At 38.3% G+C, this 287,686-nt stretch overlaps 2 protein-coding genes across 5 annotated transcripts; one reads left to right on the top strand and one right to left on the bottom strand.

Annotated features, from left to right (window-relative positions):
- The first annotated feature begins 13,494 nt into the window (after positions 1-13,494).
- kcnt1a (potassium sodium-activated channel subfamily T member 1a) lies at positions 13,495-239,204 on the top strand. 4 transcript variants are annotated; one of them, XM_051931758.1, is made up of 32 exons: positions 13,495-13,977; positions 60,534-60,584; positions 102,980-103,059; positions 110,704-110,803; positions 119,639-119,695; positions 121,860-121,908; positions 123,104-123,163; positions 124,959-125,033; positions 125,279-125,362; positions 126,415-126,509; positions 129,513-129,693; positions 135,960-136,124; positions 137,233-137,369; positions 142,194-142,257; positions 142,399-142,507; positions 143,294-143,402; positions 147,807-147,956; positions 149,467-149,705; positions 151,808-152,024; positions 167,686-167,791; positions 171,452-171,624; positions 185,049-185,120; positions 185,467-185,601; positions 191,534-191,645; positions 193,792-193,893; positions 194,399-194,482; positions 201,287-201,415; positions 203,810-203,830; positions 208,960-209,257; positions 218,866-218,928; positions 230,125-230,209; positions 232,520-239,204. In XM_051931758.1, exons 1-32 carry the CDS (start codon positions 13,856-13,858, stop codon positions 232,635-232,637), a joined length of 3,642 nt encoding a protein of 1,213 aa, XP_051787718.1. In that variant the 5' UTR covers positions 13,495-13,855; the 3' UTR covers positions 232,638-239,204. The 4 variants fall into 4 exon arrangements, with proteins under 4 accessions (XP_051787718.1, XP_051787720.1, XP_051787719.1 ...); XM_051931760.1 differs by lacking the exon at positions 218,866-218,928; XM_051931759.1 differs by lacking the exon at positions 203,810-203,830.
- A 44,203-nt stretch (positions 239,205-283,407) lies between these two features.
- Positions 283,408-284,849, bottom strand: exosc6 (exosome component 6). Its single transcript, XM_028809243.2, has one exon. The coding sequence runs from the start codon at positions 284,781-284,783 to the stop codon at positions 283,965-283,967; it is 819 nt and encodes a 272-aa protein (XP_028665076.2). The 5' UTR covers positions 284,784-284,849; the 3' UTR covers positions 283,408-283,964.
- Between the last annotated feature and the right edge of the window lie 2,837 nt (positions 284,850-287,686).

Here is a 287,686-nt window from a genome sequence, read left to right on the forward strand (position 1 = left end):
AATGCACATAAAAAATTGCTAAATTTATTGGGGGGGCTGGCTGAACAGCTATTGCTGCTGTATTAGGGTCTCTAGGGGTCAAGTCCCACACCCGTTGACCATCTGTGTGGAGTCTGCATGTTCTCTCTGGGTCATGTCGGCTTTTTCACCAGTTGCTCTGTCAATTGTTGGTCCACTGGCCACAGTTCAACATTTAATTAATAGACGGATATTGTTAGGTTCAATTTATGCTACTCAGTTTCAAACAACTTTGTTTTCCCATTTGTTAAAACAGATCTGTATCTTTATGTGCACTATTTATGTAATTAGTATTTTGTAAAGCTTGTAAATGTACAGTATATGCCTGGGAACGTGTTGCTGCACTCTGAGCCTGCACTGTACAAAAAATAAACTGAACTGAATTAAATGTGAATTTCCTCCCACATCCCAAAGACACCCATGTTAGGTTAATTAGCAGATTTATATTAATACTATGATGGGCGCAGTAAGCTTTAGGGGCAATGATTTGGATTAGGTGGGTTTGAGAATTTTCATTTAAATTTCCCTTTATTGATATGAAAGCATACATTACAAGCAAACTGTAAATTCAAAGACATATTAATAACTGACATTCAGCAATTTCTTTTGGTTGTGTTCCCTCAGCTATTAAGATGGTTGCTATAATTCCCATTTTATAGAAACCTGATGCTGATCCTAAATAGATTTGTTTATTTCAAAACAACTTCAAACCCGCCATTCCTCTCAAAAATATTGGAGTAAACAGTAGCTGCACAGGTACATGCATATCTTACTGAAAATGATCTATTTGAACAGTTTCAGTCCAGTTTCCGCCCTTTATATAGTACAGAGACCGCTTTGGCTAAAATCACTAATGATCTGCTGATGGCCGCTGACTCTGGGTTATTGGCCATTCTGGTATTGCTTGACCTGACTGTGGTATTTGATACAGTCTTCCATAGCATTATGTTAGAAAGATTAGCCTCTGATGGAATTACAGTAGTGGCATTTCTAGCACTTGGTTTACCTCATATCTCTCTGGTCGTGCGCAGTTTGTTCAGCTTGGGAATTTTAGATCACAGCCCAGTACCCCGGTCACCAGTGTCATTCCCTAGGGCTCTGATTTGCGCCCTCTTCTATTTATTATCTACCTTCTACAACTTGGCAATAATTTTAGGAGATTTGGTATTCTGTTTCTCTGCTACACTGATGACACTCAACTGTATTTGTCTACCAAGCCTAATTCTGCCCTTCCTCCATTTGTCCTCTCTGATTGTCTTGCTGAAATAAAAGACCGGTTCTCTCCTAAATTTCTAAATGTTAATCATGATAAAAAGGAGGTTCTCCTCATTGGTACTAAACCTACTCTCGCCAAACTTGACAGTTTTGACAATTGATGGTTCTGTAGTTTCTTCTTCTTCTCATATTAAGAGCTTTGTTATCCTTAAACTGTTAGCAATCCTTGACAGCACTTCATCTTTCAAAGCACACATTAACAATATTACTCAGTCTGCATATTTTCATCTTTGCAATATAAACCGTCTTCGTCCATTTCTTACACCTAATAGTACAGTACTGCCATCCATGTACATGCTTTGATAACATCTCATATTGATTACTGTAATTCTATGCTGGTTGGACTTCCTCACAAGCTTTTGCACAGACTTCAGCTGGTTCACAATTCTGCTGCTCATGTTATTACCAGAACCACCTCCATCGAACACACTACTCCAGTTCTACGAGAACTCCACTGGCTTCCTGTGAAACATCGTATTGCTATTAACATTCAAAGCTCTTCATAACCTGCCACCCTAATATCTCTCAGGTCTGTTGCACATTTATACGCCTGCTTGTACTCTTAGATCTTCTTCTTCAGATCTTCTTGTTATGCCTTCTGCTCATTTATTTACCATGGCGTCTAGATCTTTTAGCATTGTTGCTCCTCGTCTTTGGAACTCCTTTCCTCAAGATATCCACAGCATTGATTCACTTCCCAGTTTTCAAATCCAGACTTAAAACTTGTCTCTTTAGACTTGCCTACTTCCCTGATTTTGTTCCTTGACTGTATGGTGTTTGCACTTGTATTATTATATTTACATAATGTTATTTTATTTTATTGTTTTCTTTTACTTTTTTAAGGTGTCCTTGAGTGCCATGAAAATTACCTTTAATAAAATTAATAACAATAATAATAATTATTATTATTATTAAAGATTAATTATGCCTTCTGCTTGTTTATTTACCATGGCATCTTGAATCTTTAGCTTCATTGCTCCTCGTCTTTGGAACTCCTTCCCTCAAAATATCCATAGTTTTGATTCACTTCCCAACTTTTCAAACTTGCCTCTTCCTCTTAGTTTGTTTTTTGACTGTATGCTATTTTTGACAATTTATAATCAAATTTTCATAATGTTATTTTAATTGTTTTTATTATACTTTTTTCTTTTACTTATTGTAAGGTCTCTTTGAGTGCCAAGAAAGGCACATTTAAATAAAATGAATTATTATTATTGTTATTATAATAAATGATTTCTTTGGCTGGGTCAGTGCTCTGGAAATTACTTCCCCTTTCCTACTAGAAACTAAAACCTAAATATTTATTTATAATAAATTCCTGAAGTGCAGTTTTTTCTCTTTCTTTGTACAGGTGGCTCCTGCTCGTATATCGGGCATGAAGCCATTTCCGTAGTTGTTATTGTTTGCTGAGAGTCCGCTTCCCTGTGTGTTATATGCACAATTAAAACTGACTCAATAAAACTGTATAACATTTATTTATTTGGCTGACTGCTTTATCCAATGTGTTGTTGTTTTTCCACTTGGAGCACAGACAGGTGAAGTGACTTGCTCAGGGTCACACAATGTCAGTAGCAGGATTTAAGCCCTCAACCTCAGGGTTTGAAGTTCAATGGTTTAAACATTACACCACACTGCCTTTTAGAATGCAATGCCATGCAGGTGCCAGTAGCGGGATTTGGACCCGCAGCCTCAGGGTTTGAGGTCCAAAACCTTAGCCGCTATGCCACATTTGTTTAATATACTTATGATGGTCGTAAAATGTCAGCTTTTTGCCTGCCACTCTCATCATGTTATACTAGAGAGGAAATGCACTTCCATGGCTCAAAAATATTTAATCCTGTTTAGGGATTCTGCAATTGATGAGACAACACTGTTAATCACTGCACCACCATGCCACCTACAGCTGACATGTAGGGTATGGAAATGAGCTTATCTTCTTTGTTATGTTCACAATTAACATTGAGCTCATTTATTTCTTTATTTCAAAACTTGGCTGTTAATTTTACTTCACAGTCGTCTGACCAAGCAGCATACAGTAAAGCTGCCCACCAAAGAAGCACTTTGACCAGAGATGTTTGGCTGCAAAACGTGGAATCACAGGGAACTGCAGCAGTTAGAAATGGAAAGGCAAATTTGATGGGATGGGATGAGTGGAATCGATGATATAAATATGGATTTTCCTTTATCGCATCCAGTTCATTGTTGCCACTTGTTCTGCCCCTAAGCCCCTCTGCCATTAACCAAAGTTAGCCTCAGACATCATAATGGTGGAACTTGTGCTGCATTTCACGTGCTATCAGACTATTCGGAGGTTATGATGGCTCACTCAGTGATGTCATCTGAATTTCCATTTGGGCATTTTGAAGAAACGCGAGGCTGCTATTGATTTGTTACTTGATCAGAAAAAAATGTAAGCATTTTTTTGTGGAAATAAAGAGCAAATTAAATATATTAGATGTGTATCACTTTGTTCCAAACACAATACGACCATAAGATGGCTTTTTCTAACTGACAAGGTTATACTTTTTATTTTTTACAGTTGACTAAGGTGAAAGATCAGTATTACCCCACATCTTGGGCAATTCGGATAGCTTTGTTTTCTCCAGATTGTCTGATTTATAGCTATGGTAACAATAGAAATCAGAAACAACAGTATCATATTTACGAGCCTCTTGTTGCTACTCCTTTCATGACCTGTGAATTTAGAAAAAAAAATATTGTGCAGATTCCTAAAGGGCATCTGGCAAACTATATGTCCTTCGTAGGATTTTGAGACTCGAAGATTCTGAACCTGACTATACTGCTCAAAAAAATTAAAGGCACACTTTTTAATGAGAGTATAGCATCAAGTCAATGAAACTTGAGGGCTATTTATTATTATTATTTATTATTATTATTGATCTGGTCAGTTAAGTAGCAGAGGAGCTTGTTAATCAGTTTCAGCTGCTTTGCTGTTATTGAGATTAACAACAGGTGCACTAGAGGGGCAACAATGAGACGACCCCCAAAACAGGAATAGTTTAACAGTGGAGACCACTGACATTTTTCCCTCTTCATCTGTTTTGTCACTCATTTTGCATTTGGCTATGGTCAGTGTCACTACTGGTAGCATGAGGCAATACCTGGACCCTACACAGGTTGATGGCACAGGTAGTCCAACTTCTCCAGGATGGCACATCAATACATACCATTGCCAGAAGGTTTGCTGTGTCTCCCAGCACAGTCTCAAGGGCATGGAGGAGATTCCAGGAGACAGACAGTTACTCTAGGAGAGCTGGACAGGGCCGTAGAAGGTCTTTAACCCATCAGCAGGACTGACCGGTATCTGCTCCTTTGGGCAAGGAGGAACAGGATGAGCACTGCCAGAGCCTACAAAATAACCTCCAGCAGGCAGGCCACTGGTGTGAATGTCTCTGACCAAACAATCATGAACAGTCTTCATGAGGGTGGTCTGAGGGCCCGATGTCCTCTAGTGGGCCCTGTGCTCACTGCCTGCCCGGCACTGTGGAGCTCGATTGGCATTTGCCATAGAATACCAGAATTGGCAGGTCCATCACTGGTGCCCGGTGCTTTTCACAGTTGACAGCAGGTTCACCCTGAGCACATGTGATTGATGTGAAATGGTCTGAAGAAGCCATGGAGAATGTTATGCTGCCTGTAACATCGTTCAGCATGAGTGGTTTGGTGGTGGGTCAGTGATGGTCTGGGTGGGGAGACATATCCATGGTGGGTCGCACAGACCTCTACAAGATAGACAACGACACCTTGACTGTCATTAGGTATGAAACCCATGGACCCATTGTCAGACCCTGTGCTGGTGCAGTGGGTCCTGGGTTCCTTCTGGTGCACAACAATGCCGGCCTCATGTGGCAAGAGTATGCAGGCAGTTCATGCAAGGTGAAGGAATTGATACCATTGACTGGCCCCCACGCTCACCTGACCTCAACCCAATAGAACACCTCTGGGACATTATTTTTTGGTCCAATCCAACGCCGCCAGGTTGCACTTCAGACTGTCCAGGAGGAGATCCCCCAGGACACCATCCATCATCTCATTACGAGCATGCTCAGACATTGTCAGGTATGCATACAAGCACGTGGGGGCCATACAAACTATTGAGTACGATTTGGAGTTGCTGCACTGAAATTTTGTCACAATGGACAAGCCTGCCTGCCATATCATTTTTTCACTTTGATTTTCGGGGTGACTTTGAATTCAGCCCTCTGTTTTATTTCCATCGCACGATGGGGCATCTTTTCGTTCCTAACACATTACCCAGTCCATATCAGTAGAGATATCCAGCTGATATTTTCCCATTGAGATCTGATGTGTTTTCAAAGTGTTCCTTTAATTTGTTTGAGCAGTTATTTTATTTAATGCTCTTTGATGAAGTTTAAAGTTGACTTACAAGTCTTTTGTTTTCTGACTTCACAGGTTTTGATCTCCTGCTCTCATTTCTGACTTCTGACATTTGATTTAGTTTGTTTGAAAGATTGACTTTCAGTTGTGACATTGGCTTGCTTTTCTACTGCATTTCTCTCTTAGTCCTTTACACAGAAAAGTACTGTCTCCTTGCAGGGAAATGCAACTTCACAGAGATGCCATGTTGTCCGTACCGTAGACTACGCTGTCTCCCTGCAGTGAACCTATAGATGCGTGGCCCCAAGCGATTGACAAGTGCTTCACTCGTCTGGCTGCTACAGCACTGTTTTATATTTCATGTACTAGTGATGTTTGGTTCTAATGACTGACGAAAAACATGTTTGTTTATTTGAAGGTGTATTCAAAAGAAATAGTAGAAGTTTCTACTACTGAAATAAATGGGCGTGCACAGTTACATTTATTAATAAAATCAAAGGATACATTTTCACTTACGGGAATCGACTAATTTGGTAAAGCTAAAGCAATTGATGAGTAGAAATTACTCGTCCTTAATTTCAAAATAAAAATTTTGCAAATAGCAAGACAGTAATGACAGATTGGCTGAAATGATTTAAGTTTAACTGGACGGGTTATCACATACCTTGTTTGAGCCCGTGAGGAGGTCCTCCGACATGCATGCATGACAACTACTATTACTACTGCTGGCATGCTCAGTGTATCTACTATTTACCTGTTGGTAAGGGTAAGTTACACAAGTAAAGCTTTGTTAAGACCTTGTCACAGCAGTAGATAACTAATAAACACTCTCTATTCAGCCCCTATTCTAAATTGTGATCATTAATACATTCTAAGTCTCATAAGTACCAGATAAAGTGTTTGTTAAGGTCTTGTTACACAGCAGTAAGTGGCCAGCAGGTGCTCATCGGTAGCTTCTATTCTAAAGTGTGTGGCGAGCGGCTGGGGGCGGTACCCAGCCGGGACGCCCGGCAGGACTGAAGGAGGGATTACACCTCCTCTGGACCACGAGGGGGTGACCATCCTGGTGGTTATGGGGACCATGGGAAAGGAGCACGGAAGCTCAACCCTATAGGAGCCCGTGGTTACCGCCAGGGGGTGCCCAGATGCCAGGAGAGCCCTGATCCTCAGTACTTCTGCCACACCCGGAAATGCTGGGGGAACAAAGACCTGGGACACCTGGAGTGCTTCTGGGTGCACAGCCGGCACTTCCTCCACACCAGGGAGTGCCGGCAGAAGCTCATTGGGAGACACCTGGAGCACATCCGGGTGAGGATAAAAGGGGCCACCTCCCTCCATTCGATGGCTGGAGTCGGGTGGAAGTGGACATAGCTCAGAGGAGAGGAGTGGAGGCATTGAGAGAGGCCTGGACTTTAGGGTGATTGGTGCAGGGGCACGGGGTTGTGTGTGCACACTTTGTAAATAGAAATGTATAATAAACGTGTGTTGGTGCTTGAACCATTAGTGTCCGCCTGTCTGTGTCCGAGCCAGTCTCCACAAGTGTTACTAATATATCCATATAAACAATGGAGCTTTCCTTTCTACAACTCAAATTCACACTGAGGGGACCCTTTTATCCAACTATACAATCTCCAGCTATATGTCACCTACAGTACACAATGTGAGGCTCAAGCCAACCAGACAACACACACTCGGAAGCATAAACACACATCAGTGTTTCCGCGGGAAAAGCAGTGTTACTGGACTGCTGTGTGCCATGGTACACTGTAAAACTGAACTGGCAGCATGAACCAAAGTTAAAGTGCAGTTCAGGACAAGCCAACACAGAAACAGGTTTGACAGTAAGGTAGTGTAAGGAATGGCAGGCAGGGACAGGCATCCCTGCCGGATCAGACTCTCTTCCCATGGCTGGCCAAGTGGCACAGGAAGAAAACGGACCTGAAAAGAGGCAGGAGGTCCCTTGCCTACACAGAGATCAGAGCATAAGATGCCCTATAAGGAACGGGTACTCTGGCATCCCTGCAGGAATCAATGGAGGGATATTACCTGGCTGGGAGACCAGCTCAATGGAAGGACAGTTGGAGCAGAATTATTAGATACTCCCCTAAACAGCTAGAAGGCAGCATCCCTGGGGACAGGTACACCCACTGACAAGCATAGGGTATGCTGGGGGATGTAGTGCTGTAGAGCTTCCCTTTGGGCGTCTCTGGCTGCCACCAGGCAGTACTATCTTAGGTTATCCTCCATGGACTTTGGGACTTCCAACTGACCCAGAAGTGCTTCCAATGGGCTATGCACAGGCACCAAAAGATCTCCCGGGTCCAAGATAAAAGGAACCCCTTTGTCACATCCAGGCAAGTCAGAGTCGGGTGGAAGTTAACAAAGCTCACCAGGAAGAGTGGAAGAAAACACAAAGAGAGGTATTGTGCTTTATAAATTACTTATATGAGCCAAGGACGTGTGTATCTGTGGTGGTGTTGGAGGTTTGGGAAGCTCTAATGAACAATGATTAGTTGCTCTAATGAACAAGTCCCCAATCTGACAGAATGCTCAGAAATTAGGCAGGAAGTCATAGACAAGATGGCAGACAGTAACACGAACAAAACCCAAAAGGTGCAAAGATACAAACAATGCAAAAAGAGGTTGTAGTACATAAAATGTGTTTTTTATTATTATTACTTACCTGACACCTTTATCCAAGGTGACTTAAGAACATTTGAGATACAGCTAGTTACATTTCTTTTGTTTTTCCAAAGTGAGCACAGGCAGATGAAGTGACTGCTCATGGTCACTCACAACTTCAGGGTCTGATATGCAAAGTTTTATCGCCTTAACCACTGTGCCACACTGCCTCCTACATTGATTGGAATGAACATTAGAGCAAATTTGGAAATCCAAAAAGCCAAATAAAATTTAAAAATTAAAACACCTAAACTTGAAGTTGCTACAGATAATATGAAATGTAAATGGTGGCTGACACACAGGTAAATGAACTCAATGCTCAAGTGATGCCTCCATCAGAACTCCTAGTTTTTATTTCCGCTGTGTGATAAGTATTACATCGCCATAGACACACATGGGGGCTGCAAGAGGCAAATGGAATTAAAAGGAAGGGCTATATCCTTAGGGGTACACTCCTTTGCCATTGCTGGCAACAAAGGGCCTGTGACTATTCCCGCATCAACTTTTCCTCTGGGAGAAACTCCAGAGTCAGAGAAGAGTTCACCGTTTACCAAGAAGCCTGATTCTAGCAGCAATGCTGTGTGTAGAGTTGCCTTCTTTTAAGCTTTTGTTCCTTTCCAGCAAGATGAGATTTTTTCTATGTCCCAAGAGGCAGTTTCCATTGCCAAGGTCTGATATATCTGGATTTGTCCCACAAATGCATGTCCTCTGAATGACATTATAAACATCACCAGACTGAAAAACAAACATATGGCAACCAACAGATACCACCCCCAGGCCTAGCTTGCAGTATCCCTGCTTTATGTGAGGTTCAGCTATATATTTATTAATAACTGTCATGGGAGTGTTATTTCTCAGTTGCTTCCTTGTATTCTATCAGAATTACAGCAAGTAGTTGGCATAAGTCTGGTAGTAAGAGTTGTTATTTCTTAAGGACCTTCTTAAGGATTTCATGCGGGTAGCGGTTTTACTTTCTTCTCTTTTGTTTCAAACATCAGTTAGCCTAATAATATGTCCAACTTCAGCCAAACTACTGCACTAAGAAGTGCATTTCCTCAGTATTTAGTATCTCCCTTGAGGGAGAATCTCCTGCCAGCACAGCTCTTACCGACGGAATAGCAGAGGCAGCATGTAACATCCTCAGAGTGGCTTCCATTGGCAATATTCAGCCATGACAAGACACTTTGTGTCTGAATGGAGACGAAGGATGGCCTTATTCATTTAATAACAAGGAGTACATATAGATGTCTTGTAGTTTGGATTGACTCAGTCTAAATTTAACCATTATTCTAACCTTAAACTTGGAAAAACTAGGAAAGTACAAACCGTTGAATATGAACCCATTTTAAACAAGAAAAACAAAATCAGTATGGTGGCAACACACGCAAACTCATTCTACTTGCCAAAGGTAAAGCGGATTCTTTGCACTGTGAACGAAATTATTTTTTACCAGTAACGGTGCACTGCCTGATAACGTGCGGTGAATATACTCGACTTATAGTTTTCATCCTCTTTCTCTGTACGTTTACCATTCATTTGCATTGAGGTTGATGTGCTTGCTGCATCCTGAGCAGCTCTTCTTTTCTCCACCCTAGCGGTCCGCTTCTTCTCTTCTTCTGTCGGCATCTTTTCATGTTAAAATTGATTAAGTCAGTGTATGTGTTGCAATTACTTAGTACGTTTTCTTTAATTTTTCACTTAAGCTGGCACTTAAGTCTTCAACCTGCTTCAAGAATGATTTAAGATATGAAGAGGTAGGGGAAGTGACGGCAAAGGTGGTAGGAATGAGAATGGCGCCCGTACGCATGCGCCGCATGGCCGCCCTTCTGGTCGCTGCTGAGAGTTAATTCTACAATATAATAAAATAAAAATAAAAAGAGTAAAAACCTTGGAGGTCAATCATCACCCCAAAAGCAGATAGTAGACGTCACGTAGTATATGTGTACCAAATCTCAGGTCAATCGGTCAAACGGTTTGCGAGCTACAGGTGATTTAAAATCCTGTACAGCCACAGTAGCGTATTACAGTATATAAGAAGATGTCTTTTAATGTTCACAGCACCTTCAGAAAGCATTCAGACCCCTTCACTTTTCTCACATTTTATTATGTTGCTGCCGTGTGCTAAAATCATTTAAATTCATTTGTTTTTATCTTCAAGCAACACTCAGTACTCCAGAATGACACAGCAAAAACATTTTTGCTAATTTATTAAAAATAAAACACTGAAATAGCACTTTGGATCAAGTCTCCTGGCCCTTTTATTAGTTTAGATGAAGTGCCTTTGGCAGTGATTCCAGACTGAAGTGATCCTGAGTTTGGCATGATAAGCTTTCACACACCTGGATTAGGAGATTTTCAGCCATTCTTCTCTGCAGATCCTCTCAAGCTCTGTCAGGTTGGATGGAGACTGTTGGTGGGCAGCTATTTCCAGGTCCCACTTGAGATGTTTGCTGTGGCTCAAGTCCATGCTTGGGCTAGGACACTCAAGAACATTCCCAGTGTTGCCCCTAAGGCACTCCTGTGTTGTCTTTGCTTTTTGGTTAGGCTCCTTGTCCTGTTGGAAGATGAACCTTTAGTCCAATCTGAGGTCCACAGCGCTCTGCAGCAGGTTTTCATTATGGATACCTCTGTACTCTGCGGTGGGTTGGCACCCTGCCCAGGATTGGTTCCTGCCTTGTGCCCTGTGTTGGCTGGGAATGGCTCCAGCAGACCCCCGTGACCCTGTGTTTGGATTCAGCGGGTTGGAAAATGGATGGATGGATACCTCTGTACTTTGCTTGGTTCAGCTCCTTCTCAACCTTGACTAATCTCCAAGTCCCCAGCCTCACAGTTTGATGCTGCCACCACCATGCTTCACTATTGGAATGGTACTGCACAGTAAGTGGTGCCTGGTCTCCTCCAGATATGACACTAATCTTGGTTTCATCAGACCAGACAGGCTTCTCTCTCAAAGTCTGAGAGTCCTTTAGATGCCTTTTTGCAAACTCCAGGTGAGCTTCCATGTGTCTTTTACTGAGGAAGAGGCTTCTCTGGCCACTCTGTCATACAGCCCAATTTTTCCATTTAAGAATTATGAAGGCCACTGCGTCCTTGGGAACCTTCAATGCTGCAATAATTTTTTGCAGCCCATGTCTGTGCTCTGCAGGTAATTCCTTTGACCTCATGACTTAGTTTTTGCTCTGAGACACATGGTCAGCTCTGGGATCATCCATAGGCAATCATGTGCCTTTGCTAGATATATCTAATCAATTGAATTGACCACAAGTTGACTCGAAACACGGTCTAGAAACATGTCAATGATGATCATTGACGTGACTGATGTAAGCCACATCATAGCACAGTGGTTCTTAAACTGTGGGGTGGACCCCTCTAGGGGGGCGTGAAGATGTGAAAAAAAGAAAACATGAATCGAAAATATGAAAAATACATCTATTGAGACCAAAACAAATTAACTTAAACTACATTCTGATACTAGAAAAATAAATATATAGTTAGATAAATGTCGATAAAAGTTAAGGAGGTATAATAAAATATGCATCTATGACATATTAATTAAAAAAGAACAAATTGGTATTAGTGGGCTTCTTTCAAAAAAACATTAGGGGGCGCAATTAAAACTGTTATGAAAACTCGGGTCGCAAATACTTAAAGGTTGAGAAATGCTGCCATAGCAAAAGGTCTGAACACTGTGATATTTTAGTTTTTTTATTTATAATAAATTATAAAAATGTCTGAAATACTGTTTTTGCTTTGTCTTTGGGGTATTGAGTGTTGCTTGATGTGAATGTTAATGATTTTAGCATAAGACTGCAACATACTGTAGCAACATGAGAAAAAAGTGAAGGGGTCTGGGTACTTTCTTAACGTACTGTATTTTTATACATTTATATTTATAGATAGATAAGAAAAAGCATTACATGTTAGATCAGGTTCTCCTGAGACTCCCGATAATAGATAGATAGATAGATAGATAGATAGATAGATAGATAGATAGATAGATAGATAGATAGATAGATAGATAGTGAAAGACACTATATAATATATAGAATGATTGAGGCTATTACAAGTACAGAGGAACATGAATACAGCATAGAAGAGAGCCCACCACCAAGACCCCATTCAGTGTCTCCCAATAATAGATAGATAGATAGATAGATAGATAGATAGATAGATAGATAGATAGATAGATAGATAGATAGATAGATAGATAGATAGATAATCATTTCATACATATGTCATAGAACAAAGGATTTCTTTTTGGCTCATCTGAACATAGCATAGCTTGGAATGTGTGAGACTTTCTGTACTATTCTACTATTCAAATTGTATTATTTGTACAATTTGTGTAAGTTTTTTATCTTTACCAGTAAATTTCTACAGTTCTAAGTTGCTGTATTATTTGTTAGCTGTCTTTCTTATATGTGTGTATCTAAGTTCAAATAAATAAATAAACCCTTTGCAGAATGACTTCAACACAGTAATCCATAGCAGTTCTGAAGAGACATGCGTGACCACCACAGGTATCTTTAACTACAGCCACAGCTCAGAGGGTCTGATCCTGGGATGATGTCCCCAGTGGCAGACATGCTACTTTTGCATTTAATTTTTCTGCTTTTTTACACTTTTTTAAAAATGTGAAGTATGGTATATTTGTTCTCAAAAAAGACCAATATACAATTAACTGAATTGGACTGTGAACACCCTACCTTTGATTCCAAAATCTCAGAATGGGACTCTTCACCTAAAAAAGGTGTCTCCTATAGTTGTCTAATTGAAAAAGCAATCTTTGGTTTCAGTGACGATTTACTGCTGAAGGGGTCTAGGTGTCATTAATTAATAATCGCCAGATTATTATTATTAACGATTCCAGTCACTGACAGATTTTTCTTTGTGGGCATAGAAAAGTGATGATATTTTGTAGAATAGCTGCGGGGACACAACTGATCTTGCGTGAACTCTAGTGAATGAACTTTTCAACGTGGCAGCTGTTTTGCTAGTACTGTACTATGTATTGCTAAAATCTGAAACCCCTCAACTGCCCAAATTCATCCAAGACACCAATCCACGACAACACACACCTCACGCTCCAAATCCATACACCAACAACCACGCCTCCTTCCTGTTTTCTGACAATGCGGTTTGAGTTGCGATGCTCGGCGCGCTCACTACCTCTCTCCTCCACTTATCTCACTGCTTGCGTGCATCCTCAAATCCCAGCTTGAATCGGAGGAGCAAGTGCATCGCGTGGAAAAAAGAGGCACAGGCTCGCTACCAGGGCTGAAGTCCGAGATCTCCTGCCCACTGCCAGTCCCCCTTTCTGCCGTTTTAGAGTGAGGGCGAGTGAGGCTGGGCTTTTTTGAATGGAGCGCGCAAGAATATTCCGCTCGAGGCCGGGAGGACCCGCAAGGTGGTAGCCGCTGAATAGCAGCTAAGGGGGCCGTTGCGGTTCAAGACACTGTTAGGCGCGCCAGTCTTTGAGAGACACTTCACTGGCTGTCAAACTTAAAAGAAAGAGAGAGATATGGCCGGAGCCAAGCTGAAGCCTTCACCCGCGGAGATCAACCCCGACGTGAAGACGGTTTCGCAGAAATCCGTCGGTCCAAACTGGACAACCAGGACGGCATCCTTCGAATTTGAGCAAAGGTACCAAGGAGCCACGTTAGGGCGGGCGGTGTGGATGGGCGGGTAGCGAGGGCTTCTTGGCGTTTGCAGCCTTGTTCTGAGTCACACGTTCTGCGTTCAGGTATGTAGGAGGGGGTGTAAGCCACGATCTTCACAGTCCGTGGCTCAAACGGAGCGCACATTTTAATGAAATGGAGCTTTCTTATGTAACCGAGTAGATGGCACCCACAGAGACACGGCTCTCGATGACAGCTCCAGCAGCGAAACCACGAATAGAGGACTCGCAGGTGCCTCTCGCGAGCCTGTCCCAAATTGGGGGAGGGGGGTGGGCTTTTGGGGGTCATTATGTACTGACAGGTAGCAGAAGGAAGACTGTCAGAAGGGGCTGCAACACCAGATACCCGGAGGAGGAGAGTCGTAATTTAAATCCCCGAGTGCCAAGTGGCGGCGTGACAAGCTCGCTCACTGCGGCAGATTGCAGCCGCTTTCGGCGATGGTGCGCGCGCTTCTGCTCGGCCTCTGTGCGATGCAAACCAGAGAGAACTTTACATAAATCGTAACCGCGTGTGTTATTTTTTTTAATTCCAGTCACACTTTGCTAAATATGGATCACTGGAAGCAGCCAGTGTGTTAACGCCATTTCAGTGTTACCTGAGTACGGCGTTTCCCAAGTTATTTTAATCGCGGAAGACTTCTCAGCTTGGTAAAAAAAATGAACTCTGAAAGTTTTTATTGATTTTAGACAAAACAACAAATTGAAAACTCAAAATATTTTAAATAAAATAAAAAAATTTGAGGAAAATTAGTACAATTATTAATTAATGTGAAGTATCAAGCTCCCCTTTAGTATCCTTTAAAAATTTGGTTTAATCGTGGGTTGCTGAATTCTTATGTATATCTGGGGAAACATCTGATTTACTTCTGTATTATTTTTGTCTCTGTTTAGAGAAAATACGTGGTGTTTCATTGTAACAAACAACACATTTGAATAAAACTACTTTAAAGAAATTTCATCCAATTTTATTTTTATTTGGCTGTCTGATGTCAGGTCAATGAGATTTTCGAATTCTTAAGTAGATAGTTCCACCGTTTTTTCTTTAATATAGAAAGGTTTGAAAATCCAATAGTTACTGTCATCATTCAGAGAAGTTAAATGTTCATTTAATGCCGCAATTATTGTTTTTAGATGACAAATATTTTCCTTTTGGATTTCCGTGCCACTTTCATAGCTGATTCCTGAAGAAAGCCATTCAAAGTTGGAATAAGGATCCGTAGTTATTTTCAACAGCCAAGATCCAATATTGTAACTTTCATAATAATTATTGCAATTTACTTTAAAAGTTGAAAATGTTTACTTTTTCCCCATGAAGGCAGAGAGAGATGTCTCTTTTACTTTTGTAAATATATCTGGGAAATACCTGATTTGACTCAATCAATAAATATTTCTAAACATTCTGCTAATGGAAATTTATCATTGTGTAAGAGTATGGCAAACTCTTTTTGTAACCTTTTCCAAGCCAAATGAACCAACTTCACGCACAAAGAACCATCCTCAGAATTAAATGGTTCTTTGTCAAGATATGGTTCTACAAGGGACCACACAACCCAGTATACTGCCATGAAAGAACCAGTACTTTTAAAAGTGTGCTCTGCCTTCCATAAGTTTTCCTAACCACTTTGATGGACTCTCCAGTAACCCAACAAAAAAAGCCTTCCCTCAACTCCACACTTCCTTTGACTTTGACTGCATATCTAGTTTTCTGCTGGTTATAATCTACCTTTTTAATCCTCACACATGCTTTATTCTAGTGGCAAACCTGGATCTATAAAATCTCAGAGTTTCCCTGATTTGTGTTCAGTGGGGTAGGCACCCAGGGAAGCTTCTGGGCCTCACCGGATCCTTTGTAGACTTACCAGCTGCCATTTAGTATACTGGTGAAGTAATACAGGCTTCCACCGAGCATGGCCTTACTTCTACCTGTGATGCTCCTGGTCAATTCCCCTTCTCTCTGGATTTGCTGGGCTTATCTGTCTCTTGCAGAACACTCTTTAGCTATTCTGCCTGCCCAGAATTTTATTAACAAGCAGCAAAGCTTCTCCTGTTCCATATAACCTCTGCTGTTGTGCCATCAGCTTGTTTCTGCCTTTAGACAGCCCTCGCCTATATAAAGTCTTATCACTGAAAAAAGTGTAACCTCCATTCAACTTTAAATAATTAAGGTAATGATTCACACTTAATATTTTCAATCTGAACCAACATAATTCTTTTTATCTAATTGAACCCACAATTTTTAAGTTGAGGCAAATCATTTAGAGTGATTGGGTGTAATTCATGTGTTTTATATTGATGTTAATCTATTTTTTAAGTTGTTACAATTTAAAATGGTGTATTGGTCATAACCTGTTTTTATGCTATTAGAAATAATGACATAACACATTCCAATGCTGTACTTTTTACTTTTATTTAAAAATCTAGTGCAAATGCACACGCATTTTGCAGTGTAAATCTTAAATATCTATCCATCCATTATCCAACCCGCTATATCCTAACTACAGGGTCACGGGGGTCTGCTGGAGCCAATCCTAGCCAACACAGGGCGCAGGGCAGGAAACAAACCCCGGGCAGGGCACCAGCCCAGCGCAGGGCTCATACACACACACACACCAAGCACACACTAAGGACAATTTAAAATCACCAATCCACCTAACCTGCACGTCTTTGGACTGTGGGAGGAAACCCACGCAGACACGGGGAGAACATGCAAACTCCACGCAGGGAGGACCCAGGAAGCGAATCTGGGTCTCCTAACAGTGAGGCAGCAGCACTACCCACTGCACCACCGTGCCACCCACTGAAAAGATTCCCTCTATTTAATACACAATTACACAATGCCAAGATCTATATTAGGTTTTACTGTCACCGAATTTGATAACGGACTTGATCATCAATTTTGAATGAATTAGGTTTTAAACTTTTCGCCAGAAATTTACTTCCATTTGAACTTTTGTTTGAGCTTTAATCGTGTTGCATTTTTTATAGTGCCTTACCAACACTGTGTTTCTTATTCTAATTTAATACGTTGCATTTCTTATATTCATCTATCATTTGTTTTTCAATATTTGATATTAGTTTGTATCCAGTGTTATTAATTTGGACATTTTCTGTGCTATTACTACTTTTGTAATGCTTTCAGAAAGCACGAGTTAAGGTGCCATCTGAGAGGTTGGGCATCAAACTAAAAGAAGTGGGAGTTCAGGTTGTAGTGTGAAGATGGATGCTGAATTAATAAAACACAGGAAGCAAAGGGTGATGGCCTTATCAGAATTGAGTGAAGTGAAGAGTGGTGTCCCTCGGGGTCAGTGCTGCAGCCATTGCTGTTTCTAATATACATACATGATCTGGATAGGAATACAGTATAAATATCAAGCTGGTTAAGTTAACAGATGATACCAAGCTCAGTGAATTGGCAGAATAGCTAAAATCTGTTGAATCATTACACAGGGGCTTGGCCAGCATACAGGCTTGGACAGTTTTGAGGCAGATGAAATTTAATATAAGTAAATGTAAAGAACTACATGTAGGAAGTAAAAATGTTAGGTGTGAATGCACAATGTGAGGTCGGAAAACCGAAAGTACACCTTATGAGAAGGATTTAGGAGTCGTAGAAGACTTGTCACTATGAACTTCCAGGCAGTGTTCAGAAGTCATTAACAAAGCTAACAGAATGTCAGGTTATATAGCGCCCTGATGTGTGGAGTACAAGTCTAAGGAGGTTCTGCTCAAGCTTTATAACACACTGGTGAGGCCTCATCTGGAGTACTGGGTGCCGTTTTGGTCTCCAGGCTACAAAAAAAGATGTACCAGTGCTAGAAAAAGTCCAGAGAAGAGCAACTAGGCTGATTCAAGGACTTCAGGGGATGAATTATGAGGAAAGATTAAAAGAGCTCAGCCTTTTCAGTTTAAGTAAAAGAAGACTAAGAGGAGACATGATTGAAGTGTTTAAAATTATGAAGGGAATCAGTACAGTGGATCCAGACTGTTATTTTAAAATGAGTTCGTCAAGAACACGGGTGTACAGTTGGAAACTTGTTAATGGGGTCTGAGTTGTCTTGAAAGCTTGCATATTGTAATCTTTTTAGTTAGCCAATAAAAGGTGTAATTTTGCTTGATGTTTCACTACATCAATAATGGCTAACATGGTACAACACCCTAGTACTGCACACAAACATTAGGAAGTTTTTCTCCACAGAGAGAACCATAGACACATGGAATACATTACCAGGTAGCGTCACAGACAGTAGGACTTTAGAGACTTTCAAAACTAGACTGGATGTTATTTTGGAGGAACTAAGTGGATAGGACTGGCAAGCTTTCTTGGAATGAATGGTCTGTTCTCAACTAAGTTTCTAAGTTTCATTCAAACAAAAACTCCCAGCCCTAGAATTTATAGCTGACTGCTTTACCAACATGGGGTCACACTGCCTAAAGCCGATGTGACCATAAGTGACATATAATCATGGGTATGACAGGCGTGCCGATTGCAGGTGCTGATCTCTTCACCAGACCATGTCAATTTACATAGCTGAATGTCACTGGGCATGTCACATTTAGTAGCCCTTCAGCACAATACTGGTTCCTCCTTTTTGACAAAACCAATGCTGTTCTGCCTGATGGAGACAGTGCTGTACAGAAGGTTAACAGGTATGGCGAGATCAGCCACAATCTCAGGCACTTTTATTTCTTTTTCTATTCTGTCATGGGATGTAAAACACAACACATCAGACAGAAATTCTTCTGTTCTGTGTGTGAGGTCCAAACCCCTAGCATTCCTTTTTCTTTGTAGCTACATTATATGCATTGCAATTCCTGGTTAGCATTCATTGGTTATCAGCTGTCATGCATACAAAGCCCACCCCTGTTGCTAAGGATAAAATCAAAACTGTTTGATTTTGTAGGTGATGTGGTATAAACGATTTGTGGCTCAGAAAACGGTAGATGATTTTTAAATAAGTAATTAATTGGCCGGTTCGATCTCCTTGGGTGTGTGTGCTCATGCAGCTGCGGGAGGTTGATGAGGTAATTGGGGTGAGACGCACCTGCACGTAAGATAGCTTCATCAACTTCCTGCACTGCATGGCTGAGATGCTGCACCCATGGAGGCATAGAAGGATGAGCCGGCATGAGATAAAAGGGCGGGAAAAATTAAAGGAAAGGAGGTTAAAGTAAGGAGAGGGAAGGAGGCAGGAAAATGGGAGAGAGTGAGCAAGAGGGGAAGAAGGCAGCCGTGAGTAGAGCCCCAAGAGGAGAGCATGCGGCTGATGCTTGGGGCTGCTGATGTGGATCGCTCCAGCTGAGCGTCTTATGGAGCTGGAGTGATCAGAGGTTTGAGCGACTCTTCGCGGAAGTCCAGGAAGGTGGCAGGAGTCAGAGGTTCAGATTGTGAGCCTTACTGAGGTCCATGGACGATAAGGATCAGAGCCTGGGTCTTGATTGGGAGCCCTGTTGGGAGTCTTGGAAACAGCAGGGACCCGGATCAATAGTTAGAAGGAAGACTGTGTCTGTCAGAGGGGCATCTCCTCTGCTGCGAGGCTTCGAGAGAGGTGAGCAGAGGAGACAATGGTATTTAAAGGAGTGCCTCAGGGCTCACATTTTCATGGATGGCTTCCTGCACTATGTTTGTTTTTATCCTCAATTTCACTGGATTTATTTATTGAAACTTTTAACCTCCACCAGCACCTTTTATCTTATGGATTATTTCTTTATTATTGAACTCTTGCACTGCATTATTTTGAACACTTTGGTTTTGACTGTTTTTAATAAAAGCACTGAAACACTTACGCACCTATCCCTTGCTATATGTGTGCTGTATCCGCATCTGCTGGCTCACCCCTAGGGTACGTTATCGACGGTAGTGGGTTCAAAAGGCTCCCGGGATACAATTGGTAGTGTGGGGCTGACCCGCACTGTCACAGGAGGAAGTTGTGGACTAGCTGGAGTGAGTTGCTGGGCATGTCACATTACATGACTGGTTTCACAGCTGCACACCACCGACCGCCTCTGGCTCCCTAAGGTTATGTAAATGAAGACTATGACTAAAAGCGGCGGAAAAATAATGTGACATGGCCTTATCATAACATTGTCAAAGCCACTTAATCCATTTTAAAGTGGCCAGTCTTTTAAAGGGTCTCCTTATATATACAGGGCCACTCCAGGACAGCCAGTTAACCTAATCAGCATATCTTTGGGGGTATTGCAGGGAACCCCTTAGAGGCATGTGGAAGACAAGCTGACTCCACACATGCAATTACCAGGCGCAGGATTCAAGCATTGAATATTAGATCTGTGAGGAAGTACTCCTGCCTGCTGGACCACTGGACCACCCGACTTTTACAAATAGACTTCACTTATTTCTCTGTATCCATAAAGGGAGCGCTAGAAGATTAAAATGACTAGCTTAGGGTTAAGCAATGGGTCAGTGTTGAGAATTGAAACAGGGACCTCAGACAAGTATATAGCAGTAAAAATAAAATGTATTACAATTATTTGTTCAATTCAAGTGCTAACAAGTTAGGAGACAGTCTTCATATTTCATATTTATTTCAAGTCAAGTGTCAACCAAAGTGTGGCACAGTAAAATCAACTACAACAAACCAAACATTTAAACAAAGTAAAAGAGGGGAGTTAAAAAGATACATTTTAAAAGGAATAAAATGAACAGATTAAGAAAGCAGTAGAAGGACAGAACCACAATCAACTGGTAGCAATACAAAACACACCAAGACAGAACAGACAGCTGAATACATAGTCTTTACAATAACTCAAAAGCCTGAGAAAATAAGTAGGTTTTTAAATTTGATTTAAAAATATCTAATGTGGCGGATGACTTAAATAAAAGATGGAAGACTATTCCAGAGTCTTGGGGCAGCTACAGAGAAGGCCCAGTCACCTTTAAACCTCAGCCAAGAATGTGGATCAGTTAAAAACATCTGATCAGGGGACCATAGAGCTCAAGAAGTAGAATGGAGGCTGACAAGGTCAGAGATATAAGTTGGAGCTATGCCATGGAGAGCTTTAAAAACAATTAATAAAACCTTAAATTTGACTGCATTTAAGAGGTAGCCAATTCAGATAGATAGATAGATAGATAGATAGATAGATAGATAGATAGATAGATAGATAGATAGATAGATAGATAGATAGATAGATAGATAGATAGATAGATAGATAGATAGATAGATAGATAGATACTTTATTAATCCCAAGAGGAAATTCACATACTTCAGCAGCAGCATACTGATAAAGAACAATATTAAGTTAAAGAGTGATAACAATGCAGGTATAACAGACAGACAATAACTTTGTATAATGTTAACGTTTACCCCCCCCGAGTAGAATTGAAGAGTCGCATAGTGTGGGGGAGGAACGATCTCCTCAGTCTGTCAGTGGAGCAGGACAGTGACAGCAGTCTGTCGCCGAAGTTGTTCCTCTGTCTTGAGATGATCCTGTTTAGTGGATGCAGTGGATTCTCCATGATTGACAGGAGCCTGCTCAGCGCCCGTCGCTCTGCCACGGATGTCAAACTGTCCAGCTCTGTGCCTACAATAGAGCCTGCCTTCCTCACCAGTTTGTCCAGGCGTGAGGCGTCCTTCTTCTTTATGTTGCTTCCCCAGCACACAACTGCGTAGAAGAGGGCGCTCGTCACCACCGCCTGATAGAACATCTGCAGCATCGTATTGCAGATGTTGAAGAATGCCAGCCTTCTAAGGAAGCATAGTCGGCTCTGTCCTTTCTTACACAGAGCATCAGTATTGGCAGTCCAGTCCAATTTATCATCCAGCTGCACTCCCAGGTATTTATAGATCTGTACCCTCTGCACACAGTCACCTCTGATGATCACGGGGTCCATGAGGGGATTCAAGGATGCTAGCACAGGAGTGATGTCCTCTCTTTTCTTGGTACCAGTTAGAAGGCTTGCAGGTACATTCTGGACCAACTGCAAACTTGACTGACAGTTACCCACATAGAGTTACAATAGTCAAGACGCAAGGAAAGAAAACCATAAATGACTATTTCCATGTCCTTAACAGACAAGATAAGTTTGAGTTTTGATACATTCCTAAGTTGAAAGAAGCTACCATGAACAACAGAGTTGACTTGTCTGTTGGATTTATGAGCAGAGTTATTTTATACGGCTGCGTACATTAGGTGACAACAGGCCCAAGTTGTTTGCTACATCCTGATAGAGTCAGGATTCCCTAGTATGGTAAAATATGTTTTGTCTTGGTTTAGTTTAAGAAAATTCTGTGACATCCAACACTTAATGTCCCTTAGACAATTTGAAATGAGCTGCTGACCACTATTTTGATCCGGCTTAATTGGACGGTATACTGTAACTGTATGTCATCTGCATTAACAGTGATATAATATGTTGTATTTCTGAAAAATGGACCAAAGAGGCAGCATGTACAAGGACAACAGGATACGGCCTAAGTAGGAGCTTTGAGGCATTCCATATGCAATTGTTGCAGAGGAGGAGTGACAATTTCCCATCATAACTGAAAAAGTTCTTCAGATCACTTAGTGAGTCAATGCTGAAAACTGAGCCGGCACCTTGGCCAGAAGACACAGTGGCTGCTTCATAAGTAGAGTTAAGTTATTCCCATACCTTTATAATGTGTCCCAGCAATGAACTCGCACCCTGAGCAGGGCTGACATCTGCATTACACCCAGGGCTGCAAGCATAGACAATGACCATTTGCCATCCTGAATCAGAATTAGTGGGATTGAGAATGTTATGTAATTATAATATAAACACAAATTTAGTGACTAGTTTAGGATCACACAGAGCGTCAGAGTGGAGGCCTTTTAGTTTATTGTTATCTTACCCACTGGAGGGCAGTTTACCTTCCGTATTATATACATATAAAATTAATATTTTAATATTTTTACAATGTGAGCACTTCCTGGTTAGTTGATTTTTGTGGTAGGGTCTGATTCAGCTCCTTTGTGTTTTTTAACCTGTTTTAACCATTATGCCATGCTGCCTACTTTAAAGATGTCAAACAAAATGATACAAATGTTTATGTCTTTCTGAATTTGGGATGGTGTCAGTTTAAATGACTTGTTTAAGATCACATGGCGAGACAGTGTTGGGGACTGAACCAAAAGCTTCGTGCTTTGCAGTCCAACATCTCAGCCACTATGCCACCCTGGCTACAAAACTTAAAAAGCACTGCATGTACATTTAAAATATTTTATGATGCGTTGCAGCACTGTCACTTTGTAAAACCCCCAGGCACCCTACAGATACAGCGTTAAGTGTAAAGGGCTGCAATTAAACTCCAAGTGTGAAGAGGGCAGGAATGATTTGACACTCTTAGGGTACTGGGCGTAGTGACCCCGGCTGAATGATGGTCAACTCTCAGACTGATGGTTTATGTATGTTTATTACCGTTGCCATGACCTTGTTTCATAAACACACCGTAAAAGCTATAAAAGCAAAGTACAAAATAAAAAAGCATGTAAATAACTTAACATAAACATTCAGAACTTTTGTTTTACATATAAAACAGAGAAATTAATACCTTGTTCACTTTTCAGCGAGGTGCTTATTTGTTAACCCCATATGTCGCCGTCTTCCTTTCCTATTCCCGGCAAAAACTGCACAATAAATTATGTAAACCAAAGACACCCAATAACCTAGCAAAATAAAAGTCACTCAAACACTGTGATTGAATCCCTGCTGAAGCATCATGTGTCCTTTACACTCCCACCAAATCATTAGATTTAAATATAGTGATTTCAACACTGACAGACAATTGAGGACAGCATTTATAAACTAAACAACAAGCTCAATGAAACAGCAAACTAATTGAAGAATGAAGGTCAAGTTGTGGAAAGAGTTGGAGAGCAGATCTTAGCCAGATTCCAGCAAAAGGACCAGCTTCTGAATAGAGAGTTCAACTGCTGATGGTTTTCGCTGAGCCGTTCTCTTTTTTTTACCTAGCTTCCGGTCTCCAAGGTGGATTTTGACCCTCCTTACAAGTCCATCTTTGTCAGTTTTGGTCTCTACTATTCCACCTAAACGCCATTCAGTTCTAGGCAGATCATCTTCTTTCATTATCACTATGTCACCTATTTCTTCTTGGTATGTGCCAGTGCTGTCTGAGAGCAATGTTACAAATATATTCCTTCTGCCATCTGCTCCAAAATTGCTCTGCAAGATATTGAACATGTCGCCATCTTTTTCTTACATACATGTCTTCTTTAACAAACTTTCCTGGAGGAGGCAAGGCAGCAGTAGATTTTAGAGTCAGCAAGTGATTAGGGGTAAGTGGTTCAAGACTACTTGGGTCATTAAGGTTGTCAGTGGTAAGGGGACGGCTGTTTACAATTGCCATTGCGCTCATACTAGAATGTTCACAGAGAAGAGTTATCTAATCTTCCAGAAGAAAGTGAGAGAGTGACATTAAGCACATTTTTTACTGTCTTGATCTGACGTTCCCAAACGCCACCAACATGGCTTGAGTATGGCGCATTCATGTTAAAATCACACTGTCTCCCTGCAAGAAAGGCCAGTACTCATTCATTATCGACTTCTTTAAGTGTTTCCTTTAGCTTATTTATTGCTCCTAGAAAGTTGGTTCCTTGATGTGACTTTATTTGGCAAACTGCAACACGTATAGCGATAAAGCAGCGGAGCCCATAGATAAAAGCATCTGTTGACATGTCATCCAGCATTTCTATATGAATGGCCCGAGAACAAAAACAGGTAAACAGAACACCGTACCTTTTATTTACCTTTCTACCTTCTTTAGTAAGAAATGGGCCAAAACAGTCCATTCTACAATATGTGAATGGTGGTGAAGGATCCACTCGTTCTAGAGGCAAGTCGGCCATTCTTTGTTCTTCCATGGGTCTCCTGTGCCTCCTACAGGTGATGCACTGATGAATATGACATGTTACTACCCGACTAATGGAAGAAATCCAGAAACCATTTGATCTGATTTCATGAATTGTAAGACCTTTCCCTTGATGCGTGATCCTTTCATGACATATAACCAACTATCAAAGTTGTGATGTGATGATTCTTGGGCAGAATTGTGGGATGTTTCAGCGAATTAGGAAGAGAAGAGCTACTAAGTCTTCCTTCCACTTTGAGCACACCATGCTTATCTATAAGGCATCAAGAGAAAACAGATTGTTATGCGAAGGCAGTTGAACTCCTGTTTTAAGTATTTTTAGCTCATTTCCATAAACTTGTTTCTGCAGTGTTTCTATTATGAGACTCTTTGCATATTGCCTTTCTGTTACTGTGGAAATTCCATTTGATTTGTCCTTTTGAATTCTTCTAAGAATGCGTGCAACAGCTCGAACAACACGTGACCAGGATGAAAAACTGATCAGACGATCTATGAGGCTTTCTTGCTCTGTGGCTGTTGTGGTTAGGCTGATAATGATTATGAACAGAATGATTATATTCTGGTTTGTTAGCATTCTGTTAGAGTGTGACCACACATATTTAAAGCTATGGGTCCCTGATTGATTCACTGACTGACTGACAAGAAATTCTTAGCTTTCTGCAGAAAAAGCTGGTTCACATTTAACAGTCAGAAAGGACAGTTTTAGTGGTAGTCTGTGGCATTTGGTGAATACTACAGATACAAGCATGTCTAGCTGCAAGTCAGTGGTTTGAGTCTCACCTGTATCCTTTCTTTAATCATGATCTTATTTATGTTTTGTGTACTGAAATATAAAAGGTCGATACACAAACAAAGCATGACAATTTTTAGCTAGTAATAGATTTTTTTTTTTAATTACCATAGCTCAGATAAGGAAAGACTGCCCTTTTATATCTGTTGTGTCTCAGTACTCAGGCCACAACCTGAGGACATGCCCATACTAACCATCATGTGTCCTAACAACGGGTGCCCAACAGCATGGTGAAGTGCACAATTCAGAATAATTCCTATCAGTTGGCATACTTGGTTGGCACCCTGCACAGGATTGGTTCCCTGCCTTGTGCCCTGTGTTGGCTGGGATTGGCTCCAGCAGACCCCCGTGACCCTGTGTTCGGATTCAGCGGGTTGGAAAATGGATGGATGGAGTTGGCATACATTTCTTTGTTGTTGATGTTCTTGCATTCTGTAGTGTGAAGTATGTGTGGCATGCCAATAAGCCATAGTATTAGCCAGCTGGACATCCATCCATCCATTATCCAACCTGCTATATCCTAACTACAGGGTCACGGGGGTCTGCTGGAGCCAATCCCAGCCAACACAGGGCGCAAGGCAGGAAACAAATCCCGGGCAGGGCGCCAGCCCACTTCAGGGCACACACACCCACACACTAGGGACAATTTAGAATCGCCAATGCACCTAACCTGCATGTCTTTGGATTGTGGGAGGAAACCCACGCAGACACGGGGAGAACATGCAAACTCCACGCAGGGAGGACCCGGGAAGTGAACCCGGGTCTCCTAACTGCAAGGCAGCAGCCTACCACTACGCCACCGTGCCACACCCCCGGCTGGACAGTGGCTCTTTATTTATGTGTTTGGCTTGACACTCAGACGATGTTGCCGCTGGAGGTCTTTTTTGTGTCGTCACAATATGTAGCACTTTTTTTACGATCATAACAATCTCTGTGGTGTGGGGACAGGAGCCTAGGTCAGTTTGTCTAACAGTATCGTGCATGCATTCTGTTTTCCGCACTTGACGTTCAGTAGACAGTGCTGCTGTTCTTCTTTTTCCTATGGGCAGCATCAACAATGAGCTAGACTCTCAGCAAATGTCACCACTGTCTTTTTTATTTCTGCCAAGTCACCCTCTTGAGCAGTTTGAAAGACATGAACCCCAATAATTTTGCAGAGATTGATGCTACCTAAATTTTTTTATTATCAGAATATATAGCTTCACAAGCTTTCGATTAAAACCAAGTTAGTAAGTAATCACTTGGTACGAGTAATCATTTGACATATTTTTTATATATCTATATATAAATGCTATATATCTATTGTAAAAAGGCGCTATGTATGCGCCTGACCCGACACAAATTGGACACAGAGATACACTTATAAAATAAAAAGACTTTTTATTTTCTTTAGCCGTGGCCACTGGCCCTAAACACAGTCGCAAAATTTACCCAAAGTAAATCACACCCCAAATCACACTCTTCTCTTCCTCCACTCCTCCCAGGGCAGCTTCGTCCTCCTCCTTCTGACTCTGGTGCTGAGTGGTGGCTGCTGGCTTCTTTTATTGGGCACCTGGAGGTGCTCCAGGTGCTTGATTGCCGACATTCAGCTGCACTTCCAGGTGTGGCAAAACCAGTGCCCAGGAGGGTCCAGCAGCTCCTGTTGCAGCACCCCCTGGTGGCACCTGAGGAAACCAACAGGACTGCACAACACTCCAACCCATGAAGCCCTGGGGGAGTCTGAGGTACTGCTGCAACCCAGGAAGGCTGCCATCTAGTGTCCAGGGGGAGATATTGTGTTTTCCATGCTTGGTCCCCTGGAACATATGCTGCAAGGGTGTCCCGGCCAGGCATGGGCCCCAGCTATCCGTCATAGTGCCCTTCCCTCAGATGAGCCCCATAGGGCTCAGTGGCACATCCTGCAAGGGCCGGTCTTCTCCAGGTTGGGGAGTCGGCGTCTTCCAGTCTGTGGCTCTGCCCTGTGGAAACACAAACAACAGGTCTGGGGGTGTTGCGCTGACGTCCACACTCTTCGGACGTCCTCTATGGACAACACCACCAGCCATGACCACAGCGGCCGCAGTTATAACAATAACCTCTGCGGGATCAGAAGCAGGATGGAAAGTCCTGCTCCCTCGTCTGCTCCGCTGAGGGCACCTAACGTCTCCGCCCCTTCGCAGCGACGCCCTCCACTGCCTTCAAGCAGACGGGAGTCTCCCGTTTCTTCCTCCAGGTTCTCCTCTTGCTCTGGGGTGCACTGACGGTCTGGGTCCCCTTATGGGTAGAAGAAAGAACCCGTGCCATCTGCGCCCCTTTGGATGCCTGCGAGACTGATGCCGGCATGTGGTCTGAATCGGTCTGACAGCCGGCATCCACCAGCTGGCTGCCGGCACACTCCTCTGTCAGCCCCGCCCTAGCCGCACACTTAGTCATCACCGCAGCGTCCTATGTAGGAGGCGTGGCTATTTGGCTCACGGAACCAATCAATACCGCAGCTTCTTCGCTCAGCCCTCCCTTTTCCTGTACGGCACAGGCGTCACTCACCTGTACCGCCACATCGTTCAGGCTGGAGAAACCAGTCCTGCCCCTCTTCAGCCACTCGTGGATGACTCCTAACGGCGCGCCAAGCTTGCTCTCCAGCCCTTCCTTTGCCTTTTGCAGAGCCTGAAAGACCTGAAAGAGGGAGTGCAGGGGTAGGAGGACACCCTCCAACTCCTGTGCAGCCCAAAGCAGGTTAGATTCCCCGGTTCGTCGTCCCCGCCTCTGACCTTTTATCGGCGGGAAGCCGACACACATCCTCCACCCTATTACCTGCCAAGGGGAGGAACTCCTGCTCCTCCACCGGGAACACCGTGCCGGGAAGCTCGTCCAGGCTCTCGTCCTCCAACCGAAGTAGCAGGCCGAAGGAAAGACCCAGGCCAGCATCACTCTCCCCAGAGCTGTCTATGCCGTCACACTACGGACACACGTCGTCCAGCCACCAATGGGTATTCTGTCCAGAGAGGCTGCCATCAAGCGTCCAGGGGGAGATATTATGTTTCCCATGCTTGGTCCCCTGGAACATATGCTGCAAGGACGTCCTGGCCAGGCATGGGCCCCGGCCATCCGTCACACTATATATATAAAATTATATCTCTTATGAATTAAAAAAATATTGTTCTACATTTTTCTAAGAAAATTAAGATATTCACCTTGTTTCTTATGTGTTAAGATGTGTATTTATTTTATATTGTTTTATTGCCTGGAAGGATAATAACATCTTCTGATTTCCTTTGAATTGTCCATCACTGTCTTCTGTAATTTAAACTGATTCCGTTCTCTACGTCCCTTAAAAATTCAGAATTGCCGCCGGACCGGTCTATCTATCCTGCATTGTTTTTTATTAGTTCACATTTCTGACATGATCCTATGTAATTATTTGACTGTGAATTTAATGGTGTACGTCTAGTACATACAGTAAGTATGTCATCAGTATTTTATCTATCTATCATGAGAACTATCATGATAAATGTGTTATCCATTAATCACTACCAGGATTTGATAAGTCTACATATTGTAAAGTTCAGCTCTGGGTGAATTAGACTTCATTCTTTTGCTCTAAGTTGTTTTGTTAAGTTGAAAAACTGAGTCAGTTGGCACAGAAATTCAATTAATAAAATTAAACAGTAGTAGTGGGTGTACTAAGGACGAGCTGTTTGATCGTGAGTGTCAGAGAATGTGGGAAAGTGACAAGTACACACCTGGCACAGGGATTGGTTCCAGGATATTCTGGCGAACAGGTGACAGCATAAGGCCAGCAACTAGAGAAGCACGGGCCTGGTTGCAAATTCAACAACAGATAGTAAGACAGATCTTTATTTGTCCTTATGGGAAAATATAGCTTTTACAGAAGCTTAAGTTACATAGAAATAATTTGTATAATTTGTTGGCTAAACGTCCTCAATGCTGGTAAGTCAGAGAGAAGATAAGCAGCATTGTTCATAACAGACATCAGTTCTGACTCCGTTATCTTCTACACTACTACCTCCAATGGGTCAGGAATGTACCCCATAATTGAACCTGCCTTTTTAATCAGCTTGTTGATTCGTTCGGCCTCTCTTGAAGTGGCACTACATACAAGAAAATCACACTGGCCATCACATAGTTATAGAGCATGTAAAGGTGTAAAGACCCATAAACTAGGCCAGACCAGGCTTAAAAATATCCCTCACTTTAGGTAGCCTGACCCGAAACTCTACTGGGAGGCTTCAGCCAGTCCAGGCCCGAAAATGGAGAAAACCTCTAAGTTTCAAAAATACCTTAAATGTCTAAAATATATGAAAATGCCTCTTAAGGAAAATGAGAGTCATGAAAACCTTTAGTTTGAGAAACAAATCCTTAAATAATCTTTATGAAAAAAGGAATTGATTTGAAAATAATCAAAAAGAGCAAAAAATGCCAAAAAATAAGAAAAAGGCAAAAGGTTTGCTTAAAGAGGCAAAAAATAACAAACGATTTTTATTATTGTTATGTTCAAAATCCAATAATCAAAAACCCACAAAACATAAGCAAAAAATCCACAAATCAATGCTCACAAAAATTGCATTCACCAAACAACAATCAATAAGCCAGTAAATGAGCTGCTCCCTAGCCTGAAATATACAGACTGGGAGTGGTCTTTCAGCAGTGACCTCTTGGGGGGTTCCACCCACAAAGCACATAGAACACTGGAGGAAGAACATAGGGAACATAGAAAATAATTAATAAGTAAGCTGATGTCTGATGTCTTGTGTTTTACATACCAGAATTGAAAAGAGAAAAAAAGGGCTTAGAATCTGGCTGGACTCCCCGTAGGTGTTAAACCGTTTGTACAGCACCAGCTTCATCAAGTAGCATGTTATTGGCTGTCATAAAAAGGGGCGAGCATGACTGGAATGGAAGGTTGGTATGCAGTTCAGGCAAGACAAGTGACGTTATTGATACAACTATATGACGGCCAGTATGTGAAAAGCCTCAATCGTCTGAGATTTCAGATTTCGGTTCAGATAAACTTTTAGTGATTATTCTTATTAGTGTATTCTGGTTATGAATTATTCTTCCATTCTTTGTCTTTTTTTAATCTCTGAAACCCTGCATTGTGTCCCAAATTTTATCTTTAATTCATGTCTTGAGCTTTGTTTATTTATTTCACATATTCACAGTTTTGGCCTTTGGCTTCTTACTTTGACTTTACAACTCCCATTTCCCTTTTCATTTAAAAGCTCTACCACCCGGTGCAGTCAGTACAACAGAGACCCAAGTTTAATTCCCAGCACAGGTGCAAACTCCAATCTCTACATTCTCATCCTGTGCCCTGAACATGAGAATTTTAGGCTAATTGGTGACATTAAATTTGTCAAGTGAGAGTGGATGAGAGTGTTCATTGTGACAGATGGGAATTCCTTCCAGGGTTGGTTCTTGTCCAGTGCTGTCAGAACATACAGTAGCTCCTTGCAGCTTCTGGGATGGCTAAGTAGATTGAAGAAAACTGTTGGTCAGGTGGCAGGCCTATGAAGCACAAAGTGTCTGGTTCACTGATTCACTTTGATAAACTGAGCAAGTCACATAATCTGTTAAGGCTTAAGCATCTGGGAAGGATGTTCACTATAGAAAGGCACTAAATAACTTACCAGTTTGTTTGTTTGATCCCCAGCCATGTGTTCAAACCTGGCATTTAATGGCGTTTTGCAACCAAAACACAGGAATTTTTTTACTTTTCATGATTTTTACAGTACATCTCTCCATACTCAAACCTGCTTCATTCAGCTGAGGGTTGTTGATGTGGAAAAAGCCTAAACAAGCAGCATCTAATTCAAGGCAGAAACCGTTCCTGGACGGGGTTACAGCAAATAGTAAAAACAGTACAGGGCTTTAGAAGAGCACGATTGAGTCTGAAACATGTGAAATGCACAGATCCAACACCATAACCAATGTGGTTTATTCGAGGTGTGATTATTACTAGTTGAAAACTTTACCAAATACCCCACCTTGAAATGTAGTCAATTATAGCAATTTTCCTTATAAGTTTTTATGCCAATTTTTTTCTATCTATCTATCTATCTATCTATCTATCTATCTATCTATCTATCTATCTATCTATCTATCTATCTATCTATCTATCTATCTATCTATCTATCTATCTATCTATCTATCTATCTATCTATCTATCTGCCATGTCATTCATTGTGCCAAAGTTCAAAAAGCAACCGAGCTACAGGGAGTGAAGAACAGAAATAGTCTTTTACATACAAATTGTAAATTGCTCTTTTGTTGTAGGGCAGCATAATGTCCGACTAGCAATGCTGTCTCACGACTTCAGACTCATGGGTTCAAATCCCAGGCTGGTCACTGTCTTTGTGGGTGTTATGTTAGGGAACTGACAAAGGCAATTTGTAAGAAAACCAGGAGAGGCACGATCAGGCAGAAAAGGGACAAAGCTGAGAGAAGAAACACACAGCAACAAAACCAGTGCATGAGACGAAGTCAAGGTGAAAAAACAAAGCAAGAGGTTTGCATGAAAAAAGCAAAAAATGAGAAAGTAATTTAACAAATATTCGAAAGAGGTTTTGAATCTGCAGATCGGATGAAGAGGTGCACATGCAGCCAGCCTTTTAACTCATCATACTGATCTCCAACAGGTCATGACAGGTAAGGAAAATGGTGGTGATTAGTAAGGTTTCAAAATAAATGACCAAACATACCAAAAAATTGTACATCTAATATATTAGGGAGGATCAAAAAACAAATGCCAGAAGTTAATTCTCTGACACAGAACACTGCCGGAATTAGTCCAAGATGAAGCATAACCATGCGCAAAATGTTATAAAAATTATTACTGGAATAATAATTGTGTAATTTCAAATTCTCCCCATGTCTGGCTTTGTTTTCCCCCAAGTTTTCACAATTCCACCCACATCTCAATAGACTGCATGGTAGGGTGATTGGTGAATATTAGGTGGGCATGTAAGTGTGACTCATGATGAACTAGCATGCCATCTTTGTTGGTCCCTGACCTCGGCTTCAGCTCTGTCACCTGTCTAGGTTTTGTGTTTTCACTGTAAGCGGAAGTGTCTTATTATGGCAGGGACAGAGATCTCTGTCTTAATGTACACGCTGTGATTTTATGGCTTTGTCTTTAAATTTGATTTAAATCCCATTATTTGCATAGTCTGCCATGATCTGCCTGTTATATAATTAGCTCTTTTTAAGATGCCTGCTGGTCTGTTTTCATGATCTGCGAATAAAAATATATTCATATTTGCACATTGCAAATCTTCTGCTGGTTTGACTGATGCTTCTAAGGCACAGGAGATGAGAAAGCAGAACATTTTGCATATGGTGTGTTTTAGTACACCCAGCTAAACAAGCAGCTCAAGTGAAGGTATTGCTGATTCCTGACAAGATTTGTAATCTCTAAAATAACTCATTACAGATTATTTTATAATTTTGCTGCTGACCAGGTCAATCATTGGACAGGATTCCAGTGCATTATAGGGCACAGGGACACTTTACCATACTCATCCAGCTAAACCTGCACATCTTTGGCATGTGGAGGAAACCATCCAGACATGTGTGGAGAACACACAGCCTCCAAACGGACAGCATCAAGATCAGGAGTCATACCCATTTGGAATTTCTGTTCTACATGTTAACAGACAAAATTGGACAGGAGTCCCCGTGGACTATGATGTTTACTGATGACATTGTGATCTGTAGCGACAGTAGGGAGCAGGTTGATGAGACCCTGGAGAGGTGGAGATATGCTCTAGAGAGGAGAGGAATGAAGGTCAGTAGGAACAAGACAGAATACATGTGTGTGAATGACAGGGAGGTCAGTGGAATGGTGAGGATGCAGGGAGTAGAGTTGACGAAGGTGGATGAGTTTAAATACTTGGGATCAACACTACAGAGTAATGGGGATTGTGGAAGAGAGGTGAAGAAGAGAGTGCAGGCTGGGTGGAATGGGTGGAGAAGAGTGTCAGGAGTAATTTGTGACAGACGGATATCAGCAAGAGTGAAAGGGAAGGTCTACAGGACGGTAGTGAGACCAGTTATGTTATATGGGTTGGAGACGGTGGCACTGACCAGCAAGCATGAGACAGAGCTGGAGGTGGCAGAGTTAAAGATGCTAAGATTTGCATTGGGTGTGACGAGGATGAATAGGATTAGAAATGAGGACATTAGAGGGTCAGCTCAAGTTGAACTAGGTTGGGAGACAAAGACAGAGAGGCGAGACTGCGTTGGTTTGGACATGTGCAGAGGAGAGATGCTGAGTATATTGGGAGAAGGATGCTAAGGATAGAGCTGCCAGGGAAGAGAAAAAGAGGAAGGCCTAAGAGAAGGTTTATGGATGTGAGAGAGGACATGCAGGTGATGGGTGTAACAGAGCAAGATGCCGAGGACAGACAGATGTGGAAGAAGATGATCCGCTGTGGCGACCCCTAACGGGAGCAGTCGAAAGAAGAAAAAGATTTAGCTTTCAATAACCTGATTTAACTTCTCTGTAATTGCGGGTGTACAAGCTGCCAGCTGTTTACTGTTGTCATAGTTACAGTATTCAGCTGACTTTTCACAGTGTTACACTTTAAGTATTTAAAGAACAGAATAAAGCACATTTTAATGGGAACCGATGTGACATATATAAAAAGGAATTACACCCAGCAGAGCTTTGTGTTGCACTTTCATTTTATATGAAATGAGTTCTTTGAATATTTGTGTAATACAAGTACTGTATCCACACGCTACAAAATACCAATTTATTATTTTCACACATCATATGCCCTTGCATAAAATAGCATATGCAATGGCAACTTTCATATAACAATACTTAAAGTATTTTATTCTCCAATTCATAACTCAAAGTAAGCCTTTTGTGAGACAGACCTACAGTGGCTTCAGAAAGTATTCAGACCCCTTCTCTTTTATCATATTTGTTATGTTGCAGCCTTATACTAAAATCATTCGAATTCATGTTTTTTAACTAATCAGACAATACTCGATACTCCAGGAGGACAAAGAAAAAACAGGAGTTTAAAAATTTTTGCAAAAGTTAAAAAAAAAAACCCTGAAATATCACATTGATGCAAATATTTAGACCAGACAAGGGCTGCAGGTGTTTGTTCCAACCCAGTTTCTTAATGAGAACTCATTTATTGCTGATGAACCACTAACTGCACAAGTCACATTTTGATGATCCATTTTAGTGGTCTCACTTGTTAAGGTTCCCCAACCTTCATTGCTTATTCCAGTCTTAAACAGTTGCATTTACTTTTTTTAATGGCTCCTTATTAACAATAAGATGCAAATGACAAAGGAGCTTGCAGTTCTCCATGTAACTTGTTTCCATTTACACCTTTGTGAAATCATCCATCCATCCATCCATTTTCCAACCCGCTGAATCCGAACACAGGGTCACGGGGGTCTGCTGGAGCCAATCCCAGCCAACACAGGGCACAAGGCAGAAACAATCCTGGGCAGGGTGCCAACACACCACAGGACACACACCAAACACACCCACACACCAAGCACACACTAGGGCCAATTTAGAATCGCCAATCCACCTAACCTGCATGTCTTTGGACTGTGGGAGGAAACCGGAGCACCCGGAGGAAACCCACGCAGACAGGGGGAGAACATGCAAACTCCACGCAGGGAGGACCCGGGAATCGAACCCAGGTCCCCAGATCTCCCAACTGCGAGGCAGCAGCGCTACCCACAGCGCCACCGTGCCGCCCCTTTGTGAAATCATCACGCACTATTTGGTTTAATAAAATGTGAGAGACTGAAAACGATCCATTTTAGGCTTCAAATCATTTGACTGATATCCTTAACATTGCAGACTAACAAGCCATAAAATTAAACAAGGTCTGAAATTGTCAAGAATTGGTTTCTAATTAAGCAATTGAGTTGGAACGAAAACATGCAGCCACTGTGACCCTCCAGGACCGACAGTGCCTACCCCTGATTTAAACCCATTGTTATGACACTTGAAATTTGGCTCAGGTGCATCTTTTTCTGTTTGTCGTTGAGATGCTTCTATACCAATATTGTGCAAGTTCACACCTCACAAGAACTCGCTCAAAGTTCAGTTCATATTAAAATGAATAAATTCACGTTCATAGTTCACCATTTCAATTTTGAACTAGTTCATGTTCAGTTTATTTTGTATTTTTTAAGGAGTGAGAATAAATGACCCATGAGTTTACTTTTTTCAATTTTAGATGCCTTATATTAGGCTATTACATTGTTCTTGAATAAAATACAATAATTATGAAGACTTTTTTATTTAAATACGCTTTATTGAGTTATACCCAGCAACAAACATGTATAACCATATATGCCAAAAAAGAAATGAAATAGATGCAAGTATACAGTACATATAAATTAGCGCTCTATTTCCAACAGTTTGACACAAATGGTGACTGTGGAGCCAGCGTGTAGGTGAACTAATCTATTACACTGCCGGTCAAAATTGCGTCACATATTGCATGTCCAACGGGGAAAAATACATAGTGGCATTGTGAAGTACAACGTTTTCTGAAAAACGAAAGTGGATCTTCACCGCATGCTCATGTCAGTGGGGGTGCAGCTTAAGCACAAGCAGGCAGACACACACAGTGCCGATTTGATTTTATGTTATTTTTTCAACATACAAATAAATGGCAAAAAATTCTTACACAATAAATATTCATAAAAATGCACTATTTGTACTTATCCGAATACACATTCGGCTCCACTCCTAGATTACAGGGTAAAACAAAAAGATTAATCTGGACCTAAACCAGATCCAGAATGTCACATAAAACTAAACTAGCTCATGTTCAAGTTCTTCACTTGCAAATACTTTACATTAGGTTCACCGTTCTTAGAAAACTGAGTTTGTTCAATGAACACGCACTTTTGAACTAGTTCATGCACAACATTGCTGTATACGTTGTTTGGAGTCCTCCTGTTCAATTGACTGGACACGATTAGTAAAGACACACACCTGTCTCTATAAGGTTTGCAGCTGACAATGTGTATCAGAACAAAAATCAGGCCTTGGGTTCAAAGGTATCACCTGCAGAGCTTAGAGACAGGATTGGGTCAAGTCACAGATCTGGGGAAAGCAACAAAAAATTCCAGCAGTATTGAAGGTTCTAATGAGTACAGTGGCCTCCATAATTCTCTTTCTTAGAGTTGGCCACCTGCCCAAACTTTGCAATCATGGGAAAATAACCTTAGAAAGGGAGGTGACTAAAAACCTGATTGTCAATCTGGGCTTTATGACAGAGTGGCCAGATAGAAGCTTCTTCTTGTTAAAAGGCACATGGAAGTCCACTTTGACTTTTCAGAACTGTACGCAAACCGGAGTTTCTCAACCACTGGGTTGTCATCTGCTGCCAGTGCGTTGCAAGTTGCTATTGTTTACAATGGTAGTGGGTCATGGTAGATCTCGTAGTGGGTCACGGTGGTTCACAAGTGAGGTGCAGGGAGTTGTCACTGTGATGACTGCACTCGATCTTCATTCCACTTTAACAATCATGCTGGATTCGGTGGGCTTTGAAGACACTTATAGGGGAAAAAGTGGGTTTCGACACCAGCATGATTGAGAAACCCTGCCCTAAAAGAATGTGAGAAGCAGGTCTGGTCTGATGAAACCAAGACTAGTGTCATATCTGGAGAAACCCAGGCATCACTCACCACCTGCGCAATGCCATTCCAGCAGTGAAGCACGGTGGTGGCAGCGTCATGTTGTGGGGTTGTTTTACAGTGGCAGGGACTGGGAGACTTGGCAGTGTTGAATGAAAGCTGAACAGAGCAAAGTATAGAAATATCCTTAATTAAACCTGTCTCCAGAGTGAACTGGACCTCAGAGTGAGCTGAATGCTAAGTTTACAATAAGTCAAGAACCCTAATAAATAAACCAAAGATATCCTTAATGAAAACCAGCTCCAAAGTGCTCTGGTTCTCAGTCTGGGCCAAAGATTCCTCTTCCAACAGGACAATGACCCTAAGCAAAAAGCAAAGACAACACAAGAGTGCCTTAGGGACAACTCTGGGAATGCTCTTGAATTGCCAGTCTAGAGCCCAGACTTGTAATTAACCAACCACCATTGGAGAGGCTTGAAAATAACTGACCACTGATGGTCTCCATTCAACCTGACAGAGCTTAAGAGAATATGCAGAGAAGAATGGCAGAAAATCTCCAATTCCAAGTGTGAAGCTTGTCACATCAGGCTCAAGAAGACTTCTGGTTTTGAATCTCTGCTAAAGGGAGTTCAATTAAGTACTGAGTAAAGAGTTGGAATACTTGTCTAAATGGGATATTTCAGTTGTTTATTTTTAACAAATTTGCAAAAAATTCTAAAGTCCTGTTTTCACTTTGTCGTTCTATGATATTGAGTGTTGCTCGTTGAGTGGAAAATCTAAATTAGGTAGGTAGATAGATAGATAGATAGATAGATAGATAGATAGATAGATAGATAGATAGATAGATAGATAGATAGATAGATAGATACTTTATTAATCCCAAGGGGAAATTAAAAATGATTTTAGCACAAGGCAGCAATATAACAAAATGTGGAAAAAGTATAGCAGTGTGAATACTTTACTTAATCCACTGTAAGTAAAAAATACATAAATAACAAGTGGAATGGCCTCTAGATAAAGAGATAGAACTTTTCAAGTGTACTGTACCTGACTTTAGAAATAAGCACATTTTACTTTACATAGCCTGTGATGAATCAGCGTCCCATTCCCAGGCTGTTTCCTGCCTTGCCCCCAGTTTTGCTGGTATTGGCCATGGCACCCTTACTACCCCATATTGAATTGTTAAAGTGTGTTTGAAAATGATAGGACAAAATAGCAATTGAATTATGATAAATAATTGGTTTATTTTTGGAAAATTCTCCTTTCCAGTTAGTTAAACCAAATAAGTCTCTTAGATGAGCAGTGAAACATCTTTAAGAATGCACTGCAAGTCCAGTTGCTTTTGACTTACTACTAATAGATATACCATTATCTGAATGACTGAATTTTTTTCAAAGACCTCTTATCCATTTTGAACATGGTACTAAGGCTCTTTATTAAGTGCAGAGCTATAGCACAATCATTTACATATATGTTATACACTGGGAGGTTAAGTTAAAGAGGTACAGAATAAATTGGCAACCTTAGAACTTACAGTTAAATGCCTTAAGGCCTTATCACACTACACAATTTTTCCAGTGATTCTCAGTTGCAGACTTCATTTACGTTTCCTCAGTTACAAGAAGATTTTCTGATCTTTTGAGCTTTTTGGCCATCAGTATAATGCCATGTCATACTGTACCATATCAAAAACACCATCCCGTGAAGCATGTGAGGATGCTTGTCTACAATAGGCCCTGGAAGGCTTGTGAGGGAAAAAATAAATGGAGCAAAATATATGGAAATCCCGAAGGAAAACCTGATGTAGTCTGCAAGAAACCTGTACACTAAGAGAAGATTTGTTTTCCAGTAAGACAAAAATTCTCAAGCATAAAGCCAATTGTACACTGGACTGGCTTAAAAACAACAATGTGAATGTCCTTGAGTGGCCGAGACAGAGTCCAGATCTCAGTCCAGTGAAGATTGTGGCTGGACTTGAAAAAGGCTGTTTGCTTATGTTCAACATGACCCCTGACAGGGCTTGAGCAGTTTTGCAAAGAAGAATGGAGAAAAAGGCACAGTGTAATTGAGCAAAGTTGATAGAGACCTGTGCACACAGAAACTCAAGGCTGTCATGGCTGCCAGAGGTACATCTACTAAATACTGGCATGACACGGATGCAATTAATTATTTTGTGTGTCTGTTTTCAATTTGCCAATGACAAGTATTTTTCTGTTGATCAGCATTAGAAAAGAAAAATTAAATTCATTGTAATTCAGTGTTCTATAACAATAAAATGTGAAACCATCCAAGGGGGTGAATGCCTTTTATATGCTCTGTAGTACTAGAAACAGTTTGGCCCTACCCAGGGTGGCTTGGGGCCATGACACAGATAGCAACAGAAATGTTTGATTAAAGAAGAAATTAAATGTCCAACCCTCCCCAACCCTGAGTTGTCCCTACTGTTATCTATTCACGTATACATATGCAATTATTGCATTGCATTGCATTAAAAGTTGCATAGTTAGATCTGGACCACCCTATATTATGACCCTCAGAGGTTGCTGTAATGCCATCCCCAAACATGCTAACTGGATAATGTACTGTAAGAGAAAGATCTGGTTAGATGAAGACATGAAAATAATAGCTTCACGTTGTTGATCACTTCCCCACTTGTTGTGTGTTACTCATCATGCATATCAGCAGTAATGAAATATAAAACTTGCTACCTCCAGTTGCCTGTCAAAAACAAATGTGTGCCTAAAGAACAAGGACACAAACAATGAGACAGAGCCTTTTATAGATAAAGAGATTACAGTTCAGGGTTGTAGGGACCAGTGTTTAATAAAGCAGCACAGGACCCACACCAGAAGCAGAATTTCAGTCCTTCAATGTGCACGCTTACTAACCTCAGACCATTTCAGTCTCTGTTTAACCTAACATGCAAATCTTTGTGATGTGGGAAGAAATCTGGAGACAAATCAACATAGGCATAAAGGAAAACATGCCAACTCCACAAAGGGTTTTGTCCTGGAATAGGCAAGTATGGCAGATAGGATGGATCCATTTTCAGTTCTGCTTTTAGTTAAAATTTCCAGGTGACCAAGTGGGCTAATAAATAGCAAGAGATCTCATGAAAAAGCATAGCTCAGCTCCCTCAAGTCATACAGAAGCAAATGGATGAATGATTTAAGTTTAATATGTGTATCTGCAGGCAGTAAAAGGAAAACAGTCATTCATTCAAAAACCATACAACAATATTCTTTAGTAGGAGATGCCTTTGGCAGAAGATGCTTTATGTTCTATGAATAGCAGTTCAAATCGCAATGCTGTTTGATTTATCCATTCATATATTTTCTGATGCAGGAGGGACATTGAGCAATTAATGGAATGGGACACCAGATCAGATTTTCTTACCCACTAAATGCAGTTTAGTTGTGTAAGATTAACAAAACATGTTCACCTTCAGGATGGAGACCTTTCATGATCATAGTGACTAGACTGGGAGCTGAACAGCACTAATCACTGTGCCACCTGCTTTTAACTTCTCTGCACTCAAGTTCAAACTATAAGCTACATTACTCCTCTGAGAACAAAACATTAACCACTGTTCATTAATCACTGAAATGTGGTGTGCATTTTTACATAAGGAACTTAAAAATAAAATAGAATACACATTTTTACATTTTTGAATCTGAAGTTGAAAATCACACAATATGCAATGTATACAGTCGTGATAAATACTGCAGCTTCCCCTTCTTGCTATAATTAGGAGTCACAAACACAGCAAAAAGAGATTGATGCCTCCAAAATAAGCAGCAGAAGCAGGCCAGGACCTTCATTGGCCTGCCCAGAAGAGGCTCACCCCAAGTCAATCTGACCTCTCAACTCCACAGGCAGGCTTTGGGCTTGTTAAAGAAATTGAGAAAAGGCTCTAAAAGCTCAAAATGACTTGAATGCCCCAAAATACACAATATATCAAAAAATGTCCATCAAGTGAGAGCAACCATAAAAAAACAAGGACAAGGCCAAAGCAGAATCTTTAAAAATGAAGACATTTATTTGAAAATCACAAATAGGCAATCCAAAGCAAACAAGTTCAAATCTACAATCCAACAAATGAAAAAAGAACACAAGAAGAAACCATAACTAGATTCCTCAAATTTGGACATGTTTAGACCGATTTCCAAGTTTCCCTTCTTCAATAAGTTAATTAAAAAAGTAATATTCTTGCAAATAAATAATTTTCTCAATGAAAATAGCATTAACGAAAAGATTTAGTTAGGTTCCGGTATTAGTGAAAGTCATGAACAACCTTAGAATAAACAGAGATGCAAGTAATGTGTCTGTTCTGGTGCTGTTAGACTTAAGTGCCACATTTGATACCATTGATTCTGAAATACCCTTAATCGCCTATGACTTTGGGCTGGCATTGCAGGGTACTGTCTTGCACTGGTTTGAAACATTTTAACTGTAAGACAATCTGTGGTTAAATTAAGTGATCTCACTACCAAAGACATGATGCTTTATTTGGAGTTCTACAGGGCTGTATTTTAGGATGACTGGACATGCTGCCATTTGATCAAACTATTAGTCAGCCTGAAGCCAGCTTCCACAACTATGCAGGCAATGCCCAGCTCTACATATCTCTAGCGCCTTATGATATCAGTATACTAATTTTGCGTAATTGACTGTGTTTTGTCTGTTATCAGTGGGATGAAAATTAGCTATATCCTAACTACAGGGTCATGGGGGGTCTGCTGGAGCCAATCCCAGCCAACACATGGCGCAAGGCAGGAAACAAACCCCGGGCAGGGTGCCAGCCCACTGTAGGGTGCGTGCACACACACACACACCAAGCACACATTAGGGACAATTTAGAACTGTGGGAGGAAACTGGAGCACCCGGAGGAAACCCAAGCAGACACGGGGAGAACATGCAAACTCCACGCAGGGAGGACCCGGGAAGCGAACCAGAGTCTCCTAACTGCGAGGCAGCAGCACTACCCACTGTGCCACCATGCAGTGGGTAGCCCTGCATGATGGATGCATATGGTTTTTTTAAGTTAAATGAAGAGAAACTAGAAATGCTCATTATTGAACAAAATAGTGAGAAGGTAGTACAGACTAGGAAATCTGGAAAAACAATTTGAAGACAAAGTTTGAGTGATTCTACATGCTAAATTAACATTCAAACCTTATATTGACAATATAACGAAAATATCCATTTTTGTCTAAGGAATATTGCAAATTAGACCCAATCCTGCATTTATTTTTTTTTAGACAACTGTAATGCCTTGTTTATGGGAGTACCCAAATATCTAATAGAAGGCTACAGCTGGTCCAGAATGCTGCAGCAAGAGTATTGAAACGTAACAGAGAAAAGAAACATATTACACCCATTTTAGTATCTCTGAACTTATTGCCTGTTTCGTTTAGAGTTGATTTGAAAAATTTGTTGCTGATTTTTTTATGCACTTATGGTTTTGCACCGTAATGTAGCTCAGAATTCTTAACCGAATATGTCCCATAATGGAGATTTAACATTATCAAGTTCTGGTCTTCTGATTGTTCCCAAAGGTAAATGTGAGAAAAGTGGTGAAGCAGCCTTTAATATTTATGCTTTGAAGATCTCAAACACATCACTGCTCAACATATGGCAAGTATGTTCAGTTAAGAGAATTAAAACCAAATTTAAAACTTACAATTTTAACTTATCATTTTATTAACTTTACTTTTTTCTTTCTAACATAAATAATCACTATATTTATTCCTATTTTTGTTGATTTTCACTATTTGTATCTTTTTATTATTATTATTTTGTTTTTTTCTTGTATTTGTGAAGCACTTTGTCTTGCACTTTAAAAAAGCTGCAATATAAATACACATTACTATTATTATTATTATTCAGTTTTGAAAATGACAAACATTATGTAAACTATTGTAACATGCAATAAAATCTGATCATACAATAGCTTCAAGGAACTCGGTTTTGTACACAGTGTACTATTTTATATGTTAAACAAAATTCTCCTAACAAATGGTTACATTCTTCCTGTTCTTTGTATAGAAAAATAAAAAATGAAGTATGTGGATGTAACCACATTATTAATTAACCTGAATTGAAATCGTACTCTTCAAGAAAGTCAGGCTTGTATGTGGAAATATCAATCTATCAATCTACCTATCTTTTGGAAATATTAAGTAATGGAGCAGCATAAATATCTCGAGTCATTTTCATCTTGTTCACATTTCTGCGTAGGCATGGGTTAATTGGCTCTACTCACCCTAATTTTGTGAATTGGTAGTAATTTAGTTCAGGTCAACTAATTTTAATGTACTGTATAAAACATTTCCCATCAAAATGTTGAAAGTACAGTACAGCTTAAGATAGAAAATAGTATTGAATAAAAAACTAAAAGCATAATGCAGCTAAACACAAAACACCATATAATTGTACATTTATGTGAGTTGTACAGTTATTAGCTTTGCAGCCTCACACTTTTGGGATTTGCACACCAAACAGAAAAAATAAAAACTGACAAAACTAAGCCATGTACCTTCATTTGTGTATTACAAAGTAGAACAGAAATACCAAAAAGACAAAAAAGAGGCAAAAAGTACAGAAAGTGAATCTTAATCTAAAATCCAAAGAAGAAACCAGAAAATGCAAAACATACAGAATTACAATCTTTAGCAATCACAGTGAGCCACTAAAGGATCCACTCCCCAGCTTGAACTACATCATCCTGACATCAGGATGACTCCCTCTTTTGGGGGTTTCACCCAAACAACACAAGGAAAAGCAGAGAACATATCATACATAAACACATAAAACACATAAACACATAGCATTTTAGAGAAAGTAGTTTTTGTTCTCTGCTCAAGTGCTGATCTTTGTAAGCTGGAACATCAATGGTCTCAATCATGATCTAAAGAGAAAAAAGAGGATTCTCCTATCTTACAGGCCTAAAGCCCAATGTATTATTTTTACAGGAGACTCTCCTAACAAGTAATGGCTAGCTTTGACAGAAAAGAGACTGGATTGACCAAATCTTTAATTCCAGCTATAATAACAGAACCATGGATGTGGGAATTTTAATCTATAAAAGGGCAATATGTCATGGTGGTGAGGAGTTTATTCAACTCTAAAGTACTTAGCCTTGATCCACATGGCTTATTCTCACCTGGACAAAGCTGCCAGAACTGTGAGGATAATGTTTTTTGATTTTTCTAGTGCCTTCAATGCCATACAGCCATCCCTGTTAAGAGATAAGCTTAGAGATATGCTGGTGGATGAGCCTATGGTGTCCTGAATAATAGACTATGTGTTGGGCAGACTGCAGTTTGTGAGGCTCAAGTACTGTGTTTCTGATGCGGATGTGAGAAACACTAGAACACTAAAATGGACATTTTCTCTTTTCTTTGTATACCTCAGACTATAATTATAACACCAGGTCATGTCACAGAAATTCTCAGATGATTCTGCACTTATGGGGTGTATTAATAAAGGGGACGAAACAGAGTGTAGGAGTTAAGTGGAGAGTTTTGTGGTGCAAAATCAAAGAACTGGTTATTGACTTTCGCCTCACCAAGCAGCCTCTTTGTCCAGTCCCTATAACAGGAGTGAATGTATAGGAGGGGCACTCCTATAAGTTCTTAGGGGTCCATATTAATGATAGGTTGGACTGGTCTCATAACACAGAGGAACTATATAAGAAAGGGCAGATCAGGCACTTTATGATGGCCAGTGCAATTTTCTACACTGTGGTGTGCTGGGTGGGTAACATTACTTAAAGAGAGGCCCACCAAATCAACAAACCAATTAAAAAGGCAGGCTCAGTTATGGGATGCAGTCTGGACCCCTGGGAAGTAATAGTGATGGAGAGAATTAAAACAAAACTGAGTGACAATGCTGCTCATCCTCTGTTTGACTCAGTTAATACTCAGTACTTTCAGTCAACAAATTATTTAGCAGAAGTGTATCAAGAAACATAACACGGGCTCCTTTATACCAACAGCCAATATGTCTGCATAATACCTCACTTTTTAATTCTTTTCCTTTTTGTCATTCTGGTATGCATATAGACCAAAGCATGTGTGTACTTCAGTCTGGAAGGTCCAAGTCAGTCCTTTGCATATGTCAGCTGACAATTTACAATGAATGGGTGGCACAGTTGGTAGTTCCTCCACGAGAGACGTTGCCTCAGTTCACAACTAGCCTCTTCTGCGTGTTTTATTTATGTTAAAATTTACTAGGGACTTAAAATTTGAATCCTAGCTTCAAGGTAACGTAGTAGTACTCACTAATCATGGCACCACAGAGAGGCAATGTGGATTAACATAGGCAGGGAGAATTTTACTAAAACTACCTACATAGCAATCTATCTATCTATCTCTTATATAGTGCCTTTCATATCTATCTATCTATCTATCTATCTATCTATCTATCTATCTATCTATCTATCTATCTATCTATCTATCTATCATATAGTGCCTTTCATATCTATCTATCTATCTATCTATCTATCTATCTATCTATCTATCTATCTATCTATCTATCTATCTATCTATCTATCTATCTATCTAATGAGCTTCTGTAAAAAGTGAAATTTCTCCCTGTGGACAAATAACATTCTATCTTTAATATGAATATATATGCACAAATGTATTTATAATGGCTAGGGATTTTAATTGCATTTTAAATTCAGACTTGGATAGGTCCTTGACTACAGTAACTAAAACATTTAAAACTGCAAAGATAATTACATAATTCTTTGTGATTCACAATCTATCAGAATGATGGAGATTTTTAAATGCAAATTAAACAGAATGTTAGTTTTTCTCACCTGTACATCAAAGTTACTCAAGAATGGATTATTTCTTCATTGATAATAATTTCCTGCCCACTATCAAATCTTTTAAGTACAACGCTATTGTCTTCTCCACCCACGCCCGTCTTTTTTTTGAGGCTTACATCACTATGGCCTATATGCTCAAGTCATATGTCATCTTAACCCCCTGTTATTAGCAGACAAAAAATTTATAGAATTTATCTCCAATAAAATCATTTTGTTTGTTTTAGACCAATTTATCTTCAAAAGTTTCAGCAGGAAAAATAATACTTTAGGTTAAGCAAGTAAGACACATAAAGTAAAATAAACATAAGCTAGAGAATAAATCCTGGCTAAAATATAACACACGTGACCAGAAGTCTAGGCGTGAATCTCATCCCCGTCACTCCCTATGTGGAGCCTGCACAGCCTCCCAAAATCCATGTGGGTTTTTTTTTTGTTGTTGGGCACTATAGTTTTCTTCCTGCATGTCCTAAGAAAGATTTGTATGTTAAGGCTAATTGGTGAATCCATGTTGGCCCCCGGTTGGTGTGGGTTTGGGCGTGTTCAACATTGGGCAATTCACTGGAATGGCATAATGACCAGGGCTAGTTCCTGCCTTGGACCCAGTGCTGACAGTATATGCTGTATTGGATTTGGTGGGTCCAGGAATGTTACTTTCATCAGACTAGAGAGCTCAATGTAACCAAACAACAATATTTAACGTAACATGAGTTAGGTTAAGCACTGTAGTCTGATGATGATGGGCACAGTAATAAACGGCATAATGAAAACTGACAATGTTAAAGGGATCAGAGTAATTAAATTATTTTATAATGAACAGTGTTTGAAAATAAAATCTTAAGGAGAGCTAGTAGTAGTAGTAGTTGTAGTATTGTTATATGACCAAGTACAATGAAATTCTTGCTTGTATTCTAAAGGGAATGAAATGGAAGACATCCAGTGATCCTTTCATAAATATCTACAGTGGATGTTTTGATTAGTTGGAAACATTAACACATTGGTCCAGTGACAGTACTGGTATGCATATGTACTGCCATCCAGTCTAGGGTTGCTATTGATAGCTGGGACAGTGTCCACCTCCCTTCACAATGGTCTGGATTAAACGGGTAGAAAAGTGGATGATTCAATTAGATACAGCAGTGTCCTGATCTTAAGACAGACAGTATGTGGGTGGCAGGCCAAAAGAGCACTGACAACATGAAAACTTTAAACACAGTGGTTAAGTTGGTAACTAAATCAAAGTCCCTTGGCACCACCACTGTGCCAGAATCATCTGCGGTTATACTGTTCTAATACAAACCTCCAGTTATTCTATGCTTAACAGCAATAACTAATTTGTCACAATCATGTGAAAAGAGTAATGAAAATGTTAAATTTAAATATATTCATAACAAAATATAATAAAATTAATCTTCCTAAGCAGCTACAATGCAAAAAATACAATTGTAAGTTTTTTTTCTCCTGGCTTAATATTTATTGACAGCACCGAGCCACATAATGAGTGCTGGTCCAGTGTGTAGGAAGACAGCATTTATTCAATATCCATGAATTTGCACCACTGAAAGTGTCTTTTTGAAAATCAAATGAAAGTAGAAGTGAGCTATTGATTTGTAGCCTTTTGACTGTTACTGCATGTTCAAATTACAATCTATTTTGGCTTTGATTCAGGGGCTCTGGTCTTTGTGGTTTGTCTCATATCAGTAAGTTATCCATTCTTTTTCCTAAGACACTTGCTTGTATTAGATCAATGGTTTGCCAGGGAACAAAGTCTGACTTCACAGTTTTGAGTGCATGGCAGGAGTCCTCCCTTAATGGAGTGCCAATCCATCTCATGACAGACTGATACCGGGTTAATTTACAGACAACAAAAGAGCCACCATAGACACTAAAAAGTGTTAAAAAATTGAAAAGACAGTGAATCAAACTGATTTACTACAGCAGTATAGGAAAGCAATGGGAATATCTAGTAGCCGTGTTTTATCCTACACTAATGAGTCTTGAGCATTGATTTATATCAAGTAGCCAACGGTGCTTTGGTAAAAATTGATTGGTTGATTATTTATTAAGAGGCTTGATGCCCAATAGCTAAAGGCTGTGCCACCTACACTATTTTTGCTTATTCTCTGAATATTAAGGAGGACTACATCAGTGTGCACCCTGAGATGATGGCGCTAATAAGTTCTGACAGGTGGGGGCGGGAGGCTAAACCCTTTATAAGTTTACAAGTGAGAAGGAGAAATTTAAATTCAGATGGAAGGCTGTGACATAATTTAAAACCTGGAGCTATATGATCATTATTTTTAATTCTTGTTATGACACTTCTTGAATTAACTATAAAGGAGTGAATGAGTTGAACACTCAGAATTAGGCGCTGCAGTAGTCAATTCTGTTTGAGAGTAGTCAGCTATTTTTTAAGGTAATAATGTTGAATTTATAAAATGTATGTATGCACAAAAGGAGGCCTGACTTGTGTAAAAGTCAGAATTTATAAAAGAAAACTTGACTAGAGAACATGCGTATAATTGTAGCAATTCTGAGCCATTCGTTTGCCACATTTCAGAGAAATGATAAAGCAGCCAAAACAACTAAATGACAACTCATGCAAACAATAGTGTACCTCTGAGCTGTTATTATAATGTGCATTGATGTGAAAAACATACTAAAGTTCAAAAGTGAAGAATTTGATGTTGATTTCTGTAACCTTTTAAGAGGACCAATGCTGCGTATTTGCACTAAAGAACTTACTAGGTGTATCGTCAGTTGATATGCAAGAACTTGTTGGCATTACAATGACATTGAGGGAAAAATCAGATGTGATTAACTCTCTGTGTACAGAAAGCTCTAAATCTCATTCCCTACAGCCTATTCGTGGCCTAATGCTTTGACACAACGTGGCTGGTTTGGGCGCTTGAAGAGTATGCAAATGGTCATATACAAAGGGAAGAAGCTTTAAGGGACAACTAGGATTTTTTTGCCCATGATGATGACTCGCTTATGTGGAGTGCACCACAAGACTCCTCAAATGCAGGTGGCGGTGTCTGGATGCAACTGTTCTGTCATGATTGTTTGACGTTGATTAGCATAGTCCCTATATGTTTGTTTCAGGGTGCCGACCAGGTGGGTTCAAAGTGTGTTCACATACACACATTTACAAGATGATTGCCTTATATATAAACGTCTACACATGGAAGTGTGTGTGTCTGTCTGTCTGGCCCGAAAGTGTGAGGTGACCTGGAAGTGCGAGGCAACAGCTTGAAGCTCAAAGAAAGCAAATCTGTCGACAAAGTGAAACCACAGAGAAAAGAGAAGCTCGCTTAGCCGCTGATACATAAGCGAGGTGAACAGATCGGCAAAACAATCGTCAGAGGAGAGAGAAACTCACTTAGCCGCTGATAGACAACAGAAGCGAGCATGTCGGCAAAACGAAACCACTGAGGAAAGAGAACCTCGCTTAGCCACTAATGCACAACCAATGTGATTGACTGATTGAAGTGCCACAATCCATGGTTTCTAGGAGCCCGGGCTTTTCACAGCACAGGCTTACACAGCTAGTCATTTATAAAGGGTAAACTGTGTACAAATGTGTGTATACCAGGTTTAATAAGTCAGTGTTTTTTTTCTGTTTTTAGCGAGCGCATATTTTCATATTCAAATTCACATGAAGTTTTATGAATGAGATGCCTGGAGAGTAATAAACCACTTTAATTATGCAATATTTCTAAACTGGAAAAAGCAGGTTTTAGAAAGTATAGAAAATGTGATAAATGTACTTTAAATCGGCATCAAAGATGACACCTAAACATCTGATGGATTCAGTTAAAATAAAATTCACACCTTTCAAGTTAAGAGTATTCAGTGTTGTTTACTATTCACAGAGTAATCTCCCACTTAAAGAATAATTGTGTTCTTTACTGCATTAAAACATCTGAAATTAATTTTGGTGAATTATATCAATTTAAAATGAGCATGTCCACTTGGCCTTGAGTAAAGTGCCTACAGTGATAGTTCCTAAATTTTGGTAGTTGGAAGTTGCAACTGAAGCCATAAAGTTGAAATGTTTTTTTCTAGCATTAAACTGCTCTTTGCGTATTAGGCAGCTGAGGCTTTTCAGCACAATAGACACCAGTAGACAATGGCCGCGGTTAGCTAACAACTTTATATTTGAATTCTCTGTTTTAATTTCATCATTTCTATTTTTCATTTTTGATAGATAGATAGATAGATAGATAGATAGATAGATAGATAGATAGATAGATAGATAGATAGATAGATAGATAGATAGATAGATAGATAGATAGATAGATAGATAGATAGATAGATAGATAGATAGATACTTGTATTTCAAAGTAACAAAAATGGAAAACATGCAAAGATGTTTACATTTTTTGTCAGAGTAGTACGTAAAACAGCAGAAATATTGTTAGCTTGTGTCCCTGCCGTGGCAGTGCAAATGAAGGATGAGGCAGGAGCTCAGAGTCGGGTCAATCAGCTGTTAACCTCTGCAGAAGGGACTTTCACGTTTCAGAAGAACAAGGCACTTTAAAACTAAAATTCATGCAAGATGTTTGCATAAAATATCTTACAATAAATGACAGGGTGATTGGCTTAGTGGTAGGGTGACTTGTGGCATTTTTATAAATCTTAAGATACCAGGGAATGATCTTTTTTTAACACACAAAAACAATCTACCATCTAATAAAAGGACATCATTTTAAATGTCATATGTCAACATAAGCTAACACTAGAACACTATCTATTTCTTATTCCTGTAACAAGCCATGTGTTCCAACAATTTGTGTTCTTACTTTCTCTCCCCATTCTATAAATATACCTGCATTCAATTCTGAGATCCTATAAACATTTCTCATAACAATTTTGGGACCCCAACAATATGATAAAATACAACTTCAAGATAAAAGAATAAAGAATTTACAGTGCCTTTTTAAAATTTTGTTGTGTTTTAGCCTTGTGCTAAAATTGTTTAAATTCATTTTTTTCCTCCATCAAACAACACTTAATACCACAGAACAACAAAGCACAAACAGGATTTTAGGAATTTTTGAAAATTTACTAATAATAAAAACCTGAAATATCCCATTGACACAAGCAGTCAGACCTTTAGCTATGACACTTTAAATTTTTTCAGATGCATCCCATTCTATTGATCATCATTGAGATGTTTCTATACCTGGTTTGGAGTCCACCTGTGGTCAACTCAATTGATTGCACATACAGTAACTGTTATAGGCACACACTTGTCTATAGAGGGTCCCACAGGTGACAATGTGTATCAGAGTAAAGATCAGGCCCTGAGGTTCAAGGAATTACCTACAGAGCTTAGAGACAGGATTGTATCAAGGCATAGATTGGAAGAAGGCTACAAAAAATTCTGTAGCACTGAAGGTTCTGAAGAGCACAAAGACCTCCATAATTCTTAACTGGAAGGAGTTTTGAACAACCATGAATTTTCCTAGAGCTGGGGGTCCAGCCAAATTGAACAATTAGGGGAGAACGGCTTTGGTAAGAGACATGGCCAATGGGAGAAAGTTCCAGAAGGACAACCACCACTGCAACACTCCGCTAATCTAGGTGTTATGGCAGAGTGACCAGGCAACAAAAGAAAGCTCACTTGAAGTTTGCAAAAGGCACCTAAAGGGCTCTCAGACTGTGAAAAAACAAGATTCTGTAGCCTGATAAAACCAAGATTGAACTGTTTGGCCTCAATTTTAAGCATCACGTCTGGACGAAACTAGGTACTGCACAATACCATTCCAGTGGTGATGCATGGGGCTTGGAGCATCATGATGTGGGGTTGTTTTTGAGAAGCATAGACTGGAAGGCTAGTCAGGGTTGATGGAAAGCAGAAGGAAGCAAAGTACAGAGATATCCTTAATGAAAACCTTCTCTAGAACTCTCTGGACCTCAGACTGGGCCGAAGGTTCACTTTACAATTGGACAATGACGCTAAGAAGTAAAGCAAAGATATCCTTAATGAAAACCTGCTCCAAAGTGCTCTGGTTCTTAGTCTGGGCCAAAGATTCACCTTCCAACAGGAAAAATGATGGCGCAGTGGTAGCGCTGCTGCCTCACAGTTAGTAGACCCGGGTTCGCTTCCTGGATCCTCCCTGTGTGGAGTTTGTTCTCCCCGTGTCTGTGTGGGGTTCCTCCGGGTGCTCTGGTTTCCTCCCACAGTCCAAAGACATGCAGGTTAGGTGCATTGGCGATCCTAAATTGTCCCTAGTGTGTGCTTGGTGTGTGGGGGTGTGTGTGTGCCCTGCAGTGGGCTGGCACCCTTCCCATGATTTGTTCCTGCCTTGCGCCCTGTGTTGGCCGGGATTGGCTCCAGCTGACCCCCGTGACCCTGTAGTTAGGATATAGTGGGTTGGATAATGGATGGATGTGACTACCTAGGAGGTGTGGAAGGAGAGGAAAACTTGTTGTATTGTGCTGTCTTGAGATGAGCATTTGGAAGCCTGTTAAGGTATTGTTGTAAATGAAAACCTTATTGCACTTGAACCCGGGACTTTGTTTGTGTAGTTGTGTCTGTGGGTTTGGGGTGCTGCTATGCCCCCTGGTGGTCACAGAAGGAAATTAGCAAGCTAGATGCCTGCTGTTACTATACTTTAAAATAAGTTCTTCAGAAAAATACAGTGACATGGATAGAAATTTGTTAAGAGTAAATTTTGCACAAGTGTTAGAAAGTTTGTTTTTTTATTGCAGAAACACAGATACATGGGATATATTTCCAAGTAGTTAACTTTGGCGGGGTCTTCAAATCCCAGCTCAACAAACATTTGACTGCACAGTGTGTTCTCAACAAATCAGAAATGACAGGCTTGTGGAAGTACTAATTGAGATCCAGACTGCACGCTGTGCAACGTTAATCTCTGCTGCAGAAATGACCTCCTGGAAAACAAGCCTATGAGTGGCACTTTAGCAGTTCTGGATGGCTTCTTGGAAGCTTGAGGAATGATTAGCTCTTAGAAGTAATCACACTTGAATATTGACACTGAAAGGTGTTGGTTTCCAATGAATTCCTAATATGTTAGTTATAAGAACATTTTAGCAACCCAAATTAAAATCTGTTTTTGTCAGCTTTAATTTGGTCAAAATAAAAAGTTTGTGGTGGCCCCAATTTGCAAAGGAATGTCGAGTGCAAAAGCACCGTATGGTCACATTCAATAATACTGAGGACCACTGAGAGAGGGAGAGTGAAAACACTGACAGAGTACACTTCTGCGTTCCAGTTTTTACAGAATCAATGTTCAAGAAGCCAATTATTTGAGGAAAGAGTGAGGCCCTCATTGAAAAGTGGAGGAGCAGACAAACTCCTTTGGGTGTCATAACAGACCCTTTTGAGCAAAGCAGATAGAGCAGGCTGGAAGTTGGCTTTGAAATCTTGACTGTAAAAGGCTGCTCAAAATTAGGGTAAAAGGCCCATCAATGGCACTCTGATCTGGAAGTTGTATCATGGCTTGGCCTGGAACTAACATCCAAAAGAGGGGTTTAAAATGCTTCCCCATATCCAGAGGACAAGCTGGAAAAAGACTGACTTGTAGGAGAAGAGCAAAGCCAGGATCTAGAGAAGTACAGAGAGAGAGAGAAAAAGAGGTGGAGAAAGAGAGCGTGTGTCTTTTTACTTTGGGAGGTTGGACATTACCCACTGGGATATCAGGTTTTGTCTTCTCGTTCCCACTTTGTGCTCTTCTATAGTTGTTACTTTTTTATATTTACTAAATATAAAAGTTTTTGGTGTGATTGCCTTGTCTTTTTTCTGGACAGGATAGACATCTGGCAGAGAGTGTATAAAGTCAGGTTGCAGTTGTATTGTTTGGCCTCAGCTAAAAGTCTAAAAATATGATGGTGCAAGCAGGCCATTGCTGTGGCATGACATGGGATCTAGAAAATGAAAGCAGAAGGGAAAAGAAGGGAAGGGAGCTTCTGACTTTCAAGTACAGTAAGATGTGGCACTGAGCTGATTGAAGCTACCAGTCAACATTCACCTTAAATCTTCTTAAAAATGTATTGTAAAAGTATAGACAATTGATACGTATGACTTGGACCATAAAATCTTGCGTGTTTCTCCTTTTTAGTGGCAGTTACATTTTAGGATTTATTGGTTAATCATAACCTCAACTTATGTAAGAAGAGCAGTCTTCTTGTTGCCTTTGCATATGGCAACAAGGGTCTGTTCCTAGTCACCTTTCTGCACCAGCCAATCAAACTGAACATTCCCATAATGCAACACACCGGTACAACACCTCTGTTCTAAGAGACCATGGACTAACCCTATTCAGTCAGGCATGAGATGACAGGAGTCATGCCAGTGTCACTCATAATGAGCAGAAAGTGAGGGTGAAGTTGTGTCTGGGTTTTGGGGCTCTATTATATATATATGTGTGTGTGTGTGTGTGTGCGTGTGTATGTGTGTGTGCATGTGTGTGTGTGTTTGTATGTGCCTGTATATATACACTTCTGTACAGTGTATGTATGTGGGTTTGTATCATGGCATTTGTCATTGTTAAAATTATATAAAATCTCCACATAATGCTGTCAGTTGATTTTTAAATCACATTTTAAAATGGCTACCTCTGTTTTTACAAACAGCAATGAAATCATACTGCATCTTTTCAGATTTCATCTGCTGTTAATTTTTTTGGAGGCTAGCAAAAGAGTCAGATTAAATGAAAATTTAATGGGACTTTCCCGCAGGCTCAGTAGTTCCCATGTACTTAATAATAACTAATACAATCACAGTATCTGAGCTCACGTTCAAATTTAAATTCATTGTCATGTATACAAAGTACATTGAAATTCCTCCTTGCATGTCTGCCCAGTGTGTGCTTGAGTAGGGAATCCATTCCCGGACGGGTTTATCCATTCCCGGGAATTCAGGAATCCTGCATGTCAGGACACAGTGCATGGGCATCTCACATGTGAACGGTTTTAGAACGAGCAACACTTAATTTTAATAAAACTACTGCAATATGTTGACACCAATAAAAGACTAACCTTATCTACAAGCAGTTCATGCTGTCATATAAGGACATGTATCTAGCTAGTTGCGGTAATAAGAGTGTAGAAAGCACAACGTGTCGAGCGTGCGGTTGTCCAGGCGAGAGCGCACCTTCATGCAGACTAGTACTCCAGCCACTGGGAAAGCACGCTCTGCCTCCACTGAAGTAGACGGCACAGTCATCAGATACTGATACACTTGTTCTAAACAACGCCTGCGCTTGCCATTGCTCTGAAACACCACCATTTCAGCTTTTACTGATGCATTCAGTTTCTTGTCATCATTCTGTGTTGGCAAGTTTCTTAGCGCAGATAATGCAGATGCAACAGACTGACGGATTGCAATTTTAAGTTGCTGTTCAAAGCTGTCAACAGCACAGATGTCAATGAACTCTGCCCCATCCCGGCATTCGTGCGCTGCAAAGTGCACACTCCTTCCAGTCCACTGTTATCAGTCAGCCGGGAGACTGACTGCTGCTGGTCTGTTGCTGACTGAATTAATTGGCAACACACTACACCGTGGGCCAAAAAACCGTGCCACTTAATTATTTTCAACTATAACTCTGTTATTTCTTGATTGATTTTTACACTTTTACACACTATATATGCGAGCTTGGCCGTTCCCATTTTCCCAGGAATTACAGCAGTTTCATTCCCGGGAATGCGGGAATGAAAGGAATGGATTCCCTATGCTTGAGTGACTGTCACTGTATAAGGGGCCTACATACATGGATGGATGTAAGTGATTGTCAGGTTCACTGTCTCATTAAGTCATCCGCTTCACTGCCGTTTCTCTCTTGACTCCTGTACCTCTGCACGATGGGAGTCTGGTGGCTGATATTTTTGGATTGCTAGTCTGAGAAGTAGTCAACATCCGTAAATGACACTAAATTGTGTTGAAGTCTGCTGTTGCTTAAAGCTGTTCCCTTAGTTGACTTTAAATTCTCAGAATCTAAAAAGCAGGTCAGTGCACGGTATACATGGAATAAAATATTTAGATTATTTGCTTCAAACTGCACTTTTTCTGTGCACTAGAACGGTGAGTCACTGTTTGTTTTATTTAACAAGCTTATGGTTTTTATGATCTGCAAAGAAGTTTTTATTTCCCAAAAATAACAAATAACACAATGTTCAAATGAGATGCATACACTCAAGAAATAACCAAATCACAATTTTTCCAAAAATGTTAATTTATAAAAATCTGCATTCTAAAAAGATTAGCGTGTGATGGTATGAAATTAGACAGGGCAGCCTACTGTTCTATCAATGAATTAGTCTGCTTAACCGTTGTCTTTAGATGTTCATACTGTATGAGTTTTACTCGATGACTGATCTCTTCAATTTCATTTCTTTACATTTTAGTAGTTCTTTGTACCTCCGACTGCAGGAGCTATGCACAAACACAAAGGGCCAGTTGACAATCACCGGTTAGTCAAATGCACATATCTTTAAACTCCACAGGGACAATGACTGGGTGTGGAATTTGAGCACACTGGATCAATGAAGCAACCATACAACTCTAGGCTTCCATTTGACTTCTTTGTATATATCACAACCTCAACTTGACTGCCAGATAATAACTCAAAAGACATATTCTGAAAAATGTAACATATTGTGATAGGCAATGATGCTGTGTGTTTGCACATCCCAAACGTTTAGTTTTTGCTTTAATCAATGTCATAAAAAAATACAGTTTGTATTGTAACACAGTGAAAAGTGAGATGGGACTTTGAATATGTTTTAAAGTAACAGCATGTCTGTACATGGTGTGAAAGATGAGTAAGACTGCAGGGTCCCAAAAATAGTTGGGGTGCCAATTGGGGCACACCGTTTAATATTCTTTCAGGTGCAAAGGGGTATTATAACACAAAGTACTTGATTACTTTGTCTAACTGGGAGCTGTGTCCTGCTGTGAGTTTCTTGTCGAAGTGAGACACCTTTTGGGTGACCGGGCTTGAGGAAGCAATTGGGGTGGGGGGGGGGGGGGGGGGGGGGGGGGGGCGTGGGGGGGGTTACGTGGTCAGTTGGCTTTTCAGGTCCCCTTCTCTGTAATGCAGAGAGAAGAGACAAGACATCGTCAGTACCCCCTATTGCCCTGGGTTGGTTCTGCATATCTGATCAGAGCAGACAAAGTGATCCTCAGAGATGTATACATGACAATGGTTGTGCTGCTGCTTCCTCAACTTGTCGGAAAAGGTGTTACTCATTCTGGCCGAAGAGTTCAGATGCTGAAGTTCCCTTCTTGAAGTCATGTCTCCTCAGCCTCAACGGGCTACTGGCATACAGCTTTAGCTTGACAGAGTGGGTCTCAGCTTCTAATCCACAAAGATAAGAGTTTGTCAAATTTGGCTCTCCCAAGCAAGAGGCTCATATCATAGCTTTTCAGTTCAGAGATCAGGATTCAGATGTTTTCCTTCATTTTGGAGAGCTCCCCCTCTTGGGAGAATCCCTGAACTTCTCTCATCTTGCCATTCTCTTGTGTTTTCTTCAGCTCTCTTACTTTGAAAGATGCATGTGGTTTTAAAGGAAGGTCGAACCTTCTTCATCCTTTGAATTACAGGTCTTTGTCCTTGCTCAAGTCTATTTTGTACCTTCTGGCTCAAGAGGTCTACAGAGGGGCCTCTGGAGAGATGTCAGGTTACTTCTAATTTATACTTTTGTTATCAGTCCAGGCAGATCCTGGTACAAGCTGGACTTCAGTCACTTAGTTTGGAATGCAAGTGGGGGATTTGTGCAGCTAGGTGCCTACAACCCTGTTAAATCTGCTTTCTTAACAGGCCTGGTGGGCCACTACAGCCTAGCAGAATGGACAATGCCCACTTTATCCTACAAGGCACTGTATATCACTTCATAAGGACCCAGCAGCATGAAGCACATAGGGTCTCCACTACAGCCACCTAGTCATTAATAGCCCTGTGGCATTTTTAAATAGTTACAATAAGCAAATGTTTAGCAAAACAGTCTTAAGAATTTAGGTCTGTTTTAGCGTCTCCCTGAAATACGGGTGTTATCTATTTGAGGTTTGACTACAAGGCTGGATTGGATTGCTTGGCCCTGGGCATTGCTCATGAATTCTAGATATGGGCGCTTGGAAGTCTTCTTTAACATCAGCCAGACACAGACGATGCCCATATTATCCGTACACTCCATTTTTGGTAGCTTTTTGAAATCTGGTTTTATATTTATTGATATACTTATTACCATTTGTATGGTTCTCTCTGGTTTCATTGTCACACCCAAACTGAATTCTCATAAACGTTTTAACATGATACTGTTATCTGCTTTCCTTTTGTCTATAGCAAGGAGTAGGAAATCTGGAAACCTGGAGGGTAACAGTCGCTGCAGACTTTCATTGCAAGAAGCCTGTGAATGAAGAGCTAATTGATACTTTAAACTGAACATCTGGCCTACTGTAATTAGATGTCTTAATTTTGTGTCTTCCAATCTAAATGCAAGAGAAACGCTCTGTGTAAAATACTCAACAGACCCGATGTTGTGGCTTTCTGCACATGAGTCCACTTACTCTCTAACATGTATTTAGCTTTATGTTTTCAAAGAAACAACAGTTACTGTGAATCTTTAACTCACACTTTTATCACTTTGTGAAATCCAAAGCAGTCCACAAACCATAGGCTTGAGAGGTAGCGAGAGACTGACTGTAGCCCTCCCAATGAAGCTCTTTCTACACCTGAAGAGCATCTACCCAATGGAACATCTCTCTGTAGGTCAAAGGTGAGCAAAACAAGGGACAACCTATTTAGATGGGGCCTCACAACAAGCGCTGAATGTCCCTGTGGTGAGCCCACCCAAACAATGGACCACATTCTCCATGAATGTCCCAGAGGCCCTACATGTACCGATAAAGATCTTAAGGATGCTAATGACGCTGCACTTACCTGGATTAGGCAGTCACGTCATAAGATATGATTAATGATCACTTTGTGAAGTTACAGCAATAATGCAACTACACTGCACCACTCTAAGTTAGGTTAACTGAAATTGCAAATGTATACAGGACAACTACATATAGAAGACTGTCACATTGAGTCACCTGCTGTAGGTCAGTCACACTATTAATAAATGGCCTGGACTAAGCCAGTATTGCCTACGCTACTAAACATTATCAACATAATATGCAACTTAGTGTGGTGGCACAGTGGTTAGTTCTGCTGCCTCATGGATTCAACATCCTGGGCTCAAATTCTATTCCTGGGTGTTACAATAGTGTTGATAGAACTACCAAATGTCTTAGTCACTGGGCCACACTATTTAGTTTATCAAGTAAAGTTGTTGTTAATGTAGTGTCTTTAAATAGTGCATATCATCCCAAGGTGCTTTGCACCCACAACAGTTTTCATATTTCCACTTGTGAAAAATGACAGAGACCGCTAGGCCACATTACATTTTAATATTCCATTATCAAGGTAACCTATCTTTTATAATGCCTTTTTATATTGAATACAATCCCAGGGACCCTTAGAACACATTTTTTCATACTTATACAATGTGATCTCTGTCAGATTAAGTGACATGCTGTGTATCATCTAATAACAAGTGGCCATAACTATATACCCATATAAACTATAATAGCTATATTGCCACTCTAGTGTTTTACACATATAGTTCAGTTATTTTTTCAATTCTACAGTGCACACAGTAATTCGGTGGGGGGCGCTTACCTGGCAATACCTTAGCTACTAGTCCGCACTATGTAGTCATAACTGCTTTTTCTAATATTTCAGGTTAAAGTATAGCATCTCTGCATAGTTATCCCCATCTTTATTCTTTTCAAACTTGTCACCTTTTTCATATCTCATCAGTATGAATCGCTGTTAGATTAAATGACATGCTCAGAGTCACAGAAGATGCCAATGGTGGGCACTTCACTGGTAACCACATTTCCTGTCTCAGCTGCTTCTCACAATAACATGCTCTTAATCACATCCTTTTCTTGTCAGTTGGATCTTTAGACTTTCCATGCCTTTTAACCAGCAGATTGCAGTAATGCAGTTCATATCAGTGAGCACAATTTCAAAACACTGGATTTTATTGAAAGCCAAACATACAGCATTGTGCCCCCTTAGATTTGTACAAGTGCCAAAATACTTCATTAAGCAATGTAATTACCCAAAAAAAGCAGGAATTTGTCTTCTGATAGCAAATGTGCAGCCACTGTGACTCTCCAGAATCAAAGACCCCTACCTTTGGCTTATAGCTTGTATGTACAATTGAGTTTTTCGTGCAAACATTCAAAGCTGTCTTATTATGCTACTCCAGACATTAAGGACATTTTTGCATGTTTTCGACATTGCATGCCCTGAATTAACTCCTTTTCTCTTTGCAGCATTGCTTACTGTTCTTCTGTTTATGTATCTTATGTCCAGGCTCGCTAGGCTATATTCTGAAGAGTTCAGTGTGGATTCTACTAATGCGCAGTAAGTTAGAATGTGCATGCATGCAGACATTTTAAAAGATTGCATAATTCATATATATACACTAACATACATTAATACAGAAAGTCTGGGCAGTAGGAGAGTATAACCCCATTATTGCTGATTAATGTCCTTGGACTGTAGAGGCACAAAAGTGAGTGTCTGTCCCTGTTAAGTAAATAGGACAGCTGGCAGCTCTGTGAAAACTGGGGCCAGCAGGTGGCAGCAACACATTAAATAAATGGCTGCCCACTTTCACTTCTCATTAAGTTCAGAATAGATAAAACAGACCCCAACTCACAGCCACAGAGAATGTAAGATTAATGTATTGAAGTTAGAGGCAAAATAGAGACATCTGGAGTGTTGTGGGAGAGCAGCATGTGGTCAGCAACTACAATGCACAGAGGTGCTATTGGTTTGGTCCAGGACAGTTAAATGTTTGAATATTTAGTATTGTCGGTGTACTCTGTCCACTTCTGTCTAAGTGTGTGTGGCAAAAATAAAAAACCTGCTTATGCCTATAGTATTGTTGTGCATACTCTTTTGCCCTTTTAGGCTGTATAACAGGTACCCTGTGCCAATATGCAAGATGAAGAGCGGGATGAACATTTTTTTCATTTGCTTCACAGGGTTGACTTTATTTAAATTCTAGTGTCCACAATATATTCATAAAATCAGAATTAGATATCTAAAAACACATACCTTGTGCAAGTAGGTATAGTTTAGCCAGATACAGTGTCTCAGGGTAGCTAAAGAAACAAGATACCTGTTGTGGCATTCCATTGCCAAAGCTCTGCTCCTTCCATTAATCTAACATAGACTGATGTCTCTTGACATCTGATGCTCTAGAAACTGCCCATATGGGGCTTTATATTGGGCATTACTGATAAGCAAACCCCACTGACTTTGCTTTGCCGTTGCAAACCTTCATTCTTTTCTTTACTGTCTACAATGGCCCACAGAGCCAGGAAGAGATCAAGAGCTGTTACGCAGGAAAGTCGCCTCATAAGCTAAGTGGACAAATCTGCTGCTGGCTGATGGAGATTTTCTCTACCAATGCAATAAATCCAGGAGCTCTGATTCTAATTGTCTTGGGTTTAGGTTTCATCTCTGTCATCTGTTCTAGGATGAATAAAGAAATAGAGAGAGAAAGAGAGAGTGTCACACCGAATGATTCGTCACCAGTGACAAAATGTTTGTTCAGAGGGAATTTGTTCTAAAAATGTTGTGGTTCATTCAGATGCAATTTTGTAAACCTAAGATGTCCCACCATTTGCTTTTGTTGGAAAGAAGTAGCTCTTTCTTGTTTACCTCTCCATTAGAGGTATATTCATTGAGCATTTTTTGATGATGGAGTCACAAACCGTGTTGAAAGAAAAGCCTAAAAAACGTAGATGTAAACTTTGGGTTGTTTGTGATTTCTCAGTGCATCGCATTCTGATCTTTAGGGGGAATTTCTATGGATGTCCATTTCTGGTAAGACTAGCAACTGGCTTGAAACTATTCAAAGCTCTTTACATAGACAGTGTGGAGTCATTTACCACCAATATGTAACATCCATTTGGAAGATCCAATGGCAGTCATTTTTGTGCCAGTACATTAACCACACATTAGCTATTTGGCATGAAGGGTTGAGACAGCCTATCAGAGGCAGAGGATGCTTATGGTGCCAGAATGGTCAGGCATGGTGAACAATTTAGCTGGGACATCGGGAAACACCCATTTGTTTTTGAAAGATGCCCAGGATTCTCTTAGGACCACTTTAGTTTATGTCTCATTCGAAGGACTGCACCATTTTTACAGCACAGTGTTCCTATCAGTAGTGGTTTTGCACTAAGAAAATGTAGAAAAACGCCATTGCATCATGAACAATGATTCCAGGCATTTCTTGCAAACCCTCAGCCAGTATTACTTAATAGTCTAGTGAGAATACCTGAGGGAAGTTAACATATCTGCAGTCTTGGCTCACAGCTTAACACTTAACAAATACTATAATTAACTGTGTTAGCTCCAAGAAAAGGAGCAAATGAAACTAACAAAAGAAACTGAAAGGCTTTTAACAATCACAAAATAATTAACAGAAATTAACCAAAATTGGAACAGTTCAAAGGAAAAGGAAAAACACAACACTAAAACGCAACAAGAAGGTCGAGACCTATGACAAATCATTACACTGAGTGACCATAAGAAAGTCACTTCACCTGTCTGAGCTCCGACTGGGGAAAAAGAAATGTAGCCAGTTGTATCTCAAATGTTGTAAGTTGCCTTAGAAAAAAAGGTATTAGCTAAATCATAATATTGTACATCGTAATATCATGTATTTTCAGTTAGCAGATCAAATTACCTTTTTAACTATAATGCAAATGGTATGGGTATACTTTTTCACATGTAGCTGTGCCAGCATATTGGTTTGTTTGTAGAGCATAAAAATGGACAATTTAAATTCTGTGGTGTTTTGCCAAAGGTTAGGTTGCCCTAACATTATAACAAAGTGCTAGATGATTGGTTACCATTTCCTGGGATATTAGGGTATACTTACTTACTTTAGATCATGATTGTAAATTAATTTGTGCACTTTTAAATATCATAGACTAGGGGGGGCTTTGCTCGCCAACCCCCAGGCCTGCGCTATGCATATGGGAATGTGGATGTACAATTTAAACAGATTGTTATTTTTATGGGAATTGTTACATGTGCATAATAGAGCTAACTATTTTACATTATGGCGAGTAATTAACCATATTAAAAATTGTAAAACGTAATAATTTGAAAGTAAATTATGTCTCATGTTGCGTTAGAGGTATTCTTTGCATAATACGATTTTGTTCTGTTTGGCTTTGAAATTAACACACAAAAACTTTTTAAACTTACACTTTTACTGTAAATCTTCAGTAAAAACAATTTTTTGAATAAAATTTTTGTCAATATTGCATTGAATTTTGATTCTGTGTTTGGACTTTCATCATGACAATGCAACGTTTAACTGCCTGTGATTGAATTTCGTTTCTTTCTCTCTATTAAATAAAACGACTTTTTCAAATGTTTGGCTCTGAGATCTGTTAATTGTCTTGGCAAAAGCTATTCTAACGGGAAACTGTTAACGTTTTAATACGAATGGAATATCAAGATCTCCTTTGTTGTCTGTTATCCCCTGAAGATGTACTACTTTACCTTTATTGGATACATTCTTCTTTCTACAGTAATTAGTGCGGTGGAAGACTGGATGGTGTTAACAGTTGTAGATATTTTTCATGATATTGTAAGTTGATGTTTTCATCTTCCACATGGTCACCACCAACTGTTTCAGCTTAGTCTATTGATACGCATTTAACCAATTTGCTGTGCAACCGATCGACATTTTTAGCGTTAATTCATTTGTTATTTCCTGCCATATTCCAAAAATGTACACATTTTGTGTTTAGTCGCCTGAATTAGACAGAGTTCGGTGAATGAGTAGCTATGCCCTGCACTTGAATGGTTTCTTATCTTCTTATTCAGTTTTAATGTGTGACTTTTGTCAGGTGCTACTGAGATAGGCTCCACTTCCCTTAGATAGAGTATTGGACACACTGGGTTCTAAAGACTGATGAATGTATGTTGTATATTCATATGATTTGTTTATATTTACTCTGTCAACTTATTCCCTTGTTTATCTATGCTCTTTCTTCAATTCTTTATATTATCCTTCATGGTAGTTCATGTGTACTGTTCATTAGGTGCCAAAGAATTAAACTTGACTTGAGGTTAACAAAGCACGTCACATTCTTTATTACGCCAATGTGTCATTAGACTCTGATAGAGTGATGGGACGTGGGCGGCTGATGCCAGTCTTTCCTGTATGCTGTGTGGGTCCTGTATTGACAGGAAGGTTAGGATGACTAAATAGAATAATAGAGTGACTTCAAATGAAATAATCAGCAGTGCAAATTGAATGTTGTAGCTTGTGCCTCTGTATATGCTGGATCCTAATGCTAGAGGTATTCTATTCCATTTTGAATTAGTTTTTTCTAAGAACCCAACTTCTTTAAACTCAAATATCTCAGCTACACTTTTCTTCAATGTTGTCAGGTTGGCATATTTTCACACAAATTTAACAGTACAGAGAAAATTTCTATTGTTAGATAAAAGGCTTGTTCCCTTTTGCGATTACTCAGTGAAACATGACAACCACAAATTTAGCTTGGTAATGTTCATTTGTTCGTGTTATATTACTGTTAAATGATGATGTGAAAACTTAACAAGCAGTGACAACACATTAAAGCACAACTACAGGGCTGATCACTTTCCATCTGTTCTACTTGTTTTATAGTTACCTCTTGTCCCCTCAGCATGGGCAAAGTTTTCTTGCACTTAAAATAAACCTTTAGGATTGTTTTAAAATTATTATCTGGCCCTGATGGCTCAAAAATGGAATAAGTGAATGCAGAAAATAGGTGGATGGATAGATGGAAGCCCAATGAAAAGAAATACTAACAAGGAGCTGAATCAGAAGCAAAATGTCTACCATCAAGAGACTACTTCCGGAAATGCCAAAGTAATATCTTTAATTCTTTTAATAATTCTTTACATTTATGTAGCACTTTTCTCACTACTCAAAGCGCTCATCAATTGCAGGTTAAGGGCCTTGTTCAGTGGCCCAACAGAGCAGAGTCCCTATTGGCATTTACGGGATTCAAACCGGCAACCTTCCAATTGCCAGTGCAGATCCCTAACCTCAGAGCCGCCACTCCACCACTCTTTCAAACACACTGCCCTTTGGACACTGTTAGCTCATCTCTCTCATATTAATTATTAGTTGCTTCTGTTTTTCAGAATGCCTCTTAATTTTTGCTGTTGAATTCAGAATACCGATGCTGCTGTAAAGCAGTCATTTAATTTCATATATGACTGAATATGACTAATATTTCTGTCCTGGTGCCTCGTTTATAAAATTTTGTGTAGACCTGAACGTGAAAATATGTGCACACAATGTATCATTTATAAGTCACAATAACTTGTAAATATGCGTAAATGAATGTGATTTGAAAGCCACCCTGAAACATTCATATATGGAGAATGCTAATCAACCTTACATATCTTATACATATGCAGTCATGATGGTGCAGAACTTCATTGGCTAAAAGAGCAGCTCCCCATTCTTGACACACTGAGACACTGCCACCAGCATTCAATAGTATGTGACTGTGCTCCACAACAGAGAATGCAAGATCATGCACAACATCATAGCTCCTCTTTGTGCTCTGGGGATCCGGGAAATGTGTAAGGCTCCATCGTCTGAGTGAGTAGCCACTATCATCTCGTACATGTAATGATTTCTGTTACAATGAATTATTCAGGCCACAAGAAATACTGAGGGTTCAACTGGTTACCTTACCAACAAGCCAGCCATCATGTACAGCACTGTCACATCTTTCAAAGCTACTTTGCCTCAAAATAAATGAATCACAGGCTGATTCAGGCCACAGAAACACAAGGTTTTCCAGTCACATCTTGGATAACTTGTGCATTAATGGAATGTCACTGCTTACAGTTAACAAAAGCAGCTTCATTCTTTCTAGGTGTCCTTATTACAATATGAGTGCAGTATTTCTGAGATGTAATATGTTTGTCACATCAATGTCCATTATAATGACAGCAGTGAAATGAATTATTACACATGTGAGTCATCATTTATTTGCATTTCCCAGTTTATTCAAAATTTTGTGTATGGTTGGGTCAGAATGGCTGTAAATATACACAAGTTCCTCCATCAAGTTTTCATTTATCAATCCTGGTGTTTGTTTGGGAAGTTTTTGTGCATGCGCAAACTTTATAAATGATGCCCCAGGGCTAGATCTTATGTTACTTTGAATTTTGCCAAAATAGGGGTTGTCTCATTGTGAATGCTAATGAATAAAACAGACTTAAACAGAAAATAAATGACTGATCACATTGGCAGGTCAAGGTGATTATTGTCAAGAGTTATTGTTTACCAGATGGTGTCTGTCTGCATGATGTAAAATTAGCCGTGAGCGCATTCTAAATTATGCTGCTGTGCACTAGGAACACTTTTAGGCCTGTTTGATAAATCAGGAAGCAATTTCATCCATCAGTCAATATCCTGAAGAGTTATAGGGAGTGTCATAGAAGGTAGGTTTGGACTGGCATCCCATCTGAAAAGCGTTGAGTACCCTTACCTAGTCAGGGGGTCATTCTAATGGAAGGAGAGAGGAAGATTGCCTCCCGGGGCCATGTGTTCCCCCAATATGCTGAGTGGCAGCATCCCTTTTGTATGGTTCCCATTTAGAGATGCATTTCTGCTGGGCAGTCCTGTTGGGATGCTTAAGTGTCACTAGAAGGAGATGATGTGGGCAGACTTACCTGACTCAGAAGTGTTTCCTAGCTTGGCTGCTGATATGCTACAAGTACTCCCTAATCTGGGCTCAAATACAGCCTTTTGCCTTGCCTACACAATTAGGGATTAGGAGAGGAGAATGACTAATCTTGCCTGGTAGGGTTAGAGAACATAAAACAGAAGAAAAGAAAGAAAGAGGGGCAGAGAAGAGCCCTTTAATGTAAGGTGCAAAAGAAAATAAAACAATCCTTTGAACCTGGGACAGTTGTGAGTACAATTGTGTCTGAGGTGTGGGGGTCTGAATATATTCACTGGCAGTCACAGGAGTCAAAGTATCCCTAATGGACCCTGACTATCTTTTCAAGAGTGCTGGGTCACCTCCTAGTCATATTTCTAAATGAATACTGTATATCGTATGGGATTCCTCCACTTATGGTTTACCTCTGGTAATGTTTGTGGCAGCTTACTTAGTTGCATTAATGCAGCTTATAACAGTATTTGTTCCCATGGTTTTGCTCCTTAATGCTCCAACAGTTATTACAAAAACCTAAACTCATAATTTTTCATTGTTCTGAAGGAAAGAATTTTTCCTTTACTTTTGTGGTGCTATACCAAGTTTTTATTGAATATATGTATTCACGTGTAAACTGAACACTTCTTTTTGTGTTGTACTTAGCATCAACACAGCATGCAACTTTATCCAAATGTCTGAATATCATCTTTCACACATTTTAAAAGTCTGCTGTCTGGGTAATTAATGATACTTTGCCCGTTTAAATCTAATTTAACACCTTATGCTTTAGTGTGACATACAGATTATGCCTGGTCAGCCAAAAAATAAAAACTTGAATGTCATCACTTAACTAATGCTGTGCACCAGTTTTATATGCAATGTGAGATAATAAGTTGAGTTTTTACACATTCTTATAAAAAAATGTCAGTGTTACAGCTCTCAGCTTTATTGTTATATAAAGAATAAAAATCTCATTACTTTTTTTTTTTTGGTTGACCTGGTTGCCATCATAAGAACCTAAGGACAATTCTGACAAAACCAAGCCATTAAGCTTATAGCTTCTCAGTCCCTATTCATTCAAATTGCAGTACATATCTTATTTAATGAGAATAAGTCAAAAGGTAAAGGCAATTTCAAAATTACACGGTAACCACAATGGACAGAAGTTGATGCAATGCAACACATTCACAATGGCTTCTGGGTAGTTCGAACACGTACAGTGCAGCACTCACCCATAAGTCTAGGTGAAGCCAATGTCAAATGAACATGGATGCTCTGCTGCTGGACTGCACCATTGTTGAGCAACTAGTCATAGTGAGATTTCTTTGGGCAGTGGAAAGAAAACCTGCTGAAGTTCACAGAGCTATGTTGGCTCAGTGCAGAAGTGAAAACAGCATGACTCAATGAAAAAGTTTATCAATGGGTAGTGTGAGGGACAACACTTGAGGACTGCCGTCCCAGATGGAGTTGACTTGGGAACCTTACCTGGCATGGACACCAATAATATGGAAAGACTGGGAAGAGCAATATATCTAGGTTATTGTCTCTACCCATACACTAGGTGGCAGCATCGCTTGGTCTTGATAACCTATAAGACAACAGCAGGGAAAGCCAGGAATTGTAATCCGGTAGTGCAACCCTGCTGGAGTGTATGGGGGAGCAGCAGTGCAGAAAGAGAAAGAAGAAGAGACACTTGTTTAACTGTTCTGTAAAAATGTATTTGTGTAATAACCTTCCCCTTTATTTGAATCTGGGATTGTTTAGTACGTTTGGGGTTTTGGGCTCATTGGCACCCCCTAGCTTTCACAATAGAACGGTGTAAAGCAGGAAGAACAAGTGAAACTGAAAAGGTCTATCTGGTGAACCATCAATATCACGCATACAAGCCCACATCGACATGGTGAATGTTTTCATCAAAGAAGACCGACAGATCATGATGATGAAGAGGTAAAGAAGCAGTACAGACCTGGATTCGTGAGTATCCGAAAAGCTAGTTAGTGAAAAAACACAAAAAGCTGCAGGAGTACGATGTGGACACGTGATATCGCCATTATATTCATCTGCTCACAGTTACCAGTATTAAAGTGTAACTTGCCTTTACTTTTTGATTCTCACATGTATATGTGAATAAATACTTTTGTTTTGTTTTGTTTTTTAACCTTTTTTACACCCAGAGATTTGAGAAATAGCAGATCATACAGTATCTGAAATCAAATTTGAGTTGTGGAGTCTGGAATCTATACTGGCTCCATAGGGCACAGGAAGGAGTCAACACTGGACAGGTCACATTTCATTATTGGAGGAATCTGAAGCAGCTGAGAATAACTGCCTGTGGACACAGGGAGAACATGCAAACTTGACATACTGTAGATAGTGACTAGGCTTGGATTCAAACCCTGGGTCCTAGAATGTTAGTAAGATGTACTAACAACTGTTCCCCCCAATGTCATTTAATTGCAATTTAAAAAGGAAATAATGATTGATTGATATTAACATTAAAAAAGCATGTTGAAAAATAGAAAAGAACAGAGAATGAAGTGCAGTTTACATAACAGTATGACCCAGGTCTGCCTTTGGTAACATTCTTCTAGTGGAAAAGGTTTTGGGAATTTAAAAAATGTACACGGAATGTACAAGAACTGTTAAATCTACTAGATATTAGGATCATCAATAGGCTTGCACATTTTTGCTAATAATTGCGTGAGGTTTCATTTCGACTGAGTGATTCATTTTTGAGTTATCACATCTACAGACTCTCTTCCTGATCCACAGACAGAAAGACATCACTTCAGAAGTGGTCAGGTCCTATTCAGGGATTCCAAAAAATATGCAAAACCACTGTAAAAGAATAAACAGAGGATGGTTGGAGTCCCAAGTATACTGTAGACTGTTACCTGGTTTGTTGAATGGTATTTGCTGTAGGTCACTGGGATGTTAACTTTTGCAGTAGATTGTGGTAGCAAGGATTCATCTTTCTACTGGATATCATACAGTTGGTGGTTACTATAATGGTTCTTTTAAAAGGGTAATAAAGGTAGGAATGGTATCGACCAGACAGGTAAGCAGAACCAGTTGTGTGTCAGAGATCTTCTTTTAGGCTGGCAGTATCGGACATGACCTTGCTAGTTTTTCCCCATAGCCCTGTTCTTTTGGGTTTGTTCCAGCATGATTGAATGGATAATCATCACTTTAACTCTGTTGCAATTATGTCTCCCCATAGTAATTTCCCTATACATGTACAGTACTCATAAATACCTACAGTATGGTATGCAGTATGTAATAGTTTAAGAGTATCCTCTTATTCATCCTCTGGTACCTCAGAAAATGTTGTGCATCTTTTACAGTACCAGCATCTCTTCACAGCTCTGCTTTTAATAATGCATCTCTTTTGAGCTCTGATTTTACTAGACTATTGCAGGCATCCACTGACGTGTCTCCTGATCTTGTAAATCTTCCACTTTAGTCTACCTGCAACTTTGAAGTGATCAACCTAGTATAATCCACATAGATATTTAAAAATCCTTTAATAAAACGAATGAGCCTCAGACTAAGTCATCCAACAGCTTCAAAACTCTTATAATCTCTTTCTTCCCAGTTACCCCCTACATCTCCCAAATATCAATGTTGTAATTGTGCAATCACATCAAGAAAAACAAAGATTTATAGAAGACGAAAAATGCTGATTTTTGCCAACCTATGTTTGAAACTATTATGATTTCTTTGTGGTTTCTTTTATTCCACAACTGGCGGCTTGTGAAAGTAGCCACTTTGCTTTTTTACATTGTAGGTCAAAACCCTCATAAAATGTTAGAATGCAACTGGGAAAATGAGATATTAGAACATGGCATCTTTTGAGCTAATGGCTTCCTGCTTTGTCTCTGGCAGGCCATTGTTTCAATTAATGCCACAAAGGATGCAATTAGCGAGCATGTCAGACAGAGCCTTGCTCAGTCCAACTGATAATGCTGGCGACATATCACTTATCTTGAAGTTTGCCCATCAGGCTTCACTGTGTCTGAATGGTGGAAAGAGTAGTCAAGTGGGATTGTCCCGAAGCACAGAAGGCCACCTAGCTGATTGCCTAGGAATGGCCATGAGAGTACTTAAAGCTTAAAACTTAAAGCTTAAAACTTAAAGCTATCTCTCTTGCATTTAAATTGGCCTGCATTTCTTTTACTTTCATACCCATTCCTATGGTGCTCTTTATTGGCTCAGTTTGCCTACAAATATTTTTCTCCCTCTTTGTAAGGTTATTTTAGGCCTGTTTGATTATGTCCTTGTGATGTATTACCTATTTGTATTGTCTTAACATTTATCTTTATTATCTTACTGCATTGAAATCCATTCCTGCGGGCCTTAGAAATTGGTTTGTGGTGTTGCTTTCAGTTAAAGTGCTATAAACAATAAAGATTGCTTGATTGGATTGTAATAAACAGATATGGCCTAATAATTTTAATACTAGTTTCAAAACTTGGAAAGGAATGATGAATGTGCAAAAGGTGCTACATCCAGGTTAGTAACATGGGAAAGATACAGTAAGTGACTCTGGACTCTTGACAATCATACAGTACCTCGATCTTCTTTTGTACTCCTAGAGTTTGTGGGCTACTTCCGACTATCAAAAGTTGTGCATTGGTCAATTGTCTACTGTGAGTTCCTATAGTTAAAGATAATCAGCATCTTGCACTTAAAACATTGAGAGTATACCAAAGGAGGCATTAGAAACCAAAATGCATTTTTTAATCCTGTTTGTGTGTGTCATTCGTGTTGTATTTTTGTTCTGCATGATGTATATTATGTATTGCATTTTGTATATTATATGCTGTGTGTGTTTTTCATGTATCCAGCTATCCATCTGTTTTCAAAACTAATTCATTTCCTGTATAGGGATGCAGGAGTTCTACTCTGGCAACCTGTTCATTTCCAAGCACATTCATGCACATACCCACAATGCACTAATTTTAAGTCATCCATGAACCTAGGGCCAAACTAACCATATGGTCAACCAGAACTTAATATGCATTACCTGATTTAAGCTTCACAAGCATCTTGATGGCTGCAGCTGCTCATCTGTATTTGCCTGTTTAATCAAAATAAAACAAAAAGTTAATTTCTTAAAGGGCTGATATCTTATGCGCCTGCTTTCTGTGTATGCTGTAGTTGTGCCAATTGAGAAAATAAAATGGACAGGCATCAGCTTATTTCAGGGGTTCTCAGCCTGTGGTACACCACCTCCACCTCCCTTGAACATGTAGCCCACACAATCTCCTTGATTATGTTGATTTGCAATTGAAAAATCTTTTTTTTTTGGTAATTTATGTATAATGAATGAACTCCACTGAATTCGCTTCACCTGGAGTTTGTGGAAATCGCTGAAAGGTTTGTGAATTTTGCCTAACCTGCTAAAATACATTAAAGTTAATAGAGATGTAGCACAAAACTAAAGGCTGTTTATTTAGACCATTTTTCCAGTGATTTTCAGGCATAGCCTTCATTTACATAATCTTAGTCAGAGGCAGTTGGCACACTCTCATGAAGGCCAGTCACCTAGTGTCACATACCCAACAATTCATTCCAACTAGTCAATGACTCACTCTGAAAAAATCAAACAGATTTAATGAGATATAATGAATTTGCGAGGAATAAAGAAGGCAGGTTCAAAAACAGAAGAGAAGCTCATCTGTCTGATGTCTCGTGTTTTAAGTGATTGGGATTAATAAAGTATCTATCTATCTATCTATCTATCTAAATACCATGGCAGAACGGAAAAAAGAAAAAAAAAGGCAGAGATTGTGACTGAACCTGCTGTACCCGTTAACACTTCATACAGAACTGGCTCCGTCAGGCAGCTCACTATTTACTGGCTGTCAGATAAAGGGGCAAGCGCAACTGTGCAGGAAGGTTGGCATGTAGTTGCTAAATTTTACATACCCAGTGATTTTCAGTCGTGTAAATTAATATGGTCCAGTGACAGATCAGCAAAAACAGTCGGTAAGTTTGACATACCCAACAATTAGAAGTCTCGTAATGTGCCATCGACTTAAGCTATCCCAGTATTTTATCCAATTACCATTTAAAGCAGTCAAAGCTTCTACTCCATGACTCAGTAATTTCTTACAGAGTGAAGTTCTGCTGACTATTGTAAAGACATACTGTATGGATTTGGTCTTAACTACAGCAACAATTTATTTCTTGTATAGCCCAAAATCACACAAGGAATGCCTCAATGGGCTTTAACAGGTCCTGTTTTTTGAAAGCCCCCAGCCTCGACTCTCTAAGAAGGCAAGAAAAAAAACTCTGAAAAACTTGTAGGAAAAAAAATGGAAAAAATCCTGGGAAGGGCAATTCTGAGAGAGACCCCTTTCCAGGTAGGATGGGTGTGTAATGGGTGTCAGAAAATGGGGTAAATACAACACACAAAACAGAGTACAAATAATCCTCTTCACTGAGCTAGATGGCCAATCTGTCATTGACACTTCTGCTTAATTTACAGAGCTGTCCTTGAGAATGGAATTCAATATTTAACTGCAATTGTCTATATTTAACTATTTTAACTAATTTAACTACATTGTCTATATTGTATGTATTATGTATAAATATTGTATCCATATAGTACAATATCACAATCACTGTAAAACGATGTGCAATATTTTCTTTCATATTATATTTCACTCAGTGACTGGCTTACATTTATATATATCTTTTGTATTTATTGTTTGCACTGTGCTGTCTTATGCTGGCTTACCTACTTTCTGTGGAAGAAGTGAAATGTTTGTAATGTCTGTATGTTGTCTTGCGCGCACTTATCTTTTATGCACCTGTCTTTTATGTCTGCATATTGAGCCTGGAGAAATGCAATTTCGTTCAGTTATGCATCTGTTGTTGTACTGTTGTATGGTATGAATGACAATAAAGTTCACCTACTTACTTACTTACTTACTTACTTACTTACTTACTTACAATAATATTTTCGAGTTCACTCTAAAAATACATACATACCATCTCAAACCCTTAATCTAATTCAGGGTTAAATTAGATGTCCTGACATTGGGCTGTGAACAATTTGGTAGGCAAACCTGCATAGGAAGTCACTACAGGGCCCTTCCACACTCACCATTCCAATGTCTAATTTGGAATTGACAATTATTCTAATTTGCACAGTTTAAGGGTTTTGGAAGGAAAACCAAGGTAACCAGAAGAGAACCTGCACAGCAAACAGACTCCACATGGGCAACAATCAGGTATTAGATTTGAACCCAGACAGCCACTATCATTCCTCCATGCACTGAAGCCTCATTGGTGTCTTTGAGAATTTATTTATTTATTTACTTATTTATTTAGATCCCCACAACATCATTTTCTCTTTTATTTCTGTGAGCTTTAAACAACAGGACAGGACTTCAGTCCTGGGATCCTTTTGGTTCCTCTTTTCTGCACACCTTTTACTTACACACTATGTCTTTTTAATAGCATGGTGACCAGAATTGAAATCAGTACTCCATATATGGGCTCACTAGTACATTATACAATCTGAGCATAACACATTTAAATTTAAAGTCAACTTTTTCACAATATAACCCAACATTTCCTTTGCATTTATAATTTCTTCTAAAATTTTGTACACAAGTCCATGTTTGTACTACTGCCACAGTATGCTGCCCGACCTGACAGAGTGAGAGTACAATCTCAATAAAGAACATTGGTGAATTTATAACATATAGCAAATGAAACTTAAAGTGAAATGCAAGTACAAGCGCAGAACCAAAGACTGGGATATTTTACCCTGCAATGTTAATTGTCAAAATGTCACAGGGTTGAAAACTCACAATCAAAAATGTAAGTTTTATTTTTTTTAGATTCTAATGAAATGAAATTTGTTGAAATTTCCTGAATCAGTAAATATGTGTATTCGTTTTTTTGTTTTCTTTTTATAAATCACTTCCCAAAAGTCTGCTTCGTGAATAATGAAGAAAAAGTGCTTCTCTCCATTTAAATTTCTGAAATTGCTTTGGCCAAAAGCCACTACACTTATTAGCTAAATTGTATGCTTTTTAAATATTTTATTAGTTTGACACCCAATATGACAGTCCAGAAAGGTATGGCTTGAGCAAAATCTTGAAATCAAATTAGATTTCATTATATGAGAGTACATAAAAGATGAGGACTCATTAGAGGAGTCAGGCAGAATGACTAATTTATGTTATGATGTGCATTTTTTCAAATAGACGTTTAAAACTGTGTACTTTGCAATCAGATTGTTAATGTGTTTGTGTGAGCTTCACTCCATAAGTGCCTAAACCATCCATTGTGGTCACTCCACTCTGAGATCAGATGACTGCTATCAGTAATGAATATTTCAGATATACTGTAACAGCACAGTAAGTGTGCCAAGATTACAGGATTACAAAATCCTGTTTTACAAAATCCAGGTTTACAGCAGCAAGCATAAAAAGGCAAAAATATATACATAACATAAATTATCATAATTTTAAGTATGCTGACAAGCTAAAAACTACACATATAACAAAATGGTCTACAAGTAAATTAACAAAGGGTAGATATTTACTATGTATAAAGTGATTAGAATTGCACATACTTATCAGTTAATAATAATAATTCATTACATTTATATAGCACTTTTCTTAGTACTCAAAGCACTATCCACACAGGGAGGAACCGGGAAGCGAACCCACAACCTTCCACAGTCTCCTCACTGCAAAGCAGCAGCACTACCACCTGTGAGGACAGTTACAATTTCACAGTACAGGATATCAGTCATTGGCACAGTATAGTACATATAGTGACATTGTTTGTTAAGATGTCTGCTAGAACAGCTCAGTACCATTCAGCACACAGGGAGCAAGACCACCTCAGCTGGCAGAAATGACCCTACACAGCGCTCTTTTGAGCACAGCAGTTGTCTCAGTCTGTTACTGAACATGAAACTCTTAACCATTCTTGTATACAGCCTCTGTGTTGGTACTCCAGTCGGGCCTGTTGTTCAGGTGCACCCTGAAGTACTTATGTATCCTCACCACCTGCACATCTTTACAAACAATGAGAACCAGGGCCATTGTGGACTTGACCCTCCTGAAATTTGAGATTTTTAACTTTGTCTTACTGCTGTTGGTCTGCATGTGGTTCAGTCTGCACCATTTAACAAAGTCCTTTACTAGGGCCCTGCATTCATTCTCCTGCCCAGCACTGGTACACCCAGCTTTGGATGTGTCATCTAAATATGTCTGCAGATGGCATGATTCAATATTATATCTAAAGTCGGAAATGTACAGGGTAAACCCACTACAGTTCCCTGTGGAAGCCCTGTGCTATTCATGACCCTGTTTTTTATTGGCTAAGTAAAAAGATTACAATATGCAAGCTTTCGAGGAAACTCAGGCCCCTTCTTCAGGCAAGATATAAAAACACTGACAGTATAATACTGTATATTCACTTGCCCTCCAAATAGCATAGCTGATTGAAAATAACATTAGAACAAGGCAGCTTGTGCACATACAAGAAGTCTCACTTTACCTTGACTGTCTGTGTCTGTGCATGTTTGGTTAAAACGTGCTTGTTCTTCACTCAGTGAAGTGATAGTCAAGCTTCAGCAGGAGTTGGCTCTCATTTTTCATGTATTCTTTCTTTCCCTGTCCGCTGTCTGTGAGGAGTTTGTGCCACTATGCCGCCACAGTTTGTGTGTGGTCATGTGACTGCATGGCTATGTCTGATTTGTGAAACGGAGCCATGTGATTATTGTTGCTACGTCTGATTGGTGAAACAGTCATGCAGTAGATCCACTGGCGGTTTCTCTCAGGCAAAAATATAGCGTATATAATGGAAAAAAAGTAACGAGTGTTGCCCAATGTAGCAGAGTAAGAGTAGCGTTTCTTCATCACAAATGTACTCAAGTAAAAGTAAAAAGTATGGTGCAGTAAAACTACTCTTAGAAGTACATTTTTTTTTTTTAAAGTTACATAAGGAAATGTAACGGAGTAAATGTAACTCGTTAGTACCTACCTCTGTATTCAAGTAAGTAATTATTAGGCTGACATCTTTATCCAAGGCAACTTACAACATCTGAGATTCAGTTGGTTGCATTGGAGAACAGGCAGGAGAAGTGACTTGCTCTTTGTCACATAGTGCCAATAGCATGATTTGAACCCACAATCTCAAGATTTGAAGTCCAAAGCCATAACCACCACACTGTATTCCCTGCCCTGTTCATATATTCACACAGCATATTCATGTTGAACACAGCATATTCATGTTGCATCAGAAAGCTGCAAAGATAGGAGGCAATTGTAAAGTCATTATGATTCCATTAAATTCCAAAGCATTTCTATATTAAGATACAGTATATATGTTTTTAATTAACCTTTCTTTATTATTAAAAACAGATTTATTGTTATTTTGTATACAATATATATTAGGGATGAGTATGAATGATCAAGAAATGTGTACAATATTAAAATCAGTTCTGAGGCATGCATCACTATTTAGGAGGAATATTGCGCATATTTAGCCTCTTCACCTCGTCATCATGTCTCCGGAGTATCTTTTTTCCACTTAACTGATCCTGGTTTTATTTGTTTTTGGAATTTTTAGGTTTGTCTTTAACATCATTTTCTCCCCATCCAGACTTGGTTCTTGCCTTGTGCTGGATGTTGCTTGATTCGGCTCCAGATGCCTTGTGAACACTCTATTGGAATAAGCAAATGTAGAAAAGGAAATGTAGCATTTCTCATTGTTATATTCCATTATGTTACTTCTGAAATTTTTTGGGAATTAATTTTCATCAACAGAAATGCTATTTAAACTGTAATATTTCAGTAATGACAAAGTTTATTTTAAATGCAGAAATACACAGGAAGGTCTAAAAGGCAAGGAATTAAAATAAATTAAGAAATTAATTTTAAAAAAATGTGTTTTACCTTTGCTCATCCCTGCTAAATGAATCTCCAGGGAGCTTTATGTCAACTGTAAGTGATGCAGTCTTTTTTAACTTGAATGTACTGGCAGATGTGTAAAGCTCTGAAAGCTGGCGCATCCCATGTTTTTTTTTGGCCCTTTATCACAATGTATTTAGCACATGAGGTTTTTTATATGATTGGCTTTATAGATGTTGACCAATTCTGTATAGCCTATTGTGCCCAGTCTATCTGTTTGCACATCTTTCTTAGGAAGATAGTAATTAACACTGAATGAACATTGAAGGATTTTAAGGGTATAAGTAGCAGGTTGTGAACATAATCATAGCCCTGCATTCCAGCTATGTGGGCAGAAGTTGCTGTGGAGGTAAGAAGTGATCGGGAATGAGTGAATGGTCTTAGGGAATAATTAGTAACCTAAATTGCAATCCCAATCACTCTTACTGATTAACTCCAGTGTCAAAAATGTAACCATTTGACTCCAGATGTCATGTAGAGAAAAGTGGAATGTTTCTCCCCCAGAATCATAGCTATAAAATGCTTTCAGCCTCTTTATACTTTTTCCACCTTTGAATTTGAATTCATAAAACTAAACCACAATGTATTTAAAAGAGATTTTTTGTTAACATAAAATAATAGTTTTAAAGGAATACTGCTCCAAAAATGTAAATATTTTATTTGTGTTACCCTGTGTTGTTTGCAGTAATGGCCGAGAAAAATGTATATATGAGTGTATGTGTGACAGTAGCATAATGCCAATCAATACAACTATTAAGTTGTATGAAACTAATTTTACATATGACATCTTACATAATGAAGAAACATTACAAATGATCCTTGCATTTGAATTCTCATCTGTCCTTTTAAAATAAATTAATAAGAACAAGTGCATGTACATGACACATAATGAGAAACATGAGAAAATACTGTGTACTAAAATGGACAGATTGTAATATTTAACAAAGGACGAGGTATTCGACAGTGTCATCTGTTGATTATAAACACAAATGTAGCTCTCACCACACACAAGAAAGCATTACTGAAATTGTGGCTTTCTAATAGGTGGAATTTTACAAACTAAGTTATGAATTGTACAGAAATAAGATTGCCAACTGAAGTGTTTTTCTTATTGCTCTGTGATTTAAGTGGGTTTCTAAACAGAGCCTTTGGTGAAGTGTCTCTGCAGTATACAAACAGCAGTTTCTTTTTGGTTTATATACTATTCTCAGAACATCATGCTTTCCTGCTCCAAGTCTGTTTTAAAAGTAACAATACTGAATTTGGTTCATGAATGAAAAACCTTAGCCTGAAGCTGACAAATGAAAGAGAATAGAAACTTTTCTTATGAAGTCACAGACTGCCTTTAATACTGTTTGGCCACAATATGTTGTAACAACAACAGAGGTTCTTGATTGTAATAGTAGTAAACCATCCTGTGTCAACCCCTTTTGCTTTATAATATTAACACCTTTTGTGCTAAGTCCATTTTGATAATTGACAGGGTACAGACTGCATCAATATGGAAAGTTATAGGATTAAACCTTACCTTCCAGTGAGAAGGGTAAAGGCTGCCATACTATCATCAGATTTCAGCATTGGTAACATTATGCCATACTCCTCAAACTTTATTTATAGTAGACAGACATAATATATAACCAAAATATTAACAATTAGAGTGCTAAAGCCTTAAATGATGTTGACATAGAACAAGCTGCATCATCACTAAGATAATATTACTTTGCACTTCTAGAAGGCAGTGAGAGGTAATTCTTACTCTAACAGTAATGCCATTATATGAAGTTGACATGGAACAGGTTACAGCATAATTTGCATTACACTGCTGCTAAATAACTTTATAATATTAACTCTTAAATTAATAAATGTACTAAATGCTGCAATAACATTAACACTTTATTCTCCAGTCTGTAATATGTACAATAAGTACAGTTTGCTCACAAATCCTAAAGTCAAATTGGCTATTTGTTCATTACAAAGAGTGTTCTTTCTTTTCATCAATAATACACACAAGCACACCATTTACATGTTTATATGCTGCCTTAATGATTTGCTATTACTTACAGCAGCTCCTTTTAAGATGTTTTGTTTGTAGTGTAAATGTGATATGAATATTCATGAGATGTAGCTTGTTAATATAGATTTAACTTGCTAACTGCACTTATGAAAGTAGACAAGGTCTAATTTTTTATCTTCTTCATCTGCATATTTTTTATATTGCTTCAAAATCTGCAGATAATTCCTATAGTGACAAATTCTGCTAGTTAAAGAAAGAGCTTGATAAAAAAAATCTTGTGGTATACAGGTAGAAAGTCTTGACACAGAGCTATTGCAAATAGTTGTTGCATATACTGCCTTGAAGGTGGCCCTTTAGATATCTCCCTATATATAAAAATATGGTTTTGGACAGCAGGAACAGAGTGGATAGCCATAGAGAGCGAGAGACAGAGGAGAAGGGAAACTAATGTGTGTCAAAAAGGAAAGAATGACAACCCCTTCAGTAACCCAGTGGGTGCTACCAACTAATGCACATCCTAGCATGTCACACACACTCCAGCAGCGTGTCAAATTACAGTTGATTACACCTACTTTAACTGTTATATACTTTTGTGACATTTCCTTTTATCTTTCTCCTGATGCGAAATGTTCTATTTTTGCACATTCAATGCATGAAAAGAACTACAATCATTAGATTTATTCACTATTTGCACTAATTGGCAAAGACTTACACTATGTCCAAACTACTACATTTTCATTTACTACATATTCATTTTTAAACAAAATGATCTCTGTTCACATATTGTTTACAAAGGCATCTCCATCCACACTAAAACAGCCAAAAATTCATATGATGTAGTTTTATGCCATCACTATAGGCATGCATAGAGATCTTACCCAGTACTGGTGATCCTTGAATGGGTGGTAATGCTGCTGGTCACGGAATTTATCTTATTTAATTTATGTTGCTATCCATAAATTATTTGCCTTTTGTGCATGTATGCAACATTGAGTACAAAGCTCAATTTTGATTCATACAGGTAAGCAACACAACAAGCACCATGGAAAGCAACTCCTCCTTATTCACTATGTTGGAATATTTTTTTCTTATGTGAAGAGTGACCAATTAGTGGATAACATGTAGTAATGAGCAGGATACAATCTGGGAAGGACCACATAAATAAGCACAAATAAATCAGAGTGGAGTTAGAGCCTGCATGTTTGCCCATCCACATCACAATGCTGAGACTGCATTTTCAGCAGAATATGGCAATGTGAAGAGTAAAAACATTGTTGTAGTGTGCATGAAAGGTGAAAATAGAGAATAATATCTGCATTTTTAAAAGGAACTGTGGTAGTGTGGATGGAGTCTGAGTAAGAAATGGTATCCAAGATGTAATCATGAAACAGGCATGGATAAAAATCTATTAATCTTTATAACCATTTGGCTAAAACTAAAGTGTCTAAGACAAGGACACTCCTTCAGAATTATTCTCTAAAGACTTTGATTTAATTTTCCTACTAAATTCTTGTCATACCCGAAAGGGAAAGGCAAGAAAGGAAATGAGAGAAAAGGATCAGAAAATGGATAAAACAAGAATTGAAGTAAAAAAAACAATCTGAGGTCAGAATCAGAAGAGAAACTAAGAACTAGGAAATAAGAGCCCAACACTTAATTCAGATCCTAAGTCAAAAGAGGATCATAACTTCTTTTAAACTAGAAACCAAAGCCTGATATATTAACCAGAACTGTAGTAATAAAAATAAAAAATAAAGTCAAAAACCTTGGATGTTGAAGTGCATACAGTACCTAGTTTCAAAACTTCACATCCGTGAACCGAGTGTGATTTCTGAAGGACATACATAGTAGTATGGCAGTAGCCTTAGTCTGATTTAATAAACTAGCAGTAGAATCCTGAACTAACTGTAACTTGTTTTTAAATTTAGCTGACATACAAGCCAGTAGAGTATTACAATACCAGTCTTTGAGGTACCAAAGACATGAATTAGTGTATGAGCCGCAGAGTGAAATAATGAAGAATGAAGTTTAAAAATGTTATGTGATAAAAGTGTTTAAATAAACCTGGGATCGAAAAGACAAAGTATTAGCAGCTACTGTACTGTATGTGGCCTAGCAATGACATGATTTATGGTGAAACTAAAAAACAATCAGAATCAGAAAACTTTATTAATCCCGAAGGAAATTACTTATGTTACAACTTAACAACAGACAAGGGACATGTTACACTAAGAGCAAGTGTAAAGTAATCATGTAAATATAAATAGAGTATAATAAATGTAAGTATCAAACTAGAGTGCAGAGTGATCTACTAAATAAAAAGTAGGACAAAATGGTGCACAGATACCACTAGATCCTTAAAGCATTATTTTTAACCATGTGGAAATGCCAGTATCAACATGCAGAGTGTGCACGTGTGCAAATGGAAGTGACCTCTTAAGCTGTTTGGCTTATACATAGCCAAACCAAACAAGGTTCTCTGAAATGTAGCAGTAAATTCAAAGAAAGTAATAAAAAAGAAAGAAAGTAGTAGTAAATTCAAGAACATTCGCTACAGTTAGGATTGCTTTGACAACAAATTATAGAGAAATGATCTTGGGTATTTTCTAACCAAGTTGTGCACTTGAAGGTCACAGTAGGCTTATTCTGGAAGTTATAAGCCCAAGGTGGGAGCCAAGCCTGGATGGGATGTTAGTCCTTAACCTGCCCACTCACTTATACTGCCTCAGTTTAGAGTTCACAATGAACATTAGGTGCATTATGAGGGGATATACTGTAAGAAGAAAATGAAATACCTGGAGACACTTAAAGAAGAAGAACATGTAAGCTCTAAATACTGTAGGTAGTGATCACAGCTGGATTTCAGTGTGTCAATGGTTTTTGTGATAAAAAATCCACAGCCTTTATTTAACCTGTGGGGATATCATGCATGGAACCGTCGGTCTGAGGTGTTACAAGTGGTCTTTACAGATCAGCCAAAAACAGCCCATAAGAGATACTGCACATACAGTATACACTTCAGGCAAAATGACAATAAAAGATTTTTCAAATATTACAATTTTAATTACAAAATACTCCCTGCATTTGAAAAGGTAATTTAAACATTCCACAAACACATTTAGAAAGACTTACATGCAGATCAAAGTGGGAGATTACAGTATGTGAGCAATCTTGTTTAAACAAGTGAGCAAAGGCATAGGACACCATGCACAGATTCAAAGTTTGACACATATTATTTCATGCAAACTTAGGAAGTAGATAAAGTCTGTGTGGCGGTGCAGGTTGACTCCTTGTTCCCTCTTCCATAATGACAGCCTCTTGAACCCGACACCATCAGTACTGTAACCAAGATAAGCAGAGCAGATGAGGACAAACACTCGTGAAGCAAGGGGATGGTGAAAAGTGCATGTGCTTTTATTAAAAAAATTCACAAAACAAGTTCAATAAATAATCCATAAAAAGTGTTTGTGTGAGGTTAAAATGATCACATAAATAAATCCATTAAAACAAGGTTAAAATCAACTGGCAGGAAACTGTCTTTATTAAAAAGCCTGGTGCCTTCTTTCTCACTGGCAGCTCCCCTGGTTATCCCATATGAGACTTGCAGCGAGGAGTTGCCCTACTGACAAATATAGCTGAACTTCTGTAGGTCCAGGTCCCTGCTGTTCCATGACTATGGTAAGGCTCCCTCTCCAGACCTAGGCTTGAGACCCCAATGGCCATGGTGCTCACGTTAGAGCTCTCCTCCCATACCTTCTTGATTCCTGTTGCCTTCCTGGTCTTCTACAGCAATTCGCTCCTTTTAATGCACATCGCTCTGGCTCCCCAAGTTGCTCAGCCAGGGCTCCTTCATCACCGAAGCATCAGCCTCTCGCTCCGCTCAAGGGGCTGTCTTTCCCAGCTGCCTGCTTTCTCTCCCTCAAGCCTGCTCTCTCCTGCTCGTTCACAACGGCTCCTTCGACATCCTGCCTTCTCTGTTTCTTTCTCCCTTTAACCTTCATCTTTTATTTTTACTCAGTTCTATTTCTTTCCCCTTTTAAAATGGGGGTGTGGCATAGCTGTGGCATTCAGCAGCTCCTGGCATCAATTAGGGTTGTGGGTGCTCTTGCCATGCTACCATGCCTTCCCACACGAAGACTTGAATGCTGTGATTATTTTTTTAAACCACCAAACAGCTGTAGAACTCAATTTACCACAGTCTGCTCTTTTCTAATTTTCTATTTTATATGATGTAAACACTACTTGAAAACTAGGTTCTTCTATCTCAAGACTTCTTCTTCTTACAGCCGCTCCTGTTAGGGGTCGCCACAGTGGATCATCTTCTTCCATATCTTCCTGTCCCCTGCATCTTGCTGCATTACACCCAAAACCTGTATGTCTTCTCTCACCACATCCATAAACCTTCTCTGAGGTCGTCTTCTTTTCTTCCTGCCTGGCAGCTCCATCCCTAGCATCCTTCTTCCAGTATACCCAGGATATCTGCTTTGCATATTTCCAAACCAATGGAATCTTGCCTTTCTCACTTTACTCTGGACTGTTCATCCCAAGTATTTAAACTGATCCACCTTCGCCAACTCTATTCCCTGCATCCTCACCATTCATCTAGCTCCCCCTCATTCACACACATGTATTCTGTCTTGTTCCTACTGACTTGCTCCTTACTCAGTGTCATCCGCAAACATCATAGTCCACGGGGACTCCCGTCTAATCTCGTCGGTCAACTGTGTCCATCACCATTGCAAATAAGAAATATCCCTGATGTGATCCCTGATGTAATCCCACCTCTACTTTGAATGCATCCATCACTCCTACTGCATATCTCACCACTGTCTCACTTCCCTCATAACCTGTACCACTCTTACATACTTCTCTGCCACCCATGACTTCCTTATACAATACTACCACTCCTCTCTAGGTATCCTCTTATATGCTTTCTTTAAGTCCACAAAGACACAGTGGAACTCCTTCTGGTCTTCTCTATAATTCTGTAGTGCTCTTTCCTGGCATGAAGCCATCCTGCTGCTCACTAATCATCACCTCCCTTCTTAACCTCCTTAGTGATACATTTTTTCTTAAAAAAACATGTACAAAGTGTTGCATTTTTTGGCTTGAAAAATTACATTTTTATTAAATCTCATTTTTGTACTATAAAACTTCGAAAACACTAAAAGTACAAAGTCAAAAGTGTAGAAAGAATAATAATGATACTAATAGTAATAATGATGAATTATAATATGAACAGCACACTGCACATGTGCAAGTGATGCAAGTGTCACTTTTGGATTCCCAGAATCACTTTCAGTTTCACTACCTGAAACACACTACTGATGAGAGGCATTTTTTACATGATGCCATTATGAGGCGAGGAGAAGATGCGTTTGCACTGTTGCCCAAGTAATTCTCAGCCATGACACATATGCAAAACATGCCTATACTATTGCCTGATTGACACTCAGAGGTAATGCTGTTGGAACCTTTACACCTGAGTAATCTTCAGGTCTTAAGTGAGACATGTCTATACTGTTGCCCAAGTAACACTCGGGACTAATACTTTTATCACTGTTTTTAGAGCCCGAGTGATGCTCAGGTCTAAGGCTAAGGAGGTTAACCTAGATTCTACTACTCTTTTCCATAACTTCATGCTGTGGCTCATCAATTATACTGTATCTCTATGTAGTTACACAATTCTATACATCTCCCTTATTCTTAAAACTAGGAACACTTCTCCACTCCTCAGGCATCCTCTCACTTTCCTAGATTGCATTATCAATCTGGTTAAAAACTACCCTGCCATCTCTCTTAAACATCTTCATGCTTCCACGGGTATATAATGTTTACCAACAGCCTTTCTGTTCTTCATTCTCTTTATAGCTGTCCTCACCTCCTCTTTGCTAATCTGTTGCACTTTCTGATTCACATCCCATTATCCAGCCTTCTCTTTCTCTCTCTCTCATTCTCTTCATACATCGGCCTCTCAAAGTACTCTTTCCATCTGCCCAACACACTTTCTTCACTTGTGAGTACATTTCCATCTTTATCCTTTATCACCCTAACTTGCTGCACATCCTTCCCAGCTCAATCCCTCTGCTTAGCCAATCGGTACAGGTCCTTGTACCCCTGTCTACTTTTTGCATCTATCTGACTATCCCACTTCTTCGACAACCTCTTCCTCTGTATACTCTGCTGTACTTCCCCATTCCACCACCAGGTTTCCTTATCTTCCTTCCTTAGTCCAGATGTCACACCAAGCAATCTTCTAGCTGTCACCCTTACAACTTCTGCTGTAGTTGCCCATGGTAACTCTTCACTCCCACCAAGTGCCTGTTTTACATCCTGCCTGAACTCAAACTTATAGGCTTTCTTTTTCAAATTCACTATTTGATCCTTGGTTCTGTCCTGACTCTCCGCCTCTTTTTGATATCCAATGTCATTCTATAGACCACCATCTTATGCTGCCTATGAACGCTTTCCCCTTCCACCCCTTTGCAGTTTCCAGTCTCCTTCCTACTGACCCTCCCACAAAGGATATAATCTACCTGTGTGCATCTTCTTCCACTCTTGTATGTTACCCTGTGTTCCTCCCTCTTCTTAAAATATGTATTCACCACAGCCATGTCCATCCTTACCACAAAATTCCACTCTTCATTCCTCTCCTTGAATCCATACCTACCCTTTACCTCCTCATCCCCTCTGTTCCCTTCACCAACATGTCCATTGAAATCCACTCCAATCACCACTTTCTGTCCCTTGGGTACACTGTTCATCACTTCATCCAACTCACTCCAAAAATCTTCTTTCTCATCCATTGCACACCCAACTTTCTCTGGGATTAGGACCGTCATGAAGAAACACACTGGTTTGTGCATGCCCTGTGGCTGGGTTCTTTTATCTCAAATCTAATACTAGCCAACACCCACACATTCCTCAATACACGTGGCAGGTAATTTTGACTTACCCTGTTGAAACAAACAACTGTGAAGGCAACATATTAACATCATCAAACAAGTGTTTCTGCTACTGCAAGAACAAAAGAAAGTTTCTTGTTTGTCATTGAGTTTCCTTAGTCCTTCAGCTCTGCCAAAAGATGCAAGGGCTGGATGGTGTGAAGACTTCCAATGAGATATCACTCAGATGTTAACTTAACTCATGAAGACACAATAGATAGCTGGAGGGAATAGTACCATTCTCTTTTTATCTTCTTATTCAAGTATTACTTAAAACAACTTCCCAATAAAGTATACAGCTTCAATATATGCCCCACTTTCTGTCACTTTAATCAGAACATTTCCTTCTGTATATTTAAATTTCAAAAGGTGTCATAGCATCTTCTGGTCCAAGTTCATGCTAAAATACTCTTACATGTACAGTATATGGAAATGCATGCTAAATTAATATGAAAAGCATACCAAATAATGGTATCTGTATGTATATATAATTAATTAAAGTACAATTTATTGATTATTTTTGTAGTACCTACACCATGAACCTACCTCTTCAATGCCTCTTACCATCTTTACAGCCTTTACTTTGTTCTCCCTTAAATGTTTTCCTTCCATGTCAAATCTTTCTATATATAAAATCCAATGTCTGTCTGTATGTATGTCTGTCCGCATTTCACGAGAGAACTATTTAAAAGATTTATATTGTGTTTTTTTCTATAATTTGCTTGAACATTCTGATTGATTCTTCTCTCATCGCGCTGTGTATCATAGTTCGCTTGCGGTACAGATTTATTTGCGTGAATCCGAGAGATACGCAGCGGGCCTAGGGGAGTGCCCTCCTCACTCATGCTCCAGCCTCAGGGAGCACACCTTACCTCTGCTTAGCTAGTGAGCGAGAGAACTACTTCACGGATTTAGATTGGGTTTTTTTCTATAATTTGCTTGGACATTCCAGTTCATTTTGCGACTTCTCTCATCGTGCTAAGAATCATAGTTTGCTTGCAGGAGCGATATATTTGTGCTATTCCGGGATAAAGGCTGCAGGCTCGAAGCATGACGTCACTCATATGTGGGCGGCAGTTTAAAATAAAGCAAATTTTTCTTCAGTCACGGTTCTCTTTTCATCATCAGTGCAGGAATATCAGAATGCAAGAACTTGCATGAGTGGCTGTCTGCGGTAACTACCTCCATCATGAATAACTATGGATTGAATACTGCTCACTGTTAAAGCATCATATTCACCTCACAATCTTCACCATCAGCAGTTGCTGTCTCATCCACCTTTCCTCCTTCCTCATGCATTGATGTCTTAGCAGATACTATTCAGGTAATGCAGGTAACACATTCATCTAAGCCTCATTTTCTGACTTACACCCGCTGACAGCTTTGCTTACTCTATCTAAACTGATAAGAGTTTGTACTTCTAATACATTTTATAAAGTAGCCAAGCAGCAAACATGAGTATGCTGAATGAGGCAACATGTTAGATTTGTTTTTAGTACAGCTAAGCTATAATTTCTTCTTTTTATTTGAATAATTGCTCATGAATCAAATGTACCGTGTAATTAAAGTTCCTCTTCAGCTATTATATATGCATTAATTTCTATTTTGTGATAAAATGTAGCCTAGAAAAAATGCAGTACAGTATGTTAGTGTCTGTCAATAGTTGTAAATTTATGATTAACAGCTTCAAAATGGAAAAAATACAATGTTGCTAACCCCAAAGGTATTAATACAAGTTATCATTTGATCTTTGTATAAAGTGAGAGATAACAAGGCAGTGTAATGCACATCCTGCTTTAGAAAAAAAAAATCTCTGCGTAACAGTCATTGTTCAGGTTTATACTAAATATATTCAGAACATACAATTCTGCTTAAAAGCCAAGAGGCACAGACATACAGAGAGGAGATTTATGAAAAAACAGAAGAGCGTAAAATAAACACAAGGTCCACAAAAGAAGAAAGTACAAGCCAGAAACCCCATTTAATGTCCATATGTTAGTGGCTATAATAAAGAAAAGAAGAAGAGATATGATATCTTGAGGTTTTTGAGTTTAAGTGCTTTAAGAGACTGAATTTACTGTTAAAGGCTTGGTCCACAATGACTAGGACTTCCTGAGTCAAATGATTTAAGTAGAGGTGGAAGTGAAGAGGAAAGAGCATTATCGGTCCTCTGAATAGTTATCTTCCATTCTAAAGCAAATAGAAACTCGGTTACTGTCTGTGTTATATTAAAATCCTTCCCCAATAAATATCAGTCTACCCCTTGCCAGTGACATGCTCTAGGTTTATGTGCATGACAAGAGTATTACATTATTTGTCCAAAAACTAACAGCATGACATCTAGATGAAGCTATATTGTTGTTTTAGGACACATCATTTGAAGTAAGTCAGAAGAGAGGGTGTGTGTAACTCACTAGCTAGGAGCAAGGAACATTCTTTAGGCTACTTTATATTACTAGACAGCTTTTGACAAAATGTTAAATGTCAAAGAAACATTTTCTCTATAACAGAAGCAGCCTGGTACGATGTTTTTTTTTTTTTATTTATTAACTTTTCATAATTAAGTCTACCGTTTCAACTAAACCAGCTTTCTTAATAGATCCTTGTTGAACTGAGCATGTGCACTTTCAGGACAAGTATCACCCCAGCATTGTACAAATACAGTTTAAGGGCTTGACTTCATTTTTTATACCACATTTTCCTTTTAACTTGGGTAAGCCTTGTGTGTGTGTGTGTGTGTGTGTGTGTGTGTGTGTGTGTGTGTGTGTGTGTGTGTGTGTGCGTGTGTGTTATGCATATGTCTGTGTGTTGTGTGTTTATTTATGTTAATTTAAAATCTGTGAAATTAACTATTGTGAAACAGGATAAAAGCACATGATTTATTTTTAGTGTGTATTGACTACTTGATTTTATTTTTTACAGTTAGTACAATAATTACTGCATAAAACGAATAGAATAAATTGAATATGTAAGGATGACCTCACATCAGAAAATATCTAATTGCTGTCCAGTCAACATCTGATTTTAAAATATCTTTTCTAATGCAATGTTTTCTCTAATTGGCTCATTAGCATTATGAAATCATCCCATCAGCCAGCTGAAATGAGCTGCCAAGACATTCCAAGTAATCAAACTCTCCTTTTTTTAAAACATTTTGCTTACATCACTACTGATTGTAGGCAGTTAGGTTTCAATTTTACTGTAATTAGTTTAATTGTGAAAATCAAAAATAATTTGCATTTTGATTTGAAGACAAATCTTCTAGGTTGAATTGTGCCTCCTGTCTTCTAGAGTTTCATGCATATGTGTTTTGTGTTCAATTATAGTGTGGATATGTAAAAGCCAACATATTTTTTACAGTTAGAGAAGAAGCCTAATTTATGCATTGCTTTAGTAAAAAGATGATCACCTGTGATTAAATAAATAAATATTGTTATACATTATAATGAAGTATATTGAAATTCTCAAGCTGATCGATTATAGCCAAGTCAACAAATTCCACCACAGCTAGAGATTTATGCGTTTGTTTAATCCCTTTATTGTATGTTAAAAAGTACAATACAGAAATATGTTCTAAACAAGGCTTTTAAATAAATGTATTTTTTCCATTTTGAGAGAATATGCTTTGTTCTCACCACCACCACCCCCTAAATAAAGGAGTAACTCAGTTGAGAGAAAAATAAAAAAGTTTTAACATCCTCCATCATACTTGCAGATCAAATCATCCATTGTCACTTCCTGCTTTCATGTGTTGTCTCTCTTTGTTCAATTGAAACCTAAGTTCTTTGTGCTTTCCCTTGGTCTCTTTCCCTATGATCTCCTACTCTTTCCATATCTGGGGTCGTGTGGAGAGATGGATACACGCACCCCTATTTTTTAATACAATGCCCTTAACATTGGTGACTACCCAAGTGTTTATGTGTTTGGCAGACTGCAGGAATTAGTGAACTTTGTGACTTATTTATTGATGCTAGGTGTCTGCTATTCCAGCTTCTTCAGTTTTATTTTCCCCCCTCCTTCCTCATCTCTTTATTTTATTTTCAGATTTGTTCATTGTTAAGAACATGCAGAATCTCTGCTCCACCTGCTCATCCTCTTAACTTCTGTCTCGCTCTTTCTGACCCCCTAACCGTCCGGTTTCCGTTGCTGTACTACAGTATATTGTGTAACTCAGCTTATAAATCTCTTCTCTTAATTTCAGTTTGGCTCAGCAACATCCTTCTCCTTCTATTTCTTCTGTCTCAGTGATCATATTTCAAAATGCTGTTCCCAAAATCCTAATTATCAATAAACCCAATTAGAGTTTTGATCATAGACTTTACTACCCATAAGCGCTCTCTGATTGGTCTTTGTTACTTTTGCACATTAGGCATGCAAGGCACATTCCTCCACATTTTCTAATTCAGCCCTCTTGTTTTTTCCTTTTGGACCTTTGTATCTTGCTCCTTGTCCACTTTTACCTGAAACTCTAATACTTTTACTCCTGTCCTCCCTGCATCTCACCTCTAACCAGCTGAACCGTATGTGTTTAGACCGTCTTACTGTTAAAATTTCTCCTTGCCTTATAGTGGAAATCTCTTGAGACTGTCACTCGTGATAATTGGGTATCAAAATGCTACAATTTATTACGTATGGAGTCATCTGCATCTTGAATTAACAAAGTATCCATGAAAACTGTTCAGGGCTGGCCCACAAGTGTTTTGTCTTTAAATCCTGGATGTGTGCTGCTTATTAATGCTATTGCTAGTTCAGTGATTTTTGAGTCAGCATTGTATTTGGGTGTAGATTCTGTTATATATGTTCTGTACTATTCTGTCTTATTTACTATACAGTATTGAATATTGTAATGTTCCCATGCCCGGCTGGAACGCCCCTGCTGTATATGGTGCAGGGGAGCAGCCATGGGCTCCTCATTACCTCCCCTGGGACGCTTGGTGGCAGCCTTTCTGGCTGATGATGGTGCCTCAGTTTCCTGCAGGGTTTCATGGAAGATGGAATTCTCCACAACCCTGTGGGGATCTGGGATGGCCGCCAGGGAGTGCTGCATGGATCCCGGAGCTCTCCTGGACATCTCTACAGCCCCGCCTGGAAGTGCAATTAGCCACAGGTGATTAAGCACCTGGAGCACTTCCGGGTGGGCTATAAAAAGGGCCAGCATCCACCACTCAGGAGCCAGAATCGGGAGGAAGAGGATGAGGTTGCCTGGGAGGAGTGGTGGTGCCAGGGGAAGAAATGGTTTGTCTGTTTAAATGCTTTGGGACTGTGTTGGGCCTGCGGAACACAGGGAAGACATGCCCCACGGCTGAAGAGAAAATAAAAGCCTGTGTTATTTTACACGTGCCTCTGCATCAGTCTGTGCCAGGTCAGGCACTATATAGCGCCTTTATCACAATATATTCAATAGATAACTGATCATAAAAAAAGGTTTTAAAATGAATCTGGAATTTAAAAAAGAGGACGGTCTCTTAGATTGTGTAGAGTAGCTGAGCTGATGACCTTTAACTAGATGTTATCTTTTCTATTTTCAGGTAATTTTGAATATCTCTAGGACGTATGAAACACTGCAAACTGGGATAAATTACACAAGTGACTGTACTGTAGCAATATAACAAAGGTGACAATGGCAGGCTTATCATTGCATTTTGAATAACTCTTAAGTGGATGATGGATGTTTGGCATTAACATAAAAGGGGAAACCAGTAGACTTTAAGTGCATAATCAAAATGCATAGTCAAGGGAGACTGGGATCTTGTTGCATCTCTTAAAGTATGGGTTGAATTCCAAGTGGGTTTTAAATTGTTTGAACTTGAAGACATGTGTATAGAATATAATTTTAAATTATATTCATCACTGACTAACATACACATTAAGGAAGTGTGTATTCTTGCTAAGTGGCTTTCCACTCATTGTTTGTGATTGAAACTTAAGGTTTTTCTTGTGTTAGGCAGTCTAAGTGTGAGCTGTCATTTAATTGTTGACTTCTTGCCCAGCGGAAAATAGGGAGAGCACCTGTGGATTGGCAGCTCCCTTTTCAAAAAGGAGACGGGTAAAAACCTACACAGGCAGCAATCAAGCATGGGACTTAAAGTAGATCCATGAGGCAATACCACTGTATCACCTCCCACGTGAAAGAATATGAGCGTTTTTGAAAACAAATCCAGCATAACAATTAAGAGCAATCAAATTAAAAATCAGAACAAGTCACATGAACTTAGGAAAGAGGTTCATCATACTGAAATCAAAAGCAACCCTTCAGTGAAGGAAAGGTTAAAGATAGTTGTAGGAAACTCTGTCATCCTGCCCAAGAGCCGAGATAAGTAAAAGTACAGCAGGTTAAATTTAGCAGCAAGGCATCTGCTGACAAAGTATGTGCATTCATTTTGTTCAAAGATATGCTCATCTCAGCACTTTTTCAACTTCTAAGCAGCGCTGACAGCTTTCATTTATGGTTTCAAGTTTCTGTTCACAATGTGCAATATTTGTTCGAGAGGAAGTTGTGGGTAAAATGATTGACATCTATGGAAATATGAGGAACTGTTGTTCAAAACCAGGCAAATCCATTTTGACAAGAAATAGTCAAGGTCCTTGATCTTTGGTGATGTCTGTGATAAAACTACTGGTTTGTAATACTAAGAGACATGAATAAGACAAGCCCATATATTTTTATAATTCATATTTTTCTGAATATTGTGTGAAGTAAATTTTTAAAATGTGGGATTTCGCTAAAAAAGTGAATTTGGTTGAGCCAGACTTGACAGTAGGTCCCCCATGTTACTGTTTTTTTTAATGGTATAGGGGTTCAATTCAGTTTATCTTTGTATGGTGCTCTTCACTAATTGCAGGCTTAGAGTTCTGTAACAAGTTTGGAGGTAAGTACAAATACAAACTTTACAGAATTGCACAATTAGTAAAGGCACAGATTTGTTTAAACGGACAGGAAAACAAAATTAACAAAAGAAGACCAGCAATATCTGTCCATTAATTAATTGTTAAAGTAGTTCCAATAGATTCAACTGATTGATTATAAACTAAAATCATGATTAGTGTACTTTCTCTTACCTCCTGAATTTAATTCCTGGCTGCAGAGTTCAAGTTTAACGCTTAAGGCACAAAATGCTGCATGATGTCTCCCTACATCTATATCCATCTCCGTGCTCTTATATTGTAGCTCTGCAGTGGTACGGTGCTTGCAGGTGCCAAGTGCCCATGGTTTCTCGCTCTTTACATCATTGTTATAGACAGTTCACTGCACTAGTTGCTACACTAGTTGGGATTCATAAGCAACTTCATTTTGATAGGCTCCCCTGCAGTTTGCGCTGAAGCTGCCCATCTACATAGTGGAATGCCAGCTCATTCTGTTGGTACCTGATTCCCAAGCTGGTGCTACTTGCCAGCACCATTACATAAACCTCCCATCGAAGACACTGTCCCCTGCGACTACTTCCAACTTGTTGCAACAAAACACAAACTCATCAGTACTGTAACAGTGGTGCAGCTGGTGACCAAGACACATCAGCACGGGTTTTGAGTGCTTTGTTATCAGGTGGTACAGCAGGGATGTTGAGTGCTGCACTGCATGGTGTTAACGATGCATTTCTATGCAATGATCTGTCCATTATATGTGGATAGGAGAACATCATTGTGTGGAGTTGCAGATCTACAAGTTTCTTGACTCTATTCCTTCATTGAACTGACACTGCAAACAGGATTCCATGTCTAGATTTCTGCTTTGAGTCACTCCCTCAACAACTGTTCTGTAAGGCCCCTGCAGTCTGCCTTGCCTTTGCCTGCTGAAGTGGTAAATCTAGCTGCCACACTTTTCCCAGCTCATTGAACAAGAAGCTCTTCTGACAATTGTACACCCAGACCAATGGAGTTTAGCAGATGGAGAAGAAGTGATGGCTCAACAGAGTTGGTAGCCTCTCAACTGTTTTCCATCCTGTACTGATGCTGCAAATGTCAATCTAGATCGCAAATCTCAGCTCTGAGACTTTTCAGGAACAACTCAAGAACCGACAAAGTCAATTTCAAGTCTCTGCAACACTCAGTGCTTTGCTAAGTCAGACTTTAGGTCTTCTCTCTGGACTGCTCTTGACACCAGTGTAATACTGAATATAGGAAACATCCCTGAGCAGGGCCAATTAGAAGCTCTGCATGGGAACTTGCTTGAAATTCACCATAATGTTAAACTTTGCATGAAATACTTGCCAAAGTGTAGTCAATAGACCAAGAGGGGAAGAGATGGAAGGTCTCACCATTGGCCCTGACCATCCATAGGACTACAGGGTGCAAAGAACAAGAAGATACTCACCACTACACTAACAAAAACAAAAATGCAACTTCTTATGAAAAGCTTTTTTAGCATTTAATCGCCTGTTTTGATATCAAAACTTAAATCTCTGATATTTTGATATTGTGAAATTTAATAACAACAAGTTATGTGTTTATAAAGTAGATATCAAATTTCTTAATTTTGTTATCAGCATTTTAAAATTTGACATCAGCTTTTTCAAATTGGATATCAAGGTTTTGAATTTTAATATCAGCATTTTTAATATTGATATTGACATTTTGAAATTTTATATCATTCACAACCTCTACAGTTTATGTACAGTATTTACTATAAAAGGCACATGCTTTTATCAGTTGTGGAAGGATAATTTATATGATTCTTCTTTTAAATGCTGAGGACAATATACAGTGACTTTATGTGTTTAGTTTTATGTTAAACTTTTACAAATTGGTATCAGTTTTCAGAAAATTTATATCAAGTTCCTAAAATTTTATAATCACTTTTCAGAAACATCGATATCAAAGTTTTAAAATTTGAAATAATTTGTTTAACATTTGATAAGTACTTCTTAAGTTTGATATCAAGTATTTTGCCTAATGGCAAGTTTTAAAATCTGTTATCAGAATTGATAATTTTGATCTCATTGTCATCAATATCAAATTTTAAAACCTTGACAACAATGCTATGAATGTGGTATCAAAGTTTTGTAAACTTGATATCAAATTTCAGAATCACTATATTGAATTTAACAACATGGATAACAAGTTCCCAGAGAATCAGAATAACTACTGTATATTATCAGTGTCTGACATGGCATTAAGGTGCATTAAATTATGATATTTTCAGAGATTCTATAAGTCAAACAAATTTATTATTCTTTCCATGAAAGAGACTGGCACTACTTTTGATTACTAGTTGATATCAATTTTGTAAGTGATGATATTAAGTTGCTCAGTATTCATATGAATTTTTATAATGCCATTATCAATTTTCCAGAAGTTCATATCCAAGTTTATAAAGTTGACATCAAATTTTGAAAAGCTGATATCAAATATTAAAACATTGGTATCAGTTTTCAAAATCAGATATCAAATTTTAATCTCTTAATATAATTTGTTAACTATATGATATCAAATTTTGCAGGTACATTATCAAACATCTAAATGTTAATTGGTAAGTTTAAAACACTAATAACAAATTTCAAAAGAGTAGACATAAAAATTCAGTTTTTGATATCAATTTTCAAAATGTTAGTATCAAATTTTTAAATATTTTGATATTGTGCTCTGGGATTTCTGCCCCTGGTGCCGCTTGCTTCCTAATAAATTTCTAGACACATTAGCAACACAAATGCCTACATTTGCAACTTTAGCTCAGCCCAAAGAAATAAACATATCTGGTATATATGTTTATACCTAATGTAATTTAAAGAAATGGTAGTAAAGAATTACAGTTTTTTCCAATCAGATGCACACATTTTTCAGAATTCTAAGCTATTTCCCCAAAACTATATATACAACACCCAATATTAAACACTACTTCATCAAATCCAAAAACTTGCTTTGCTGAAAACATCTACATGCAGTCTTATAGACCAAATAACTCAGTTAAAATCACATACTCACACTGTAGTTCACATTGGGCATGAGTTAGTCATTGTGTTGCAAAAAGCTATTGCGTCAAAATATAATATTCTTTAGGAAATAAGGATACAGCTAGTGCCACAACAGAATAATTTCAATTTATTTAACAAAAACATGTATAATTCCATATATACAAATAAAGAGAGATGAAAAGTAAAATTGTTACAGTAGATACTATTTGCAGTACCATACATACATCAAGAACACAAAAACAACATCATGCTTATGGTATATGGTCTAGTATACCATAAAGTACAGAAAGCTCGGTCAAACGTAGGCAGACAGAGAGCTCAGGCCTAACCCTGCCTATCATGATACAAAGTCTGAATGATTCCATCTACAGTGTAACAGCTCAAATTGGGCTGGAACTGCTGCCCAGCTTCTTGCATGCCCATGCTATGGCTGATGACATACTATCAAGCACAGTTGCTGTTATCTCATTTGAAATGTTTCATTTTCTTTCTCGTCCTTTGTATCTTCCGGGTTATATGTGGTTTGGTACACTGGCAGGCTGAGTTTTGATTTGAGACTAAGGTGTATCAATAAATGAAAGTGGAGTGGTTACAAAGACGTGAGCTAATGGGCTGAGATTTGTGTGCAGACATTTTTAGATGGAGTGTACCAGATTTGAAAACTGTTCTGACACAAGAATAATGTATTTCTGATTGTGTGAAAACAGTGTATGATGACCCTTGGATGTTTGCATGAAACATTGATTAGTTAGTTGGTGTGTTCATTCAATCATAGTATGGAGAAAAACGAATGGTTAAATGGAGATGCACGTTTTGAACAGAGACAGCTTGTAGTGAAATGATCGATCGAATTGAGCGTTTTAGCATACAATTTTGACAGAAACTACAGAGCTAGGTTTAAGGTTATTTATTATAAGGAATATATATTGTATATTTTTACTCAAGTATTTACGTGTGTATGTAAAAATAAAACGTGCCGCTATATCATTTACAAATCCCCAGAATAAAACCACCGTTGTCTTCGTTATTTTGAAGATGTTGTAACAATACCTACAGGGAGACGCTTCAGACACATATAACTATTATGTTGTACTTTCAATGATAAATTTTACATAAGAAACAAATTGTAATAACTGTAACGAATACACATCTGCAGTACGTTCAGCTGTGCCTTTCAGAGCCATCCTGCAATCTTCGCATAATGTATTTGATATCAAATTTCTAAAATATTGATATCAAATATTGAAACCCTCAAAACAGTGATATCAGTTTTGAAATGTGCTTTTTGAACATTCATTTACTTTAAAAAGAGAAGAGTGATTACGGCTTTCTATAACTCCCGGTTTCCCCGAGCACTTAAGTGTAAGAGAAGTGGCGCAAACTGGTGACGTTACAGCTATCAACAGGTCCGAGCACAGTGAAACCAGTAGTAATGGGCGGTAAGGTCGGGTGGGAGACACGGCCGCATTTTCGAATTTTGACTTTACTGATCTTATTAAAAATATCTTAACTAGTATAATATCCAAGTGATCACTGCCATCAGCCATAAATTTAAAAAAATTTTAAAATATAGGTGAGCACTTGACATTGTACTTCAGAAATGGCTTTTGGACCGGGCAGTGTGTCGAAGAAACAAGTAGCCTGTGAAGAACACGCTGAACTTGGTGTGGATTTACCTTATACAGTTTATCAAGCACGAGGTGGACCGCATCGAATATCAAAGTTAACAAATTAACAACTCGTGGAAACCGAATATCCAAAGCTTTTGACATTAGCCACTGTACCCCACAATATCTAGAGGTACAATAAAATGCTGAGAATGTTACATTTATTTTAGTGGTGTCCAGACCTTCACGCTATACTGAATAAAAGGAAAAAGTAAACAACAAGATGTACTCATCAGAAGAAGTGAGTCATTTAAATTTTTTTGTTGCTTTGTTATAGGTGGTTTGCCAGTTTATTTAGCTCATGTTTTTATTCAAACCTAATGTGATTATTGTTTTGTTCATATTCTTAAACTGGAGTACTGAGGGATTAATTGAACTGCTTAGTGTCAATAACTAACAACAAAGTGGTGGAGAGTGAATTAACAAGTTTTGTGATTTGATTGTTTGTCCTTGCTTGCTATGGACATTACTGGTGAGTAGTGCCTGAGCACGCCTGAGTTGTGTTTTTCAGAGTCCTCCAACCTTTTGTGAGAAATATTGTCATCCTTCTATGTTGATACACTTCGCATCATTTACAGTGCCGTCATGTTTGTAGTTTAGTTAAAGGATGGGTTCTTGTTTTTTTCTCCCAAAAGGTTTTAACAGCAATACTGTGTGCACATTTTTATAGGAATAGGTTAATTAATCATCTGAAACTGTTCTTCAGTTGTTCATTTAGTTTTCACTTTTTTATTTTTGCATTTGATGGTGAGCAGAGTACGTAAAGATGCTAATGACATGGAATTAACCGATACTATGTGGGAGGCATCATTATTTTCACCTCTGTATGTTACTTTTCCATACTTGTACATTACATCTCCGACCATGACAAGATGGAGAATAAGAAACTAGAAAGTTTAGAAAATGATGTGAGTGGAGGCTATATGGTTTGAGAAAAATATTATAGATTTTAAATCAAACATGGCAATCAGTATTTCAGTGGGCTTAATAATTTCTGCAGTATATAGTGTAATGACAGTGAATCATAATTCACATTCATTTGTTTTCATTCAGGGTTAATATTTGTAAAGAATCTGTGCCACTGTTAGTCAAAATTCTTTATTCTGGAGAAGGTTGTAGAATATATATTTTTTTAATTAAGGCTCATAAGGCATACTTTTAAAAAGTGTTTAATTGTAAAATATTCTATAAATGTACAGTAAATGTTATAGTATACATATGATGGTAAATTTTATTTATTTATTTACATGTACCTAATGTGGGTTTTGGGGCGGTATCTTTTTTTTTTTTTTACTCATAACACAGCGTTTAGAAACATGTAGAAACTGCATATATTGATGCTTCTGTCAAATTTATGTTATCCATTGAATGGCATGCCACCTAAAGTGAAATTCTTTCCATAGTATATATGAATTATTTTGATTTAATAGTCAGCCATTAATAAACTTGCAAGTGTCAAGACTGATGGGGATGTAATTAATGGGAATAGAAAGTGGGGAAAAGGTTAAATAACTCTCATTTTATACATGGCCGGTTTATGTGTTGTTTTGAATTCTGTCTGAACATGGCTTTGCTCTTTCCATTTATTATTTAATATAGTATTTTCCAACTCACTTAATCCAGTTCAAGATTGCACAGGACCAAAGCCTGCCACAATTGTATTAGGTGTAATGCTGGAGTCAACATTAGATAAGGCACCATATCCATCACTAGGCTTAGTCACACACACACACCAACACATTTACATAAAACCATGACGGAATCACTAATTACATCTTTAGACACATAACTCCAGAAAACCCTTAAAAAATCCACGCCAGCTTCTGTTAAATATGCAGACTCTGCACAAACAATGACCATTCACATATTTGAAGCATTTAATCCTGGATCCATTAAGCAGCAGTGTTACCTTCCCTCCCTGCTGCAAATCCAGTGATTTAAAAAAACTCACAACACAAAAATGATTAGATAGACAAACAATACCATAACATAGCTAACTACTTCAGATAAAGCTAACAAATGAAAAATAAAACTGGTTCATTTCTTTTGGCTTGCTGTTTTGTATTTCTACCTTTAAAAAAACAAAATAGGCAGTCTGGTCAAACAGCTGCAGGAATTAGAGCTTAATTAATAAATTGCCTGAAAGAAAAGCAACAGGGTGCATCATTTTCTGGTAATAGAGTGGACAGATTGGTCCTGCAGCGTTCATTCCAGCCAATGTGATAATAAGAAGATAATTAACTCTGGTAATGAATTCCTTAGCTTAACTGGGCTCCTTATTTGGTATCTGTGTGTGTACCTTAAGGCATACAGTAGTCGTAAATTCACATTTTAAAAGGGAAGAAAATGTAACAGAATAAGAAATGTTCTCCTCTCATTCATATCAGCTATATAAGGCATGTAAACAGCTGTATAAAGCATGTAAACAGCTGTATAAGGTGCATCAATACTAGACTAATAGCTCCAAAGTGATTCATAGGACGAATGAGAGCATGAGGGAAACCATTAAGAATGATATTAGGGAAGCCATAACACAGTTACAAGAAGAATATAGCAGATAAGGGGAAAGATGGCCCAAAGAGCATCTTTCACTATTTTAATAGTAAAAGAATAGTCAAGGAGGTGAAGTGCATGAGGAATAGTAAAGTGTAATTACAAGTACAGTGAAATAGAAGATGCTGTAAGCTTGCATTTTACTGAGGTCTAAATATGTGAGAAAGTGGATGACCTCCCAGCAGTTAAAGAGACAACTAAGGAGTTCCTAATTATTTGGAAATTGTAGTGGGAGAAGTGCTGCTTAGATTAAATATGCTGAAATTAAACAAATCACCAGGACTGCATTATATTTATCCTTGAGGTCTTGATGGACCCTTGATGGATATTTTTAGGGAGTCATTTTGCACGAGGGAAATTGCTAAGGATTGGAAAATGGCAAATATTATCCCGTTATATAAAAAGGGTAATTGGGCAGATCCAAGCAACTATAGGTCACTAAGCTTAATGTAAATCACAGGTAAATCAATGGAAGGAATTATTAAGGAAAAGACTGAGCAGCACATGGCAAGAACAGGAGTTTTACTCAACAGACAGCATGGGTTCAAGTAGAGGAGGGTCATGTTTTACTAACATGCTGGAATTCTATGAGAAAACGTCAAAAGGATATGAAAAAGTTCGAGCATATGATATTATTTATATCAAGGTGGAACATATGATATTATTTATCTTGACTTTCCTGAATCATTTAATAAGGTGGCATATGAGAAGTTGGGCATAAAACTAAAAGAAACCAGAGTCAGAGTGTAGTGTGTAGATAGGTGCAAAACTGGCTCAGACACAGGAAGCAAAGGGTTATGGTGCGATTAAACCAGGATTGGTTGATGTTAAGAGTGGTTTCCCACAGGGGTCAGTACTGGAGCCACTGTTATTTTTAATATATATATATAAATGATTTGTATAGGAATATAAATAACAAGCCTGTTAATTCTGCAGATAATACCAATTTAGGTGGATTGGCAGGTAATCTAGAATCAGTTGAATCATTATAGGGGGACTTGGACAGCATACAGGTTTGTGCATGTTTGTGTCAGATGAAATTTAATGTAAGTAAATGTAAAGTATTGCATGTAGGAAATCAAAAATACGTTTGAATACACAATGGAAGGTGTGAAAAGCAAAAGTGCACCCTATGAAAAGGATTTAAGAGTTTCAGTGGACTCAGTACTATCAACTGCTAGACAGTGTTCAGAAGCCATTAAGAAGGCTAACAGAATGTTAGCCTTATATAGGATGATGTGTAGAGTACAAATCCAAGAAGGTTATGCTTAAGTTTTATAACGCACTGGTTTGCCCTCATCTGGAGTACTCCAGGCTACAAAAAGGACATAGCAGTAATAGAAAAAGTGCAGAGAAGTTCAAGATGATTCCAGGACTGCAGAAGATAAGTTATGAGGAAAGATTAATGGAGCTGAGCCTTTACAATTTAAGCAAAAGGAGATTAAGAGGAGGCTTGATTGAAGTATTTAAAATTATGAATGGAGTTACTCCAGTCCAGTCAAGACTGTTATTTTAAAATGAGATCATCAAGAACAATTGGTACACAGTTAGAAACTTGTTGAAAGTAAATTTTGTACAAACATTAGGAAGGTTTTCTTCACGCAAAGAACTATAAACATATGGAGTAAGTTACCAAGTAGTGTAGTGGACAGTAGGACTTTAAGGACTTTTAATACTAGATTTGATGTTATTTTGGAAGAATTAAGTGGCTAGGACTGACGATCTTTGTTGGACTGAATGGCCTGTTGTCATCTAGATTGTTCTAATATTCTAGATAATAATATTTACAATTTGGTTTGGTATTTATATCAAACATTGGGTTCTTATGTTGTTAACAGATGTATATAGTTTATAAGTCAGAATATTTTGCTTACTTGGAATGAATAAGGAATGCTTAAATAGTAAATATAGGCTTTCAAATGATAAGAGTTAAAAACTTATTTTTAGCAATTGTGCCATTGCTTGGTTTCTCCTTGATTAATAGGGAACTCATTTGTTCTGTTATCTTTTTTCCCATAGGGTACAAGTTGAATTTTATGTAAATGAAAATACATTCAAGGAGAGGCTGAAACTTTTCTTCATAAAAAACCAAAGATCAAGTAAGTAGAGAAATACCAGTTTTATTGCTGAGTGTGACTCGATGGGGCTTATTCTAAACATACTTCTCAAAAAAATTAAGGGAATACTTAAATTGCACATTGGATCATGCTTGCATGCATTCCCAACAATGTCTGGGCCTGGTCCTGCTGAAACAGCAGATGGTGTCATGGAGGATCTCCTCCCAGACCTGGATCAGGGCATCAGTGAGCTCCTGGATAGTCTATAGCACTACTTGATGGCATTGGATGCACCGATACATAATGTACCAAAGGTTCTCAGTTGGTTTCAGGTCTGGGGAACGCGTGGGCCAGTCAATGGCATCAATGCCTTCGTCATCCAGGAACTGCCTATACACTCTCCACATGAGGCCGGGTATTGTCCTTCACCAGGAGAAACCAGGGCCCACTGCACCAGTGTAAGGTTGGCTCTGAGGATTTCATCCCAGTCCCTAACAGCAGTCTGGGTACTGTTGCCTAGCACATGGAGGTCTGTACAGCCCTCTAAGGATATGCCTCCTCAAACCATCACTGACCCACCATCAAGCCAGTCATACTGGATGATGTTGAGGGCTGCATAACGTTCTCAACAGACTTTGATGATTAAGTCTTCCCTTACTTTTTTTGAGCAGTGTATGTCAAGGCCATGCCAATATATTATGCAGTAGTAAAAACAATGAGTATTATTGTATTCACTGCATGTGGATTCTTTGTGGATGACAAAATTGAGCCTCCTCATTAAAATTATGTATTTGAATGCATATTGACAGTATTTGTCACAAGAAAGAGCCAGCGTGTTGCATGTTGGTCGGAATGCAAGAATTTCACTGTACACTTGACATTACAACTACCTCTCATACTACTACCACTAAAAAGAATTCTCTTTATACACAGAAAATAAAAGCTCCAGTTAAAATTCACGAATTGGACAAAATTAAATGTTTCAGAATTAATAGTTGCAAAGGGATAAAAAGCATTTACAAACTTTGATCTGCAGAAAATACATGTGGTTTTTTAAAACCATCATTACCCTGCCAAAACCATGATATACAGCAGGTTTTAGGAGGAGACAGAGAAAGAACATGGCTGGGTGTTTTGGTTAATTGAGACTACTGAAGAAATAATTTAGGTATTTTAGAGGCAAATTGTGGCAGCATGGCATTCAGATTGGTGTATGCATGTAAAAACATAGTTAGATTTATGCTAATTCTGTGATGGTTGTGGTTGCTTTCTTTTTAGAAGCTGCATATCCTTGTACACATACCTGGTTATAAGTTAAACCTAGTAGACAAGCTAGCATTTCAAGTCTGCTATCATTGGTGTTCTCATTTAATCTCAAGTGCCGGCACAGTTAACATCCCTATTTTTTTCTCCTTTTATTTCTAACCATTTTTTTCTTTCCAGTAAGCTTATTTGGACATATTAGTTTGAAAGACCTAATTGGGCAGAACTCAAATTAACCATTTAATAACCTTTTTTTTCTTTCCCTTATGTTCTTATTCTTGCTATCTGTTAAAGCTGAGTCCTGTCTTTTTTCAATCTTATTAACTGAACATGGATAGTTAAAAATATCAAACAGCTATTAGACATGTGTATAGCTTTGCAGTGAAAATAGAATGTAAGTCTTTAATATGGATATGGGACATCATTTACCTCCGCAATCCCCTTGCTCTTGAAAGCTCATTTATTCTGCCAAGTAGTATTAACATTAACAATAGTATTAACATTTTTGCTACAATTTGTCCATAACAAAAAAAAAAAACACTTTTGGTATAAAAGTACTTTATATACATATATTTTCTGTATGAATTCTGTGGATAAAATAAGCAAGACTATTTTTTTCACAGAATAAATTACATACTCTGACACTTTCCATCCATTTCTTCTGCTAAGGGGTCACAGTGAATAGCCAAGCAGGTGAACCCAGATTTTCAGTTTACAGCAGGAAACTCTTACTCATTCAAGAACATTTTCATCTATGTCAAGACCTTCTTAAAAAAATATCTGACTAATGTGGCTAGGGTATCCTCCCAGGGGCCTATGCCCAGTATACCACCCCTGGGATTCATTAAATGCTTTAAATCCAACAGTGCAGTGATGAAGTAATATTCTGTTAAATGGTTGTACAGTACTTTGTTTATGTGGGTGGAAAGTAACAAAGTACAGTTATTTTTACATTTACAATTTTACATTTTTCACGTTTCTGTACTTTACTAATTTAGCTTTGGGTACGTTTGACTTTTACTCCACTACATTTTACAGCAAATACCCAGTTTTCTACTTCCATCTCATACTGCATGGCAATGTGTTACATTCTACAGTCACATGAACGGTTTGTTGTTTTTGAACAACTCTTTTCAGTGAATCATGGGAATCAATAAGCGAGTGTGAATGAGTTGATTCAGTAGAGCTCCACAAAAGTGCCAAAACACTGGTTGCTGGGATAGGCTCCGGCTGTCCCCTGACCCTGCTCCGAATAAACATATTTGGAATATGGATAAATGCAGCAGCGGTTCTCAAACTGTGGGGCATGCCGAAGTAACAAAAAAGGGGGCGCGAATGTTGCCATATGTGTGGCGTAATTTTGCGATTCGTAGGAAAATTTTAAACTTGTAGCGGTGTATCAGCAGCTACAAATATAGGAATAAATTTTATTAGGGTTTCAAAAAAACGTTAGGGGGGGCGCGATTAAAACTGTTATGAAAACTCGGGTCGCAAATACTTAAAAGTTGAGAAACACTGAAATACAGTATTGTTTTTTAAAAAACAGTTTTGTCTCCAACTTTTCTCTTTTACTAATACTCATATAAGAAAATATGCTTGAAAGGAAACAAAAACATCCATCCATCCATCCGTTATCCAACCCGCTCTACCCTAACTACAGGGTCACGGGGGGTCTGCTGGAGCCAATCCCAGCCAACACAGGGCGCAAGGCAGGGAACCAATCCCAGGCAGGGCGCCAACCCACTGCAGGACACCTGGTGGAAACCCACACAGACACAGGGAGAACATGCAAACGCCACGCTGGGAGGACCCGGGAAGCGAACCCGGGTCTCCTTACTGCGAGGCACCAGCGCTACCACTGCGCCACCCACAAAAACATTTACTTTTTTATTATATGGCAATTGTTATTTGTCTCTTTATAACTTGTCAATTGTCACTATGATAATAATCCTGTTTGTGTGTCATAGTACAGTACCGATTTTCTAATTTTGGTCCTCAGATTACAAAGTTCAAGAACCCCAGGGTTAGAGGCTTAAAGTGCATGATTGATAGTGTCACCCCCTTTGTTTAGATGTTTAAAGCACAAGTGAAAGCAGCGTCTGTCTGATTCATGATTTGTTCTTTTTAGAACTAAATCAGGATAATACAATGCAGTAACATATTATAAATTTATTAATTATTTTGTTCAATACATTATTGGAATTGTATTAAACAGAATATATAAATATTAAACTAGTACATTTATCTGCATAATCTCCAATATTCTTAATTAGAATGGCACAGCCTGTACTATTTTTGTATTTAATGCAGTATATATTGTGGACACTAGAGGGGACTGTTGTTCCTCAAACCCAACACGACAGACACCAGGCACAAGTTAAAAACACAAAAGAGCTTTTCAGTTTTAAGGAAACTCTTCCCAAAGCTTTTCCCACCATTAAGCACAAGTAAGCAATACAGAACATACAATTCTTCTTCTTTCTCTGTCTTTTCTCCTCCGCTCCTCCAACAAGCTTCATCTGTCTTCCACCTGACTCTGGCTCGTCCCTGTGAGGTCTCTGTGGTCCTTGTATATTCTCCAATCCAAAAGTACTTCTTTTCTTCCGCCAACGTGATCTGCCAGCACTTCCAGGTCAGGCGAAAACCTTATGTCCCATGGTTCTTCCACAGCACCCCCTGGCAGCACCCAACAGGGCTGAGATAGAGAACTCCAAGTCTCATGGTGCCCTGTAGGAATCTGGGACACTGTTGTAAACTAGGGGAGCTGCCATATAGTGTTTTGAGGGAGGCAGTGCCCTAAAGCAGCTGCCTTCCTTCTGTCTTTTGGGCTGCCGGCCATCCCTATTCATTAGACACACCTAATGCCATATTATGCTGTTGAATCAGGCAATTCATTCAACAAATACTTGTACTTTAATACTTTTAAGTATATTTTCAAGCAAGTACTTTCTTACTTTTACTGAAGTAGAAAGGTGAACGGGGTAGTTCAGCTTTTACTAGAGCATATTTTTGCTTATGTACTTGTACTTAAGTTAATTGTTTGAGTACTTCCTCCACCACTGTTAATGTGTGTTTTACTTAAGTTCTATAGTAACTGCACTGACAATGATACATTTGCTAATATTTAAAATACTAGCAAAATACCTGTGCTTCGCTCGGCGAAGTACTGCCTTAAAATTTTTATTCAGAAGAAAAGTAAACCTTTTCAAACTGAGGGTAAATATACAAATAATTATTTGTTAAGGATCTCTTTTTATACCATGTTGTCAGTTCAGCTCTCCGGTTGTAATATGACCAAGCTGTGTGCTGAGCTCACTCTTGAGCATGCAACGTACAGTTGGCCATGTGAAAAGCAATCTTGCCTCAAATCAATGCCAACCTTTTGTAGGGTCTGTCCCTGAGACTTATTAATTGTCATTGCGAAGCAGAGCCTTACTAGAAAATGGAGGCGTTTGAATTGAAATGGGTTTCATCGATAACTTCGCATCCAGCTTTTGAGAGTTTAATCATTCATAAACATCAAAGTGTCCACTACTCAAATCATCACCTGTGAATCTAAGATGTTTAAGAGGCATTGGCGGTTGTCCAAAGGTGCAAAATATTTGGCCATTTCGGTACACTTGAAAGTGACAACCGAACAATTCAGCAGCAGCCATCAACTCACATGCAGAACCATAGGTGAAGGGCTTAAGCATTTCACTCTTCTAGTGCTCCTGTGTAGTATAATTATCTCCTGTACCGTCATCAGTCCACACCTTGAACCTGTCCCAGTCATTCAATACATAAGACACAATGTTCCTCCGGATATCAAGAGTGAGCCTGATATGGCGATGCAATATGTAACACAGAGAATGGAAAAGGCAGGCGCCATCTCCGGGCATGGAAACCACTCAGTAAGTGGCAGTTGTTTGATCGATGGTGATCACCTCGATAGACATGTTAATGGGGGTACGGTTGGAACGATAAAGGAAATGCGTACCTGAACAATGTAAACTAAGTCTAAAATACCTACACAGTAACTATAATCGTAATAAACGAACAATAAAACAGTGGAGAAGCCGTGGATTAAATAAAAAGGCTGCAGTTATCAGCAGGGAGACGTGAATACCGTGGCGAAGCAAGGAAGGGAATGAAGAGACAGGAGCGACGGACGGCCTATTAGCGCACCGCATTTGTGCTTCCTTTTCATTGTCCTGGATGAAATAAAGTTGCAAAAATTTGTGTTCCTCAGTCGGCATAGGTAAAAGACTGCCAGTCAAGTGATACACTTGTCCCTGGACTTTAAATGAAGGCATAAAATTTCCCTCAACGATTTGGTTAACACCAAATGACGTCATTTAAAATGCGCTGTTGTACTTTCGACTGTTGTTCAAGAAATGCTCACTTTGAGGATGTTCGCCATTTAACAGGCCCTCAAGAAGGTTAGGAAGCTTATGTAAAGGAGTGAGAGAGACTTTACCACCGTTACAGCACAAACCAGGAGACTCGCATTTCCACCTATGAGCTTGACAATACTCACAGTCAACATCCATGGATCCAATGTGTACTGTTTTGTTGTTTTCGTATGAGCCGCTTTTCATTATTGGGATCGTACTTAGAAACAGAAGCTCTGTTAACTTTTGGATTTGACTGCGAGTATTTAGCGACAGCGTCTCTATGAACTTGTGGATTTGCCTGCGAGTATTTAGCGACAGCGTCTCTATGAACTTGTGGATTTGCCTGTGAGTTTTTAGCGACAGCGTGTCTATGAAATTGTGGATTTTTCTGGGAGTATTTGGCGGCAGCGTCACGAAGTTGTTTCCGTCTAGCTGCATCAGAAAATGTACGACGACGTCTAACACGCCTCCTTTTTACTGTTTTCTCACAGCTTCCGAGACATCGGTTTCGGTTAGCGCAGGGAAGCCGCCTACCAAATTTCGTGAAGATGGGACCATAAATACAAAAGTTTAACATGGTGGATGTTGTCGACCGTTATGACCGTTATGCGTAGAATTTCGAAATGAAACCTGCTTAACTTTTGTAAGTAAGCTGTAAGGAATGAGCCTGCCAGATTTCAGCCTTCTACCTACACGGGAAGTTGGAGAATTAGTGATGAGTGAGCCAGTGAGGGCTTTGCCTTTTATTAGTATAGATTCATTAGTTTCCTTTGCATTTATGTAACCGTGACAGGTTTTAATTTTAAGTGAAAAAATTACTCCCAAATGTTTTTGAAAGGTTTATGTTTATTTCCCACAATAAAAAAAAATGTTTGGCTTTCTTCATGCACAGTATTCGATCAAACTGTTTTTAGCTATAAGAGGCAGCAAATAAAGTGATATACAAACAATTTCCTCCAAAATATGACAAGCAATATTACAAGAAACTGCAGCATAGAGTAATTCTAATACATGCATGATAAATAACAGTTGTACAAAGCAGTCTGCACTTGTATGACAGCTAAATAAAGATCAGATAATAAAATAGACAGAGGCCATCTTCCCCTAAAGTTTAACAGAGAGAGACAGGCACTTTAAAATGATTTAAGTTATAACCCTGACAGTGACTCACAATTAAACCAAGAGAATTCCAAGGAATAGGAACCCCAGAGCTATATGAGGGTTTACTGACCATTTAGCTAAGATTCATTATTGAGCAGAGGACACAAGAAACAGAATTGCATATTGGTTAGTTCTGAATGTTCTAAATCATTCAGAATTCACTATTGATAGCTTTTCTTTGCTTTAAAATTTTTATGTGTTGTTCTAATTGTATCTATTCAAAATAGACTGTGATTCACATAAGAAATCCAAAGTTAATTCTAGCTTTATAAACCTGAAGAGGCTGGCTTTTTAAAAAGTGTATTGAATTAAATCAATTCACTGCAGATTTTTTCCTTCTCTTTATTCTCCCCCTATTTAGTTGTATACAAACATTTGTATTCAGTTGTAGCACAAATGGATTAAATGACTTGCTTAGGACCACACACTATGTTAGAGAGGGGAACTGACCTCCTGCAGTATAAAGTCCAGTGCTGTATCACTTCTCTACAATACCTGACAGGAGAATTTTGTTGTCTATACACTGCCTAGTCGCTGACATCTACTGGTACGTTACTGTAGATGTTAGGTAGTCTTTCATTTAGGGCCACTTTTAGCCCTGTCTATTGGATCTTGTACTCCATTTAATCTAACTCCATTCCTTTTTGAATGGTTTTAGCTGAAATAAGAAGATGTTACTAAGACATGTTGTACAATTAATATTAGCCTATCAGAAAAATGCTAACAGGAGCTCAGGTGATTTTCCTGCAAAAAGTAAGCCATTTTACTTTCACTCATTGACTTTCCTAGTTGATGGCTCCTGAATCATGGTTGATTATAACCTCCTTATAAGGATTCAAATCCAACCTAAGGATTTCCAGTCTACTAACTGCCGTTTCCATTTCAGGCTTACGAATCCGACTTTTCAACTTTTCCCTGAAGCTTCTTACATGTCTTTTGTACATTGTGCGCGTTTTGCTTGATGATCCAACAGAAGGAATTGGATGGTAAGTTGTTATTCATTTTTGCACTCATGAGCAAAATGTGTGCCAGCATTCCACACATGTCGAAATGTGTAATAAATGTCTGTTACTCTTGTAATGGAATAGAATGGGTAAAGTAGTGTTTTATGGTGATAAAACATTTAGTATAGCTAAGATTCAGTCTCATTTATCCAGTAGTTTTTCCAAGACATGTTAAAGTTTCAGTATAACCAATTGTTCTTTCCAGGACAATTTAGAATTCTTATATAAGCACTTCATCTCTAAACACTGAATACCAGTAAAATCACATTAATGAGATGCACTTCTATAGGCACCAATCAGTTCAAACAGGGGTAACGGTAGTGATAACTCCAAGCCAGAGGTGTCAAAGTTAGTTTTACTGAAAGGCAAACAATAACACTTTCTATACTCAAAGTGGGCCATTTCTTTATAATCCAGACATGCAGGCATATCTCTCTGTTCTTTATAATCACATATTCTGCCTTGCATCTTTCATACACTTGTCCTCCCTCTTTGTCAGCTTTTCTTTCTTGGATATTGCAGTGGGGTAAGAAACCTATCAGTGGTCATGTGACCATAATCAGCATTGAGTGAAAAATGTATGCATAAAGACAAATGAGTGTGGCAGTCCAAACACATGCAAAAATTTATAGCTAAAGCAATGTACATTCATTTACACTTGCATTAACATGTATCACGTGCAGCTGGCATTTGGTCACATTAAAGAACTCGGATTTAACACAGTAGTGATCAGTCACACAGACCAAATTCCAAATTGGTCAGAAACAGATTGCTATCACATTTAACATGAGTGGAAATACAAGTGCAGTGTCTGTCCTTATACAGCAATCACATCAGTGGAAAATGCAAAAGTATTGTGTGGGGCATCAGGTAAGATATGGAAGGGTGGCCGGCTCTAACACCTGTGCATGTTCTCAACTCCTTCTTGAGACCGTCACATATTTGGCATCATGTTAAAATGCTAAATTTCTTTATGGCAGTATTGAATGTCACCTTCCTTTCATTTTTTCTTTTTGGGTGATTATGAACAGCCAGTTCCCATTCTATCTACAGGCTAGTAGCTGAGATGCATTATAATGACGGGTGTAAATATAAATTATATACGGCTACAATGCATATATGAAACACACCTTAGTGGGCGTCTTTGAGAAAAGTAATGATTATTGTAGGCTGCATGTAACATGTTTTGAATGCTGATGAAGTAAGCCACTTTAAAAAATCCATGGACTGGAACCTGACGTTAAGTGTGACACTTTTATGCCCAAAGCCGTCCACAGTAATAAAAGTAGATTATAATTATTGCCAAAACAATTGACTTAAACATCTTTCATAACTGTTCAGATATACTTTATTTGCCTAGCATGTATTTATACAGTCACTACAGGTATCTGTTCTACGTAAATTTGGAATGTAAATTTGTGTTGTCGAAACTTTCTGTGTGGAATTGGCATTTTTACACTATTAGGCTTAAGTGTAACCAAGAAATGCAGATGAGCATGTCACATGAGGAGCTCCATATAATGTGAAGAGTAAAAAATACTTATGTGTGCCTAATCAGTGTGAGTGAGCATTCACAGATGTGCATAAATGATGTTCCTTAATTTTGCAGGTTGTGTCAAATTAGATGGCTATTGCCTCTTTTTCCAGTTACCATTTCCATAATTATTGTAGGAAATTGGTGTGCCAGACATTGTGTTGTAAAAGCATATCAGTGTCCAAATATGGTGAAGGGGGCAGTCTTAGAGATAGCAGCCCTTTCATTCTACAGTAGAATTAGAGATGCTGCAATTGGTCTCCTAATTATAAACACTGTGTTTTTCATTGTGCATTCATACTTTATCGCAGTCTGCGTTTATTTCATTTTATCAGAAAATTCCTTTGTTGAGGAAAGGGTTGAAATCAGCAAATGCACTTATTTGATGTACAGTGTATCCGGAAAGTATTCACAGCACATCACTTTTTCCACATTTTGTTATGTTACAGCCTTATTCCAAAATGGATTAAATTCATTTTTTTCCTCAGAATTCTACACACAACACCCCATAATGACAATGTGAAAAAAGTTTACTTGAGGTTTTTGCAAATTTATTAAAAATAAAAAAATTGAGAAAGCACATGTACATAAGTATTCACAACCTTTGCCGTGAAGCTGGAAATTGAGCTGAGGTGGATCCTGTTTCCCCTGATCATCCTTGAGATGTTTCTGCAGCTTAATTGGAGTCCACCTGTGGTAAATTCAGTTGACTGGACATGATTTGGAAAGGCACACACCTGTCTATATAAGGGTCCCACAGTTGACAGTTCAACTCTGCAGCAATCCACCAATCAGGCCTGTATGGTAGAGTGGCCAGACGGAAGCCACTCCTTAGTAAAAGGAACATGGCAGCCCGTCGGGAGTTTTGCCAAAAGGCACCTGAAGAACTCTCAGACCATGAGAAAGAAAATTCTCTGGTCTGATGAGAAAAAGATTGAACTCTGTGGTGTGAATGCCAGGCGTCATGTTTGGAGGAAACTTGGCACCATCCCTACAGTGAAGCATGGTGGTGGCAGCATCATGCTGTGGGGATGTTTTTCAGTGGCAAGAACTGGGAGACTAGTCAGGATAAAGGGAAAGATGACTGCAGCAATGTACAGAGACATCCTGTATGAAAACCTGCTCCAGAGCGCTCTTGACCTCAGACTGGGGCGACGGTTCATCTTTCAGCAGGACAACGACCCTAAGCACACCAGCCAAGATATCAAAGGAGTGGCTTCAGGACAACTCTGTGAATGTCCTTGAGTGGCCCAGCCAGAGCCCAGACTTGAATCGATTGAACATCTCTGGAGAGATCTTAAAATGGCTGTGCACCGACGCTTCCCATCCAACCTGATGGAGCTTGAGAGGTGCTGCAAAGAGGAATGGGCGAAACTGGCCAAGGATAGGTGTGCCAAGCTTGTGGCATCATATTCAATAAGACTTGAGGCTGTAATTGCTGCCAAAGGTGCAAAGGCTGTGAATACTTATGTACATGTGATTTCTCAGTTTTTTATTTTTAATAAATCTGCAAAAACCTCAAGTAAACTTTTTTCATGTTGTCATTATGGGGTGTTGTGTGCAGAATTCTGAGGGAAAAAATGAATTTAATCCATTTTGGAATAAGGCTGTAACATAACAAAATGTGGAAAAAGTGATGCGCTGTGAATACTTTCCGGATGCACTGTATGTGGCAACAGATATTGAAGTAACAGCTGTTTACAACAGTGGTGCACAGAAGAGCATCTCTGAACTGTGCATTGGACCATTGAAGCAGATGTGCTTTTGCAGAAGAAGACCACACCATGTTCCACTCCTGACAGCTAAGAACAGGAAGATGAAGTTACAATGGGAATGTGGTCCCCAAAATTGGATGACTGGAGGGAGACAAAGCTTAATTTCTGTTGCAAAATGCAGATGACAGAGTCAGCATTTAGCACAACAAGAATTAATACATCGAGTGCCTTGAGTCAACAGTACAAGATGGTGCTAGTTGTGTAATAGTGTGGGGAATGAAATCTTGGAGCACATTAGGTCTTTATTATCAAATGAGTGTCATTTGAATGCTACAGTGTTTCTTGGAATTGTTGCTAACAATGTGTATCATTTTATGTCCAACCCTTTTTCAAATGGATGCTTTCAGCAGGGTAATGCACCATGTCACAAAATGCTCATCAACTTAATTCCCAAGAACAGTTTCTTGCACTATCCCCAGATCTCAGTCCAATAGACCATAATTTGGATGAGGTTAAATAGGAGATTCATGGCATAAATGTGTAGCCAAAAACTATGTAGGAATAGCATGATGCTGTTTCGTCAGCTATTATTAAAATCTTGGAACTTTTTCAAGTCCTTGTTGAAGCCATGCCTTAAAAAAATGAAACCTGTTCTGGAAACAAAGGTAGGTTTTGTTTGATTATAGGAAAATGGACCTAATCAAGTGGCCGTTGAGTATAATTCAATGTGATTAAAAGGTTTGTCCTTCATAGGTCTAGTAGCATAAATGTACTGTACATTATATACAGCTGAAAGTGTTTACCATTGTTCTATTTTCTCATAATATTCTGCTCAAGTGCATTGTTATACACAAAACCCTTATATGACAGAACATCAGTTTTTTTATTTATTTTGACAAAGTTCATTGACAATTCCTCCAACTTACTGTACCTACTGTTAAAAAATAGCATTTCACTCCGATGAGGATTGTTTCAAGAAATAGTGAACACTGACTTAATGAGATTATTGAGATTTTCTTATAATGGATCGTCTATCCAAAAATTCTATTTAACTAATTCCTTGTATTTTTTAGAGTTAAAAACATGACTTTTGTCATGCTTTGTTGTTAATTGAAAAGGAGCAATATAACACACACATATAGCCCATAGCCCTCTGTTATTCACTGTTTCATCAAAATGATAAATGATAACACCATATTATCATTAAATATATGTAAAACAAGAATACTACAACATATTCTTTGTTTAATTCTATTTGTTATAATACACATGTTTGAACTACAGTATATTGTATTTACCCTTTACGGGTTTAAGTACACTACAGCTTGTAGTGTTTTTTTTCTGTTTTATTGAATTTATTAAAAGCAAGTAAAATTCAATACAAACAAGTCAAACTTGACAAACCTTGCATGCAATTCAACTCCCAACCGTGAGAAAGAGAGGAAAACCAACAGCCAGAGTAAAACTTTAAGAGTAGAAAAAAGGGGAGAGAATCCTTTTCCCTAATAGGCTATAAATGCTTATTCAGAAAGGTTATTAATTAGATCCTGCCAGGTTTTAAAAAGGTTTTGAACAGATCCTGTAAGTGAGAATTATATTTTTTTCCAGTTCCAAATAGTATGTAACATCAGTTACTCACTGACTTAAAAGAGGTGGGCTAGGATTCTTCCAGTCAAGCAAGGTAAGGCTATGTGCTAATAGTGAAGTAAAGGCCATTACAGTTTGTTTGTCCTTCTCCACTTTAAGCCCATCTGGGAAGTCCACCAAACACAGCTGCTAAATGAATTAGGAGAGATTGTGACACCAATGCTGTCTGAAAGGCATTTAAAGATTTTGGGCCAGAATGATGTTAATTTGTCGCACGCCCAAAACATATGGCCAAATGAGACTAGAGCTCGATTGTAAACGTTTGCAGGTTGGATTTTGCCCTGGAAACATTTTGGACAATTTTAAATGTAACAGATGTGCTCAATAAAAGATTTTAATTTGAATAATTGTATGTATGGAGCTAGAGTGAATTCTGTGCATGCCTGCCTTCCACTCCTTTTCTGAAGATCCTTTTCCCACTGTACTGGTATCTTTGAAAGGAAGGGACTTTAGAATGCTTTTATATATTATAGAAATGCTGTCTGAGTCCTCAAGACTGATTAGTATTTCTTCTGGAATAGCAGTAGGTGGGAGGTGAGGAAAATTGGGCAGATTTTGTTTAGCAAAGTTTCTAATTTGGAAATAGTGGAAAAATTGTGTAGATGAGAAGCTAAATTTGAAGTGTAATTGATCATATGCCACAAACACACTATCTATGTACAAATCTCTAAGTGATTTAATCTCATATGTTTTCCAAATATTAAAAACTACAGTATGTAAGTTTGAGAGGGTGGAAAAGGTGCCACAGATAAAAGCTTTTCTGTTTTGAAGTAATTCTTAATTGGTTCCATATTCTGAGTGAATGAAGCACAATTGAGTTATTAGTGTACTGACAATAACTTGTATTTACTGGGACACAAAGCAAGGAATATAAAAAGTGCTGCAGGATTTTATTTCTATTGCAGACCAAGCCTGTGTGTGTTCATCTATTTGTGTCAATGCCCAGGTTTTTATAGCTTGAATATTTGCTGCCCAGTAATAAAATTGAAAGTTAGTAGAGCCATGCTACCTTCTGCCTTGGGTCTTTGTAGGGTCATCCTTTGATTGCGTGCATGTTTTGAATTCCAAATAAATGAGGTTAGGATTGGATCTAATTTCTTAAAAAATAATTTGTGAATGTATATGGTGATGCTTTGAAACAGAAAAAGAAGCTTAGGAAGGATATTCATCTTGGCAGTGTTAATTTTCCCTGCTAAATTGAGATGGAAGGTAGACCATCTATGCAAGTCTTGCTTAAGTTTTTTTTTTTAATACAGACAGCAAAATAGGTATATAACTGATTTGCGATGATAAAAGGGAAGGTGTCCAATCTAATATTGTGTGCTAGAGAGTTCACTGGAAAGAGCACATTTTTATTCAAATTAATTTTGAGTCCAGATATCTTTTGAAATTCTGCTAGTGCTGTTAGGACTGCAGGCACAGTATTTGGTGGATTTAATATATATACCGTGTAGTACCATATCATCTGCATATACTGTAGTGATATTTTCTGTTCAGGTCCTTCTCTTATAATTCCCTTTATCTCAGAAGCATGTTGAAAGGGAACTGCCAATGGCGACTGTAAATAGCAGTGGTGACAAAGGGCATCCTTGTCTAGTGCCACGTTCTAGTTTGAAATAGTGTGAAACAAGGTTGTTAATACAAAATGAAGCTTCTAGACTGGTATATGGTAGTTTCATCCATGCACATATGTTATGGCCAAACCCAAATTTGTGCAGTGTAGTGAATAGGTAGTCCTATTCAACCATATGAAATGCATCCAATGATAATAAGATCTCTGGGGTGTTAGACTTTGTGGGTGAATATATTACATTGAAGATTGGAAGCTAAGTGTCTGCCTTTAATAAATCTGGTTTGGTCTTGTGATATTACCGAAGAAAGCACTTTCTCAATCTTTATAGCTACAGATTTGGAGAGTATCTTAACATCATTTTTCAGAAGCTTGTCTTGTATGATGCACATTGTAGTAAGGTCCTTATTTTCTTAGGAAAGGACTGTAATTAATGATTGGCAAAAAGTTTGAGGTAGAATTTTATTGTCTCTGGCTTCTGTAAAAGTTGCTAATAAAAGGGGGAACTGAACTTAATTGAAATTTTTTTATAAAATTCGGCAAGGTAGTCATCAGGGGGCCTGCTGTATTCCCACTCTGAAGTGAGTTATAGCATCTAGTAATTCTAAGAATGTCAGAGATTTATCCAAGTTCCTCTGCACTGAGAGTGTCCAGCTCTGGGTGTCTGTAATGCATTGAAAATGCATAGATTGTGTCCGTCTTCTTTAAACTGAGTAGAATATAAGGACTTATAGTAGTCTGTAAATTTGTGCATTATATTTTATGTTCAAGTGACTTTGTCTCCTTCTGTGTTGGTAATTACTGGTATTAGCATTGCGAACTTCCTGCTTGTGGATTTGTTGAGTTAAGATTCTTATTAGCCTTCTCTCCATGTTCATAGTAATGATGTCACAATTTAAAAATTAGTTGTTCCATTTCTTTTGTTTGTCAAGGAGGTTGAGTTCTGAATGCAGAAGCCTGTCTTTTCTTATAAAGTGCCTCCTTTTTGATCTATTCTGTTAATTTCACTGATTGACGTCTGGTGCTTTTATTGATTTCTGATTTATTTTTGTGGAGAGATATGAAATAATCTGTCTCTCTGGAAAAATGGCCTTCAGAGTTTTCTCAGAGTATTGCCTGTAGAGACCTCTGAGGGTACATTTGTCTCTTAAAAAAAGTCATTTTGCTGTGGATATAAACTCTTTCTCAGAAGTTAATAAAAGTGGGTTAAGACCTCAGCTGCAAGATGAGTATTTGGGGCATAATGATTTGAGCTCCATTACAAAGGGCGTGGTCATAGATAACAATTGCAATCATACTTGCAAGATTTGATTGTAGGGCAAAAAATTGTTATCTATAAAGAAATAATCAATTCTTGAGTAACAGTAATGTCAGGTGAGAAGAAAGAATATGCCTTGAGGTTTGCATTTAGAAATCTCCAAGTGTCTGATAAGTTGTGATAAATTGCAAACTGTGTAATTTGTTTTTGCAGTGTTTAGGTGTTTTCCACCCCTGTGGCAGGAGACTTATCTAGATCTGGATTTAAAATACAGTCTCCAGCCATTATAATTTTATGAGTGTTCACATAAGGAATGGATGCAAATTAAATCAGGTACTATCTTCTATGTGTAAGAATTCCCACACCTCAATTTTTTTTTTTTGTATAGCTGGAGTGGAATATTTGGCCAGTTCCAATCTCTTTACAACCAAAACTGATTTGTCTGTTAAAAAGGGCTTGCAGAAACCAGAAATGGTAAACATCATTTATTGCCATTATGCAGGGGAAGAGTAGAGGGAAAAAAAATGGTTAGTTTGGCTGAGCATCGTTGTCTATGTATTCTTCATTGAGTCCAATTTAGACTGACTTCATTTGAATGCAATACTGTTTATAAAGACTGGTAACCTACAGAGGCATTTTTATTGGTCATGATCTTTCCCCTGTGTTCACTTCATATCGGTCTTTGTAAGGGGGCTATACTCACAAAATTGACAGTATATTTTTTGCCTGTGATTAATGGAAATATACTATGCTTTTGGACTTGGCATTACTGTACAAACATCAGCAACTGTAGTATCTGTGATGTCTTACAGAGATGTCATTGTAATTAATATTAATAAATATTTACAGAGAGAGATTAAAAAACAATAAATTTATATGACACACTTCCTTTACTAAACCTAGAGGACTATGTACATTAAAGTTAACCTGTATGATAACTTGTAATAAATCACAAAAAATGGTGAATGCACATAAAAATATACATAAACATTTTAATAACTTCCTAAAGCAACTAAATATTTATGATATACATAAATGGCAAAGTATAAGCTAATATAACATGTGTGTTTGTCATTTTAATTTTGTTTTCTAGTTGGGGTTGCCCAAAGCAGAATTATACGCCTGACCCTAATTCCACAGAAATAAGCTGGTAAGAGATTTATCTGTATTTTGATGTAATGTATTGCATTTTTCGTTTCAACTGTTGGTGCATTACAACCATATCAACTGCTTTTATGAGTCCCATGCCAAATGGCATATAACAGTGACATAGCAGCCTGATAGATACACACACACACACACACATTTGTCCTTTTATCAAGGTGGATGTATATAGTGCTGCTGCTTCATAGCTCCATAGATCTGCTTTTCATTCCTGCCCTTGTCACCAGCTTCTTCACCAGCTTCTTCAAATGTTTACTTTTATTTCACATCAATACATTGAATTTCCTCCCACATTCCAAAGGTTAAGCTAATTTGGCAACTCTGTATTGGACCTGTATGCTTAAGTATGGCTGTGTAGATTAAGGGCCGGTTTATACTTCACCGCTCGCAACGCGTACACACACGGCACCATGGCTGACGTGTGCTCCCAATGTTCATTGTGACACGTCCTCTGAGCAACGTCCTCAGAAATTAACACGACGCATGCGCGAGTTGCTGCACCAGCAAAAAGTCAGGGGGCACAGTGTGATCATGTTAGAACGTGACGTCAAGAGTCTCTCTTTACTATTTACTATCTATATGTGACAGAAAGCTGCTTTTGCGGATCCTACAGGATCGATGTGCCTGCTTCGGTGTTTGATGAATGGTTCGATGTGGTGAAGTTTAAATGCTGACATACAAATGCATTTGTGGTGCTTTTATATTCAGGCCTCGCATATTACCCAATTTAATGACACAATACATTTTAAAAGTCTCACATATCATCTTCAGTGCCGTGTTTTTTTTTTTTATTTTTGCACCTTCACTAACAGCATCAGAACGTACAGCAGCGTACTTGAGCCACTGGAGAAAAAAATTAAGGACACAGTGAAAAGGTCTATTGTGTGATTAAAGTGGAAACTTTGGCTTTAAATCTAAAAATGTCCACTTTAACCTTGTAGTTATTTTATCATTAAAATTAGACCGGCGTAAACGTCATCTTAAAACCAACCCAGTTGTTAACTGCTACGTGCTTCTGGGGCTTCCTCCTGAACTGACAAGCAGCGGCAAGCAGCAATAGATCACCACACACGAGCACGCTAAATTTATTGTATTCCAGGTCTCTGCACATTTAGAATCCTTAGATTTATACTTGATATCACTTTCATGATGAAATGAATCGTTAAAAACACATTTAAATAATGAATACTGTTAATAATTAACATGTGTGGGGGGCGGCACAGTGCAGAGCGGAGTCACATCACTGGTGTTCTCTGCCCAGAGGTTGCATGTTCTCCTGGTGGGTTTCTACAATGTGCTCCGGTTTCCTTCCAAAGACATGAATATTTGGGGATTTGGTGACGCTAAAATGATGCTAGTGTACTGAATGTGTATGCTTGTGTTCAGCTTTGCAATGAGCGGATGCCCCATTCAGGAATTTTGTTTCTGTCTCGTGCCCAATGCTTGTTGGAATGGGCACATCCCTGGATTGATGGATGTAATCATTAAACATACTTTTCAGAGATATTGTGGCAAGGTGTTCTCGGAATTTAATGGATGTTTTAGGCAAATCACAACACAGCAAAGCTGAATGTTTTCTCACCGTGATGATATCTTGCACTGCCACCTGTTGGAATCTTCTAGATTTACGTAAAGTATGGCGCACAAGTATAAACAGTACAAAGTTTTGCATAGCAGTAGTGTCCGCTGGAGCACGGTGTTGCGTCATGTGAAGATAAACCTGGCCTAAGTGTCTCCAGTGATGGACTGCATCCTTGCCTGGTGTTACCCCAACATATATGTCTTTTTTAAGATATTATAATGTGTTTGTACTGTGTAATGAGTGTTCAAATGATGCTGGATTTACAGAGTACATCTACTATATCAATCAATCATGTTCTACTATTCAAACCTTCAGTTGCAGCTCAAACTCTGTAAGCATATGAAATCTAGCTGCACATTAAAGAGTCAAAACTAAGTGGCTGATCCTCAAACAGTGCTGCAAATAGTCACACAAATATGCCATTTTTTGATGTTTTGGGATTTTTATTTTGTCATTCAGTATAGTCCAAATAGAGCTGTACTTCTAAAGATGTTTATTAACAGTCAATAATCTTTTAGCACTGTCCTTATATAACATATGATTTTATCACTTTTATTTTTGAAACTAGGTCACCCATCCTGTGGGTGAACAGAAGATTTCCAGTTTGGGCAATTCAGGTGTGTATGCACAATTTTTCATATTTTAAATGTTCCTTAATATGCACTGAAAAATATTTATAAAACTAAAGATTATTCCTCATTGTTATATAAAGCAATTCCATCTGATTTTACTGTAATCAGTTTTTCTCAGTAAGGTGCACACATACAGGGCTAGTGCCAGATGTACATCTTTACAATGAGATGCAAAGTCTAATTTTAACAATTGCTTTTGCCTTCCTGTTTAATGTAAATAATGAAGGATAATCTCTGTTACCACAAGTGGTTGTTTGGTGTTTACTGTTGTAAAGAGACAAAAAGGCACAAGATAAAGGGTCTGGGGCACCCGAAGACCAACCCTGTATATTAAGGTACACAAAAGGCATAAAAAGAAAACATGTGTTACTACACAAATCACAAGTTATAAATTCCCAAAACATTCTGCTTCTAAGATGGCATTGGTCCCCTTTATGAGGAATTCTGACAGGAAGAGGAGGGCCCAGGTGGTTTGACTCCGGAAGTGATGTCAGAGTGGGAGAGGTGTCAATCTACCTTTCTCCAGAGGGAGAGGGAGAAGGAGAAGAGAGAGTGTTATTAGACAGTGTCCCCTCGTGTCTTAGTGGTAAATCACACTTAACTAATCCCTTACGTTGCTCCCCAAGCACACGTGTGTGGCACAGTGCATAACACAACCATGTAGACTATGCTTCTGCACTCCACTTTCATGACTTCAAGGAAAAGAGTATTTCTTGAATTCCTGCTATACTACAATGATAAAATACAAATCGTACACAATATATGTATATTCCAGTATAGATTATTCTTTTTGATTTTACTAATAAATCTAGGATGAGCCGACAGTAGAAAGCGTAGCAAGTGGGAACATGGATTAAAATACCACCTAGTCACTGGCTACTGTTTGCATTCAAAGCCAATCATACTCTTTATACCTCATCCCATTAGGGTAAAGGCTCATTGACCCAACAAATTAACGATCTTCTGTTATAGCGAGTCTAAAAGTTCAGGTGGACTCCACCGTTTCAAATAAGACTGACGAATGAATTAAAATTCTTTCTTAACGTTTCTAATGTAAACTATCTTTTATTCATATGTGTTTTATTAATATATATATATATATATATATATAATATAAATATATATAATATAAAATATAATTACAAAATGCCTCTAAGAATCAGTTCTCTCTTTCTTTCAGGTTATTGTGGCCTTAATAAGCTTCATGGAAGCCATGCTGCTGACATATCTGAGCTATAAGGTAAGCCAAAAATCACACCAACATAGTTGTGGTGTGATAGTAGGTGGGACAGTTGTTGCCCAGCATTTTGTGGTTCAGAAGGTTGGGAAATGGCTATTCTGATTTTTGATGGTCAAAAATCAATATTTTCAAAATATTTTTAGTTAAACCAATTTGCCATTTATAACATTATTGTAATTTTTTATTTTGCACACTTTTTCTTTATTCTTATTATTCTTACTTCTTCCATTATCTCAAAGACATACTCTGTTGGACATGTAAGTATGGTTGTGTAAGCAAATATGCCAAAGAAGTATCACTTCACCCACAATTGATTCCTGCCTTGCACATGATGCAGCAAGAGTAGACTCAGAATTCTGTGACACGACTAATATAAGGTATGATTGTGTTAATTGGGCCAATAATTCAATAAATAAATACTACTGAACAGTAAACAAGCAAACAAGAAGCAGGAGTATGAAAAAAACACATTTACATGAACAAAGAAGGCTGGTAAACAAAATCATACAACAAAGAATGAAGAAATAAGGGAAACTAGGAAACTAAAGAAAAACTTAAAATTAATCAAGGTCAGAAACATAAATCAAAAGCCTTTCTTAAAGACAGAGATATGGGACCATACCCATAAGACAAGCCAAAGTTGAAAAGCAGAAAATTAAAAAGAAACTATTCAAAATGTAAATACAGTGTATAAATCTAGCAAAGAGGAGCCAAAGGCAGTTGTACAAAAAAGAGCTCTGACAAAGGACAATTCTTAATTCTCTCTCCACCACACTTGAACTAAATAGAGGCACCCTGCCTTTTAGCAGTTAAATTAAAAAATAAATTGGAATAAGAGAAAACAATAACAAAACTGAAAAAAGCAAGGTTGTTAAAAAAATATAACATTATAATATATGGGAAGACCTAATTCAAACCTTCAAAGTTCATTTTTATGTTGCTTACCTATTCTAATTCATGATTACCCGTTTAAGCACCTCTTACAACTTCTTTTTTTATTGGTCAATATGAAAATAATTAAGGCAGTAATCTTGTGAGAAATATATACTGTACATTCATTTTACTTTTTTCATTACAATAATAATAATTCATTACATTTATATAGCGCTTTTCTCAGTACTCAAAGCGCTATCCACACAGGGAGGAACCGTTAGTTTGTTGCTGCAGTCAAATGTATCCTGCTACTTTTCATTATGAATAATGCAATCTGTATCTGTTACATTTTGTAGCAAAATGGAGCTGCCTGATGTTTTGTATAGAATTATGAAGGTTGGCAGATGATTAAGGAATGGCTTCAGGAGTAAAGACCAGAATGTGTAGATTGTGCCTGAGCAATGGAGGTTCTCTTCTAGTAAACATACAAGTGGCAGAAAAAGTGAATGGATTGTTCAAAGAATGGGTTGTCTTTTGCCCTGTCACACTTAGTCATCATCCCCTAAACGAGCAGAACTAAATTAGCAACTTTTACTTAGAGGGTTTTTCAATAGCTACAAGCTACATGTAATTTACAGAACTCAGTTGTGATCCAATAAGATTCATGGTTCTAATCAATGAGTTTCTGTCATCACATATATGTCCTCAAATAAAGTTTAGGAAATTATTGTACTATTATTATACTAATGCAATTTGCTCTAAGTTAATAAAGAGGCTTGTTTCCACATTGGTATAATTTTTAAGCAAATCACCCTGTTCGTTGATTAATTAGTAGCATCATACAGTACATACATCTACAGATGAGTGATAATTCATCGAGAACTAGTTCTAAATTGTTTATTTATTTATTTTTTTGTCTTAGGGAAATATCTGGGAGCAGATCTTTCGAATATCATTTATTCTAGAGATGATTAACACAGTCCCCTTCATTATTACAGTATGTACTTTTTTCTGACTTGCAATACTTTTAATGAAGGTCAAAATGTCATATGCTAAAGTCCTGTGCTGCTTTTTTATGATTAAAATTAAAGAAAAAGTCTGTACTATGAACAAAGCTATTTACTGTATATGTTGCCATATATTTTTGCATTCTGTTTTAAAGCAATTGTGCTCAACCTATGTAAGCTTATTGTTTACTCAATGAGATATAAAATGCAATACATATTTTTATTTTACTTTTAGATTTTCTGGCCTCCATTAAGGAACATCTTCATTCCAGTGTTTTTGAATTGTTGGCTGGCAAAGTGCGCTCTTGAGAATATGATAGTAAGTGCTTTATTAGTCTTGATCATGATATAGTCTTAGTAACCAGAAATGTTAAGTGTTACTGTATATATAATTTTAAAGGAAATCGATGGAAACTTTATGTCAGCTTTATGGAGTTTTTTTTCCCTCTATTCCTTTCTTAAAATTCTGAAATCACCCATTTCAACCTGAGGTGCTAATATAATTTATGAGGCTTGGAGGCATTCACCCATTTTATGAAATACTGCTTTTTGATCTGGTGATCAATTAAGAAAGGAGTGAGTTAAAGGTAGCAAAAGAAAAAGTGAAGAAAAATTTGTTTCTATAATTAAGGTCACAATCAGCAAGTTTGGTTATAAATCCAATTCCCCAATTAACAGTCAAAACTCAGTTATTACATTTTCTAAAAAGCTGTTCTGCATCATGTTTCAGTTTGACTTGGTCAAAATAAGGGATTTTTCCAAATTGCACCAGCTGTCAACTTTTCTGAGTCACATATATTCTTATTACTGTTTAGATCCTTTATAACAAGACACATGTAAAAAGTTGTATTATTTTGTTTTTTTATCTGTGTTAGTCATTTCAACAAATAAACATTAGCAGTAATAGTTACAAAAAATATCTACTAGAAGAAAAAGAAAATGCCTATGAAAATAAATTAGTCTTTTAACCCACATTTTGTATGACAGGTTCATGAGAAATTAATGTTTCCCAAGACAGCATAACAGTCTGTCACAATACACATTCTCATATACAAGCACTTGTATCAATTCACACTTGGCCAGTTTAAAAGCAAGTGCCTGACACTGAGCAGATGTACTTTTTGGAGAAACAAAGTTCTGCAGACCAGACATAATATTACTCATAATTCTTAGCCATTGCTTTCATTTTCATTTACTCAGTAAAACAGTAATACATGGCGAAGCACCAAATCACAAGCTGTGCTCTTTTGTGTGATGGTGTAGTATTAGTATTAGTAATGTCATGTTTATACACTTTATGAAAATAATCACAAGTGTCATGTTGCAGATCATCTTGAATTCTCTTGAGACTTTGTTGTCTTGTCTTTGCAGAATGACTTGCACCGAGCCATCCAGAGAACTCAGTCAGCGATGTTCAACCAGGTGTTGATATTAATCTGCACTCTTCTGTGCCTTGTGTTTACTGGGTAGGGTTAAAATTCAATTTATTTTTATAAGTCATGTAAATGAATTTCAAATGTTAGAAAGTGCATCATAATACAGTACACTTTGGACACATGGAGAAATTTGCCTTGTAATATGGCTTGAAAAATACTACCCATATGAAACTTGATATCCCAGATTGACATTATTTGGTACACATTAGATGAATGACAGTGGACAAACTATATTCACCTATTCTCAAAACTTTTTCTTATGTTATTCTTACATAGTACTTACTTATCAAAGGTCAGATTTCCTAAATCAATGACACTGAAAGGTTATCGTGCATGGGCTATTTATTTCTCAAATATATGCAGAATAACTCCAGTGCAATGGAATGGGAACAAAGTCCATTAGAAACTGGTGAACAAAGCAGAATGACATTGTAAAAATGGTAGTGTTGGTGGCCTGTCTAGCATCCACACCACCTGGTATTAACCATCTTCACAGAGATTTTGACATTTCCAACCCCCATACTCCTTTATAAACATGTAGCTGAAAAAATTTGAAATAAATAAGCAAACTGTTTACAATTACAATTGATTTTGGGGAAGTTCCTAACTAAAACAAAACAAAATTACAAATGATAGATTACAGTTTGCTACAATACCACCCAGTAGTCATCCACCAATAAACTTGTCCTGTCGTGTTCTCTGACACAATATTGAATTTACAAGCTGATGAAGATATCATGGGTTGACTTAGACAACTTTGCCATATATGTTCAATTTAGAGAACCTTTATGGTAGGTGCAGACAGGCTCCTATGAGAGGTTCAGGAAAAAGCAGACATAAGGCACAAGTTCAAGCACAACACACTTTATTTTCAGTGGGAGCGCTTCCCAAACTTTTCCCACAAGTAGCACAGTACAATATGTATAGCACATACCACTTTATTTTCTTCTTTCTTCCTCTTTCTGCCACAACCCCTCCTTTGGCAAGCTTTGTCTTCTTCCTCCCAACTCTGGCTCCCAGAATAGTGGCAGCTGGCTCCTTTTATAGGACACCCGGAAGTGCTCCAGGTGTCTGGTGATCTTCTTCCGGCAGCACTTCCGGTCTGGTCCCCCTTTGAGGGGCTGCCATCTAGCATTCTAGGGGGTGCCCTAAAGAAGCTGCCTTCCCCAATCCTTCCATTCCTTGGGAATCCCAGCCAGGTTGGGCTGCTGGCCATTCCTTACACTGGATATCTGCTACAATCAAAGGATTTTGATTTAACTTGTATGAGTGTTGGGTTCATGAGGTGGTGATCATAGACACAGGCATATAATTCAAAAGATATTTTCGGTAGGTTTTCTTTATTGCAGCTGTAATACCCTGAGCATGGGAAAGGTGCTATATAAATAAAATGTATTATTATTATTATTATTATTACTATTAATATTATTAATACCTTTCCAGAAACCATTACGTTCTTCCCTTTTTTTGTTATTTACCACATCTCTCGATAACCAGTTACAGGACAGAAAAATTCTCATTCAGCTAATGCTATCAGCAATCTTGGAACTTACATTAAAAATTATTAACAGTAGGAATAATTTAAACATAACCATACATCACATTTCATTATGAAAATTGTATCATCTCAAGTATACATTTTAGTAAAGATTTAATGTGCTACTTTTGGTTTAGTGAGTTTCAGGAAGCCTTTGTAAATTAACAATTGATCTTAAGATTGTGTTTGCTAAGATCTTAGTGCTGCAATGCTTTTTGGGAAACCCACCCTGTTTAGTTTAATATGTCCTCTTACAAAATGACCATTGGGTTGAGCTTATCACTTTACTTCTCTGACTGAGTGCTAAGTAATTTGATTGGTTTAAAAGCAAGAATATTATCTTCCAGCCTAATGATGTGATCCTTTTTAGTACACATAATAAGGCTGTTACTTAATATCTGAATTTTGAATATATTTTAACTTTTTTTAAGACTGAATATTCAGATAACAGAATGTTTAAAGGCTTACCATTATCTTTGTCACCTTATACCTACTCGAGCATCATTACCTGGTACAGTAATTTATTACTTTAATTATTAATTTATATATTTTTTAATATTAATAGCTTCTCTTTTCTTTAGTTACTCTGGCTATTTTTAACTTTCCTTCTCTAATGTCACCAAAAATCTGTGCCACTGGATTATTGAATTCATTCTGCCTGGTTTTCTCTGGAGAGCTCCAGGCAGTCACAGCAGCTACAAGAAGAAGTGGCAGTCTGTAATGTTGTTGACATCTCTTTGTTGTCCATTTACCCAGTCATATTTTCAAAAATAATATTGTGTAGTCATCTTGTGTAAGTGTTTCATTTTCAGTTACAAATGATGTATAAAATATAATTTTGTGTGTAGTGCACAGTGAGCAGAAGGAAAGTTATGAGTAAAATATAAATTAAAACTATTCTGAGAGTTTGCAGAACAACAGAAGGGTGTATTTTTCTTCAGATAATTAACATTCAATCTATTTTTCCAGTATTAACAATAGTTCTACAACCTGAAGAATACACAAATGCTAAAAGACTACTTTATTACTCAAACAGCAAATTAAGAGTTACATTTTAGTGAAATTTATTCCACATGGAAATGTGCATGTACTTAACCCACATGTTTAATCTACATTTCAATATATATTTCTACTCTGAAAATTCAAATTTCAGCATACTGGCTGAAATCTTGAGCTATGCACACAAGATCATTGTGGCATTCAACAGTGCTAATTAATTCCATAAATAAAGAATTCTTAGTGTGCTGAAACTGTTCTCTGAGTGTTTAACTAAACAAATACATGAAGAATACATCCCTTCCCTAGAAGCTCAAACACTGCTTTAAAGCCCCTTGTGTCTCACTGATCTGTTTATGTGTTAGTAAGACAATTAAGCAAGATGTAGTTACCTGTCAATCTTTGCTGCCAGAAATTTTTTTGAGTCAAGGCATTGTAACTTATTACTCTGTTTGTCATGGGTAATTATTCATGGAATTTGATCTGTTTTTTCTGTGTAGGACCTGTGGAATCCAACATCTAGAACGAGCAGGCAACAACCTATCACTCTTCAATTCTCTTTATTTTTGTATTGTTACTTTTTCTACTGTGGGATATGGTGACGTCACACCAAAGATCTGGCCTTCACAACTTCTTGTGGTTATCATGATCTGTGTTGCTTTAGTGGTTTTACCACTTCAGGTAATAAATGCATTTTCCTGCAGTACTATTATGTAGTAATTGTTTTTTCTGCTTTTCTAATGATGCTATTAAAATGTAAAGCAGAATTACTGTTGCATTTGTTTTCACCAGTATTCCTGTTGAAAGGTTTTTTTGGTAGGTAAAAGCTGCAGAGGCATCTAATGGAGTGAATTGTAAATTGTAATGGAGTGAATTTTAATTGTAGCAGTTATTAAAAATTATTAATTTAGATCTCAGATTATTAAACAGAAGAACCCCTAAAGGCATATAAAATCAATTAACTAATGGGCAAAATTAAAACAGCAGAAATATAAATGAATTATATTGGGAATTATGAGTCTCCTAACATTCAAAAAACACAAATACTGCCATTTCCTAGCTGAGCACAGTATTGCACAGCACTCAGGTAAGAATATCAACTCTAGGACAGCAGTACAGTGTTGTATTTGGTAGCAATACAAAGTTAAAGTAACCAAACCCTGATTCACTTAATTTCTTAGCATGGATACATTTTGTATGCATTTTAGATGTTATTTTTATCCATCCATCCATCCATCCTTTTCCGCTTATCCGAGGTCGGGTCGCGGGGGCAGCAGCTTCAGCAGAGATGCCCAGACTTCCCTCTCCCCCGGCCACTTCTACTAGCTCTTCCGGGGGAATCCCAAGGCGTTCCCAGGCCAGCCGGGAGACATAGTCCCTCCAGCGTGTCCTGGGTCTTCCCCAGGGCCTCCTCCCGGTTGGACGTGCCCAGAACACCTCACCAGGGAGGCATCCAGGAGGCATCCTAATCAGATGCCTGAGCCACCTCATCTGACTCCTCTCGATGCGGAGGAGCAGCGGCTCTACTCTGAGCCCCTCCCGGATGACTGAGCTTCTCACCCTATCTTTAAGGGAGAGCCCAGACACCCTGCGGAGAAAACTCATTTCAGCCGCTTGTATTCGCGATCTCGTTCTTTCGGTCACTACCCATAGCTCATGACCATAGGTGAGGGTAGGAACATAGATCAGCTGGTAAATTGAGAGCTATGCCTGTCGATCTCACGCTCCATTCTTCCGTCACTCGTGAACAAGACCCCGAGATACTTGAACTCCTCCACTTGGGGCAGGATCTCGCTCCCAACCCTGGAGGGCACTCCACCCTTTTCCGGCTGAGGACAATGGTCTCGGATTTGGAGGTGCTGATTCCCATCCCAGCCGCTTCATACTCAGCTGCGAACCGATCCAGAGAGAGCTGAAGATCACGGCCTGATGAAGCAAACAGGACAACATCATCTGCAAAAAGCAGTGACCCAATCCTGAGTCCACCAAGCCGGACCCCCTCAACACCCTGGCTGCCCCTAGAAAGTTATGAACAGAATCGGTGACAAAGGGCAGCCCTGGCGGAGTACAACTCTCACTGGAAACGGGTTCGACTTACTGCCGGCAATGCGGGACCAAGCTCTGACACCGATCGTACAGGGACCGAACAGCTCTTATCAGGGGGTCCGGTACCCCATACTCTCGGAGCACCCCCCACAGGATTCCCCGAGGGACACGGTCGAACGCCTTTTCCAAGTCCACAAAACACATGTAGACTGGTTGGGGCGAACTCCCATGCACCCTTCAGGAAACTGCTAAGGGTGTAGAGCTGGTCCACTGTTCCACGACCAGGACGAAAACCACACTGTTCCTTCTGAATCCGAGGTTCAACTATGCGACGGACCCTCCTCTCCAGAACCCCCAAATAGACTTTTCCAGGGAGGCTGAGGAGTGTGATCCCTCTGTAGTTGGAACACACCCTCCGGTCCCCCTTCTTAAAGAGGGGGACCACCACCCCAGTCTGTCAATCCAGAGGCACTGTCCCTGATGTCCATGCGATGTTGCAGAGACGTGTCAACCAAGATAGCCCTACAACATCCAGAGCCTTGAGGAACTCCGGGCGTATCTCATCCACCCCCGGGGCCCTGCCACCAAGGAGTTTTTTGACCACCTCGGTGACCTCAGTCCCAGAGATGGGGGAGCCCACCTCCGAGTCCCCAGGCTCTGCTTCCTCATTGGAAGGCATGTTAGTGGGATTGAGGAGGTCTTCGAAGTACTCCCCCCACCGACCCACAACGTCCCAAGTCGAGGTCAGCAGCGCACCATCCCCACCATACACAGTGTTGACACTGCACTGCTTCCCCCTCCTGAGACGCCAGACTGTGGACCAGAATCTCCTCGAAACCGTCCGAAAGTTGTTCTCCATGGCCTCCCCAAAACTCCTCCCATGCCCGAGTTTTTGCCTCAGCAACCACCGAAGCCGCATTCCGCTTGGCCTGCCGGTACCAATCAGCCGCCTCCAGAGTCCCACAGGACAAAAGGGACTGGTAGGACTCCTTCTTCAGCTTGACGGCATCCTTCACCGCTGGTGTCCACCAATGGGTTCGGGGATTGCCGCCACGACAGGCACCGACTACCTTACAGCCACAGCTCCAGTCAGCCGCCTCAACAATAGAGGCACGGAACATGGCCCATTCGGACTCAATGTCCCCCACCTCCCTCGGGGCATGGTCGAAGTTCTGCCGGAGGTGGGAGTTGAAGCTACTTCTGACAGGGGGCTCTGCCAGATGTTCTCAGCAGACCCTCACAACACGTTTGGGCCTACCAGGCCTGACCGGCATCCTCCCCCACCATCGGAGCCAACTCACCACCAGGTGGTGATCAGTTGACAGCTCCGCCCCTCTCTTCACCCGAGTGTCCAAGACATGTGGCCGCAAGTCCGACGACACGACGACAAAGTCGATCATTGAACTGAGGCCTAGGGTGTCCTGGTGCCAAGTGCACATATGAACACCCCTATGCTTGAACATGGTGTTCGTTATGGACAATCCGTGACGAGCACAGAAGTCCAATAACAAAACACCACTCGGGTTCAGATCGGGGGGGCCATTCCTCCCAATCACGCCCTTCCAGGTCTCACTGTCATTGCCCACGTGAGCACTGAAGTCTCCCAGCAGTACGAGGGAGTCCCCAGGAGGTGTGCCCTCCAGCACTCCCTCCAGGGACTCCAAAAAGTGTGGGTACTCCGAACTGCTGTTCGGTGCATATGCACAAACAACAGTTAGGACCCGTCCCCCCACCCGAAGGCGGAGGGAGGCTACCCTCTCGTTCACCGGGGTAAACCCCAATGTACAGGCTCCAAGTCGGGGAGCAATAAGTATACCCACACCTGCTCGGCGCCTCTCACCGGGGGCAACTCCAGAGTGGTAGAGAGTCCAGCCCCTCTCAAGGAGATTGGTTCCAGAGTCCAAGCTGTGCGTCGAGGTGAGCCCGTATAAAAAAAATGTTATTTTTACTTTCATATAAACACTGTATTAATAATAGCTACTTTTTCAAATCGAACTCTATAAAGAAATATCACAGGAATTTAGAAAAACTAATTTAGACACATCTCTAAGGACAATTTGTTAATCTTCTAGGATGACAGCATTCATGGGCGCCAGTTCCAGATTTGAGCAGTCAAGGGCAAAAGGCACTGAAATCTGCATTAGTCTGATTAAATCTGCTATTCCAGAGACTTCTATTTCCTTATAAGATGTTTTCACAAGAACATTGTCATTCTGATCTTTTATTATTTCCTGCATACTAATGCATGTTTTAGTGTTCTGGAAAGTTACACAACTTTTGATCTTGGTCCAGAGGAAACAAGGCTACCTTTTCAGTTTCTAGACCATACGTTTCAAATAGCAAACCTTGCAAAGTAAAACCAAATTTAAGTTTCATACTTGTTTGACAGCTAGCTTAAATTGTTCTTAGATCGATAGATCAGTCTGTCAGTGGAGCAGGACAGTGACAGCAATCTGTCGCTGAAGCTGCTCCTCTGTCTGGAGATGATACTGTTCAGTGGATGCAGTGGATTCTTCATGATTGACAGGAGCCTGCTCAGCGCCCGTCGGTCTGCCTGTCCTGCTCCGTGCCTACAATAGAGTCAGCCTTCCTCACCATTTTGTCCAGGCGTGAGGCGTCCCTCTTCTTTATGCTGCCTCCCCAGCACACCACCATGTAAAAGAGGGCGCTTGCCACAACCGTCTGATAGAACATCTGCAGCATCTTATTGCAGATGTTGAAGGACGTCAGCCTTCTAAGGAAGTATAGCCGGCTCTATCCTCTCTTGCACAGAGCATCAGTATTGGCAGTCCAGTCCAGTTTATCATCCAGCTGCACTTTAAACTATACGTTCTGTTTTTTAAGTTTGATTGACCCACTCACATAAACATAAGTGCTTGTCTTGGTCATTTTTTTGCCTTGTTCACACATAAGCAGAAATAACAGATTCCCAGAAACGAAACTAGCTTTTTCTGAAACATTGCTGGCTGACACTGGAGTGTCAAACTGATTTTTGTTTTAAATAGTATTTCAGCTTGGTAATTTGGCAGTAAATTCCTTGTATGGAGTGCATGTGCAGGAGGCTTCAATGTTATATAACAGTGCATAACTGTGCACATATAAAGTGGATGTTTCCTGTAGCTGTTCACTCTGAGCTACCTCCTGTTGAGTGATAAGTAGAGAACAACAATAGACTGAATTATATGGGCCATTAATGAAAACAATAATATTAATTTAAATGTAGATTCAGTTTACAGAAAACAGGAGCTGAAGGCACAGAGGCAAGCTCAGTGAGCCAGTGAAGCAAAAAAAAAAAAGTACAGAAAGGACTAGGTCATGACAGTTGCTTAGTTCATTCAGTCCAAAGGAAACTAACTGATTGCCAGACCACCATGCTCTTTACTCAAACCACCAACCACAATAATCTTCTAGGATACACACTGACACTTTACTCACTGGTGTCTGTGATACTCATCTAGGTTTCTGATATATCACAATAAACTCCCATACAGCCATTTTGCTGTTCAAATAAGTTGTAGCTCAGCAAATAAAAATGCACTGATAAAATGATTTAACAATGCACCTTGTGGAGGTAAAGCATAGTTATTATCTTTATTGAAATTATAAAAAGATATTAATTGTATGATTTATACTTGTTCACCTGTTTATTTTCACTTTACATTAAAAATGCTTGAAACCACTGAAAATGATTCAAGGAATAGCATGCGCTTTTGAAATATATTCTGTTTATATGCAGTAGTGTTAAATGTTATTACAAACAGTATTGCTGTCAGTCAGATAGTTTTTTCAGTTTTCTAGTTTTAACTGTAGTTTAACAACTTATTTACAATTAATTTTTTGTATTATCATTGATTTGGGTGCTACTGTATTGTTCAAATCATCTAGTTCCACAACTAATGTTGCTGCAGTGTGTCCTATTAAAAGAATGTTCTTCCTTGCCCACTCCAGTCTTTGTTTTTATAACTGTCTTTAGGCACTTGAAAAGTTCATGTCAGTCTGAGTAAAAGTAAAGACTAATTAGGTAAATATAAAGGTAACATGTCTCAAGGCTATTTCACATAGACCTCTTGTTTATTTTCATTACAATCAACCTTTTCTCTAAAATGACAGTTTTTAGCTGTTTTAATATTCCATTCACTCATTAATTTTTTTTTCTTGTATGGAATCAAGTAAGTAGTCACACCAAATTCTCAGTTTTATTAAAGGATGCATGTAAATTGGCACAATGGAGTTATTTGCATCTTTTAAAGCTATTTTGCAAAAGAAACAATCAATCCAGATTTTAACAAGATAATTAAGTAAGTGATGCAGAAACAACACAGTGAACGGAAGAAATGTGCTCTAGCTTTGTAAAACCTGACAAAACCAAGTGGTGCACCTCTTTGTCTTCTCCTATGAAAACCTAAACCCACAATATTGAGTATTGTTACCTCCGTGTATTCAACAGAAAAATACAGGATCTCAATAAAACAAGGGCTCAGTTAAAACATGAAAAAAATTAATACTAAAATCTGCTACCACAACAGAGTGTAGCACCCAGAATGAAAACATTGGCACTTCCATGTCTAGATTAATTTCATGTGGGAAGTATTGTGTCCTCTCACAGCCTAAATACATGCAGCCAGTTTCAGATGATGACTATAAATAACTCACTCTGCTTTACAATGCAATGGCACCTTATGCAGGGTGAGTTCCAACGTTTACTGTTGTTACTACAACATATTTAGGCATATTTCAGTCCTGAATGTTAGAAATCAGTTTAGAAAATAGATAAAAGTATAAAATAAAATTTCTTTACCTGTGTATATTGCACTTCATTTTTGGAGCAGCCTATTGTTTTTAGGATCATCTGCTTAGTTACAGCCAAGTACAATGCTTTATCATATACACCTTTTTTTCAGTTTGAGGAGCTAGTGTACCTGTGGATGGAAAGACAAAAGTCTGGTGGCAATTATAGTCGTCACAGAGCTCAGACAGAGAAGCATGTGGTGCTGTGTGTCAGCTCTTTGAAAATTGATTTACTAATGGACTTTCTGAATGAGTTTTATGCTCATCCACGACTTCAGGTAAGTGAACATTTAAATGAGAATGTATGCTTCAGTCACTCCTAACTTTAGTATTACTGAAATCAAGTCTGGTCATACATTACACACAAACTACACGTGTTAGTCGTTTTCTTTGTCTCTTTACAGTTGTTGAATATGTTCTTCTGCAGCTGGCCCATCCTTGAAAACACCAATTTTTTGAAAAGATTCAGTACATTTTCAAACTGTAGATGTTATGTTGAATTTATAGCTTACTGTGTGCAAATGAACTTCTTCTGTTAAAAAATAACAAGATGTCCTAAAAATACTAACTACATTTACAAGATGAGTTCTAATTTTAAATCGATGTCAATTTAATACAGGCTTCCAATCTTCCAATAAATTTTGGCATCTAAGAATGCAACAATGATTAATGATTCCACCGTGGTCTTTGTGGTAGCAGGTGGACATTTTAATCTTTTTTTTTTTTTAGAATCTGTATTCACAAGCAGTACCTAAGCAGAAGAAACATAAGATTTCTTTAACCTAAATCAGGACTGGAGTAGAGGCATCTTTTGTGTGCATTTATTATGGCTTCTTAATGGGCACTTGGACCTCCTCCCATAGTCCCAGGACCTGCTGTGAGGTTGATTGGCACCTCTAAACTGGTCTGGGCTGAAGGAGTATGTAAGGTTGTGTTTGTGTATGCCCTTTGAAGTAGGAATGTTTTTCCACTTTGTTTTTTGTGATACTAGGTTACATAAATGAGCGTGAGAGCCGATGGGTACGTGGGTAAAAACGTTTATCAATTTTCGTTCTACTTCTGTTCTGTTGCTTTCATTTTAAACATTAGTCACTTTTTTGATCTAATATGCAGAAAAGGTTTTTACTCCTTAAAAAAACAAAGAATTGTGAAATTTGATGAAGAATACATGTGGTGACCCACCAAAGCACACTTGTACATATCATTCTTTCTATATCCAAAACCTTTTATTTTAAAGTTGAAAGTATGTCAACTTTTTCTGATGGACATAGTAGGCAGAACTATATGTTGCAATTTTACTGAATCTTTCATTTTATTCTTCAAATATGGAGAAATCATTGTGGCTCCTTAATTCTAATAAAAATTAATGCATTGGCTCTGTTGCAGGATTATTATGTAGTGATCTTGTGCCCGACAGAAATGGATATTCAAGTTCGTAGGGTGCTACAGATTCCCCTATGGTCACAACGAGTGATATACCTTCAGGGATCAGCACTTAAAGACCAAGACCTCATGAGAGCAAAGTAAGCACATCTCATGAAACAGAAACAATAGTTAAGATTAAAAACATTAGTATACTGTAAGTTTAATGTATTAGAGTGCAAAGTTCTGTCTTACTTTCTCTTACTGATTTTGTTTTGCCTTTATAATATTGCAGTATTTTAGATTTAGTAGGCAGAAGTCAGTCATTTGGGTGCAATGTGCTGTACATGTTACCCAACTTTGTCCATGCCAATACAAATTCGATTCTTTTATGTTTCTTAATTTTCAACTCTTAAAGACAGTTTTCTTTTTTGTACTTTCAGCATATGTTTTACTTTACATAGCATTTCCAGAATGGCCATTAGAAGAGAAAAGAGAATGTTGCACAAAGCATTCTTTTAATAACCACTTCATGATAATAATTGTTGAAATGTGGAAAATGTTTGTTAATGTGTTTTTAACAAGTTAAATATAAGTCTGTCTGTTGTTAAAATCTTGCTGATTTCTACATTGATCTTTGATTTCTATTTGTATACCATCTCGTGGTTGTGATAAAGCTTGTTGACATTTGACTGGCCAGTTATACTAAAACACTACAGACATACCTCAAATGTAGCAGCAATCCTTGACAGTAGTTTAAGTTCCATTAATTAGTTCTGTGTCATATTCTGAACAGTACAATGAAATGCTTAGTTGCACTTGCACTCAAAAAGATAAGTAGTCAAAAACAAATTAAATAGTAATGAAAAATAAAAAGTGTAACAATATTCAACATCAGATTTAAAATTCTGAATTTGCATAAAACTACAAGGCAACAGTGATTACATCAGCTGTAAGAGTATTATGAAGTACTAGCCAACCCGCGGCGTAGCATATGCCGCATAATTATGTATTAATGGGTGAACACTTCCTGAAAGACACAGTTGTCCAAATGGGGTTGGTTTTGAGGATACAACTGTAGGTGAATGAAAAGATGGAACTCTGGAGAGGGCAACATACAATACAGCGTTTTACACGCTGCATACAGCAATTGACATCAAAGCATAGACACTGCTAAGACCATGGGATACCCTTCGCAAACTGTTTTACACGCTGCATACAGCGATTCACATCCGCGACAAACAAATTGTTTTACACGCTGCATATAGCGATTCACATCTGCAACAAATATGATTCTTCTTAGATGGTCCTGTCACGTCCACCCTCGTTCTTGAAGCATACACACTGCCTGGTCATGTGCCCGCTCGGAAGAGCAACTAACAGAGACCCGCCCACCAACTGTAAGACCATGGGATACCCCTCGCAAACTGTTTTACACACTGCATACAGCAATTCACATCCGCGACAAACATGCCGGCTGCCCGGCGGGTCATGGGAATAACGCTGCTGGATTGCCAGTCGACATCGTTTATGGTCGGAATTACGATGGTATGTGCTCATCTTCGAACCTCCAACTTTCGTTCTTGATTAATGAAAACATTCTTGGCAAATGCTTTTGTCCTCGCGCGAATTGTTGGTGGATGGGGCTCTGTCGTGCGTGTGCCATGGAGATGAAAGCGACTTTCGTGGTGTTTGTTGCCTGGAGAGCGAGGGTGGACGTGGGCCGGGGAATAAGGAATATTGTGTAGACAAACGTTTTCTGTGTTCCTGCAGGACCATCTAAGAAGAAGCATGTTTGTCGCGGATGCGAATCGCTGTATGTAGCGTGTAAAACAGTTTGCGATGGTGGATGCGGTTGTGCGTCGTAACCGAAAAGTCAACGTGGCTCAGAGGTGCATGTGGACTATAGCAGAGACGAACGCAAATGACGCCGTGTTTTGTGAGTTGCTGCGTCCGAGTTGATGGGCGTGGCTCTACGAGTTGTCGTCATATTCAATGGTCTTAGAATTGGTGGGCGTGGCTCCGTCCTGCGTGCTCCATAGGTGTCTTGCTCGCTGGCGGCTTAGTGAATTATATATATAGATATTTCAAATGTCTGATGACATGGTAAAAGCAGTTTTTAATTCTGAAGATGGAAATTTTAGTTTTGCACCACTTTCTAGTGGTTAGCGGAGAAAAAAAAAGTGATCTTGATAATATTATAGTTTTTGATTATATTGCCTGCTACAGTGTCAGTGTTCATTGATGGTGAAGGTTTCTACCAATGGTTTTCTCTGTCGTCTTCATCCTTAGTAACACTTTCAGTGCAGAATTTAAAGAATTCCAAATCAGTCGGCAAATAAGAAATGGTTATATTGAATATTTTCTGAAAATCGCAAGGAATTGTGAAGACTTGCCAAATTTCTTTAAAGGAATAAAGAAGCACTCATGTGACTTTGATTATTTCAATTACATTGTTTTGTTGTTGTTACTGATAAAGGTGCCCAAAGATTTGAAATTGCAGACTATTTCCAAAATACCTTAATGAGGTAAAAATGGTTTTGGCCCTCTCTCTCTTTTTTCGATGGTTCAGTTCTAAAATTTCACCGATTTCAAAACTAAGGTTACTTCCTTAACACCAAAATACCTGGTCCTTGATCTTTTCGTTATCGATAACACTTCATTGTTAATGATTAGGCTCACAATGGTATTGTCAGTAATTTCAAGCTGTGCCTGTCTGTATTTGAACATGGAGTAAAGCTGGAGCACTAGAATGTCTCACAGTTATATGCACTGCTGATAATCAACAGAGAAAACATGTTGTTGTCAGCTTTTAGACTGGTGTCTTCTGGTCAGAAAATTGAAAATCCAAATACAGAGATTGTCTCCAAGTCCCTGTACAATAAACTTGGAGCTCAGTTTAAAGGCAATTATTGTGTTAACTCATATGCTCTTTACTCGATAAAATGTAACCTGGTAGTTGCTTTTAATGTAAAACAAGACAAATGGCATGCTTTGTGGACCAGTTATTGTCATAGGTAAATCATAGTGTAACTTACCATTAGTTATACAGTTAAAAGTGGAGTTCCTCAAGGTTAGTTGTGTGTACTTATGCAAATAAGATATTCAGCATTTGAGACATACAATAGATCAAGGGAGAGATGGAGGAAGTAGTTATGTGTGAGAACCACCTTCAGATGTTTGGGTTATCTTCCCTCTCCTTTAATTTGCCACCTCTTGTACATTCCATCAGTGATGCAGTCTGCCTCAAAATGCAGTGCCATCAGATGAATCATGAGTGCCAGAGGGTGTATTCTCTTGCAAGTCTTTTCTTGCTAGTTATATACAGTAGATTTGACTATTTGTAAGTTAAGCCTTGTTGGGATTTCAGTGCCATTACTGGCACTGACATGGCTGGCTATGAGGATTGGGTTGGTGGTCCCCATGGGTCTGGCAGCTGTGGTGAAAGTGGCTCCATGTTCCTTGACCTTGCAAAAGGTCTTAGGCTGCGGATTGCTGGATCCTAGTTCTAGCACCCTGAGTTGCATTATTTGACTTGGTACTCCAATACTGGTGGTGTGGTGAAGGAGATTGATCACATCCTCGTTGGCAGACGTTGGAGGCTCTTACAAAACTGCAGGGTCCACAGAAGCACCAAGTTTGTGAATTTTGACCACAGACTTGTTGTTGCTACTCTGAAGATCCAGCTTAGGTCCAGTAGGCTACCACCTACTAGGAAAATGAGGCTGGACCTGGCCAGACTCCAAGATCAGGATGTTTCTAATGAGTTTGCATGCAGTTTGTGTGAGGAACTTACAGACCTGGATCTGACTGCTGTTCCTATTGTGATGTGGGAAACCCTCCGTGACAAGACCCTAAAGGTTACTGAGGGTTGTTTTGGTGTTACCAGTGTACCCAGAAGGATATGTTTCATCCCCCTGGATACCATTGAGAGGAGTCGCAGCGTAAAGCTTGATGCCAACTCCGGTCTGTACCAGGAACTGAGAAGGGTGGCTGCAAGGGCTCTGAGGGGTTTGTTAGAGAAATCTGTAAACAGGTGACACACCATCTGTGGTCTAGCGACCCACGCCCTGCTTACAGTGGAACTAATGCATTATGCACATCTGAATGTGATCTTTGGAGAGTCGCAGTCAAGGCGGGTGATGGAATGGTCCTTATGGATGACACTGCAGTTGTGACCCGCTGGGCTGGCTACTTTGATCAGCTCTTTAAAGCTGATCCTCCAGTTAGGACGTAGGACATCTCTCTAATTCTTTCAATTAGTTGTGAACCACCCAGGCTCATTGAGATTGCACAGCTGTTGAACCATCTGAAAGTAAGGAACGCTGTAGGGATCTGTGGTGTCCGGGGTGAATTTCTCCACGCTGATGGTAAGGCTGTCCTCCTGGTATTATAAGCAATCTTTGCTTCCAATTGAGAGACGGGCATCATCCCAACTGACTGGAAAATGGGACGTGTCGTCCCTATCTGGAAAGAGAAGGCTAATCACCTGGATTGCGGCAACTACAGGAGGATAATACTGCTGTTGATGCTGGTTAAGGTCCTTTCTAGGGTCATCCTCAGTAGCATCCATGATCGCTTGCTCACCTACCAATGACGGGAGCAGTCTGGTTTTATGCCGTGATCTTCCCATAGTCAATGGAGCTCTGATTGGGGCTCTCAAGAGACTGAGCAAGGAGTATGAGTGTCTGGGCTTGCGAGTGTCCTGGATAAAAACCAAGATCCAGGCCTTTAATGACCTCTTGGGCACAGCCATCAGCAGTGTGTCTGTCTGCGGAGAGAGTGATGACCTTGTCAAAAGGTTTACTTACCTTGGCAGCGACATTCATGCCTCTGGTTTGGACCTATTTACCTTAACCTGTCTTTTACCTTAACCTTGTCCACACCTGTTCATTCTGTTATGTAATTTGCTGTAACATGTTAAAATGATTAGCAACAGCCCATCTGAAGATTTTCCTGATCTTTTAATTTAATGTTTCCCATAGGATGGATGATGCCGAAGCTTGTTTTATTCTCAGCAGTCGAAATGAGGTGGATCGAACAGCAGCGGTAAGATGACTTATCTTTTATGTTTACTTCACATCCAAGGCTTAAGCAAGAAGTATGGTATATTATTATAATCATATATATTATCCAGTAGCTATGGTAACATGGCGTTTTATGTAAACATATATACCTTTTTATTTTCAGGACCACCAGACCATCTTAAGAGCATGGGCTGTGAAGGACTTTGCTCCCAACTGCCCACTTTATGTACAGATCTTAAAACCAGAGAACAAATTCCATGTAAAATTTGCAGGTATGCCCTGGGACTGCTGTTGAAATGAGATAATAATAAAAACTGTATATATTCTTCTTTGTAATGTTTCACTATTATTAGTGAGGCTATAGCAAGCTTAGGGTTCAATTTGACCTCTGACAACTCATCATAATAGACTGTTCACCTGCCATATTGAACATATTTTAGTTACAGTCATGGTACAGAGAAAGTGGAATTACGTACATGGCACATTATATTTGGTCCAATTTTATTATCAAGGAGGTTGACCAGGGAACAGTTCATAGAAAGACTGTTTTCATCTATGTCACCAATATAATCTGTTTAGTGGAAAACATTTGAGAATTAGGGAAAATGGAAGAGAAAGCACAGGGGAGAAATAAAGGAGGGCTACGTTATTGTGCTTTTCCTGAAAGAAAACATAGTTTAGAGAGTCAACATGTATCTTCTGTTGTTATCTCGTTTATGGAACACAGAATAGTACTTTTCTTTTCTAATCCATCATAACTGGCACACAGTAGCAAAGACATACTAACATATGTGAGGTCAGATTAAAGTAGAGAAATTGCAATATTTAGGATGAATTTAAATTCATTTAACATGTTCATTTAAGTAATTTGGAAACTAAGAAAAAAGTAAATGGATTTTGATACCCTGAAACTGCAATAGCACTGTCACCCCATGACAATATTCAGTTAATCAGAATGTGCCAAAAATAAAAAGGAATTGAACCAGTCCTAAAAATACCTTAAAGAAAGCAGGAATTTGCCAAATTAGAGAGTGTAACTTACAGAATTTGTCTTGCAGATCATGTTGTTTGTGAAGAAGAGTTTAAGTATGCAATGCTGGCTCTAAACTGTATCTGCCCTGCCACCTCCACTTTGATCACCTTGTTAGTTCACACATCAAGAGGACAGTGAGTATTGTGGGTCTCTCCTTGGCTATGCATTACTGGCTTACTTTTGTATGCTTTTTTTATGCTAAAATTGTATTCAAAAGTATAACATATGTAAAACTAACCTATATATATATTTTTTCTTTTTTGCAATCACACATTTACAGGCCAGCCTCTGCAGACATACTGTATGACATAACAGGCATTATTATTCTTTTTTACTTTCTATATCTCTTTTGGTATTTTGAAATTCCGTTTGGGCATTGATTTTTTTTTTTTGCTTGGACTATGTGTTGCAAACAACTTTGACTCATATTTTATTGATTTACTTAAGGGAATAGTTTTGAAGTTCAGTCCTCGGGGCTCCTGTGGCTGCAGGTTTTTGTTCAAATCAGTTTTGCAATCAGTGAAACACTTTACCGCTAATAACCGTAAATGACTGCATCCTAACGATTGTAAGGTAGGGATAGCTGCCCTGCTAAACTGACATGTTTTTCTCTGATATTTGTTTGAAAAAAAGAAAATATGAAAGTATTACCTTAATTGAACATATTTGTGATTTAATGTGTTTACAAAAAATTAGATGCCTTTGACCAACTCTGAATATATACTTTGTTTGCAATGGTAAAGCACATGATGTGAATGTCAGGTGAGGTACGTTTATTTTTATAAAACACAAGAAATATGGGGAGGACACCAATATGGCTCTTGAGTAGATCTTAAATAGTGCTGGAGGCTGATTAGCAAATACATGTAAGAATTCTACTTTATTCTGTACATGTGACTATAATGACACTATAACCTTATAAGAAAGAAACCACTAAACATATTAAAAAGCTAAAGACTGCTTTAAATGAGGTAAAACGGGCAAAAACACTACTAAAGTTCCACTGCCACTGGTAGATGATTACAAATTCAGCCAAGCTAGAAAATGTACGCATTGCATAATATTCAAGTGCATTGAGCATTTCACATTTTTTACTTATGTCATCCAAGAGTCAGTTATCACATTATGTTTATTTAATATTTTTGTAACAGTGAGTCATATTCAATAATGAAAGAGATAATAGAAAGCAATTACAGTACATTTGTTAGTGGACTGCATTAAATATGTGCTTTTTAGCAGTTCATTTCAATGTCACGTAATTTAAAATGTAGCCAAAATAAATTTGTGGAGAACATCATTCATACAACACAGATTCCAATTCAAGTGACATAAAAATTTCATTAAATGATGTGTGTTAGTGGTGGAGGGTCTGTGATTTAAACACATTTTTGAAAGTGTACCAAATAGAGTGATACCCAATAATAATCTGGCATAAAATCACTATCAGTAGTACCCTATGAAAGGATCAGAGTTTCTGGTGGACAGGTAAAAGAAGAAAATGTACAAAATATAAAACCTGGAGTAAGCCCTCTAAAGGTAAAATTGAAACCATACACTAATTTGTACTTGAAGCAAAATGGAAGGTTTCTCTGTTTTAACATATACGAGTTTGCTGATTCAACAATACTTTTCAGTGGGAGATTTTGAAATTTCAAAACTTACATCATCATCTGTTTGAGATATGTCAATAAAAATTGAACCATCTTGTCAATTTTCTTTGAAGAATAAGTGTACCAAATTTCAATAAAATCAGTCCACAGGGGTCGCGTTGTTTCATGCAGACAGACAGTCATGGCTATCACAGTTGGTGCTTCTCGCATTATATATGAGCACACCCTCTAACACAGTCACGTGCTTAACAGTTTAAAACTAGGTAACTAATTCTGCCATTGTGTAGGTGTCCTGTTTCAAAAATTATGGTTAGATTTTGGCGCAAAAAGAAAAATATGTCTGAGATACACTAGAATCCATTATAATTTGACATTGCATTAGCATTAAAGGTCATAACTAACAAATATTCCCAGCCATTCTGAGAGTTCTTTTGTGTCATTCAGGCAGCAGAATTTTTGTCATTTCAGTTTTTATAGCAGGATTGGTTCACAAATACAGCTTGGACAGTTCACAAGACAGCTGGAATTTCTTTCATTGTCACAAATGCTTGCTGTATCACAAAGAGGTAAGAGTGCATTATTAGTGATATGTTGTAACAATCAACTATCACCAAGTTGACCTACTAAAACACCAAGGGTGAATTCTAAAATGTTAAAGGAAAAAAAATAGCTATATCCCCTTCAATTTATAATGTAACGAAGCCAACTTTATTTAGAATTTAAATTTAAATCATTAAACAAATATTACTCAGCAGCGAATACACGCAGCTGAAATGAGTTTCCTCCACAGGGTGTCTGGGCTTTCCCTTAAAGATAGGGTGAGAAGCTCAGTCCTCTGGGAGGGGCTCAGAGTAGAGCCGCTGCTCCTCCGCATCGAGAGGAGTCAGATGAGGTGGCTAGGGCATCTGTTCAGGATGCCTCCTGGACGCCTCCCTGATGAGGTGTTCTGGACACGTCTAACCGGGAGGAGGCCCCAGGGAAGACCCAGGACACGCTGGAGGGACTATGTCTCTCGGCTGGCCTGGGAACGCCTTGGGATTCCCCCGGAAGAGCTAGAAGAAGTGGCCGGGGAGAGGGAAGCCTGGGCATCTCTGCTCAAGCTGCTGCCCCTGCGACCTGACCTCGGATAAGCGGAAGAGGATGGATGGATGGATGGATGGATGGATGGATGGATGGATGGATGGATGGATGGATGGATGGATGGATGGATCATTAAACAAATACAGGTGCAGGAATATATATATATAAACAAAAGAAAAAAGGTTACAATAAACTAAAGAGTATGAGTCTGTTAATTTTAACACTTCTAACAAATAAGGTAATTCTCTGTTTTCTTTATGAAATTTGATTGATCTTGCCCACCCCATGAAACTTTTTTGCTTCATGCAATGCTGGTTGTTTTTTTGTTTTTGTGTTTTTTTTTGGTAAAGTCTGAGAACATTCGGTGGGCCTAGTCCAATAAACAAATTATCTGGAAGGTTCCCCATTCCATTTAGAATTCCACAACCACTTTGCAATCCTTAATACCAGTCCCAGCAGTTTACTTTACAGGGCTTGTTTTCCAAAATGGAAGATCTCCTTCTCCCCAGTGTCTTCAGTTCTTGTCCAGTTCTTTTTGTTTTTTTTTTTTTTTTTGCTTCTACCTTCCACAAGATGATGAACTTACTGTCACACTTTGCTTCACTATAAAAATCCAATCAGCATTCCATCCATCGATCCATTCATTTTCCAACCCGCTATATCCTAACACAGGGTCATGGGGGTGTTCTGGAGCCAATCCCAGCCAGCACAGGGTGCAAGGCAGGAACAAATCCCGGGCAGGGTCCAGCCCACTGCAGGGCACACAGACACCCACACATCAAGCACACACTAGGGATCTCAAAGATGATCAGTAGGGTTGAGGTCATGGTTCAGTGCTGTATCAACTCAAGTTCTACATCGAGCTCATCAAACCATTTCTTTACGGGCCTGACATTGTGCAGAGGAACACAGTCATGCTGGACCAGAAAAAGGCCTTCCAAAAATTGTTGCCACTAAGCTGTCAAAAATGTCTTTATATGCTGTAGCATTAGTAGTAATCTGCATAGAAAGTAGCCCCATACCATTTTTCTCCTCTGCCAAACTTTACAGTAGGCACCATACAGTCCAGAAGATGTAATCTGTTATGTTATATCAAAAAGATCTCACAAAAAGAAAGAAAACACTTTAAAGTAAAAAAAGAAAAAGAACATTGATGAATGAAAACTTGTGGCTCATTGGTACATATTGGACTATTATTGTAAAAAGGACTCGTTTAATTTTTGGAAGACACATTTATCTCCACCATCTTTGACATGTACAGTGCTGAGTGTCCTAATACTTGTTCCTAGCACATGTTACATATACAGCACTACCTCACACGTATTGTACTGTCTAAAGCATCAAGTCAAATAATCCAATGTTTAATCTAACTTTAAGGTCAAATGATACAGTAGGGGTTTGCCAAACACCTTCAATGTTCACCAAAAGAACGCTTCATTTTCATGAAATGAAAAGCTACTGGAAATGTAAAAGAAAGCCATGCAATGTTTGGAATAGATGATTCATTCATATCGGCTAATAAATGAATGAAGCTGCAGCCCAAACTGAGAACCAGAGTGCTGCCTACATTTCAAAAGACTAAACAATATTTGGAAATTTTTATAAGGGATAAAACAGAATGGCATGGTTGCATTCTTCATGGAGAAAATCCATATTGAGTGAATGGGAAATTTATTTCCTTTATATATTTTCTATTATTTACTGGGAAATAAAGAACATGTTTATTCTTTGTTTCAAATTTCTTAGAATAGGAAAACCAATCCACTCTTTTCAATACAAATTGTGGAACCTGCAAATTTTGGCCTTTATTTTTTACTCCTTTTTCAATTTCCTCTATTAATATTGCAGGGAAGGCCAACAGTCTCCAGAGCAGTGGCAGAAGATGTATGGTCGATGTTCTGGGAATGAAGTTTATCATATTCGACTTGGGGACAGCAAGTTCTTCGGAGAGTATGAAGGGAAGAGCTTCACCTATGCCTCCTTCCATGCTCATAAAAAGTAAGTTGTTTACTGTCAATAATATGGCTATCCAAGTCAAGGGCATACTAATAAGTCAGTCCCTGCTCTGTGAAGGTTCATCATAATCAAGCAAAGGAGAATATGAAAAACAGAAGATAACTAGGCAGCTACAATATAATTAAAGTAATTTGTGGCAAAATATATTTTATGATATGTAAACATTCCCAATACTCTGTGTAGGGATATCTTTAGTGCTGTGGTGCAGCAGTGATAGCCGCCGTGCCATCATCTATGAAAAGATGTTTCTTAATTTACTGTATATACTTCAGTTTGTATAATATGTAACCATCGATATTTATTAAACATGTAACTGCTGCTCTCCATTGCCTACCAAATACGTCCACTATATCCCATAAACTCAAATCCCTTTCAAATTGTATTTCTTATTGCTCCAGCCCATTTTTTAATTTTTCATGTGTGTCAACAAAAAGCAAACTTCAAGAACTCTTAAGTAGTTGAGTATTGATTATCCAAATAGCAGTTACGAAGCATGCTAGAATTTTAGGAGAACATTTATGTGTGTATCTTTTAAAATACAATATTAGAACTTCTTTTTCACTATTTAATAACTTTTATCAAACAGAAGAATTTAATTTTAAATTAAATCTGCCTTTTGTATATTCATCCAATAAATAAAGAATAATTGTAATCTATCTTTCTGTGGTGGGCTGGCGCCCTGCCCGGGGTTTGTTTCCTGCAGACCCCCATGACCCTGCAGTGAGGATATAGTGGGTTAGATAATGGATGGATGGATGGATGTAATCTATCTTTATGTTTGGGCCATCATGCTACCTGAACATTAATTCCCTAGTATCCATCCATTTGGATTTTCTGTGTCTAAAATCATTTCTCTAGCTTTAACTTAGGTCAAACAATATATCTTTTATTTCCTGCTTGGTAACTACTGGCAGAATAGAGCTGACAATGTCAATGCTGCTGGAAGTACTGGCACCTCATAAATGTTTGAGTGGCCTGCAATTTATAGCAGAGAGCAAGTAGAGGTCAAGTGAGTTAAAATATATTGATTCTTGCAGGTAAATAAGATTGCTAGAATCTACCACCCAGTTAATTGGCTTTCTGAAGCAGTTATGGCATTGGGCTTATGCTGCAGAAAGGGGGCAGTGTATAGTATCTCGAGAGTAAAAATACATACAAGTCTACCTGATCTAACAAAATATCCTGTACTGTTTTGTCATTCATAATCAACTGTATAATATGAAACATAAAGGAAAGAAATTAATCTTTGTTTCCTTTCATTTGCCTAAGAAATATTATAAATGATTCATTTCAGATACACCTTAAATGCAAGTGCTTCAGTACATGTCATGTTTTACTCACCAAGTTGTTTAAGCATTAGTAATTTGACCATTTTTCCCTTTGATGTATTAAAAAGTGTGTGGAATTAAAGTTATAGTGAGTTCTTTATTATGATTGAATATCAATTTGTATGCAGAGCTGATTATTCTGAGAACTTCAATTCACATTTTAGGTATGGTGTTTGCTTGATTGGTGTCAAACGGGAAGACAATAAAAGCATTCTATTAAACCCTGGGCCCCGGCACATCATGGCTGCCTCAGACACATGCTACTATATCAATATTACCAAAGAGGAGAATTCTGCATTTATCTTCAAACAGGAAGAGAAGCATAATCGCAAAGGCATATCTTCAGGGGGCTTTTACACTGGTCCTTCTAGACTGCCTGTCCACAGCATCATCGCTAGTATGGGTAAGCTGTAAAGGTGGAACAACTGCCTATAATTTAAACAGTATATCTGCAGTCTTTACTGTTTGTTCAGTATGGTAGAAAAATGTCCTAGTGTAGCACTATATGTACAGGTTACTACTTTTTCTAGAAATTCAAGGTTTTGAACTATAGAGCAAATGGATGCAGGTTATGACAATTAATTGCTTTTGACAAAGGAGGAATACCACAGATGTATCCATTTTCTGAACCTACTTTTTTCATTATAGGTTTGCAGCATTGAAGCAACCCTGAAACTGATGTGTCACCATCTCATGGCACACTTAAACATCATAGTGCAGAGGGCACACACAGCCAAAAAATAAGTTGTTTTGTCTTGACCCAATACTAGCTCAAAAACACCCCCCACACCTTAAAACAGGAGACACAACATGTAGCTTAAGAAAAAGAACTTGGCTTAACTTCAGACAAACAGTTTTGAAAACACCACATCAATATTATAAAACATGAGTCTGTGATATAACAAAAAGTCGGACAAGTTTATTGTTTGTGGCTCAGGTTTTGTCTTCATGATTTGGCTCAGAAAAAGGTGCACAACACTAAGATGTTAAACCATGTACATACAGTAGATAATGATAACAGCATGTAATACCTTCACTCTTTTATTAGCTAGTGTTCAGTAAGCAATAAAACTCACTCTTTCACATCGTTACCAGAAATTTTGGTGGATTCTAAGATAGCAGCTGTGATTTTATAATTTCTGTCTCTGGATGCCTTATTCTGCAGTCCATATAGCATATCATATTCTCAGTACAAGCTAAAATGCTGATTATTTGTGCATATACAGTATGAAAGCAAAGTCTGGCTGTATAATGTGAAAATATAGTAAATGCATATATATTTGAATAACCAATTCTAATATAAATCACTGTTACAAAATAATTATTGAACATATCTATTGTATACACAGTAGAGAGAGTGAAGAGCACCAAGTTCCTAGAAGATCATATCACAGAGGACCTGTCCTGGACCAAAAACACCAACTATCTTACAAAAAGAGCCCAGCAGCGTCTTTACTTCCTGCGACGACTGAAGAAGGTGCACCCATACTTACCACCTTCTACAGAGGCACCATAGAGAGCGTCCTGACCAGCTGTATTACAGTCTGGTATGGAAACTGCCATGCCTCCGACCGCAAAGCCCTTCAGAGGATTGTGCGGACTGCTGAGTGCATCATTGGCAGCTCTCTCCCCAGTCTGCAGGAGATCTACACCTCACGCTGCCTTCATAAAGCCACTAGCATCATGGCTGACCCCCACCACCCCTCCCACCAACTGTTTACTCCTCTTCCATCTGGAAGACGACTCTGCAGCATCAGGAGCAGGTCTGCGAGATTGTGCAATAGTTTCTTTCCCCAAGCAGTCCGGCTCCTGAACACCATGCTGCCCTCCTCCACACTGGACTCTTTACTCCACACACTATCTGGATTACAAAATACTACTTAATACTGTATATGTTTTTTAGTTTTATATATATATATACTGTATATATATATATATATATATATATATCTTGTGTACTGCACCTTTTGACTCTGGAGGACGATATTTCGTCCCACTGTGTACTGTAAGTATATTGTTAGGATGACAATAAAGCACTACTACTACTACTACTACTACTACTACTACTACTACTACTACTACTACACACATTCATTATCTGGGACACCAGTCTAATGTGACAGAAATAGATACATCTTTTCACTGTGTGAGAAGGGGAAGGGGAAGTCCTGCTCAACTCAAAACCAACAGTATTGTTATGTGTTTATTAATCGTAGGTGGCTGGGTATTAAGAAATTAACTATACATTTGTTAAAGTTGTGGCAATACTTGTATATGTGTGCAACATCTGATTATTAAATAGCTAAGTAAGAAAGGCCTACTGAGTGCTTCAGTTATTTTTTATTTTTTACATAGTATCCATCCATTTTTTTCAACACACTTATCCAGTTCAGCGTTGTTCATATGTTTTCCTTTATTTTCATTTCTTAGCAGAATGGGCCTGCTTGCCTTCCTTAGAACTTTCTTAATACTTGGGAACTGTATTAATTGTCTTCTTGTTTCTAGGAACAGTTGCCATGGATCTGCAGAACACAGAGTGTCAGCCAAATAATTGCACCAAGTTGGCATTGCCAACAGAAAATGGAGCAGAGAGTCGGAGACCAAGTATTGCACCTGTGCTGGAGATTGCAGACTCTGCCTCCATTCTGCCATGTGACCTCCTCAGCGATCAATCAGAAGATGAAATGACTCAGTCTGATGATGAGGGCATTCCAGCTCCCGAGTAAGAATCTTTAAATTTATATTTGTTCTGCTGCTCAGGGCAGAAATCGGATTTATCTTCTACATTGGACATTCAAAATTTCTCCAAATACATTTGCAGCAGAGTAGTTAAGGCTAGACTAGTTTGGGTTATTTCACGCTAGTAATCTTGCTATTGTGTTATATTGTTGAGCACTGCAAGTATGTTTACACAATGTACTTGCAGTGCTCAACAATATAACACAGTTTTATATTTTATTTTATTTTACAAGTTTTTATTGCCACATTTTTCCTCCCCTCTCAATGTTTGACTTTGTTATACCATGTTAAATTTGTAGCCCTGTTTCATATGGAATTTAAAATGGACTTTTTTTTTTTTTTTTTTTTTTTTTTTGGCGATTTAAAGTTTTTTTTCCTATTGTTCCACTGTACTTTCATCATCAACTGGTAGATGTCCAACACAAACAAGAACAGTAAGGGGAGATTTGATTGCATGGACATGAAAGATGATGGCAGATATGAACAAAATGGGAACCTTCCCTGCAATGTGTGTACTTTCTGAGATTCAGTTCCACTTTGCCAGTTTTTTGCCACTTTGCTTTGAGGAAGCTGTGCTTCAACACACAATTTTCTCTGAAACTCAAAAAGAAAGCAGCAATTGCATACATTTATTTTCCACATTCTTGAAAAGAAACTGAAAGTGAAAATAAATGCCCCAAAGGAAATTCCAGAAGAATATACAAAAAAATAATAACCCAAAACTGAAAATCAGAATACGTACAAGATGCAGTATGCCAAAATATCACAAAGAAAGTTTCCATTAAACAAAAGACTTGTTCAAAACAAGCACGGTGAGAAAAGACTCCCCAAATGACAACATCTCTGCAAAGAACTGAGGCAAATACTGTGCTTTAAATAAAGGCACCTCAGGTCAGTGGCGACGATAATTAGCAGTTCACCTTTGTAATTGGTCTGGCTATCAAAAGCTTTAAAAACAGTTAAAGGAAAATTAGGCACAAAAAGCAACAGAACATATCCTTTGATTGAACTTTTTTCTTTATTTGAACAGAAACCCACTTTTTTCATTGACATTAAATTGACTTATCTTGCATCCTTCTTGGGATTATTAACAACAGATAGATATTTAGGTTCTGTAATCAAATGTGAATTCAACCATACTTAATAAAAAAAAAAATCACCACTTTCCATTATTTACCTGCATCAATGCCTCCCCTCACAATCAAGGGAAGTGTTTCCTTATTCAATGCATACTCTTGTGATGGGATGAAATATTCTACTGCTATTTGTTAGCATGCTGAGTTGTTTGAATGAAATGATATTTAGTTCAGCAGTGTGCTATTGTAATTGATTATTTTGTCACAAATAATATGTTAGGCTTCCACATGCTGTTTATCGTGACGTCTATACTGTGCACCATTTATTAATGGTCTCGGTGCTCATTAATTCAGTGATTTTATTACAGGCTTCCTGGTTTAAAGCCTGTATTTCATGTCCATTAGTACCATACTGCTTTCAGCAATCTGACTCCTACTATAGTGTAATTTTTTTCAGGATGTCTGCCTTTGCAGCTATTTCATCAAAGAGGTATTTGAAAATATTAAGTTTTTTTTTAATCCACATCTCTACATAATTTTTGCAACAGTGTTTCATTTTTTAAATGATTATTTTTTTGCACTGCTTCCATCTTTTCTCCCACTATGTTAAAGTTTTATCGCTTCACAAAAAAAAAAAAACTTCAGAGTATTTCTGTACATTACTTTATGCACTTACATATAATGTATGGTACTTCTTGTAATTATTATATTTTTAGATCTACATAGTCCAGGTCGGGTTCAGGATGAGCAAAAGCCTATGTTAAGCGGTGATAACGACCCAGGGTCTAACGTGACTAATTTAGAATTGCCATTTACCCTAACACGCACATATCTGGCATGTGTGACAAAAACTGGAGTACCCAGAAATACCTAAGTACCACAGGAAGGCACTTAAAGAACATCCAGTGACCAAGAGTTTGATTCAAACCCAGTATACTTGAACCTTGGGGAAAAAGCACTAATTACTGTGAACACTTAATTTCAATGGTGTTAGAAAAATAATCTTTTATTCAGTTTTATTCATGAAGTGACAGACATGCAAAAAGTGTTACGGTATTTCATTATTTTTTTAGTAAAACAGTTTCTTTTAACGAACTCAGGGATCCCTGTTTTTTATTGTGCAGAGGATGCCAGATGGAGATGTTTGAAAAAGTGTCCCTTGAATGATTCAGTGGATGCAAATATAGTAGGGGTTGGCCGAGAGGGACCTCAGAAGTAGTCCAGAGAACCGATATAAAAGAAGCCAGTAGTCATTGATTCAGTGAACTAGCATCTGATTGAATGTGGATGTGAATTCACTTGGCAAGTGGAAGGAGAGAGGTGCAAGAAGGGAGAAAGGTAGAAGGTGTAGACAGAGGGAGGTGTGAAAGGTCTTTTTATATTGATTTATTGTGTTTTTGCTTCCAAAGTCTTGCAACCTTCATTATTGCCTTTATTTTTATTAAAACCTTACTTTTCCTTCCATTTTTAGTTTCCTTGGCATTGTTAGATTTGGGACACACCCATATACAGTATAAGGGAATGTGTCTGCCACCATCAGTGTCTAGACCTGAACACTGTTTAAACATGAGATTGAAGCCAATAGCCAGACATTTTAGTGCCTTCTGTGCTTTGTGCTTGTTTCTTTGACAATGATTTTAACTCAGTCACTAAATATGAAGTTAGCACTTATTAACGCCCTATCACACAACACAATTGTTCAGACAATTTTCATTTGCAGTTTTCAGTTACTTAATCTTTGAAGCCCACATTATGATGTATCGTTTGACATCCACAGAATGTCAGTCGGACTGGTCTGTGACATACCCCAACTAAATCATATGGGTTTGACTTTCTTTTAAGTCATAGTGATGGGCTTGAGTGTGTGCAAGAGTTAATAACCAATATGTGCTCACCTGGAAGTACAATGTATAAAATGCAACCTCTGAGGGTTAAGGAAGGTGGGTGCTCCAGCGGACCCCCGTGACCCTGTGTTAGTCATGGAAAATGACTGACTGACTGACTGACAACAGAATGGAAAAAATGAAAAAAGAGCAGGAACTGGAAGTGAACTTGCTATACCTGCAAAGCATTCATACAGATATTGGCACCATCAGGCAGCCCGTTAATCTGGCATCCAGCAAGCCTGTTATATTTTAAAAATTTGAAACTGGGATGGAAAGTCATCTCAGAATCTTCTAATTTGCTATCTCATGCGATTCCTAGTTGTGTGGAATCTGACATCCTCAACACAGCAAGATTCAGCAAATGCAGTCACTGGCTTTGATACCCAGCCTATAAATAATATATTGTGCCACTGGCTTTAGTCCACCAACCTTACCTTTTCAATAACAGTTTTGGCTCAAAATTACTTTCATAGTAATTGCATTTGTTTCTAAAAGTAGCCTTTCTTCATGTTTCTGCTTAACGCTTAAGCAGACATGGTGATTGTAACACTGATAGTAGCTCACATCTTATCATCATCATCACCAGTTTAATGGCCATTTTCCAGGTTTATGCAAGTTGGCATATCAACACTCAGCATGTCACATAAGTATTATAACTTGTCTGCTTTCTCCAAAACTACATTGCCTATATGTAAATTTACACTTACTAAATCCTACACCCTATCTTGTACACTAAGTTAACAAAGCTCACATATCTTTCGGAAATGGATAAATCAGCTCTCAAAGTATGATACCAACAACACTGTGCTGTCCTTTTTTAATATATTCAAGTCATTTAAATATTTTATATTATTTTTATTGTTTTATTTGTGGCATTTATTATTTTTTATCCATTCTTATTTTTTGTTTGCAAAGAAAGGATAATACATAAGATATAAACTATAACAGGAAATATTTTTTATTCTTTTAAGATTGTAATTTATTGATAATAATGTTTATCAGTAATAGAAAGATTCACCTGACAGGTTTGCTAAAAGCAAAATGCAAGATCGGTCAGTATAGGAGATAAAGCCAAAATTGATTTTCTGTTATCTCTAATCTAACTACACTGGCAAGTTATTTTTCTTTTCAGATTAGTACATAAATAAGTATCATGGAGAAAAATAAAGTAGGAATTAATTTCAATATAAAAAAATGATTGAAAAGCATTATTTTATACACCACAGTTTTCTTCCATGCTGAAGGAGGCTGCCTCCAACCCAATAACACACCAGCAAACATACATAATTATTTTCAAGAAAATGATATACCTTCAGAAATTATTAAAATGAGACTTTAATTTTAAAGTGTGCTGTATCCTTTTTAGATGGATTCAGTCCTTGGTTTTTTTTTGTTTCTTTCAAAAGCATCTTGGCCACACTACTGAGCTTTTGCCAAGTGGCAGTTTAACACCCACCTGCAAGTGAATCATTCCAAGCACCAGCCACCCCAAGTAATATGCCTTTGTACTGAAGCCACAATGCACATTTACATTCTGCCTTTTCATTTATGGTAATAGATTACATTTTTTTCCTCCCCCTACACAAATAACTACCACTTAGCTAATATGTGGAAATGTTAAAGGGAACAAAGGACCCGTCACTGCTTCTGCGCCTATTTGCAGAGAGTACAACCTCAGTTTAGTACCTGTATTATAAACCTGTTATAGAACATATTGTTTGGACACAGTAAGGACCATCGTTTATTCTGAACAACATACAATAAAGACATTAAAGTATACCAAGATTTAGATTGTGGTTTAATACTTATGATTATATATTGCTGACTGCTAGAATTTCAGACCTCTCTAGCAGAATACAAGATAGAACGTCATTGAGACTGTTTGTGTATCTTAATTTTGGAATATCTTGTGTGATATTGTTTAATTTTGAGCAGCATATGTTTTAAATGAGCATGATATAGCAATGAAAAATAATAATAAACATTTACAATGTACTCCTCGGGCGGCACGGTGGCGCAGTGGGTAGCGCTGCTGCTTCGCAGTTGGGAGATCTGGGGACCTGGGTTCGATTCCCGGGTCCTCCCTGCGTGGAGTTTGCATGTTCTCTCCGTGTCTGCGTGGGTTTCCTCCGGGGGCTCCGGTTTCCTCCCACTGTCCAAAGACATGCAGGTTAGGTGGATTGGCGATTCTAAATTGGCCCTAGTGTGTGCTTGTGTGTGTGTGGGTGTGTTTGTGTGTGTCCTGCGGTGGGTTGGCACCCTGCCCGGGATTGGTTCCTGCCTTGTGCCCTGTGTTGGCTGGGATTGGCTCCAGCAGACCCCCGTGACCCTGTGTTCGGATTCAGCGGGTTGGAATATGGATGGATGGATGGATGTACTCCTCTGAATCACACCTCCTGACAATATAATACTGTCCCAGATGTCCTTAAAGTAATCAATGTTTGTGACTTCCAAAGTGGATTAAACAATTTATCTGATAAAAAGATGGATAGCCTCCCTTTTTTAACTGCTTCCTGGAAAAAAAGGATTAAGCCATATAGTCTACCCCCAGTATCCAGAATATGTATTCAGTACAGTTTTCTGAGGTACACCTCTTGCATGAATAACATCAAAGACAGGAATTTGAATAAAGCCCACCACTGTCCCTATACTGTACCTGATGGCAGTGTAAATTATTCTTGGCTGTGCTATGCAGTTTCAAAAAAGATTTTCATGCTGCTGTAGATAATTGCGTGAATAGAACAGTTAAATATTAAAATTCCCGCTGTATCTTCTATCTTGGTTTTTAGATTTACAGTGCCTTTGAAACACAATTTTCATAAGCCCCTCCGCATCCATGCAAACCTTATTTAAAGTCACAGACAACCCAGGGCATTGTGACATCAGTATTGTTAATATCCATCCATCCATCCATTGTCTCCCGCTTATCCGAGGTCGGGTCGCGGGGGCAGCAGCTTGAGCAGAGATGCCCAGACTTCCCTCTCCCCGGCCACTTCTTCTAGCTCTTCCGGGAGAATCCCAAGGCGTTCCCAGGCCAGTCGAGAGACATAGTCCCTCCAGCGTGTCCTGGGTCTTCCCCGGGGCCTCCTCCCGGTTGGACGTGCCCGGAACACCTCACCAGGGAGGCGTCCAGGAGGCATCCTGATCAGATGCCCGAGCCACCTCATCTGACTCCTCTCGATGCGGAGGAGCAGCGGCTCTACTCTGAGCCCCTCCCGGATGACTGAGCTTCTCACCCTATCTTTAAGGGAAAGCCCAGACACCCTGCGGAGGAAACTCATTTCAGCCGCTTGTATTCGCGATCTCGTTCTTTCGGTCACTACCCATAGCTCATGACCATAGGTGAGGGTAGGAACATAGATCGACTGGTAAATTGAGAGCTTCGCCTTGCGGCTCAGCTCCTTTTTCACCACGACAGACCGATGCAATGCCCGCATTACTGCGGATGCCGCACCGATCCGCCTGTCGATCTCACGCTCCATTCTTCCCTCTCTCGTGAACAAGACCCCGAGATACTTGAACTCCTCCACTTGGGGCAGGATCTCGCTACCAACCCTGAGAGGGCACTCCACCCTTTTCCGGCTGAGGACCATGGTCTCGGATTTGGAGGTGCTGATTCTCATCCCAGCCGCTTCACACTCGGCTGCGAACCGATCCAGAGAGAGCTGAAGATCACGGCCTGATGAAGCAAACAGGACAACATCATCTGCAAAAAGCAGTGACCCAATCCTGAGCCCACCAAACCAGACCCCCTCAACACCCTGGCTGCGCCTAGAAATTCTGTCCATAAAAGTTATGAACAGAATCGGTGACAAAGGGCAGCCCTGGCGGAGTCCAACTCTCACTGGAAACGGGTTCGACTTACTGCCGGCAATGCGGACCAAGCTCTGGCACCGATCGTACAGGGACTGAACAGCCCTTATCAGGGGGGCCGGTACCCCATACTCTCGGAGTACCCCCCACAGGATTCCCCGAGGGACACGGTCGAATGCCTTTTCTAAGTCCACAAAACACATGTAGACTGGTTGGGCAAACTCCCATGCACCCTCCAGGACCCTGCTAAGGGTATAGAGCTGGTTCACTGTTCCGCGACCAGGACGAAAACCACACTGTTCCTCCTGAATCCGAGGCTCGACTATCCGACGGACCCTCCTCTCCAGGACCCCTGAATAGACTTTTCCAGGGAGGCTGAGGAGTGTGATCCCTCTGTAGTTGGAACACACCCTCCGATCCCCCTTCTTAAAGAGGGGGACCACCACCCCGGTCTGCCAATCCAGAGGCACTGTCCCTGATGTCCATGCGATGTTGCAGAGGCGTGTCAACCAAGACAGTCCTACAACATCCAGAGCCTTGAGGAACTCCGGGCGTATCTCATCCACTCCCGGGGCCCTGCCACCAAGGAGTTTTTTGACCACCTCGGTGACCTCAGTCCCAGAGATGGGGGAGCCCACCTCTGAGTCCCCAGGCTCTGCTTCCTCATTGGAAGGCATGTTAATGGGATTGAGGAGGTCTTCGAAGTATTCCCCCCACCGACCCACAATGTCCCGAGTCGAGGTCAGCAGCGCACCATCCCCACCATATACAGTGTTGACACTGCACTGCTTCCCCTTCCTGAGACGCCGGATGGTGGACCAGAATCTCCTCGAAGCCGTCCGAAAGTCATTCTCCATGGCCTCCCCAAACTCCTCCCACGCCCGAGTTTTTGCCTCAGCAACCATCAAAGCCGCATTCCGCTTGGCCTGCCGGTACCTATCAGCTGCCTCCGGGGTCCCACAGGACAAAAGGGTCCTGTAGGACTCCTTCTTCAGCTTGACGGCATCCTTCACCGCCGGTGTCCACCAGCGGGTTCGGGGGATTGCCGCCACGACAGGCACCGACCACCTTACGGCCACAGCTCCGGTCAGCTGCCTCAACAATAGAGGCACGGAACATGGCCCATTCGGACTCAATGTCCCCCACCTCCCTCGGGATGTGGTCGAAGTTCTGCCGGAGGTGGGAGTTGAAGCTACTTCTGACAGGGGGCTCTGCCAGACGTTCCCAGCAGACCCTCACAACACGTTTGGGCCTACCACGCCTGACCGGCATCCTCCCCCACCATCGAAGCCAACTCACCACCAGGTGGTGATCAGTTGACAGCTCCGCCCCTCTCTTCACCCGAGTGTCCAAGACATGTGGCCGCAAGTCCGACGACACGACCACAAAGTCGATCATCGAACTGAGGCCTAGGGTGTCCTGGTGCCAAGTGCACATATGAACACCCCTATGCTTGAACATGGTGTTCGTTATGGACAATCCGTGACGAGCACAGAAGTCCAATAACAATATTGTTAATAACATATGCTTAACATTAAACAGGGCATACTAGGCAAAAACAAGACCCCATATATGGCAGTTCTACAAAGTGTCAAAGTGCTTACTGCTGCTGGGATGTGGTTCAGTGTACCAATAAGCATACCTTCTGACAGTAGACATTTAACATTACAGAACATTATCAGAAGTCTAGCAAGCTAGTGTCTAGTTTTATAAGTGGAACTGAAGATCCAATTAAGAGCAGTTTGGTTTTTGTTAAATGACTTTCTATTTAATATTTGTGAGTGAAGGTAATCACTAAAAAAACACAGCTGTGTCATGAGCTAGCAAATACTGCATTAGGGTTTTTGGCTGTGGATAGCCCTTTTCACAATTGTACCAGAAACTTTAAAGTCCTTCGGTTCTGTAGTTCTTCTGTCATGTTTATTCAGAATAGTATGTAGTATTTAGATAGATAGATAGATAGATAGATAGATAGATAGATAGATAGATAGATAGATAGATAGATAGATAGATAGATAGATACATACATACATACATACATACATACATACATACATACATACATACTTTATTAATCCCAAAGGGGAAATTCACATACTCCAGTAGCAGCATACTGATAAAAACAATATTAAATTTAAGAGTGATAACAATGCAGGTATAGCAGACAGTAACTTTGTAAAATGTTAACGTTTACCCCCCCGGGTGGAATTGAAGAGTCACATAATGTAGGGAAGGAACGATCTCCTCAGTCTGTCAGTGGAGCAGGACAGTGACAGCAGTCTCTCGCTGAAGCTGCTCCTCTGTCTGGAGATGATACTGTTCAGTTGGTTCTCCGTGATTGACAGGAGCCTGCTGAGCGCCCGTCGCTCTGCCACGGATGTCAAACTGTCCAGCTCCATGCCTACAATAGAGCCTGCCTTCCTCACCAGTGTGTCCAGGCATGAGACGTCCTTATAAAACTAGACTCTATCTTGCTAGATTTCTGATAATGTTTTGTAATGTTAACATATATAAAAGTTATTAAATAAACATTAAAATTGTAAAGAAGTTTGAAGCCCCAATTATGGAAGATACAGAAGAGTATAGAAGGTTGAAGAAGGCGTTTCTATCCAGTCAGAGAAAAGGCTTCCTTATGGCAAGTGATTTTTGTTACTACTGTTCTTCTAGGTTGAATAATTCTCAGCTGTGGAGGGAGCAGACAATTTGTCACTACTAGTGATAGTAACAACCTGCTGCCTGTGTCTCAATTAATTTAGATCCTGCAGGTTCAGTCACATTCTCTACAAAGTATTCATGCAACTGCATTTTTAAATATTAAAAGCAATTTGTTGTGGGATGGCTGACATAAGGGTGTATATAAAGGGCATTTTAGAGTTCAAAAAATTAAAAATGACCTGAGTGATGAGTCTTCTACTTACTCATTATAGTTCATCCTGAAAGTGTTGCTCATGGAAGGCACTAATGATAACAGTTAGAGACTTATTAGACTGCATGTGTTCTGTGTGTGCTCTGGCTGCATGCAGAAGAAGTCATAGTGAAGGACTTGTGCGTGTATACCAGCAGTATCACTGGTTTCTGTTTAGTCCTTGAGTTGCCACACCTAATAATTTAACTACTGTTTTGCCATGGTGGGTGTTTTTTTTTCTCCATCTTCAACGAGTAAGAGAAAGTGAGTTAGGCAAGACTATTCAGGTGAAAGAAATATTTTAGAGCAGAGTAAGAAAAAGGTCTAATGAAGAGGTAAAAAGGCCACTACTGCACCCTTAATGGCAATGTCAAAAACTTGGCTTCTGCACATCTGTGAGAGATTTTTCGAGCATTACAGGAACTCTATAGAGTGTGAAGACAGGGAATTTGAAAATATATAGATTCATTATACCAAGAAATTTTCTGTTTCAAAATCTGAAAAACGTATGTTATGGTATGTACTAGAATACTGGAACAAACATGAAATGTCATGATTTAATATGCTTTTTAAAAATTTCCTAATTATTGCACTGTAGTTTTTCATGTATAAAAACTAAACTTGGCGTAAAGCCACGCACATTTTAACCCACAGTATCTGAGTGTGAAATCACAGCTATACAGCAACTGATTGGAAAGCTCTACAGCAGATTGTGTCAAGAGCGGGGAGAATTATCGGGATACAGCTTCTAGCACACGCTGCCTCAGCCATGGGCACAGTCTATTTGAACTTTTCCCATTTGGCAAACTCTACAGAGCCTTTCCTGTATGGACCTCGCGGTACAGAAACAGTTTCATCCCAAGAGCTATAAATGCACTCAATCAGTCCATCAAGTGCTCTTGGTAGAACTGTTTGTACTTATTACTACAATTACCTCACTGTAAACTTGCATTACAATTGTAATATTGTACAACCTGATCCAGCTGATCGATCAAAGAGGAGGTAAAAATAAAAACAATTTATTTCCCATTGTATTACCATTTAAGAGTGGTTTCGGAGGAGCGACCATGTCTCCTTGGGGTGCATTTAGCCCCTGGTTTCACAATTGTGCATAGCGCTGGTTTGGGGAAGGGGTTGGCAAGCGAAGCAAGCAGGGGGAAAAGCCTCCTAGTAATTTTATAAATAATCTTTTTATCTAGTTTTAAAATTAATCTTCACAATGGACCTGTATCAAAGAAATTTTAAAAGACCAAGTAAATTCTGTTGTATGTTTTGATTTTGTCTACTTTACCAGTTGTCTGTTCAAAAATATCAAATAGCCTGGGTTTTCAGGAACTTCTCAGGAATCCTTGCTGGCTATCACGTAGCATATTCCATGCAAGTGTTCTTCTATTTTATCATTATAATTTAATCTTAAACTCTGGAAAAGTATGTATGTACTTCATTCACTATTTGCTACTTGTTCTCACTGATTTCTCCTTAAATATCTCTGAGGCTTCGTAAATTCTTTTACAGTTGTTTTTTTAGCTGTAGTTTACTGTAAAATTGACTTTTTTATCCCTTGCTGTAGTTTCTAGTATTCATACAGGTCTAATTCTTTTCTATTTTACTTTTAGAGTGAATTTTTTAGTCTTAAGTTTTTAATCTTTATTCACCCTTTCAGGCTTATTTCTTTTTAATTTTAAGAACTGCACAGTCCTCTAGTAGCTGACAACTCACATAATCACTTTTGTTTGTCAATTTAAAAATATGGACCACATAAGGGCTGCTGCCTGTTTCTCCCAAGTTTCCTGATCCCTTTCATTCTTGTACTTGTTAGAGGAACACCCTGTATTTTAGCATGCTGATAGTACTCTCATCTGCAGCAAAAAACATTGTCAATCCCTGGAAAGAGTTAAGTTCCATTTTGCAGGACTGTCATAAGATTGCTGGTCTTCATTGGAGAAAGAAGTTTAGAATGATTTTTTTTCAGTATATATATATTTTATTTATTTTTATTTATTATGTATATATATTTTTATTATAAATTGTTTTCAGTAGTGTGCTAATCCGTCTTGTGCCAGCACCACACTGCCATCTAGTGGCAATTTCATTTTGTTAAGTATCACACTGCTGTAATTAGATAGATAGATAGATAGATAGATAGATAGATAGATAGATAGATAGATAGATAGATAGATAGATAGATAGATAGATAGATAGATACACTTCACAATCTTTTGATAGGGGGCTTGCTTGTTTGTCAGATATATACAGTGAATTCTGAACTGGGTCACTCAGACCAAAGTGGTTTTATGAAGTCCTATCTTGATACAGACATGGTACATTATTTGTTGCAAATCTTTCACATTCTAGTGCGTTTTAGCTACCCAAGTTTTGTTTTCCCTAAACACATAGAAGGTACTTGACAGGATGAATTGGTTCAATTACTGAAAGTTAATGCCTTATATGGACTTTGGTTCTGTCTTTTTTAACACATTTAAGACTCTATATTTCTAACTAATGCTAAAATCTCCCTCATGTTATATGTATTTTAAAGAGCTAGATAGTGTGGTCATTTATCTTCACTTCTCTTGATTCTCTTGTTACAAAAATCTTGTGGTTGTGCTGTGCAGCTCAGACCATATAACTCCCAATATAGGTTACAGATATTTTTCAGAAAGTCTCCTTATATGATGATGATATTCTTTATTTTCTTGGTAATGATAATTGTACTTTTTTTGGGTAATGCCGTGTTGATTTTTCCCTATATCCTCAACTTGTTTAACCCCTATAAAAGTCTTTCCTAGCTAACTGACCCAAATCCAATCTTTCCCCATTGATTCCTTCTTGTTATCTTTCTTTATTTCCTTCTAACATTCCTTAGATAAGTCTTTCCAGATACCTAAGATACTTTCATTCTATAATCACACCATTTACGATCAATGTATAATCAGAACCATTTATTGTTGCTTTTTACCTGATGTATTTCTGTTTTTTATGTTGTGAATAGGTTTATCTCAAGAACAACAGTTAAAATTTGTTTGTATATGTTGGCCCACTTAAACTATTAACATTACTGCCATTGTTCAGGCTGTGTTGGTTTCCCTGTTTGTTGATGTTATGGTTTTTGAAACATATTCCAGGGAAGAAGATAGTGTTTGGACTAAAATATTCATCCTCACCATTTCTAAAGTACTTTCTTGACAACTTGGCTATTTGTACTTTACACAAAATGAGTTACCTGGATGGTGGTGTAGCTTTTTAGGGGAAGCAAAATTCATTCTGTGGCACCTACCTAACACATAATAATATAGATTTCAGAATGGAAAGGACAACACCAAGGCTTGGAGCAAAGTTTCATATTAAACTCGTTTCTAATTTGCAATTCTTAGCACAGAGGTTAAACTTACAGTAAGTAGAGGTGAAGAACACACACTATGAGAGGTATTTTCTGCAAAAATTAAAATTATAAAATGAAAATGAAATCTCTGTTTTGCAATTTAATTTTCAAAGTCTACCTGTAAGAATGCTGCAAAAATGTAAACGGAAATTCAATACCCCCATTTGCAATTTCATTTTCGGCCTGAACCACAATGAAGCTGCAAAAATGAGAAGTAAAACACATTTCCACTTTGCATTTTCATTTTCAAGTTCTCAACATGCAAATAGCACAGGTCAATGAGCGAAGCTTTGTACCTCGATTTCCCACAATTCTTTCAGTCTTTCATAACTGTAGAGCCACTTTGATCAATAGAATATTTCTCACTTTGACTGTGTTTTAATTCATGTGATTTTGATCATTTCACCCCCATACTACAAGCTTCACAGCAAAACCGTCTCACAAAATCCGAAGACCATGCATAATTGTAGTTCTGAAGTAATTAATGTGCAATTTAATTACAATATTTAACATGACAGAAATTAGCCTTTATTATGTCATAATTTATATTTATTATATTTTTGTAGTATTTTAGTGTAGCATCAGCACTGAATAATGCAATGGCTGGATTCCCTTCTCTTTACATGGCTCTTTTTGGAGGCTTGCTATCATTAAAGGGACGGCTTGCCTTTTGCTGCACTATGTTGAAAAGCCCGTGTGACTGTGCAGAGTTTAGAGGAGCTGTTGCTATTGATGATACAATGCCAGCTCAATCTTTGAGTGACTCATCCCATTTTGATGTAACTTGTCCTGCGCCGTTGCATAGCCCTCCCTTCAAAGTCACTGTCCCCAATGAGCACTTCCAGCTCCTTGCAACAGTGCACAAACTCGTTGAAACAGCTGAGGGGTCTTCTCTCCAGCTTCGGTCATTCAGCCGGTGTTGAGGGCTCATCAGCAGGGTTTGGGAGTGCTGTATTGTCGGATGGTGCAGCAGGGATGTTGCATGCTGCACTGGCAGGTGGCACAACTGGGATATTCAATGCTGTGCTGTTGTTCGGTGCAGATGATGTGTTCAACTCTGGTCAGCTGTAGGCAAGTAGGCGGACCTCCTAGAGTGGAGATGCAGATGTAACAGTTTCTTCTTTCTCGTTTACTAAACTGCCGCTGCAGACTGTGTTCCAGGTCTAGAGCTCAGCTTTGAGGCTCTCCCTTCACCGCCGCTTCACAATGCCTCTACAATCTGCCTTGTCCTTTGCATGTGCATTTTTACCATTGGCCCTGTTTATCACAGCTAACTTGGGTCAGTGGCAACTCGATCTGCCACATTTTTCCCCATTTCCATTACCCCGAAGTTCCACTGGTGTCCGTGCACCCAGAAAAATGGACCTTAGCAGATGGAGAAGCGGTGGTGGAGCTGCCCAGGTGCCAGTCTCAGCTGTCACCATCCCTATATTGCTGCTGCAAACGGCACTCCGGGTTACTCCAGTACCTTGGCCAAAGAGCCATCACAGTGCTCGGTGCCAACAGTACAATATAATACTACAAAAATGCAAAGCGTCCTGTTTCCACTTCAGTGTAAATAAATGTAAATTAGGATGTAATAAAGGCTAATTTCTGTCATGTTAAATATTGTAATTAAATAGCACATCAGTTTCTTCGGAACTATGATTATACGTGGTCTTTGCATTTTGCGAGATAGTTTTGCTGTGAAGTTCACAGTGCAAGGGTGAAAAGAGCAAAATCACATGAATTAAACACAGTTGAAGTGAAAAGTATTCTATCGATATCGATCGGTGTGGCTCTTTAGCTACGAAGGACAAAAAAAAAAAAATGTTGAAAACTGGCATACCCAGCCAATTGAACCTTGTCATTTGCATATTGAGAACTTGAAAATGCAAAGTGTAAAATGAAATTTCAATGATCAGCAGATGGCGCCAGTGCTTATTTGCATTTTACTTTTCATTTTTGCAGCTTCATTGCAGTTCAGGCTGAAAATGAAAGTGCAAATTGGGATTATTTCATTTTCATTTTTGCAGCTTTCTTGCGCACATACTTTGAAAATGAAATTGCAAAAGAGATTTTCATCTTTGCAGAAAATACCTCCCATACACACACACCTTGTTTGATCATGTTTTGGTTTTTGAGGAAGATAGTACTTTCTTGTGGCTGGACCACTGATAGAATAACTCTTTTTAGGTAATAGATGCTCTGAATGTGCCTATCAGAGCTGTTGAACAACACAAACTGCAGAGTAAGTACAACTATATACTTCCTCTGGGCAGTACCTGGGTAGGTTTCATTTTATGTACTTTATCTCTATACAGTTAAGTCTTGGGTACTGTGTTGTCATGGGGTGTTACTACAAGCTCTGCATTAGTCTCTAATTTAATTTACTGTATTTAGGCTGAGAATAACTACCTTGTGTTATGTTTCTCCGTAAACAGTGACATATTTGGAAGTAGGCCCAATTGGGGTGCTGTAATATTTAAGTGGCCCAGTTGTTGAATGTTCTTAATATTAATAGTACCAGGCCATAAAGAGCAGAGAAAAAAGAAAACAGATTTAGTTGAGAAAGTTGTTCACTTATTCTTTTACTTTTTCAGGTATGTTAAAGGATACCCTCCTAACTCTCCTTACATTGGTAGCTCACCCACCTTGTGCCACCTTCTTCCACAGAAAGCACCCTTCTGCTGTCTCAGGCTAGACAAGGTAAGTCCAATTATACTTGAGCATCCGCAGTTTGTCTGATGTGTGTATTTCATGGCAGGTAAATGACTAAGTCATTAAGAGCCACATTAGACAGATGACTAAAGCAAAGTAGTAAGTAATATAGAGAAAGGATGAAGGTAGAAAAAAACACAAAGCCCTAAATATCAGCTGGTTAGCCAAAGAAAATACAGTACCTAAGAACATAAGAGAGCCTGCTCTTTCACTATTTACATTCAGCTGTGTGACTGTACTAACTGCTCAGTTTGGCAACCACCAATTGCTTTTCAGTATATTTATCCTCAACTAAAGGATATTTCTAACAGATTCAACAGTGCATTGCTGCCCTTCACTGTGTCTGTGCAAGAATCTGTTGTGTATAATATTTCTTGTCCATGATTGCAATTATGGTAACATGAACAATTTGAAACATTTTTATAATACTCAAACATGGCCACTTCCCAAAAATGTAATAAACAGCCAGGAGTCATTTCATGTATATGATGATGCTGACCACACTTGAGGGCCACTCAAGTAGATCCACTTGCCTTTCACATGCAACTGACTGGTGAGGCAATCACAGTGTCACGTGCAGACAGCAGTGTCTAAACCAGGTAGACAGGTAACAACTGACTGCTGTACAGGTATATGTACAGACTAAAACTTTACATGGCTTTGAATATGGCATGGTAATGGGCATAATTCTAGTGTTAGTTTTAAGAACAGTAAAGCTACCGTGACTTTGATGTCACTGTCATGTGTAAGTGAAGAACATGCTACTACTAAAATCATATTCTGCCAACTGTGGCCCTGAGATTAAAAACAGAGACTGTTGACAAAAGGGCTAAATATAGCTGACATAGCTTGTGTAAAGTAATTTATGACCTAAAGTAGTCAAATAACTGGTACACTGAAAAATGGTAAGGAACAACTCATTGTATTTTGTCACGGATGTAGTGTAAAAGCCAATGACCCAGCTGAGTTGCACTCATACCTGTTAAAACATGATTGTGCAGTTGCAGTGGACTAAGCTCTTTCATGAATTGAAAAAACATTTTATATATTATGTATATATTGTAGTCACCAGGGCGCTCCAGCTTCACAAACACCCAGCACAGCACAGATTCGGATACAAGTGCATTAAAAGAGATTTTATTTGATGTGAAATGCTTCCTAGTAAACGTTTCCCACTCTTCAGCCACAAGTACAAGTAAATAGCAAGCTACACAGCAATGCTCTGTAATTGTCTTCTCTCTTTTTCTCTATCACTGCCTCCTTCACTCCTCCCAGCAAGCTTTGTACCAACTCTGGCTTCCTGAGATGAGGCAGGCAGCTTCTTTTATAGAAAATCTGGGAGTATTTCTGATGTCCCATAATCATGGCCAGAGAGCATTTCTGGGTTAGGCCCATGGAGCCCAATAGGGCTGAGTTAAAAAAAACTCCAGTTCCCATGATGCCCTCTGGGAATCCATGGAACTGCCGCAACCAGTCGGGGGCTGCCATCTAGCGTCCTGGGGGAGACAAAGCTCTGTGCAAACTGTCTTCCCCTGTCCTTTTACGCTATAGACGTCCTGGCAGGGTAAAGTTCCTGGGCGGCATCCTTCACCCTTCATATATATATATTATAATAAAAAAATCTTGGGTCGAGACGTGATTTTCTCAGAGACACTTTTAACGTCCCGCGAGACAAGAAAGTGAAACAAAAGGACAGCTGCTGTACAGAATTTTAAACGATTGAAGCATAGCTCAACATGCAGATCACACAGCACGGCACAAACAGCAGCAAGCCAGCTCAAGATCAAGCATAGAGGAGGTAAAAAAAATGTATTTGTTTCCCATTGTATCACCGTTTAAGAGGGGGTTTTGGAGGGGCAATCGCCCTCCTTAGCGTGCATTCAGCCCCCCTCTTCACAACACGAGAGGCAGAGATGCAAAGTGGCTGGCGCGTAGCGCGCCCCGGGGGTTAGGGGTTGGGGGGTTATAATTTATTCACTACAGCTTTATTACTGGCAAATATCAAGAAATAAAAAAAATGAATGCAAATGAATGAAATGAAAATAACTATCTTTAAATTGTATATCCGCTTAACCAAACCCGGGGATGGGAGAGCAAAGCGAGCAGGGGACGTCTGTGCGAATGGCGAATGTCTGCGCGTGGAAGTGTGTGTATCTGCCTGTCCAGCCTGGAAGTGCAAGGCTATAGCATGAAGCTCAAAGAAAGTGACTCTGTGGCCAAAGTGAAACCTCCGAGAAAAGAGAGAAACTCACTTAACCGCTAATACACAAGCGACACGTGCACATTGGCAAAACGAAACCTCTGAGGACAGAGAAACTCGCTTAGCCACTGATAGACAACGGAGGCGAGTACATCAGCAAAACAAAACCAAGCAGCAGTCCTACTGCTTGTGTTTTATTTTCGGCCCCGGGCGTGGTTAAATCTTTTGGCACAAAGTCGTAAGACGTGAGTTCTTGATATTTTTTAGTTTATAATTTAAAAACGGAATAAGAATCTGAAAATCTAATAACATCACATTAAAGTTCGATAAATTCTGAAAAGAATGATATCAAATATATATATGTAGGTTTTAAAATAAGCCGATTTAAAGCGTGACAAAAAAGTGCTTAAAGAAATATTTTTCTACATAAATAAATTTCCTTTGCTAATAAAATTGAAATCTGCTTTGCAGAATATTAAATTAGACAGGAATGGTACTCTGTATCCTCCAGAATACTGCCCTGTTCTGGACTTCATGTTCAATAAGGCAAACCACTACCCCTCATGTCCTTAAATGGTGTCTCTTCAGTTCAGTTTGTTTCTGCAAAGGTCAATCATTTCATATATTCAAAATAGATCTTTAAGAATCAATTGAAATAAATAATGAATTCTGAAATAATATTTTTGTTGGAAGTCCAGTGGCTTTAAACTGGGAAAGATGAAAAAGTTGCTACTATAAAATATAAAATACCACTTTCCTTATTTAGGATTCTCTTGTTACCTAAATGATCTGTTTATTTATTCTCATTGTGATAGACATTCCTTGACTGATCTCCATTAAATTACATGATGAGCACACAGTGGCAGAAAAAGTGGCACTTTTTTGTTCAGCTCTCTTCTGCGTTACCTGTTTCTTGATTAATTTCTTGCAAGGGCCCTGATTTCTGCCCAAGGTCAGGCTGCTAGTTTGTGTGGAGTCAATAAATTTCCTTGGTGATTTTGTGCGTTGTTACTGACTTACATCTTATCTCAGATTGCCTTTCATATTATGCTGCTAGCATGGTCTTCCAGTCCCTTTCCAAACATGTATTAGAATAGACAGGTTTGGAAAATCAAAGAATGAAAGAATTTGTTACTTTTTTAACAATAATAAAGATAATTTTTGGGCTTCAGTCAAATCTGTTTAGTAGTTTCTACTTTTTGTTGATTTCTCTGGTTTCTCAGGACTTGTTTCTTTGTTCTTAATGTCAAGCTTAGTCCAAGCACCTCATGGCCTATTTTATTACTGCTTTCATCCTTCTGCTTATACTAGATCTAATTTTTAACCTTATATTAGTTCATTGTGCTTTAAAATATTGTGTTTTAATGTTGTTCATGCTTTTAATTGTGTTCTTTCTGAAAATTGAATCACATTTTTTATTTTCATTGTTTTGTCTATTTTTTATTCAGGGTTGCAAGCATAACAGTTTTGAAGATGCCAAGGCTTATGGTTTTAAGAATAAACTCATAATTGTTTCAGCAGAGACTGCTGGAAATGGTCTGTACAACTTCATTGTGCCCCTGAGGGCCTACTACAGACCCAGAAAGGAGCTCAACCCCATTGTGCTTCTTCTGGATAACCCGTAAGTGGACTATTGTCTTTATTTCTGTGAAAATATCCTTTTGTCCATTGCTTATTATATTTAAAACGTTATGTTTATAGGAGACGTGTCTAGCACATCAAACAAAAAATCACATTCATGGCCTACGTTTTTAAATATTGCAATATTTTTAAAAGATTGACATAATTTGTTCACCAAACAAATATTATGAAAGAAAAATGTATGACATTTATTATAATGCATATGCAACATGCACTTTAAATTTGAATGTTGAAGTTATTCCAAAAGCAGCAGAAAATGGTTCTATATAGGATTTAATGCATAAGGTTTCAGCTGAATTTGTCATTAAACTGCTGTCATTTTGAACTTTTGAAAGGAGCTATTCACTGCCAGAGATCCCAAAGATTCATCAGATATTCCAATGAGAATATCTTTTATATCTTGATATATAAACTTGAGCGTACAGCTATTTTTTCAGTTTACATTTACAAGAAAACAATTACCATTTTTAAAAATGTATAAAAATATTTGATATATAAATGATACTGTATATATGTTTATATTTATATATTATATATTATGGAATATGACCCGGACACAGACAGGCAGACACGTTTAAATCACCCCACACACGTTTATTTTGGGTCTCCATTATACAATCCCATCAGTACTCACAAGCCCCAATACCCCACAGTCCAGGCCTTATCACAATGCCTTCTTTCTCTCTGTTTCTTCAGACCGCCTCCTTCCCTCCTTCAGCAACCTTGTCCTCTCTTCCACCCGACTCAAATCCATCTCTGAAGGGAGGCGGCCCCTTTAAATAAGCACCCGGATGTGCTCCAGGTGTGTTCCCGGCAATCTCCCACCGACACGTCCCAGTGTGGTGGAAGTGCCAGCTGTCTCCCCGGAAGCACTCCGGGTGTCCCTGTTCCTCTTCCCCCCAGCACTTCTTGGTGTGGTGGAAATGCTGCGGTCCAGGGTCCTCCAGGTATTGGGGTGCCTCTGGCGGTGACCACGGGCCCCTACAGGGTTGAGCTTCCCAGCTCTGTACCCGTGGTCCCCAGGGCAGTTGCCCCCTCGAGGTCTGGAGGAGGAATAAGCCCTCTTCCTGTCTTCCTGGGCGTCCAGGGTGAGTACCACCCCCATCCTGGCACCACAATATATAAAATATAGAATCAACATTGTATTCCAAATTTTATTAGGTTTCAATGTGGCTACTATTTGTATCTTTGTGAACATTCAAGTTCCCTCTTATACTGTAGACAGCTGAATTAGCTAATATTTTAGCTTTACCAATTTTTTAACATACTTATAAAGCACTTCTTTAAAGCTTTGTTTGCTTATTCAGAGTATGGCAAACTGACTAATGTGATAATAAATTCAATTAACATATACTGTAACTATTCCATCATAAACTGTCACATTCTAGTATCACCAAATTGAGGTTGTGTGCCACTTTGTTCATAAAGAGCACCAAATTATTTTTTTTTTCCCTTCTGTATTTTATACACTTTTGAAGCACATAAGAATCTGTCAGGTGCCATGTTTTTTTTTTGGTTCTGCACATATATTCGTATGATGTATGTAATTATATGAATTTTATAAACCCTTGGCACATGTTTTATAAAAATCTCTGCACACTAGGGAACATTCCTAAAGTCTTTAGACTAGTAAATATTATCTCATTGTATAAAAGAGGTGATCGGTCTGGCAGATCGGTAGCAATTATAGGTCGGTAAGCTTAACATGCATCACATGTAAACTAAATTATTAAGGAAAAGATTAAGCAACACATATCAAGAACAAGAGTATTAGTAAGTATTCAATATTGGTTCAGATGAGGAAGGTCCCATTTCACTAATATGCTGGAATTCTATTAGGAAGCAACAGAAGCATACAGTCTGAGAGGTGAGAATGGTTTATTTATTTTGATTTTCGGAAGGCTTTTATTAAGGTCTCACATGAAAGGTTGGTGAACAAACCAAAAGACGGGAAATCAGAACATATGAATGTGGGTACTAAATTTGTTCAAACTCAGGAAACAAAGGGTAATGATGAAGGAAACGTTTTCAAAATTAGGTGATGTTAGAAGTGGTGTCCCTCAGGAATTTGAATATACAACATACAGGGTCTGAAACTTCAAAGTACAACTTATGAGAAGGACCTAGGAGTCATAGTGGACTCATCACTATCTTCATCCAGTCAGTGTATAGAAGCAATCACGAAAAATAATAGGATGTTAGGTTATACGCATATCATAATGTGTGGAGTACAAGTCAAGAAAGGCTATGTTTAAGTTATAAAACACACTAGTGAGGCCTCACTTGGGGCCTCATGTGTAAACGGTGCGTATGCACAAAAATGTTGCGTACTCCCGTTTCCACGCTCAAATCGCGATGTGTAAAACCTAAACTTGGCGTAAAGCCACACACATTTTCACGCCAGCTAAATCTTTGGCATATGCAAGTTCTCCGTTCGGTTTTGCAAACTGTCGGCACCCAGCGTCAAAGCAGTACTTTTGTTCCAGTGTGGTTTTCCTTTGTTTTTTAGATCCACGTCCCTGACGTGGGTTTATCATATACACTGAAATTAACCGTATATTGTTTATTAGTTTATGGCATCTGATTGTAATTAACCTGTAACAATATAATGGTCCACGGAATAGCCAAACTATTCCAAATACCGTAGCTGCTTTAGTGTTGTTACTCTCAATGCACCTTCTTCTTCTTTCAGCTGCTCCCATTAGGGGTTGCCACAGCGGATCATCTTTTTCCATATTACTCTCACTGCACCACTTGGAGTATTTATTTCACTGTATCTGAGTATGGAATCACAGCTCTACAGCAGCTGATCGGATAGAGAATTATCGGTATACAGCATCAAGCACACACTGCTTCAGCCATGCTGTCCATTCAACTGCTCCCAGATGGCAAACTCTTCAGAGCCTTTCCTGTACTGACCTCGCGGCTCAGAAACAGTTTCATCCCAACAACTATAAATGCAATCAATCAGTCCATCAAGTGCTCCTTGTAGAACTGTTTTTACTTATAAGTACAATTACCTCACTGTAAACTTGCGATACAGTTTAACATTGCACAACCTGAGCCACTTTAGCACATATTTACATATGATGACAATATAATTTTTAAGATGAAATGCAGCAAAATATGTTTATTACATTATACAGATAAAATGTTAACATTTAAATAATCTATATTATTAATAATTAAACATGTGAGGACACAGTGTCGCAGTGCTAGCAACAAGCTGGCACCCCGTTCAGGGATTCTTCCTGCCTCGCGCTGTATTCTTGCTGAGGATGGCGCGACACTGGAAGGATAGATGGATAGAATAATTAAACATGTATGACAAACATATTTCAATGTTTCATAAAAGTTTTCAAGAATCGGCATTCTAAGCTTACAGATGGCTTGGCATCTATTACAGAGCTGATTGTGTGGCAATTGGTTACTTGGAGAAAGAAAAAGAAGGACTGGAATTGGAGATTAGTATGTTTTGAGAGAGACAGTACTGCTGCATTAAATTATTTCATCGAAGGTCGTGCACAGCGCAGCAAGCATCTTGCGTGAGGCAGGAACAATCTCTGGACGAGGCACCAGCTCGTCACTATCACTGCACCACCATGTTCCCATGTTTAATACATGCTTTAATTCCTTTCGTCATGAAAATATCAAGTATACAGTCATGGCCGAAATTATCGGCACCCCTGGAATTTTCCCAGAAAATGCACCATTTTATTTCAAGCATATGACGCTCATTTGAACTCACCTGTGGCAAGAAACAGGTGCTGGCAATATAGCAATCACACCTGAAGCCAGTTAAAATGGAGAAGAGTTGACTCAACCTTTCTGTTGTGTGTTTGAGTGTGCCACAGTAAGCATGGTGAACAGAAAGAAGAGCAGAGAATTGCCTGAGGACTTGAGAACAAAACTTGTGGAAAAATATCAACAATCTCAAGGCTACAAGTCCATTTCCAGAGATCTTCATGTTCCTTTGTCCACTGTGCGCAACATAATCAAGAAGTTCACAACACTAAATAGCTGGCACTGTAGTTAATCTCCCTGGACGTGGACGGAAGAGAAAAATTGATAAAAAACTGCAACGAAGGATAGTCTGAATGGTGGATAAACAACCCCAATCAACTTCAAAACATATTCAAGCTGTTCTGCAGACTCAGGGTGCAACAGTGTCAGCTTGAACTATCTGTCGACATCTGAACGAAATGAAACGCTATGGAAGGAGAGCCAGGAGGACCCCACTGCTGACACAGAAACATAAAAAAGCCAGACTGGAGTTTGCCAAAATGTACTTGAGGAAGCCAAAATCCTTCTGGGCAAATGTCTTATGGACAGATGAGACCAAGGTAGAGCTTTTTGGTAAAGCTCATCATTCTACTGTTTACAGAAAACGGAATGAGGCCTACGAAGAAAAGAACACAGTACCTACAGTCAAACATGGTGGAGGTTCTAGGATGTTTTGGGGATGTTTTGCTGCCTCTGGCACTGGATGCCTTGACTGTGTGCAAGGCATCATGAAATCTGAAGACTACCAAAAGATATTGGGGCACAATGTAGGGCCCAGTGTCAGAAAGCTGGGTCTGCGTCAGAGGTCATGGGTGTTCCAGCAGGACAATGACCCCAAACATACCTCTAAAAGCACTCAGAAATGGTTGAAAACAAAGAGCTGGAGAGTTCTGAAGTGGCCAGCAATGAGTCCGGATCTAAATTCGATTGAACACTTATGGAGAGATCTCAAAATTGCTGTTGGGACAAGGCTCCCTTCAAATCTGAGAAACCTTGAGCAGTTTGCAAAAGAAGAGTGGTCGAAAATTCCAGTTGAGAGGTGTAACAAGCTTGTTGATGGTAATAGGAATCGCTTGATTTCAGTTATTTTTTCCAAAGGGCGTGCAACCAAGTATTAAGTAGAGGGTGCCAATAATTTTGTCCAGCCCGGTTTTTGAGTTTTGTGTGAAGTGATGTCAGATTTGGCTTTTTTTCTGTTTTTTTTGTGTTGTTCCAATGCACATAAAGGAAATAAACATGTGTATACCAAAACATTTCTGATTGCAACAATTTTCTGGGAGAAATGGTGCATTTTCAAGGAAAATTCCAGGGGTGCCAATAATTTCGGCCATGACTGTACATCTCAGTATTTAAATTATTCAGAGAGCTGTAATATCATGAATGTAATGGATTTTGTGTCCTGTTGAAGGAAGAGAAAGCCTGTTTAAGAAGCATGTAGTGATTCACACACATACAGCACATAGAAGAACATATACAAAACAAAGCATTTAACGTGCTACTTTAGTTACGATGGGATTTGAGAAACTAATAAATTAAACGATTTTAAGATGAAGTTTATGATGTTCTTCTTTAATGACAAAATAAGCTACGTGATTAAAGTGGAAATTTAGAGATTAAAGTTAACATTTCGAGCTTTTTTCCCACTTTGTCCCTATTTTTTTTTCTTTTCTCTGTACCCTAATAAGCTTTCATATGACACTCAGACGGTGGGCTACAACTCGCCTTTTCACGGCAACTTTGATATCTGACATCTTTTTTTATTTTAGGCACTGTGTAACTTTGTGAACTTGAACTTTCGAGTTTTTCCGACACTCTATGCCACTCGATCAATTTCTTTTTGTTGTTTATACCACTGTTTAAACCAACAAATAGTAAGTTTTTCCTTGCCTCCACTTGGTATTCACTGAAATTCTTCTATTTTCCCCATGCTTTTGCCATTGCCTTTTCACAGAACACTGAGCTTAAGGGCTATTTATACTGATTTGCAAATTCAAAGAGGCGTAATTCTGGGAGGAGTTGGGGAGTGGCGGCAGGCATGTGCACGAGCGTTACTTTTCACGCGGACCAGGATTTATGTAGTGAAAGAACGTAGAAGTTGGCAAATGCACAGATTTATGCATCTGGATTTTTTTGTGTGTATGCACAATTCCGCTTTCGTCCATACGTCATGTTTTAGTGTGAATTCTGCGCACGGCATTATGCATGAGGCCCCTGGAGTATTGTGTTTAGTCAGCAGCGACAGAGAAAATCCAGAGAAGAGCAACTAGACTGATTCTGAGACCTTCAAATCTTGACTAGATGTTATTTTGGATAATATAGGTGATTAGGAGTGACAAGCTTTTTGGGTTGAATGTCCTGTTCTTGTCACAGTTTTTCAGAAATTCTACTGTGTTCTGTTTCCATATGTTTGCTTCATTATGCTTTCTTTTGGGGTTAAGTGTGTAACATGGAAAACACTGCATAGCTTAACATGTGAGGATAACAGGTTATCTAGATATATTATTATGTATTTTGTATTATACAGTATATTAAGGTCAGAGGAAAGATTCAATACATTATAGAGATTTACTGCTATAACACAGAGGTAACATGAAGTGTTCAGAATTATGAATGGATTTGTATGGTGCATTCAAGGTGTAATTTTCAACAAGAATTACATTATATCACATTATCATTACATTATATTTCAAGGTAATTGTTAATTTAATTTTATATTAATGTCATTTATTGGCAGTAAATTAGAAAATAAAGTAAGGTTGTCCAGTATGCTATATTATGGAATTAAGTAGTACAACAAATAATTTATGCAGGAAAAAAACTATCAGCTTCCCGTAATATACTTTTACAAGAAGCAGTTTCATTTTATTTCTTACTACAGTGCTACAATTTTGAAAATCTTTGAATCAACTGGATAGAAAAACTGTGTCATAACTCTTATAAAAGCAAACAATAAAGTTAAAAATATCCCAATTGAAGAACTTTCAACCAAATGTTTTGCTGCTATTGAAGCAGGCGTCAGCACTGTTATGTCAAGTGAATGGGCAGATTCTGCTGTCCTGTACAGAATATACTGTATATTTCATGGAATGTGGCTGATCTGTGTGATTCTAGTCAGAATTACAAGGTGGTGTGGCCTTCAGTCACAAGTTGTGTATCCATGTATGATGCATCATTTGCTTAAGATTTGCTTATCACAATTGATAGCATTACCTACTTCATAGTACCAGAGTAAGATTTTAGTGTTGAACCAACACTCTAGAGCACTGTGGGACTTTCTGATTACCACAAAGGACTTCAAAAACTAATAATAAGTATTTCATCCTCCACATGTGTGATATTACATGCATTAACAGGTAATGTTATGTTATAGCCAAGGTTTCATCCCTGGCTTAATATCTTTTCTTTATATGTGACCTTTTTCATTGTCTTGTAAATAATATTTTGTAAATTATGTTTGTACTTTCGTTTTGTTTATGTTTTATTATTTTTGTATGAGAATTGTTTGGTTTATCTTTTAGTACTGTCAGTCAGTTAGTACTGTATAATATTAATTATGTGTTTATTAACTTTATGTACAGTACATTTTTCTTGTGATATTGAGCCTAAGGGGGTGATGTACCCTGATGCTGCTGTTGTGGTACACCTCCAGGCCTATATAAGTCTTCAAGAGATTCAGGGACTTTCATTGGCATTCGCTCATGTTTGTTCAGCTGTCTTTTAGTTTGTTTTCAATTTGTTGGATTCTTAGGTTTATAGATTTTCCTCTTGATTTTTCAGATTTTAATTTTGGTTTGTAGACTGAACTTTGTTCATCTTTGGCTTTATCTTTCAAAAGTAATTTTACATTTGCATTTACGTTTATTTACTAAGCAGACACTTTTGTTTAAAGCAATTTGCAAAAAAGAGTAAACTGCAGTCTGGGGGACTGTTTGGTAACAAGTGTTACAGGACAAGTGGACAAAATTGATCATCACACTTAAAGAGTTCAGAACAAAATACAAGAACATAACAACTAATATCAGTTAGACAGAACTTCACAGAAACGCTTCTTTAAATGCTTCTTGAACACATTCAGGAAGTCAGAATCACTCAAAAGTGGAAGCAATGGAGCTTTCACTTGCATATTTTGGGGTGTCATATACTCCTTCCTTTCTTTCTCTTTATATATATATATTTCTTCTTACCTATTAAAAAGTTAAACTTCTTTATACTCACCATGCTTAATCCATTAGATAAGCTGGAGCCAGAATACAAGGAATGTCATTCTAAACCTCAGATTGACTATAGTAGAAGTGTGTTCTGACACTCCCTCATTTAATGATAACCCCTCTCCCTCCCATTCCTCATCCATTTTCACAAGACATTTTTGAACAGAGACTGTAGCTTTCTCAGGCTTTCTCAACAATTACACACGGTTCAATATGAATCAGAATTCCTATTTGTGAAACACACTTTTGCAACCAATTTTCTTCACATGTATTTCCAGGTGGAGTACTGGGAGAAATTTGTGGACACTGTAGATTCTTACAGAAAGCCCTTAATTAATTCCTATAATTCAGCAGACATTGTATCTATCTAAATACATTGTGCTCATAAAATGTCATCATTGGAGCGTAATTTATATTTAACAATTTAGTGAAATTTAGTAACAAAGTTACATCTGAAAAACTCATCTGGTGGCTACCATTTGGAAGGGTAGTCACATCATACTTCCTACTGGCAAAGCCATACTTCTCATATCTATCATGACAATGGAACAAAGCATTTATCAAAGATGATTAAGTTGAAGGTCCATTTTCACCTTGATTACCATCTAATAAGGCATATTGACCATGCCAGCTTTCACTATGATATGAAAAGCACATATCTGTCAGTTCAGGCACATTCAGTTTCCAAATTAATCTCTGCAACTATTTGATGCCCCTTCAAATACATTTGATGTTAATTTTCAGCATACCCAAAGCAAAGAGAGCACCTGGCAAATCTCCCTTTCTGTAAGAATAGCATTTTCATTGGAGCCCTTTCCAAACTTGTTCATTTCCTGTACAGCTTGCTTATTATAGTCATTTTTATCATTCTGTAATATTATGCATTTCTAATATGGACTTTAAATCTGAACAGCTGATGAAAAGGTATCAAATCAATAGATACTTTATATTCAAAGTCGCATTAGCAGTGACATTTAAGGAAAAATCTTTAGTTGTGAAGAATTTCTGTTACACTACTGAAGCTCCTCATTGTTGCATTGGTGTGTAACATTTTTCAGCAATTAAAGCTCCTGTCATGTATTCCCGTGTGGGCAGTTTAAAAGGATTGCCATGGTTACAGATGCAAATTTGAATCTCTAAAGAAATTCATGAAATGAATGTTGAAGCATGATTGTAAAGAGTCTTTCCTTGGCTGTGGGATAGTCTTCTGTCAATGGGAATCGTATAAACAATTTTTTTCTTTTACAATTGTTGAGTTTCTCATGAGTCAGATAAAGTATGCTGTGCTAAATGACCTCAAAGTCATCTCAGTGTATATACTGACAATAAAAGAAAAAACAGGTTAGCACTGTAAGATATTCCTACAGACTTAAGCTCTTAGTAAACAGCTTTGTAACAAATCAGAACCAAAGCCATTACTTCTAGCACCTCCATCTTAAAGCCCTTGAGCTAAACAGTAATCTTCAGGTTTCACTTTATAGCACAAGTGAAGACATTTTTTAAATCTCAGTAGCCACTTTCCTTTCTCCTCCATACTCTTATGTTCATTATTAATTAATCTCCACATTTCTGCTGCCTATTCTGCCTTTCAGGGGACACACTCTGAATAGTAGCACATCCTTTTGGCTTCTCCCTGACATTTCCAGTAGATAGTAATTAGAGGTAACATGGCATTTTTAAACCTGTAATAAGCTGCTTTTAAAGGCAGCTGTGCACACTGTGTATATTGTAGATGGACAAAACCATTAAAATAGTTTCTGCTTACAACAATAAAGACCAGGATCTATAGACTACCATCTTATATCACCACCCAGAACCTCATAGGCATCCACATTCATACAATATGACCTTGTACATTTTTTACATGTGCATTTTTGTATGAAACAGAGGCAAATTTGCCTAGTAAATTCATCAATCAAACAAATATTGCATGTCTGATAATTTATGTTTAGACTTTTTCATAAATTTCTTAAATTTAAGATTTAATCAGCTGACATAGATGTAACACTCCTGGAAGCAGTCCTCATCAAAGCCAGTCTCCAAAAATTCAACATCATATAGGACTTGCAATATATTGGATTCGTGTAAAGTTTTTTGGGTGTGGGTGACAGTTAGCCCTTTTAAAATTAAATATAAATTAAATATCAGTTTAACTAATTATTGTACATGCTTAATACCCATCGGCCCTCTCTAATCCCCTGTATTTACTGTTAAAGATACGCACACAAGTACTACTACAAGCTTTCTTAAGCTGCCTACTGAATGTGTTTTATCTCTACTACACTTTCGCCTACACCTGTCTGTTTCCTTAAGTCTCTTCACCATTTTATTTCTTTCTAAGTTAATGCAACTATCAATACAATAACTGCTTAAATGCCCCCCGTCCCTCACTGTCTTTAAGTTTGCTTTAAGTTTGCTTTTTACCTTTGCCTTCTTCTTAGCCCCAGTGGTTGTTGGCTCGTCAGGCCAAAGGACCTGTCTTAACTAATATTCCTTTACAGTATGTTATCCTATAGCCAGGGTTTTGTCCCTGGCTCCAGTTTCTTTTCATTTACTATTTTTGTTCCCTTTTAAATGTTATTTTGTAAAATTCTGTTTGTGTTTTCTTTCTGTTCATATTTTATTTTTCTATTTATATGTTTTTTTTTATTTGTTTAATTACTATTTTATGTTAATTATAGTTCTGCATTTTATATGCCCTATTCTGTGTATGTTGAGCCTGTGGACAGGGCCACCTGATGCTGCCGCTGTGGGACTGCCTCAGTTCCTTATTAGTCCGTAAGGCTGCAGGACTAGTGTTGACATTTTAGCTCTTGCTTATGTTGTTCAGGTTATTCTAGTATTTTTGGATTTGGGATTTTTTTTAAGTACTTTTAAGTACTTAACTGGAATACAGATACAAAAAAATTATTTTCTAAATGCAACCAGCGCTTATTTCTCCTCCATAAACTCAAACTATTTAAAGTAGACAAGGACCTCATGTTGTCCTTCTATCGTAGTATGATCCAGTCCGTGATCACTTTCAGTTTCATTGCCTGGTTTAATAGTCTGACAAACCAAAACTCAAAAAAGCTCCAGCAGATTACGAAGTATGCAGTTAAAGTTATTGGGGCTGATGTAGATGATTTGACTAGTGTGTGTCAGAGGGCAATGCTAAAGAAACTGGAAATCATCTCAACTGATGACAGACATCCATTACATGTAGAACTAAACTTCAGTAAATCAGGAAGGATGGTTGCTTTGAAAACCCAGACAAATCGCTCCAGAAACTCCTTTCTTCCTAGTGCCATACGACTTTTCAATAAGAAATATCGGAGATAAGGTTTTTATATATATATCCTGTAACCTTTTTTTTTTTTTTTTTTTTTTTGGTATAAATATGTTTTATCTAACTGCCTTACCTTAACCTTTCTTATTTCTATTTGTCTGTTTTATTTCATTCTGTCTGTTACCTGTTATTAGATGCAACTGAGAAGGCAAATTTCATGTTTTCCTGTGTAAACATGACTAAATAAAGAAACCTAACCTAACCTAAACCTAACCAAACCTACTTGTGTTTTCTTGGTCATTTTGCTTTCTGGACTCTTTGCCTTTCTATTTGGTTATTGATTCTTTGATTTCAGATTAGGTTTTGTTTATTTTAGGGTTTTCCTTTGCAGGCAAATCTTTTTTGACTTCTTTTTGTTCATGGGCCAGTGGTTTTAACGGTTCCCCTCCTTTCCTTTTATTGTGATATTTCTTCAGTCTGGTCAATTTTGACCCCTGCAAGCTTTGAAGTCTGTTTCTTGAGTTTTGGCCTGGCTTTATCTGTAGGCCAATACTGTGATTACATCATACATATGGCAATACACTTTTAGAATGCCTCACTGTGATTGCTCTCTTATCTTTAGCCAAGTCAGGAGTTTTTTCTTCTTTTTGTAATTCTTGAGCATGTTGAAAGGGGTTAGTGTTGTTGTTGTTTGTTGTAATATTTCTTTATTTCTTAAGTTCCTTTAAAAGCTAAATTTCCAGTTGGGACAAATAAAATACTACCTTCCAGCCAGTTTTTGAATTAAATATATATTTTAGTATTATTGGGGCTGTAGTCATAATAGTTTACTTCCTTTTTTGCTGGGAAACTCACTGACATATTTACTATTAACAGATACTGTCCTACTGATGAGCTGTGCTATGCCTGGCACTGCCATGGTCCAGTTGATGAGCTAAGCTATGCCTCGCACTGCCACCTCATCCCCTGCCACTACTTCTTAAACTAGACAGACTATACAGTACATTCCCTAATTACTTGTAACTGAAGGGACAACGTTCCATTCTCTTCTAAACGATTCAAATATTCGTTGTTACATTCATCACAATTTAGTTATCATAATAATGAACATTACTTTGGCTTCAAAAACCCAATAAACAGCACAAATTTAGTATTTGCTATTAAGCCTTACAGAAAAGGCTACCAGGGTTTAAAGGATGAACATAGAATCGTAACCAGAAAAGCAGTACTATAGTTTATCAGTGCTATCTTTTACCTAGCCAAATTATTAATTAAAAAATTGTAATGAGGAAAATCAAAACAAAAGTCAATAACCACAAAAGTAATGGCCACACAAAAGCTTTTTTTATTTGAGTGTCCATCGTGCCATCTCATACTATTACTATTTAAAATAAAGTTCCATATCTTTAAAAATAAATTAACAAAGCAGGCACAATTAGTCTCACTTGGTTTGCTTCAAAAAAGGCAGAGCATTACTAAAAATGTGAAAACTTTTATATGCAGAATTTTATAAAAAATATACATCTCTGGCGGCACGGTGGCGCAGTGGGTAGCGCTGCTGCCTCACAGTTGGGAGACCTGGGGACCCGGGTTCACTTCCCGGGTCCTCCCTGCGTGGAGTTTGCATGTTCTCCCCGTGTCTGCGTGGGTTTCCTCCGGGCGCTCCGGTTTCCTCCCACAGTCCAGAGACTTGCAGGTTAGGTGGATTGGCGATTCTAAATTGGCCCTAGTGTGTGCTTGGTGTGTGGGTGTGTTTGTGTGTGTCCTGCGGTGGGTTGGCACCCTGCCCAGGATTGGTTCCTGCCTTGTGCCCTGTGTTGGCTGGGATTGGCTCCAGCAGACCCCCGTGACCCTGTAGTTAGGATTCAGCGGGTTGGAAAATGGATGGATGGATATACATCTCTGCATATATGTGCTAATGGAAATCCTATCTGGATTTATTATCTGATTAATATCACCTGTACCTCTATGACACCATCAAACCATCATCTTGTTATTACTGATCTTTCTAATACTGCATTATCACTGATAGTCCTGAAGCTTACTTGTTTCCATTGTCAATTAAATGTTAAGGACAGCTTGGTTCAGTAATTGATAGCATGACAGTGAAAAATGAATTTATTTATTTTCTGTTTTATTTTGCAGCCCTGATAATCACTTCCTGGAAGCTATCTGTTATTTTCCAATGGTGTACTTCATGGCTGGGACAATTGACAAGTATGTTCAGTGAAACTTTTCCATTTCAATATTTATATAGTTAAAAGTCCATGTGCTTTCTAAAGAGCAGAGTTAACTATATAGAAAGCTAGCTGTCTTCTCTTGATTTCAGTTTCTTCTTGCCTGCATAGAATTGTTACATTTGACCACCTCCTACAGTGCTGTTAGAAGCAATATGTGGGTCACAAATGCAAGCAAATGAATAAAACATCCATCAAGTCCAGATACTTGGAACTGAGCTTGCTGAAGTGTGGTGTCCAAACTTAATTTAAAAAGGGGATGATATCTGTACACATAATTCATGTACAATAGTTCAGGATTAAATTTTATTGTTTGCTTATTTCAGTCTCGACAACCTTCTGCAATGTGGAATCATTTATGCAGATAATTTAGTGGTGGTGGATAAAGAAAGTACAATGAGTGCTGAGGAAGACTATATGGCGGACGCAAAAACAATTGTCAATGTTCAGACCATGTTCAGGTGAGCACGTTGAATTGTTTTATAATTACTGTATTTTTATCTTGGCCTGTAGATTTAATTTTACTGGTTTTGGTGCAGCCATCATGTGAGGTGTCTCATTCACTTGAAACCCTGCCTTCTGGGTTTTATTTAAAATATGTTCATCTTCGCTGTGGAGAGCTCTAGTAGGGCAGGCTGGAAATGGAGGATTTACAAGGAGAAGGACAATCAGTGGTTTTCCAGCTTAGGCTAAAGCATGTTTCCCAGCTATTGTCCCTAAAGCAGTGAAGTAAAGAAAAATCTAAAAGGAGAAAAATGTGGGGAAGAAAAATATTAATGTAGATAAAGGACACCAGAAAAATCAAGACCAGAACTTCAACACTTAGGAGTAATCTCAGAACATATCAATATAAGTGACATATTCTCAAAGAAGGAAACTAATTCATGGGGACGTGGGAAGGGGCAGTCAGGTATTTAGTTTGAATAAAACTCATAAAGAGTTTTTTATTTAAACTGGGTCATGAGTGAGTGGTGAGAATACTTGATTTGTTTTTAAAAGTGGAATTGAAACCCAAAACCTAATGCCAACACAGTTTAAGAACCAATAGCTTACTAGGCTTAGCACCCAAAATATAACATTTGGAGTTTCACATTCAACTTTTTGCACCAGCAAGGCATTTAGGTCAGTTGTAGTATTAGTAGTCATGGCTTTGTAGACAGGATCCATCTCATTATGTCACTCCCCTTCTAGATAAGAGAGGCACAAACAGCACATCAAAAATATCTTGTAAGTGAAGCTTGGCTCACCCAAAAGAACAAGAAATGGTAATATGTCAAATAACGTCTTAACTGCCATGTAGTCAAATGTGAGGTCATCAGCAGAATTTAAGTAAACTTAATTAATTTATTCATAGAGAAATACCAGGGATGTTCCCGATGTAAAAAAAAAAGTAATACCTGTTGGACTCAGTAACTGGTTACTCAATCTTGTGGCATCTGTGACTATAAATCGGTGCTTCCTACACTTATAGATTGGTTTTTCACAGTGATCTGTAGAAATCTTTGCCCGTTCCTAATTGCAAAACTTTCAAGTACATCCAATATTTGAGCAGGAGTTTTGCATTGGCAACCACAAATGATGTTTCTTCAAGTGTTTGACAAAGATGTACAGCTGAATTTTGTGTAAAGCTCAAAGTACATAATCAATGAACTTTGGCAATACTGACTCATTTACAAATGGAAATGAGACAGTGAGCAGGCAAAGGTATTTAGGGGTAAAAGTGTTTCACAGATGAAAAGGAAGGACATTTTCCTCTGATGAATAAAGGAAAAAAGCCGCAGATGCTGCCTTGAATATTATTTTAACAAGTTCACTGCTTTGAGAAATTTTTGAGCACTAGCCAGAAATGTGAAGAATGATACTTTGAAAAATGAAAAATTCCCAACTCTGAGACTCTTGAGAAGTGGAATTGCAGATAATGTCTTAAAACCTGCCACCCAATCCTTATATAATGTAGTTGAAGCACAAAATAGCAATAAATAGTACTATCCAATAAAGTAGAAGACCACTGTGCTAAATATAACTCCATGGTATGCCCGTTATGGCGGCGGCCACACCAGCTCTTAACAGTGATGTGCGATTTACATTGAATATACTGTCTACTTCTATGCAGTTAAATACTAGATTGGTCTGAACACATATAATCAGAATTTCATCTCTCCTAAAATGCTGTTATGTCTGTGCATTATGTTAATGTTTTTCATCACTTGAACACTTTACAGCTATTCACCAATTTGTCAATTGGATTATACATATACAGTATTCTGTCTGTTTATATGCCGTCTAATATGTCTGTCTGTTGTGGTGTAACATGCACTTGTCTCTGTGTGTTCGTACAATAAGCCTGGAGAAACACAATTTCATTCATCTGTGCACTCTTTGTTGTAAGGCTTGAATGACAATAAAGTAATCCAAGTATAAAATAAATCCCAAGTAGTATGCACATAGAAATATACCTTTACTTGTTATACATGTATTTTTCTATATTTGTATAGAGTATTGACAAGTGCAGTGACTCGCACAAGATTTCACTTTGTGTTTTGATGGTGATGGGATCAACAGTCTTATGGTTTATAGTGCCATATTTTTTAGAGACTAGTGCACAATAGTGGTATTACATACCAAATGTTACTTTTATTACCCTGGTAAGTGCCCTTCCAAAATGCTTTTTAGTTATAGTAAAGGTACTTTTATATTTGTGTAATTTTACCTCTGGTAGGTTTAGAAACTCATTCAAAGTGAAACAGTGAGTCTAAAATTGAATTGCCAGCCTTGTAAAATACTCTTCCCTGAATCTTTTACTAATATTGGTTCTTGTGATTGGAGTGAAATGTTAAAGGCTAAATTGACACTGATGATCATTTAACTCTTTATCAGGAGGAAAATGCTGATCATGAACTGGGGATTTGAAACTGCTGTTTTTATTTAACCTTACAATTTTTTTTAATGAACAGGAAAAATATGTCAGGGCCCTGAATCATTTGCTTGGCTGCTTTGGTTTGGTCAGCTTCAGGGTTTCAAAAGCAAGAAATGAAAATGTTCCCAGTCTAAAATGGATGCACATCCTAAAATAAACAACAGCTATGTATGTAACTGAGAAGCATCTCAAATGGACCATGTCAGTCTGAATGTACTGAAAAGCTTCAGTATTATGTAACACTTTTTTTTTGTTTTTGTTATTATACTTCTCATTCTTTTTCTTGACCTCTATGAAGTTCGGTACATTAACATCTGTACTTCAGGGAGGCAGTAGGCTTTCTTATTCTCAAGACGTTCTAATGAGTCTGTTAACCACAGAAAAATCTTCCATTCACACTGCTATGTGAATGTTCCTTTCCTTTGCCTCCCACTGCTGAGTCAATCACGTTACAAAAAGCACAGCAAGGTAAGGGCACACTACTATTGAAATATGCCATGAACAGAACATTCAGGCTGACAGCTACCTCCATTAAACACTGATAAGAAAGCATTTAACAGGTTTTAAAAGTGTGTCATAAGGAAAGCTTAAGACGTGCCAAACTTATTAATGACATTATATAGCCAGGTGCATACGGGGGCAAAATTGTCTTTAACAGAGAAAACAAGAGATTATAGGACAGGGAACTTTTCTGAATTAGGTGATGTTAAGCATCGTGTCCCTCAGGGTCCCACTGGTGAAGTATTGATTTATATAAATAGTTTCAAATAAAAAGCTGCTTAAATGTTCATAACATACCAAATTAAGGGCATGTCCTAGAGGGTACAAAACACAGAGTTAGTACTTATGCATATATCTTTCATCAAGTTTAATGTTAATAAATGTAAAAATTTACATGTAAGAATTATTAAATATTAGATAGAATTATGTAATGAGTGTTTACTAAACTTGAAAGTATTCCTGATGTGAAGGACTTGTGAATTGCTTTGGAATCATCACTAATAACATCCAGACAATGTACAGTAAGGATTAAGAATACTAATTGGATATTGTTTTACATAACACTATGTCTGGAGGACAAATTAAGGGTGGTAGGTGCGTAGAGGCATGACTATTCACTGTACAGGCCATTAGTGATGGCTTTCCTGCAGGAAAAGGTGAACCCTAGGGCTGCAATAAAGTAAGCACCCTTGTAAAAGCGCAGCAGGAACCTAGGTTAGGGTGCAGATCTTGATTAATGGACAAACCAAATGTATATTGTAGGTGCATTATTTAGCGTCTACAATTCAAAAGGCAACATCAAAAAACAGGCAACAGGCAGCAGCAACCAATTCCCATATGGGAAAATAAAGGAGCAGTGACCAAAGAGATTAAGAATATCATCATATATATATATTTTAACAAATACTTAAAGGTATCCAGAAGTAGACTTGACAAAAAGACAAACTATGCTTAGATGTGCCTTTGCAAATTTCCTCTGTTAGTTACCTTGACCCTCCAATCATGTGAGTAATACCCGATTATGGATACACGGCATAAGACACTAATAGCAAGAGCCAAGACTAATATTCAGATGAAAGAAGAATCTAGCTGCAGAGCCACAGCTACATTCAGACAAAGAGGGAGAGAGCTGTATAAACCCTTTATGAGTCTCCCGGAACACTATGTGCAGTTTTGAAAATCAAATAGACTGATTCCAGGACTGAAAAGTATGACTTAGATCCATGATGATTGCAGCTACATCCCATTTAATATCGATTGCCCTGAGATCTTAATGGCAGGTCGCTCACCAGGTCGTAAATATCCATCCTTGCCTTCTTTTTCCAATTTTGGATTTCCAGTTTATCACTGCCTTGGGGATCTGATGGTCAAGTAATTTGAGCATGTGTCCCGTTAAGTGCATTCGACAGGCAGTGACTATGTCTTCCAATTTTGACAGGTCACTCAGTGGTAATACTTCTTTGGTGATGATGCACTCGTGGTACATGATGCAGATTCTTCATTGTAAACACCCTTGATTAAACACATTGAGGCGCTGAGCAATATCCTTCAACACCTTCCATGTCTTCCCAGTGTAAACAGCAGATGACACCATAATATTGATTTAAATTCACACTTTTGCTGTGCAATCAAGTGACGCCATCAACCATATACTGAACAATTTCACCAGTCCTTCAGCACACATTTTCAACTGCACTGCTGTCCACTGTAATGATGCTGTCCACATATGTGAACTTGGCCTTCATTGACTATCTGGCCTCCCATTGTGATACACAGTTTTGTAGTTTGATTGAACCACATAATCTTCATCTTTTCATTACTGACTCATAGAACAGTGCTCCTTGCTTCTTGTTTCACAAGCTATGTGGTTGCAGTCTGTAGAGCTGGTTGCGTCTCAGTTAATAGCGCCACATCATCCACAAAATCCAAAACGACGAGTCCAGCTGCATTGGTCCATGAGATACTAATGTATGCACCACATGTTGCCCATCAAATGACAAAATCCATAGGCAAGATGAACGGGAATGGAGAAAAAAATGCAACCTTGTCTTACACCAGTCAAATTCTTCTGTAAATCCTTGTTTGATCTTAACACAACAGGTCACATTTCAGTACGAGTCTCAGAAGATACCAGTATAATGTTGCTGGATAACATAATTGCTTGGCATGAGGTTCAATGAAAAATTGAAGAAGTAGAATTTGTTAAACACAAGATTTAGATATGACAAGATAGAAGTGTACAAAATTATGAAAATAATTAATATGATGTTTCCAGGTGTTATTTTATAATGAAATCTTCAGCGGTATCAAGTGCACAGTTGGAAGCTAGTTAATCTTAATTTTCACATAAATTTTCAATAGAATTTCTTCACACAGAAAACCACAGATCTATGGAACAGGCTACCAAGCTTTGTAGTAGATAGCATTGCTTTGGAAACCTTTACATATTATGTATTGCATTTTTTGATTGACTATCTATATTGGATAGTACGGCCTGTTCTCATCAAAGCAATTCTTATGCTTTATGTCTTTTCATTGGAGAAAATAAAAGGATGGGGTGAAAGCAGTGAATCTGCTTGTTTTTACTGCCTCATGTTTTAAGAGTAGGTCAACCTGACATTGGAGCAGATGGTGCTGTGATGATTCCACAGCCTTTGTGTCAGGAGGCTCATGAACATGCACAGAAGAGTCCTTGTGCTTTAATATAACCTTTTAAAATGGTGTTTCCTTCACTTGGAATTTGTAGAAAAGCAGCATAGTAGCTTCCAACAGATGTGATTTTACTCATCTTTTAAGACACAGTGTAAGCAGAAAAAGAGTAAGGAAAAAGAAAGGACATCTGTTCCTGTCAGTACTTGGCTAAGTATCTGATAAAAGTCTTAACTAAGGTATTTGAATTTTTCTGAATTAATCTACTTCTGTGTTATTCTTGCTAATTTGACCTTTTCTTATTTCTCTTTTTTCATTATTTTCAGATTGTTTCCCAGTCTCAGCATTATCACAGAACTTACTCACCCATCAAATATGAGATTCATGCAGTTCCGAGCCAAAGACTGCTATTCTCTTGCTCTTTCTAAACTTGAAAAGGTGAGACCATTTGAATAAGATAAGGCAGGTTTTCTTTAAACAGTGATGGTTTCAGGCCTTGGCTTTTTATTATGAAGAAAAAAGCACTCCACGATGAGAGCATCACTGCTTATTAATAGCATAGTTATAAACAGGCAAACTGTGATCCATTCTGGATCTGTTCAGAGTTTGTTCTTAAACTTTTAACTGGAGCAGTCAAACAACTTTTACTTAAACCAAGTGGATAACATTAGCTAATGATACTGTATGGGCTTTTCTTTTTCAGATTCCATGCTAGTCTTCTAATTTCTAACTGTTTTATTATTGACATGTCATGTGCTGAAGGTACAAGATGTCAGAGGCCCTATGAGAGATTGGCCAAAGATGTATAACAGTGGCTGTTCCTTTTATTTAATTTCATAGATTCACTCTAGCAAAGCAGGCAACATATACTATAGCTATCTCAAAGCATTTGAACCCTGAATCAATTGCCAACTGAATTTATCCATTTTTCTGTGTATTTTCTCCCACAATTCAAAGATATGATGTTAGGTCAATTGGCATCACTAAATGGTCACTATGCATGAGAGTGCCCTTCAATGGCCTGTTGTTTTGTTCATAATTAGTTTTTTTCTTACACGCATTGCTTCTGGAATAGTTTCTTTCTCCTCTTGACCCTGTCTTGGAAAGCTTAAACTCAGAAATTGTACAGATAGATTATTTTCTGTCTACCTTACTACCTCCACTCTGATTGATCCAAAATGGCTATTCTGAACACAAAGGTGGACCTTCCCATGTCAACACAGTATTGCAACATAAAGGCCAAAAGATGTATTATTAACTGATGGTGAATGAAAATACAAAAATCAGAAAAAATTAAATGGGCTGTTTACCTAATTTTTGGAAGAAGTCTGTGCTTTAGATGGGTGATGGAATAAAGGAAAGTGTAAAGAATGCAGTTGTGCTTAAAGAGCCAGATCAACTCCAGCAGCTTTTTTCCAGTGTGTAAAAAAATGTCTCCTTCCTCTCAATCAGTGACTATGTTGCCTCCTACTGGCTGAACAAGAGACGACTGACCTGTTGGCCCCCCAGTATTCCTCTAAGATCAGCAGCATGGTCCTCACATTGCCAGTTAGTGACATTATATTGTCACACTTTCGCCTTGAATGCCATTTTTGCCTCTCACTACTGTAGGTCTGCTTGGCCTCATTGTCTCTCTCTATTTTAGCTCAGTTTGTCTAGCATTCTGGGGTACCTGTTCTCATATACTTTGGGGGGGGGCAACTAAGAGATTTATCGCCACTACTCTCCCATGTCACTTTTCTTTCCACCTTGGCATGCCAATGTGATTTCCCATTGTCAATGTGGTGTTGTTTTTGTTACACAGATTTTCTACGGGATCTTCTTCTTCCTTGCATCATTTATATGGTGTCTTTTTAAGCCAAGAATCATATTTCAATTTGGGCAAATAAGCAGATCAGTCCTTTCTATAAGGCCAGGAGTGGGCATATTTGTCCTAAAGTTTTAAGCATTGTATCCACCTATATCATAATTAATTTTAGAAAAAAGGGCTATTTTATTTTTCTTTATCATTTCAAATTATTGGTGGCATAATGGATAATGCTGCTTTTTATAGATTTGATGTTCTGTGTTTTAACCCTGTGCCTGCTTGTGGTCCATATGGAATTTGCATCACATCTACGTGTGTGTGTGTGTGTGTGTCTGTCTGTCTTCCTCTAGGGAATATGGTTCTCTTTTTACATCCCTAAAGAATTGCAGGTTAGGTGTTGGTATGTACAAAGTGAGTTATTTGATGGACTGGTACCCCATCCAAGGCTGTTTCTTGCCATGCACCCAGTGCTTCCAACCATAAATTGAATTAATAAGGATTGAGAATGATACGTTATGTTATGCTTTTATATTTCTACTGTTGGATTGATGGCACATTATAATAACATGGTTAGTCAGTACATGTTTAGATTTACAGTCCAACATACCACAACCAGAAAACACATCAGAACAGTGTTAAACAAATTGCGCTGCTATGTTATATGTACAATATTGATATTATTTTATACTGTTACTACTATGAATAAAAATTACTATCAATTAATTAATTAATTAATACAGTTCTGTTTTAATTTTCATTCATTTTCTTGTTTTCTAGAAAGAACGTGAGAAAGGCTCTAACTTGGCTTTTATGTTCAGACTTCCTTTTGCTGCTGGGAGAGTTTTCAGTATTAGCATGTTGGACACTTTGCTTTACCAGGTAAATTACATTTTCCTTATGCATTAACCTTGATATTTTTAAAGCTACAAGGCTATTAAGCAACTTTTGGCTTGTTAGAAAATGTCTGAGCTTTAATTTAACATTATTACCATTTAATAAGGTCTATCCGCCACCTTCAATGCTACCTCTGCAGAAGTAACCCATCTACCTGGAAACAGCAGGTGTAGAGTTTCATATTTTAAGGATTTGGCTAGACTTTCTACTACTGCTAATGTCAAAGTTCATGCTATCCTTTCACATTAAATCAATTTTCAATAACAGCAGAATAAAATTTTAATAATAACAGAAATGTTCTTCTATTTGTATTTCCAATATATCTGCAAGCAGTGAGAATTTCTGCCGTGAAAATGCTCCATATACTTGATGAAAAAATCCAAGTATAATAATCTATAGAAATTACTGTTCTGTGTGGACAAGGTAGCAGGTGTTTTTGTCAATATATAGCCTACTCACATGTTTACACTTTTCTTTTTATTTGTCCTAGTCCTTTGTCAAAGATTTCATGATCCCAATTGCAAGACTCTTACTTGGGCTTGACACAACCCCTGGCTCAGGATACCTGTGTGCTGTAAGTAATCTTCAGTACCTGTATATTTGTATCAGCTTTTCAATATTTTCAATGTTAAACCTGAATCAAGATTCCTGCACTAATCTGAATTTGTGAACTGTACTTGTTGGTTTTATTGACTTACTAGCAGTTGATTGGCAACGTTAATTGTCAGTACAAGGTTGTATAGCACAACCTGAAAGGAGTTAACAGAGGAGACAATTCCATGGTAAAGTGTTTTAACAAACAAATATACACACACCTGTCAGATGTGGCCTTTTGTTATGTTTGCAGGAAAAAAATCTTTGTCACCTTTGCAGTTAGCCTTTATTGTGTATCATCCATTTTCTTACTGAAACATTGAAGAACATTGAGATAGATAGATAGATAGATAGATAGATAGATAGATAGATAGATAGATAGATAGATAGATAGATAGATAGATAGATAGATAGATAGATAGATAGATAGATAGATAGATAGATAGAACTTTAAAGACCTCGTTCTGCATGGATATGCAGTATACTGATCAAATAACATGTCTGTTTCCTTTGTGAATGGTTGAGTGGGGCCAGTCAATGTCTGCATGATCTGTGATGGACTGCTGTCCTGTCCAGAGCTGGTTGCAGCTGTGCTCAATGCTGGTTGGATCTCAGAGACTCAGCTCAAGCAATTTAATTCTAATATCTGGGCAGTTTGCTGGGTTCCTGTCCTTTATGGATTGCTTTCTTTAAAATAGCTAATCTTATAAATATTGTAGTTGCTCCTAGACTCCACTTCTATCTGTCAAAGAGTTGTCGCTGTTGAATCTTTAACTCAAAAACCTATCCTCAGCTCTTTTTTACATTTGATTTCTCTTACCTAGAGAGAAGGAAGCAATCAAAGCTGAGAAATAGGCTGCCATAACTACATTACAGTGAGTACTAGTGTTGATTGGCAAAATTCGCCTGTGGAAGGACCGCGGGAGGTGTGTATCCAGAGCATTACCTCCCCCAGAATGCTAGGTGACAGCCCCCCCGGGGTTGCAGCGGTGCCTTGGACTCCTGCAGGGCTCCATGGGAGTTGGAGTTGGAGTTGGATGCAGCCTTGATGGAATCCATGGGCGCTGCCAGGGAGCGCTACAGCAGCTGCTGAGCCCTTATCAACAGCTCTTCCACCAGTTACCTTATAAAAGGAGCCAGCAGCCACTAGTCTGAGAGCCACAGTCAGGAGGAGGGAAACGCAGCTTGCCAGGAGGAGGGGAGGAGAAAAAAGTAAAGAGAAAAGGAATAGAATTGTGTTGTGTTGTGTTGTGTTGTGCTTGGGGACTCTGCTGGGCTTGTGGGGAACGGGGAAGGCGTTTCCCACAAGGGAAAAAGGAAAAAATAAAACCTGTGTGCACCTTGAACTTGTGTCCCACACTTGTCTGTGTTGGGTTGAGCCAATAGTGCCCGCCTAGAGGGCCACATGCCAAAGTGTTTTCACGGCAATTGTCTTGTATTCACCTTGTTTGCTGAATGTTTTCCTGAAAATTTGCCATGCATCATTCACAGAAGAACATTTGTTTTCCAGAGCTCTTATGAACTTGAAGTTCAAAGCACTTAAGAGTTCCACAGGTCTCTGAAATGCCCACTAGAGTGGGTATACCATCAAACCCCAGCTAGGTACATGGGCAAATGTGGGACCTTTAAAAAAAAAAATAAGAAAAATTATTTTCTCAAAAAAAATGCTTTTGAGGAAGAATGGAGTTCCATGGAGCACAGAAGGCAAAAAGAGTTGCCTTAAACAATAAAGTAATCCAAGCCAGTGTTAATTTTATTGATAAAAACTAAGACAAAAAATATTTGTCAATGACATTTTTTCAGTGATGAAAACGGAACAAAAACTAAATAAAAATGCTCCTTTAATGACAAAAACTAAGATGAATGCTTTTAAAATCATTTTTGACAAAAACTAAACAAAATTAAAATGTTATAGACGGACGACAGGACAGTGGCCGATGTGAAGCTTTTTGCAGTCTCTATTACATATGACATTACACAACGAAAGGAACAAGCATGAATGCAGTGGTGCAATTTTAATAATTTTGTAAGCATGCTTATAATTGGATAACTCTAAGTTTGGGCGGCATCAAAAAATCATCACATCAGCCAGAATTCTGCTCCATTACTCTCTGCTATGTCGGCCAACGTGATTCTCTTGTGAAAAAAACAGTCAGACATATGGACCGACTTTAATTACAACACAGATGAAAATAATACCCAGTGTAAGCCACATGAAATGAAGCTCACGGAAAAGAACACCACTAACCTGAAAAGGATTCTAGAAGCATGCAATCCTGAGCTTTATGCCAAGGTTGTAACATTAGCTAGGTGGCAACTTACCCAACGTCATTACTGCTTGTTACCTTTGGCTCTCATTCACCCTGCTAATACAAATGCGTCAAGTGCGAATTGGGAAAATGTGCATATTAAAGAAAACAAAAAGCCAACACACAGACACACAGGATTTTGTTATTGTCCTCGAATGTGGGTTGTAACTGTTTGGCATGTAGTGTAACGAATTTTTACAGCAGATGAAATGACGGGGGATTAATTGTTTTTAATACAGTGTCCTACACAGTCCCGATAATAGAATGGAAGCTTCACATTCGTTCCTTGATTGTAATGAGCACATCTGCACCTGTTCGTCTATGTAACTGGTGGATACAGTTAAGGGTTGCAGGTGAAACCATCTTGCATCATCCACTTACTCATACAGGCACAGTGACAGTGATGACAATAGTCGAAGCAATTAAACATCGAGACAAGTTTCAAACAAAGTGAGTATTTGGCTTGTCTAAGTCACTGATAAAATGCAGCTGCTCCATTTGTTAACATAAAATGTACAGTATTTAAGATTTCAGTCCTTGAAGTGATTGAAGCACATCTCCCAATTAATATGATATTACTGCTTCATTGCTGAATACAACTCTGAAAACACTAAATTTTTATTATTTGTTAGATTTTCAAGGTTAAAGTAATGTTTATAAGCATAACCCCTAAAATGTGGAGAACATAGTTAAAGAATTTATGTCATATATTAGAATGGTTAGTGAATGTAATGCAGTATCTCAGCTATGATTAACTGACTACAGGTAACATTTGTAATTGTGGATTTACACACAGGCTAAGCAATAACAAAGTCTGATCACTCATGTCATACACTTTGTTCTGAAATATTGCAAAAAATATATCATGTAAAAAATGTGACTCATCCATTAAATCTTCCTCTTTAGTAACAAGCTAATTGTTTCAATATAAATCTTACAATAGCAAATGTAAATGTAAAAAGCCATATGAGACCTGCTGCAGTTGGTTTTTGTTTATGGTTACCTATAGGGGTGTGTATTGTATATATTTTTACCTATTTAAAAACCATATGTAGAATATCTTTGACTTTGCTTTGTATGTTCGAAATATTATGTAATAAGAATATTATAATTATGTCAGTTAACCAGTGGTAGCACAAAGCTGTGGTCATGTGGGGCTAGAAAATGTCAGTATGTTATTATTAGGTATAATACAGCTCACAACAGCCATCAGATGCATAATAAGGTTTGTTTTTTTTTAATAATGAATTTACAACAAGGCACCCATATGTATCATTTGTATCTTATTGAACTCACATTATGCATTAAAAATATAAGCTTTCAAAGAATATACATAAACCAAGGAAGCCTAAAAAAACATAAATTAATCTTGAAAATTACTATGTTGGAATGTTGGGCCAAAGATCATCAATTATAAATGAGGATATATACAGTACAAGATAAGCCTTATAGCTGACAGCTGAAATGATTGATTCCTGACTTGGTCACTGAGTAGAGCTTATTTATGTTCTTTACATGTCATTGATCACCTTTACACCTGGTATTAAAATGCAACTCCATACTTCCCAAGCTTCTTTTTCTATTTCAGAATATCTCCATCTACATTAACAAAATGATTTTTAAGAAATTCGACTCAATTATAACCTCATGTATCTGGAATCAGAGACGCCCATGCATTCAGAAGGTGACTTTACAAAGACCTAAAGCAGAAGATGGCAAGGCACTACCTGACTTTCAATTTTAGGGCAGTAAATATACAAGCTATAAAGACCTGGAAATTGACACAAATTGAGGAAGTTACAGAAGCTTGGTCTGCAATGGCCATATAATCTTGCTGTATGCCCTGCTTTTTGCCCCAGTAAATACAAATTTTTGTCAATATACCAATAATCCAATTGTCCATAAACACTCAGTATATGGAACCAATGCAGGATGTACTTCAAGGCAAAGAAACTTTATCTTTTGCTCCTTATCATGTTAATAAAGTATCTATCTATCTATCTATCTAATCACCTTTTTCAACCCTACCAAACCTACACAGTATTTTATCTTTGGAAATCATCCTAGATTAAAACACATAAAGAATTGTATATAGGTAAAGCTTTTGTACCTTATGAACAATTATGCTTCAAATTCAGCTTCCCAGCAGCACGATTTTTCAACTTCTTTCAAATCAGAAATTTTGCTCAAAGAAACCTAGCCAATTTTCCACACCTCCCACCCATTTCTATTTCAGAAAAAACACTGCTCAGTCTTGAATACTCAGACAGCACTTCAGCAATACATAACATCTCAAAGTCACTTCCTTTCACAGATCCTAGGGTATGGTGGGAAAAGGATCTTTCAATTAATATCTCAGAAAAGGAGTGATAGGCAACTATGCATAGAATACACTCTAGCTCTATATGCACAAATCATCCTATAATTAAACTTAGAATCTTTTATTAATTGCATTTATCTTGTTTAAAATTGTCCAAAATATATCCAGGGCAACATCCAACCTGGGCCACATGTTTTGGGAGAACACCAAATTACTGTAACATCATTTTGGACAAAAATCTTTGGATACAATCTTGGTGGCACAATCATTCCTAAACTGTTAACAACTGTGTTTGGTGGACCTCCAGATGGGCTTAAAGTGGAGAAGGACAAATTGATTGTAATTACTGACACCACGCTACTAGCACATAGATTTATCTTGTTTAACTGGAAGAATCCCATCCCACCTTTATTGTGTAGCTTATGTTCTATACTATCTGAAATTGAAAAAAAAATCTAATTCTCACTTAGAGGATGTGTTCAAAACTTTTCTAAAATATGGCATGATTTAATTAATAGAGTTTTAGAATAAGCATTTATATTTGACAGAAAGGGGACATTTTCCTTTCTTTTTCTTTTTTTCTTCTAACTATTTTTGCCTATGCTTTTAGCTGTCCTTTTTTTTCCTCTCGGGTTGGGGTTGAATTCTGTTTTACTATATGTTGTCATTTTTGTTCCTGGTTTTTATAACTTTGATTTTTTTCCTTCATTTTTAGTTTGAATATGAAGTCATTTGTTGTATACATTTGATTTGATTGTTTTCAATGTTATTTTCTTCAAATAAAATAAATACAAATAAAAAAATAGGACAAAGTAGACAATGGAGCTGCATTTTATCTGGATAGAGATCTGATATCATCTTCCCAGGCAAAATTCAAATGAACTTCCACTTACATGATTTGACGTTTGCAAAAAAAAAAAATTTGCATTTACACTTTTTGTAAATGTGGCCACTATCCTTTTCTGACTACCTTCAAATGTAGTGTGAGTTTCTTTACACCTGGTTTTAACGTGGTGATGTGCTATCTGATTATGACTGGACCAACACAGTGTCAAGTTTTAAGAAAGCCAATGTGAGTTTTACCCATTCCCTAAACATTTACATATTGTGTTAATTAGCAACTCTAAATTGGCCTTGCATTAAGCGTACAAGTTTATCTGTGAATATGCCCATTAATAGTCTGGGTTCCTGTCAAAGCTAATGGTTTGCCTTTCCTTAAATGTTGCTTCAGCTTCTAACAGCTCTATAGTGGATAATAAATGTTTATATAGTGCATTGTTACATAAACCCGGGACTTTGTAGCTTTAAAGAAGTTTAGAAAAATTAGAAATATTTTGTTCAGACAGCTACAGTGTTAATGCTGGTGGACATTTTTTGGAGTGTAACATGTTTATTTTCACTACGACTTCACCTTGTTTTATGATAGAGCAAGTAGTGCAATTTACAGATCCTGTTTTTTTGTTTTTAATGTAGGACTATAAGCATGTAATTTGCACATCAGTGGGAATAAAAGCCATGAAAAACATTAGTACAAGGTGCTTTACTAGTCCAAAGTAAAAATGCAGTTGTTTTCATGCACTGACAGGTGAAGTAACTTGTTTGAATTAAGCAGTAAAGTGGTAGAAGGGTTTGTGCATTAAACTTTTTGACTTTAGGCCCATTGCCTCAGCCACTAGATAGATAGATAGATAGATAGATAGATAGATAGATAGATAGATAGATAGATAGATAGATAGATAGATAGATAGATAGATAGATAGATAGATAGATAGATAGATAGATAGATAGATAGATAGATAGATATTTTATTAATCCCAAGGGGAAATTCATTAAGCAACTCATGCCAAATAATTAACCAAATAAAAGTGTTGTTTCACTTCTTCTCCCCTACCTGAATACAACATTATTTCTGATGATTTCTAGTATATTTGATCAGCAACTTCACGATATTTATAAAAGAACACTGTTTGATGAAACAAATAATGAAGATTTTGGGTGTTAATTTCCTTAGGCTTTACTTCCATCAATTTATTGGAGTGCTCAACAAACCCTACCTAATTAAATTTCGTCCAGATACTGTACAGCACTCTATATGCAAGATTCTATTGTTCATTTTTAATTCTACACATTTTTTTTGACTTGTTCATGTAATCAGATGAAAATAACAGAAGATGATTTATGGATCCGAACATATGGCAGATTATTTCAAAAGCTGTGTTCTTCCAGTGCTGAAATTCCAATTGGCATCTATCGTACAGAATCTCACATGTTTTCAGCATCTGAGGTAAGAAATATTCTATTTTGTAAAACGTATTGTTTTTTTGATATTCATGTTTCTTTGTAAGGTTTTATTTCAAAACAAAACACTTCTATTGTTATTTTATACAGTTAATGGTTTTAAAAATGACTTCCCTATATTTCTTATATATTTCTTCTATTTCTAACTTCTGTAAAAGTTAAATTTCCCTGAAATAAATAGTTCTACCTACCAATCTAGTCCAATCTATAAATAATGCAGTGTTTTGTTGATTTTCATTTTAACTCATTTCTTAATCACATCAACATATATGCATGTGTTAAAATCCGGAGGGATAAATTAAAGTATCCTCCTTGAAAACAGGCAAGCTTTGATTAAGCCACACGTTAAGGAAATTTCCAAAATCAGAAAGCCTTTTTTCACATTTCTAAATTCATACAGGATTGAAATGAAAGTGGCTTCTTATAGAATTGTATAAATGCTACATTTAATTGACAGATTACCATTGTCTTTAAATTAGTCACCTAAGAATTGCAACTACAATAACCTTAACTTTTAAACAGGTCATTTACAAACATTCATTTCAGCTGCATGACAGTCCTGTTAAGATCTGAGAATATAGATGGTACATTAATAGTGAATTCAGGATTTATTTAATTGGGAGAATTGAGCATTGTTTCCAGCATTATAATGTGACCCAGTAATATGTGAATTGTTGCATTACTGGTGTTACTTTGAAAAGTCGGTATTCAATTTAGATCCTGCTTTTCTGTTAGTTTACTGTGGTTTTGTTTTTTCTTTCTTAACCAGCCATTTATCAGAAATTTGTTGATAGGATTTTGAAGTTGACTTTTTTGTAAAGGTGATGGTTAAACAGAAAAGAGAGTTTTTAACATTGAGTTTTATTTCTGTGTAGTGCATATAATAAACAAAGCAAGTTAAATGATTAGTATATAATGAAATGACAATATAAAGTCTATTAATGATTGAGATATAGCCAGTTGACCCAGGACTAGCATTAATAGAGAAAGTCAAGCTCTGGGGGGCTCATGATCAGTTATGAAAGACAAAGGCACACTTTTGATGACCTAGGCAAGCTGAACGCCTGGGCCCTATTAGGCATTTTACAATAGTATTAGTACATGCTAGAAAGTATAACAAGTAGTAGACTTGGATTTCAAAGAAACAAAAGCATGCTTGTAAGAATTAAAATTCTCTACAATTCATGTTTGTATTGATATAATTAGAAAAATGCTCTTATCCAACCATCTCAAATTAATTTTATTAGCACTGTAAATGAATAGTGCAATATTGCAAACAGTGTTGGCATGTTCATGTTATGCCTGTTTGCATGGCTATTTTTTGGGTCTCAAGTGACCTCTTGTTAAAGCATGTTTTATATGAATGTACCTGCTTCCAATAAATTGTGTTGAAAATAGAGAGTGACATCTGTGTTTTACACCATGTGGTATGGTTCCCTTCTCAATCCTTTGCTACCAAAATGTTTGTGCCATTTTTCCACATTTAACCCCTGAAATGCTCACTATGGGCACTGCTTTGGCCTGTGTTATAATCCTGCTAGAACCATACAGTTAATATTGTTGTACAAAAGTAACTATTTTTATGGTTAATTTACTTTAACATTGTTTTGGTGACTTCAACACATCAACACTGAGTAATCTTAGAATGCCTAATTTCTGGGAACCCTGCATATTGCTCCCACTCCTCCTGACTTCATACAGGTCGAATATGTTCTGATTGATTATAAAAAGGGCCTTAAGGATTTAGGCATTTACACAAGTCTGGGTAAACAATTAACCTCTGCAACAGCACTAAGCAAGTCCTCTTAAATTACTCGCAAGCTATCATGACAGTCTGTCCATTTGTCTGCCGCAGCCTCAAGAGGAATTTTGCTAAAATCTAAGGAAACAACAAAATTATGAAAATACTCAGAAATAAACTATTTATTTCATCATGTGGGTTTATGTTATGCTCTTTTCAAGCTATATTGTGTAAACAGCACATAATCTAAAATGTGTGGTTTTTTTTTAAAAATTACTTGCTAATTTCATTCCTGGCTAAAATGTTGTCCAGTGTATAGATTACATTGGTTACCTTTAGAACTTATTTGAAATTCATAAAAGCATAGCTGAACTAAAAAATGACAGATCTTTATACACCTACAGTAAATGAAGCACCAGACAAATAACATAAAAAGCAGTCTTTCTCAAATGAAAACAAGTGAAGACCTTAAGAGTGTGTATTTGATAACCTGAGGAATGAAATGAGCAAATTAAGACTAGATAAGGAGGCAGGACTCCAAAGTAACAGAGCTTTATTGGCCCTCCCAGCATATCTGGTGAAATTGTGATTGCAAGCAACTTTACAATTCTGCAGTCATGATTTTTGTTTCTTTTGCAGTCTCAAGATATTGCTGCACAGGTAAGAGAGCTTTACCTGTCTCATCCTGAAACCATCTGCTTGTTTTCTTTCTTTTTTTTTCGTTTTTCTGAATCAATGCATAACATGAGCTGTCTGGTGAGTTTTAGTTCAGAAGAGGAGATTAAACTTAAATTGGAATCAAAGGTCTCTGTCATTATTTGCTAAACTGATGATATTGGGAAAAGGTGTCATACTGACCTGATAAGAAACCTCTGTGGCATCACTGCTGCAGCCAAAAATGGCATACTGTCACAAAAAATATCACTGATACTTTAATACAAACCCAAAAAAGTACTTTTTGGTGTGAGTCTTAAAATGGAAGTAACTATGCTAATGTCTATAAAGCTAAGTAAAATAAATATTTAAGTTGCTATCTGGTTCTTTATGTAAGATTTAAAGATTACAAAATCATTTATATTCTTGAAGTAAACATTTGTAATACAATACAGGCATAATGTGTTTATTTTAAATCAGGAGAAGAAGAAAATATACTTTGCATGCTTGTGTGATTAGGAATATTTGTGGTATTATTATTATTTTTTTTTTTAATAAATCTACAGGCTGAGGTTGGGAGTGGACAGGTGTGATGCATGTGAATATAAAGGAATATGATTCTTATTAGAGTATTATTAATCGATTATATTAATACATAGATAAAGAACCTGGGTTATCCAGCTCAGGGTAGTAGAAGATTATAGACCATCCGCCCAAAATGTATGTGCAGCTCAGGAAATGCTCCTAGACAGGGCATTTGTTCATTTCAAAGCTCAGGCAAGTCTGTGGTTATATATATATATATATATATATATATATATACTGTATATATATATATATATATATATATATATATATATATATATACTGTATATATATATATATATATATATATATATATATATATATATATATATATATATATATATATATATATATATATATATATATAAATATATATATATATATATATATATATATATATATATATATATATGTATATATATATATATATATTTATATTTATATATATAATATAACAACACTGTTACTAGACCTCACTGGCTTAGTCAACTCCTATATATTTACAATTTGTTATAGGTTCAAAACTATGTGTAAATAAGTAGACAGTTATTGAGGAGTAACATGACATGTCCATCTTTAAGTAAAGATGTCAAACTTAGTCTACTTTGGTTTTAAAGGTTAAGACCTTCAAAAGAAGATTAATTGATGTGCTTACATCTGTCATCCCATGACTTAATATTAAATGGTCATAATGCATACTTTACCACAATTAAAACAAAGATATATAGAGAAGTAAGAAATGAAAACAAATCAACAAGGACCACTAGAACAATGTGCTGTGTATAAGTTGGAGACAGCTTACTGTCACTGAATAAACCATTCCTAACCCAAGCCTAAATTGACCAGTGACTTCCATTGTTTTTCTAACCCAGTTATCCAGTTTCTGATGACAATTTGTCATTGCTCTCAAGTAGGTCAGCAGTTAATCAGCTTCTCACCCTTCGTCACCCTAATCTAAACCCACTTATTAGAAATAGTTACAGGGAGTTAGTTGGAAAATATATTGGTACCAACAGGCATAACCCTGGAAAGAATGTCACATTGCTGACATTGTTATATAGACAACTAAGTCAAAAAATAGTCTTTTCAAAATTCAGTTTTCTGCATAAAGAACAAATATAAACATAAAATTTATCTCTTTTCTGCCTCACTCCGCACTGTCCTTGCAATGCGGCCACAGAGAGCTTAAACAACTCGGCACATTCACATAAAAACAACAAGAGTGAGCTTTCTTGAAGGCTTTTACTGGACGTACCATATTGTAAACTGAAATATATACAAAAGAAACGTACATGTTTATACAGGTGTACAACCAAAGACAATAAATAATGATTTACAAATTAATACATAGCAGGCAATATACATTAAACAATAAGGTTTTAAAAGACACTTACAAGGTGAGTGATTTCCACGGTTGGATCAAGACAAAGAGAAGCGTTTAGACAGACCTTCAAATTGCTGCGTACCACAACTAACCAGACCCAGGGGTTTATATACCTTAAAGATACGCTTTGGACATGACCGAAACAAGAGATATAGGGGTGCCTGTGTGAGACACATGGGGTGTATTGTATTTACTACATGCTTTACGTGAGTTTCATAGACATTTATGGCACCACTGTGAGTGGGGGACGTGACTGACAGGTGTGTTAATACATGACAAGACAAAGGGAGAGCACAGTTCAACAAATAATAGTAACAGTTAACAACGTGTGGGGCAGAACAATCTCCACATAGTGAAAGCCTTCAATAACCTAGACAGACTATGCATGTACATTATATTGGTAATGATGTCAATATTTTTATTCATACCAGGAATACACAGTCTCTGTCTTGGTTAGACCACTGCAGCTAAGAGTTTCTGCTGTGACCAGTATCTTCTTCAGAATATAATCCATGCTTTTCATTTAATGGTGTACTTAATTAGGAACTTGCTTTTGTTTACCTGTACAAAATTAATCTGCATTATTAAATTTAGCTATATATGATTTACAGTCATGTCTTACAGCACAGGATAGTACATTCTTCAATTTTTGAATGCTGTTGTTTAATACCAAAGTGGTTTTTCTCTGTTAGAGGCATTTTCTAGTGATCAAACACACATAACATTGTTCATTATTTAAGATAACACTGTTATTTAATTACAATATACTGTATGTTTGGAATTTTTTTTTTGGACTGAATTTGGACTTATTCCTCCACAATTCTAGAGAGATTCATTCCTATATTTCTCAGCATAGCGGTGTCTGCTGGAATCTTTGGTGTACGGTTTAGCATTTAAAAAGAATATTTGTTTGTTTACAATACACTGCTTTTCTGTTTTTATAGTAGGTGTGATGTATAATTTTGCCTTCAGTTTGTTTTGCTAAAGACTTCAAGGCTTCATGAGGAGCAGGTTGTGTGTCCTTAAAGATCAGTGATTTGATTATATTTTATTTTTGGACTACATTTATGTTTCAAGATTTCAGGAAAGTGAGTATTTTTTAAATTATTGATTTGGTAGTTCTTTTCACTTATTCCAAAGTTATTTTAAAAATGTCCAACATATACAGTTCAGTAAAATTAATTATATGGCTAATGTATAGCTAACCATAATTCCATCTAGCTTTCTAACCATTTCTTTAGTGAATATGTGTGATTATATTTATTGTGAACAAATGTTTAAGCAGCAAACAATAGAAAGACATTTAAAATAAACATTTATCTTTTACTAATCTCAACTCTCACTGCTAATGCTTGCTACTCAGTGTTTAATGGGTGCCTGAGTACTTTATACTTATTTTTCCCATTCATAGACAAGAGTAAAGAAAAAGAATATAATGCAATTTACTTAGCAACAAATTAGGTGGAAAATAGCAGCTTCCACATCCTCACAGAACTCGTCGAGATCTTAGGTTTAACAGACAAAAGGCACTGTTGCTCCTCAAACCTAACACACAGACACTGAAAACACGTTAAAAGCACCAAGAGCTTGTTAATTTTTGTAAATTCTTTCCACCACCACTGCCACAAGTAAATGCACAATACAGCACACCATTATTCTTTCTTTTTCTCTCTCTTTCTTCCTCCTCCACTCCTCCCAGCAAAGTTTATCCACTATCCACCTGATTCTGGCTCATCCCTGTGAGGTTAGTGTGGTCCTTTTACATTGTCCAACCAGGAAGTGCTTCTGCTGTCCCAGCGAAGTGATCTGCCAGCACTTCTGAGTCAGTTGGAAACCCGGGGAGCTGCCATCTAGCATCTCGGGAGAGGCAGTGCCCTAAACAAGCTGCCTTCCCCCATCCTTCCATATCTAGAGCGTCCTGGCTGGGTTGAGCTACCGGCCATCTCTTACATTTTCCAGAACTGGACATACACTTCCGTTTTTGAATGCTGTTATCTCACAACTTCTAAGGCATCCATGTTTTTATAGTGTGGTGACCAAAACTGCATAAATAATGCAAATGTGGTCTTACTGTGCTTATCATATTATAGAGTCTGAACTTAGATACTTGGATACATACAAATGCAACTAAAACATAACATTTTACTTGTCTTTTTTAATGGTTTTGTGATTTGCCTGGACAGAGGGAATGTTGTGTCAACACAAACTCCTAAATCCTTTTGAAAGGTGCTTCCTTTAGATTAGTGTCACCCATCCTTTATTTATAATGTTCTTCTGCATGTAGCACTTTGCACTTGTTTAACTTATACTGCATTTTTCCAGGTATTTGCCCAAGTCTGAAGATTGTCCCAGTCTTTATGAATTTCTTATGCTGCCTCCTGATTTTTTGGTTTTATCTGCAAATTTTCCTTATTATATTAGAAGCAATGTTATTAATACGAATTGGAAAATTAACAGCCCTAACATGAATCCAGAAGGAACACCATTAGTAACCTCAATTCATTTATACACATTTTTCAGTGTAATTCAACTATTGAAGACCTGTAAGGTTACAGTGTCATTTAGTATAATGTTCATAATGCGCCGGTTGGTGCTTGTGTGCATCTGTTGTATGGGTTGGTATTTCAAAATAAAATTATTAGGAAAAAGTTGTTACTCTAAAAAGCTTCTTTCTGAATTCACTGTAGTCCACTTGGCATGTAAGCTGCTCCTTTCCTGTCTGACTTTTTAATTGATGTTTATTCGTTTACAGGTTTCAAGATGTTCTGCTCATCATTGAAACAGCATTGTCACTATGACACTGTTTATCGTATTAACGTTGTGTGCTGGCTTTGAAAGCACTAGCCATACTTTTTATGTTTTCCTGAAATATTACTGTGGCAATTGTGAATATTGTAAAACACCTACCTACAGTATCTACAGTATGTAGCTTGTTCACTTTGTATGCAATCTTTTAATACCTGCTGTTTACATGTTTGTCAGCAATAACCACAAGATCCTTGTGATAAATGTAAATGCTGCCTTGTTGTACTTGTTATTAATGATGTTCTATAAAATCATTATTGATTTTGCTAGAATAATTAGTATTTTTTACCATATAAAAATTGCTTTGCCAACTTCCTCTTATGGACATTTATTTAATTTATTGTTCCTTTTTTTAATTCAGTCTCAGGTTTCTATTAATGTAGAAGACTGCGAAGACACTAAAGAAGTGAAAGAAACATGGAGTCATAAAAACAACCATCGCAACTCTACCTCCAGTGATCAGTCTGAGCACCCACTACTTAGAAAGAAAAGTTTGCAGTGGGCCCGGAGGCTAAGTCGAAAAGGTCCCAAGCAAACAAGTAAAACAGAATGCATGAGCCAGCAAAGGGTAAACTTATACAGACGATCAGAGAGACAAGAGCTTTCTGAGCTTGTCAAGAACAGAATGAAGCATCTGGGTTTGCCTACCACTGGTTATGGTAAGTAATGCTGTGCCTTTCACTCTAAATTGGTTTTGGAAAGCAAGGGTGTAAACCTCAACTATCTCAATATATATCTGTAAATGTTAGTTATAATGTAATTTACTGCAGGTAAAAAATTGTTAAAAATATTAGACTGATGTAAAAACTTCCTCATTTAAAATATGTTAAAAACTGCTTCAAGAATCTTTCAGTAAATGTCTAACTTCAGCCATTTCATGGAATTCTTCCCAAATATCTGTATCCTTTTCATATAAGCTCTAGGACTTCCACTAATACTTGAATCCAACTTTACAACTGGTCAAACTTGCCTCTTACTCTTAAGCTTGCCTTATACTCTAAAAGCCATTTAAGGTTCGTTCAAAATTTGTTAAAGGCAGTTCTGCAGAGAGGGTGTGGGATGGCATTTATATCTATAAGGAGTTCTGTTCTTTTCTGAGAATGTGCAAGTTTGAATCAAACCTATAAACAAACAGGCTTCAGATAACAGGTACCAATAGCTTAAAGAAACCCTATAATACAATTAGGATACACAAACTAGTAAATTTTCTTTTAAAAGTAGTATTTTTAAACAAAAATTATCTCTCTTCACACTAGCGTTTTCACATTGTTTACTGAAAACACATAGCAGTTCACCTACACTAGGCAGGCACATATCAGCAAAAAATATCCTTAAATGGAAAGTAACACAGACAGCCACAGAATTTACAACAAAACTGTAGTTACCTGTAAATTATTTACTTTTTGTGTATGTATGCGGTATTCAAACTGTACAAAAAGCTATTTAGATATGTACAGTTTAGCAACACACAAAGCAGCATGGAAAGCAACTCTTCTATGTCTGCTATGTTGGAATATGTTTTTTTTTCCATGAGGGATGACCAATCTAGGAATGCAACACTGTAAAACCAACATCCAATCAGGGAACAACTATGTAATACGCATGAACAAATCAGAGTGTGATTAGAACCAGCGTTTTAGAAAAACTGCATTTTCACACATTCACAATACAAAGCTGAGGCTGCATTTTCAAAAGTATACGGGTCTTGGAAGTGTTTTTAAAAGTCTCAGTTTTTGGGGGTTAAAATGGCAGAGTAGTGTAAATGAAAAATGAAAATGAAGACTAATGTCTGTGTTTTTAAACAAAGCCTTAGTAAAATTTATAACATCTTGAATTAGATCAAAAATGTAATATTCTGAACACAAAAATTGAAACAAAGAACTATTTTTTACACAGAGCAGGTAGACCACAAGAAGCCTAGTTACTTGGACCAATCAACTTTGCTTCTGGTGATATTTATACATAACGAGCTGTATATACCCGGCGTTGCCCGGGGCAGAAGTAACCTAATCGGTCAAACACTTACATATATACCAAAGTAAACCTAATTGGTCAAACAGCTTCATATATACAGAAGCGAACCTAATTGGTCAAACAGTTATGCATGTGCAGAATGATTTTACAAACATTATGCGTGTTAACAATCATTAAAAAGAAAAGATTGAGGAACTGTTCTTCTATATGTGATGAAGCCACTAATAAGACAGATTTTTTTCAGGACCCAGCTGTTTCATAACTAAACTACTGCCACCCCAAAGTAATGCCTAATAGTGGTTTTTGGGGTAGCTGTGGAATAAAAAGGGTGTTTTTTAGTCAGTAACAATCTGACAGTACCCTTCAGTACGGGCTGAAGGGTGCCTATGTAAGGTTTTACATCCTTCCCGTATGGAAAAAAAAACATACTAAACTTTTTTTTCATCATTACAGATAATCTCAGTCAAATCGAAGTACGCATTCTCAATTTATTTTTATCTAATTTTTACTTTTTCACAAAGCCATCCCATGCCAATTTGTATGAATAAACTTTTGCTAGAGAGTTAGCAAAAGTTTATTCATGCACATATTTTAATACGGATAATCTATCTCTAATCAAGGTTCTCATTTTCATTCTAATTTAAAATAATAATAGATACTCATTTTTTTCTTCTGTTTTAGAAAAACCAATCTATGCCACCTACGTCTTCGTCAAGTCAGCTTCATCCAGCTTCATTACATATAGAAGAACAGTTCCTCAATCTTTTCTTTTTAATGATTGTTAACACGCATAATCTTTGTAAAATTATTCTGCACATGCATAACTGTTTGACCAATTAGGTTCGCTTCTGTATATATGAAGCTGTTTCATCGATTAGGTTTGCTTTTGTATTTATGTAACTGTTTGACCAATTAGGTTTGCTTATGTATATAGATTAGCTGTTTGTCCGATTAGGTTGGCTTCTGTATATATGAAGCTGTTTATCCGATTAGGTTCGCTTTTTTTATATATGTAACTGTTTGGCCGATTAGGTTTACTTTGGTATATATGTAACTGTTTGACCGATTAGGTTACTTCTGCCCCGGGCAACGCCGGGTATATACAGCTCGTATATATATATATATATATATATATATATATATATATATATATATATATATATATTATATATATAATATACACAGACACATAAACATTTATATACATATATATACATATCTACTTATACACATCTACATATATATACACACATACATAAACACACACATAAGACTTACTGACTGAAACGGGCTTTCATTGACAATCATGTTACGTTATTTTTAAAATGTTTCCTTTTTTTTTCATAACCTCTTTAACACACTACTTCTCCGCTGTGAAGCGCGGGTATTTTGCTAGTATATATATATATATATATATATAGATATACACACATACATGCAGTTTTAATAACACAGAAATCAATATAAAGATTAACATCATTATCATATGAGAATATGAAGTAATATATAAGAAGCACATTTCATATAAATATAAATTATTAAACAGTAAAATCTTCTTCTGTAATTTGCTACCGTGGCAATTTGTGTGTCTGTCTAGGATTTTAAATGACCTGTAGCTCGCAAACCGTTTCACCTATACACTTGAAATGTGGTACACATATAGTACGTCACGTCTACTATCCGCTTTATGGGTGATGATTGTTTTACTCTTTTTATCTTTATTTTATTTTATTGTAGAATCAACTCCTATCTGCGCACACCAGGGCGGCCGTGGGCGGATGCGTATGGAGTATTCACTCCACGTTATCGTGCATTGCGCTGTCAGTGGTATTTTGATAAAAGAATTTGAACAACATATAAGAAGCGTATAAATTATTAAACAGTAAAACATTAACATTTAAGAAGTAAAGTTACATGAAGTACTACTGCAGTGCCTTCGGGTATACCTCATTTTTTGTTTGCCCATTACATGCTTAAATGTATACATTTTTTGGTGCACCTACCCCAGAACACGCGACATATAACCGAGCGTGGGAGAAGCATGGATTTTAAACACGCGTTGAGTTGATGTGCTGGTCTCCCTCATGAAATAACTGGTAATGTTTGACTAAAATCTACAGCGAGTAAAACGACATTAGCTCCTATTTTTTTTTTTACGATCTCTGAGATGTTGCTTTTTTCGGTTCAAGGCTTCATAAGCTCTTTTATGTTGTATGGTGTACTTATCCCAAACCATCATCTTTGAATGTTGCAAGACTTTCGCCTTGTATGTAGATCGGGGTAATTACATTCATTGCATTCCTAGTCTGAATCACAATGTGATTGTATGGGTGGTTACCTGGCACTGTAGGGTTGCCACCCGTCCTTTAAAATACGGAATCGTGCCGCGTTTGAGAATGAAATTGCGCGTCCCGTTTTGAATCAATACTGGACGGGATTTATCCCGTATTTTTTTTATCATTTTTTTTTTAAAGCAGCGTCTCATGCAAATCATCCCACACGCATTTTATGAAGATGCCTCCTTTCCTACTTTTGATTGGGTAATACTTGATGTCATCGTTAGTTTGATTGGTGTTTTTAACTGTCCAGTGAGTAGGGCGTGTCTTTCAACCGTAAGCAGATTTTTTGCACTGGTATCACTGACCTCGACGACGGCGACCTTATACGTCAAAAATAAATTACGATAAATGACGATTTTAGCGATACTTTATTACGACGGCGGCTACATAGACACGATCAAATAAAAACAAAAAAATCAAATAATCATTCTACATTTTCAAAACGTCGAAAAAACGACGGAATGAAAAAAAGGCCCACCCGACGACCCACCCATTCCATTTTTATATATATAGATGTAAACTCCTCAGCTTATGTAGGAGTTAAGGAAGCCCTAGGTACTCATTTTTTTACAATGAACATATCCTTGAGTTTACAGTACTTTTGGAATATTTACAATCATACTTTCATTTTTTAATCAGGTATGTTTACCAAACATCTGACAAGGTAAAGGATGGAAATCTGTCAAAGTACAAACACATTAGTAAAAAAGAGCAGATTCTCTTGGTTTTAACACTGTATGTAGTTTAATAATTCTGCTTCTTTTAATTATGCTATGTGAAAATCTAAGATGAATATTTTCATTTCAGAATTTTTTATTATTTCTAGTATCTTTTGGAGCTTCTCTGTGGGCATTCATTCACATAACCCAAGAATTAGCTGTACAGAATATAGAGGGTTTAAGCCAACTGTTGAGAATATAGAGGTTTTAAGCCACATACTCCTAAAATTGAAACATTTAAGAAGTATGTAGGAGTCCAGACCAGGACTAGTGATAAGCATAAGTAATACAATAATTCCTTTTTAAGGGAAGAGGCTCAGCTTGCCTATGTCAGTAAGGCTACAAGTAGATATTTGCTCCTGTGCAATGGAATTCTCCTATTTTTACACTGTAACTAAAGCCATTTCAGTGACATCCCTCTAATGTGTTGAACTGAACTGAGCAAAGAAAAAGTGTATTTAATGTAAATGAAAGGCAGACATTCACCCTACAGATTAGAGGACTGCACAGTACTGATTTTTCAGTTCCACTCCCAACCGCTCCTGCTACATTTTCATCCAGTTCTCGAAAAAATTCCATCCTATTTCTGCCCACTTTCTCCCGTGCCCGCTAATAGTTCCTTTCCGCTCTCGACTACATTCCTACTTTCCCCTTTACAAGGCACTTAATTGGACACATAGCCTAAGTGGATTCATAAAACAACAGAATGTCTTGGAGGAAAAATATCACACATATGAAAGTAAATTGGTTTGTGACAGAGTTGATCTATTGATAGCCTTCTCAAAAAATATTAAATACATAGATGAATAGATAAAGGCTGACCAGATCCCCTCTTTTTCCCAGCAATGTCCTTTTTTTGAGATCTAAAACAGTACTCTGGCTGGTATTTATAAAAGCCCTAAACGTTTACTTTGATCATTACTTCTCCTTCTTTTTCTTGGTCCATAGGCTCAATGCCCATGGGTATAGACCAACTGCTGCATCAGTTAGTGCCACTTGGCTCTGTCTCTTCCTATTGTTGTCAGTCTAGCAATATCCTTGCCAATCCAATCTTCCAGGTCATCTGCCCACTCTTGTTGTGACGTTCCCTTTCTATTTGTGCCAGCCATGCATCCAAACATAACATTAACATAATATTATCATTACTTAGACTATGTAAAGAAGCAACAGACCTACATATTTTGTCCAATCCATGTAAGTGTTTTGAAAGTGCATGCAGCATAACTCATGTGTGGTGTAGGATTAGTTTAAAGAAAACCATGGCACTTTTACTCCTGTTACTGCTAAGTGGAGTGGGTAAAGCCACATTACTATGCAAGACCAACTTAGGTGTCCAAAAAATGAAAGTATACCTCTACAGGCAAGTAAAATAATAATATTAATAAATTAACTCTCATTTTTTTGACTAGGACATAACTAGTAGGAGGTCCAATCTGCAATCAGTAGAGCTGGAATGTGAAACTTCACTTTCACTCTGAAGAACATAAAACTGCCTTTAAGGAAGAGAGCTCATCAGCAGTAGTGACAAACTATTTGAAGAGGCTCATTTCATTATTTTTCAAAACATTAACATTGAAACTGAAAATTTTTACAATCAATGAGATTGTCTCCTAGGTTACAATGCATGCAGCAGTCTTCATTTCTATTTCAGATGTTAAGAAATCAGTGTGCTAAAAAACATTAATTGTAGCATTTAATATAATAGTATGTTTTTGTGTTTTTGGAAGAAAATCAGCAGCCTTGAAAGTCCTTACAAAGTTTACCAAGTAAGTGAATATAAACAAAGATGTTTAAAACAATCAACTTGTTTAATTAGAAAAACTAATAGAAACCCATTGTATATGAAGGCACATGTAATGTTTTGATTATATCCCTGCTCTGGTCCCCTTCTTTGGAAAACAAAATCTGGTCACCCTAATAGGTAGATAGATATGCCTGCTTTGGCATGTGTGTTACTAAGACAAGCATTTAAAATAGTTGTTTCTTATGCACGCACCAGGCAAGATGTCAGCCGACCACAGCACAGTCAAACACGCCACCAAACCTGAACAAAAGCTGATGCATATACATTACCAAGAAATGGGGGAAAAAAGCACTCCAACTAGTAATCATATTCTGCATCTGCCTTACAGGCTGCTATATATATGCATGACAATGCCTGTGAAAATAAAAGACATGCTCATATCACAGACACATGCACAATGTCTGTTCTTCTTTTCTGACTGTATAAGCTTTTATAGTGAAAAAATATTTATTATAGCATTGATGATAAATTATAATAGTGAAATAACTAATATACTGTATACACCTTATTTTTTTCAAGAGTTTTCTCAGTGGTTCATCAGTGCTCTGACCATCCATTCACAACCAAAGGAATAAAGTCTACTTGCTGCATCCCTATACTAATATTACATTTTAGTCCCATGCCGCAAAATACGGAGTCGGTTCTTGCCAGAAATGCAGACCTCTAGCTTAGACACTTTTTTTCTAGTAATCTTTATTGTGCTTATTGTTGTTTAATTGCAAGTTCAATATTTTCCAGACAATACTCTGTTCTTTAGGTGAGATGTTTTGTCTTACAAAATGTTTAAGCCATTTATATTGAGCTAATTAGTAGACACATTCATTAGTAGGTTGGAACATTCTGCTTTCATTACATTGTCTTGTTTTAATTTAGATTATGTACATATAAGCTTTTAAACAGTTCTCATTGTATTCTTAGTTTTTCTCATTCAGTATTTTATTATACATTTACATTTCACACATATAAAAACACAAAGCAATAAAACATGAAATTGTCAATGTCTATTTATATAGCACATTTAAAACAACACAGTAATGCTGTGGCCAAAGTGCTTTACAATAATAGAATAAAAGAAAACCAAAATAATTAACATAAAAGATAAATAGAAATAAAATATATGAACATAAAATAAAATACATAATAAATAGAAGTGATGTTATATACATAAAAAATAGAAGTAATGTTATATAATCACAAAGAGGAAACCATCAGTATTACTGCAGGTCACGGAATGCAAGTGAATAGAAATAAGTCTTTAATTTTGTTTTAAACAGTTCAATTGTAGACGACTCCTTTATGTGATGAGGTAAAGAGTTCCACAGGCGAGGAGCAGTAACTGCAAAAGCCCTGTCCCCCTTAATTTTACACTTGGTATGAGGGACAGCAAGAGACAGCTGACCAGAAGATCTAAGCACTCTGGATGGCTGGTGTAAAACACACAGTTCAGATAAATAGGCAGGAGCAAGCCCATGTAAAGATTTAAAAACTAGCAGCAAAATTTTAAAATCAATTCGAAAATTGACAGGCAGCCAGTGTAAAGAAGCTAAAATAGGAGAAACAGAGTCATACTTTCTTGCCCCAACCAAAAAGCGAGCGGCAGCATTTTGGACCAACTGTAACCTGCGTATCAGAGATTTGTTAATCCCGGAAAACAGCGAGTTGCAGTAATCAAGGGGAGAAAAAATAAACGCATGAGTAGCTATCTCAAGATCCCTAGAAGATAAAAAAGGCTTGATCTTACCTAATAGACGAAGTTGGAAATAGCAACTCTTGACTACAGAATTTACTTGTTTCTCAAAAGAGAGGTTACTGTCAAAGGTAACACCAAGATTGCGGACTTGAGGTTTGGAAAAGACAGAGAAAGAGCTGAGAAGTCCAAGACCAATTTGGGCTTTAGCTGATGGACCCACTATAAGCACCTCCGTTTTATTTTGATTTAGGTCAAGGAAATTATTAGCCATCCAGGATCTTAGTTCAGACAGACAATTGTGGAGTTGATTTGTTGTAGAGTTGCAAACAGGAATTCAAACCTGTGTATTATCAGCATAGCAGTGAAAAGCAATGTTAAATTTCATAAAAATAGATCCAATAAGGTGAAGGTATATGGAGAATAAAATAGGACCCAAAATGGATCCCTGAGGAACACCATATTTAAGAGGAGCAGTAGATGAAGAAGAGGAATTAAAAGTCACTGAAAAGTGTCTAGCAGTTAAATATGACCTGAACCAGTTAAGAGCAGTCCCTTTGAGCCCAACAAGATGTTCAAGCCGCATCAGCAATATCTCATGGTCAATAGTATCAAAGGCAGCGGACAGGTCAAGGAGGAGAAGGACTGCCGCATCACCTGAGTCAGTAATAAGAGAGATGTCGTTGAACACTTTCAGGAGTGCCGTTTCAACACTATGATAATGCCTAAAGCCGGATTGGTAGATCTCAAATAAATTATTGGAGTTAAGGGGATCAACCAATTGATTATAAATAATTCTTTCTAGAATTTTAGCCAGAAATGGCAGTTGGGAAATTGGACGAAAATTAGCTAAAACTCCAGGATCTAATTCTGCCTTTTTTAAACGGGGACGGACTGCAGCATGTTTAAAAAATGAGGGCACAACTCCCGAACTAATAGAATCATTGATGATGGCTAATAAGGGTGGGCCCAACACATCAAAGGCTTCCACTAAGAGACGTGGTGGTACAATGTCCAGAGGACTGGGGGCTGGTTTAAGGGTGTCAATAGTTCTTTTTAGCTGTGAAAGTGAGACTAGATCAGAGGATTCTTAGACAATGTCATGATTAACAGCAGAAAGTTCATAGCCCGTTTGAACAATGCCATGGCAGATAGTATCAATTTTGCTGACAAAGAATGATAGAAACTGGTCACATGAATGAACAATGCTATTTGATCCCATCGCAGAGTGGGGGTGAATGGCCGCATTAATTGAATTAAATAAGACCCTAGGATTCTTTGAGTGACGGGATACTAAATCGGCAAAGAAGTTTTGTTTTGTTTTCTTAACTTCTGCCTGGAAATTGAAAATACAAGTCCTGAAAATCTGTTTAGAGACAATCAGTACTTTTAATGTTTCTTCGCCCCTTTGCTTCACACAGGCATTGACATGTACATCCATTCCCACTTAGACAATGTTATATCTAAATAAATGACCTATAAAACATTTCACAATGATTGTGTTTTTTGGACAAGTCCAGGTATACCAAAATAAAAAGGCAATTACTGCTTTCTGCTGCCAAGAATCTGCTGTACATTTCTTCATCTGCTTTGTCTCTTTTTCCTCTTATCCTTTGCTACTGTACACTTGTATATTTGCTCTTTTTTGAGGTTTTGCTTGTTTCCTCTTAAATTGCTGTTACTGCTGCTGGCTGACTCTTCTCTTTCTCTCCTTTGTGTCTGTTCGTTCCTTTTCGTTCTGTAGAGGATGTAGCAAATTTAACAGCAAGTGATGTGATGAATCGGGTAAATCTTGGATATTTGCAAGGTAAACAATCTTTATGGGAACATGGGATTCTGAAAAGCACACTCATTAAGAAGTCAATGTAGTCTCTTGACAAGGCAAGGTGTCACAGTTCTTCAGCTTGCGTTCAAGGGCTTTCTATGTGCATCTTAGGAAACTCTTTCTGTCTGAGTAGGATTTGCATGGAAAAGAAACATAAACATAGCCTAATGAGAGACAACTACTCTTGCCAGTCCAATATTGCTGCTGCACCATAACAGCTTTGTACATTAAACAAGGTTATATTATTTCTCAGTTAATTCTGTGTCTTCTGCCAAGGGTGCATTGTCTAGTGCACATTGTATACCTGCTGCAATAAAAAGCCATCCATTAAACCAAATGTCACACCATGGACAGGGACACACAATCAATCTGACCTGCTGACCTGAAGGGGATTATACCCTAGTTGGTGCACTCAAAGATATTCCTACAGGAAGACACTTAGCTGTCATAACTATCTGTGTTAAAGAATTTCCAGGTAGCTAACATCTCGATTAAGAAAAAGTCACTACTCTATAACACTATTAAACTTTGAACACTGATGTCCATCTGAGTAAGTAAAGGGTAGGGTTCAAGTGTAGTTTCATTCATTGCAAAAACCTGGATTGAACATTAACTTAGGCTTTGGTCCTTTTGTTTGATGGGGGCTTTGAATCCTTATGTCACAAAACAAGCAGATCATTGTTGTCATGACCAAGAGAAGTGAAGTGGGCCTCCGTAGGTTTCCACAAGCTCTGATGTTTGCCATAAAATGGTGTGCAAGTCATGTCTTTGTATCCCATCCATGTACACTGCAGAAATTTTTTTATAAAAAAATAATTATGTAGAGTTGACTTGTATTTGGAAAAATACTATTGTTAAATTTGTTTTCAGTGGACTAGTGTGACGAGTCAGGTAAACGTGCTTCCTACTTACTGTATGTTTAGGCAGGTTAATGTACAGGCACAAAGAATACATAAACAGCATCTTTCTATCTTAGGCAAATAAACTCCCCCAAGATTTCATACCACGGTACTAGTTGTATACTGTTGCGCTGCGTTTTACATGACACTCCTCAGTAGATCAGTATAAAGAATGATTTTCACATAGCTAGTGAGGTACCATTACATTTATTTTAAACTCATATCATGAACCCTAAGGATCACTGACAAACAAAAAATGCAGTCAGTCATGGTTAATTTTACTTTGCCCCTTTCATTGTGAAGTAAAAAACCCATTTATTTGATGTTAATAAGAAATCATAAACATACAGAATACTTGCAAACTGTAGAAATGAAGCAGCTGAATTGACATTCTAAGCCTCTACCTTTGCGGACTTTGCACCAGTTTGAGTGACTTGGCAGCTTTCATCTTTTTAATGAGTGTGCTCAGGGTAGTCTCTGTTAACTGGCAGGACTTGAAGCATGATCTCACAGAAGTTTACTACTACTATATTGCCTTATTTAAAATAATAGCAAACAAAAATTACCATCTTTTCAGTGTTTTCTCCAGCCTGACTTTATAAGCAAGCTTTTTAGTTTCAGTAAAAAAAAAAAATTAAAGTTCGGACAATATTTTTCTTTTGTTGTTCAAATGTTTTATTTTCACTGCAATCATATCAGTCATCATTTTTCCAACCCACTACATCCTAACACAGGGTCACGGGGGTCTGCTGGAGCCAATCCCAGCCAGCACAGGGCGCAAGGCAGGAACAAACCCTGGGCAGGGTGCCAGCCCACCACAGGGCAGACACACCCACACACCAGAGACAAATTAGAATCACTAATGCCTAACCTAACCTAACCTGCATGTCTTTGGACTGTGGGAGGAAACCGGAGCACCCGAAGGAAACCCACACAGACACAGGGAGAACATGCAAACTCCATGCAGGGAGGACCCGGGAAGCGAACCCGGGTCTCCTTACTACGAGGCAGCAGCGCTACCCACTGAGCCACCTTGTCGCCCACACTCATATCCACATATAGGAATAATTACTGTCTTACTTTTCATTAACTTCTTTTCTTCTGTCAGGTATTGTTTATCATGTGCACTGCATCAGTATTCACTATGAATTGAATAGCATTGCTATGAGTCAAAAGGCTGGCACTAGAAAAAGTGCACTCATATGTTTAGAGTAATTCACAACGAATCTGACCATGGTCCATTATGCCTGTTGGTGGTCTCGCAGCCTTCTTAGTGCATGGTATCAAGACATCAGAAAGAAATAGTACGTGACTTTTGTGCTGGTAATACTGGTTGAAGTATCTCTAGGAATTTGTAGAAGGTAATGGTGCATCTAGACAGGCAATTTGCAGAAGGTAATGGTGCATCAAAATAGGGAATTCTTTGCTTAAAGTATCATTTGCCTCTATAAAATAGTCTAAAGGTATCATGCAGACATTACTAAACAGACAGTTAGTCATCCTATAAATTCAGATTTTTGTAATATGAAAGGTAATATATTTCACAATATAACTTATTTTAATTAAGTGTTTTATTAAGTAAATTAGACCTGAGCTGAGGAAATCAGTAAATACGGCGTGTCTTAGGCACGTAGCACCACCTAGTGACCACAGGTTCTAACTTGGAAAGTAACGTCTTTCAAGCATGTTCCCTGTGTTTCCACTTCACACCAGACCATGTTATCTATATGATGTGCAGTTTTACATTCTCAAAAATACTTCAAAATGAAATCGGGCAATATAGTTAAAATTCTGAGATGTCTTGTAGTGGTTGCATGTCACCAAAAAAGTGATTTTGTGGCAGGAGTACTTCTGTGAGTCAGAACATCAAGTCCAGAGAAAGCCCTGCTTCAATGGGAATTGATTTTGGGGGAGGCAAGGGGGGACATCTCTAAGGAGCTTTGTGCTTCTTCCTTCCTTCCTTCCTACTTTTTCTATCTATATATTCCTATAAATATCTCTTTTTCATTGCATGTGCTCAGCAAATGCTTACCAGTATGTGTCTGTGAGATGTTTTACCTCAGCACAATAATTGTAAAAGATTATGAAATCTCCATCTGGAAATGATCCCAGTAGCTCCAGCAACCAAACTCCATTTCATGCTTTATCATTGCCACCTTCTAATAAATTACCAGTTATTTTTATTATTAGGATGTTAATAACAATATATTTTTGTCCATGCATCTTTTGTCCTGCTTCATTATTTAAATGTTTATGTGGAAACTAGACTATCTATTCTGGTGTAGAGTTAGGATGTGTTTACTTTATAAAATAATAATTATTTTAAAGTTTTTAATATTGTATTACTTGAATATTAGACTTGAAAGACTATATCTAAATATGACTTCTATAATCCTAAATTCAACATTGTTTATTTTTACTGCTTTAGACGTTTTCTGTGCAGTCAATTACATGTAACTCATCAACAATATTGTCCCACTTGCAAATCTGTAGAACCACAGTGTGGTATCATATACCCTTCTAAGTACCTGGTCACATAAAATTAACTCCCTCACTCATTCCCTCAGTTGTTCTTACAACTGATGAATATGTCTTTGTGGCATTGCCAGTATTCTGCAGTGAAAGTATAAATATTCCAGGATCATTATAAGCCATTTATGTTCTGTTACCACTTTTTATAGCAACCTGAATTTACAACTTTGTAGTGGTAACCACTAGACATGAGAAATTACTATTTCACAAAAGCCACCTGGAACACAGCTTTTTGGAGAGAGAAATTTGTTTGCACAGAATTTCATTTATTCTTGAAATGTACAGTCCTGCATATAAGCTGAGTGTGCTATATACTAATTATAAATACTGTACAACACAATCAGAATATCACACATAATGATATGCAATGAAAATATATTCAATAAAAAATCAAAAGTAATGAAATATTCATCCATCCATCCATTTTTCTAGACCTAGTATATTCTGAGCAGTTTCAATGGAAAACTGAAACCTAACCCAGCAAGCACAGGGCACAAGGACTGTGTGAGAAAACCAGAGGAAACCCACATGAACATGAGGGGAGCAGGCAAGCCCCATGCAGGGAAGGCCCAGGATGTGAGCCCCAGCATCTTTGTTGTGGGGCATCAGCACTACTACCGCACCACTCTGCCACCTGATATGAAATATATACATAGAAATATACATATATAGTGTACTATGCAAAGTCATTTTTATTGATAATAAATATTGTCAAAATTGTCAAAAAGTGTTTAATCACTTGACTACACTGTCCAAGGTCTTCTGCTCTGTAAAAAGCATCGTGGTGCAAGCAAATAATAACTGTTAAGGCAGAATAACACAAAAATCTGATTCACAACAACAAATAAACTCTGTGCTATACCCATGATGCCATAAAGAAAATGGAAAACATACAGTAACTGCCTAAACAAGCAACTGCTACAGCTACTTAAATTCTGCTCAGTCTCAAATATCTATGAATGTGTTAAATGGTGAGTATCATCCCTGCAGCACTGTAAAGGGTCTTGCTGGATTTTTAATTTGTAGCACAGAGAGTCTAGAGTAGAATTTGAAATAAATGCTGTTTATTTTCAGGTGACTGAGCACTAAACCATGCAGGAAATACTTCTCGCCATACTGGTACTATATGGCTGCTTTTAGAAATAGTTTTTTTTTTTTTTTAAACAAAATTGTTTGAGAAAATGAATAGAAAGAAAATAGGAATCGGCCAGTATTGGAAAATTAGTTAAAAAATGTAAAGTTAAATTTTTCTGAATCTTTAGCAGCTAGACTGAAAATGTCTCACTCCAGATGCCTTTCTTTCTTTCTTTCTTTCTTTCTTTCTTTCTTTCTTTCTTTCTTTCTTTCTTTCAACAATTAATGCTTTCTACCTCTCCCCACACACTTTCTGTTCTGCCTGACCTGTACCCCTTCCTGTGGAGTATTTCTTTCATGCTGATCTCTTTAAGTACCTGGTTGCTTTAGAAGATCACTCTTTTATGTGCTACTGTATAAGTAATTGTAAATCTGACATGACTGGGGATCAATAAGCTTTGTAAAGAATGCATGCTGAACTCAGAAGCATTCATTCTATTGTATGCATTACTTTCTGCTGCCTCAGCAGTTCATTTTAGTTAGTGCTATGTGATATTTAGGAAATGCAGAAACATGTGCTTGCTTTTCAAGCATTTCCTGAGATAAAGATGCTTCATGGGTAAAAGAGAATTGCCTGTCAAGCTTAATTTATGCTGCAACTAACAGAGATTTGATCCAGCTTTGGAAAAGGACATTTTAAACACAGCATTGCTCAGTGACTCCATCCATCAATCTGCTCTGTGAAATAATCATCCAGCATTATTCTTATACGCATGCACTGCTATGAAATTTCTAAAATCCCTCCTGGTTAAAGATCAGGAGTCTGGTATGGAAATGCTGATGCACTGAAATCCATGTGACTTTCATGATTCGAAGGTGGCGGCATGTTTTCTGGTATGTGGGAAAGTCCAGCTAGAAGGCCACCTAGTGCATAGGTTGGTTGTTCCTAGAAGTAACTGTAAGACATTTTCTCTCCAATATCACTCTGGCATTTTAAGTGACACTTACAGGTGGGTGTTGAATTTTAAAGTAGGCATGCTTAATAAGACCAAGAAAGCCTGCAGTGAAGCAACCTATCATAAAATGTTTATTATTTTGCATCTGGTAATCATTGGACATTTCTCTTTAGTGGCCAAGGACCATTAAAGCCAGATGAAGTGCTTCCACAAACTTGCATGTAATCTCAGGAAACACAGAGAAAGTTTTCATAAAGAATGACTGCAGATTTGAAGCTGCAGGTTTTTTTTGCCATCAAATGCAAAGAGAACATTAAAAGAAAATTAACCTTTCTTTGCAGTCTTGTGGAAAAAAAGTAGTTTTTACATTCACGGTCATTACTAACTGATGATGCTGTGAAAGAAATAATATTCAGTTGAAATTATAACAAGCAGTATTTGCTTATTGACTCATTTTTAAGTGTACAAGCTTTTGAAGCACTGTTCTTTTAGGGCTTAGGAGGAGAGAGTGGTGAGGCTTTTTGGGAGTCCAGCTGTACAGTGTATATTATGTACTGGGAAGAGTAGGGCAAAGATAAAATGTAGAGAGGAGGGGAAAGGAGGAAGACTTTGTGTAAAAAATAATAAAGGAACAAATAAAAGAACAAGGCTGGTGTTTCAGTTTTAAAAATGTTCATTGCATTGGTTCATTAATAATTTCCTATTGTCATTTAATATTTAATTATGAAACTTTTTTTAAACTGAGTGTGGCCTATAATTTTTGAATGTTAAAAATTACTATTGTTTTTCATAATATTCAGTGATATAGTTTTTTTTGTTCTTTGTTTTTAAATCATAGTTTAATCAGACTGAAAGGGCAGAGAGACCTGATATTTATTTAGAAAATATGTTTCTATATTTGTTTCACACCCAGTACTAATGAGTGACATGTTTCCTACTTCTCATGCTGCCTTGGTTACTAAAGAACACGCTTTGCGCTGTTGTTTTCTTGACAACTGCATACTTTAAGAGCTTTGTCTGCTCATTAAGAAGTGCATGGCCTGCCTCACTTTTATGCATTCATCTGTGACGCTTTATGTCCTTTTTTGTGCACTTGTTCTGAGCTTGAATCGTTTATCCTGTCATTCCTCTTCCAACTTGCTCTTCAGTTCAGTGCCCTGCTAGCAAGGCAACCTTAAGAGCTAAGAACATAATTTACATAAAAACATTAATATTAGATTGTCTTGCATTTTCTTACATAGTTTCTGGAAATGTTTTTGGTTTATACTGTATCTTAATCAGATAAACTCACATACAATATCTGCAAAGGCAGAAATATTTACTTTTACAGACAGTTGGAATTGAAACATTTTCTTATATGATTGAAATGTAACATATGTATTATCATATGCTAATTATAGAGGATTCAGAATTTATTCAGGCCCCCTCACTTCTATATATTCTGTTATGTTGCAGCCTTATGCTAAAATCATTTGATTCAATTTTTTTCCAAGGTACTCCAAGCTCTCTACACAGTGAGTGGGGAGCCACTTCAACCACCACTAATGTGCAACATCAACCTGGATGGTGTGACAGCAACCTTTTTTGCACCACTACACTCGCCACACATTAGCTGTTAGGTGGTGAAGGGGTAAGAGATAGCCAGTCAGAGACAGGGGGTGATTAGGTGGCCAGACTGACCAAACCGTGGTGGATAATTTAGCCTGGACATTGGGATACACCCTACACTTTACAAAGGATGCCTGGGGATTTTTAATAAGTACAGAGAGTCAGGACCTTGGATTTACATTTCATCTGAAGGACAGTGCCATTTTTGCAGCAGTGTCCTAGTCACTGCACTGCGGCATTGGGAGCCACATTCAGACCACAGGTTAATAAGTGCCCCCTGCTGGCCTCACCAACACCTCATCCAGCAGCAACCCAAGCTTTTTCCTGACTGGTTTCCCATCCAGGTACTGGCTGGGCCCAAACATGCTTAGCTTCAGGTGGATGACCTCTTATGAAGTTCAGGTGGTATGGCTGCTGGCACTATGGGCAGAGATCCCAGGATATCTGCCCTCTTCTTTCAAGCAGCAAGTAATTCTACTACTTTTGGAATGTACAGTACTTAATGTTAAGTTATCATGGTTATCATGGTTTTCACAGACTAGTCTTGGTATGGCTGCTAGAACCAGAGCCACAGGTTTTGATGCTTCACCTGTTTCTTTTTTACATTTGTCTTTCTCCACAGTAGACTCAAAGTATCCAGATGTGTATGGCAATGTTTTGTCTTGGTAGAGTAATATATTGCTCTACTTTCCCCTATTGTATTATCAATATGTAGCCTTTGTCAGAATGCCTAATCTCACAGACTTACCACTGTTTATAAGGTATTATAGTATATAACTTATCCCCACCTTCCCTTCTATATCTATATGCAATTAGGTGTATTAAAAAGACAAGCAGGAGTTAAGTTACACATAAAATAATGTGTTATTGGTAATATTTATAAATAATAACAATATGCAAAGTACATTTTAATGTTGGCAGCCATACAACCTGATTAAATGGTGATGTGTAGTTTCAGGCGGCACACAGACTTGTAGTTACTTAAAATGTCTCTAGTTAAGGCATCATTGGTGCTCAGCTTTCTTCAGAACAAGCCGTATGCCTGTTCCAATATGGCTGCTAAACTGTGGTCTCCATTGTGTTGTTCTTTCAGTTCATGGTGTGATGGTGTTCATCAGTTTGGTAAGAGAGATACTTCATCATATGTTGGTTAGTAAGAGAGAATGTGGTTAAACAAGCAGATTTATAGATTCTCTGTCCAACCCCTACAGCCAATAGGACATCATGGCACTTAAAAGCTTTTGATCCAAGCCAATTCCAAACAGCCATACTTCAGACCAATGGGGGAATACAACATCTTAAAACCTGCCACCCCCAAGACCATACAGTGCATCCGGAAAGTATTCACAGCGCATCACTTTTTCCACATTTTGTTATGTTACAGCCTTATTCCAAAATGGATTAAATTCATTTTTCCTCAGAATTCTACACGCAACACCCCATAATGACAACGTGAAAAAAGTTTACTTGAGGTTTTTGCAAATTTATTAAAAATAAAAAAATTTGAGAAAGCACATGTACATAAGTATTCACAGCCTTTGCCATGAAGCTCAAAATTGAGCTCAGGTGCATCCTGTTTCCCCTGATCATCCTTGAGATGTTTCTGCAGCTTAATTGGAGTCCACCTGTGGTAAATTCAGTTGATTGGACATGATTTGGAAAGGCACACACCTGTCTATATAAGGTCTCACAGTTGACAGTTCATGTCAGAGCACAAACCAAGCATGAAGTCAAAGGAATTGTCTGTAGACATCCGAGACAGGATTGTCTTGAGGCACAAATCTGGGGAAGGTTACAGAAAAATTTCTGCTGATTTGAAGGTCCCAATGAGCACAGTGGCCTCCATCATCCGTAAGTGGAAGAAGTTCGAAACCACCAGGACTCTTCCTAGAGCTGGCCGGCCATCTAAACTGAGCGATCGGGGGAGAAGGGCCTTAGTCAGGGAGGTGACCAAGAACCCGATGATCACTCTGTCAGAGCTCCAGAGGTCCTCTGTGGAGAGAGGAGAACCTTCCAGAAGGACAACCATCTCTGCAGCATTCCACCAATCAGGCCTGTATGGTAGAGTGGCCAGACAGAAGCCACTCCTTAGTAAAAGGCACATGGCAGCCCGCCTGGAGTTTGCCAAAAGGCACCTGAAGGACTCTCAGACCATGAGAAAGAAAATTCTCTGGTCTGATGAGACAAAGATTGAACTCTTTGGTGTGAATGCCAGGCGTCACGTTTGGAGGTAACCAGGCACCGCTCATCACCAGGCCAATACCATCCCTACATGAAGCATGGTGGTGGCAGCATTATGCTGTGGGGATGTTATTCAGCGGCAGGAACTGGGAGACTAGTCAGGATAAAGGGAAAGAAGACTGCAGCAATGTGCAGAGACATCCTGGATGAAAACCTGCTCCAGAGCGCTCTTGACCTCAGACTGGGGCGACGGTTCACGGCCCTAAGCACACAGCCAAGATATCAAAGGAGTGGCTTCAGGACAACTCTGTGAATGTCCTTGAGTGGCCCAGCCAGAGCCCAGACTTGAATCCGATTGAACATCTCTGGAGAGATCTTAAAATGGATGTGCACCGACGCTTCCCATCCAACCTGATGGAGCTTGAGAGGTGCTGCAAAGAGGAATGGACGAAACTGGCCAAGGATAGGTGTGCCAAGCTTGTGGCATCATATTCAAAAAGACTTGAGGCTGTAATTGCTGCCAAAGGTGCATCGACAAAGTATTGAGCAAAGGCTGTGAATACTTATGTATATGGGATTTCTCAGTTTTTTTTATTTTTAATACATTTTCAAAAATCTCAAGTAAACTTTTTTCACGTTGTCATTATGGGGTGTTGTGTGTAGAATTCTGAGGAAAAAAATTAATTTAATCCATTTTGGAATAAGGCTGTAACATAACAAAATGTGGAAAAAGTGATGTGCTGTGAATACTTTACGGATGCACTGTATGTCTTTATGGCTTTCTTGTGGGGGTTGAAAGACTTTAGCAGAGAAACACTCGCCAAACTGGTTTAAGGCACACCCAACCTCCCCTAACTCTGTCGTAAAATTCAGAGAAATCCATTCCGGGGATGGGTTGTAAGCACTCACTAATCTAACACTAAATCACATTGCTTTGCCTAAATTACAAATAAAGACATACAAAGTATTTATCAAGTTATATGCAAAATCTTCCATCACTACAGGCAGAACAAGTGTTTTGTTAATCCCACAGGTTAAATAGCAAATAAATACAAGACACATACTAGAGAGGATCAACTTGTTCTTTCGTTAAATATTTTTGGTACTAAAAATAAAGGAGAGCTTGGTTTGTTCTGTGCTCTATCAGTGACATCCATTACCATAATGATTCAGCAATATTCAGTACCTATGTTTTAAGCATGTTACCTTCCCATATCAGTTTAAAGCCCTCATTTTCAGACTTCTGCTTAGCTAGTTTTAACATCGCATCTGTAAGGTCATGGTAAAATGTGCATTTATATGTCTCTGTAGAAACCATTATAGATTAACTTATTACTGGGAGTCTGAAGTCTTTTCCACAGCATTTTTGTTTTTTCTTTGAAATCTGCCTTTAGCTTGAAGAATGTCATTTTTGTTAACTTGCCAGCAGTCAAACTCTAACCTTAGCTTATCTAAGCACTGTGCAAGCTATACACGGAACAGACATTACAGACAAATGAGTCCTTTTTCACCAAGACAATGGGGGAGATAGACAATACCTGGGGAAACTTAGTTTCTGGATCAATTAAAAAAGTCAAATGCTGTATTACAGTAAATAAGGTTTTCATGTACTGTAACCTGGAGTAACTAGGTCAATCTTAAAATCAAATCCTGCACCATTGTAAACTGCACCCCAATATTTTGCTTTATTTTAAATATTTCATACTGTATGTTTTCTGAATATTCATATTTACAAAATGTCAGTGCTTTTCAAAGTCATTTAGTCTCTCTTATAATCTGATCAGATCTGACTGACATTTGGTTTGATTTGATTTGTTTCTTGAACAGGCCTATTTTTCTGATAAATGCCTATTTTGATGATTTTCCAGTGTAGTAATTTCTTTAGATATTGCTTTCCAGGAAGACATCTGATGTCTGTCTCATTTCAGATGAAATGAATGACCACCAGAACACTTTATCATATGTCTTGATCAACCCACCTCCAGACACACGCCTGGAATTGAATGATATTGTGTGAGTATTTTTATGCTCCAGACAGCCATGCACTCTCCTCTCTGCTGTCTTACTTGGAAGGATGCCTAATAAAAGTGGGGTCAATAACATTTTTAGTGACATTAAAGAATGGCTGCTGCTGAGATAATAATGCAGAATGCAGAACTGGATTAAACAAGTTTGAGAAAGAATGAATGCATCAACATGCTTGACAAATGTGTTGTATTCCACACTCTAGTGAATCTGAGTCTCATCTGTGATCTGTTACTACAGTGTAAAGAACATTTTTGTGCTGGAATTTAAAACAATACTGTGACTTGAAATGAGGAATCCAGGAGTGAGTCATGACATCCTCATACTGTATAAATAAAATGTATTATTATTATTATTCCCCCTGAACAGGAGTAGAATTTGGAGTATTGGGGAGTGTTTCCACATTATATATTTTTTAAACAAATTAGCATCAGCCTCAGAACTCGGAATAGTTTCCAACTTATATTACCAAACACCATAACACAGAAAAACATCCATTCATCCTTTATCCAACCTGCTATATCCTAACACAGGGTCACAGGGGTCTGCTGGAGCCAATCCCAGGGTGCAAGGCAGGAACAAATCCCGGGCAGGGTGCCAGCCCACTGCAGGACATACACACACCAAGTGCACACTAGGGACAAGTTAGGATCGCCAATCCACCTAACCTGCATGTCTTTGGACTGTCGGAGGAAACCAGAGCACCCGGAGGAAACCCACGCATACACGGGGAGAACATGCAAACTCCACGCAGGGAGGACCAAGGAAGCGAACCCAGTTCTCCTAACTGCAAGGCAGCGGCGCTACCTACTGTGCCGCCCCACAGCAGAACACTGCAGTGAATTTCTGAATATACAGAACCAGAGTACATAATTAAATAAACTCAGCATTCATAAGGGTATTCCAGGAGTGAGTCTGGGAACTGCTGATATATGCTGTACTCTTCATGTTATTGCTGTACTTATTTGGCTGTTGCCGTTACTCATTTCAAATTACAACATCTGAGATACAGTTTGTTATTTCTCTTTTGGTTTTCCAATTGGAGCAAAGGCAAGTCTTGTGACTAGCTCATGGTCACACAGTGTCAGTAGCGGGATTTACGCCCAAGGTTTGATTTCCAATCTTGCTGTTCTTTTAGCATTTATATTCTTTGTTTAAAATATGTATTCACTTGTGTAGAACACTAGAATCACACTATCTTGTCATAACTATGTTATCAAAAACAATTTTATATTGTGCCCTTATAAAATATTTGCACTGCACTTAGTTTCAGGATAATAATTTAAAAATTATTAATCTAAATGGGATTGCTTTGAGCAAAAACACCCATTTACAAAACGGTAACAGTTGAAACACTGACACAATGTGTCGATGGTGGTGACTTAGTTGTCAGTAGGTCACACTTCCTATGCACAACTTCCGACTAAATTTATTTTATTTTATTAAAATTGGTTGGCGGTGTGGTGTAGTGGTTAAAGCTTTGTACTTCAAACCCTGAGGTTATGGGTTCAAATCCCACTACTGACACCATATGATCCTGAGCAAATCACCTGCCTGTGCTCCAACTGGAAAACCAAAAGAAATGTAACCAGATGTATAATAAATGTTGCAAGTATCCTTGCCAAATAAGTAAATGTACAGTAACTTTTACATAGCCCTTTACAACTGTGTTAACAATTTGTTACTTTAGAGCAGAAAATACCACATTACTGTGCCATAATTGTCTTATCAGACACATCTTTTTCATTGTACCCTTCTATAGTGGACCCATTCTGAAGCCATTTGTACCATGGTTCTCACATTTCTAAAAATGGAGCTGACTTGCTAAGGGTCACACAGGGAGTTGTGGTTCCCATCACGCTGAGCTGATGTCTAAATGTTATTGCAACTGTGTTTATTTCATTGTAAATATGTGCAACTACCAAGTTACACACATTAAGGGGAAACTTAAGGTTCTTTAAGGGTCAAATAAAAAGACTGAAAATAAAGCCTACAGACACAAGGCACTATTTCTCTTTATTTAGTTCCTTTTATGTGTGGAGGAACAGCTAAATAACATCCATGCTTATAGCAAACTCCCCTTCCTGTGCCACATCTACCAATAGTTAGTAGAGAAGAGTGAAACTATAGCTGGAACCAAATATGCACATATTGCGCCATACAGCATTACAACACTATTAGGATCCACAAATTTTAAATAAAAACAATGTTACTCTTTCCCATTCTCCATTCTGTTTTCCTGGAGTATGTTGAATCAGCGTGACGTAACTAATTCTCATCTTCTCCTGTTTCTTTTAGTTACCTGATCCGGTCAGACCCCCTGGCACACGTGCCAAGTGAATCTCAAGAAGCAAAAGGATGCTTTGGCTTGAAACAAGAATTTGGAAGTGAAACGAGAGATGAGACAACACTGTAGAAATTACCTGTGAGCTTCAGTGTGCCGTATCTTTTTTGATGTTAACCTCTTGGAAGAGGTGTAATACACGGAGCCTTGTCCATGGACAGTGCCCCTGGGCGGCTGGTACTGGGGGACAAAGAAAGGGAACAAGACAGTAAAGGAAAGAAAGATGCTGAAGGTAGCTGAAGCATGGCGGTTATTCAGCATGGATTATCAGGTGGACCAGCTCATGTGAAATGCTGCTTTGACTAGGTTTGTGAAGACAGGAGGGAAAATATAATTTTTTAAAGTTTTAGCTCAGGACAGTTTTTTTTTTTTTTTTTTTTATCAAAAGAAATTTTATCATGGAAAATGGCAGACTTGGAACTTGTTCCCCATAGTAGAAAGAGCATAACTTCTTATGGACAGTGTTTCTTCTCGTGATACATTTCTTTTAGTAGTTTAGAGGTTGCTGACTTCTTCAGTGAAATACTTTTAACTCGTTATGTCACAACGGTATGACAAGGACACCACTTATAGTGTCTTCTGCAATTTCCCTGACAATTCAGACTCAACTGGCATTGACTACTGGAAAATCAACATTAAAAAAAGAAATAGTCAAAATTAATATGAATGTAACTTTAAAAGACTGATTATTTATTAAAAATATAATTGTCTTAAGGCATAACTTACGATATGAAGAATTAAGTAATGAATATGTTGTGCAAAGACCAGGAAGGCAGCCAAATTATTTATTTATTTTTTAATTTATTTATTTTTTGTGGCATTACTATGTTATGAGAAAGTAGAGCAAATTAAATGGACCTCATTTTTTTGCATTTCAAAACTAACTGGCACAATAGCAATTTATGTGTTACTACTGCCATGTGTTTCTTCAGTGTGGAGCGGGGTGTGCATTTCATTGTAACTTTGCAATGACTCACATTGACAGGAGAGGGAACTCTACAACAAAACTTGCATGCACATCCGTAAAATTATTTTAGTGTATTAGTATTCCTAGAAGTAGTGAAAACTTAGCAAACTCGGACCAACCATTCTCTTACTTAAATGGCCTTTTACTCCTAATTAAACTCAAATAGCATTTTCTGAGATTTTCTGCACTTTTTTTAATGATTACCCAGTAATGTATATTCATGTAATTATCATTAAGGGGAAATTAATAACACAACACTTTTTTATATGTTGAATATTTACCAGTCAAGAGAAAAATGACACAGCAGAAGGCAATCATGTTTGTTTTAGTTATTAAAGGCATCCGACCAGATCATAAGCCACACTGATCTTTTAAGAAATTTCTGTGGTTTATTAAAAAATTGCTTCCTAAATAGAGAATGCATGGAGGTGAACCTTTGTTAAATAACTCAGTTACCAACACTGAAAAAAAAAACAAATTTTAAGATACCTAATCTTTGGGCTGGTCCTGGATAGGTCAAGTTTTGAGAATTGCAGGCAACATAAAGGTGTTACTGTACATATGTACATAAACAATTGTAAGCATCCATGCTATACATTCTGCTTAAATTTTATTGTACTTAGGCACTCCCTTAATATTTACCTGCCACAATGCCCCAGGATTAATGCTACATCCCTGTAGGGGAAGATGAGGAAAGTTGTCTCAGGTTTTACTTAGTCAGCTGTGGATGGGTCAAATATAAAGTTATTGCCAAGCAAAGGCCTGCATTGATTAGGTAAATTACCATTAAACAGATACAAAATAACAAGCATTATCAACAGAGATACGTAGTATGTAATAAACTAATTTAAACTGGGACACTTGAGATGTGTCTCACAAGCAGGGGCATGTTGTCACGAATAGTTAAAGCTGTCATCAAGTAGGCCTTTAGAACATACCAACTACTACAGACTAACTCAGTGGCAACAGCATCATGTTCCTGTAATAAAACACAATTTTACAGTTATAGGCTGCTCACTGTTACAGGTCTAGTCCAGGCCTACGTCAGCGCCATAGCTGCACAGCAATCCGTAACGAAACTTAAACTTCTTGCTGCTTCTGGCAGTTCCACCAACGCAAATGGGGGCAGGCAACTTCATGATGATATCAGTGGCGTCATGCTCCCATATATCATCCTTTTGTTATGATGAAATGAAGTCTTGTTTTGACGGAATTCGACGCATGTGATGTGACAACATGCCCCAATAGAGGTCCGTACATTTCAGTTTTCAGCAGCACCAATGAAGTTCTTGTAAACAACTAGCACATTGCACAATAAATTCAGAATTCAAAGATCTTCAAATCAGTTACCTGTGTTGAAATACTCTCCGGAAATGTGAAACTCTCTGATACACGAAAAGATGCTTTTTCGTTGACAAAAATACGAGTTTTAATCCGTGATGTAACCAACAATCCTACTGTTGAACTAATTTATTTCATTTCATTAGCTACTCATCACTGTATTGTTTACACGCTATCCAGTGACGTCAGCACACCATAGATGTAATAACTTTTGCTAGATGACCCTTGAGACAACCTGCCCCGTCTTCCCCTACCACACATCAGAATTATTTCAAACATTCAAATCGATGATGTCTGAGGGGAATTATCAGGAAAACTGTAATGATATCAGTGTTCGACTGGTCTGCATTTGCAAGTATTACTTATTTAGTTTTCATATTGCAGCATATCCTGATCTGAGCGTAAATGAAGTACAAGTCTTCCTTAGCCACAAAGTTTCACTTCAGTTTGTTTCCTGCATACACTTTCAAGGCTCAGCCTGCATTACTATGGGTGACTTCTCTAGTGTCTCACCCTGTTATGACATTATGTCTAACTCCGCCTCACCCACTGAGGACGTTTCATGGACATCTTCCATTCATTCTGGTATATCTGAACAGCACACAGGCAGGTCATTTTCTATCTGGACAAAACATGATCCTCTTTCATGTTAAAATTTGTTTACCAGCTTGCATTGGCATTTCTCCATTTCTAGACTCTCCTTATGAATAGTAGTAGTATGCCCTTGTGAGACCACCGTTGCCTCCTTTTACCCTAATTGTTTGTTTTCCTTGTAGACTCTTAAATACATTTGATGAAATCCTGCCGAGGTTCACCAGATCTTTCTTCAGAGTCCTGTTTAAAATGCAGCATACGACATGTTTCAAACTCGCAGTGAGTCGGCTTGTACCCTTGTCCTTTTATGTAATTCTCCATTTGTAAAGATACTGTGGCATTTACCCTTATGGAATTCTCCTGTACGTTAGACAAGCAGGCAATTCTTCATCTGTGTACATACATAATTTAAAAACTAATCCACTCCTGTCAGCTACCCTGGGGCCATAATTGTAACTCAACAGAATCCATTCCAATCTAACAATTCCATCTAACTACAATCTAACCAAAGTAGCGTTTCTTTCTGACTTAGCGATTGAGTGCACTTCATAATTCACGTAAAGATGTCCTTCCTTCCTTCCTTCTGTCCGTATACTAGCCAGTGTTTCCAGGTGAGAGTCGTGAGAAGCCTGGGCTCATCCTGGCAGCATTTAAATACCGACAGCATTCATCCCACATCACAAATCGTCAAAGCTCTTCAAGATCAAGATCTAGAACTGACATTTTGATAAGGAGAAATTCATGATCAATGTGAACCTAACATAAATGCGCATATGTCATGTATGCATTTTTCTATAAATGACACATTAGTGCCATGTTGTTGGTGTGTCCCAAATTGACGTATTCAGTTTGTTTGGAGCCCTGCTCACTTTCCATTTTCAGGGTGACAACAACACTTCCAAAACAACAAACCTGAAGATACGTTTCTCCCGTCAACATCTTGTCTTCTGTCCTAATGATCTTCTCTTCCTTCTTTTAACACACCCATGGACACTTATGCTCTCCTGATCCTGTCCAGAGAGAGTCCATCCAGCTACAAATAAACCGCCCACCATATGTATGAGGAGTTCTTGCTTCATTGTCCTTCTCCAAACAACTCCTTGTGAACTTTGTGAAGACAAACACAAGTTCTGCGCTCTTTCTGGGGTGTTAATAGCATTACAGTATATACAGGCATTGAGGCAACATGGCTGTCTAAAGTAAATAGAAAATGCTGGAGTAAGTGTATAGTTTGAATGTGCATTTATATATTGTATATATAATTATTTGAAGCATATTAATTTATTGTTATTTATTTTATCTTTCATTTGTTTTTTAATTTTAAAATCAGTATTGATTATATCAGCCATATCATTACATTAGGCTTTCATTTTGCATATGTTTTTGCTTATAACCAAAGAGAAAAGGCTTTGGGTTCTGATTTCTGGTATTTGGTGGGCACATAAAATGTTACAAAAATTTAATATATCAGAGTTTATCAGCTCCTGTTATGGTGAACATGTTTTGACACAAGGAACCGCAGCTAGTGCTTACCACTATGTGGGAGTCCCACTGCCCACCCAAACCTGTCACACACCTCCGCCATCTCCTGTTGTACTGATCCATGGGCATCGTGCAGTGTAACGAGTCACCTCGTAAGGGACAGGGCTAGGGAGGCCACCATAGGAAAAACTCTAGGCCAAAACCGAAATTCAGAAAATGTTGGTCTGAATGCCCAAAGGCTTTTGTTTTTTCATGTTTGTTATTGCATAAGGCCGGCATTAAATCATTTTCACTTTTGATATATGCATTTCAGTGAAATTGAATTGTAAGCATGCAAGATGACAAAAAGACTCATTATCAAAGTCAATCATTTCAAAGAAGACATATTTAAAAACTGCATGGAGTCTGCATGGTCTCCCTGGGTCTGAGTTGGGTTTCCTCCCACAGTCCAAAGACACGATGGTTAGGTGGACTTGTGTGTGTGTGAGTGAGTGAGTCCTCGCTTCAGTGAGCTGGCACTCTGTCCAGACGTTGTTCCTGCCCTGTCTCCCTTCTCAGGATAAGCAATTTTGAAAATGGATGAATAGACATATTTGAAAACACTGGACTGAAAATACGTATAATAAATATCTAAATAAAAAATGGTAACAGAATGTACTTTTGTAAATAATAAGTGATGACTCAATCTCACGGTGTAAGTCTACCAAGTAATGTACAGTCTCCTATGTTGAAAAACAGACATAAAATAAGTTAAAGCCAGCACTAGAGGGCAGTAGCATTATATTTTTGTCCTCTTTTTACTTTCTTAACGGTTCATCTAATGGAGATGCTGGAAGGTCCCTTCTTCTGTCTCAGCACACTGTCATTCACAGGGTCCTCTCAAAGTGCCCACTTGCTGTGGCAGATGCCTACTTGACTTTTTGCCCAGTTGTTGATTGTCGCTGCAGCAGTTTCTCCCATTTAGGTGTGGCGTAGCTATTTGCATGGTGTTACACACAAGTCCAGGTGTCAATGTTTTCAGCAAAAGAGGGAAAAAAAAGAAAACTTCCCTACAATGCACTAATTGTGTATTCTTGAAAGTCCGGAACTCTTCATACCATTCCATAAGTGCAAGGCATTCAGGAGCACAGCTGAAAGGCAAGATCAGGTCTCTTTTGGGAGTAGTATTCTTATCTCACTAGCTAGCAGTGCTAGCTGTCAAAGACGGACTGAAAGCGAAGTAATCCACATAGACCTCAAGTGTTAATGTTTGCAGTGCATCATTCAATGTGCATGTCTCTGTTATATGCCATTTAGTATGGGATTCGTAAAAGCAGTGTTAATGTTTGTGATGCACCATCTGTTGGAATAACAAATGCAATGCATTAGTACTAGAGATGTTTGTGATGCGTCATCCTTTGGAATGACAGAGACATAGCAACTGGACCATCCCATAGCCAGACACGCAGGCACTTGTCCTTTCATCACCAGGGGATATATGTGTTAGTTATCATCAACATTTCACTTTTCTTTTATTGCTGGTTACAACCTAAACTTTACAGGTGTGAGCTGATTTGAAGTGAGCCCCTATACATTTATAATAATGAGTGTAAATTGAATGAATGGATCAATAAATCCAAAGTGAGACGGACCTTGTAGCACATTTTCATGTCTAAAGCACTGAATGTTTATGTGTGCCTGTCTGTTAGTTTGCCCCAGCAACTTCAGTCGTACAAAGCATTTTGCTTCTTAGGAAAAATCACAGTCGTGAGGTCAACAGCATCACAAAGTATCATTCATAGAGTTTTAATTTGCAGGAATTTCTCTTTTTTAAATAACAATGACTGAAAATCAATATGTTTTACTCTTAGCAATCAGAGCCGTCCTCTCCCAGAGGGCCAAACCGTCCCAATCTCCAGAAGTAATCGCTTGCTTCACAAATATTGAAAAGCCATGCAGTTTCTTATTGTTGGTTATATAAATGAAGTCTTTATACCTATTTGTTTTTTTTAGTTTAGGTATTGGAGAATATTGTTTCATTTATATAGTACTGCATTATAAAACACTGGAAACACTTTTTAGACTGAACTGAATTTGTTGTTGTTGTTTTTTTTTCTTTTTTGTCCCTTCAAAGTCCCTGTTTTCTGAATGTGCAGATTACACTCTGAACAGTTCTAGAATAAATAATTTTGTACGATTTCTTATATGAAGTCAGTGTGCTTTATTGTTCTATGTAAGAATTCAATAAAGTAGCTGCATGCAGCCTTGACAAGTGACTCTTGTGGTGACTTCTTTTCAGCTTTTTGATGAAGTGTTGATGGATGTTGTGAAGAACTTTATTGTTTCCCTGCTGAGGCTCCTCACACTGTTAAACGTTCACACCAGTCCTCGGTTTTCCTCTCTCCTGTGATTCTGTCCTACACTTTTCTCACTCCACTCCCTTTTTTATATTTTGGGATGCCTTGTTAAATACTTTGTCCTGTGTCTTCTTTGTTTTACTGATACTCTTTTTTATGTAAGATTCCAAACAAGGATGCACCAGCGTCCAAAGAAATTGCTTGACACCGAATGTTTTAAATATGACGGATGGTCCATATTGTGATGATTCACAGTACTTACACTTAACTTCAATTCCCAGATGTACCAGTTTTGTACTTATAATGATGACACCCCGGATGTCTGAATGTATATGCCATTTTCTAGAAGTTCCTTCTGGAGAATGAGAAGGTTGCTCTTTCCGAGAGCCGAGTACCTTTCCTGTGTTTCTGCTTCTTCCTACCGTTCCCAAATGGCATTATTACTTTTTGTGTTTGCTGTTTGGATCTGTACAAATGAGTGGTCATGCATATACTGAGAAAATGGAGATTTGATGAAAATCTCACTAAGATAAAAGGACAGTGTGTGACAAGGAGAAGTGAAAAGACTGGACTCTGGACATGCAGTGGTTCCAGATGTCAGTATGCTTGGTCCATCTGAACTAGTCCTGAAAGAAACTCTCTGAATGGTCCTTGAAGAACAGCTTGAACGGCCGTTCTATGTCTGAGCCAAAATGAGCAGAGAATTACGAGTTTATGAGTTGAGTAAAGATTCACTGGCAGAATGGCGATGCTCCCCCAAAGAGTTTAGGAGAGGGAATGGTGAACAAAACAGGAAGATTATTGTCCCCTTGAATAGTGGATTCAGACCCACACTGTCTGCACACTTTGTTGTGTTGTAGTTTTTATTTCAATGGATACATTTGCCATTTTTACCCATCTATCTATACATAATAACACATAGTGAAAACATGTAATCAAAAAGTTTGCAAATTTAATAAAAATCCAAATCATTCAATAAGTATCCAGACACTTCATTCAGTACAAGCCCCTCTGGCAGTGTTTCCACCTTTGACGCTTCTTGGTAACTCTCTACAAGCCTTGCACACGTGGATATGGGCAGTTGATCCACTTCCTCCTGGCAGACTTTCTCCTAAGCTCCATTAGATTGGATGGGAAGTGTCTGTAAGCTGCCATCTTGAGGTCTCTCCACAGATTTTCACAGGTTTATGCCTGGGCTTTGACTGAGCCACTCAAGAACATGGAAACATGTGCTGAAGTCACTTCAGTGTTGCCTTGGCTGTGTGCTTTGGATCATTGTCATGCTGAAAGATGAACCGTTACCTCAGACTGAGATGGTGTGCAGTCTGGATCAGATTTTCTTCTCTATTTGGCTACATTCATTCTTCCCTTAATTCTGACCTGTCTACGTGTCCCTGCCACTGAGAAGCACCCCCATAGCATGATAATGCCATCGCCATACTTCACAGAGTTCTGCCCAATTTTGGTCTCATCAGACCAGAGAAACATTTTCCTCCTGCTCACAGAGTCCTTTAAATGCCATTTGGCAAACTCCAAGTGGAATGTCTTATGTGCATGATTGATGGAGTACTGCTGAGTTGGTTGTCCTTCTAGCAGGATCTCGCATCACAGCACAGGACATTTGAAGCTCTGTTAGAGTGACCATTGGGTTCTTTATCACGGAGGTCTACAGAGAGCTCCTTGGACTTCATGGTTTGGTTTTTGTCCTGACATGCAGCGTGGATTGAGGACCTTCTTCTATACACAGCTACAAATGTGTGCTTTCCTAAACAATGTCCAGTCAATTCAGTTTGCCACAGGTGGACTCCGGTCAAGTTCTGAACACATCTCAAGGAGAATTAAAGCAAACAGAGTACACCTGACCACAATCTGGAGTGCCACAGCAAACGATCTCAATATTTAGATGAATGAGCGATTTCAGTTTTTAATTTTTAATAAATTCGGAGACCTTTCTGAAAGCATGTTTTCACTCTGTCATTGTGGGTTATTGAGTGTAAACTGATGGGCAAAATGGCAAATTTATCCATTTAAAATTAAATTTACAACGCAAAAAAGTATGCAGCAAGTGAATGGGTCGGTCTGTATACTGTCTGAAGCCACTGTACATATTATATGGTGCAAGGCAGGCCTAGCCAGTTGTGTAAGGTATCTCAAAATCAATTGAGAAACCAGCTATTAAGCAGAGCCAGGCTGAGATCCAACATCAGAAAGCACCCAAAAAATCCATCAAAACAATGAGACAGGAATCATCTTTATTAAAGTCAAACCCATCCAAGTCTTTAAAAGCAGAACCCCAGTTATCTGTGCTCATTGAAGCTGCGTGTAATAAACATCCAGTCAATTATAATGGCTTCCCAAAGATCCTGGGAAGAGGCAGCAGTAGAGGACTGAGTACATCATGCATAACCATACATTAATATGCAGTATGGACAAAAGATTTTGATAGAACATTAGAGAGTTGACATGAATGTTCTGCAAATAAACACTGCAAATAAAAAATATAAAGAGAGAAAATGTATCTGGTTAATATATTTTTTTCTAATGATCTGCTCAACCTGGATGGAAGAACAGGCCCTTATGGATTATCCAGTAAATTAAGCCAAGTCACTCTAAACTTATGAGCACACACAAAATGTAGAGCTGAAGCACCTGTGGAGGTCAGACTATCCTCCTGAATCCTGTGTTTAGCTGCATGGTTATCATACACTAGCGGCCCATAGCTGAGAAGATGGAACACTTGTAGCTACCTAATTGCCTTCATTTTGTATCATCTGTCACTACTGATGCACATTCTTCAGAGAACCCTACCATTTCTGAGGAGATGTTTCATCAGATGAACATCTATGCATCATTTTGCAGTTCTAAAGTTTTCCTTAGTTGGTACAGCATATTGATTAATGCCAGCTCTCTGTCTGCCAAGAACTCTTCTTTCGTAGGTAGGCTTCTTTGAACATACTTGTCATGGTGAAAATGAATGCTGTTGGCACTCTCTTGGCCTCCCGTCTCATCATCCCTACGTTCCTGAACCGTAATCTGATGGATTTTAGTGACAGAGATTTTTTTGTAATGGAGGTTAGATAGAACGCTAATGTCATCTACATCGGGAAGAGGAGTTTCACTTCGACCTTCAGCTGAACTTTTTTGATGGAGAGAAAAAGGTCTCATGGGGCTGTCATATTGCAAAGTGTTCTGAACATCTTTTTTCAGACATTTGTTTGCTTTGTCCAGTGGTTGTGAATAACAAACATTGACTTTCTCTTTGGCATTCCAGTGAGACCCATATGAATGCTCCAGTGCTGTTCCTCTGGATGTTTCATCTGCAGAGTTATCTTTCTGTTGACTCTTTACCTGCTGTGCTTGTTGTATTGGAAGCTTGAACACAGACACATATTTGTTCTGGGTGAGTCTGGGTAGACATGTCCAGGGTGAATCTGGTGCCTGAACTGCCATCATATCAGTGGCATTATAGTGATCCAGTGAACTCTGAATGTCATTAATTTTATAACCTCCATGGGAACTTTTATTTTTACCTTTGCTACTGTCTCGCTTTATCATTACATCCTTCTGTTTATTGTCTTCCAAACGACTGGCATGGAAGAGAGTTTTCTTTTGGATGTCTTCATCATCAGCCTTCCGACTTTCTAAAGTTCCTTTTAAGTGCTCCGTGTTCCCTTCCATCTTCCTCTGTGTTATTTTTTCCACATTTTGGTTGACAATTTTCTGACCTACATCATAACTTTTTGTATCTGATTTATTATAATCGCTCATTAAGAACGACGTCTCTGTTTCTCTTCCCAAGAGACAGGTTTCAAAGTGATCTCTGTTCTGGATGCCCTCATCTGGTTTTCCACTTCTGTGATGATTTTCTCCTTCCTCGTCCTGAATATTTTTCATCAGCAATAAATTCTTCATTGCTTTGCTGTCTGCATGACTGGTTTGGAAGTGGCCAGGGTTTGGTGTGTTCTCTTCAAAATGTTGGCACCCATCAAAACGTCTTAGTTTCATTTTTTGATCATCCCACTCTGGATGTGGCACTTCTTCTTTCAGTTGACTGATGTTGAATGGACTTCTCCTTTGTCTGTCATCTTCTGTGTCACGGGAGCATTTCAAGGTTTCTGTGTGAAATTTATTCTGCTGGGTTTCTCTTTCCCAGTCATTAGTACTGAATTGGGCTCCATTTTGGGTGTCACTATCACTAACCAAGTATCTCCCATAAGTTGCCTTTTTTGAGTCTTCATCCATCCTTTGTTTTTTTCTTTCCAGCTGCAAGTGGTCCATCTTCTCATAATTATTATCCATTTTCTGGCCTTCCTGAGAGATATTGTTCCCCACAGTGCTGTAATCCATTTTTATTGAGAAGTCCTCCAGTGCTTCTTTTTGTAAGTGGTTCCTTTTGCAATGAAACTTTTTTTGCATGTCATCATCTCCGTCACGGCTTACATGTAATTGCCCTTTATTATAGTCCATAACTAAGAATGAAACTCCCTGTGTTTTTCTGTTTTGGTCAATGTCTTCAGTCATACTCAATTTCCTGCCATGGTCACAATCCATTTGTAAAAATGAATTCCCCAGAGGTTCTCTTTCTTTGTGTTTGGTATTGAAGTCATCTTCAACGTTAAGATTTCCACAAGTACCTTTGAAGGGCTGGGTGGTGTTGAGCAATATGTTTTCATTTGCTGTTATTTCCAAGTAACTTTTAACGTGGACATCATTTTCCACCTTCTTAATTCCATGAGAACTTCGATCACAGTTCATCTTTACCGATGAAGTCTCTTGTATTTCTTTTAATGGGTCACAGGGTTCTAAATGGGTGCCCTTCTCTGCCTTGTGGCTCTCTTTCGAACTTTTAAATTCCTTTGTATCGTCATTCCATATTGGGAAGAAATTCTCTGCTGTTTCACCGTGAGTGGTTTTAAAGTGCTCCTTTGTCTCAGTGTTATCATTGACTATACGGCTTTCACCAAAGCTTTTTAAGTCCAGTTTCTCATAAGCTGTGCTTGTCAAAGACATCTCTTGCACATCTCTTTGCGAGGGGCTGGGTTTGACATAAATTGCGTTTTGTGTATCATCTTGAGCTTTGTATTTTCCATGAAAACTGAAGGCCATTATGTGGTCATTTGTATCCATTTGTGAATTTTCCAGAGTTATTCTTTGCACATCACTGGTTTTGAAATGCTCCATATTTTGAATGTCATCTTTAGCTACATGGTTTCCCTGAGATCTTTGTAAGTCCTCTATGCCACATTCTGTTTTCAATAGTAAATGCTCCTGTTTCTCTGTTTCCAAGTAATTCATTCTTAAATTATCCATATTTTGTGTGTCATCTTCACCCTGGCAACTTCTATAAAAGTTTTGCAATTCCTTTGGGTGATGCAGGCTTGGCCATGAACTCTCCTGATCACCTCCCAACAAGCATCTATTTTTCAAGTCTTTTTTGTTATCATCATCATCAGTTTCCTGGCTTCCATGAGAATTTGCTTTTATTGTTTCATAATCTGTCTCTCTAAAACAGTTCTGCTGTGATTTTTTTTCAAAATGGTTACTTTTGAAGTGATCCATATTCTGTGTGTCATCTTCATTCTTATAACTTCCGTGAGAATTGAATACTTTTGTGTCATTATCTTTCTTTAGCCATAAACTCTCCGGTGTTTCTCTTAAAGAGCATTTAGTTTTAAAGTGTCTCCTTTTGTGGCCATCACTATCAGTTTCTTCACATCTGTAAGACATTGTGTCCATTGTTTCATAATTTGTCCCTGCCAAAGAAGCCTCTCGTTTCTCTGTTTCTAAATTGCCAGGTTTGACGCAAGTCATATTTTGTGTGTCATCTTGATCTTTGCATTTTCCATGACATGTTAACTCTGTATGATAATCGCTCTCTGGCTCTGAGCTTTTGTTTGTTGGTCTTTCTATGCTGCTGGTTTTGAAATTCTCCATGTTTTGAATGTCATGTTTTGCCATATGGCTTCCAAGATATGTTAGAAAATCATTTGTGCCACATTCCATCTTTTTCAGTGTAACCTCTTCTTCTCTTTTCATGTGATTCATTTTGAAATGACACACATCTTTACCTTGGTAGCTTCCATAAAATCTTTGTATCTCCTTTGAGGGATGATGTAGCTTTGGCCATGAATTCTCCTGGGCTCCTCTCAACAAGAGTTTAGTTTTAAAGGGATGTTTTTTATTGCCATTGTCATCCATTTTATGATTTTCATGAGCTTTTGTCTTTAGTATTTCATTATCTTTGTCTGTAAAAGAATTCTTCTGTTTCTCTGCCTCATCTGTTCTTTCTGTGTCATCTACAGCCTTGAAGCTTCCATGAGAGCCGATCTCCATATAATAATCTGTATCCTTCTGTGAATTTTCTTGTATCGTTCTTCCCATGTCACTGATTCTGAAATGCTCCATGTTTTGACTTTCATGTTTAGCCAGATGGTTTCCATTAAATCTTTGCAACTTATCTGTGCCATAATCAGCATTCATCAGTACATCTTCTTGTGATTTTCTTTCTGAGTAACGTGTTTTGAAGTGCCCACTGTTTTGGATAATAATGTCATCTTTATGGCTTTCTTGAGAGTCTTTCAACTCCACAGAGGCATCCTTTGTCTGTCGGAATATATCCTCACATGTTTCTGTATTTGCTGGGTTTAGTTTGAAGTGACCATCATTAGCCAATTGAATACTTTTCATCTCACCTGTGGAGTCATAAGAAGTCTGCTGTAGTTTTCCAAGAGTCTGATCAGCATGGACATCATTGTCTACTGATTGGGTAGCTACTTTAGCTTTAAGTTCTCCATGTTGAAGTACTCCTTTTTTTGTTTTATGTACCAAGCACTGATCTATGTAAAAATCATTTAATGAGCCTTCTTCACTTGAAGAAGTCTCCGACTGGTCAATTTTTTCATCAGGTCTCATACTCCCTTCTTTCATATCTGTCTCTTCGAAACCCTTAGTAGCTGACAGTACCGAAGCTGTCTTTTTACTTCTTTTAATGGTTTTAATGTGGACAGTTTCCTTTGTAGACTCCATAAAATTCATTTGTTCCAGTGAGTGTCCATTACACTCATTTGTTTTAATTTCATTCTGCTCATTCAGGTTTTTTCCAGCTTTGTTCTCATCTTCTTCTGTAACCTTAAAGGGTGGCTGGCTCTTACTACAGGTTTCAAATGTAGCACTGAACATACAAGAAGGTATTTGTGCAGATCTTTCGATTTGCCCTTCCCTTGCATTTTGATCTTCTTTTAGTAGAGTTCTTTCACTGTGGTGGCATAGGTTTCCAGAAAAGTAGGCACTTGGTTTCAAAGATGAATCACTACTGTGGAAAGACTCTGAAAATGCAACTTTACTCATGCGCATGTTGCTGGAGGTGTTACAAGACCCATTTATTAGGTTGCCCATATTACTCAGACAAACATCAGGGTAATTTTCTTGGTTCAAGGAACGTCTAAATTCATCATTCTTTGTCAAAGCACAAGACACTGCTTTCGGCGGAAGTATATTGTCTAAGGCTGGTACAAACTCTGCCTCTTCCTTTTCAGTGAAATGGTTAAGGTTGACTTTTCTTTGGAATGGACAACTCAAGGACGGCCCTGTCCATGGTGAACCCCAGGATACTGGATGAGAGCAGTCCAGTTGTGAAATCCCAGAAACAAGCCTGGACATCATAGGCAAACTGAAACCTTTCCTAAAATTGACTCCGTGCTGGACCATAGATGCCACATCATTGACTGTAGAAAATGTGTTAACACATCTTCTTTCTGGAACATTTGAGACTATAAAGAAATATCACAAATGATTTTTGAGATCACAGTGTAATCAGAAAAGTGCAAATATTCATATTTATCATCTTATTGATGCTACATTCTGTCATATTAAAGAAATTAAACAGGTTTAAAATATAAAATAAATTTATATTGTGATGTTATTCACATTTCTTAATGTATACTCAAGCTGGCTATAAGCGCATCCAGTACCACTGGACATGGTCTACATTCAGGCAATTTGTGTTTACAAGATTTAATGAGTACAGTGATTAGTGTTGCTGCCTCACGACTCCAGAATCTTTGCTTTGATTCTCAGCCCAGTTGTTGTCCTCTGGAGTTTGCATGCTTCCACCATAACTGTATGGGAATTTTCGCTGGGTACCATGGCTTTCCTCCACCATTCTAAAGAAAGGAGGTCTAGGTATTCTGGCATCTCTAACTCTGAATAATATGAGCAAGTGTGTGTGTATGTGTTTATGCCCTGTGATGAAATGTCCTTTTTAGGGTTGGCTCCTGCCTTACACCCAGGTTCTGGCTGTCCATAATCCTACAATGAAAAAAGACAGTTCACAAAGATGGATAAGAACAGTATGGGTTTCAAAAGTCATTATGTTAGTTTTTTTAATAGAAGTTTCACGCTCATTCTCTCAAACCCACTTAATCCCATTCAGGGCCATGGGAGTCCAGAGTCAATCACATCAGCAATGGGTGCAAGGCGGGAAAGGCTCTTGAGAGCTTTTCACACAGCTAGTTTGAAATCACTAGTTAATGTAACACAGATATCTTAATGGATATGGTAGGAAAAGCAGAGTACCAGGAGAAAAACAACACAGACACGGTGAGAATGTGCAAATACCTCACAGAGGGAAACCAGTGATGGAATTCTAAGCCAGGACACTAAATGTGTAAGGAGCAACAACCATTACACTACCATGCTGCACTAAATCACTTTGTAAAAAAATAGCTCCGTTTTTATTGCCTTTACTACTGCCTTTTAAATAAATATTCATGCTATTTTTTTTGTCAGATTTTGATTTGTTTTCCAAAGTCACTGACAAAAACAGGCAGCTATGTGTCAATCCTGGATTGGCTTCCTTTTCTAGTTTACTCTCAAGCATGGAAAAAAAAGAAAATGTAAAAAATTAAGCCTTTGATTCAATCACGATATATAGTGCCTGTTTCTTGTATTTATATTATGATTGCTATAATTCAATAATTCATTTGACAGACCCTAGATTTGTACTGTTCCTTTCTCTCTCATATTCAACATCACTTCCAGGGAGTTAAGGCTCTCCGCTTTCTTTCTTCCCTCTCCTGCAATTTCACTAAGAGATTCATTTCTAACACCTCATTATTTTTCAAAAGCTCAAGGTCACATGGAGGCCTGGTAATGTCATCGGCACCTTCAGACACAATCACCTTGGCATTCCTAAGTCTTTTAATCACTTTCCTAGCAGTTGGGCATGGCCTGTACTCATCACAACAGTTTGTGTGATATTTCCAAAACCTCTCCCTTGTTAATAATTCACCTGCCCAGGTGCTCCCTTCTACCTTCTGCTTGTTGCTAGAATGCCTTGTCATTTGGAAGTGCCTATGGGATTGGTCTATGTTGGAACTCTCACTGCTTTCAACCTTAAATAAACCACTGGGACTGGCATTATTATTTTGTTGACCAAACGCAAGCTCATTTGAGTTTTGCCACATGGTACCTTCTAGATCGTGAGGATGATGATTGTCTTTCTCTGCCCAGGATGACTTTGCTAAGCTCGACAGAAAAGATGAGTCTGAAGATTCAGAAGCATGTGTGTTCTCTTCTCCTGGTTCCTGGATATTGTTTTTTTGAGTCTTGTAGCACCACACATTGTCTTCAAAGGCATCATTAGAGAAGCAGCTATCAATCTTTGTTGAGAAGCTATCATCAGAGTCTTGAATTAGACCAAACCCAGTCTTCCTTGGTCCTTCCTCTAGAATGCCTGGGCCTTCCCCTGTCTTTTTAGTGTGTACTTCAGTCATAGGCCCAGCAGCCTTAATACTTGTAAGTCCAGAGAGGTTGGTGAGGGCTATCGTGCATTTGGTGCTTTGGTGATCAACCGAAGATGGACTAGAGCTAGTGAGACATAGATTGTTCCAGGTTTTGCTTCTTCTGGCAGTAGAATACTTCACAAACATCTCACCAGGATTTTCTAGGTTGACAGTGGCACTGGCTGAGTTATAGTAGTCTCCTCTGGGCATGTTAAAGACTTCAGTGTGGACAGTCATCTCCTTTGGTGGAAGTGTGACTTGGTCAACCTGATCAGTCTCAAAATACTTCAGTGAATCTGCAGCAGAAAATATTTTTGTACATTATAATTTTGTGTTATTTTTCAAAATCTTTTACTTTTTTAAAATGTTCCCCTAAATTTTGTAGTGATTAAAACAAAGAAGGAGAACTTAATCAACTTATTATTTATTTCTTAAAATAACATTAAGCTGTTGTAAAGGTTTCAAAATTTGGAAGCATTATTGTTTCTTTAGAGGACAAGAATGGAACAAGAACAATACTTTTTAAAAAACATTCCACTTGCTTAACAGCTAAATTCTGTAGGATGCTGTGGGTCATGTGGAAAGTCACATTAAGCTGCATGGTACAATTGTGGAGTGACATGCAGATCTTGCAGTATATTTAATGTGTTAAGGTTACATTAAGAACCAGTTTTCCACTGTAATGTATTAAACTACAACTATGTGACATCTCAGCAAATGGTGGTGAAATGTATTGCTGTAGAATACCCCAGTATCTCATTCAATATGAATCTATATGACTTAGAAATGTGACATTAGTTTCTGCATGAAGCAATGAATACTGGAAGCATACAGCAGTCATTCAGAGACCTCTCTAAAAATGAGGTTGATGTCTTCTAATTAACAGGGAATGCGTGAATAAAACGCATTAAGAATATTAAAGGTGTGTACTTTTATGCATCTTCAGGTATGGTTGCCACTAATGCTAAAATTATCCCTGTAGCCATTACTGACTTATGTATAGTACATCCAGCAGAATATTTACCAATAAAAGTCAGAAAACAATATACTTGGCATACTGAAAACTAAGATTGTGGTTACATTTTTTCTGTATTTTGTATATTCCCTACATATTGTATTACTTATGCAGATATATGTCAAGAGTATATTTTTCATTGTCTTGTGAGATTCCATATCAGTATTTCTAAGCATTAGTCATTGATGGCCACAGTGTGGGTCTGTTGTTATCATCAATTAAGTGCTATATTGCGAAACAGCCATTCATATTTTTAAAGCCTGGGATAAACCTTGAACATGAGAAACTAGAATTGGATGTGAAACTAAGTATCTTACCCATTTAAAATCCCCAAAGTTGGTTGCTTTCCCAAGTGGAACAAAGTAAAACTACACTTCTGCCATGAATGACCACAGGTACAGTATTAGGATTTGAGCTTTGTTCCATCTTTCATAATATTTTTTGTTGTTTTTGTCACTTTTCACTGCTTTCTTGATATTGATACATTGGTTTATGATTATTTTATTCTGCTCTGTATTTTATCCTTAAACCTTTACCCTAACACTGAGGTGCTGCATTAATTCAACCTGCATTTATCTGAAATTTATTTATTTGTATCTACAACTGGGATTTTTGGCTCCCTTTTCTTCTTCCCCTTCATTAAAGTGTTTTCATTTCATGTTTTACTGTGTAAACATGACTAAATAAAGAAACCTAAACCTAAACCTAAACCTAGTCTCTTCATGATATACCTATCTTGAAATCTGCATTCTGGCTGTGGGCCTTGCTCTCTTTCTCACGGGTGGGGACTGATTTGAATTTAGTTTTGTTAAGTTTGACTTGCTTCTGTGGAATGTTACTTGCTTTCAATAAGTGCAATAAAATGTTAAAAAAAAAAAATGAAATCTGGATTTCTGGACTGTGGTTCTTAAATTTATTGTTATTGCCTTTTTGTTAATTAATTCATGTAAGCTATTTTGCTTTTTTTCTTTGTTTTAAAATTAGTATTTTGAGTTAATTATTTTGTATTTTTAATTCTTAATTTTCAATTTAATTAATAAAGGCTACCGGTCATAAAAAGGCAATCTAGAACTGAATGGTGAAGCCCAACTAGCATGATTCCTAGACATTACTTCTTAAGGTGGTTAGGTACTGCCTCTTAAACCAAGACAATATATTGAAAAAGGTGTGCTGATGAGATTACTTATAGCAGCCAAAATGTAAAAATGTTTCTACTGTAGAAAAGTTACTTGAGTTCTTGAGTACTTTTTGGAGGGCCACCAACATTTTACCACATGATGGTACCAATCCTGTGACCACACTTAGAATATTGAATTGAAGGGATGTAGTTGTTTTTGTCAATAGTTGGTTGGGTCAGATCTAACCCAGTTATTAACAGTTTTAAGCTAAAGGAAAAGATGGATTAAAAACAAAGGAAAAAAGGTTATATACAAAACATAATCTAGATTTTTTTTAATAAAAGTACGCTTATAAACATTATATACTTTACATTTAGAGGAACTTGGCGTCTTTCACTCCATTTTCACAAAAACAGGAGTATAAACTCTTGACTTTGCCAAATACTATCACTATTTCATTCCACATTTCCCTGGATGTATTATTCCAATAAACAAATTCTCAAGGAGGAGAAAAACAGCAAACATCTGAATGTCAAAAGCCTTTTTTAATCTCTGCAACCATTCCAAGACAATAATTTCTATTATGCTTTTGGAGAAACTCATTGGATGATCAGGTTAGTACAATAATGGCCTAGTGATAGAACTACAGTACTGGTGAGGATACGTTGGTTTTTATGAAAATAAGAATACTCCCGACTGACTGTGGCATCTGGTGACATTTGAGCTTTAGTTTGCTGTATATTGCTGTTTTATTTCTTTAATCTATGTTTGACATTACAGCCCCACCTGTTTAGACTCCTTACTGTCTGTGATTACTATTTTGAATAGCATTTCAATTATTATCAGCCAATCAGCTTAGATGTAATTAAAGGTAGCAATTGTTACTTTTCACATGTTTTGAGCTATTAGACAAAACTGCTAAGAATTTTTTAAATAATTAATTAAAAATAATAATAAGGTTATTTTTTAAAATAAATTGAACCACAATATTTTACTTTGAGCATCAGGCACAAAAGGATTGTGTCACTGCTAAGGTGGTATCAATCACATTTAGGCCACATAGACAAGTTGCTATTTAGTATCCACACAAACACCAGATAATGGCCTGAAAATGTTACTAGCAACATAACCATCAGTTCCAAGAACAATTAAACAAAAAAGAAAAATAAGTGAAATATGCAAAGTTTGTGAAGAAAAATGCAGAGCAGTAAGTTGACTGTGTCTTTGAACTTCACATAATGTATTCCTTACTGTTCAGCTCAATGCAGTGATCACATGTTTTCCATGTCTCAGAAAGTCTACAGTTAGGTTTTCCACATCAATGCATTTTGTGCTGGGTTTGTTCCTTTTATCATGTATTTTCTTTACATTTGGAATTTCTTGGCTTTTACTTTTACTGTGGGAGGGAACCAATATGACTTATACAGTAAATAATCATGGCACATGCCCATTAGGGCTGATTTTGTGTAGGCATGCATGAATTGCTGATTGTGACGTTAGTCTTTGTCTGCTCCTCTTCAGACTACTGATTTGAGCTCCTTGTTCAGGCTAACTTTAGGACCTCTCATGGCCTTAACACCACGTTTTCTTTTCTTTATCTGATGTTCTATCACAATGACATCTCTCTATGAATCAGTTTTCTTAATGTAAGAATCACATTTTTATAATAATATAGTTAAAAAGTTTAATAGTTTAATGAATTTTTTAATCAATGGTACGTTAAATTGAACCTAAACAAATGCATGCAGCTAAACCTAAACCTGAACATTCAAACTGATACAAACTGTATAAAATAAAATTCATTAGTAACAAAAAAAAAAAACCAATCAGATTAGTACTGCAAGTTAAGTTGTACAGCTGTAATTGTAGTCATGTAAAGTCTGTAAACTATTCGGTTAAATGATGTTTTCTATTTGCTTGGTTCATTCAAAGAAGAATAATTAATGGGGGGGGGGGCATGAGGTAATAAGCTACCTACCAAAATAGGCCGGGCAAAAAGAAGCAATGGCACATAAATACCCCTAAAGTGTAATAAATGAACCAGGTATTTAGGGTGTGCAATTGCGGGTACTCATGTATTTAAACTGTAAGGTTATATACTGTACATTTGTGAAATGTCTTCTTATTTTCCTTTAGCACCAAAATTTTAGCCTAATTCATGAGCTCCCTATTGACAGATCCAGACTTTGTGTCTCTTTTTTTTTTTTTTTACACTTTTATAAAAAAGGAAACCACCTTGACAACATTGGGCATGTAAAGAAGAGTACAGAAGTGCATGTTAAAACCATTCTTGGTACAGAATTACTAATGTGCATTGAAGTGTCAAAACGTAAGTTAGTATGTGCTTTATAGCTAATTAGGATTACTTAAAATATAGCAGCCTTTACACTGTAAGACTTTTGTAATAGAGTATTTTATTAACAAGAACCTTATTAATTTTTCCTCACCTTATATTTTTCTGCATTTTCTTAATTATGTCCGGTAATGAATAATCATTGAAAATGATTAAGATATTTTTTAAATTAAAAAAAATTTCAAATAAATTCTATAATTTGTAAATGTGTGTGTGAATTAGAATTATTCTTCTAATTTAATAGGGATTATTATCAAAAATATTTAAAGATTATGAATAGCTAAAGCAATGCAGTGACTCCAACAACTCAACTATGTACAAATTATTTTACCTTACCCTAATTTTTCTTCAATCTTGTTTAGATACGTGTTCTTTTATAGAATATGAACAGATAACAGTATGCCATTACCTCAGTGTGTGAAGACTGACACATGTATGCATGAATGTCACACAAAAACCATGTTATGTTATGCTATGTACAAAAATAAATAACCAATTTGACAAAATTAGAAATCTAAAGATAATCTCAGTTTTAAGATTGTGATTTTATCATATAGTGCTAAGATGATTCTGTGCAGTTTGCATTTGTAAACATGCTCTCATAAAATCAATAGAATTATGCTCATGTTTTGCACATGTATTCCTATGTATTCCTTTTTTTCATTAAGGTATATGGAGGTAACTGATAGAGGGGGTGAGATAAACCAGATGAAATCTTACTCCACAGATTGAGAGGGACACTGAGGGAGAATCTGCTGGTGTGAGGTATGCCAGTCCCATTAATGTATCAATAAGAAATAGAAAAATTAGCACACCTTTGAACAATTACACACATGCTCGTAAAAGAGATACACCTTTAGGAATGGGAACAATCAGCTATAAAGCATTTGTCAGCAAAAAAAATTCTAATTTCTAGTTCTAGTTCATTCTAGTTACATTTTTTAAACCCAACTTAAATATGTTCTCATTTTAATAACAGTGCTATTGACGGTTTCATTAAAAGCAGAAGGGAAGGTCAGAATTTAAATGAGCAAGGTTCACATAACAAAGGAATTACCTCGCAATTTGATGGCATCAAGTCCCCCTTTGGACCCTGAGGAGGACGTGAAGATGTCTGGAGCAGGAAGAAGACTGGGGGCAGTCTTACACAGGCGAATCCTCCCTACAGTATCTGTCTCATTGTTTGGAGAGTTTTGTGGAACATCATCTAGATTGACCATAGGCTGGGGTGTCTTGATATCATCCTGATCTGCCTGACGAAGCCCAAACCCCAGGTTTGACGAAGCTGAAAACGGGTCATGTTGAGTGACTGATAGCCTCATTGATGATTTCTTATCTCTTATACTCCCTGACTCAATACCTTGAATTGCAGGGTTCTTAAGAATTCCCTGCTTTATAACCTTTCTTATCAGCCACAGAATCAAGAATAAAATAAACCCCAGTAAGAGTCCACCTGAAACAAGCAAGAGAAATAACCAGTCACTTTGTATGTTAAGCATTTCGTTACCTTCACTGAATGTCCAAAAAACAATGTGATTATTTATAATTATCATCTTTGGTTTGGGGCGGCACGGTGGCGCAGTGGGTAGCGCTGCTGCCTCGCAGTTGGGAGATCTGGGGACCTGGGTTCGCTTCCCGGGTCCTCCCTGTGTGGAGTTTGCATGTTCTCCCCGTGTCTGCGTGGGTTTCCTCCGGGCACTCCGGTTTCCTCCCACATTCCAAAGACATGCAGGTTAGGTGGATTGGCGATTCTAAATTGGCCCTAGTGTGTGCTTGGTGTGTGGGTGTGTTTGTGTGTGTCCTACGGTGGGTTGGCACCCTGCCCAGGATTGTTTCCTGCCTTGTGCCCTGTGTTGGCTGGGATTGGCTCCAGCAGACCCCCGTGACCCTGTGTTCGGATTCAGCGGGTTGGAAAATGGATGGATGGATCTTTGGTTTGATAAGGATATTAATGTGGTGTTATTTAATATTCCCACCTGTTTTAATTTTATTAACCAGTCAATGTTCTGTGTGTGTGTTATGGTTGCCATCAGTCCTTGTTCTACTTGGATTATTATTATTTTTTTTTTAATTTACTTTTCTAGAAAATCATGCCATTAGCGGATCTAAATTTCAGTTTATGGAGTCGCAGGCTCTCTAGAAGCATGCTAATTAATTTGCAATCCTTATAACAAACATCTCCTTCCAATGACACCTGTATACCAGTTACTATAAACTCAGTGGCCTGCATAGCCTTGATTGGGCCTTTTGGTTTCAAATTAAATATGATTCAATACTTCACATGCGCACTTGAAAGGCATATTATGCCTTTATGACAGGATTACTTGGTCAAAGTGACCATAATTATATGCTCATTACACTATCAGTAGAAAATCATAGTCACAGTTTTCAATTTGTAAAAATGTTATTTTTTAACAGTTCAATGCTTAGTCTAAACTGAAATTAAAAACCCCTACAGATCTAAACGTATTATGACTTTTAAAGTGTATTTAAGTTCAGTTCAATTAAAACAGCAAAGATTTCTGTCTGCCATCCTCTGGAATACAGTGCACTTCAGAAGGGTTTAGTGTGCACAGCATTTCCAAGTCAGCTCATACTGAAAATTAAAAGAACAGTTTAAAGAAGACTAGTCTAAAAATGCATCACTTTAACATCAACAGGGGGATTTTTTTCTTATAAGGTTGCCAGTCTTTATATTTAGCTTATAATCAGGTTGGCATGTTCAAAGATCAATTCTGAGTATTTCCAAATGATTGCTATAATATAAATATTCAGATCTTGGCTGAAAGTTTCAAACTTCTGTACTCAGCTTCACATTCTCATTAGATGCTGCCTGGTGAAACTATTTTTCAGCTCGTCATCCATTTTACTTGTTCATTTTTACATATCACATCTTGGAACAGCCTCTTTATGTTTTTGGTTGAATACTTTTTCCTGTCATCTTAGTTCAAAGAGGGAAAGACCAGCCTACAGGCTTGTCCTTATTTAAATGTGATCTGCACCGTGGACCTGTGTTATTATTTTACTTTTTCAGCAGAAGAAGCCAGATAGTGCAGTGTTACAAATGAGCTTCTAATCTCATTCCTAAAGAATGTAAAATACAAACTGAAAAAAATTTAAATCAAGGAGTTTTTTTTTAGTTCAGTAATTAATATGGAGCAAAATAGTGTTGTTTTTGGTAGTATAATACAGTATCAGAACCGGACAAATGTACAAAACCTTAATAAAACTCTATATTATTTAAACAGGACAATGATGGTTCCATGTATCTCATGCATAAATTTACATATGGCCACCACAATTTTAAAGGTACACTAATATATATTTGAATTCATAAATATTTCTTAATATGCAGTGATTAGTGGTGTTATTGCATTAAAGATCCAGCATCCTAAGTTTGAATGTTGTGCCTGGTTGTTATTTCTGTGCAGTTTGCATGTTATTCCCACTTTCTTACATCCCCAGAGATACAGTGCATCCGGAAAGTATTCACAGCGCATCACTTTTTCCACATTTTGTTATGTTACAGACTTATTCCAAAATGGATTTAATTCATTTTTTTCTTCAGAATTCTACACACAACACCCCATAATGACAACGTGAAAAAAGTTTACTTGAGATTTTTGCAAATTTATTAAAAATTAAAAAATTGAGAAAGCACATGTACATAAGTATTCACAGCCTTTGCCGTGAAGCTCGAAATTGAGCTCAGGTGCATCCTGTTTCCCCTGATCATCCTTGAGATGTTTCTGCAGCTTAATTGGAGTCCACCTGTGGTAAATTCAGTTGACTGGACATGATTTGGAAAGGCACACACCTGTCTATATAAGGTCCCACAGTTGACAGTTCATGTCAGAGCACAAACCAAGCATGAAATCAAAGGAATTGTCTGTAGACCTCCGAGACAGGATTGTCTTGAGGCACAAATCTGAGGAAGGTTACAGAAAAATTTCTGCTGCTTTGAAGGTCCCAATGAGCACAGTGGCCTCCATCATCCGTAAGTGGAAGAACTTCAAAACCACCAGGACTCTTCCTAGAGCTGACCGGCCGTCTAAACTGAGCGATCGGGGAAGAAGGGCCTTAGTCAGGGAGGTGACCAAGAACCCAATGGTCACTCTATTAGAGCTCCAGAGGTCCTCTGTGGAGAGAGGAGAACCTTCCAAAAGGACAACCATCTCTGCAGCAATCCACCAATCAGGCCTGTATGGTAGAGTGGCCAGACGGAAGCCACTCCTTAGTAAAAGGCACATGGCAGCCCACCTGGAGTTTGCCAAAAGGCACCTGAAAGACTCTCAGACCATGAGAAAGAAAATTCTCTGGTATGATGAGACAAAGATTGAACTCTTTGGTGTGAATGCCAGGCGTCACGTTTGGAGGAAACCTGGCACCATCCCTACAGTGAAGCATGGTGGTGGCAGCATCATGCTGTGGGGATGTTTTTCAGTGTCAGAGACTGGGAGACTAGTCAGGATAAAGGGAAAGATGACTGCAGCAATGTGCAGAAACATCCTGGATGAAAACCTGCTCCAGAGCGCTCTTGACCTCAGACTGGGGCGACGGTTCATCTTTCAGCAGGACAACAACCCTAAGCACACAGCCAAGATATCAAAGGAGTGGCTTCAGGACAACTCTGTGAATGTCCTTGAGTGGCCCAGCCAGAGCCCAGACTTGAATCCGATTGAACATCTCTGGAGAGATCTTAAAATGTCTGTGCACCGACGCTTCCCATCCAACCTGATGGAGCTTGAGAGGTGCTGCAAAGAGGAATGGGCGAAACTGGCTAAGGATAGGTGTGCCAAGCTTGTGGCATCATATTCAACAAGACTTGAGGCTGTAATTGCTGCCAAAGGTGCATCAACAAAGTATTGAGCAAAGGCTGTGAATACTTATGTACATGGGATTTCTCAGTTTTTTTATTTTTAATAAATTTGCAAAAACCTCAAGTAAACTTTTTTCACGTTGTCATTATGGGGTGTTGTGTGTAGAATTCTGAGGAAAAAAATGAATTTAATCCACTTTGGAATAAGGCTGTAACATAACAAAATGTGGAAAAAGTGATGCGCTGTGAATACTTTCCGGATGCACTGTATGTAGGTTAGGCAAATTAGCTACTATTGGTCATGCATGTGTGAGTGTGCCCTGCAATGAACTGATGTCCTCTCCAATGCTGTCTCCTGCCTTTGGCACAGTACAGCCAAGTTAGGCTCCAGCAACTCTTAATTGTATTAAGTAGGTGTGAATGTTATGTTTTATATATTTCCAATATAAAATAATGAATTACATGTCTATATGGCAGCATAGTTATAAAGTATAACAGAGCCTGTCAGCTGGAGACCTGCTAAGTACCAAAATGTTTTAACCCCCAAAAGATCAAGAATGACATTGGCCATAGTTGCAAACTACGGCCATTTTTCTCCCAACTTTTGATCTGAGTGCTACTCATACCAAACTCCTTTGGCCATCTGAATGACATGAAAATTAGAACGTGCCCATTTTGTTGAAGTGTATGAGCAAGTGTGCCTTGTAATAAGACATTTAGTTCAGGTTGGTGCCTGCCTTGTATTCCATCTTGTTAGGACAGGCACCAACTCCCTAAAACCTTGAAATAAATAAGGCAGTTTTGAGAAAATGAAGGGATGAATACATGGAAATGTTTATATAGGACAAAGTGTGACAAAATAAAACTGTGGCATATGTAGTTTAAAGTATTTTGCCTATTTCACTTTTACATTTCTATATATTTAAAAAGTATTAATACTTGGTGGCATATAAACTTAATTCACTTTAGTTATATTGGTATATATAAATGATTCTAAGCGATAACAGATGACAGTGTGTTTCATCTTTCTGTGAAGATCTTTCATTACCTATAAATCCATAGATCCATGAGGAGCCGTTCTCTCTGGGTCCAGATGTGATGGTTGGAAGCACTTCATCAGTTGTATTTGAGCTGCACACCATGGCGAAAGCCATCAGTGCTGGACTGTCTTTTGCCTCTTCAGGGCTGCTGCAGGTGACAGTTCTGGAATCTTTCAATTTATCTTTCAGTCTTTCCAGTAACTGCACAAACTGGCAGCTACAGTGCCAGGAGTTATTTTGAAGCAGCAGAGAAGCTACAAGCTTGGGAAGGTCAGGCAGTGTCTTTAGTCTGTTGTGGGATACATCAATGTGCTTCACAGACACAAGAGGTTCAAATGCATCTGTGTTAATAAATACCATGTCATTACTTGACAGATCCAAGTCAGTCAAACTCAGAAGTCCAAAGAATGAACCAGTAGATATATACAGGATGCCATTTGAGCTTAAATTGAGCTTCTGCAGCTGCCACAAATTGTCAAAAGTGTGAGGTGGTAGGTATGAAATAAAATTGAAGGCCAAATTGAGCTTCTGAAGTTGCCACATATCAAAGAACCATGATTTTTTCAGATTGTCCAGTTTGTTGTTGGTCAAGGTAAAGTCAGTAAGGTTTTTAAGCCCTGTGAAAGATGATGCCTCCACTCCACAACTTGTTAACTGGTTGCTGCTAAGATCCAGAAATTGGAATCTTTCAGAATCTCTCATTAGAAAAGTGTGGTTTTTCAGAGATGAAATAGGAAATTCAGTTATAGACAAGACATTCAAGTTGGAAAAGTTTTGAAAGGCTTCACTCGGAATGTGACTTGCCGTTCCTTTGCGTAATAATACCTTCTCGGTCTGGGTTGGTAAGGCAGCTAAAACTGAAATGTAAAGGAGCCATTAATGAAGTGGACATAGTCAATGAAGGGCATTTCATCATCATTATTATAAAAATTACAATAATCAATGCTAGCATCTAACTGCTGCAAAAAATTCAAGGAGTATGATGCATTATCCAAACATATCATACATCTACTCATGGGACATTGCAAAGTACTTATCCATTCATTGGTGTCTGTAAAATGTGTTTCTAAACTGCAACAATGGGAGCCTTTGCACTAATAATAAAGTGTGAAACTGTGAATTATAGTCTGCTGACATGACTGGCTCCTATAGTTTCGCTTGCAGCTGGCTATGCAGTTTTTAAGTACATAAGATACTGAACTAGACTCTAGTACTGTGCTTTTTATTTTAGCTTTAGTCATAAATATTATTAATTGTATGTTTTCAGTTTTGGAACATACTAAAAAAAGTTTTATTTGGTTTGAATTTCCCACCCTATAATTATTAAACAGTTGAGTGAATGGCTCTCCTCCATTCTGAAAAAGGAACCAGAGTCTATTCTGGCAGCTCTGGTGTTAGGGTCAAACAGAAACTAACTTGATCATAAGATGCACTCATGCACCAACCCAGACTGATTTATTATCTTCAGTTAGCATCAGGTTTTTGTACTGTGGAAGAAAATCCATATAAGCATGGAGACAATATGCAAATTGCACATAGAAATCACGCCAGCCAGGAATTAAACTGGGAGGTGGCCACACTATCAACTGTGCCACCATACTTCCTCTAAAAAGAAATAAAATTTAAACAGAAATTTTTAAAAAGATTGGAAATGTTTCATTTTCATTACAGAACAAATGCAGAGACAAATCATGTACATCTGGTATGCACTTCAGGAGCAGCAGTAGCATTCGTTGACCATAAAAGCAGACCCAGCATATTGAAGACAGTTAATTGCCAAAAGAGTTATCAACAATGGTCTTTATTTAAAGCTTTTGATTACATACAAGGTGGTTCAACTAAGGATCACCAAACCCTCTCTTCCTTTCCTGAACCCTGCACATGACAAGCTTCCAGTGTACTGTATAACAGACATAAAAACATTTACTGGAGTGATATTTTCAAGATCTGAATACCCACAACCACCACCCTCACTTCAAAATACTCCACACTTGACTTACCTTCCTCCAGAGATGAGATGTGTGTGCATTCTGCTAGGCCAGTGGAGCAAAACTTGCAGTTTGTTGGACATGACAGTACCAAGTCACCAAACAAGACCAGGAAGAGGATGGCATTAAGGAGTACGCCTGTTAAGAAAAGACACAAGTTCAGACTTACACACGTTTGTTAAACCCTTGTCTGTTTTACCACTGCCACACATGGAGAAGTGTGTTCTTATAATTCACAGTGTTTTACAGTGTTTCTATTCATTTTCAAGCCCACTAAAATTCAATTTGGGATCACTGTAGGAGCGAAGCCTAACCTGGGGCATATGAACCAAAGCAGGAGAAATATAACAGTGAGATAAACCTGAACATTAATAACAGACACTTGGGACGGTCTCAGAAAGGCGTCAGGTCCTGATGTAGAAGAAAGAGTGATACATAGAGTGAGTTTTTCCAATATTTAAGAATTTCAGTACTACAGAAAGAGAGGCACATTGGTTATTGCAGCTATCACAAAGCTTTAGAGATGAGAACTCAAATCTTAGCTCAGTGATTAGCTGTGGAGCTTACACAACTCTGCTCAAACCAGTGACTATGCTGAAGTTTTCACCAGACATTGAAGTCTCACAAAGATGTGTAGGTTAGACTAACTGATGACCATAAAATCTGTGAGGTATGAATGAGAGTGTTTGTGTGCTTCACTGTGGTCTGTGGTGCACTGGTGTCTAGTTCAGAGTTTGTCCATGGCTTGTGGTTGATGATGTTACGCTAGGCAATCTTGCTTTGGACTTAATGGCTTAAGAGAATATATGGACTGAAATAGGTATCTAGACTGTTGATATGTTATAGAACCTAAACCTATAAAATGACGATACACCCATCCATTTTCTGAACTGTATTTTTCCCATGGCATGATGCTGTGTTTACCGATACTGTTTCACTGCTCTAAAGTTCCAAGTTGAAACTCTTAATCGGACATTATTCATGTAGTCTAGTTTATCACCCATTTCCCACAAATGCAAGTTAGGTTAATTCATGACTCTAAGCTTTGCCCCTTGGAAGTGATTGTGGGTACATGAGTGCTCCCTCTGATGGACTGATACCATGTGTAGGGTTGGTCTCGGCTTTGTGCCAGATGCCGCAGACATAGGGTCCAGTCCTTAAAACCTTGAACTTAACAAAGCCAGACTGATAATAAATTGATTTTTTCCCATACAAATCAGCAGAGAGATATAGCCTGTCCCAGCAGCACTGGGTAAAAATGGAGGTCAATCGATAGTCATAATTGTTCATAAGCACTCTCTAATTAACATAACCTTTACACATTTGTGAAGTGGAAAGAGGCCAGATATTGACACAAACGATCACAGCTGGAAACTGAACCCAGTTTCCTTGAATTTTACGAATGCAATAACCAGTATACCACCCTGACAAAGGTATTGAAAAAACATTACAGAACTGCAGATAGACAGGAATAATTAAACACAGTTAGAGTCATTCCATGTATCTTAGTCAATTTATGCAATTTGAAAACCAATTAGTTATTCCAAAAATCAGTTTTCCAAACTGGTTACTAGAATGATAGGAAGCTGGTGATCACAGTGCACAATCATACCTGAATTTCATGCATTTTAAATACCTTAATACTCATTTAGAGTTATATTATGCTTCCCAGCACTGGAACAAAGTGTTCCTCATTAATTAAAACAATAACTGTTACATTTGGATTGTTTAGGTTGTTTTGATTTCCTAACTGGTTATCACATAATTTGAAAATAGCCAATTTTATCCTCTGTTCCACTGCGTTCTTTGTGATACACAGAGTCAAAAAGCATAAAAACACAAGTTCAAGTCATCATTGAGAGATACCCTATGCCATATTTTAATTATTCTAAATGAGGATGACTAACTTTAACTTATGTTACAGAAACATTTATAAAAACTGACCAGTAATAAATCAGGGCTTACTGGATTCTCCACAAAGCTCCATCATTAACAATCTTGCCTTTACTTGACTGACTGACTGATTAGAGAGAAGAGAGACTAAGAGAGACCTACCATTCTTGTCATACTCCATTTTGAAGTCTGGATGCTCACACGACAACATCCAAGTCTGATCTGGAGGCATCTCTGTGTCTCCAGCTGTCTCCATGCCATCCAAGCTGTTTTCTCCCCTGATCAACCATGCACAGACCATTGGCTTTGCAAGCCCATACAGGAAAGTTTGGGATACTGACGTGAGTTTTACCTACCATTTGAAATTCATTTGATAGTTGGGTTACATTAAATGTGGTATAAATGCTAGTTCCTCTTCAGTATGCAGAAAAGACTTGGGGAAAGAAATGAACAGGCATGGATATAGCAGAAAACAAACAACAACAAAAGATCTATCAAAGAGGTTTTCTGGACTGTTCAAGTTGTATGCAGAACTTTAAAACTGGGCTAATCATGAAAGGTGCTACATAAACTGAGTGGACATGCCATTTGATTGAGAATGCTTGCTACAGTATATACAGGAAAGCTATTTTATAAATGGCACATAGGTAGTGCTGCTGCAAGGAAATGGGATGGGAATTAGTTGGCTATTAATAATGTTATGCAAAAAAGAAACCTGCATTCATGGCAAAGGTCACAATTTGGGAAAGCTGGATCTGGTTTTTTTAGTAAATAATTGGGTATAAGTACGTTGTAAAATATATTAAAAATGTATAAGCATAAAGAAGCATAATGGTGGCTGAATTATTATGACCTATTTTGAAAAGGTAACACCATCTGAGGGAACTATATAATGTGTTTTGTAAACATGTTTCCCTTTTGCTTTCTGAATTTAACATTCTTGTACAACTGATGAACTGTCAGCAGTCAATACATTCATTGTGGAATTAGTTTGCAGAGTTCCTAAACATACTTGTAGTAACATGCATTAGGGATCCGAGGCAGTGCGAGATTTTAGTGGTAAAAACAGTGCAAAGCTGTGGAGAGTTTAATGGGGAGACTGGCTGATCACATACACAATCTGCTCAGTCAGTTTTCTCAGTGACACAACGTGGGAAGTAAGTGAAAGCACCTGCACACACAAATTATAAAGAACCTGACTAGGACAGAGAAAAGGGGAATTGATATCTGCATGGAAAGAAAAACTAGCGGGCGGCACGGTGGCGCAGTGGGCAGCGCTGCTGCCTCGCAGTTCGGAGACCTGGGGACCTGGGTTCGCTTCCCGGGTCCTCCCTGCGTGGAGTTTTCATGTTCTCCCCGTGTCTGCGTGGGTTTCCTCCAGGCGCTCCGGTTTCCTCCCACAGTCCAAAGACATGCAGGTTAGGTGGATTGGTGATTCTAAATTGTCCCTTGTGTGTGCTTGGTGTGTGGGTGTGTTTGTGTGTGTGTCCTGCAGTGGGTTGGCACCCTGCCCAGGAATGGTTCCCTGCCTTGTGCCCTGTGTTGGCTGGGATTGGCTCCAGCAGACCCCCGTGACCCTGTGTTCGGATTCAGCGGGTTGGAAAATGGATGGATGGATGGAAGAAAAACTAGCTAAGAATGGGAAATTAAAAGAGGTAGGATCGGTCGATTGGGTCCACCTAGTTAAGTGTGAGAACTTACCTGGAGAGCAGAAAGGGCATTTTATGTCTGGCTGATTGTTACAGGACGGAGCAGGACTAAAGACTGTGAGACTGATTGAGTTACTGTAGGAGCAAGGAGGTCGAGTGTGCTGCAGATTCTTTAAAGAACAGGACAGGACGAGATGTTGCTGATAGAACCCATGGCACATGCTGCCAATATTGAAGTGGCAGAGATGGACAAAGGGAGAAATTAGGCAGAAACAGAGGGAAGTTGCTAGGGACTTCGCCTGCCTTTGGCTGAGGAGGGTTGCTGAGGACTTCTCTGGGCTTCCCATTCATGGTTGCTGTGTTTGTGGGGAATCTTTTGTACAATAGTTAGATGGAAGATTGCTTTTAGTTTTAAATCTATTTATTTATTGATTTTTAACCCCTACAAAGAGTAACCCATTTTATTGGATTATTTGTTTACTTAGGAAATTGCAATGCACATTAATTATTTATTGGACAATGTTTTGCTTATTTCTGAATAAAAAACATAATGCACTGTTTTGTACCAATCTTGCTTGTTTGTGTTGTGGACGAAAAAGGCACACTGAAAAGCAGACAGATAATATTTTTTCTCAATTCTCTTGTTTATTCATTCGGAGTCGCAGTAAGTAGAGATTCAAAAGAGTATAACTTATTGCCGCAAAGCTCAATTGAACCCTGATCAAAAACCAGGAGGGGTTTTTTATACTTCAGCATCTCATGATTAATAAGACAGAAAGAACATCCTTATCAAAACAGTAAAGTTAAACAATATGTCTGTTGAGCTAAGCATTATCTGTGTTTTCAAAGCTAAGCACAGGAGAGACGCCTTTGCATAAACTACATGTACTTTCTGCAGCCTTGTGACCTTGTCCCTGAAACATTCACTCTGAGAAAGGGAAAACAAGAAACAGCTTACATTTTATTCATGTGGACACTATTTCTCCTGAACCCTGGAATAACATATTTTTGTTAGTTCATAAGCCAAAGCGTCTCTCACTGGCAAGTTACAAAATAGTTATTATAAAAATTCTAATTTACTAAACACACAAAATACATGGTGCTGAGGAGAACATTCTTCTTCTACAGTGTCCTCATTGGACTAGTCCATCCCTCTCATGACGATCGATGACACGGGTTCCACAAGGTGCCAAGGCTGTGGGCAAACCAGGCACCACAGTACTTCTATCCATTTTGGTGTACCATTTTTACCAAAACTGTGTTGATGAGAGCTGGTGGCCTTCCCAGTAGGAATTAGCCCTAGACAGGACATCAGTCTGTAGCAATGTATGGAAAAGCCAAGGTACAAAGAGAAAAAACACTCAGAAATGGATGCATGTGCAAACCCCAAACGGCCAGGGATTGAACTCGGTTCCCTGGATATAGGAGGCAGACTGCTACTCTATTCTACCTTCTGTTTTGATTCAAAATAAAATGAAACATTTAAAATTGAACTGTCCATCTAATGATATATACTAAGAATTTTTAGATGCCCCAGAAAAACATTTATTCAAGTGATTTTATCCTCTTTGGACCTTCTAGCGTTAAGTTTTATGTATCCTCATCAATCCATTCAAATATTCATTTGCTGAAACTAAATTTTGCACTGAAGATTTCCTCAGAGTTGGAGACCATCAACATGGCTACAACAGTGGAACCAACCCTGGATGGGATGCCACTTCATCACAGGGCTTACTTATATTCTCTTCAGATTTTAAGTCATTCATATTATTGTATCTAAGTGAATGTTCTTTTCTTCTTATCTCACTGGCTATTGTTTCTTTCTTTTTATTATTATTTTTTGTTATCCAATGGTAATGTACATAGCCAAATAAATATTCCATTCAGAGATATACTGGCATATGGCAAAATACCCCACACAAAAACAAACAGAACATCGAAAAGCCATGTAACTAGGCCAGGAATAAAAAGTAAGGTCCTAGTAGCTATGAAGCAGCAGCAATAATGGATGCACCATCATGCTGCTCTCACATTTAAAGTGTTAGCACATATTTTTCAATTAAAAATCAATACATTTATTTTTAATGTTCAAGATGTCTCCAAGAAAACGCAGAAACAGATGTGTGGGTTGGGAAAGTTAATTCTATGTGATTTTGATTTGTATCCCATTTTATATGTTGTTATTCCATTGTCTTTGTCTTCTAAAACAAATTTAATCACAAACAACAGTTCAGTGTCTGCCATAGTGGTACAGTTTCTAGCATTGCTTACAGCTTTAAGTACCTGGACTCAATTACTATATGAAGTCATAATCTATATGAAGTATTATTGTTCTACCAGCATGTCTTTGTTCATTCCAAACGCTGAATTACCAATGCTAAATTGGCTCAGTGTGAACATATATCCTCCCTGTGATGTACTGGTGTCTAGTGTAAAGTTGTTTCCTCTCTTGTGTTCCAAGATGGCTCTGATTCATGGCCCTGTAACAAATGAAGTGGGATCAGAAAATGGAAGGATTGATAGCCGGACAAAGAAACACATCCTTTTATTTTCTCAACACCTTTTTTTATTGCATCTGCATGGTTGTGTGTCAACTGTCATGTCAGTCATTTTCCAACCCGCTGCATCCTAAATATTAATTGTAAATTTTCCACCCTGCATCTTATAACTGTAAAGGACAGTGTGTTTGGGAAACTGATCTATGATTCCAGCAAGACACAGGAGGCAAAATGTTTAACAAGCAGGAACACAGTAGACTTGTTTTAGCTTGTTGAGCAGTGAAAAAATGTCTCCACTCTGAAATGTGGTTAATAATTACTATGAAGTGTTGTATAGTTACTGCCACTATTTAATGTCCCAAAAGTTGCTTCTTGAAAACAAAAAATCAAACAGCCTGCTACCTCAGCAAAGATTTTGACAGTTTGTTTAAAAACTCTAATTTACTTAAAAATTCTTCCAATAATATATAAAGAAACAATACCTTGCACATATGACAATACTACTACTACTACTCCTCAGTTTGGCAGGTACCAAGACACTCTGAACTCACAAGTCCAGTCAGTAGTATTTGAGAAGTCTGTGACCTTTTCCAAACTAACCTGTTCTATTAGAATATCTCCATGTGAAATCATTTCCTTATAAAAATACATTTGATTCATCTACACAACCTGCTATTTCTACAACTGCTTAGTACTTATAAAAACTATTTTCTTCTAACTATATTATAATAAAATTATTTAGGAGTCAGGAATCAGCCTTGGGTATTCTGACCTATATACATCTAAGCAACACCATAAGAAAAGCAATGTAGGCCTATTAACTGAAAAGAATTTTCAGAAAAAAGCATACAAGAAATAAATTAATAAATTGAAATAACTGCTTCCAAAACTAAAAAATATTAATATGATGGATGTGCTTGAATATTTTAAACAAAAGATCAATGATTAGTTTTGGTGTAAATCTAATGCCATCTGAATATAGCTCTCTTTTGTACAGTACAATACAATACAATTTATTTTTGTATAGCCCAAAATCACACAAGAAGAGCCGCAATTGGCTTTAACAGGCCCTGCCTCTTGACAGCCCCCCAGCCTTGACTCTCTAAGAAGACAAGGAAAAACCACCAAAAAAACCCTTGTAGGGAAAAAAATGGAAGAAACCTTGGGAAGGCAGTTCAAAGAGAGACCCCTTTCCAGGTAGGTTTGGTTTGCAGTGGGTGTCAAAAAAAGGGGGTCAATACAATACAATACACAGAACAGAACAAATCCTCAATACAGTATAAAAATAAAAATATTTTTATACAGAGCAGAATTTAACAGCAGATAATATCACATAATATGATTTGGAATTGTTTAGAGTCCTGGAGACCTCAGCCATCAAGCTGCCTCCCCCTTTTGGCCATTCCACAGCTGAGACAGCGCATCTTGAGATCTTAATGTGCGCTCTAGTTTGTAAGTCATGATAAGTTCAGACAAGTAAGGCTTTGATCTTAAGGCTTTACATGTTAAAATGCGGATTTTGAAATCTGCCCTAAACTTAAATGGGAGCCAGTGTAAGTATTTAAGAACTGGAGTTATGTGTTTGTATTTTCTTGTTCTTGTAATAACTCTCGCAGCAGCATTTTGGATCAACAGGAGGCTGTATAAAGAACAATTTGAACATCCAGTGAACACCGCATTGCAATAATCAATCTAAATAGAAATAAATGCATGAATTAATTCCTCAGAATCCTGTTTATTTAGAAAGCGCCTTAATTTCCCAACATTTTTAAGATGGAAGAAACATGATTTGGACAACTTTGTAATATGCGCTTTAAATGACATGCTAGAGTCAAAGTGGCGCAGTGGTAGCGCTGCTGCCTCACAGTTAGGAGACCCGGGTTCGCTTCCCAGGTCCACCCTGCGTGGAGTTTGCATGTTCTCCCCGTGTCTGCGTGGGTTTCCTCCGGGCGCTCCGGTTTCCTCCCACAGTCCAAAGACATGCAGGTTAGGTGGATTGGTGATTCTAAATTGGCCCTAGTGTGTGCTTGGTGTGTGGGTGTGTTTGTGTGTGTCCTGCAGTGGGTTGGCACCCTGCCCGGGATTGGTTCCCTGCCTTGTGCCCTGTGTTGGCTGGGATTGGCTCCAGCAGACCCCCGTGACCCTGTGTTCGGATTCAGCGGGTTGGAAAACGGATGGATGGATAGAGTCAAAGATAACTCCTAGATGGCGGGCTGATTCAGTAAAATTAGTCATTCCCTCCAATAATTAACATCTCTGTTTTATCTGTATTTAAAAATAGGTATTTCTCTTCCATCTATTCATTTATTTCACTAACACAACTAATTAAAGACAACATTGGAGAAACTTCATTTGATCTAAATGAAAAGTATAACTGGGTGTCATCTGCATCTGAGTGAAAATTAACATTATGTTTCCTAAAGATAGATCCCAGTGGAAGCATGTAAAGTGAACGGGACACAATATTTCAGTTCTGTGTATAATGATGGAGTACTGTCAGTACATTTCTGTACATATTGGAATTGATTTGATAAATAAGAACTAAACCAAGCGAGCACAGTGCCTGTAAGCCCAACATCATTTTCTAGCCTGTGCAGTAAAATAGAATTGTCAATGGTGTCAAATGCTGCACTTAAGTCTAACAACATAATTACAGTGGAGTTTCCTTCATCAGAGGATATCAGAATGTCATTTACAACCCGTGTTAGTGCCGTTTCTGTACTATGACCAGTGCAGAAACCAGACTGGAATTTCTCAAATAAATTGTAATGCATAAGGTGTGACTGAAGCTGATTGGTGACTATTTTTTCTAGTATTTTAGAGAGAAAGGGTACATTTGAAATAGGCCTATAATTATTAAGTATGTGTAGGTCTAGGTCTGACTTTTTAAGTAATGGTTTAATGACTGACACTTTTAATGCATCAGGTACTGTGCCATGCAGTAATGAACTATTAATCATTTTAAGAATAGGGGCTGCAAGAACATCCATTGCACTTTTTACTAGTTTTATTGGCACTGGATCTAGGGAACAAGTAGTGGGTTTCATTTTAGAAATTAAAGTTAAGACTTCCTGCTCAGTTACAGGATTAAAATTACTAAAGTGCTGAATGTAATGTGAGACAGGGTCTGCTAAGCTAGTATGTGGTTTTTACTGTGTTGGTGAGATCTGGGATCTTATATTTTTTATTTTCTCATTGAAGAATTTCAAAAATTCTGTACTGCTAATATCTGTTGGTATTTTACACTGTAGATCTGAAATCCCATTTGTTAATTTAGCCACTGTTCTAAACAGTACCTGAGGATTTTTATTATTGCTATCTATTATTGTAGAATAGTATTCTGAGCGAGCTTTAAAGAGAGCTTTTTTATATTTCTAACACTCTATGCCCATGCAATTTGAAAGACATGTAGCTTTGTTGTTTTCCATCTGCGCTCCAGTTTTCGACACTCTAATTTAAGAGCTCGAGTGTTTTCATTAAACCAGGGAGACTTTCTATGTGCTTTGATCACTTTTGTTTTAAGGGGAGCCACTGTGTCCAGAGCATCTCTCAAGGTCACATTATAATGTGATGTTAACTGATCTAAATGGTTTTCCAGAATTGCACTCAACTTACTCAAAGTATCTATACATTTTGAAGCAGAATTACAATCTAGATGTTGCACTGTCTTTGTTTTAATCTGTGAGTGCGTTGGCAAGGGCAGGACTAAATCAAATGTAAGTAAGTAGTGATCAGAAATAATTTAATGGAGTAATATTTAAATTTTGAATTTCAACTTTGTAAGTTATAATTAAATCTAATATGTGGTTATGATTATGAGTTGGACCTTTGACAATCTGACAAAATCCTACTGAATTTAACAAATAAGTAAAACATTTGCTAAAAATGTCAGTTTCCACACTGTACTGAGGCTAAGCTCTGCCTTTAGCAAACTAAAAAACTGAAGGGCACCTTCTGCCATGAAAAAGACACAGAGAGGAAAAGAGGTGACTACTTGGAAATTAAATGACAACTTGTTCAAGCCTTCGGGTCTTCATATCCCTCAAGATTATCATTTTCACCTCCTAGAATTTTCAAAACAAACCACTTATTCCTTGGTACCCCAGGGAAACAAGGGCCCACACTTTGAGAAGTACTCAAACTTAAATAGAAAGCCACTCAGTTACAAGGAACAGGTGTCCATGCGGAGTCAAGCTAGGACAATTTCCACACATCTTTTTTCAAACCCACTTTATCCATGTTAGGTAGAAGAGACAAGAGCTTATCTCAGCACCATTGGCTACAAGGCAGAATCTACGTCATTAATTTTGTACAGTATCATTCATGCACTCACATGCTGAGGCATTTTAATGTCACCAATTGCAATAGCACACGTGCCTTTTGGATGTGGAAGGAAAACACATGCAGTGAATATTCTATCTTCATGCAGATTATGGCAAGGCTGATAACTGAATTTCATTCCAGCAAAACAAATTTAAAGCTGTGGGATTCAAATAATGCATATCTCACTTCATCGAACCTTGCACTTTTCATAACCGTTGACTATTAATGGAATCTCATTTATTTGTCCCAACAGCACTGTTTATTGAGATCTCATTTTTTGCTTAAACAAAGAATAATCCCAAGCCTATAATCAAAAGATGAATAAACTGTATGTTTAATTGTTTTTAATAAAACACTGGAGATGGGAAGTCTCAAAGTCCCATACCACAGGATGAACGTAAAAACAAAAGTATCACCACTTAGAGAAGCAGGGAAATAAAACCAATAATGTTCATGTACACACCCCTGGGTTTCCCTATAGAGTAAAGCATCAGTCATGTCAAGCTGAGCTACCTACACTAAATAGCATCTCAGCATTCACAAGATGATGCAAGCTAAATATTATAATGACTTATACACATGTATAATGCAAAAAAATTTAAAAACAGCAAGTCAAAATGGGATTCAATGCTCAAAATCAAACACCAGCAAGTGCATATACCACAAAAATGAGGAAAATGAACTCAACAAAAAGAATCACTCTGTTCTGATGCACTTTTTCATACCTGCAAGGGCACTAGGTGGGTGAATGTCTTATCATGAAACTGTCCACAAAAAGACACTATACTAGCATTCTAGGTTCTTTTTTTATTGGTGAACAAGAAGAAATGTACTTGTACTGTACCTGAGCTTATTAAACTTCTTTTACATGTACACTCAGCAATACTCACAAATGGATACCTCAATAATAGTTGCACTCTGCTGGGATCAACTCACAGTCTGCTTCCAGTTTTCTACCACTTAAAGAACTGAACAAGGATGTCTCCCTATTGTCCTACAGGACCTGAGTTAGACAGAAACATCTCACTTGATTGCAAGTGTCAGCAAACTACAAGATGGTTTCAGTGAAGTAAGCTGGTTTACAGAGTAACCAGGCATATCAAACACAAGGAGGTATAATAGATGCAAACATACAAATTCAATGGTTTAAATCAAAGTCCATACAGCAAGCTTTGCATCAGTTGGCCCACTTTGCGCTGCTTTTTTTCTCTAAATATTTGTATTCATTTGGGTGCATTTTCATTTGGTAGGTATGCTTATCAAATACTGTTACTTTCATCTCTGGACAGCATGATGGTTCTTTGCCTCTTCAAAACCGTCTTTCTCATATCTCATAGCCCATTTCTCTCTCTTTCATTGATGTAAAATAATGTGGCATCAAGTGCTTCCAAAACCTTTCTTTGATGTAACAGCCCTAAATGAGGCACAATCCTTCTGGAAAAGTACTGGTAAACAGCCTAAAGTTACATCAGCTAAAATTAGCCAAATGATCGTTTGTCAATGGTCTTGTTACTTGGCAGAGAGAGCACTTTAATCATTACCAAATAGTCAAATTCAATAACATGTTAACTAAAACAGTTATAAGTATTTAATGTTTATCCTCTTAAAAACCTATGCCACTATTTTATCTTAAGATTCAAGCTCAAACATTCTAGTAACTCTGACATTAAATAAGTGGATGTGTAAGGATGCTTTTTGGTATTTGTATATTTCTCATCATTCTCAGAGTGCTTTTTTTCTCTGGAAAACACGAGTCATCCCAGCCAGATTAAACTCAAGATTTTGTCCTAGAAGTGCTACTTTTATAACTTTCTCATGTAAAATCTGCATCTTTGCAAAACAGTTCTATATTCCTATATTAACACGTCATCCAAATTAAATATTACAAGTCTTATTTAACAAATTATAAAATTCACTGTTTAAAAACCCAACAGAGTGGAGTTTGAAATTGCAGTCAGGGACAAAGGAAAAGAGAGGCATAGCACAACAAAGAAGACTTACCCCTCTGAGTGAGAACACAAAAGCTAGAAAAAGAACAGACAGATAAGGTAAGGTATATGCCTTGTCTAGGATGTGCAGAAGTGTATTGAGCAAATTTTAAAATTGGAAGAAATCTTTGTAAAGAATTTCCTCATTATTTGTTGCACTAAGCAACAATGAAGCATTAAAATATTTGACTTCCACACTTAAGAAAATTTGAAAGTTGTATCTTATCTATGCCAGACTTGCACCAAGTCCTAGATTGGCTCCTGTCTTGCAACTGACACTAGCAGAATGGGCTCCATAATCCTGGACTCTAAACTGGGGTAAACAGGTGTGATAAAGGATGAATGAATTTATAAAAGAAAAAGACGATGAAATTCTGCCTTGGGCCCATTAATGCTAGTGTAAGGCAGGCACTCATATGGAAGAAGATCTGACCCCTTGCAAACTTTGTGTGATCATAGAGTCCAGGGTCAAAGCAATACCCACCAAGAGAGTAGCAAACCAAAGTATGTCAATGGAAGAAAAACTTTAAATAAAATACACCAAGTCCCAGATGGAATTCTGGGGGTGAAACAGAGCAGGTATCATACCCCTTGTAGTCCTGGACCAATCCAACAGATGCAGAAGAATTCAGGCTTAGCTGTTACATACCCCATTTGAAATGTTATGGTGTACCAGCTTTCTGGAGATCTATGACAAAACCAACACCAAACTATTACTCAAGTTGGTGCAGGAAAATAAACTTTAGGTGGTTTGATTGCCCCCCAGCAGTCTTGGATGCACAAGTCTATCCGTTCTGACGCCAATACTAACTTGCTATATGACCCTGAGTGAGTTACTGTATGTAACCTGTCAGCTCTAACAATTCAGCTATATTAAAAGTTTTACTTCATTATTTACAAAAAGTACCATGGCACTATATTTAATATGAAAAGGTACCATACATGATTCAGGCCTTTTTAAATTATTCATATAACATGCATTTTCACTTACAAGCCCAGCACATTACCCATTATATAAATACTCCCTCATTTATTTCAAAGCTTACTTAATTCAGATTCTAATCGAAGAGGGCCAGAGTCTATCCCGCATCATCAGGCATAACGCAGTAGATTTAAAATTAAGCACAAAATTAACTGTAATAAACACAAACATGAAATTAAACACAAAAACACAACATGAAATGTGTTAAATAAAATTAGTGAAATAAATGTATGACTATATAGTAATGTGGCTAACAATTTGGATTCCTACACATGAGGTTGATGGTGGAAGTTTAACAAATACCTTATTGTATGACTCCAAGTGAGTCATTTAATCTGACAGCGCTGAAGGTGCAGAAATACAGAAATACAGTGGTGTGAAAAACTATTTGCCCCCTTCCTGATTTCTTATTCTTTTGCATGTTTGTCACACAAAATGTTTCTGATCATCAAACACATTTAACCATTAGTCAAATATAACACAAGTAAACACAAAATGCAGTTTTTAAATGATGGTGTTTATTATTTAGGGAGAAAAAAAATCCAAACCTACATGGCCCTGTGTGAAAAAGTAATTGCCCCCTTGTTAAAAAATAACCCAACTGTGGTGTATCACACCTGAGTTCAATTTCCATAGCCACCCCCAGGCCTGATTACTGCCACACCTGTTTCAATCAAGAAATCACTTAAATAGGAGCTGCCTGACACAGAGAAGTAGACCAAAAGCACCTCAAAAGCTAGACATCATGCCAAGATCCAAAGAAATTCAGGAACAAATGAGAACAGAAGTAATTGAGATCTATCAGTCTGGTAAAGGTTATAAAGCCATTTCTAAAGCTTTGGGACTCCAGCGAACCACAGTGAGAGCCATTATCCACAAATGGCAAAAACATGGAACAGTGGTGAACCTTCCCAGGAGTGGCCGGCCGACCAAAATTACCCCAAGAGCGCAGAGACGACTCATCCGAGAGGTCACAAAAGACCCCAGGACAACGTCTAAAGAACTGCAGGCCTCACTTGCCTCAGTTAAGGTCAGTGTTCATGACTCCACCATAAGAAAGAGACTGTGCAAAAACGGCCTGCATGGCAGATTTCCAAGACGCAAACCACTGTTAAGTGAAAAGAACATTAGGGCTCGTCTCAATTTTGCTAAGAAACATCTCAATGATTGCCAAGACTTTTGGGAAAATACCTTGTGGACTGATGAGACAAAAGTTGAACTTTTTGGAAGGCAAATGTCCCGTTACATCTGGCGTAAAAGGAACACAGCATTTCAGAAAAAGAACATCATACCAACAGTAAAATATGGTGGTGGTAGTGTGATGGTCTGGGGTTGTTTTGCTGCTTCAGGACCTGGAAGGCTTGCTGTGATAGATGGAACCATGAATTCTACTGTCTACCAAAAAATCCTGAAGGAGAATGTCCGGCCATCTGTTCGTCAACTCAAGCTGAAGCGATCTTGGGTGCTGCAACAGGACAATGACCCAAAACACACCAGCAAATCCACCTCTGAATGGCTGAAGAAAAACAAAATGAAGACTTTGGAGTGGCCTAGTCAAAGTCCTGACCTGAATCCAATTGAGATGCTATGGCATGACCTTAAAAAGGCGGTTCATGCTAGAAAACCCTCAAATAAAGCTGAATTACAACAATTTTGCAAAGATGAGTGGGCCAAAATTCCTCCAGAGCGCTGTAAAAGACTCATTGCAAGGTATCGCAAACGCTTGATTGCAGTTATTGCTGCTAAGGGTGGCCCAACCAGTTATTAGGTTCAGGGGGCAATTACTTTTTCACACAGGGCCATGTAGGTTTGGATTTTTTTTTCTCCCTAAATAATAAAAACCACCATTTACAAACTGCATTTTGTGTTTACTTGTGTTATATTTGACTAATGGTTAAATGTGTTTGATGATCAGAAACATTTTGTGTGACAAACATGCAAAAGAATAAGAAATCAGGAAGGGGGCAAATAGTTTTTCACACCACTGTACCTGTACGTCAGTATGGGATGGACAAATCCCTGAATGATATGATAATATAAAAAAAATAATAACAAGAAAGCTAATGGGTGACCAACACAACTTTGGTGCGAACCTCAGACAGTACATTTCACACACACTGTAAGCACAAAAAAAAGTTAGATCTATATATTTGAATTGAAACAATGAGAATTAAATAACATAAAGTATAACAACAAACAATAGAACTAATTATTCCCTTGACCATTACCAAAACGCATTAGTGTTCATTGTGGAAATGAGCTAGATACTTAAAAACCATTATTAGTTTTGCTTAAAAATTTACACTAACTTCACAAATGTAACATCCATTTGTCCATTTTCTAAGCTGCTTTGGCAGTTCAGAGTCACTGGATACTGGTGCTTATCTTGGTGGCATTTGATGCAAATCCATCAGAGGGCACACACAAACACACCCACAACAGAGATAGATAGATAGATAGATAGATAGATAGATAGATAGATAGATAGATAGATAGATAGATAGATACTTTATTAATCCCAATGGGAAATTCACATTCTTCAGCAGCAGCATACTGATACAATAAATAATATTAAATTAAAGAATGATAATAATACAGGTGAAAAAAACAGACAATAACTATGTATAATGTTAAATATTAACGTTTACCCCCCCTGGTGGAATTAAAGAGTCGCATAGTTTGGGGGAGGAACGATCTCCTCAATCTGTCTGTGGAGCAGGACAGTGACAGCAGTCTGTCGCTAAAGCTGCTCTTCTGTCTGGAGATGACATTATTTAGTGGATGCAGTGGATTCTCCATAATTGATAGGAGCCTGCTGAGCGCCCTTCGCTCTGCCACAGATGTTAAACTGTCCAGCTCCATGCCAACAATAGAGCCTGCCTTCCTCACCAGTTTGTCCAGGCGTGAGGCGTCTTTCCTCTTAATGCTGCCTCCCCAGCACACCACTGCGTAAAAGAGGGCGCTCGCCACAACTGTTTGATAGAACATCTGCAGCATCTTATTGCAGATGTTGAAGGAAGCCAGCCTTCTAAGGAAGTATAACCGGCTTTGTCCTTTCTTGCACAGCGCATCAGTATTGGCAGTCCAGTCTAATTTATCATCCAGCTGCACTCCCAGATATTTATAGGTCTGCACCATCTGCACACAGTCACCTTTGATGATCACTGGGTCTATGAGGGGTCTGGGCCTCCTAAAATCCACCACCAGCTCCTTGGTTTTGCTGGTGTTCAGGTGTAGGTGGTTTGAGTCGGACCATTTAACAAAGTCATTGATTAGGTCCCTATACTCCTCCTCCAGCCCATTCCTGATACAGCCCACGATAGCAGTGTCATCAGCGAACTTTTGCACATGGCAGGACTCCGAGTTGTATTGGAAGTCCGATGTATATAGGCTGAACAGGACCGGAGAAAGTACAGTCCCTTGTGGCGCTCCTGTGTTGCTGACCACAATGTCAGACGTGCAGTTCCCAAGACGCACTTACTGAGGTCTGTCTTTAAGATAGTCCACGATCCATGCCACTAGGTATGAATCTAATCCCATCTCTGTCAGCTTGTCCCTAAGGAGCAGAGGTTGGATTGTGTTGAAGGCGCTAGAGAAGTCTAGAAACATAATTCTTACAGCACCACTGCCTCTGTCCAAGTGAGAGAGGGATCGGTGTAGCATATAGATGATGGCATCTTCCGCTCCCACCCTCTCCTGATATGCAAACTGCAGAGGGTCAAGGGCGTGTTGAACCTGTGGCCTAAGGTGGTGAAGCAGCAGCCTCTCCATGGTCTTCATCACATGTGATGTCAGAGCAACAGGCCGAAAGTCATTCAGCAGACCAGATTAGAACTGCCAATTGACTTAACATGCAGGTAGGTCTCTGGAACATTTGTGAGAAACCCACACAAACAGGAAGAAAACATGCAAAAACTCCACAAAGGCATTACCTGAACTAGGATTTGAACCTAGAACCCTAGAGCTGAGAGGGAATCTGTAAACTCCTGAACAGAGATTTGAACCCAGTAACTGTGAGGGAGGTGGCAGCACCAACCACTGCACAAAAGTACCATCATAAATCACAGGCTGATTGTGCTAAATGCAGTAATACAAATCTATCTATAAGCAACGCTGACATTAGCAAAACAGACTGCATTCAGTTAACTTGCTAGACGCTACCCTGTACAGTAAGTACTGTCTTTTTCTTTCCTTAAACATTCACTTATGCAAAATAAAAAAATTATATATATTTATATACGCACATATTCAGTCAAAAGATACAGCAATATATACAAAGAATCCTTACATGCTTTGATAACCGCGAACAATTCATTCAAGTCCTTCAGCTCACTGACAGCTCAGAAGCTGCTGCCGACACGGTCTTCCCGCCTAAAAAGATAGGGCGACTCGCCGGACAGCGCTGAATTCAGCAAATGACCAGCAGAGGTCGCCAAAAAACTGCAATAGAAAATCACGAGCGGCGCCTAGATAAACACCCATTGTAGTGCACGTCATCATTTTACAAAACACTGAACACAAGCCGCTCTCATATTTCTGACGTTACATTCTTTATCATGAAAAAATTTGCCATTTGCAAGAAAATGTGCCCCAAATCCCCACAACACTGCTGATTCTTCCAACAATATTTATGTAGCTCAGGATGCTTTACCATTGTCAAAGAGAAAGATACAAAAAAATATAAAATTAGGTAAGACATTCCAAGTGAACACTCTCAAAAACCAGTAAAAGACCCGTCACAACCGTAATGGTGGTAGATGGCGACCCTTCTGTTCTCAACGAGGCATGCAAATAATGTTTGGAAAAGTAGATGGCTAGTTTATACTCATATAGGAATGACGGAGGCTGGTGAATGAAGTAGGTGCAACAGCTTTTTAAATGCAATTTGTGCTCATCGAATCAACAGTACGCCAGGCATAGAGTGAAGCCAAATTGAAGTAAATTTTAAATTTATTTAAACTCAGAAGGGAAGCACAGTAAGTTTACGATTGTCTTAAAAAATATTTGAATTCTGTACAATCAACAAAACTGTGATTGTGAAACTGTCGCCCAACACAACAGCCTCTCTAATATGCTGCATACCATATCAGAATTGCAGGATATTACTGCAGAATAAGGTCTTTTACAAGACTGTTTGAACTAAGAAGCCTACAAGATGCTGCAAGTCAGCAGTACCACTCAGTTTATTATTTATTTATTTACATTATAATTATAAATAGTATGATAATATATCATATAGTTTATTACATTAATATTATTTTCCCGACAGCTACATCCAAGGTGACATATAAAATCTGAGATAAGGTACAATTGGTTGCATTTCTTTTGTTTTTTTCAATTGGAGCGCAGGCAGGCCACACAGTGTCAGTAGTGGGATCTGAACCCACAAAATCAGAGTTTAAAGTCAAAAAGGGTTAACCACTACGCCACACTGCACACACTTTGTACATGAACCACCTGCCAATGAGATTGACAATAGTTGAGTAGTTTGAAAACAGCAATAATGTAAATTCACCATCATAAGTTAACCTCCTCTTAGTTTTTCCAGGCAGCCACTGGAGTTTGAAAGACCCCCTCATGTCTGGGTGGGTTTTCTCCACACTCTAAAGACATACAGGTTAGGTAAGGTTTCCACTCTTAGTTGGCCTAGAGTGAGTGAGTTTGCAGGTGTCCACTGCAGGGTTGGCTCCTGCCGTGTCCTCAATGCTGCCAGGACAGGGTCCAAACCTCCGTAAAACTGTAATAGTAAAAGCTAGTTTGGGGGGTGTGGAACAAGATGAACGAAACTCTTCATGTAATACTTCTGTTTTAATTAGAACCTAGAGAAAAGTGACCACACAGAATCAATAAAAATCTGACAGCAACCAATTACATTTTTATTGTCAGATAGATAGATAGATAGATAGATAGATAGATAGATAGATAGATAGATAGATAGAGATAGATAGATAGCAAGCACTATGATTGACATTGAAATATGCTCTATAATAGATAAGACAAAGAAATACACTGACAGACGGATGTGGAAGGCACTATATAATAGACAGACTGATAGATACATAGATCGTATTACAAGTCCATTCCAAACATTCATGTTACTCTGAGGGAGGCTTGTTTTTGATTTTAGCTCTGTAAGTTTCCTTTATTTCATTCAGCTTTTCCTTCAACCATTTGCCATTGCCATTTTGTTACCAAATTTGGATGCTCTCCTCTTCTCATTCAAGAGACTTTTAAGCTTAGTAATCCACAGCTTGTTGTATGGCTTGAAAGCACACAATGGTATCACGTGGAAGTGAACATAAAATTAATATGTTAATTATCTAAAATAGTATTAGTGGGTCTCAACCAAAGATCTTATAAAAGGTCATATGTTAAGTTTGCATTGCTGCACAATAACTTGTGATATCAACCTGAACTTCGAGAGAATTTGTAACTGACCAAACATAACACTACAAAGTTGCACGCTACTTGCACATAAGCTATGCAGCATGTGAAAATAATGTAAATACAGATTACATAGTAACATTGTACACAAAAAATTGTAATTATATGAACATTACAACTGAGCCCTTCAAGGTGTAAAACTGATTGTGGTGGTCCATTTTCAAACAGATTTATACAAGAATACTCAGTTTGCTCAATACATGAACAATGGCCATTTGAATGCATATTACATATTAAACTTTACAGAGCCCCCAAAGTTATGAAGTAACCTCCAGTACACAGTGTACGGCGAATGTGTTGATTCCAAAACAGAAGCAACACATCCATCCATGGATTGTCCGTTCGGTAGGGAGTCAGAGTCTATGCCGCATCAGTACCCATTGTTCTATAAATCCATCTACTGAACCAATTGTTTTATCTGTAAGGGAGAGATGGAAAGACTGTTTATCCCAACAAAAGCTGAACACTATATTTGATAAGATGTCAGGTCATACTCACAGAAGCAATTTATAATTGCTAATTAATGTGACAACATGCATTAGGATTACAGGAAAAAACAGGAGGTAATGGAGCACATCAATGGACACTGCGAAAAATGCAAACACAGATGACCTCAAGGCCAGGTAAGCAATCCAAAAACATGTAAAGCAGCAATGTTGCCTACTGTGCTCAAGTACTTTGGTATAATCCAAGTCTCTTTTCATTGCTTTGTTCTTATTGATCCCATGGCTTTGTACCAGATACCTGTAATGGACACATACATCATGGTATCCACCAAAAGACAGTGGATAGCTTTTAAAAATGCAAACCTCAAAGATGAATATAATTAACCCTTCAGGATAAAGGACTCAATGGCCTAAAAAAATTTAGACTTTGGTCATAATGTATATATTACATTAAAGTGGCATGTTTGTTTCTGAAACTTCTTGCACAGAGGCGTTTTCAAATTTTCTGTAAATTATGCTTCAGGCAGCAGTTAAGGGAAAGCTTTGTGATAAACTAGATCAGACAGACAGACACAGACAGATAATTTGACCCCAGAGAGGGTAAATAAAAAACATTTTTATATTACAACAAACCATTTTCTGAATATACACTAGCTAGGATAACTAAAAAGAAAGAAAACTTCTGACTTGGCACTTAAGAGCCGCAGAAAGGCATTATACAGAAATATTGCCAAAGGTCTAAAGGAGCCCCCATAGCATTTCTTGACACACTTCCACTGAATGATTTGTTGGCCGAAAGTCCTCAGTGTTAGTGCGTCAGAGAGAGGATGTGCAGCATTGTTCAGAATGGCACTTGTTTTTGTTTGCATTCTCCAGCAGGTTATGAGTGTATTCCATAACTGAGCCTGCCTTTTTAATACACTTGCTGATTTGGTTGAACTCTCTTGAACTGATGTCACCAGCCCAGCACTACACAGCACAGAAAACTGCACTGCCCATCACAGAGTTATAGAAGATGTGCAGGACATCACTTCCCACATTAAAGGAACACAGTCTCCTAAGAAAAATGAGGCTGTCCTTTCCTTTCTTACAACAATTCCTCTGTGTTACAAGACTAGTCCAGTCTGTTAGTGATGTGGACCCCCAAGTACTTGCAGCACCTGCACATTCACACCTGTACATGCTCTTTCATGCAGAAAAAGTCAATAACTACTTTCTTGGTTTCATTGATGTTAAGTTGCAAACTATTTTCAACACTAAACTATCCTCTAAATCATCCCCCTTATCAGTACACCCCATAAGTACATGGAGTGATGAGGGAAGTTGGGAGCATGCACTGATACATCACTGGCCGCATCCACCACACAACGAACCACCTCAGGAAAGAATCATCAAAAATGTTCAGAAAGTAATATGACCCAGTGTTATATTCATAGTCTAAGGTGTACACAATGAACAGATAAGCAGAAAGGCCTGTTCCTAGTAGGGCTCCAGTGTTGCTCACGTCCACATCAGACACACAGTCCTTAAGCCTCACAAATTGTGGCTGACCCAACGGATAAAAATTACTAACCAAAATGACCAATTATCTACCAACTTTGAGAAAGTACTTGTTCTATTATCCTGACAACAACCAGCCCTAGATTAGATGCCTGTCTTTCACTGGACAGGCATTCTCCCATCCTGGGCTAATTGAGAGGCACTAAGACAACCCATCATTTGAGTAAATGGAGTTCATCTTTGGTTGCTGCTCAACTATAAATATTTTGTTACCATGTTCAGAATTAAAAGCTCCACATGCTTACGTTTGCAATATGTGTTTATTATTATCAAGCTGTTTCACAGAAAATGTAGCACTTTATAAAACAATAGCATTGTTTTGTAAAAATGAAAGTCCCATTTTAGAAAAACTGTTATACATTATTCGCTTAAAAACAAGCATCCTGCATAGATGCGACCAGTAGCATCTAGTGGCCTTCAGTTTTTGTTTTTTCGCTCACGTTACGGATTCTGCACACATTTAGCAGTAATGTACAAGGAATCTGGACCCAGAATCCTCATTAAAACTTTAACCTGCATGTTTGACATACCGACTTTTACGGCACATACATAATGAAATGGTTAAGTCCTCCAAATTAACAGTTTAATATAATAAGAGACAACAAAACATATTCAAAACCATTTGTATCATAAAACAAACCCGAAAACAGAAGAGAGACACGTGCGCTGCTAGGACTTTACATTTTCTGGGTTGCCGAATGAATTGTTTTGCTTCCAGATGCCGTCGGTATTTAATTGCGAGTTCTTGGTTTGCCAAAGCACAATAATGGATCCGTCGATTTCATCCGTCAGGTGGTGGATTCTTCTTTTTGACAGCTGTCAGCAGGCACCTCTGAGCCACGGAGTAGATGCGCTGGCATCCTTCAATGCACGCAGCCACCGCCTCCACGAGGGGCTGCTGCTCCAAGTCCCCACTGCACAGTAATCCAGAAACCTGATTTAATGATGGCAGAAGCGCGACCATCATACCTCCTCGGTTCTCGGTAGATTCGGTAGCCGGCTCCTGCGTTTCTTCGGCGAATGTTGGGTCGAGTAAATAGTCGCTGCCTTCTTGTCGAAGCGAACAGCCAAGCACCAGGTCGTACATCTCGATCCCTGCGTCGGCCAGCGCGAGCGACGCGCAAGTGACTGCGTGAGCCAAAGCCGAGCCATCGTTCTCCAAAACGAGAACACTGACATCGATCTGGGAACGCGGGTACCTGTGCAGGCAGAGCCCAGGCTGCAGGCTCCCCAGCAGGGCCAGGCTCAGATCCTTCTCCTGCGTACTCTGGATCCAGCCGCATCTCTTCGCGCAGGAAAAGGGGGCGAAGCGGAAGGTGCAAACCAGCCTCCCAAATTTCATATCGGTCTCATCCTTCCTCTCGGTCTCCCGTGGGCCATATACGGAACAAATCACTTTTGTCTTCCCTGATTCGATGTAGGCCGAGCCCTTGGCTTGACTAACCAGTCCACAACGAGCGAATATCGGCCGCACATCTACTTGCCCCTTTCGCCTGCCGTCTTCCCGTTCATCTGGCGGAGACTGCTGTTCTTGTTCCACAAAAAGCCATGGGCTTTGCGACTCCTCCGGCCCTCGCAATCGTTTCGTATCCACCGGCATGGCAAGAAGTTACCACTCAGCGCAAGCGTGATGATCAACGTGAATCGTAATGTGGAAAAAGAGCTGCTCTTAGTATACGCTTTTAACTTTCTTACTGCCATCTACTGTACGGGAGAGGTAATGGGTATCGCTCGTCTATTTTCCGAACCAAGTACAGTATTGATGTAAATAACGAATGTATTCAAATACCATACAATTTTCTAAGCCCGCTTAATCCAGAGCAGGGCTCTCAGGAACGATCTCGTGGACAGGGCAACAGTCCATCTGGGTGTACACACATACATGAACACACCACAGGCACACACTCACACTAGGTCCAATTCAGAATTACCAAGTCACCTAACCTGCACGTCTTTGGACTGTGGGAGGAAACCCAGGAAGACAGGGGGAGACCATGCAAGGCTAAACGTAGGGAGAACCCTAGACTCAAACCCTGATCTCTTTAATGCAAGGAAGCAGTGCAATCACTGCACCACCATGCAACTCTACATTGACCATATTTTCTGAAATTCAAAATATGAACAGTACAATAAATATAGACATTGCCAATAACTAATAATTTTGTTAATCTCTTCATTTACCTTGCAAAATTCTCTATTCATAAAATTAGATTTACATTTATTTGCCTAGCAGATGCTTTTATCCAAAGCAATTAACAAACAGGTCAACATAATCAAGCAAACATGAGTCTGGAAACTGTTTGAGAACAGTGCTATTGGACAAGGATACAAAAATCAATCACCTCAAGTAAAGAACTCTGAACAAAATACAAGCTAGTTACAATTTCTAGGATACAAAGCCTAACAGCTACAGTTAGATGGAAATTCACGAAACAAGAGTCTTCAAATGCTTCTTAAACACATTGAGCAAGTCAGAGTTTCGAATTGAAGTGTGCAGCTCCTTCTGACAGCCAGAACCTACACATCAAAAGATTTTAAATTGATATTTGATTACCATCCTTACAACTCCATAAAGTTTAATTATGACTATGGACCTATTACAAGCTGATATGCTTGACATATCTCATTTTTAGTGGACATTTTTAAATTTGGATTTAATTTCACATTAGATGTGAATTTTTTAGATGTTTATTTTTTGCACTAGCACCCTTCAAATTCTAGTTATGCCACTGCACATTGGCAATTCCTCATCAACTCTTCTCCAGCAAGTCACCTCCCTTTAGGGACTCAACAATTCCTGCTACACTTCTATCTGGCATCTCTCCAAACAACCTGTAGAGAAGACTGCTTTTTCTAGAAAGTTTTCTGTAGGTGTTAGTCCTAGTAGCTGCCCCAAACCAGCTCTGGACCTATCTCAGTACTTAGTCTGTCCCAGATGAAGCACCAAGCAGACCAAAAATCTGCCAGGGATATTGGTATGTTGTCATGCTGATATCGGTTTTAAAATCAAATGCAGCCTCATGGTATCCACTATTAAGTGGCGCTTAAAACACCAAACGTATCTAAATTAAAATGATCTCATTAACGAATATGAATATTTCAATGACCTAATTCATATATATATATATATATATATATATATATATATATATATACAGTACTGTGCGAAAGTTTTAGGCAGGTGTGAAAAAATGCTGTAAACAAAGAATGCTTTCAGAAATATAAATAATGATGTTTATTGTTATCAATTTACAAAATGCAAAGTGAGCGAACAAAAGACAAATCTAAATCAAATCAATATTTGGTGTTACTACCTTTTGCCTTCAAACCAGCAAACCAGCATCAATTATTATAGGTCCACTTGCACAAAGTCAGGGATTTTGTAGGATTCTAGTCAGGTGTCTGATCAACCAATTCTACCAAACAGGTGCTAATGATCATCAATGTCACACGTAGGTTGAAACACAGTCATTAACTGAAATAGAAACAGCTGTGTAGGAGGCTTAAAACTGGGTGAGGAACAGCCAAACTCTGCTACCAAGGTGAGGAGGTTGTGGAAGACAGTTTCATGCCATGGCAAGATTGAGCACAGCAACAAGACACAAGGTAGTTCTACTGCATCAGCAAGGTTTCTCCCAGACAAAGATTTCAAAGCAGACTGGGGCTTCAAGATGTGCTGTTCAAGCTCTTTTGAAGAAGCAGAAAGAAACGGGCAATGTTGAGGATCGTAGACGCAGTGGTCGGCCATGGAAACTTAGTGCATCAAGCTTATTACCCTTCAAAATCAGAAGATGTCCAGCAGTGCCATCGGCTCAGAACTGGCAGAAATCAGTGGGACCCAGGTACACCCATCTACTGTCCGGAGAAGTCTGGCCAGAAGTGGTCTTCATGGAAGAGTTGCAGCCAAAAAGCCATACCTCCGACGTGGAAACAAGGCCAAGCGACTCAAGTATGCACAAAAACATAGGAACTGGGGTGCAGAAAAATGGCAGCAGGTGCTCTGGACTGATGAGTCAAAATTTGAAATATTTGGCTGTAGCAGAAGGCAGTTTGTTCGTCGAAGGGCTGGAGAGCGGTACAATAATGAGTGTCTGCAGGCAACAGTGAAGCATGGTGGTGGTTCCTTGAACGTCTGGGGCTGCATTTCTGCAAATGGAATTGGAGATTTGGTCAGGATTAATGGTGTTCTCAATGCTGAGAAATACAGGCAGATACTTATCCATCATGCAATACCATCAGGGAGGCGTATGATTGGCCCCAAATTTCTTCTGCAGCAGGACAACGACCCCAAACATACAGCCAAAGTCATTAAGAACTATCTTCAGCGTAAAGAAGAACAAGAAGTCCTGGAAGTGATGGTATGGCCCCCACAGAGCCCTGATCTCAACATCATCGAGTGTGTCTAGGATTACATGAAGAGACAGAAGGATGTGAGGAAGCCTACATCCACAGATAGATAGATAGATACTTTATTAATCCCAATGGGAAATTCACATTCTCCAG

This window comes from Erpetoichthys calabaricus, chromosome 9 (assembly GCF_900747795.2).
Source record: "Erpetoichthys calabaricus chromosome 9, fErpCal1.3, whole genome shotgun sequence".
NCBI lineage: Eukaryota > Metazoa > Chordata > Cladistia > Polypteriformes > Polypteridae > Erpetoichthys > Erpetoichthys calabaricus.

Bases quoted from the DNA above. Each gene is read 5' to 3' on its own strand.
- kcnt1a (XM_051931758.1), top strand. From the start codon at position 13,856: ATGGCCGGAGCCAAGCTGAAGCCTTCACCCGCGGAGATCAACCCCGAC. The intron at 136,125-137,232 runs GTAAGTGAACAT...GCTCTGTTGCAG, and splicing joins ATGCTCATCCACGACTTCAG to GATTATTATGTAGTGATCTT. The intron at 230,210-232,519 runs GTGAGTATTTTT...TGTTTCTTTTAG, and splicing joins CTGGAATTGAATGATATTGT to TTACCTGATCCGGTCAGACC.
- exosc6 (XM_028809243.2), bottom strand. From the start codon at position 284,783: ATGCCGGTGGATACGAAACGATTGCGAGGGCCGGAGGAGTCGCAAAGC.